At 36.6% G+C, this 288,358-nt stretch overlaps 2 protein-coding genes across 4 annotated transcripts; both read right to left on the bottom strand.

Annotated features, from left to right (window-relative positions):
- Positions 1 to 24,466: 24,466 nt before the first annotated feature.
- Positions 24,467 to 55,301, bottom strand: POLR1F (RNA polymerase I subunit F). Its single transcript, XM_081244279.1, has 4 exons — positions 55,021 to 55,301; positions 49,614 to 49,755; positions 36,885 to 37,093; positions 24,467 to 35,595 (listed from the first exon to the last, which is right to left on the bottom strand). The coding sequence occupies exons 1-4, from the start codon at positions 55,272 to 55,274 to the stop codon at positions 35,205 to 35,207; spliced, it is 996 nt and encodes a 331-aa protein (XP_081100405.1). The 5' UTR covers positions 55,275 to 55,301; the 3' UTR covers positions 24,467 to 35,204.
- A 13,016-nt stretch (positions 55,302 to 68,317) lies between these two features.
- On the bottom strand, positions 68,318 to 277,375 carry TMEM196 (transmembrane protein 196; the record flags this gene model as incomplete). 3 transcript variants are annotated; one of them, XM_081243944.1, is made up of 6 exons in its annotated part: positions 68,360 to 68,431; positions 71,236 to 71,309; positions 72,467 to 72,721; positions 76,711 to 76,767; positions 176,685 to 176,769; positions 277,174 to 277,375. In XM_081243944.1, 6 exons carry the CDS (start codon positions 277,191 to 277,193, stop codon positions 68,425 to 68,427), a joined length of 498 nt encoding a protein of 165 aa, XP_081100070.1. In that variant the 3' UTR covers positions 68,360 to 68,424. The 3 variants fall into 3 exon arrangements, with proteins under 3 accessions (XP_081100068.1, XP_081100069.1, XP_081100070.1); XM_081243942.1 differs by lacking the exons at positions 71,236 to 71,309; positions 176,685 to 176,769; positions 277,174 to 277,375 and adding an exon at positions 119,764 to 119,928 and having other exon boundaries at positions 68,318 to 68,431; XM_081243943.1 differs by lacking the exons at positions 71,236 to 71,309; positions 176,685 to 176,769; positions 277,174 to 277,375 and adding an exon at positions 119,782 to 119,928 and having other exon boundaries at positions 68,318 to 68,431.
- Between the last annotated feature and the right edge of the window lie 10,983 nt (positions 277,376 to 288,358).

Here is a 288,358-nt window from a genome sequence, read left to right as displayed (position 1 = left end):
GTATCTATATTTATATATAAAATAATAAAATAATAGCAACAATGTATTTGATTAGGTATTCTTATGTATTATATATTATATATATTACTTAAACATATATGCTTGTAGTGTATATAAATATAAATATATGAAATTCAATAAGAATACCTAATCAGATACATTGTTGCTATTATTATTTTGAACAAACTGTTATCTGTTAGATCAAATACATAAAATAAAAGTTTCATTTTACTCTCACTTATTCCTTCTTCAGTGCTCTTCATTTATTCACGGATAGCTGAGTGTCTGATATATATTATTTTCCTTTTCTCTGAAGAACTTCTTTTCACATTTCTTATAAGGCAAATCTACTGACAATAAATTTTCCAAATTTTTGTCTGAGAAAGTCATTATGTCTCCTTTACTTTTGAAAGATAATTCAACAGGGTACAGGTTCTAGGTTGGTGGTATTTTTCTCTTAACACTTCAGATATTTAACTCCATTCTCTTCTTACTTGCATGGTTTCTGAGGAGAAATTGAATGTAATTCTTATATTTGTTCCTCTACAGGTAAGGTGTTTTTTTTCCTCAGGATTCTTTCTTTTTTTTATTTTCTGTAATTTTATAATGATAGGTATAGGTGTTGTTTTTTGGCACTTATCCTGCTTTGTGTTCTCTGACCTTCCTGGATCTGTGGGTTGGTATCTGGTATTAATTTGGGCAAATTCTCAGTCATTACTGTTTCAAATATTTCTTGTCTTCCTTTCTTTTCTTCTTCTTCTGGTGTTACCATTATGTGTATGGTACACCTTTGGTAGCTGTCCCACAAGTCCTTAGATACTGTGTTCTCTTTTTTCAGTCTTTGTTCCTTTTGCTTTTCAGTTTTGGAAGTTTCTATTGTGAGATCCTCAAGTTCAGAGATTCTTTTTTCTTCCATGCCTAGTCTCTAATAAGCAAAAGGCATTCTTCATTTTTGTTACAGTGTTTTTCATCTGCAGCATTTTTTTTTTTTGGTTCTTTGGATTTCTATCTCTCTGCTCACATTGCCCATAGATTCTTGCATGCTATCTGCCTTATCCATTGAAACTCAGCATATTCATATAGTTGTTTTAAATCCCAATCAGATAATTCTAACATCCCTGCTTTGTCTGGTTCTGATGCTTGCTGTGTCTCTCTAAATTGTATTTTGCCTTTTAGTATGCCTTGAAACTTTTTCTTGGTAGCTAAACATTATGTACCAGGTGAAAAGAACTAAGTAAATAGGCCTTTAGTTGTGTGCTGATATGGGAGGAGGGGAACTATTATATAGTTTTATGATTAGGACTCAGTTTTGTTCACTCTATGCCTCTGTGAACCTTACAAGTTTCTCTCTCTCTCTGTCTCTCCCTCCCTCCCCCCCTTTACATGGGACAGGATGGCTAGAATGGACTGGAGTTGGGTATTTCCCTTTTCACACATGGAAGTCTAAAGCTGACTACTGTTGGTTATTTTCCTTTTCCTGAGTCAATTGGGCTCTGATTATACCCCAGCAGGTTAATTAGTTTCCCCTGAGGTCAGGCCTTGTTAAGAAGAACAAAGGTGCTCTGGCCTGTTTCAAAATGGCTCCTGCTTCCTTCCTCGTCAGAAGCATAAGGAGATTTTTCTCCAATATTTTCTATGGGAATGTGGTCAAACTCCTGAAGGTAAGTCTTACAGTTTTATGGGGCACCCCTCCCCATGCCTGGGTCCCCCTGGAGATTTTAACTTTCAGACTTGTACACACTAAACTTCCAGTGATTTGTAAATTACAGTTTAGGTTTTCTTACTCTGGCACTAGTTCCCCTCCCAACTCCAGTAGTTTCCATTTGTGAGTTTAATCTCTAGGAAACTCTGTATTCCACTGTCTGTCTCTCCAGTGTTGGGGGCAACAGTTTGCCTGGTGTTCTACCCTCCCTTATGAATCTAAGAAAAGTCATTGATTTCTCAGTGTTTTCAGCTTTTTAATTATTGTGAGCATGGAGTGGTGACTTCCAAGCTCCTCATATGTGGAACCAGAAACTGGAAGTCCTCCATGTGTTTACTGATTTTTAAGATTCTTTTGATTATTTAAGTTTCTCATAATTTTGGTACCTTTATGAGAAGAAGTAAATTAATGGGAGGGTAATATGAAAAAAATAATTATATTGTAGATTTAGTAAGTGGAGGGGATTTCAAGGGATAATCTGCTGTAGCAATAATTACTTCCAATATACAAAGATTCAAGTGAGGAAAAATGAAGGAAAATATGGGGAGAGGTGAAGAAGATGTTGATCTGATAAAAGAGAGTATCAGTGGAAGGATATGAGAAAGAGGAGTTAAGAGACAAGAACAATGAGAAAGGTGTTATTATTTTATTCTGGGAACTGTGAAATTGGAGTGTTTATATAAATTTTCTACCTAAGCAAAAAATTAAAGCAAAAACAACGGGATGCATTCTCTCAAGTGCAAATATGAGAAACTAAAGATCTTGATTAATGTTCTCTCATCTTCACTTTCTGATATTGTTGGGAGGGCTTAAGATATACTTCTCTTTCCTTGGGCTCATTCTGTTTGCAGAAAACCTGAGCTTATTAGGATTTGTTTCCTGGTTACCATCAAGAAAAATTAAATGATGTTTATTAAGTTTATTTCAGATCTTAAAAATGATAGGGCTTCCCTGGTGGCGCAGTGGTTGAGAGTCCGCCTGCCGATGCAGGGGACACGGGTTCGTGCCCCGGTCTGGGAGGATCCCACATGCCGCGGAGCGGCTGGGCCCGTGAGCCATGGCTGCTGAGCCTGCGCGTCCGGAGCCTGTGCTCTGCAAGGGGAGAGGCCACAACAGTGAGAGGCCCGCCTACCGCAAAAAAAAAAAAAAAAAAAAAAAGATAAAAATGCAATAGACTTTGCATGAATAAAATCACTTCTTCTGAAAGATGATTATCAGTCTATTTAAATTTATCATTATGTTTTTACCTAATGTTTTATTTAAGCTTCTTGTGCAAATTTATACTATTATAGTCAGTTTACTTCTGCCTTAATTTTTTTATGTTCAAGTTATTTTAGTCATTATTTTGCCATCACTTAACTGTAATTAATTACTATTTTTGAGTTATTATCTTAATCTTGTATCAATCTCTCTTATCCTTAATTACTTTTGTTCTTCTCAAAATAACATTGTTAGTTAGCTGTGTCCAAATCTTTGATATGTAGCCTATCATAATATGTATGGCTTTTTTTGGACCCCATCCTGAGGAATCATTTTTTTTTATTGAAATATAGTTGATTTACAATGTTTTAGGCGTGTCCTAATGTTTAGCAAAGTGATTCATTTATATATATGTGTGTGTGTGTGTGAGTGTGTATATACATATTTCTCATATATATATATAAAAGAATATATACTTTTTCAGATTATTTTCCATTATAGGTTATTACAACACATTGCATATAGTTCCGTGTGCTATACAGTATAGTGTTTACCTGTTTTATACACAGTAGTGTGTATCTGTTAATCCCCAATTCCTAATTTACCCCTCTCCCTTTCCCCTTTGGTAACTGGAAGTTTGTTTTCTATGTCTGTGAGTCTATTTCTATTTTGTAAATAAGTTCATTTGTATCTTTTTTTAAGATTCCACATAGAGTTGATATATATTTGTCTTTGCCTGGCTTACTTAGTATGATAATCTCTAGGCCCATCATGTGTGCAAGTGGCATTATTTCATTCTTTTTTATGGTTGAGTAATATTCCATTGTGTATATGTACCACATCTTCTATATCCGTCCCTCTGTCAGTGGATATTTAGGTTGCTTCTATATCTTTTTTTTTAACACCTTTATTAGAGTATAATAGCTTTACAATGATGTGTTAGTTTCTGCTTTATAGCAAAGTGAATCAGCTATACATGTACATATACCCCCATATTTCCTCCCTCTTGTGTCTCCCTCCCACCCTCCCTATCCCACCCCTGTAGGTGGTCACAAGCACCGAGCTGATCTCCCTGTGCTGTGCAGCTGCTTCCCATTAGCTATTATTTTACATTTGGTAGTATATATAAGTCCATGCCACTCTCTCATTTGTCCCAGCTTACCCTTCCCCCTCCCCGTATCCTCAGTTCTGTTCTCTACATCTGCGTATTTATTCCTGTCCTGCCCCTAGGTTCTTCAGAACCATTTTTTTTTACATTCCATATATATGTGTGAGCATACGGTATTTATTTTTCTCTTTCTGACTTAACTTTACTCTGTATGACAGAGTGACAGTCTCTAGTTCCATCCATCTCACTACAAATAACTCAATTTCATTTCTTTTTATGGCTGAGTAGTATTCCATTGTATATACATGCCACATCTTCTTTATCCATTCATCCGTTGATGAACACTTAGGTTGCTTCCATGTCCTGGCTATTGTAAATAGTGCTGCAGTGAACATTGTGGTACATGACTCTTTTTGAATTATGGATTTCTCAGGGTATATGCCCAGTAGTGGGATTGCTGGGTCGTATGATAGTTTTATTTTTAGTTTTTTAAGGAACCTCCATTCTGTTCTCCATAGTGGCTGTATCAATTTACATTCCCACCAACAGTGCAAGAGGGTTCCCTTTTCTCCACACCCTCTCCAGCATTATTGTTTGTAGATTTTTTGATGATGGCCATTCTGACTGGTATGAGGTGAAACCTCATTGTAGTTTTGACTTGCATTTCTCTAATGATTAGTGATGTTGAGCATCCTTTCATGCGTTTGTTGGCAATCTGTATATCTTCTTTGGAGAAATGTCTATTTAGGTCTTCTGCCCATTTTTGGATCGGGTTATTTGTTTTTTTTTTATATTGAGCTGCATGAGCTGCTTGTAAATTTTGGAGATTGATCCTTTGTCCGTTGCTACATTTGCAAATATTTTCTCGCATTCTGAGGGTTGTCTTTTTTATGGTTTCCTTTGCTGTGCAAAAGTTTTTATGTTTCATTAGGTCCTATTTGTTTATTTTTGTTATTATTTCCCTTTCTCTGGGAGGTGGGTCCAAAAGGATCTTTTGTGAATTATGTCATAGAGTGTTCTGCCTATGTTTTCCTCTAAGAGTTTTAGAGTGTCAGGGCTTACATTTAGGTCTTTAATCCATTTTGAGTTTCTTTTTGTGTATGGTGTTAGGGAGTGTTCTAATTTCATTCTTTTACATGTAGCTGTCCAGTTTTCCTAGCACCACTTTGGCTGTCTTTTCTCCATTGTATATTCTTGCCTCCTTTATGAAAAATAAAGTGACTGGGCTTCCCTGGTGGCACAGTGGTTGAGAGTCCGCCTGCCGATGCAGGGGACACGGGTTCATGCCCCGGTCCAGGAAGATCCCACATGCCACGGAGTGGCTAGACCCGTGAGCCATGGCTGCTGAGCCTGCATGTCCGGAGCCTGTGCTCCGCAATGGGAGAGGCCGCAACAGTGAGAGGCCCACATACCGCAAAAAAAAATAATAATAAAAAAAAATAGTGACTATATGTGTGTGGGTTTATCTCTGGGATTTCTGTCCTATTCCATTGATCTATATTTCTGTTTTTGTGCCAGTACCATACTGTCTTGATTACTGTAGCTTTGTAGTATAGTCCGATGTCTGGGAGCCTGATTCCTCCAGCTCCGTTTTTCTTTCTCAAGATTGCTTTGGCTATTCGGGACTTTTTGTGTTCCATATAAGTTGTGAAATTTTTTGTTCTAGTTCTGTGAAAAATGCCATTGGTAGTTTGATAGGGATTGCTTTGGGTAGTATAGTCATTTTCACAGTGTTGATTCTTCCAGTCCAAAAACATGGTATATTTCTCCATCTGTTTGTATCATCTTTAATTTCTTTCATCAGTGTCTTATAGTTTTCTGCCTACAGGTCTTTTGTCTCCTTTGATAGGTTTATTCCTAGCTACTTTATTCTTTTTGTTGCAGTGGTAAATGAGAGTGTTTCCTTAATTTCTCTTTCAGATTTTTCATCATTAGTGTATAGGAATGCAAGAGATTTCTGTGCATTAATTTTGGATCCTGCTACTTTACCAAATTCATTGATTAGCTCTAGTAGTTTTCTGGTAGCATCTTTAGGATTCTCTATGTATAGTATCATGTCATCTGCAAACAGTGACAGCTTTACTTCTTCTTTTCTGATTTGGATTCCTTTTATTTCTTTTTCTTCTCTGATTGCCATGGCTAAAACTTCCAAAACTATGTTGAATAATAGTGGTGAGAGTGGACAACCTTGTCTTGTTCCTGATATTAGAGGAAATGGTTTCAGTTTTCTCCATTGAGAACGATGTTGGCTGTGGGTTTGTCATATATGGCCTTTATTATGTTGACGTAAGTTCCCTCTATGCCTACTTTTTGGAGGGTTTTTATCATAAATGGGTGTTGAATTGCTTCAATGTCTTGGCTGTTGTAAATAGTGGCGCTTTGAACATTGGGGCGCATGTATATTTTCAAAATAGAGTTTTTGTCTTTTCCAGATATATGCCCAGGAGTGGGATTGCTGGATCATATGGTGACTGTTATTAATTTTTTAAGCAATCTGCATACTGTTCTCCACAGTGGCTGCACCAGTTTACATTCCCACCAACAGTGTAGGAGGGTTCTCTTTTCTCTTCACCGTCTCTAACATTTGTTATGTTAAATGATGGCCATTTTGGCCAGTGTGAGGTGATACCTGATTGTAGTTTTGACTTGCATTTCTCTAATAATTAGCAGTGTTGAGCATCTTTTCACAGGCTTTTTGGCCATCTGTATATCTTCTTTGGAGAAATGTCTATTTAGGTCTTCTTCCCATTTTTTGATTGGGTTGTTTGTTATTTTGATATTGAGTTGTATGAGCTATTTGTGTCTTTTGGAAATTAAGCCTTGGTTGATCACATGGTTTGCAAATATTTTCTTGCATTCCATAGGTTGTCTTTTCATTTTGTTTATGGTTTCCTTAGCTATGCAAAAGCTTTTCAGTTTAGTTAGATCCATTTGTTTATTTATTTATTTATTTATTATTATTATTTTTTTTTTGCGGTATGTGGGCCTCTCACTGTTGTGGCCTCTCCCGTTGCGGAGCACAGGCTCCGGATGCGCAGGCTCAGCGGCCATGGCTCACGGGCCCAGCCGCTCCGCGGCATATGGGATCCTCCCGGACCGGGGCACGAACCCGTATCCCCTGCATCGGCAGGCGGACTCTCAACCACTGCGCCACCAGGGAGGCCCATTTGTTTATTTTTGTTTTTATTTCTATTACTCTAGGAGATGGATCCAAAAAGATATTGCTGCAATTTATGTCAAAGAGTGTTCTGCCTATGTTTTCCTCTTGGAGTTTTATAGTCTCTTTTCTTAAAGTTAGGTCTTTAATCCATTTTGAGTTTATTTTTGTATATGGTGTTAGAGAATTTATATTTTCATTCTTTTATATGTAGCTGCCCAGTTTTCCCGCACAACTTATTGAAGAAACTGTCTTTTCTCCATTGTATATCTTGCCTGCTTTGTTGTAGATTAGTTGACCATAAGTGCATGGGTTTATTTCTGGGCTTTCTGCCCTGTTCCATTGATCAATGTGTCTGTTTTTGTGCCAGTGTCACACTGTTTTGATGACTGTAGCTTTGTAGTATAGTCTGAAGTCAGGGAGCTTGATTCCTCCAGCTCCATTCTTCTTTCTCAAGATTGTTTTGGCTCTTTGGGGTTTTTTTTGTGTTTCCATACAAATTTTAAAAATATTTGTTCTAGTTCTGTGAAAAATGCCATTGGTAATTCTATAGGGATTGCATTGTATCTGTAGATTGCCTTGGGTAATACGGTCATGTTAACGATATTGACTCTTCCAATCCAAGAACATGGTATATCTTTCCATCTGTTTGTTTCATCTTTAATTTCTTTCATCAGCATCTTACAGTTTTGGGTATACAAAAAGTTTTGCCTCCTTAGGCAGGTTTATTCCTAGGTACTTTATTCCTTTAGATGTGATGGTTAATGGATTATTTCCTTACTTTTTCTTTCTGATATTTTGTTGTTAGTGTATAGAAATGCAACCAATTTCTGTATATTAATTTTGAATCCTGCAACTTTACCAAATTCATTGATGAGCACTAATAGTTTTCTGATGGCATATTTAGGACTTTCTATGTATAGTATTGTGTCATCTGCAAACAGTGACCATTTAACTTCTTCCTTTGTAACTTGGATTTCTTTTACTTCTTTTTCTTTCTGATTGCTGTGGTTAGGACTTCCAAAACTATGTTGAATAAAACTGGTGAGAGTGGGCATCCTTGCCTTGTTCCTGATCTTAGAGGGAATGCTGTCAGCTTTTCACCATTGAGTATGATGTTAACTGTGGGTTTGTCATATAGGGCCTTTGTTATGTTGGGTTATGTTCCATCTATTCCCAGTTTCTGGAGCCTTTTTTTTTTTTTTTTTACCATAAATGGATGTTGAATGTTATGAAAAGCTTTTTTACATCTATTGAGATGATCAAATGGGTTTTATTCTTCAGTTTGTTAATATGGTGTATCACATTGATTGATTTGTGGATCTTGAAAAATTCTTGCATCCCTGGGATAAATTCTACTTGATCATGGTGTATGATCCTTTTTAATATATTGTTGGATTTGGTTTGCTAGTATTTTGTTAAGGAGTTTTGCGTCTATGTTCATCAGTGATATTAGCCTGTACTTTTGTTTTTTGTGATATCTTTGGTTTTGGCATCAGGTATACATGCTGGTGGCTTCTTAGGATGAGGTCAGAAGTGTTCCTTCCTCTGCAATTTTTTGGAATAGTTTCAGAAGGATGGGTGTTAAGTTTTCTCTAAATGTTTGGTAGAATTCACCTCTGAAGCCATCTGGTCCTGGACTTTAGTTTGTTGGGATTTAAGATCCTTTTCATATTGACTTTTAAGGTTGGACATAGTTTATAATGGAAGAAAACAGTCATAGAAATATACAGTATGGCCCACTGGCTCCATACAGCTGTAAATTAATCCCCAGAACCTGTCATTCTGTGATCCAGGCAGAACCTGTGGATCTGGAGGGCAGACTCTTCCATGCCATTTTATATAAGGGACTTGAACATTCCCAGATTTTTGTATCTGCAGGGAAGCCTGGAGCTAATCCCCTGTGTATTCCAGGGGCACTGCAATTGCCAAAATGTGGGTCAAAATATCTTCCCCTTGCATGTTCATCTTATCATAGATTTGCAACCTGAGCAACAAAAATTTAGGACTGAAATTTAATAATGTTACAGGTAGTAAAAAGTGAGGGTAAATAGGACTGTAAACATTGTTTCATCTTACAAAGTAACTCATTTATCCTGCACTTCGGAAAACAGTATTTCTGCAGTATCATTTACTAATCCAGTAGTTGATTGATGATTAAGAACATTGTTAATCTCCCCCCCCCATCCCACGCACATGTTTTATCTGTCTTTTTGGTTTTGTTCTCTAAAAGACTAACCTAAATCTTGCTGTTGGGTGAAGAGTTTCTCAAGTTCTTTGAGAAATTTATTAAATGTTTTATAAAAATAATATTATGACTTTCAAATTTACCCCATACATACATTCTGTCCATTTTATGAGAAAAGTGGCATAATTAGCTTTCTAAACGTGGGTCGCCACCAAAAGAGAATGTTAACTGATCTGCATTATTTGGCCATCATAGTGAACAAAGTCTGAATTATAGTCACACAAACCAGAACATGGACCATTCCCTTTCAAAAGATTTTCTTTAGTTTAGAAGTACTCGATAAGTGAGGAAACAATGTGGATACCACCAGTTAATCACATTTGTAGCCCTCTTTGTACTTAACATAAACCTGCAAATAGTAAGCTTTTAATACACTATTTTTAAAGTTTAAAAAATAAAATGTAGTACAAAGCTTCTTCTCTCATCAATGTTCTCCATAAACTTTGGTCTCTCTGTTATCATAAAATGGGAGGAAAGTGGAAAAAGGAGGTAGTTAGAAGGCAAGTTCTTATATTTTCAAATTACTGAAGAAATGAAACCCATGCACATCCAGATGAGGGTAGTTACAAGTCTAGGTATTTCCCCTAAATAGTGAATGTACTACACACTCACAAATGTAACCTTGCAGCGCCCAAATGTAGTAAGGTAGTCATTAAACTCAACTTTGTTCAAATGAGGAAGGGGAAGAGAGATGCCTTACTTATTTCAGTTATTGATATCTATCAGAAATCTGAGGAGAAATCTGGAGGAGGTGTTTGTCCAGGTGCAAGCATTGCAGCAAAGGGTCCCAGGTCCCAGTCTGTCTTATTGCCCCCCAAGAGATTCTATACCCCTTATCCTTAAGGGGTAAGGAGCCGAAGGTTTCTTCTTCTGAAACTTCTTCCTGCTGGATAGGGGCCACAGACTCTAGCCTACCCCAGAGGTGTAGAAGCCCCTCACTGACTCTTCCAAGGACCTGTAGGGACCTGAGCCATCCTCCACTGGAATGGACTGAATTCCTTGAACCATCCTGAACCTTACTTCAAACTGTTGGGGCATAGAAGACACACACTTGACCAGAGGGTTAAACAAACAAGAGCTAAAGCAGAAGAACAACAGTAGCCATTAAAGGGCCTAGAAAGGGAAGGAACCAGGTTAACTTCGGAAGGGCTTCCTTAACTGTTGACCAGACAGGGGAGGTGATGTCTCCCTTGCCAAAAAGCCATTCTGCTTGGGTATATATTTTTGTTAGTCTCAGGGTTAAAGTTGAACATGTTTCTCTATTTTTAGAATGGAAGGTTTGGACCTGTTGGTCCCAGGTCTCCTTTTTGAGCAGAAAAGTCCTCGTCACAGATTTATAACAGCAGGGAAGACAATGGAGCACTAGATGAAATATAACATATATCAGTATGACAGAAAAGAGAAGGACTATAAGAAAGTGAAAACTTCCTGCCAGAAAGTTTTTATACCTTTTGGGAATCCAAGAGAATAAACTAGAGAAGCAGTTTTCAATTTCCCCGCCCATATTGAATAACAAGGATTGGTGGTTAATTGTCTGCTGAAACCAGGTGGCTTGTGGTCGAATTTTCTCCATGTTGGTTTCTCCCTAGGAAGAGGTTTGACGTATGTGCAACAAGAAGCATTGGTAATTGCACATAGCCCTCCCTATTTTGTCAGTAGATGATCAAGGGCCAATCAGTTGTCAAGTACCACTTTGGCCAGGGACTCTAGACTTGTTTTGATTTTTCAGCTGCTCCTATGAGGTGTAAAATCTCAGCCCCATATTTTACAGGGGAATATTTTTGCATTTAAAAGTCCTGTTTCTTTCCAAATAGCTGCATAGGCATGTAAAACATGGAAAGAATATTTTGAGTCTGTGTATATATTTATAATTTTTCCTTCCCTTAAGGTTAAAGCTCGGGTTAGGGCTGTCTGTTCAGCCCTCTGGGCTGAAGGGTTGGGTGGCAAAGGTTTTGCTTCTGTGACACTATGAGCACTCACAATAGCATACCCTGCCCTCCTGACTCCATCTTTAACGAAACTACTGCCATCAGTAAACCACTGCTCCTCAGGGTTTTCTATGGCCTGGTCTGTTAGATCAGGCCTACAGGCATAAACCTGGTCAAGAGTTTTGAGGCAGGAATGTACTAGTTCTGGGCTCTCAGTGGGCATCAGTGTAGCTGCATTAAGGTTGTGGCAAGTTTTGAGGTTACCTCTGGGGAGTCACGGAGTAAAGCCTGGCATTTAGTAAGGTGGCCTCCACTTAGCCAACGGTGGCCTTTAATCTCTAGAATCCCTTGCACTTGATAGGGGGTCTGGACTTCCAATGGCTATCCAAAGGTAAGCTTGTTAGCTTCTTCCACTAATAACATGGTGGCAGCCACTGCCCGGTGGCAGCCACTGCCCAGAGGCAGCCAGGCCAACCTCGGGCCACAGAATGTAGTTGTTTGGAAAAATAGCCTATAGGCTGAGGAACTTCTCCTAGCTTTTGTACAAGGACCGCCAGAGCTGTCCTCTGCTTTTCAGCGACATACAAGATGAATGGCTTTTTTAAATTGGGGAGACCCAGAGCAAGGAGCTCTGGTGAGGGCCTGTTTGATATTATTAAAAGCCTTTTCTTGTCTCCCAGTCCAAAGTAATGGTCCTATGTCTGGGCTTCATATAGAGGCTTCGCCATTAGTCTGAATCCTGGAAACTAAATTCTGCAAAATCCTGCTATGCCTAAGAAGGTACGAAGATGTTTCTTTGTCTTTGGGGCACTTAGGCCTAAAATAGCTTGTTTTCTATCTGGAGATAACTGTCTACTTCCAGATTTTACAGTATATCCCTGATATTTAACTTCTTGTTTTGAGATTTGTGCCTTTTTCTGGGAGACCCTGTAGCCCTGGGCCCAAAGAAATTAAGGACTTCAATGGTATTTTGATCTGAGGCCTCCGTGGTGGGGCTTCATATTAATATATCATCCACATACTGTAGAATAGCCCCTTGTTTTAGGTGTATTTCCCTTAGTTCTTTTCCTAGGGCCTGGGCGAACAAGTATGGGCTTTCCCAAAACCCCTGAGGTGATACTATCCAGGTATATTGTTGCATTTGGCTCAAGTGGGCGTTAGTCCAGTTGAAGGCAAACAGATCCTGTGATGAGGGGTGAACTGGGATGCAAAAGAAGGCATCCTTGAGGTCAAGCACAGTAAACAATTCGGCATCGCCCGGCACCTGAACTAATATATTATAAGGATTGACCACAAGGGGATGTATAGGGACCACTGCATCATTTACTGCTCTAAGGCCTTGTACCATTCAATATTCCCCATTTGGCTTAACAACTGGCAGAATTAGGGGTATTGCACAGAGACTGACAGGTCACTAAGAGGCCACGTTTTACGAATTTATCTATGAGGGGTTGCAAATCCTTTTTTGCTTCCAACTTTATGGGGTACTCTCTCTTGTTAGAGCAAGCGGCTTCTGGCTTAAGGCTAATTTTTACAGGTCGGGCATTTATAGCCTTCCCAGGGATTCCTTTGTCCCAAATTGCAGAGTTAACTGCGTGTAGACTACGACTGGGAATAAGCCCTGTTCTTCCAGCTGATTTGTCTTACAGTCAAGAAAAGGGGTTGCTCAGGGCCTTCTAATGGTAATATGGCTTCAAGGGAGCCCAGAAGGTCTCTCCCCACTAGTGGGTAGGACACTCAGGCACAACTAAAGAGACACGTGAGATCCAACGCTGTTCAGATAGGCAAGTGAGAGGCCCAGTGAAGTAACGGCTGTGAAGCTTTCTGTCGACACCAGTCACTGTACAGCTTTTGGAGGAAAGAGGCCCAGCGTGAAAGATCACGACTGAGTAAGTGGCTCCCATATCAGTTAAAAAATTGATTTTCTTACCTGCCACGTCAAGGACCACCTGGAGCTCCTTGATGGAGATAGACATGTCGTGGCGGGGAGCTGCCAGAATCCCCAGGCCGCCTCAGTCATCTAGCATGGCCGTCTCAGGAGCGGGAGTCCCCCATCCCCTTTGGGACTGGGGACAGTTCTACTTACAATGATCTGTTTGTTTGCAGACTGGGCATGGACGAGGGGGCTCTTTCTGGCACTTTGGGCCCAGTGGCTGGTTGACTTACATTTGAAGCTCTCCCCCTTGTTGGTTTTACCTCCAGTAAATGGTGAAGCTTCTTGGCTCCCTTGGGTTGTCCTGAGGTTGCAAGGCATGGCTGACAGTAATGGCCATCAGTTTTGCATGAGCCCTGGCCGGCCCACTTTCATGTCGGGTTCTCTCTTCCCCCTCAGCTTGATCTTGATTATTAAATACCCCAAAGGCCACCTCTAGGAGTTGGGTGGGGCATAGGGGTTTGTGGGCCTAATTGTAACTTTTGGAGTTTCTGCCTAATATCAGGGTGGACTGCCTGATAGTATGTTGTCCCAGCAGGGGTTGACCCTCATGGGGAGAGGGATCAGTGTTAGTAAATTTTCTCAAAGCCTCCACAAGCCATCCCTGAAAGAGGGCTGGGTTTTCTTTTTCTTCTTGGGTCTCTCCTTTAACTTTTTCATAGTTAACTGGCTTTTTATTACACTTTCTCATCCTTTCTAATACATATTTGATCATGTGGTTCCTGGCTTCTGTTCCCTCCTGGGAATTATAATTCCAAGGAGCCTCTGATCTGGGACTGTCTCCACCCGTAACAGAACATTGGGTTTCATCCCTGGCAAGCTGGTTGCCATGCCCCCGGGTTGCTGCCCAAATTATCTGTTTTTCTCAGGGGTACAGCATGTAGCTAGGACTGTTTGGACATCCTTCCAAGTTAAATCAAAGGCCAGAGTTAGGGCCTGAAACCCTTCAGCAGACTTACTAGGGTCTTCAGAAAATCAGCCCAGTCTCTGTTTGCATTGGGCTAAACCAGTTAAAGAGAAGGGCACATGTACTCTGATTGTCCCTTCACCATTTGCCACTTCCCTAAAAGGGCATATTTTCCCTGATCCTGGGCGATAGGGAGTTCACTGTGAGTTACCCTGGAGGGACTAGTCTTTCCCTCTGGGGCAACGGAGGATAGAAAGGGACATGGGAGGCAGAGTTTGGGATCTGTCAGAGTCATCTGGAGAAACAGGTGCCTCCAGGGAAGGAGGTGGCTCTGGAGAGATTGGTGGCTCCAGAGGAGCAGGGGAGGCTTGTTTTCCCTGCTGAGAGTTAGGGAAGGTTAAAAGGGGGTCATCTAAAATGTTGGGAGTGTTTTCTGATTCCCCAGGCTTTTGATTACAGGAGCTGCATAGAGCAGGATTTTGGTAAAGGACTGTGAAAGCTTGAATATAGGGAACCTCAGTCCCTTTTCCCATCCTGCGACTGTAAAGATCCAATTGCAAGAGGGTATTTAATTTAGAGACCCATTTTCAGGCCATCTTTCTCCATTCCCCAACTTATATCAAGGCCAGGCGGTGTTACAGTAGAGTTTAAGTTTTTCCCTTTTCAGCGCCTCTAGTTTTAAACTTTTCCAATGGTTAAGGATACACTCCAGAAGTGTTTCCTTTGGCTTAGAAGGGGATCCTCCCTTCTAAGTTGTTGAGTAACCTGCGACCGAGACAGAGTGCTCCTAGACATGAAGCCCGGCCTTCCGGGGACAGTTACCAGGAGGGTTTCGTCGGGAGGGGGTCGGAGCGTCCTCTCAATTCCCTTCTTACCTAATGGGATTTTGAGCATCCTCTGCTTTCCCATAACCTAACCAGACGACTGTGACCGACCCAGTCCTTTGTGCAAGGGGTCCCCAGATGGGACCCCTTTATGCCAGTGCATTGGCAGGACTCTCCTTGAGGGGGATCTGTTGTCTATAAAGTTTATGTCCTGTAATAAGTTTCCCTATACTGGGGTGTATTCCTCAAGATTGAGCATCTTTAAAGCCTAGGATGTGGGCTGCTTGGAAGTGACCAGCCCAATAGGTAGTCTGTAACAATATATAAGCTGCCAAGGCCTGGAGTGAAGGAGGTCCTAGAAGTGCAAAAAGGAACTCCTGGAGGAATTGGAGTTGGGCACAAAGCATAATGCCACGGGTTCAGGACCTGAGGGCCTAGAGGTGGGAGTATTTCCACGGGGGATTTTTGGACAGAGTGAGGTGAGAGACTAGACAGTAGAAGAACCCAAAACCCTTTCCCCCCATCTGTTTGGCGGCTATGATAAAACTGGGAAGAGCCTAATGATTCCATCTGACACAGGCAACAGCAAGTCTGAACGTTTCCCATGTAACTTAACATGCCAAGTGAACCCAATTAGTTTAGGATCTCTTTTCGGGATGCTCCAGGGGCCCTCTGAAGCATCTCAAAGTTAGCTGGAGGTCAAAAGAATTTTAATCAGAATTTGATATTTGGGAAGTCTGTCAAAAATTTCAAAGTTTTAAAACACCTGATCAGATAGGATAGTAGGTTGCTGTGAAACCATACTTATTCCTCAAGCTAAAGTGAAAGAAAGATTTCAGAAGTAAATACAGATCACTTAAAGGCACAGAAACTCACACAATCTGTTATCAAAAGCAGCATGCCAGGAAAACTTTGTTTTCTCTTATGAGAGAGAGAAATCAAATCCAGTCTTTCATCAGCCTACTATTGATAAAATCCACTTACCTAATTAAATTTAATCTGACCTTAGAAAGTCCTGACCACATACAAAACTCTTTTCCCAGTGTTCCTTTTCCACAGACCTTCGGCAACTTTCTGTAGCCATATTATTTTGCCCCAGATTCTTTTCACATTCAGAAACAACCAGCTTTAGGGCAAAATTTCCCTTTTTTCTTTAACAAAATATATTTCTATTTCTCACACCTTCTTTTCTGAAAGCACACATCCTACTTTCCTTATGCAACCATGAACTATCTTTTACATTAGTATTCTCTGATTGGAATATACTGTAACCTCTAGAAACATGTGTCTTCCCAAAGCACAATCTGTTTCATTAATGTGGAGCAAGACATGTGTCTAATAAACCCAAACATCTTTAGTTTCCCTCTCCTAAGAAGACAAAAGTAAGTACACTTAGTCCTGTTTAGCAATTAATGTTCCAATATTTTATCTTATTTGAAATGGCCTAGATACTCAATGGATTCCTGTCATTTGACTTAATTTAGTTTCAAGTCACCAAAATCTGGAGAGAGTATTTTAGATGGCCATTTTCAAAACATAATTATTCCTATAGAGTTTACCAAAAAGCTTTTATCTCAGTTATATTTACTTAAAAATGTAAACATATCAGGTGTTTTTCCCTGTTGACAGATTTTATAACAGAAACAATATGCATTTATTGACTTCCAGTAACCCTAGGTATAATGAAAGTATTAATGTTGATAACTGTAAAGACAGGTCTGTATTAATTAAACCCACAAGCTCAAGTTAGCTCTAATACCAGATATTAATTCAATATTGAGTATTTCCCAGATCACATGAACCTGAAATGTTTTCTGGCAAATTTTCTTTTATATTTCTGAGAAGGTATATAAGTGCTCAGTTTCCTTTAAGCAAATTAAAGACAGCTCATTTACAAGTTAATTTTTACTTAAAGACAGACAGAACTAGAGATCTCATAGTTTCCCCACTTGAATTTAAAAAGGCCTCTTTTTTTCCCCTCAGTCTGGGGAACTACAGATGGATCAAGTAGTTTCTGAGAGCACAGGCAGAGTAGTTATATTGCAAAGGCGGAGGAGGGCAGTGTAAGCTCCTCTTTTTTTTTTCCTTTAGGATCCCAATAAGTAACTCAAGGCTGGAATCTCAGGCAATGTGGGCTGTGTTTGTGTATTTCAAGTCTTAAGCATCCACCATCCCCACAGTTTCGGCAGAGACTTGCAGGAGAAGTTGGATAGACAAAACTACATAAAACAAAGATTAGCAGTGACAAAAACTTAAAGACACGAACAAGAAGTTTTCAGGTTAAAGGGGACGGGAGTACAGGTATAAGGACTGAGGGAGAGGTGGAGGGAGGAGGGACAGAAAAGCCTGACAAAGAGAGACAGCAGGACAATAAAGGTGAGAATCCTGGGATGATAGGACTTCCAGCCACTACATGATATGAGGTGTGAGCCTCTATCACTCGCATACATCTCCCATCAGGGAGAGCCCGCTGGACCAAGATCTGTGTGGTGTGAGGCGAGCCTCTCCCATCTCTGCTTGTCACCTGTCCAGGTGAGCCGTTGCTGGCCAGAGGGAGCATGGTCTCACAAGCTGAGAGGAGTGATGCTGTAGCTGCCCGACGTCCACTCTCTTGGAAGGATAGGACAGAAGTAGGAGAGGACAGAGAGAGGAGAAGCAGAGGGATTTCAGGAGCGGGAAAGGGACGAAGGGGAGGGGGAAAGCGTTGCCTGAATGAGGGTCCTGAGCCCTCAGTGGCCAGGAAGGCAGACTTACCAAACGTGGTGACGCCGAAACAGAGGTTCAGGTGGCCACTTGTCACCCATGGGGAAGCTGCATTCGGTGGTCCTGGAGGTGCCCAGATCCTCTCCTGAGAAGGGGACACCTGCCCTATGTTGGGTGCCATAAATCTGTTACCAGCCAGGGTTCTTGGCCTTCCTTAATCAACGAAAATTTATAAGAGGCCAGACAAGAAGTTCAGGCAAGGCTTTACTGGGGCCCCTGCTGCAGCGGGGGTGGGCACGAAAATAAGCAAGCGTGAAAATAAGCAATAGGTTCCCTTGCTGGCTCCCTGGGGGGCGGGGGAGGGTGCAAGCTGGTTCCGTATATGAGGTGAGGCTAGGGGTGTGTCCAGGGGTTGGGCTGGAGGGGTGACTTAGGTGGTCTGCCCACCCCTTTGATGGTGTTGTGTGTAGAGGGCATGTGCAGTACCCTGCTTTTGCTCCCAACACGCTGTTTTTGCTCTTGGCTCTTCAGAAGTGGCAGTGGGTTGTTTTTTTTGTTTTTGGTCTTTTTTTTAATCTTGTCCATAATTTGCTGCAGCTGCACATGCATGTAGCTATTTTTAGTCCCTTATAGTTTCTTTGTATTTTGTTGCTTGATGAGACATTTGTCCAGGTGCAAGCACTGCAGCAAAGGGTCCCAGGTCCCAGCCTGTCTCACTATCATACTTAATATTTTAAAGGTCTGGTTAAGCAATGCAACAAGCTTACTTAATTAACTTAAATTCAGTCCTTACAATAAGCAGACCCTAACAATAGTAAAGGTTCTTTGGTTGCAAGAAACAGAACCCCCTCAAAAGAGTTCAAATTAAAAGGATGTTTATCATAAAGAGAATATTCTCATGGAAAGCCAACATTAGGAAATACAGCCAGGCCTTACCGGAAGTAGAAATTTGGCTGGCAGCCAGTCTCTTAAACACTATCCTTTTGGGAACATACTATCTTCTCACAGAAACCCAGCTCTCTTTGCAAGGTCCTGATTTTTGCTTGTCAGTAATTTTAGCTTGCACCAGAATCTAGCTGGTTATTTTCCTGACCTTATCTCTACTCTCCATGAATTTACAACTCCAGTCTCCATATAATATGTTGATTCAGTCTCTGTTTCTCTATCCAAAATTCGTCAGAAAGAGAACACGATTATTTCAGCTTGGATCACTGTTCATCCATTGTTAATGAAATTAACAAGGCTAGAAAACTAGCTGTATGATACAAAGGCTGCGCTTATTGGGGTTAAAGAGGGTGTACATGGAAAGAGAGGAACTTCATTTCCAGTTATACCTGGAAGTATATTTCTCGCAACACTTAACTTGTGATAACAATATTAAATTACATACTTCTTTAGGCTATTAAGTCATATGGGTACATTGTAATACTCTCTATCAGACTAGGTATTTTTACATATTTTTAGGTGTTATATATGTCTAAACATATGAAGAAAGCATACCTGAATCAATAATTTAAACTTAGTGAAAGATAAAATAGCCAAAATTTGACATCTGGAAGCTACTGAATCATTTGTTACATAGGAGTAATGCTATTTGATCTAATTAAGATAAACAAATTGAAAACCCATGAATATATTATTTTGTAATTTGAAATCAAAACATATAAGGTATATTTCCTGTAACAACAGTTAAAATATTTTTTTCCAATTACAGGTTTTTAGTTATCTTTGATATAATGGATATTAGACTAATTATTAAGCAAACACCATTAATTCCTTCAAAGTAGTTTCTTTAAATTATTGGCCAAGGTAAAATGATGTCATAAATACAAAGACTTAAAATGAAAAATTATCTTTCTCTGAACTCATCACATCTCATTCTCTGCCTTGTTCACTTTGTGATAGCCACACAGCCATCCTCGATTTGGAAATCTTTCATAAATCTGAAACTCAAGACACTCATCCCATCTTTGGGCCTCTTCACTGACTGTGCCCTTACTCTGAAATTCTCTACCTCCAGAATCCATCTCCATCAGTATTTGCTCTAATTTCACCTTCGAATGAAGCCTGTATTCACTATGCTCTTTAAAATTGTCATTGTAATCCTCACCACACTGACATGTCTTTCTGCCTTATTTTTCTCCGTAGTATTTATCATTATCTGAAATACTACCTATTTACCTGTCAATGGAGGACAACTAAAATATGCCCTCCATTGACAGGTAATTTTGTCTGTTTTGTTCTCTGATATAATTCCAGTGCCTAAATCAGAGTCTATCACATAGTAGGCATACACTAAATATTGGTTGCATGAACAAATGGCTCAGAGGAAAAAAACAAAAAAGCAAAAATGATCTGAATATAACAAAGCAAATGGCCTTTTAAGGTGAGAATATATTCACATTCACCCTCATCAAATAACTTGGGGCCCCCAGAGACTACTAAGTCTAGGCCTTGAGGTACAACATCATGTGGTAAATAGGATATGCAGACTGAAATTAACAAAATAAAAATGTTATTTTAAATAATATGTATTTACATGATAAGTTAAATGTAAAACTCTTCAACTTTATTGGGATTATAAATATACTTCTAAGAAAAATTGACGGAAACTCCTCTGTTGTGATTTGTAGAACCATACTGATCTCTATTGGAGATTAGAGCTGTCACTTTTATGATTTGAACTTTTTTGGTCTATAAACTCTATCTGGTAAAAACTCGAAGTCTACTTTAGAATGTAGGTGGAGGAGTCTTACTTATTACTCCAGTCTTCTTTCTTCTCTTTAAATCATAAGTGATATTCTTATAGCCAGTGGAATAGATTGAGAAAGAAATATATGCATAGAAAATACATTTAAAAAATTTATCTTGCTACATTAAAAAAAAAAAGGAATTCCAAGAATAAAGTTGGTCGTAGTCTTTCTTTCTTTCTTTTCTTTTTTTTTTTTTTTTTTTTGAGCTTTAGTCATATCTAGTCCACGTCTGCCTCTGAAGTGTTCTTTGGACATTTTGGCGACCAAGGAGAAGTTTTCATCATTTGCTTTTTAAATGTGTTGGCAGTACAGGTTTTCCATATTTTGAAATAAATCAAACTTGTAGAGACAGTTAACAAAGGAACACAGATCTAGGCTGTTGTGCACATATTATTTCTCTCTCCCTGTCACATGTGGATTCGTAAAATACACAGTCTCCATTTGGCTGGATGAAAACAATACCTCTCTTGGCTTTTCTTTAATCTGCTGATACACACACAAAGCCACTTTGGCAGCCCTCTTTACGTTTTCATTTTTTTTCCTTGCACAGAGCAATAAACAGTGTGCCAGCATCGCAAACCACAGCCTCCAGGGCAATGAAGGCAGATTCAAACAGTTGAATGGGAGGATGAACAAACTGTTCTGCCCCAGAACTGGCTGTAACTAATGAGTGATTTTAAAAATAAATAGCTTCTTTCCCATTTAAAAAATTTTATTTTTGAAAGGAAATGCATGAGCTGTGTATTTTATATAATAAAATACAAACTTCCAGTACTATAGCTTAATAAATTTATAAATGCCTCTCTCAATCCTCCCACCACTTATGACCCCTTGTGATGACACAGGCATATTACCTCTGGGTTATAAAAACAGAGCATACATCTTCTCAAAGCTGTATGTTCCCAACTTGACTGATTCAGTTAGCAAGAGCCTGAGCCTGCAATTTTCTGGTAGACTCAGATGCTAATAATATATGGATTACAATGATTGTCCATGACTCTATAATGTTGCTACTTCTATCTCATGTCTTTTTCACTGAAAAGAAGATGCAACTCTGTTAAGAACTTCATGGGAAAAGAAAAAATACAAAAAGAAAATTTCACCATTTCAAAATGCTTATTAAGATGAAAATGTTTATTGGATACCATGTGAGGAAGTCACCCTTTGCAGTAACTGCCAGATAATGATGATCCCCCTTTTGGGAGGGCTTGTTCTTAAAAGCCCTCATAAATCCCTACAAATTCTCACAAGTTTGGGAGCCAGGCAACCGTGTTAGTATTACCAGGAGTAGTAGGACATCATCTCCAAAGTGGGCCAGATTCTTTCTTCTAAGAATTTGCCATTGGGACTGACAGCCAAGGAATCACTCTCCATTTGGTTGGGACTGCAAAATGTAGGGATTGCCTGCGAAAGATCAAGAGAAACTCTTGGTACTTTCCAGTAACTTCATCTAATCTTTCTTGAAGTCTTGTGGCATTCTTATCCTGGAATTTCAGTGGCACCCCTGAATTATTATAGCAGCTCTTGTTCATTCCCACTTTTCTTTAAGCTTATGTAAATTCTAGTAGTTTTCATTTACTTGGGAAAAAATAATTATAAATTATAATATAGGATTATGGGGAGAGTAGTCAACATATTGTTTGTGAAATTCCCGTTTGCTCCAATAGAGCCTGTCAAGGTGGACAATGATAATTTAATGGGACAAGACAGTGTGGCTCTAAAAAACAAAGCAAAACAAAAAAGTTGTTATTATGGGCATGTAGCTCTAGAGAGTAAAGCCTGAAATATATAATATTAAAGTAGACTTAATAAGTGCTCTTCTTTCCTGAGGGTGGATTACTCAGACCCTTTTCTGCATTCAAAGTGGAATAGAACAAAGATTCTGCTCAGTGGATCGCCTGAACTAAAGTACACTTGGTTCCATGGCTTCCACTGTATTTCCATAATAATCCAGCCTTAAAGTGGCTAGAGATTACAAAGAGAGAAATTAGAGTGTAATTTTTTCATTCATTCAACAAATATGTATTGGATTCCTACCAGGTGACCAGCAAAATACTAGTACTCAGAATTCAGAGGCATTCTGGAACAACGACGTTTTTGCTCTCTTGGAGGGAGATAGGTAACGTTCCTGCTCTCATGGAAAAGGAGAGGGAGAGAAAGGAGAGGGAGGGGACTTTCTGGTTTATAGACTACATAAGTCCAAGAAGACAGTTCTGGCTTCAGATTGACTGGTCGTAGGAACTGAAAGAACATTATCACTTCTCTCCATCTCTCTGGCTCTGTGTTTTCCTGATTCTCAATAGGCTTATTCCACATGACAGTCAAAATAGTCACCATCACCTCTAGATCCTACTAACAGCTAGTGATCTAGTTAGGTCTTCCAAGAAAAAGACACCTAAACATAATTAAATATGCAAGGATTTTGTTAGGAAAAATGCCTGTGAGAGAAAATGAGGAGGGAACTGGGGAAGACAGGGTAAGCTGTCAGACCACAATGTAACTCTGAGCCAAAAGGAAAGAGAGAGGGACGGATGGTTAGGCAGAAGGGTTCTAGGTTGCTGTGTAATCTAAAGAGGGTTCAAGAAAGGGCCACCGGGTTGTTTTCAAGTCAGAGTTGGTTGTAGAAGTCAGTGTCTCCAGGGAATGAGTCTGCCTTCATATGCACGTCACAAGCTGCCTTTGGCCGAGAGCAGCAGTAGAGAGCAGTCTTGATGCATGTGTGATGGATTTGGATTTCACAGTGAAGCAGTGAGGGCACGTAGCTAATTAAGCTCCCTGTTTAGGAGGTCTGTAAGGTATATTCCCATGGAGGTTGAATGATCCCGGAGATAAGAATGCAACCTTCTCTCCTACAGGATCAAAATTAGTACTCACAAATCTCCCCTGCTGTTTGCATAATCACATCGTTATTTCAGAGCCCATGATTCATGGGATGGGGTCAGATGGGGCCCCAGTACTGGGTCCCATGATTTCACCACCCTCTGTGAATCCATGTAGAGGTGAGGTGGTTTCTAAAAAGGTGGAAAATGCTAATTTAATGGGACTGCTAGAAAAATTAGCATATATCCACTAGTATGTGTGAGTGAATATATGTATAAATGTGTCATGCACCAAGATGTTAGCATTTTGACATGCATTAGTTTTAAAATAAGAAACAAAATAAGAGTAAGCACTTTGTTTTCTAAAGATAAATCCATTAAATAAGAAGAATCAGTGATTAGTTTCATATTAAAGTTGAAACCATGGATTCTAAATTGAGTATATAATATATATTTGCATAAATTGTATCAATCTGTAATGATATATAGTATACATTAAATTAGAAGATAATAACTGACCTTATCTTTTGGGGTAAGCTGGTAGCAGAAGACAGTTTTCCACAAGTCTCTTGCATTTCTGCGCATCTTGTGAACAAGTGGCACTCACAGCTTTTGCTCCAGACTAGCTTTTCAAGGATGTTTAAATAGCTAAAGCCTTAGAAAATAAAAACAGTGTCTCCCTCAACAGCAGAGGCCAGGTTTGTTCATCGTCCAGTGTAATAAAGATAACGTCTCCCATTGCAGCAAAAGTTGGGCAGGTTTGCTTGCAACCCTTATAAATGACTAGTCACTAAGCATAGCATTTCTTAGCTGTGACACAAGCTTTCTTCACATACAGCATCCAAATAGGGCCCTCAGCACTGTCCCCAGTGGACTTGCTGGGCAAGGGGAACTGACACAAACAAGAAGCTCAGGGCTTCCCTGGTGGTGCAGTGGTTGAGAGTCCGCCTGCCGATGCAGTAGACACGGGTTCGTGCCCCGGTCTGGGAAGATCCCACATGACGTGGAGTGGCTAGGCCCGTGAGCCATGGCCCACGTCCGGAGCCTGTGCTCCACAAGGGGAGAGGCCACAACAGTGAGAGGCCCGCGTACCGCAAAAAAAAAAAAAAAAAAAAAACCAAAAAAAAAAAACGAAGCTCATGCGGCTTTTTAAAAAATTTTTATTTTATTGAAGTATAGTTGATTTACAATGTTGTGTCAATTTCTGCTGTACAGCAAAGTGATTCAGTTATACATATATACATATTCCTTTTTTATATATCCTTTTCTATTATGGTTTATCATAGGATACTGAATATAGTTCTCTGTGCTGTACAGTAGGACCTTGTCATTTATCCATTCCATATATAATATCATGCTTCTTGATGTGCCATGAGTAATAAAATCCCTGTGTCTCTGACGTCTTATGTCAGCATCCATGAAACTGTGGCAGACTAACTTGTTAGCTGGCAAATAGGTTAAAATCTCAGACTCTTTATAGTTCTTAACAGATGCAAGTAGGTAAATGAAATTTCAAGTACATAATAAACTATTTACAAAGACAGCATTATCAGTGTCATTCAGGACTTTATAACTGAGAGGAACCTATAGGTCATCTAGCTCCCAATTCAGTGTTCTCATTTTACAGGTAAAGGACCACACCCTAGGGAAGTAAGTGAAATTGTTCAAAGTAACAAATAGATAAGAATCAGGAACTGATTCAGGGTCAAGTTTGCTTTACTCAACCCTCATGAGGTTAAAACACTGTCATTTAATATGCAAAGGTTATTTAAAAGCAATGAATAAAATGTGGGTATGAATATCTTAGAACATGAGATATTGAAATATTTTTATATAATCATTCATTTTGGAGGATTAGTATTCTTTCAGGCTTCCTTGCACATATGCTTGAATACCCACACAAAATATGTTTTTTGATATAAGAATCTTCCTTAACTGGTGATCTGGGCTACAGACAACCAAATCTGAAAGACATTAGACTGTAACAAAATATGGTGGGACGTAGGATTAACAGGGACTTCTTTCATGTATTAGACACATGGTGTTTAAATTTCTTTCCTTTCCTGATCATAATCTCATAAATTTGTAGATCATTATATTTACTAACACATTCTAATTTTAAATTCTAAATCATGGTCCTTTTTAATGGATGTATTACCTTGTATCTCTGTTTACCAAGGCAAGCATTGGCATTTCATTTGTCCTGATTTCTCCTTGAGTCAACAAGTACCAGAGCATTTTCTAATTATGTCCAATAAATGTGGAACTAATTACTTAAAACTGCTTGAGACTGCAGCTTATTTGCTCTTGAAATCCTGGTTGCACATATATATATTTGCTGATTTTGCTTCTATTCTTAATTACTGCATTTTATAATTTACTAAATTTTTGCCTTACAAAAACTTGCATATAAGTTCAGGGCAAGTTACCAAATTAACATAAGTAGGAACAAGTTTATCAGTCTAATGTCTGAGGAAAGGCAACTGGGCTTTAAGATGATACAGTGTACTAAATATTTATTTGAAAGAAGAAGACAAAACAATACCAAGAAGTTATTTACTGTTGCCAAGGCAAAGGTCTGAGAGAGAAAACAGTTTAGACCAAATATCTGAGCTTTTTTTTTTAGTGTTTGTTATTTTTATTTTATTTAAAAACATTTTAGAGATAAAATTCACATAACTAAATTCATCACTTAAAAAATAATACAGTTAAGTTTTTTTGTATGTTCAGATTTTGTGTAACCATGACCTGGTCTAGAACATTCTATCACCCCAAAAAGAAATTTTGCACCCATTAGCTGTCAGTCCCAATTCCCTCCTCTTCCCACTCCCTGGCAACCACTAAGTTGCTTTCTATGGATTTGCCTATTGGGAACATTTTGTGTAAATGGAATCATACAACGTATAGTCTTTTGTGTCTGGCTTCTTTCTCTTACCATTTTTTAAGGTTCATCCATGTTGTAGCATGAGTCAGTACATCATTCCTTTCCATGGCTGAGTAATATTTCATCGTATGCATACACAACTCATCAGTCCATAGACGTTTGGGTGGTCTCCACTTTTTGGCTATTGTGAGTATTGCTATTAGCATTCACGTACATTTCTTTGTATGGACATATGTTTTCACTTTTCTTGGGTATATATTCAATATCTAAGAGTGGAATTGCTGGGACTTACGGTAACTATGTTTAACTTTTTGAGGAACTGTGGCTATACCATGTAAAATTCCCATCAGTAAAATTTCTCCACATTCTCACCAACACTTTTGCTAAAAAAATTTTTAACTGAAGTATAGTTGATTTACAATGTTGGGTTAGCTTCTGGTGTACAGCAAAGTGATTCAGATATATGTATATATATATATATATATATATATATTCAGATAGATATATTCTTTTACATATTCTTTCCCATTATAGTTTATTATAAGATATTGAATATAGTTCCCTGTGCTGTACAGTAGGACCTTGTTGTTTATTTAATATAGTAGTTTGTATCTGCTAATCCCAAACTCCTAATTTATCCCTCCCCGCCTTCCCCTTTGGTAACCATGTTTGTTTTCTATGTCTGTAAGTCTGTTTCTGCTTTGTAAATAACTTAATTTGTATCGTATTTTAGATTCCACATATAAGTGATATCTTATATGTGTTTTCCTCTGACTTACTTCACTTATGATAATCTCTAAGTCCTTCCATGTTGCTGCAAATGGCATTATTGCATTCTTTATATTGCTGAGTAGTATTCCATTATGTATATGTACCACATCTTCTTTATCCATTCATCTATCAATGGACACTTAGGTTGCTTCCATGCCTTGGCTACTGTAAATAGTGCTGCAGTGAACACTGGGGTGCATGTATCTTTTTGAATTATGGTTTTCTCCAGATATATGTCCAAGAATGGGATTGCTGGATCATATGGTAGGTCTATTTTTAGTTTTTTACGGAACCTCCATACTTTTCTCCATAGTGGCTGTATCAATTTACATTCCCACCAACAGTGTAGGAGGGTTCCCTTCTCTCCACACCCTCTCCAGCATTTATTGTTTGTAGACTTTTTAACGATGGCCATTCTGACCTATGTGAGTGATACTTCACTGTGGTTTTCATTTGCATTTCTCTAATAGTGATGTTGAGCATCTTTTCATGGGCCTGTTGGTCATCTGTCTGTCTTCTTTGGAGAAATGTCTTTTAGGTCTTCTTCCCATTTTTTGATTGGGTTGTTTGTTTTAGTGATTAAATTTATTTATTTATTTATTTACAGCTGCATTGGGTCTTTGTGGCTGCTCTCGGGCTTTCTTTAGTTACGGCTTGTGGGCTTCTCATTGCAGTGGTTTCTCTTGTTGCAGAGCACAGGCTCTAGGTACTAGAGCTTCGTTAGGCTTCAGGCTTTGGTAGTTGCAGCACATGGGCTCAGCAGTTACGGCACATGGGCCCTAGAGCACGTGGGCTTCAGTAGTTGCGGCATGTGTGCTCAGTAGTTGTGGTGTGTGGGCTTCAGTAGTTGTGGCGCACAGGCTTAGTTGCTCCGCGGCATGTAGGATCTTCCTGGACCAGGATCGAACCTGTGTCCCCTGCATTGGCAGGCAGATTCTTAACCACTGTGCCACCGGGGAAGTCCCTATTTGTTTTTTTTTTTTATGTTGAGCTGTATGAGCTCTTTGTACAGATTGGAAATTAGTCCCTTGTTGGTCACGTCATTTGCAAATATTTCCTCCCAGTCTGTCAGTTGTCTTTTCATTTTCTTTACATTTTCCTTTGATGTGCAAAAACTTATAAGTTTGATTAGGTCTCATTTGTTTATTTTTGCTTTTATTTCTCTTGCCTTCGGATACTGACCTAAGAAAACATTGCCACAATTTATGTCAGAGAATGTTTTTCCAATGTTGTCATCTAGTGTCAAGTCTTATATTTGAGTCTTTAAACCATTTTGACTTTAGTTTTGTGTAGGAGTGAGGGAGTATTTTAACTTCATTAATTGATATACAGCTGTCCAGCTTTCCCAAACACTGCTTGCTGAAGAGACAGTCTTTTCTCCATTATATATTCTTGCCCCCTGTCTTAGATTAGGTAACCATAGGTGTGTGATTTTATTTCTGGGCTCTCTAATCTTTCCATTGATCCATATGTCTGTTTCTGTGCCAGCATCATGCTGTTTTGATTACTGTAGCTTTGTAGTATGTCTGAAGTTTGGAGGGTAATGCGTCCAGCTTTGTTCTTTTCCCTCAGGATTGCTTTGGCAATTCTGGGTCTTTTATGGGTCCATACAAATTTTAGGATTATTTGTTCTAGTTTTGTGAAAAATGTCATGGGTAATTTGATAAGGATAGCATTAAGTCTGTAGATTGCTTTGGGTAGCGTGGCCGTTTTAACATTAATTCTTCCAAACCAAGAGTATGAGATATTCTTGCCATTTCTTTAAATGACCTAAAATTTCCTTTATCAGTGTTTTATAGTTCTCAGCATATATGTCTTTCACCTCCTTGATCAGGTTTGTTCTAAAGTTTTTTTTCTTGATGTAACTTTGAGATTAAAAAAAAAATTTTCCCTTTCTGACAGTTCATTAGTGTAAAGAAATGCAACAGATTTCTGTATTATTCTTGTATCCTGCTACTTTGCTGAATTTATCAGTTCTAGTAGTTTTTGTGTGGAGTCTTTAGAATTTTCTACATAGTGTATCATTTCATCTGCATATAATGACAATTTTACCTCTTCCCTTCCTATTTGGATACCTTTCATTTCTTTTCCTTGTCTGATTGCTGTAGCTAGGACTGCCAATACTATGCTGAAAAGTGATGAGACTGGGCATCCTTGTCTTGTTGCAGATTTTAGTGGGATGGCTTTCAGCTTTTCACTGTTGTGTATTACGCTGGCTGTGGGTTTGTCATAAATAGGTTTTATGATGTTGAGATATGTTCCCTCTCTACCCACTTTGATGAGAGTTTTTATCACGAATGGATGTTGAATTTTATCAAACGTTTTTCTTACATCTATTGATATCACATGGTTTTTATCTTTTGTTGATGTTTTCTTTTGTATCACATTGATTGACTTGTGTATGTTGAACCATTCCTTATGACCCTGGGATGAATCCAACTTGACTGTGGTTTATGATATTTTTTATGTGTTGTTGGATTTGGTCCGCTAATATATTGTTGAAGAATTTTACATCTATACTCATCAAAGATATTGGCTTTTAATTTTCTTTTCTGGTAATGGCTTTTCCTGGTTTTGGTATCAGGGTGATGGTGTCTTCCTAGAATGCTTTTGGGAATGTTCCTTCCTCTTTAATCTTTTGGAAGAGTTTGAGAAGGATCAGTGTAAGTTCTTCTTTGAATGTTTGGTAGATTTCCCCAGTGAAGCCATCCAGTCCTAGACTTTTGTCGGGAGGTTTTGTTTGTTTGCTTTGTTTTTTAAATTAGATTCTACTTCACATATCGGTTTTTTCAAATTATCTATTTCTTCTTGATTCAGCTTTTTGTGGGCTGAATGTTTCTAGAAATTTGTCCATTTCTTCCAGTTGTCCAATTTTGTTAGCATATAATTTTATATATGTTCATAGTATTATTATTTTTTTTTGTATTTCTGCAGTATTGGTGGTTATTTCTCCTCTTTCATTTATTTTATTTGGGTCCTCTCTTTTTCTTCCTGGTGAGCCTGACCAGAGGTTTGTTGATTTTGTTTACCCTTTCAAAAAATCAGCTCTTGGTTTTATTGACTTTTTCTATTGTTTTTTTAAAAATACTTATTTTGGGCTTCCCTGGTGGCGCAGTGGTTGAGAGTCCGCCTGCTGATGCAGGGGACATGGGTTCGTGCCCCGGTCCAGGAAGATCCCACATGCCACGGAGCAGCTGGGCCCGTGAGCCATGGCTGCTGGGTCTGCACATCCGGAGCCTGTGCTCCGCAATGGGAGAGGCCACAACAGTGAGAGGCCTGTGTACCTCAAAAAAATAAAACAAAAAAAAAAACCCCAAAAATGTATTTCCTCTCTAATCTTTATTTCCATCCTTTTGCTAACTTTAGGTTTTGTTTACTCTTCTTTTTCTAACTCTTTTAGGTGGTAGGTTAGGTTAGGTTGTTTATTTGAAATGTTTCTATTTTTTTGAGGAAGGCTTGTCTTACTATGAACAGCCCTCTTAGGATTGCTTTCTACTGCATCCCATAGATTTTGTATGGTTGTGTTTCCGATGTCATTTGTCTCAAGGTATTTTAAAAATTTCCTTTTGATTTCATTGTTGACCCATTGGTTTATTTAGTAGCATGTTGTTTAGTCTCCATATAATCATTTTTTCTCATTTCTCTTTCTGTGGTTGATTTCTAGTTTCATGCCATTTTGGTTAGAAGAGATACTTGAAATAATTTCTATCCTCTTAAATTTGTTGAGGCTTGTTTTCTTTCCTAGTATGTGGTCTCTCCTAGAGAAGGTTCCATGTGCACTTGAAAAGAATGTATATTCTAGTTTTTATGGATATAATGTACTGAAAATATCAAGTCTGACTCTTCCGTCATTTAGGATCTCTGTTGCCTTATTGATTTTCTGTGTGGATGATCTACTGATGTCAGTGGGGTATTAAAGTCTTCTACTATTGTATTCCCATCAATTTCTCTCTTTATGGCTGTTAGTATTTGTTTTATGTATTTAGGTGCTCTTATATGTGCTAACAAGTGTAATATCCTCTTCTTGTATTGATCATTTTATCATTATATAGTGTCATTTCTTTATCTTTCTTTGTAGCCTTTGTTTTAAAGTCTATTTTGTCTGATATAATTATTGCTACCACTGCTTTCATTTCCATTTGCATGAAATCTTTTTCCATCCCCTTTCAGTTTGTGTGTGTCCTTTGCCCTAATGTGGGTCTCTTGTAAGCAGCATATTGTATGCTCTTGTTTTATCATCTAATCTGCCACTCTGTCTTTTGCTTGGAGCATTTACTCTATTAACATTTAAGGTAGTTATTTGTAGACATGTATTTATTGCCATTTTAAACCTAGTTTTCCAGTTGATTTTGTATTTCTTCTTTCTTCCTTTTTGTTTTTCCTTTTGTGGTTTGATGGCTTTCTTTTATATTATGCCTGAGTTCTCTCCTTTTTGGTTTTTGTGAATCTATTGTATGTTTTTGATTTGTGGTTACCCAGCTTCTCACGTATGTTAACCCATTACTATATCTACTTGCAGTCATACAGGATCAAACACATTCTAAAAAAAAATAAACAAAAAACTACATTTTCTTACTCCCCTTCCCATTTTATGATTTTTCTGTCCTCTTTTACATTTTTATGTTTATCCTTTTGCTATTCATTGTAGTTATTTTCACTTTCACAAATTTTTTTGATTAAAAAAAATCTATGTACTGTCTTATTTAAGTAATTTACAATTGTGATTTCTTTTCTGTAGATTTTTGCTTCTTTTCTATTTAGAGAAGACCTTTCAATATTTCTTTCAGGTTAAGTTTAGTATTACTTTAGTTTTTAAAATTTGCTTCTCTGAGAAATTCTTTCTCTCTCCTATTCTAAATTATAATCTTGCTGGGTAGAGTATCCTAGGTTGCAGGTTTTTCCTTTTCAGGATTTTGAATGTATCTTGAGACTCCCTTCTGACTTGCAATGTTTCTGTAGAGAAACTAGCTGATAGCCTTAAGGTGGTTCCCTTTTAACTAACTCTTTTTCTCTTGCTGCCTTTAGAATCCTCTCTTTAACTTTTGCCATTTTAATATATGTCTTGGCGTAGGTCTGTTTGGGTTCATCTTGTCTGAGACCCTCCGTGCTTCCTGTACCTGGATCTCTCTTTAATTGTGAGAAGTTTTCAGCCATAATTTCTTCAAATACATTTTCCATTCCTGTTTCTCTTCCTTCTCCTTCTGGCATCCCAATTATGTGTAGATTGGCCGACTTGATATTATCTCATAGGCCTCATATATTGCTTTCATTTTTTTTCATTTGTCTGCTGTTCTAATAGATTTCCATTATTATATCTTCTAGATCACGTATTAATTCTGCATTAGTTTGCTATTCATTGCCTTTAGCTCAGCTTTCATCTTGGTAAATGAGTTTTCTAATTTTAATGGGCTCCTCTTTATAGTTTCTGGTTCTAGTGCATTTCTATTGATAGCCTTTGATTTCTTCAGTATTTTTATTACCTCCTTTTTAAATTCAGGATCTGGTAGACTGGAGAGGTCTGTTTCATTATTCTTTCTTTCAGGGGCTTTTCTCTTGTTCTTTTATTGGGACTGGCTCCTCTGCTTCTTCATTTTACTTATATTCCTCTGTGAATTTAGGAGAAACTTATCTACTGTGAAGGGCTGTTTTTATGTGGGAGCATCCCTCTGTAGCCTGTATGAGTCTAATATTTTTGGAGGGCTGTTTTCAGTATGGATGCCTGCCACATTTTTCCTCAGTATGTGCTGGCCATTATCCCCTTGATAGAGGGTGTGATTGGTGTTGTGGTGACCAGAGCCTTGAAAACATTTCAAACTTCTGTTTATTCCCAGTGATTAATGATTAATAGGAACTGAAGAGAGGATAAGGGGTCTAGCCTAGGCTAGAGAATTTTAATGAGCAAATTCCAAGATAAAAAGGAAAAACCTAGATTAGTGTAGCATGTGAGAAGTGTTTTGAAGGATATATGGAAGATACCATCATCAGAGGTTTCTGTATCAGATAAAAGCAACTGTCATTGTCACTTTATTGTAGGCAAGGCAAATGACCAGATCTGCCTTTTCAAAGCTACTGACATTGTGAAAAACATGAATAAATCTAGTTTCAAGTTCAGCATACGTTTTTCTTCAAAGATGCAAATTATTTTAAAATACAACATTAACAGAAGCAGCAACTGAAGCAAAATACAATAAATATGTGGGAATTTATTTTGCTAAGCCATAAAGTATTTTTCCATGAATAGCATCAATTTAACAGCTTCCTTAGTATTTACCAGAAGGGATTTAGAATTGTTTCACTAAACATTAATTTTTCACATTAAGTCAGACATAATAATTTTATGTATTTAAATTTAAAGGAAGTATTTATAAGACATTTTCTGGGTATGGTAGTACATTAAACTCTTGAGAATATGGTATAGCTTGTTTTAAATCTTTTTCAAATCATCCTTCCTTTAAACCAGTGCTGTCCAAAACAAAGATAATGTGGGCCCCTCAGATGCAATTTTTAATCTTTAAAAAAAAAAATGAGGGGCTTCCCTGGTGGCGCAGTGGTTGAGAGTCTGCCTGCTGATGCAGGGGACATGGGTTCGTGCCCCGGTCTGGGAAGATCCCACGTGCTGTGGAGTGGCTGGGCCCGTGAGCCATGGCCGCTGAGCCTGCGCTCCGCAACGGGGGAGGCCACAGCAGTGAGAGGCCCACGTACCGCAAAAAAAAAAAAAAAAAATGAAAAAAGCTGATTTAATTGTAGCATTTTATTTACCCCACTGTACCAAAATATTATAATCTCACCAATATACAAAATTGAGATATTTTACATTATTTCTTTGTACCTCTTCAAAATCTGATGTGTATTTTATACTGATACCTCATCTCTATTTGGACTAGCTACATTCTGAGGGCTAAATTACCCACAGGAACCTAATGATAAGGAAAGATACTGGCCTGCACATTTCCACTGTCTGGCACATGTGCTTGTAGACAAACATTGTGAATGACTGCCACTCTCCAAATACTATATTCTATCATTACAGATTTGGACCTACTACTATGGGAACCCATACATTAACAAACATTAAACAATGTAAGACCAGTAAGTACTATATCTGATACTAGATAAATGGCAATGAAAATGGCTGCCATGGATCACAACTAACAGTGAGTAGACAGACAATCTTCTTTTTCTCTGTAGCACATACCACAATTAGTATTTTTCTGTATTTTCTTACTTATATTGTGTATGTGCATCTGTTTTTCCTATGACATTCCATGAGGGAAGGAATTATTTCTACCTTGTTTGCCATTATACCCCTGGACCTTAGCAGAATGTGTTTTCCACACAGATCATCAAATACCTGTTAAATGAATGAATACGACCTTGCATTGATTATCAGGCTGAACCAGCTTGTCATTTCATTCTTCACTGTTTTCCAATAGTTAAGACATATTCCACATTTTCTCAGTGAAAGCAGTGAATAGCTGTTTTCTCTTCATAATAATTTCTAGTAGCTTAACTCAAATGTTAAAAGTAGGGAAATTCCCCACTAGTCATAATCACATTTTCCTGTCTTCAGCAGACTCTCCTCCTCTCCAACACCTAACAAAAGCAGAATGGTTGAGGCACAAACGAACAAGTGTCAGAAAACAGCCTCTCCCTCAACCTCTTAGACTGAGAGAAAAAGGAAAACAACATACATGCACCTAGAAGAAAAGAATAGTGAATATTGTTTCCTACCACACAGTCAGTAGTGGCAAAGTTCTTAAGAGCTCTGGAAACTTCAGAAACTCCTTTGGCAAACCATTGTAAGTTAAACAGTAGAAATACTGTAGTAGCCATGATAAAAGAAATTAAAGCAAAATAGCATGTCATGTAACATCATGACTAAATGTGAAACCTGTAACAACAACAAAACCCAAGCTCAAAACTCATTCTGTATGATATGAAATAACATTGTATTTTAAAAGTCCTTTTGCAGACTGTAGAAATCATTTATTTAGAATGTATCACTGGAAGAATTGAAGGAGGAGTTGAGATTGCGGGCAGCTCTTACCTTTCTATTCTGTATACAGTAAAATGGCACTTTAATAATACTGGCATTTCCCATATTTATCTGTTTTGTTTTAGCACCAAAAACTCAACTCCTAATCAAACATTCCCTGTTTTGCAAAGTATTGGAATACAAAACATTTCATAGTTCAAACTTTAGTCATCTGTTTTGTGTAAATCAATTTTTAAAAAACCAAATCATATTTAAAATGCACTAAAGAAAATTACTTTTCCCTTTTCTTTTTAGGTGCATGTTCCAAAAGTGGTGTAAATTCAGCCTCCTCACTGTGCTTTCTTTTCTTTTTTTTCTTTTTATGGTCACTTTGGTAACCACTGGAGTCACTGCCTTGGAAAACAAGGTCCTGGTGCTTTTTCTTCTTCTTCTTCTTTGGCTCTTCCTCCCAGAGGCCATTCACATTGTTATTAATCTGCAGATCTGTCTCTTCCTTCATGGTAACATCTGCAAAATCCGCTAGCTCTGTGGTACCACTTTCCACTTCATATGGCTCTGGGTCTTTCTTCTTTTTCTTTTTCTTCTTTCGAGGTTTTTCAGTAGCTTCTTCAGTGCCAGTTTCTGTTACTTCTTCAGAAACTGCAGAGCACTTGGTTTGTAAACTATAAATTAACAGTTTAAAACATTTACAGAACATTAAGCAAAAATGAAAGAACAAAATAAGATCAAGAATATTCCCCACATGACAGTAGTACAAGATAACATACCTAGGACACAAATTTCGAATATTCTATCCTGTTATCTCCCAGCACATTGACATGTCTCGGAAATGTTGAATTTTTTGTTTCCCAAGTACTTTTCCTAGACTATTTCACACATAAAAATGACATAAACTTTTGTCAAAAACATGGCTTCTAAATTTTAGCTTGGTTCAGAAAAACAAACTGAACACTAAACATCACCATACCCAGCCTTACCAGCCAAACCAGTGACATCTGATAGGAAAAAAAAACCTTCTATATCTATCAAAGTATTGGAGTTTCCTATCTACTACCTCAATCCTTGTTTCAAGTAATAGTTCATTGTTCTTAACCTATGCTGAAGCAGTATGACTTCAAAGTTGTGAATATTTTATGAAAACAAGGATCAATGAAGTAGCCCCCTCTCTATAGAACTGCTGTCCCATACAGTAGCACTAGCCACCTATAACTATTATAACTATCTAAATTTAAGAAATTTCAATAAGATAACTTAAAAAATTCACTTCCTCAGTCACACTAGTCACATTTCAGTTGCCCAAGAGTGAGGCTTGAGCAACAAGCTATATTGCACAAATATAGCACATTTCTACCATCACAGAAAGTTCTTTTGGACAGCTGCTCTAGAACTTTAACCCATACTCTTGTTATTTATCAAGGCCTTATCAAGGCAGAATCTAGAAAAAGTTGCTAACACAGGATGGGAAAGTTTCACCCCCCCCGCCGCCCGCCATTAAACTTGGCTCCCATGAACCCAGGCTCAGGATCAAAGTAATTCTTACAAGAATTCCAAACAAGAAAAATACAGAAATTAAATGATCTACGTGGTATAATGACAATAATAAAATAATTATTTTTGTTTCAACTCTGTAAAAACAAAACGGTAATAGTTGTTATGCAATACGATTAAGCTTCTAGTAGTCTCAAGTTCAGGGATCAACTTGTAAAAAGATTACCAACAAACCAGACAATAAAAAATTGGATTAATAAAATGCAGACCAGTTAGAGCTTTAGAATATTCAATGCACTGTCAGAGCACTTATGATTCATATTTATGTTGACTTTATGGTTTGAAAGTACAAATATTCCAGTAAAAAGATTAACTTTTTAAAAGCAGGATTTATGTTCCCTAAATTCAGAATTAATAGAAACGATTAAGTATCAAAATGACAATAATGTGATTTGGAACTGACCTAGTGATATTTAGTTTTCCCCGAATGCAGAATACTCCAGCAGCATCTGAGTCTAAACGAAATACTTCAAATTCTAGTTCATCACCCATGTTTATCTCCAGAGTCTGCCACTGTTCGGCTGGCATCTGCTCAGGTTTAGGAATGGAGGCATTGAAGCACCCGTGTACTAAACAGCCAATGTGGCTGGAAGACACTTTATTAACTGTACCCTGAGAAGAAGGAAAAAAGAGTATTACATCAAGAAGAGAGCCAAAGAGTTAAAAGGTGAAACAAACTTTACAGTCTTCAAATAGAAAATATCAAAATAATGGTATAATTCAATATTGAAAAAGTTGATACTCATTTAAAGCTTACCACATATTACACTAAAATACCACTTTAGGAACACTGTAGAGTTTTTAGAAAGCTCACCTTGAGCATGGCTATTTTAACTAAACCATAACATTACTAGAAGCTTTAAAACTAAATAACAATAACAATATATGATTTTATAACAATAAAACATGATTTTATATATGATTTTATGTATTTTATATATTTTATCATAGATTTTTGTAATCAAAAAATATGATTTTAAGGTTAAATTTCCAAGAAACTTAGTTTTCTATTCCCCTTGGAATCAACATATATAAAGTATATGAATGAAAACCTGAAGCATTTTTTTTTAAATCACATATTTTGAATTATAAAACTGTAAGAAATAATAACACATATACAGTGTTGTTTAATGGCAGTACCTCCTTCCACATGTGACAGAATAAAACTTACTTGTCTCCTTATAAGGAGTCTGGATTCCAGAATGGTACTTTCTGGATGGTCTGAAGAATCTGTGCTACATCTATACATTAGAATATTATTCAGCAATAAAAAGAAAGAAGCTATCAAGCCAAGAAAAAGACATGGAGGAACCTTAAACACATATTTGTACGTGAAAGAAGCCAATCTGAAAAGGTTACATACTCTGTGATTCCACTATATGACATTCTGGAAAAGGCAAAACTATGGAGACAGTTAAAGATAAAAAGAAGTAGTTGCCATAGTTTCCAAGGGAGGGAGCAATGAATAGGTAGAGCACAGAGGATGTTTAGAGGAGTGACCAATTATTCCATAGGATAGTGTAATGTTGGATACATGTCATTATACCTTTGTCAAAACTCAAAGAATGTACACTACAAAGAGTGAACTCTACTGTAAACTATAGACTTTAATAATGTATCAATATTGGCTCAACAATTGTAACAAATGTACATCTGTATGTATGTCAATAATAACTGAAATAGTATGTTTATGTGAGGTGTTTTTTTGGGGGGAGGGGTGTGGGAAGGAGGTGATGTATATGAGAATGCTATACTTTCCATTCAGTTTTTCTAAAACTGTTACAAAAGACAAAGTTTTCAATTAAAAAATACTCAATGAGCAAAAGAAAGTCTTTTCAATGTATGGGTTGAGAACACAGAATATGGGCAAGAGAATGGAGCTCAAGGACCTACAAAGTACTACATACAAAAAAACAAGATTGATCACAGACCTACACAGAAAAGCTAAAACTACAAAAATTCTAGAATCTTAAAGAATATCCTTGCAACTGAGGGGTAGCCAAGTTTCTTAGATAGGATCTAGAAAGTACAATATGATAAATTAGACTGCATCAAAATTAAAAGCTTCTGCTTGTCGAATGGTACCATTAAAAGTTAATAAATAAGACAGACTGGGAAAGAATACTCACAATACAGTTACCTGAAAAGAATTTGTACCAAAACTATGAAAAGAATATAAAACCCCAGTTAAAAAGGGGTAAATTACTTGAACAGGCCCTTCTTACCGAAACATATGAAGAAGAGCTCATGAGGGAAATACAAATTAAAACCGTAAGGAAAAACTACCATATGCCCACCAGTAAAATCAAAAGACAACACCAACCAATTGTTGGCAAGAATGCAGAGCAACTGCAAGTACTGAAGGGGATATTAGTTCTCCATAAAGTTAAACACACGTTTACCCTGTGACCTAGCAATACTGCTGCAAGTTTCCTCTTAGGAGAAATGAAAATACATGTTTACAATAGCTCTGTTCATAACAGGTCCTGGAAACAACCCAAATGTCCATCAATGAGGCTGGATAATCAAATTGATAACCAAAGTACATATATACTCATATAACTGAATACCATGAACGATTAGATGACAAAATCCACCAGTATACCCGATAGCATGGATATTACTCAAAAACATAACCAAAAGAGACCAGACTGTGAGTGTATAACGAAAAATTCCACTAATAAGGAATTACAGAACAAGTGAAATTAATTTATGATAATGAAATCAGAATAGTGTTTGTATCTAGGATAAAGGGGGTTGACCAGGACAGGGCACGAGAGTCACTTCTAAGGAGAGAGAATGGTATATGCACTTGTCAAAATTCACTGGGCTGCACAGGATGATCTATTGCATTTTACTGTATGTAAATTAAATGATACATTATATTGTATGTAAACTATATCGCATATTATTAAATGGAAAAAAAAATGGTCAAATGTATTTGAGGACTAGATCTTATTGTAGGGGATAGAGTAAAAGGGATAATTTAACTTCATTTCACTTTCTGTACAATTAGAATGTTATTTCCATGCACATATTTACATTTATGATAATTTACAAAAAGCAGATGACAGTTTAATTTGGGAATTTCAAAGTACAAATCTACCACCAACTTTAATAGTATGGAGCTTATAGGATCCCAGTTTGGAGGGCAAGGGTAGTATTTCTAGCAGTTCAAATGACATTCAAAAACATTTTTAAATTAGAAAGGCCTTGTAATTTTGTTATAGTGAAATCTGACCTACATTTTAATTAACAGTATCAAGGGCTAGTTAATAGTTCTCATAGACTAAACAATTCCTATAGACATGTATTTTAGTTAAAGGAAAAAATACATATATAACAAGTACATATGAACACAGAAAACTGCTGGTGGGAAAGAAGCAAGTGATGTGGATAAATGTACACATTTTAGTAGATTTCACATCAATTTCTGCATTTTCACCTTCTCTTAAAAAACAAAAAACAAAAAACTGAAAGACCTTCCCCACAGGGGCTTCATTTCCACAGCACAGTATGGATGCCCTGACCCCTATCATTCATTTCCATTACCTGTCTGGTCCCACAGCTATTTGGATTTGCAACTCCAGTTCTATATATTGCTATACCATCTGAATCCTATATAAACAAACTATACTTGTATATATTTGAGAAGTTATAAAATAATAATAAAATTTTTAACCCTTTAAAATCATTCTGATGGTATACAGAGAATAAATTGGATGGGGCATATACTCTATACATGCATGTCAGTTTTAGTAGCATGGAGTTTAAAAACTTGCCTAGACTCCCACTGAACAGAAAAAAGAAAAAAGAATGAAAAATGACATTGTTTAAGACACCTCTAGGACAACATCAACTGCAGTAAGATTCACATGATAGGGGACACAGAAGGTTAAGAGAGAAAGGGCCTGAGAAAATATCTGAAGAGATAATAGCTGAAAACTTCCCTAACCTGGGAAAGGAAAGAGGCACTCAAGTCCAGGAAATGTAGAGTCCCATACAGGATGAACTCAAAGAACATGCCAAGACACACTGAAAAGCAACAGATAACCTACAAGGTAACTCCCATAAGGCTATCTGCTAATATTTCAGCAGAAACTCCACAAGCCAGAAGAGAGTAGCAAGATATATATATTTAAAGTGATGAAAGGGAAAAACCTACAACCAAGAATAAATACCCAGCAAGGGTCTCATAAGATTTGATGGAGAAATTAAAACCTTCACAGATAAGCAACAACTAAAAGAATTAAGCACCACAACACGAGATTTACAACAAATGTTAAAGGAACTTCTCTAGGCAAAAAAGAAAATGCCACAACTAGAAACAAGGAAATTACAAAATGCAAAAACTCACCAGTAAAAGCAAACATAGTAAAGGTAGGAAATCACCCATATGCAAAGCTAGTAGGAAGGGGAAAACACTAAAGTGGTAAAAATCACCTACATCCACAATAAGCAATTAAGGGAAACACAAAACAATTAGATGTAAAATATGGTATCAAAAATAGTAATCATGAGGGGAGAAGAGTACAAGTGCAGGGCATTTAAAATGCATTTGAAATTAAGAGATTAACACCTTAAAAGCAATCACATACATATATATATATATATGTGTGTTATATATATATATATGTTATATATATGTGTGTTATATATATATATAGAGAGAGAGAGAGACTGCTCTACAAAAACCTCATGGTAACCACAAACCAAAAATCTGTAATAGATACACACACACAAAAGACAAAAGGAATCCAAACATAACACTAAAGATAATCACCCACTCACAAGAGAGTAAAATTTAAAAAGGGGAAAAAAAGAAAGACCTACAAAAACAAGTCTGAAACAATTTTAAAAAACAGCCATAACAACATACATATTGGTAATTACCTTAAATGTAAATGGACTAAATGCTCCAACCAAAGTTCACAGACTGGCTGGAGGGGATCAAGATGGCAGAGGAGTATGACATGGAGAGCTCACCTTCTCCCACAAAAATATTAAAAATACATCTACTAGTGGAACAATTCACATAGAACGTCTACTAAATGCCAAAAGACCTCAGACTTCCGATCACAAGAAAACCTCCCCATAGCCAAGTAGGATATAAGGAAAATGAAAAAGAAGGAATCGCAATGGGTCCTGCACGCTAAAGAAGGAGCTGTGAAGGAGGAAAGGTTCCCACACCCTGGGAAGTCTCTTCACCAACAGGGAGATCAGAATGTATGGAGGGGTAGCTTCATAGCCTAAGAGGAGAGAGCAGCAACTGGTGTGCAGAAGGCAAAACGGAGAATAACATGCACAGAAGATCGGCACTGCCACACTGCCTTCCCCAGCCTGAGACACTCCTCTGTTGGTGTGGGAGGGGGGCTGAGTGCTGAAGCTCAGGCTTCAGAGGTCAGACCCAGGGAAAGGACTAGGCCCACCACGAGTTTCTTTCCCCTGTGAGTGCTCCCAGACGACACCACTACAGTAGCTCCAGCAGTGTGCTGAGTCACTGCCACCATGGCAGGCTCCTGAGGCTGGCATGGACCGCTGCTAAAAGACCTGCAAGCAGGTGCCAGGCCTTGCCCTGTCCCAGTCCCAGGAGTGCATGGAGAGCAGCCACCCATACGAGACCCCTGAAGCGGGCGTGAAGCTCTACCCCTGCTTTCCCAGGAGTGCACAGATAGCACCAGCCCATACGAGACTCATGAACAGGCATCAAGCACAGCCCCCACTGTCCCAAGAGGGTGTGGAGAGTAGTCGCCCATAGAACACCCACGAGCAGGCCCTGCCCCTACTGTCTCAGGAGGGCATGAGAACAGCCATCCATATGAGACCCATGACCAGGCAACACACTCTGCCCCCAGTGTCCCAGGAGTGGAGAGTGGCCACCCACACAAGACCTTTCACCAGGTGCCATGTGCTGCCCCTACTATCCGGGGAGCATGTAAGGAAGGCTGTACCTACACACCCATATCAAGGGGATAGTGGCAAGCACACAGTGAGGAAAGAGACAGCAAGCATCCAAACTAAAAGCAGCCTCTCAATTCCAGAAAACACGGCAGAGTAGAAGGACTTGAGCTAACCTCCTCTTGCAGAAGCACCAAAATCAGAACTAACTGCTGAACAATCAGCGATAAAGAAGACTGGAACCCACCAAAAGAGATATTTTACATTCAAAGACAAAAAACAAAGTGAGACGGCAGGAGGGGCCTTTTCGCGACATAATCAAATCCCATACCCACCAGATGGGCAACCCACAAACTGGAAAATTAATTATATTGCAGAGGTTCTCCCACAAGAGTGAGCCCCATGTCAGGCTTCCCAGCCAGAGGGTCTGGCATCAGGAGGAGGAATCCCTAAAAGCACTTGGCTTTGAAAGCCAGCGGGGCTTGAGTGAAGGAGCTCCACAGGACTGGGGGAAACAGACTCCACTCATGGAGGGCGCACACAAGGCTTCATATACACTGGGACCCAGCATAAGGCAGTAACTCCATAGGAGCTGGGGCCGGACTACCTATGGGTCTTGGAGGATTTCTGGTGGGGGGGAGGTGGGGGTCAGCTGTGGCTCATGGTGGGGGCAAGAACACTGGTGGCAGAGGCCCCAGAGAATACTGATCAGTGTGAGCTCTCCTAAAGGTTGCCATTTTGACATCAAGACCTGGCCCTACCCAACAGCCTGCAGGCTCCAGTGATGAAAAGCCTCAGGCCAAACAACCAGCAGGATAGGAAAACAGCCCCACCCATCAGCAGACAGGGTCCTTAAAGCCACACTGAGCTCACAGCCACCTATAAACACACCCCTTGACATGGCCCTGCCCACCAGAGGGACAAGACCCAGCTCCACCCACCAGTGGGCAAGGACTGGTACCTTCCACCAAGAAGCCCGCATGAGCCTCAGGATCAGCGTCACCAACAAGAGGGCAGACACCTGAAGCAAGAGGAGCTACGGAGACCACAAACACAAAGTTAGACAAAATGAGATGGCAAAGAAATACGTTCCAGATGAAGGAACAAGATAAAAACCTACAAGAACAACTAAATGAAGTGGAGACAGGCAACTCACTGAAAAAGAATTTAAAGTAATGATAGTAAAAATAATCTAAGGTCTTGGGGGAAAAAATTGGCAGCACAAACGAAGAAGTTGCATGAGGTGTTTTTAAAGAACAAACATGAATACAATAACTGGAATGAAAAATACAGTAGAAGAATCAATAGCAGAATAACTGAGGCAGAAAAACAAATAAGTTAGCTCAAAGACAGAATGGTGGAAATCACTGTCATGGAACAGACTAAAGAAAAAAGAATGAAAAGAAATGAGGACAGTCTCAGAGACCTCTGAGGCAACATTAAATGCACCACCATTCGCATTATATGGGTCCCAGAAGGCAAAGAGAAAGGGCCTGAGAAAATATTTGAAGAGATTATAGCTGAAAACTTCTCTAACGTGAGAAAGGAAACACTCACTCAGGTCCAGGAAGCACAGAGTCCCATACAAGATAAACCCAAGGAGGAACATACCAAGACACATATTAACCAGACAGATAAAAATTAAAGAAAAAATATTAAAACAAGGGAAAAGCAACAAATAACATATAAGGGAACCCCCATAAGTTTATCAGCTGATTTTTCAACAGAAACTCTGCAGACCAGAAGAAAGAGGCACAATACATTTAAACTAACGAAAGGGAAAAATTTAAAACAAGGAATACTCTACCCAGCAAGGCTCTTGTTCACATTTGACAGAGAAATCAAGTATTATAGACAAGCAAAAACTAAGATTTCAGCACCACCAAACCAGCATTACAACAAATCCTGAAGGAACTTCTCTAGGTGGAAAAGAAAAGGCCACAATTAGAATCAAGAAAATTATGAATGGGGAAGCTCACCAGTAAAGGCAAACATAAAGGCAGGAAATCATCCACACACAAACCAACAATCATGAGAAAAGTACACATGCAGGATATTGGAACTGCTTTTGAAATTAAAAGATCAGCAACTTCAAACAATCTTGTACATATATAGACTTCTATATCAAAACCTCCTGGGAACCACAAACCAATAATCTGTAATAGATACACAAAAAAAGCAATCCAAACACATCATTAAAGATAGACATCAGGGCCTCCCTGGTGGCGCAGTGGTTGAGAGTCCGCCTGCCGATGCAGGGGATACGGGTTCGTGCCCCGGTCCGGGAGGATCCCATATGCCGCGGAGCGGCTGGGCCCGTGAGCCATGGCCGCTGAGCCTGCGCGTCCGGAGCCTGTGCTCCGCAACGGGAGAGGCCACAACAGTGAGAGGCCCGCATACCGCAAAAAAAAAAAAAAAAGATAGACATCAAATCACCAGAGTAGAGAACAAAAGAGGAAGGGAAGAAAAAAGACCTTAAAATACAAATCCAAAACAATTAACAAAATGGCAATAAAAACATTCATATCAATAATTCCCTTAAATGTAAATAAATGCTCCCGACAAAAGACACAGACTTGCTCAATGGATACAAAAACAAGACCCGTATACATGCTATCTACAAGAGATCCACTTCACATCTAGGGACACATACAGACTGAATGTGAGGGGATGGAGAAAGGTATTCCACGCAAATGGAAATCAAAAGAAAGCTGGAGTAGCAATACTTATATCAAACAAAATAGACTTAAAAATAAAGAACATTACAAGAGACAAAGAAAGAAACTACATAATGATCGAGGGAACAATCAAAGAATATATAACAATTGTAAATATATATGCACCCAACATAGGAGCATCTCAATATATAAGGCAAATGCTAACAGACATAAAAGGAGAAACCAACATTAACACAATAATAGTGGGGGACTTTAACACCCTATTTTCATCAATGGGCAGATCATCCAGACAAAAATCTATACGGAAACACAGGCCTTAAATGACACAAAGATGGACTTAATTAATATTTTTAGAACATTCCATCTGAAAGCACCAAAATACACTTTCTTCTCAAGTGCACATGGAACATTCTCCAGGATAGATCACATCTGGGGCCACAATACACGCCTCAGTCAATTTAAGAAAACTGAAATCATATCAAGCATCTTCTCTGACCACAAGGCTATGTGATTAAAAATCAACCACAGGAAATAAACTGTAAAAAACACAAACACGTGGATGCTAAACAATATATTACTAAACCAATGGAACACTGAGGAAATCAAAAAACACCTAAAGACAAATGACAACAAAAACATGATGGTCCAAAACCTTTGGGATGCAGCAAAAGCAGTTCTAAGAGGGAAGTTTACAGCAATACAATCTTACCTCAGGAAACAGGAACAATCCCAAATAAACAACCTAACCTTACACCTAAAACAATGAAAGACAGAAGAACAAACAAAACCCAAAGTTAGTAGAAGGAAAGAAATCAAAAGATCAGAGCAGAAATAAATGAAATAAACAAACAAAAAAAAACAATTGAAAAGATCAATGAAACTAAAAGTTATTTCTTTGAAAAGATAAAGAAAATTGATAAAAGTTTAGCCAGACTCATCAAGAAAAAAAAGAGAGCACTCAAATCAATAAAGTTAGAAATGAAAGAGGAGAAGTTGCAACTGACACCACAGAAATACAAAGGATAATAAGAGACTACAACAAAACAACTATACACCAATAAAATGGACAACCTTGAAGAAATGGAGAAATTCTTAGAAAGATACAACTGAACCAGGAAGAAAAGAAAATATGAACAGACTAATCAGAAGTACTGAAATTGAAACAGTGATTTAAAAACTTCCCCCAGACAAAAGTCCAGGACCAGATGGCTTCACAGGTGAATTCTATGAAACATTTAAAGAACAGTTAACACCTATCCTTCTGAAAGTATTCTAAAAAATTGCAGAGGAAGGAACACTCCCAAGCTCATTCTATAAGGCCACCATCATCCTGATACCAAAGCCAGACAAAGATACCAAAAAAGAAAAATTACAGGCCAATATCACTGATGAACATAGATGCAAAAATACTCAACAAAATACTAGCAAACAAAATCCAAAAATACATTAAAATGATCATACACCATGATCAAGTGGGATTTATCCCAGGGACGTAAGGATTCTTCAAAATACGCAAATCAATCAATGTGATACAACACATTAACAAAGTGAAGAGTAAAAACCATATGATCATCTCAATAGAAGCAGAAAAAGCTTTTGATAAAATTTAACATCTATTTACAGTAAAAACGCTCCAGAAAGTGGGCATAGAGGAAACATACGTCAACATACGTCAACATAGTAAAGGCCATATATGACAAACCGACAGCTAATGTCAAGTTCAGTGGTGAAAAGCTGAAAGTATTCCATCTAAGTTCAGGAACAAGGCAAAGATGAGCACTTTCAGCACTTTTATTCAACACAGTTTTGGAAGTCTTAGCACAGCAATCATAGAAGAAAAAGAAATAAACTGAATCCAAATTGGAAAGGAAGAAGTAAATCTGTCACTGTTTGCGGATCATGATATACTATACATAGAAAATCCTAAAGATGCCACCAAAAACCAAGTAGAGCTCATCAATGAATTTGGTAAAGTTGCAGGATTCAAAATTAATACAGTTAGTCCCCTACATATGAACGAGTTCCATTCTAAGAGCACATTTATAAGTCCAATTTGTTTGTAAGTCCAACAAAGTTAGCCTAGGTACCCAACTAACATAATCAGCTGTACAGTACTGTACTGTAATAGGTATATGATACTTTTCACACAAATAATACATAAAAAACACACAAAAAAAACCACTTCTAATCTTACAGTACAATACCTTAAAAAGTACAGTAGTACAGTACAACAGCTGGCATACCAGGGCTGGCATCAAGTGAAGAGGCAAGAAGAGTTACTGACTGGAGGAGGGAGAGGAGGTGGGAGATGGCAGAGCTGAAGGATCATGAGCAATAGGAGACAGAAGGCAAGTTGTGATTTCACTCATGCCTGACGTTGATGGAAGGCACGTTTCCATCTTTGAAAGTTTGCAACTTGAAGGTTCATGTGTAGGGGTCTTACTGTATATAGAAATTGGTTGTATTTCTACAAGCTAAAAACAAACTATCAGAAAGAGAAATTAAGGAAACAATCCCATTAACCATCATGTCAAAAATAATTAAACACCTGCAAATAAACCTACCAAAGGGGGCAAAAGACCTGTACTCCAAAAACTGAAAAGAAATTGAAGACAACATAAACAGATGAAAAGATATACCATGTTCTTGGATTGGAAAAATCAGTATTATTAAAATAACCATACTACCCAAGGCTAGCTACAGATTCAATGCAATCGCTATCAAATTACCAATGGCAGTATCAGAGAACTAAAACAAATAATTTTAAAATTTGTATGGAAACACAAAAAAACCCAAATAGCCAAAACAATCTTCAGCAAGAATAAGGGAGCTGGAGTAATTAAGCTCCCTGACTTCAGACTATACTACAAAGCTACAGTCATCAAAACAGCACGGTACTGGCACAAAAATGGACACATAGATGAGTGGAACAGGATAGAAAGCCCAGAAATAAACCCATGCGCTTAATGGCCAATTAATCTATGACAAAGGAGGCAAGAATATTCAATGGAGAAACGACAATCTCTTCAATAAGCAGTGCTGGGAAAACTGGACAGCTACATGTAAAAGAATGAAATTAGAACATTTCTAATGCCACATACAAAAATAAACTAAAAATGGATTGAAAACCTAAATGTAAGACCAGATACTCAAACTGCTGGAGTAAAACATAGGCAGAACACTCTGACATAAATCACAGCAATATTTTTTTGAATCCATCTCCTAGAGTAATGGAAATAAAAGCAAAAATAAACAAATGGGATCTAATTAAATTTAAAAGATTTTGCACAAAAGAAACCATAAACAAAATGAAAAGACAACCTATGGACCGGGAGTAAATATTTGCAAACAATGTGACTGACAAGGGAATAATTTCCAATATATACAAAGAACTCATAGAGCTCAGCATCAAAAAAACCAAACAACCCAATCAAAAAATGGGCAGAAGACCTAAACAGACATTTCTCCAAAGAAGACATACAGATGAAAAGATGCTCAACATCACTAATTACCAGAGAAATGCACATCAGAACCACAATGAGGTATCACCTCACCTTTCAGAAAAGCCATCATCAAAAAGTCTACAGACAATAAATACTGGAGAGGGTGTGGAGAAAATGGAACCCTCCTACACTGTTAGTGGGAATGTAAACTGATGCAGCCACTATGGAGAACAGTACGGAGGTTCCTTAAAAAATTAAAAATAGAGTCACCATATGATCCAGAAATTGCACTCCTGGGCATATATCCAGAAAAGACAAAAACTAATTCTAAAAGATACATGCTTCCGATGTTCACAGCTGCACTATTTATAATAGCCAAGACATGGAAGCAACCTAAGTGTCCATGGACAGAGGAATGGATAAAGAAGATGTGGTACACATACACACACACACACACACACACACACACACACACACACTAGAATATTACTCAGCCATAAAAGGATGAAATAATGCCATTTGCAGCAACATGGATGGACCTAGAGATTATCATACTAAGTGAAATAAGTCAGAGAAGGACAAGTATCATATGATACCACTTCTACGTGGAATTTTAAAAAATGATAAAAATAAACTTATTTACAGAACAGAAGTAGATTCACAAACATAAAGGACAAACATGGTTACCAAAGGGGAAGGAGGATAAATTAGGAGGTTGGGTTAACAGATACACACTATTATATATAAAATAAACAACAAGAACCTACTGTATAGCACAGGGAACTATATTCAATGTCTTGTAATAACCTATAATGGAAAAGAGTCTGAAAAAGAATATATATATATGTATATATGAATATATATCACCTGAATCACTTTGCTGTACACTTGAAACAGAACATTGCAAATCAACTATACTTCAATAAAAATAATTTTAAAAACTTACCTAGATTAAACTGATGGAAAATAATTTTTATTGTTTCCTTAAAAATGATTTTGTTACCTACAAAAGCAATCCTTGTGAATTCCAAGGTGTACAGTCTCTTAAAATTTTCCTAATTACATAATTAAATAACTATACAAAGAAAGATAAAAAAAAAAAGAGATACATACCATAAGTTTTTGCCCCGGTTCAGGGCAGAAAATAACAAAATCTGCTTCAATGTTAAGATGAATGTGTCCTTGATCATCATAAATATCTCCCAATTCACCCACTACTTTGATGTTATCATAAGCAATGGGTACACCTAACAGGCTGTAAAAAAAAAAAAAAAAAAAAGAAAAGAAAAGAAAAACGATATTTGTTTATCCCCTTTTAATTGATTAGATATTCTGAGTCCAAGAGGTATACATCTCCTAATATAATCGCCCATGGCAAAAGCACAATAGTATATGATTAGTCTGCAACAACTTTAGAAGTTCAATTTCGCCAAAAGGTTCAAAAATAATGGCTAAGTTAAAAATAATTATTCAAGATAGGTAGCCAGAAACAAAATGTCCAAGTATGCAAGAGCAATAAGTTGACACTTCTTCCCTATTTCCTATTCATCTGAATTCTAGTCATGCTAGAATGAGAAAAAATGGGACTTAGCAAGAAAAATGTCTATTTCTGTGAATATTACTGAATCAAGGCAATTTTGGTATTATCCACCATTACCGAATTTCTGTACTAGATGGCATATAACAAGAGAAGTATTAGGGTCAAAGCTGAAGCCCCTGAATATTAAATAAAGCCAATGACTTAATGGAGAAAAATCCCCAAACCACAACTGTTGCTAGTAAAACAAAATGTTAACAAATACAACTACTTCATTTTTTGAGAACTGACTCTGACACTTCCATCTGTATGTTCGGGGCTTCCCTGGTGGCGCAGTGATTGAGAATCTGCCTGCCAATACAGGGGACACGGGTTCGAGCCCTGGTCTGGGAAGATCCCACATGCCGCGGAGCAACTAGGCCCGTGAGCCGCAACTGCTGAGCCTGCGCGTCTGGAGCCTGTGCTCTGCAACAAGAGAGACCGCGACAGTGAGAGGCCCGCGCACCGCGACGAAGAGTGGCCCCCGCTCGCTGCAACTAGAGAAAGCCCATGCACAGAAACGAAGACCCAACACACACACACAATCAATCAATCAATCAATCAATCATCTGTATGTTGATTAAACATACAGGATTAGGGGACAACTACTATTTCCAAATGACATTTCCAAGTTCTTAAAAACTTACAGCTACTGGGGCTTCCCTGGTATCGCAGTGGTTGAGAGTCCGCCTGCCGATGCAGGGGACACGGGTTTGTGCCCCGGTCCGTGAAGATCCTACATGCTGCGGACCGGCTAGGCCCATGAGCCATGGCCACTGAGCCTGTGTGTCTGGAGCCTGTGCTCCGCAACGGGAGAGGCCACAACAGTGAGAGGCCCGCGTGCCGCAAAAAAAAAATTACAGCTACTAAGGAGTCTGAGCTGGTGGCTTCACTGCCACAGCAACTGCCTACATGTTTCTGAAAACTTTCCTGACTCCCCCAGGCAAGGCTGAAATCATGCTGCCTCTACTCCTATAGGACTCTGAGCACTGTTCTTATTTACCTAATCTCTTTGTTTACATGTCTGGATTCTAGACAGGAGTCTAAGGCCTTTGAGAGCAAAGAACATTTTTGGTGAACTCAAACTTCTAGAATGGTTCACAGAGAATAAAAGTAAGAATTTATACCTAGTAGCAGTTGTTTAAAACAGCCAGGAGTCACTGGAACAGAACTTAATTAAATACCAAATTAGGAAATCCATAAACTCAGAGACTTATTCCAGAAAGCACCCTTTTAAATTACTAATTTCTGCATGTGGCTTTCCTAAGCAGGAACTATACCATCACAAAGAGAATATTAGGGGCCCAGAAAACAGAGAGAAAGGAGGGGTTTAAAAAAAAAAGTAACTGCCACATGAGAAAGAAAAACAAAATTAACACTTTGTTTCCCCTAATCAGCAATTAAAGAGTTTCAAGTGGGGGAAAACTGTTGTCCCCTAAGGGGCATTTGGGAGTTTGTGGTACTAATCAGTGTTTCTAAATGTAATAAATGTGTATGTTGGTGTAGCCAGTCCCAAGACACTGAGAAAAAAAAAAAAATGGTATCAGTCTAGTTCACCACTGCAACCCCCATATGACTCAAAAATAAAATAAAGATGAAATAAAATTCACATTTTATGGATAGTTGTCACACTGCAAAGGCCAGGGATGGGAAACTTCATTCTGCCATGTACAAAACAGTCCTACACAATGAAAACTGTCCCTAGCTCTACATGAGTTAAACGAGTGGACAAACCTCATTTTATAAACATTTATAAATAGTCGGTCATAGTACCTAAAAATATATACATATATGCATGTGTGTGTATGAACATAAAACCTTTGCATGGTTTCAATATAAGTTAAAATTTCCAGGAATATAACTAATATATAAATTCAAGAGTAGCTTGTTTTGCATGGAACTTTACTGAGAATATACACATTATTTCAGAATAGCATTTTACCACTATAGACACTGTATGTTATGAGTTGTCAACTCAAGATCCCTGCACCCAATCTACATTTGCAACTGATACATTCATAATGATTCAAGGTATAGTTTAAGGAGGCTTTATTCTTTCCAGGCAGTCATGCTTGAGCATTATCACACTGAAATACATCTTATTGTATTGTATTAGAGCACTATATGAATGTTTTTTCAATTATGTAGGTAGATTATACTAACTTTAAGTTTCATTTCAGTACACTAAAGTGTGTTTCCAATGACAGTAAAGGTAGTACTGCAAAATATTTCTTATAAGAGGGCATACTGAGTTCTGCAGGGTTCAGAACTGCTGACTAGGGAATGTGACCATAGAGCCTAAGCCCAAAAGAATTTGTATAAATCCAGCAAACCTTTTGGGAAGCAACTCACTGCATAAAATTTACTAGAAATCATCAGACACAGACAGATACCTCAACATTATATGTTTCCCTCTTTTACCTTTGTTTTTCTGAAACCATCCTAAGTAGGTTTCAGGGCAGAGTGGTAGCCTCACCTGAGATATTTAGAAAACAATTAAATCAAGTTTAAGGGATGATTAGACTGCATGCACACTTAAGCCTTTTCTGGAACTACAGGGAGGGAAACATATTTGCCACCTTCAAATAACTCAAGAGCTGTCATATACAAAAGGGATAAGAATTTTTTTTTCTTAATGACCTCTCAAAGATATAACTTAGAAATTATAATGTGATTTTGGAAACCTACTCATTTTCTCTAGGCAGACTTTTCAAAATTGAAATGGTATTATCTTTAAAAAATTCTGTCAATGGGGAAAAAAAAAAGGTGGACAGTGTGTCACGTAGGGGATGCTGTTGAGATAACTAACATGAGAGCCATTCTCAATTCTCTCCTTTTCCTTATTTCTTAAACAAAGAGAAGCATGTCCTCCTGATTGTATAGGATGGCCCCAAAGTCTGGAAACATAAACTATATATGATAAATGGTGGATCAATATTACAATTCTTGATATATTCAATGTTTTGTCCCTCATTATTAATGCACAGTTTAATGTATGGTGCCCCTTTTGCACAGAACAAACTGGAGTTTTTAGCACACCCCAAAAATAATGGGGGGTAGGGTGGGGAGTTCAGATCTGTTCAGAGTGCAACTTAGACCACATGGTCACACTGTCCAATTCAGTTACAGAAATTATCATTATCCAGTCAGTTCCTCATCTCTCTGGTGTAATGGTTCCTATTCCTCTAGCCTGTCAAAGTGGAGGCATTAATTAGTTACAGATCAAACATCTACGTTTCCAGATTTTATGACCACCTTAGATATCCTTAAATCTCCCAAATGCATCCTCTCTAATCAATTTTCTCTTGGACAAGTATAACAAGCTCTTAATTTTTCTTCATATTTACTGTCTCATTCTCCTTAAACCATCACATAATGCTATCAAGTGGTTTCTTAAACTGCAAATCTGCTTATGTCCCAGACATCACAGGTACCACTGTCTCAAGAGTGTGCCAAGTTTCAGAGTTGGAGGTGATTGAGAGGACAAAGTGGTAACCCAGCTTCCTGCTTAAGCAAACAGAACAAACAAACAAAAAACACCTGGCAAAGGCAGGAGGAGAAGAGCAAAATGGCCATCCTTTCTGAATTATCCTCCACCCCATCCTTGAGCCACTGCCCTCCTCTCCAGCTGTACCCAATGTCTTTCCCCTGATATAAACTTTACTTCAGTTATAAAGTACTTACAATTATCTGGGCAAAGTATTCTACTTCACAACTACTATCCATTTGTTTATGCCACTCTTTTTGCCCACAATGCTGATATCTCAAAAGTACCCTCCTCCTACCAAGTTGTTCTCAAAGGTCCTAAGATCCAATTCACCACTTCTTACTATAACTTAATTTAGATTTCTGTCAAATTTTAACATTTCATTGATTTATCTGGCTTACATCTATATCTTTACTAGTGCTTAAAGCTCCTTGAAACAGGGATCTTGTTTTTTTTAATATATATATCCCAAGTCTCTAGTATACAAAATAGACACACAAGTGTGTGCTGGTGCTTGGAGGAAGCTGCAAATTCTAGATGCTTAACCTGCGTAGTGTTCAGGATCCCTTGAGAAAGTAGCGAAAACCCTGGATGCTTTACCCAAGAAAACTGACATAGGAAAACTGCAATTTCCATGGGTTCATTAAATTCCTGAAGGGTAATGACGAATCCCCAGGGAATCCACTCACTCTAGTTTTATAACCCTTACTTTCCAGCCAAGTGGTCTAGAGAAATATTAAGGTATATCTGCCCCCTCCCCCTGACCCTCCACCCTTGTAATTCTAAGAGTTTTCAAGTTATTTTCGAATATCTTACTTTAAATGCGTCAAAAGGTTTTTTTTCACCTTCAAGAGCAATAGGCTTTCCTTTTCCTACTCTTAAAAAGGAAACAAAGTAATAGTATTTCTCTCATCCCTGATCAGGTCCAAGAGAAAAGAACCCAGGGAGAGTACCAGGGCCAAAACAATAAAAACCGCCCTTCGTGGTTTATAAATAAACGATTAATCGAAGCATTAATGCTTCATGTATAATTTTCTACATAGTGAGAGAGAATCTTTTGAAGTACTGCATTCCAAACTTTCATTGTCAAATGAGAAAACATACAGAACTAACCGGTCTCCAACCCCTGGTCTATTCTTACCTCTACCTCTCGTGGAGCGAGCTTCTTCACCCCTTCCGCCGACACAATTCATGTCACCTTAACGTTTTCTTTCTTGCCTATGAAAGGGACTCTGTACAGATCTTGACCAGGGAGGCACTAGCCTCTCGAGGTGGACTGCCATTCCAGAATGCCTCGGGATAAGCTCGCCGAGGCCGGTGAGACCTCCCATTCGCCCCTTTTCTGCTGCGCCATTAAGACGTCCACCCGCTGCCCCCTCCCGTGCCCCAAAGAAGGAGCAGTAAGCAACGTTATGATGTTGTCCGCTCTGGGAAAGAAAAGTGTAAGAGACTGGTACCTCTCGGAATAGCGCAGGAGCTCGGCATCGAGCTGTTCTCGGATACCGGTGCGTTTCCTGTTAAGGTAGCGCGGCGACAGTGCGATGTGTCTTCGGTGCGGCCCCGCCACCAGGCAGGAGTAGCGGCTATTCACGAGCGCACAAGCGGCCGCGTAGGTAGGCAATTCTAGGCAAGGCAAGACGCCGGCCGGTCCCACCACCGGCCCTTCTGAGGCCGCCTTCGGCCGCGGAGACGCTGAGCAACCCGCAGCCATGCGGCTGGTCAGCTTTCTCACGGCGCGCACCGCTTACGCAGTCAATAACCGCCTCTCTCCGGACGCCGGGTTTCTACGTCATCCACCAGCTACCACGCCCCTAGGAAATTTCCTCTCCTGGCGCTGAAGTACTCAGTTCTGACCAGCAGGGGGCAACCGCTTTTTCGCACTTGGACGCCTGTGGAGCTAGGAGCCTGTGGTTAAGCATTGAGCATGCTCAAAGGCCAACCATCACTCCGTCGCTTAAGAGAGCGCAAACCTGTATTTTCGCTACGTCCTCACTGGATTTAGAATGTAGATTTATTCGGGGTTCACACTTTGATCATATCCAGTAGTAAGGTGGTTTGGTAGGTTTACAAGCTTGGACGGTACAATAAATAAATTTTAAAATATTTATGGAATATATTTTGTGCAGAGAACCCAATCGTAAAAAACAGCCCAGATGCCTCAGATGAAACACTTCTGAAAACGAAACCATCATCCCTCTCCAGCCCGGCTTCTCTTCTCATTCTGTACCACTAATTCAGGAAATCGTACCACCACTTTCCAAATGGCTCAGTCTGTCATCCCAAGGGCCTCTCTTGTACCCCCAAACATCACATCAGCCCCAAGGCCTGTGGGACCCAAAGCCAAAACATCACTCTGTTCGGACGTTTCTTTCCGTCCTTGCATCCGAAACTTCAGAATTGCCTGTGGAAGCTTAGTTTTATGGTGAAGAGTATACTCTGGAGCAGCCAGATCTCCATGAGCCTCCCCTGTTTAAAGCCTCACACCGGCACCCCATTTCCCTCAGGACGACACAGACTCCTTAATTCGGCTCTTAAATTACCAAACCATTTTATAATTTGCGCCCAGTATTTTCATTTACCACTTCTCACTTTACACTAGCTGCTACCCCAGCATGCTCACTGAGCCACGCAGCCCACCTTCTGCTCCTCCCCACTCCCTCTCCCCTCCCCTCCCTTCCCCCCCCCCCAATCTTCCTCTCCCTTTCTCTTCAGTCTTATGCTATTCCTTCTATCTGGGAATAGGGCAGCTTCTCTCACATGGGAAAATTCTACTCCTGTGTCAAATTTTAGCTCAGATTTATACGCTTTTCCTCTGAGTAGTTTACTACCACCCTACTTCTCTTCCCCACCTAATGAAAAGGTAGTTCCCCCATCTTTGTAAATTACCACCATCAAACACTGGTTTTATATTAATTTTATGTTAATTGCCTGTTTGTCTCCCCTCCCCCCCTTCCTTACCTAAACTCCAAGGTCACTAAGGCTGGGACAATGATATCAGTCTAGTTCACCACTGCAACCCCCATATGACTCAAAAATAAAATAAAGATGAAATAAAATTCACATTTTATGGCAAGACAAGAAAAATTTAAATGTAAGCATTTTCTCTGCCGATTTGGGCCTCCTCCCTCCCCGTTAGTGTGTATTGTGCATCTGCAGTAACAAGACCTCCTTAGGAGATAACCTTCCTTCTTCATCCTGTAAGAGGTCATGATGACCACTACTCACTTCGTTAAGTGCATATCTGGATTGTATAATCTGTTGATGCCTCATTTGATGTATAATCCTTTGTCTCAAAAACGTGTATAAGTGTGCTTTGCCATCTAACGGGCAGAACAGTTCTCAAAGCTTTCTGAAAGGCCATCTCCCAGGTTATAAACCTCAGGTTGGCTCGAGTAAAAATTTCCATTTCTTTCTTAGATAGACAATTGATTAATTTTTTTGTCAACACAATGCATCTTAAATGAATGAATAAAATAACAGGTGATAAAGAGCTTACAGTCTAAGTTAGGAAGTAGGATCTAGACATAAACATGTAACATGTATTAGACTGCATAACTGCCAAGAGAAATGTATATCAATTAGTGGTATGAGTACTGACACCCTCCCACGTCCCCTAGGTACTGTGAAAAAACTCTCTCTATACCTATTTTCCACTTGTAAAACAGGGATAATAATACTTTCCCTGCCTACTATAGAGATGATAAAAGGTTCAAATAAGGTAAGTAAAAAGCATCTTCTTTAGTATTCTTTAATTGCTGTCAAATTTAGCAAGAGATGAGAATTGGAAGAAACCGCTCCCAAAGCCCAATGGTGAACACGTTAAGTCCATAAATGGGAAATGTAACAGACTTTACCTCGATTTTGTTGCAAAGCCCTGCAGCCGTCCTGTGCTGGACCCCTTTGTTCAGTGTTCTCAACCTTGGCTGAACATCAAAATCCCCTGAGGAGCTTTAACTTCTCCTGATGCCTAGAGGGCACTCCACACCAATTAAATCGAAACCTCTCCTTGGAGTCAAGATGCATCTAGGCTGTCTGCAGATGATAAAACATGAATGAAAACAATTTGTCCAAACACAATTTAGTAAAAAACAAGCTGGACATCAGGACAATTCAGTCAGAACAAAACTTACCTGAAATCAATTACTCCAGTAATGATTATACACAAATTTAAAATATGAAGTAGTTTTGTGACGTAACTCTTTGGATGTTCAAAGGCAATTTGCTTGTTTGATTTTCAGAATTGTTTTCTACTTTTTAATCTTTTAAATCTGGTTTGATTGTTAGCCACTCTTCACACTCTGCATGATTTCAAAGAGTGAAAGGGTGATTCAGCCTGTGTGTAAATGTTCAACATTATGGAGTGACTTTCCCAAATTAACCTATTCCACCTACCACTCCAGGGAAGAAGAAAACAGAAGTACAACGAGATCCCTCCTACCTATCTCCCATCCCACACACATACACAAAGTTTATTTCATTGTGACCTATATTCAGTCTGCACCATTTTCTTGTTCTCTAAAAGTTGATCAAAGTGTAATAGGAAGTCAGGCAATGATGGTCCCTGTCTCATGAAAAGCCCTGTCAAGCCAAAGGCAAGTCTGTGCTAGGAAAATCCCTCTTTTTTCAAGAAGAGAGGTTAGAAATGACTTTGACCTCATGTCCACTGACCCCAACGAAAGAGAGAAAAGTGTTCCTTTAACTTGCTATACTTTTTTTTAACCACTGATCCTTCCCTCCCCAACATGCACACACATACACTGTATTATGTTAGTCTGTTTCTATTTCTTTCAATCAAAGAATCCCTGGAGCAATATAAATATGCGATAATTGGTGGTTTGGCCAAAATAAATTACAAAGTAATTTGAGCTGTATGCTTTGATTTTTCCAGGAAATATGCACACTTATGTGATTAGAAAAGAATATGGATATATAAATACCATGTGTTAATATTAGTTATCTCTTGAGGGTGGGTTGTTTTATGGCTTTTTTCCCTTTGAGCGAATTTTCATATATTATTATATTGAGTGTGCATTGTTTTATACTAAAAATAAAAAAATCAGAAAAGCAGCAAAAGGATTCCCGTTATTGAAGATTTTACAATTTCCTACTGACAAATTTGCAATTTCATTTGTCAGTAGGAAAAATTAAAATAGCTTCAATACAAACTAGCTGTTTGAAATAAATGTGTTCAGTTTGGGAAACAGTTGTATCTTAGTTGTTCAATAAATTGTGAAATACAGTGTTTTTGGGGAAAATACATGTATAAAATTTACCTAATGGGTTTTGGAAATGAAGAAACAACACAAAAATCTGAACACAATATATACCAACCATGCAGACTACTTGTAATTCACAAATGTGTCAGCAGATGGCAAACATGAGCTTTAAATTTATAAAGTTTTGCTTTAGCCCAAAGTACTGTAGGAATGGCAAAAACCAAGGCAACTATTTATTGACAGCTGTATTTTTTTTTTTTTACCTATAATCCTTCAATAAAGGACATAGGATCAAGTTTTGACTCTGAAAGCCCTTTCTACTGGCTTCTTAGATTGTTGAACTAACAGATGTACACTGTGCTTGCACTGAAGAAAAAGAAATAATAAAGCACACTATATTACATTTTATTGGATGTAGTAGATTTTATATTTTGCAAGCTATAGCTATTGCTGAAAATACATAAAAATGAAATTATTCAAATGTATCTGTCTATAAGTTAAGACCTGACTGCTTTAATGAGGTTATATTTTATTGGTGGTCCTCAAAGTCAGGTCCCTGGACCAGCAACAGCTGCATCACCTGGGAAGTAGTTAGAAATGCAGATTCTTAGGCCCCACCCAGGTTTACTAAATTACACCTCTGGGATGGAGCCCAGCAATACATTTTACCAAGTGCTCTAGGTGATTAAAATACCCACTGAAGTTTGAGAACCAGGGGCTGTAAAGAGGCTTGAAATACAGAAGAGAGGTTCTGAATTTATGATTTCTGTTCAGGTATAGCTGATGTAAATAGTGATAATCAACAATGTAGTTAATTACTTCTTTCATATGGTTTAGTGTTCAAACACAATAAAGTCTGTAAAATAAGGAACCTAAAATAGTACCCAATTTACATTGACTCAGAAGGGTAGAAGCCATTACATAATTTCCATGCATTTCTTATACTGAAAGAAGAATTTCAGTTTACTTTCCCCTTTGCATTATATTGAAAGGGAAAACATTATGGTAAATTTTGCATTACAACCTATCTATTGAAACAAATTCAAACTAAGTCAAAATACGATTATTTCCAAGGAGTAGAGAACAATCTTCATGAAAGAAAACAGTCCTTTACAAAACATGTGTTATTCTTATTGTATTAACACACATATATGTTCTGTTTTCTCTAAGGCATAGCCAAATCCTCCTGCAATTCTTCTGTCACTGAAACAAGAGGCACAGCCATTTTAAATTAACAACAAATACACCCGGACACACTTTCATTTGTAAAAAAGAGAAGGTGTACAAAAATTGTTTATCTAATGTGATAATTTTATCTGAAACACTACTATACTTCAATTATCTTACTATTTGAATATTTTTATTAATTCAAAATTTCTCAAAGGATACATAAATTGACAGTTCCCATGAAGATTCAGTGTTTACTCAACTTCTTCAGTACAGAGGCAAACTTTTTTCTCATCTTTAATATATAAATACAGTTTTCACACAGTTTTAATAAATAGACTATTGGTAAATCACATTAGGTGCTTATGAGGGTAATAACAAGGGCAAAAATCTTAAGTATTCATTGTATTTTCACTCCCTAGATAGGTAATTATTTGTGTCTAACTTTCGTGGTAACCAGATATAATAGTGTTGAAACATCCTGATCTTTATACTTAGATTTTATCTCCTGGCCATAGTTCAGATGTTCTATTATCTAGGAATGTGTGTGTTAGAATTCTCTCTCTCTCTACATGTATATATACATGTGTGTGTGTATTTGTTTAAACCTGAACTTTAAAATATGGACTTAGATAAAATCATAAAATCATATCAATGGTTTAGCTTCACCCACCTGAGGTTGTAAGTATCTACCTAGGTATCTATCAGTCATTACCAGGAAGGCAACTTCATAGCCCTTTTGGATGCAAGATTCTAGGTGAAAAGGATTGGCTTAAATAATAAATTTCGTTTGAGGTGTGTGTTCGTGTATGTGGCTGTACACGTGTAGCTGTATGCACTGGTGATGGTTGGAAAGACGTTAAGAAGGTATCAGAAGGGTTGGGTTACTTTCTGAGGGTTTGGTGCCATCTTTATATAACTTCCTGTCCTTTGATGAAAACTAGGGCCAGTATTTTTCCTAAGGCCCTATATTCTTCTCAACCAAATGTCCCTGCAACAGAGTTTCAACACCCCTCTTACAAGGTTTTCAAATCCGAGGAATCTGGCCAATAAAATTAAACATGGTGCTTGCAGGGGTGTCTATGGAAATTCTCATCTACTTCCATCTGTCTTTAGCTCACTGCAGAACAAAAAGAGAACACTGTTTCCTTTTCTATTTTTTGAATATTACTTTAAAGCTGTAGTTTAATAAACCACTTGCTGGCTGCAGAGTTCGTGTAGGTGTGAACTCGCAGATCTTTGACATTAAATATATTCCAAAGAATGTGGTATGGAAAGTTTGAGAGTGGAAAGCAGATAAACATGGAGTTTAGACATGGTGCATTTTGACCTAGAATTTACTCTCAAGTAATTACACAGAATGCATACTAATGGATCATATTCTCCACTTCCTCTTATGGCTACAAGATGCTCTTAATACTTTTATGCTTCAGAAATGATTGCAATAATGAATTTATCTTCTTTATCCAGTGGCAAAATGGACTTTCTCACTTGTGAAAGAATGCAACAGTGTGCAGAATTTACAAGGGAAAACACTACATAAAAGGCACATTTGTCAGTCAAATAAAACTCTGGAACTCCGAAATTCACACTGAAATGGGTATTTCTGGGTAAGGAGGACCAATGACTAAATGAAAGCAACTCTATCCCCTTGTATCTCACTTTGCCATGACATTTCTTGGTGTGATTCCTGTTGTCATGCACCGTATCAGCTTTAGAATGATACTTACTGACAGTGTTATCTCTGCTTGAATAAAACCTCTTCATCTGATGTTTTTTGGTGCAGGTGAGTAGGCTAAACTAGAGATTTAAAAGAAGAAAAAGACAGATACTACAAGAAATGAACAGATCTAACATATAAAAGCAGAATTTTGTTCATTATAAAATTAGTTTTCTTTATAGCTTACTGGTCCAATCCCCTTATGAAGCCCAAAGACACATGCACCCTAATGTTCATTGAAGCACTATTTACAATAGCCAGGACATGGAAGCAACCTAAATGTCCATCGACAGATGAATGGACAGAGAAGCTGTAGTACATAGGTACAGTGGAATATTACTCAAGCATAAAAGGAATGAAATTGGGTCATTTGTAGAGACGTGGATGGACCTAGAGTCTGTCATACAGAGTGAGGTCAGAAAGAGCAAAATAAATATTCTATATTAACACATATATGTGAAATCTAGAAAAATAGTACAGATGAACCTATTTGCAGGGCAGGAACAGAGACACAGATGCAGAGAATGGACATGTGGACATGGTGGGGGGGCGGTGGACGGGGGAAAGGATGAATTGGGAGATTGGGACTGACATATGTGCACCGCCATGTGTAAAACAGATAGCTGGTGGGAACCTGCTGTATAGTGCAGGGAGCTCAGCTTGGTGCTCTGTGGTGACCTCGATGGATGGGATGGGGGTGGGGTGGGAGGGAGGTCCAAGAGGGAGGGGATATATGTATACCTGTAGGTGACTCACTCTGCTGTACAGCAGAAACTAACACAACATTGTAAAGCAATTATACCCCAATTTTAAAAAAGAAAGCAAAAAAGGAAAAATGATCTTGCCTTGGTTTCTGACTTACAGCTCCCTGGCTGTCTCCAATGACCACCTAGATTTTTCAGCCTTTTTATATTCAAGGTATAGAGAGCTCAAGCTTTCCCTTTAGTCACCTGAGATCCTTCCTTTGAATTCCTGTTTTCAATTTGAGCACATGCCTGTTTGCCAGGTAACTAATGTTGCTGAAGTCCTGTTTGCTTAGAGTGAAGCACGTGGCTGTGGCAGTCAAAGACTGACAACCAGAGAGATAAAGTTGCAGGTTCAAGTTCAGGGGCCAGAAACCAAAATCAAGGTAGCACCACAGAGCAGATTTTGGATCTGAAATCAGAAGAAGCAGAACAAGTCAAGGGGAGTGCTTCATCGGCAGTGGAGTTGTGGTTTGTGTTTTAGACCTAAGTGTATATAAGTTGCATGATTTGGTTGAATGACTTTAAGAGTCACGGTTACAGCCAGAAATGACCTCACCTTTCGGGTGAAATACTGATGTCTTGCCACCTTTTCTTTCTTTCAAATAAAATAAATGCTATTAATATGATAGAGGAATAGTCACATTTATAGACAACGTACATTATAATAGCACTTAATAAATGGTTGTCTTTTACCTGCTGCACCACCACAGGTTTTGCTGACAGATGGCAATAGGCTGATATTACTGCTCTATCATGACTTGAAAACTTGATATTCTTTCCTGCAATTTGTTTTATTATAAAGGACACAGAGCCTTTATTGTATTTTGCTTAGATATTGATGTAAAAGTATTAATACACTTAGAAGACAGAAAAGACAGATATGTCCAAATCTTGAAAGACTTTGGGGATAGTAATGGGGCAGTGGACATCTAGCAGCATAGGGCCCTTCAAGTCCATTTATGTGAATAAGGCTGAGTGTTACCTCTTTCCTTGCTGATTCACAGTAAGGGACAGAGTGAAGGACAGTGTTGGCTTGTATAGCCACCCGCAAAGGGCTGTGGCTTTCTTGCCTGGGCAGTAAACTTGGAGAGCCCCCAGAGGTTGTGGAATGACGTTTGAGGTCCCCTGCCTTAGTGAGTAGGTGGGGACCAATATCCTGATTGATTAATAACAAGGAGCGATCACTGTAGTCAATAAAAGATAATGCAAATTTGACAAGATTTTAGGTTTTTCTGTGAAGCTCCTAGAGTCTCTCTAGCAATTTTCAGTAACACAGTACATTTTGGCTTTGGGGGTTAGGCTTGCGATGCCTTGTGTGGCTAAAGAAGCACAGCCTTTGGATGTTAAGGCAGGAAAAGCTTTGAAATCAGTAGTCTTTAGCTAATGTGAAGGAAAGTGAAGATGTTCCTAGATCTGCCTATAGTTAATTGATGTAGATAATACTGAACTGTTAAATTAGTGAAATAAATTTTTTTAGATCTAGAATTTGACTTTTCACAATATATTTCTTGGGAAATACATTCCTAGTAAAATATTTTGTATTCAGTAGGTCATTTTCCTGACAAAAAGAGTTTTAAAAAATACTTTTGTATAACTTTACTAGGCATCCACATTCCAGCAATTTCTGAATTGGTTTCCTCTGCTGTGAGTAACTGATGACGTGTAATTTATGGACTTGGAATAATTGCATTTCTTGGCTGTCATACACTTTGAGTAAGAAATATTACATATGTTTCCAGAAAAATGATTTAAGGGAGAAAAGAGTGAAGTGATGCCAAGTTCTGAAACTTTATTTAGAAATGGTGTTCTAACCAAATGGTACTTAAGATGCTCTCTCTAAGTTTCTGAAATATATTTGTTAAATAATTTTTGAAAATGTAGTTCTAAACATGCCACTTTCAAGCTAAGTCAATGAAAAAAGTAGAGGGCAGCATACCGTTCTCACCTTCTCAAGCCCAAGAAATGCAGAATTTTCCATTGACACATGGTGATAAGCTGAATAGATTTCTTCGAAAGTAGGAGTTATACATCTCACTTTACCTGTCAAACATAAAATATTTAATAATTTAGTGGAATTTTTGCATGAACAGATTTTGTTTTTAAACATGAAATCTCTAAAGCAACTTAACTTTACTACGTGTCTGACCTACACTGTATTTTTGCTAGTTTTGTTCAGTCCTTGGATTTAACTGGTTCATCAACTTCAAATTCCATGGAGTGTCTACCAACTCTTTTCACACATTGTTATAATGATAATTGGCTGACTGTGGAAGAAGTTTTATAAGTACTGAGGGTGAGGAACCATTCTCTTCGATGTGCTTTTGACTAGCATTGTCCAATAGGACTTTCTGAGATGATGAAAAATATTCTATAACTGTTGTCCACATGTGGCTGTTCAGCACTTGGACCGTGACTAGCTCAACTGAGAAACTGAATATTTGATTTTGTTTTAATTAATTTATATTTAAATTTAAATAATCACATGTGGATAGGATTGTGACTACTGTATCAGATTATACAATAGATCTTAGAACAGTGAATTTATGACCCTGAGCAATTCACATTTACACTTGTGGGTAGCCCTAACATTGGTTGCTCTGGATCATGTTCAAGGGTTTTCCTCAGTGGTTCTAAATTAGGGGGCAAAACTTCCCTACCAAAGATATAAGTGCAAATTTGTTGGATAGATTTTATTGTCGCAACTGAAGTGTCCTCCTGGCATTTAGTGGGTGGGGGCCAGAGATGCTTAATGGCCTGAAATGCATAGTACAATCTGCACAATGAATTACTGTCCACCCTAAATGCCAGTAGCAACCAATCTGACAAATCCAAATAGGTCAGCGGAGTTCTCTAAATATTTCAAGTAAAGATTTCATTTCTGAGATGTCCTATCTCTAGTTAATTCTGTCTCCTATGATCTCTATCCTATTTCCTCCTGCCTCCTTAGGGATCTCACCTTCTTTTATCATGCTCATTTTATCCTGTATCTTCAACCACTTCCTGTCTACATTAAAGTGTACTTTAATCTTTCTCATTTGCTCAAACAGGAAAGATTAAATGCCCTTTCTTAATCCCATGTCCTCTCCTCATTCACAGCATCCCGTCCCCTGCCAATGTCAGAACTGCACATCTATTCATCAAGTTATCGGGGAAATTATTTTTTGTATCGTGATGGAAAGAAAGCTCACACCATATGTAGTTTCAAAACACACCATTTATTATATAGACATATCAATAGAGTCATCATACTATGTCCCACTTCTAAGCAACTCATATATATGTATGTGTAGAGACACACACACATGTTGAAAATTTTTCAGGCAGAGTCCACTTTTATTGTTTTATGCTTATAATTACTGTACCTTTCTGTAGCTAGTCTCTACAGCACATCACCACATTAGTTTCACATATTTTTTTCTAATTTAGTATCACATTACTTTTTCTCAAGTGTGGGCTCATGCTAAAACTGTAATGTGGTCACTTAAAATATTCTAGTTCATAGTTCAATGTTTTATGAAAATTAAATTTTTAAGTACTTGAACAATGTCTTCCTAACTTCCCCTACTTACCTCAAAAAGAATCACTACACATCCCAAATAAATCACTCTAAATAACTGAGTCCTGAAACTACTGAGTTAAAATAATTATATTAAAGACATATCTATACTTGGTTAAATACACTGTAGACTACTGGAATAATTGTGATGATGGCATCTCTTCTTAACTCTATGTCTAAGCAGTGATATGCCTACTTTTGTCCTTTAATGGGTGATTTTATATATCATTTCAAAAGAAATTAAAACATCTTACTGATGTATTATAACCCTGTATTGTACAAACATGTCTACAAAGAAATGCCACCTAAAATTAGAGTCACTGGTTATTCTTTCAGTACAAAACTACATCCTTGCATAAAATCAGTAGAACCATATACACACAAAATACCTGCATTATATAGTATAGATTTTCAGTGACAAAGATCATGCCTATTTATGGCATCAAATAAACAGAAATGAAGTTGATTCATTATTTGAGGCTGCATTTGTGGGCCACTTCTGTAAATCTGCTGGCTAGTGAAGTTATTCATACGAGTTGGGAGACTTAAAAAACTACACCAGCCAACAACAGTCCCGTCATTTCTTTTGAACATACACAACCAGATTTTTTATAAGTTGACTTAAATAGGGTAGGTGATGATCAAGTTGTTATAAAATTAAAAGACCTTCAGATTTCCATTAACTGGCATTATTTTTATTTTGTTAGCACAACTAAAACCTATATTTTGCTTCTAAATTATAACATGTTTTCATACTGGATGTTAAAGGTGTTAATTTACCTATCGTTCAGTAAGTAACTCATAAAAAATGACTTGAAAACTGATTAGCTTTGGGGAATAATAAAAGTGTACAATACAATGAGAGTTATATATTTTAAAATATATACTTTCTTTATCTGTTGCCACAAGTTATATTCTCATAAATATTTTCAAAGACCAAGCTATTTTCTCGCCTATATGTAGTGTCATAGGTTACTATTTTAACATTCCGTTATGGAAGAGAGGGTTGAATTTAGCTGTGTAAATATAAGCCTATCTTTTAATTTCTTCTACAGAGAACTCTTTCAGGTTCTTTGGATATAGGCATTCTTAAAAAATGGTCTGTATTTTTCCATGTGAATTGTAAAACAAAACCAAAAAACCGAAATTAAATTCTAACAAAGCTAATTGTACCTGCATCTTTTGGGCTTACATCATCTGTCCTTTTATATAATTTAATTGGGCTGTAAAGTGTTTGAAATATAAATAACATGAATAATTGCAAGTCATTCTGTCTATATTTATAAATGTGAAAGTATTTGAATTAAAGTTGTTATGCTTATAAATCAATATTAATCATTGTTCTTACATAAATATCATAATAATAGTAAAATGGCCAAATAATTAAGCAATCTATCTTGATACTACACTATTCAGATCACTTAACTCCATAATATCAGCCACAATGATATTTACACACAGCAGACATAATAAAGAAATAAAACTGAAAAAATTTAGTAGAAATTAAATGTGACTTTGTGGGCATAGAAAAGCCTTGGACAACTGCTTTCCCATTTCTGTGGGAACAGAATCTTGACAATATCCCCACAACACCACAATTTCCTTTCTACTACTTATTTACATTCATGAATGCTATAAATATGTCCTATATATATTTTCTATATTTACAGTATATATACACACACATACACACACACACACATACTTTATTTTATTCTTAGGCTCATTCATGAACATGCCCATCAATCTACACAGTATAATCAAAACATATTCATTTATAACTTTTCGCTCTGTGGAAAAATGCAAAAATATCATACAGATTAATACTGTCTCTCTAAAAAAACCTCTTTTTTATGTTTTAGGTTGTGTTTTGTAATTTACAAATAAATTATGAAATATAGTTCATTCACAAATTGAAAATAATTACAATGTTTTTATAACAAGGCATTGCTGAGGTTTTAAATTGTGGCATTCTTTGAAGCCATCGTCTTTCAGAACAAAGACATCAATAAGTTATTGTTATTTCTTGATATTTGCACTTTTTAATTACTTATATGAAATGTCATTACAAATCTAACACTCATGCTAGTCAAATAGTGTTTGTGTAGAATATGAATGTTTCTATTTTATCTATTCCTTTTTTTTTTCCTGAAAAGTCTTTTTTAGAACAATCTGGAAAGTTGGTTGAAATTACTGTACTAGAACATTTCTGGAAAGTTTTTCACCAGTAAAAAAAAAAAGCTGAAGAAGTAAAGTGAGGCAAAATTGAGGAAGAATAATTTTAGTAAGTACTCAGGAGAGATAACAGCAAATGCAAGAACTGTTTTAACTTATCTCCTAGTCCTTTGGTATTTCTTTGTCTCATGAAAATCTTAAAAAATGTTCAGTTCTTTAAAATATTGATTATACTCTTCCATTAAATATCAGCTGTGGTCCTCCATTGCTCATGTTGTCTGTCATTTCCTGTTAGGAAAATAACATGAATTAATTAAAATTCACTTTCAGAGTAAGACATTAATTTGATTAATGGGTTTACAAAACAGAAATTTCAAGCCATTGAAAAACTTGCTGACTTTTGGGGGAGGACAAGGATTAGTGTTGTTGCTAAATTTGAGGAAATGAAATTTCATGGCATCTTGGAACCCATGAAACACTGAAGTGACAGTCTGTTAGACCAAAGTCTTCTACCCACAGCAACAGCTCAATCTCTCCCCAGCCCCCTTAGTCTCCCCTCTTGGCCCTCAACTCTGTTTTGGAAAGACCTCACCTAGAAAGAAGATGGTTAAATACTCAAGTTTTTTCAATGTATAGGTTCCTCTGTTGAGCATGTCAACAAAATGCCAACAGATTCTAGGGGTTACCTTTGCTCTATAGAAAAATGTGTGGGCTTTTCATGAAGAACTGAAAAATTCCACCAGGGGACTGCCTATCTGTAACTGAAGATCACTAATAATTCATAGTAGGATAGATTGCTTTTCATGACACTTCACTCATACAGTAAAAAACAAACTGTAAAAGCTGAAACTAACACACCATTGTAAAGAAATTATACTCCAATAAAGATGTTAAAAAAAACAACACACACAAAAAATAAATTTAAAAAATAAAAATTAAAAAAAAGCTCTTAACATGTTTTTTAAGAGATCAATTACTAAGTAGTTAATAAGGAAAACTACATGGGAGGGCAACAGAAATTTCGATATCAAGAATGAACTTACATAAAAAGTTTCACTTGCAATTTTAGAAAATACGTTAATTTAAGAAAAATTCAGATGCTTTGAAATCATGTTTTGTTAAACGTTAAACTCTTCCCTACACAATAAAAGGTAATGAGGACATGTGAGGCCCATTCACATTTATAATGGTTAGTGCACCATATTATAAATAATATTTAGGCAAAACTATCTAAAAATAGATGAAAACATCTTTCCACACTTGAACAAGCCTATTTGCAAAAGAGCTGTAAAGAGGACTCCAATTGAAATAAATTATTTTCTCAATGATCTTCAGCCTATCAGGTATATCTAATTTCTGTTTGGGTGAACTAAAAGTAAAAAGTAATGTGTTTGCTTCTGTAAACTTTAGAAATTCTTCCAAATCTTTATTTCAGAAATGAAAAGATATCACATGCCTCATTTTTAGTATCTTCTCTTTGAAAACTCAGTATAGGAGATGGAGTAAAATACAGATGCTTACTTCTTGGATTTGGTGGTTTTGAAAGTTGCTTAGGAGAATCAGTGAGGGACTGGAAGGTAGGAATTGGTCTGATTTTGGAACTTTGCTTTTGAAAACGTTGGTGTCTTTTAGAACACGGGGTAGAGCTACAGTCAAGAAAATGCTGAGGAAGAAGACAATATGCAGAGAAGACTCTTCCTCTTCTCACATCAAGACCCATCTCTCCATGCAAAGTGCCTTGCTCCTTCCAGGCCATAAGGGTAGTGTTGTATGTGGGTATCTACTATATCTACCCTAATGAGGTGCTGAGGAATTACCTAAGGCCTAAAAACTCATACCAGTTTAGGGTAAAAGCTCTGACAAAAAGTGGAGAAGTTCTTTGGGCGCCAATAGCCTGCCTCTATGGTCTGGCAATGGTTCACTATAACTGAGAGGCTGTCTCTGCTAGATATATACTGTGAAAGTAGGTCCGATAATACATTGGGGTTATTGGGCTGAGGGTAAGTTTATTGATAAGATACCTGATTTGAGGTTTATTTAAAAACTCACTACTGGTGGCAAGAAAAATAGAAATGATCTCTCCAAAATGATCTTTAATAAAATTTACTCATCCATCTATTTCTATTCCTTCTAGTATGACAAAAACAATTTTCTAAGGAATTTATAGAAGTAAGATTCATAGATGCCTTTTCTTCTCCTAAAATAACTTTGCATTCAAAAAGTAGCTTAAAAATAATCATAAAAAATTAAGGTATAAACTTTTATTGTGGGATTAAGAAAAAAATCCAGTTTTTAAAAACCTTACAAAAAGAAAGAATTTTCTTAACTAAAGTCACCCTAATATGGACACAGAAAAATCACTGGTAGGAAAAAACAGTGAAAATTAGTTTTTAAGTGGTCAAGTATCTTCAGTTTCTTTGCAGATAGGCATGTCCAAGTTAGCAAAAGATTATACTTTAAATTTGGGCAGGACCAACTGTGACTGTTTGCAAATGGATATACTTTCTGCAATTGGGCCATAATATCTGTGTGACTCCCTGTATTTCTTATTATATTTTTTAACCAAAGCAAGAATGGTGACTATTTTCAGAGATATAAAATATGGGAAATAAATTTGAAATGTATCATATCAGATAGGTTTATAAGAAGAAAGCTTTTATACAGAATTTTTACTGTATTAGTGTCAAACTTAAGTTATCTACTCATGCAGCTTTAGCATGAGAGCGATACAAAGTTTGCCTTTATCAGACACATGTATTATTAAAAACAAAACTCTGGTCTGTGAATGATGATATTGAGTCAGAATCATGATGTAGCATAGAATAAAGGAGTCACAAATCATCCAAGCAGAAATGTGTTTGGATGCTTACAGGCAGGCTGAATATTTTAAATACTCAACCAACTTTAAGCTGCAAGACTTTGCCATGTTGGTTTATGTCAGGTCCTCAAAGTAGTTCTCACAAAAGCAATACTTTGAGGAACAATATCACAGCATCAGTCAAGACTGATCTGCTGACATCATGGCTTCCTAGAAGAGGCAGTGCTTCCTGCAGTGACATTACAACATGGTAACTCCCTAGAAATCAGCGTACCTTGTAGGTAACTCTGGTGTCGGGGGCACCACCGGGCAGCTGGGCAAGTCGGTTATTTCAATAGCCCTCAATCTCTAATATAAATATAACAATCATACAATAAATATTGCACAAGCATATATACAGAAACCTAAATCACACTAGTATAAAAATAGAGCACAAAAGAGCCATTATCCAAATATATAATGATAACCTATTTTTAACAATCCATTTCTTTAAATTACCAGTCCTGCTATTTGTACTATTAATTCTTTTTTGAAGGATACATGTAGATCTGTTTAAAATTGCTTTCTTGGAACAATTTAAGAGCATCTACTCTCCTTATTTGAGTGTATAAATTGTATATGAAAGGGAAACACATAAACTACAGAATATTTTTTCTCAAAATCACATTATAAAGAAGTATGCAGTTGTAACTCTTGCTACTCTTTCTTCTATTCTGTTGTTATGCAATTTTTATTTCCATGATATCAAGTAAAATGTGATGTGGCCATTATCTTAGTGAGTTGATTTTACAAATGTTTTATCTTTTCCTTAACAGATCCAGTAGCAGGAGCTGAATTAAGAAATATGGGCAAAATGTAGAAGAAACACAGACAGCTCACTATATCATTTGTCTTTTGATGCAATAAATGTAACTTCTTGTTTGAATGGGTATCATGAAACAATTATGCAAGGAACATTATTTAAAATACAGGCAAAGCTACCCAAATATGCATGAAGCTTAGATGAGAATTAAATGAAGCTTTATGTGTATTGTAATATCTGCACTGATAGGCAGGGCTTTTTGTTGCCTTATTAAAAGGCCCCTTTATGCGTGAAAATCTAATTTACATAATCAAATGCATCTACTTACAAGCACAAGGGGTGAGCTAGAGAGGAGAATCCATCGGATTTCTAAAACTGATATTATTGAGTTGAGGGTGTTTTTAGTTTATGTTTTTCCTCAGTACAATACATAAAAAAATCCATATTTATAAGACATTCAATATTTTATTAGTTCTATTTTAGGAGCTGTGTTTTTATATAGATAGAGAAAATTATGTCAAAAATAGGTGTGCCCAGAATTACAGGGAAAAAATAATTTTAAATTCTTATTCTTAGTCCAATAGGGCCAAATTTTTATAAAATCCAATTCCTCAAATTCTCATCTAAAGCTGCAAGTTGATTCACCTAGATTTGACTGCAGTCTTCATGTGATAGCAATGAGAGGTAGAGGTACAAAACTCACTTTCTCAGCCATTTCATGAGAGTGATGCAGAGAATGCTCCCTCTCTGAGAACATCCTCCGCTGTTCATAGCTGGCTAGTCGACAAGTGAGCCATGAAGAGAGGGTGCAGCCCCCGATCCCAATGCACGCAAGAGACATGGACGCAAGATGCAGGGGATAGAGGGAAGAGGTCTTCTTTGTCACTGCCCGAAGGAACTGAAAATTCAAGATGCCCCCAATGAGTCCACAGATGCAGCAGGCAGAAAAGAGGATCATCTGATACGAAAAAGAGAGGGGGAGTTAAAGCTGACTGGAACACACTGCACCGTCCTGCTGCACGTCAAGGATGGCTGAGTTACGATAAAGAGAAGGTCTTTTGGTGCTTCTTAGAGGACAGGAGCTCTCTTTTAACCAAGATTCCCTGCACTCTGACTCAATGGAGAGGGCGTAGACCACAGTGTTTCAGGAATTAATAGTTGACTATATAAAGGCCAGGGATACATCTTATGAAAACTCTGAAATAAGCAAAATTTATCTTCTAGGTAGATTCAGATTTAAATAATATTGAATATCTATTGTGTGCTACTATGAATTTCAATTAACCCACCAAGCTATCCTCTGAGAGGTGATATACATTTGGAAAACGAATGATGAGCAGTTAACACTCAAATTTAGGAACTGAATCCAGATTTTTTGACTCAAATTACAGTTTCACTGTTAATTCCCACCCCCGCCCTCCAATATTTAAATGTCTTCTCCCTGAAATGTCATTAGTTCCAATGAGCTTCAAAACTCTGTACTTCTCTAGCTGTGAGCTTAGGGAATTTAGTTAACTCATTTTTTTTTTCATTTATAAGAATTTTATTGTTTTAGTATCTATTTTCCCAAGAGATAGTTTAGGGACACTCTATGAACTGGTGCTTTATGTTACAAATCTTTTGTTACTCTGTGACACCACATAATAGATAGTCCAAAACCACTGTTTGGTTGACTGTTATGGAGAAACGCAGGATGTAGCTTTGCTTTTGATCCTACTCTTCGCTTGATCTGGGCCTCTGTTAATAGAGCTAGGGGTTTTTATTCAACTTAAATATCATAGGATCTCTGGCAGAACCAAGCACAATGCCTTTTGTGCAGTAAATATTCTATGCATGTTTAATAAATTTAATTGAATATTCCAATAGCTTTAATAATTTTATTCTGTATTTGTATCTAGTCTAAATTCTCCCATGAGCTTTGATGATACTTTATAGTGTGATACTAATTTAATTACCCAACCCTATTTCCATTTTTCTCTGGAACACTGTCTCTACTCTAATCACCTCCTTTGTCCCTCAGTATAGCTTGTTCATTCCCATTTCAATGATATTTTCATTTCCTGGAAATTATTTTGCTTCTTTCTTGGCTCCCTAGATGGAAGACTGACACAAATCTAGTCCTACCTTCCTCAGAAAGCATTCCTGGACTTGACTGATCTCCTCTGGCATAAGTCCACAGGGCAAACAGCTATATAACTTACTTTAGCATTTACTTTTACTTTATTAGGTATTATTTTCTGTTGACAGTTAGCTGAATTTAGCAAACACTTAATTGAGCACCTAGCATCTGTTAGGCCATGAGTGAGGCAGCACTTGTCATTACAAACAAAGAACAGCTCATAGTTATTCACCTTGAGAACACCACAGCCCTGTGTGAGAGAAGATCCAACGTCCCAACATATTATGGCAAATATTAAGACAGAAGGATGAAAGGTAGCCCTTGGAGTACAGAGCAGGGGAATGTGGCCCAACCAGGGGTTTCAGACAAGGCCTCCTTGACAACAGTTCATCTAGGCTAAGTGCATGTAGTTCCCAGCAAAGGGTAAGGCCATGGATGTATGAACTAGAACAATGGGCAGAAAGAACTACAGGTAGTTTTTTTGTTTCTCTAACTTAATTCAGCATTCCTGATTGTGTCCGTCTTTCTGTACTTATCACCAAAACTGAAAACGCAGTGATGGACGAGTATAATCTTCTAATGGTTGATGAAATATAGCATTGAATGTCAATTACCAAAACAACGAATCATCCCAAGTGGGAAATTGTAGCTCCCAATTTCAAATAGAATCAATCAGTTATATTTCCTTTTAAAGTATATTCAAATGACATGCTGTTTCTTGGGAATATATTTTGGTGTTTATGCATTCCCAGAAAATATGGAAAGATATTACATTCTAGCCTTCAAATAATGAATTACTGTTAATTAATAAAATAAATAACAAATTTAATAGACATTACAGGAAAACACTACCTCTCCTGATGATGTAATTGCCATTAATTCCTTAAAGGCATGATACTTCATTAACATGTGCAGACAGAACATTCTCACCCAGGAATTAAAACGTTAAAATCTGTACCAAGTTTATAACCATATACTATTTTTAAATCTTACCAGACTAGAGATTCTAGACTTTAGAGATATTTGGAGTGGAGAAATTTTCACACAATTTGATTAAAGGGTAGAGAATCTTAGACAGTTAATGTCATCTATGGGAACCTCAGATGGTACAGGATAAACTGGATGGTAGTTTCTAAAAAGCTTAGATCTTATAATTTTTTTATAACTTATAAGAGAATTAGGAAAACAGAAAAGACACTAGTGGCCTTTAAAAAATCCCTTCCCTTCCCTTCTGCTATGAACTGAATGTTTGTGTCCCTCCAAAATTCATATTTGAAGCCTAATCCCCAATATTACAGTATTTGGAGGCAGAACCTTTGGGAGATAATTAGGTCATGAGAGTGGAGCCCTCATGAATGGGGTCCCTGTTTTTATAAGAGATTCTAGAGAGCCCGCTTCCCTCTTCTGCCACGTGAGAACATAGCCAGAGATTTGCAACCCAGAAGAGAGTCATATTAGAATCCAACTATGCTGGCACCCTGATCTGGGACTTCCAGCCTCCAGAACTGTGAGAAATAAATTTCTGTTGTTTGTAAGCCACCCAGTCTATGGTACTTTGTTACAGCAGCCCAGACTGACTTAGATGTCTCCCCTCCCCGGCCCTCCCCCCTCCCCCTTCCTCCTTTCTCCCTTTCTCCCTCTCCTCTCTCTCCCTTTTCATTACTTCCCCTCCCTCCCTCCCCCTTTCTTTCCTTCCTTCCTTCGTTTGTTCCTTCTCTCCTTTATTCCTTTCCTTTTCTTTCATCCATGTTCCAAGAAATTGTTACTATATAGCCATGAAGAGTCTTGATAGAGGAAAAGCGGAGAAAGAAAGAAAGCAAACCGTAGTAAAGAGTGATGGGAGAATCACAAATGCAAATTACAAGCCTCCAAAAAAATTTTTATCCAAAGGTTTCCCTTAATGTAATTTTTAAAAATTTCATCTCACATATCTAAAGCAATGGGGGCTTCATCCTTTTTGTCGCAATAGGTATTCTCACAAAGAAAATTGTGATTAGAAAAAGGAGTTGAACAAATGACTTCAATACTTCCCCTTCCCTGGTATCCTGGTCCCCTTTCTCCTTTTTTTCAGTCTCAAAGACCACTTTCTAGGGTCCATGTACAATATTAATTTTGCCAACTTATAAAGGTCTGTGATATTTCCTATTGTCCTCAAAAAAATAAACATGTTTTTTCCTACTTTCTAACTCTCAAAAAATGTCATGAAAGACAGTAGGGAATCCACACTGCAGCACACAGAAATCCTCCTTCAGCCAATATCAGAGTGAACTGGGAGTGTATTCCACAACCCCCAAAACCCACAGCAGTACCATAAAACTTCTGAGAACGCTTATATTTGCATTCACAGTCATAAAATAAAATTTAAAAACTTTGGGAATTAACTACAACTATAACAACACAGCTGTTTTGCTGCTTTGCAAAATTGACTTCACAGTCAAGGCTAGTAATCTTTAGGCCCAGTTCCATATCTAAACAGTTAAATTTCCCATGAACTCAAGCTCTGTCTTTTTCAGCTCAATGAAGGATTCCTGTGAGTGTCTGGGAATCTATAAACGAAAAGTGGAGACTGCCATCCACAGTAGTCATTAAGGGTTGCAGATTCATGTATTTAAAGAGTATATCAAAGCTTCTCCTTTCTTTTGTCATAGTCTATAATAATCTTGATGGTTTTCTTTAAAAAGAAAAAAGCCAGGATTTATTTTTCAGTCTTCTTTTTATCCTAAATGAGTAACATTCAGGATATGAAAGTTGGCTAGTCATCATTTCCCTTTTTGAGTTCTTACATTTCAAACACTTCAATGCACAATACAAACAAGGCAAAAACTTACGACAAGTCCAGATTTTTTTTTGGCGCACAATATTCCACATATGCCACAAAGAAGAAACTGAAAAGGAAAAGAATAACAATTATTTCATATCCAAAGATAAGAGAACTCCTACTTTTTAGTTTATAGTTCACTCATGACACTTTCTCCAGGGAAGCTTGAAAATTTTACATTCCCATCAAAAGCTGAAAAGGAAAATACCTGATTCTAGAATAGTAAGGGATAAAAATTCAAACTCTAATGAAAGTTTTGTATAAAGTTGATACAGGTGATTGTGGAATTTAAGCAAAACTTGAATCTGTTTTACCGTGGAATTTAAGCAAAGCTTGAATCTGTTTTACCGCCAGGCAAAATGATGAAGTAGATGAATTTAGAGTTTTGTTCCTCCTGTCTACTTTCACTGTCTTCTTATCCCTTCCTATTTTCTCGAGAGAAAAGTGGTATGATACATTCATTGGTATGGCTGTATGGTACATTCCTTCATACTAAGTAATTAGAAATCAATGGGCTCTGCTAGAGGAAGGGAATATAACACACATAAAAAGAGAAGGAATCAGACAGGGAGATGTTTTTTCCATAGAGATATTCTTTGTAACTCTCAAACTGTGTCAGGTAAAATAGCTGCCTCCTCATTCTACCAGAAATGTCAGAAGAACACAACAGGATGAAGCTATCAGTGGTATGTAATTGCTTGTAAATAAGTACATTGGTGACATAATTGCTTTGCAAAAGCAGCTGCATGAAATCATCTACCAGTTCCACACTATTACACATTTTGGCTATCAGAAAGGGGTAAATTGTTTAATTTGGAGAGAAACGTTTAGGGCCATTTGTGCATACTTTTGCTGGAAGTAAACCATATAAGTAAAATAATAAACTCATTAATAAGGGCTTTCAGATGAGCAAAGAAAACTGAATATGGTTAAGCTTGTTTTCATTTGATTTTTCTTTTAAATGTTGCTATCTCAAGTCAGAACTAATAATATAAGTGGTTTTAACTGAGTATTTTACACATGAATAGATTTTAAAATATACACATCAAAATACTCTAAGGATTATCTGAAATAAGTAATATGCTTGTGGGAAGCACCAACAAAATTTGATCAAAAATAATAGGTAAGAAAAATTTACCTTTGCAGGGAACTTTCCATACAGGGGAACAAAATGATTATAAAGCAAGCAATGATGCAGCAAGACAGATAAGGGACCACAAAGATATATAAGAATTTGGTATATAATATAGATGACCTTTCAAATTCATGGGGAAAAGATCAGAACTATTTATTTAATAAACGTAATTGGGACAATTTGTTAATCTTCCCTAACATCACACACCAAATTCCTACAAAGCAGTTTGAACAGTTAAATGTATAAAAAAAAATGTGGTAGGAGATGATAAAGTAAAAGATTTATATGATTTTAGAGAAGTGGGAAGGATTTTCTAAACATAGCAGCAAAGTCACAGACCAAAACGGAAAATACTTAAAAATACTAACACATACAATTATAATTTTGTTAGTAAAAAATATCATAACTCTCAAAGGCAAAAAATTAAATTGGGATTATATTCAGAAAGTATATAACAAAGTGTTGGCATACTATATAAATAGATCTAACAGAATAATTTTCATACCATAAAACCATGAGCAGATAGAAACTCAGAACTTTATAAAATGTGAACTCATGCAGAATTTTCAGAAGCCTTAAAAAACAACTTCTGAGTGACTACTTCTCACCCCTCTCTCTGTTCTAAGTCTAGATGATCTTGTCCTCATATGGACTCTTTCTTACTGATCCCATCTCAGACCTTACAAGGTTATGCTCAAGTCATTCCAGTTTGGACCAGTTCCATGCCTCTCAGTGCTTCCAAGCTCCAAATCAAAGCTTCAGCACGTCTTACTCCTGCTTCCCTGACTAACCCATTATTCATCCTGAAAGTCCATTCACCCAGAACTCATTCTTGAAATAGTTTGAAAGCAGTGCAGTTTTGTGTTCCTTGGATCTTTTTGAAATCTATAAACATTGCCATTATTTATTCACAACAAAGCCCAAGGGAACCTCAGGACCATAAGCAGAGCTCTCCAACCTAACTCTCCATTCACTTGCTTGGAAAAACTAAGTGCAATAAAATTGCTTCTTCCCATTGTACCTCTAAGAAATCTGGGGAGGGGGAAGGTAGAGTAGGAGGGGAATCCAACAATGTTTTTCCACTCTCAAGCAGGCTTGCAGTGTAAATACTTCTGTTGGGTATCCAAAATCCACACTCCTTAGGGAAAACTGTAACCTGAGAAAAAACAGACCCATGTAATGGGAAGTATACAAAATTATGCAATTCTGAGGAGGCTTTAAGGGATCCTGGCTTGAGTTTAGTCATCACAATTTATAGAAAAGAGTAAAAGAGGCACAAAAAAGCAGTAAATAATCTTTTATTTTATTGGCTAACTTTACCCCAAGTCATGGCACCACAAGGGATCTTAAAAGATCACTTAATTCCGCCCTTGCAGTTTGCACATGGGAAACGAGCGGTCCAGACAGGTTTAGTGACTTACTCAAGGTCACACATCAAGGTCACAAATCACACATAAAATCTCAGGCTTGATTAAGTGTCTAAGTTAATTTATTTCTAATAACGTAACGGGAATGCTTTTCAGAAGGATTTTTCAGTGTTAGTGCAGACTGCATCATGCTACCAGGTCCGACCATAAGCATTCAATGACATCTCATCATCTATAACTGCACTCTTTACCCTTGCCATTTGTTAATTTTTGTTGTAATAAAAGTAATTATAAGATTAGTTGATCGTATCACAGTCTAAAATTAAGTATACCTTACTATATAAGAAGTCTGTTATAGTATTTCAAGATACTATTTTTATTCAACATAACTTTATCCAGGATGCAGAACACTGACCCACATTACAGAAATTATGAAACAAGTGAAAAACAAATTAGTTTAAAAAAAAAAAGTAAAACTGATAGCTGGATATCTATATCTCTGTCTCTATCCTGAATTACATATACAATTTTACATGAGAAAATATAATTTTATTTCTGAGAAGGTAGGGAGAATTATTTGCTTAATTTTAATTTTAATCCAGGGAGAATGATTTGCTTTGTTCTTACTAGGAAGTTATATAAATGAAGCAATCTAATGATAGGGCATCAAGGGCAACTATGTAATGAAACTAGTTAAGTCCTCCAAGTGGAATTTGTTTGATTTCAATTTAGACTAAAGTCAATAGATAACTAAGGCTGTGACTCATTGTAGAATGAAATGGAGCTGTTATGGAAATAGCATTCTAAATTTTGAGTGGATTTTCTTAATGAAAGGTCCATGGAGCCTTCTGCTGTTGCTTAGGGTGTAGAAAGGCTAAAGCAATACCACCTTAACAGTAAGAAAAAGTGAATAAACTACAGACTGATAACTTTTCTAGAAGTGAGCAGGGACAATGGAAAGCTGAGGGTGAGGCACTGACACTGAAAAAGTTCAGGTAACCACAGCCCTCCATCAATGGAATTTGAAGACTTGATGCACCAAAGATAATCACTGTAACAGTAAAATCAATTCCTCACCAGGATGACTCCACCTTTCACACTAACAGCCTAAAAGAAGATATGAACATAAAATACACGATTTTGAAAGAATAACTTGAATTTGTGCTGTACATTCAGCCAATCTCTTATTTACACAAGAGATTACAAAGAGATGTGCTCATTTCGGCAAAAGAACTGTGGTAGGCTGAATAATGGCTCCCAATATACACACATCCTAATCCCCAGAATCCATGAATGTTACCTTAAATGGCAAAAAAGCCTTGGGCAGATGTGATTAAATTAAGAAGCTCAAGATGAGGAGATCATTGTGCTAAATGTAGTATCAGGTAGGTGCTGAATGTAATCACAGGTCCCTTAAGAGGAACACAAGAAGGTCAAAAGAAAGTTATATGAAGACACAGAGACAAAGGTATTTGAAGAGGCTACACTGCTGACTTTGAAGATGGGGGAAGAGAGCCATGAGGCAAACGATGTAGGTGGCCTCTGTAAACTGGAAAGGTAAGGAAATGGGATTCTCCCCTGGAGCCTCCAGAAAGAATGCAGCCCTGCAGACCCATTTTAGACTTCTGCCTCCCAGCACTGTGACAGAATAAATTTCTGTTATTTTAAGCCACTAAGTTTATGGTAATTTGTTCTAGCAGCAATAGGAAACTAATACAGGCTCCAAAACATTATTTCACATGACAGTGTCTAAAAGAATTAGAAGCTGTTAAAAGAACTAGAAGTTGTTCTTCAGGAAAACAAACAGGGGAAGACATGAGTTAAGAAAGAAATATAGTAACAAGAGCGCAAAATAAAGCAAAACAGGAAATATTTTAAATAGAAATGTATTGATTAGAAAAAATAATATCAGTTTAGAATGAATATCCCAGGTGATGTTGGCATGAGAGTTGGTGGGTTAGAGGTAAAGACGATGTAAGTAAAATGTTCTAAGATTCTTGTATCATTTGGCAGAGTACTAGAGGCACTAATGTGCCAGATATTGATGGAGAAGTAGAAGTTTAAATTTGTGCATTAAAATATCAAAGACCAGAAAAATAAAAGTAAGGAGAAAAAAATACAACAACGACAATAAAGACTGAACCAACAGATGTCAGGAAAGTTTGAAAAATGAACGGAAATAAAGTGAAACTATAAAATAAGTTGGTGTAAATAATTTCAGTAATATAAAGCAATCAGAACATATGTGAATGTATTCAATTTCTCTAATAATAGGGAGAATAGAGAGAGGGAGAGACACTCTGCTAGGTAAAGAGGAAAAGGTTTGTTAAAACTTTCCTAAAATGAATGAAAACCTCTTTCCTTACTGGTTTTCTCTTTCTCTCTCTCTCTCACTGGTTTTCCCTTTCTCTCAATGTCTCTCTCTCTCTCTTTCTCCTTCAGCCCTGACCTAGATGCTAGTTAATGTCTTCCTTATTACTATTTCTTTCTGTCCAAGAAGGTTATTTTGCGAAAGGACTAAGAGAAAAAAGGCTATTGTAGAATTTCTATTTAAATTATGTAATGGAAAATTTGGGAACCATGGTTGTAATGGAAGCAGATAAAAGCAATGGTTCTATCAGCTGGCTAGGAGAACAAGCAAGTGCTGGGCAGATGGGATTATGAAAGACAGTGGGCTAATCTTATTTTAGGATAGCTTATTAAAATTTTTCTCATGTAACACTTAACCACCTCAGGGGAATTAATTTTCACTGAAATTCACTAGCCATTACAGAAGATATACACGTTCGAAAATAGAAATGGTACTTTTTTCCCCTTCAAGATAATGAGATGAACCACAGATTGAACTTAATGCTTTGGTAACATTTACTGATTTATACAGTTTCATCAAAATTAATCAGTTTCTTTAAAATGTATAGAAAAACTATTAGGAAAACACAAAAAATAATAAGTGTTGAGAAATTGATTCAAAAGAAATCTCTCTGATTAAAATGATATATTTCTCCTTGTACCTGGATTAAAAGTTTGATGATTTGTTTTGTTACCATCAGTTCTTGAATATTCTTACTCTACTTCAATCACCTGTTAAAGAATAATAACTGAAGTCTCTAACAGGATTATTTTGTAGTTTAGCTCACAAAATGCTAGTATGCCAAAGTAGTTCATAGTCTTCCTGATACTGTGCTGATATGATTGTGACTTTCTTATATGACACCTGGCTAGACTCCTAAGGATGTCCTCTCTGTCATGGGCTTCTTTTCTTTTGGGATCCCATTTCTCTAGTGACTCCAGTATCAGTATCAATTATACGTGTAAAATGAGGAAAGTTTATCAAGTTGGAAAGCCTGTCCGAAAGCAGTGATTCTCAAACTTGGCTGCTTACTGGCTTTTAAAATTCCTGATTCCGTGGCCAATTAAGAATCAGGATCTCCAGGCTGGGACTCAGGCATCAATATTTTAATCTTCGCAGGTGACTCCAATGTGCTCTCATGGTCTGGAATTGCACTCAGTATGTTCACCTGTGCTTTGCCAGCAGGCCTACTCATTTTAGAGCTCTTCATTGAAGCAGTGATTTTCCCCTTAATTACTCTCAGTGAGATACCAACAAATATGAAGCCAAATAAAGTGCTCTTCAAGGGAGAAACACAAAGTCCTTGTTCGTAACATAAGTTCAAAGTGTCAGGGCTGTTTGGTCTCTAATGGTGCACAGAAATAGAGATCACTATTTCATAATTTTTAAGCTGATTCTACCCAGTGTCTTTCGTCATTGCTAATAGATTTTTCTCTTAAGAGAAATCCTAATCTTCCCTAAATTTTCTGTGTTTTGTTTTAGTTAACTAGATCTAGAATTGAGCATGATACACTATTATCCGGAAGAATCTGACTAATTTTGTGTTGGGAATTAAGAAAATAGGCATAATAAAGACACTGATGCAAATAATCATCATTGGAAAAATATTGGAAGGAAATAGGTTGAAAGAAAAACATGATCAACAATAAAAACCAAACAACTGAATTAACACTTGGGGAAAAGATCTTAACAGACAGCTGTCCAAAGAAGATCTAAGGATGGCACGTATGGAAAGATATTCAACATCATTTATTGTTAAAAAATCATGAATTTAAACAACAATGAAATACCACTACACAGCTATTAGAATAGCTAAAAGTTAAAATAAACTGGAAATACCAGTTGCTGGTAGTGCGGAACAACGGAAATTTTCATTCATTCCTTATAGGAGTGGAAAATGGTACAGCTACTTTGGAAGACCGCATGGCAGTCCTTACAAAGCTAAACATAATCTTTCCATATGATCTAACAATTGTGCCTTTAGGTATTTACTCATCTAATTTGCCACGTTATAGCAGTTTTGTTCATCACTGACAAAAACTGGAAGCACCCAAGGTGTCCCTTCAATAGGTGAACGGATAAACCAGGTATATCCATCCATACAATGAAATACTATTCAGTGATTAAAAAAGAAATGAGGTATCAAGATACTCAAAGGCATGCATGAAATTTAAATGTATATTGCTAAATGAAAAAAGCCAGTCTAAAAAAGTCTGCATACCATATGATTCCAATTATATGACATCCTGAAAAAAGTAAACAAAAGAGACAGTGAAAAGCTCAGTAGTTTCCAGCGTTTGGGGGAAGGTAGAGGAAGTTGAATAGGTGACTAGGGGATACTTTTAAGGCAGTGAAACTCTTCTGTATTACATTGTAATTATGGTTACATGACACTACACATTTGTCAAAACTCACAGAACTTCACAGCACAAAGAACAAACCTTAATGCACGCAAATTTAAAAAATCATTTCGAGGGTCATGGAATCACAGGATGGAATGCAGAATATGACAAAGCAATCTACGGTATAACAACGAATGTACGAAATGGTTTCCCTGAAGGAGGTGAGGGAAAAGATACTGACCTGAGTAAGTAAAGGCAAAAGAAACTGTACATAAGCACCATACTCTGTCGGACAAAGTTGTTTCCTACAGGGTTACTGATTAACAATTCTGATCCTACTATATATGTATACTAAAATTGAACAATTAAATTAAATGGATGATGGACAGTGGGAGACAGGTTTCTTAGTATTGGAGTGCGAGTTTATAGATAAGCATGGGGAACAGCCTAGAATGATCCATATGGTAACAGATTAGCATTGTAGATAGCAGTGTGAAGTAATTTTTAACTTAATATTTATAAATATAGCTACATATAGAACTATTTACAGGTCTGTGCATATACACATTAGTATACACACGTTTTCTTGCTGTCAGCTGAGAGGGCCTAGATGTAATGATACTAGTAGCAAAGAACACACCTATCACTCAGCTCCTGGTTTCTAAAACTGTCCTCCAGTAAAAGGAATCACAAATCCTTAAAGAAATGTCTGTTCCTTGGAATGCAGCAGAAAATATATGATATGGGCTAGGAGCATACTATAGTGTCAGAAAGTATGGAGATGCTCAAAAAACAAACAAAAAACCCACACTGATTGAGGTTTCTCAGAGGGATACAGAGGCCAATTGAAAGAGCTCCCAATGATTAAAGCTGGAATAATTTGAGCAACAAAATAAATAAAATAGTATTAGATTGTGACCAATGAGTACTGTAAATATTCATGGGGCCATACTGATATAAATAAATGATTTGATAAATAAATACATAAATAACTATGGAGAAGAGACAAATCTATGCAGAAAAATTCCATATATTTTATGTAGATACCTCACTCTCAGAGAGGTGTGGTCCACTCCCTAAGTGTGGTCCACACATAAAGACTTCCTTCCAAAGAGTATCATATGAAAAGGGGGAAAAAAAGAGTAACTTAGAGGAGACCTAACAAACACTACCTCAGCCAGGTGACCATGGTCAACACCAGCAGCAATAAGTCACATACATGATCAGTATGCCCAGTATCACTACTTTTGTTGAATATTGGAATGGAGCTACTACACAACTAGACAATGCAATTGGATAGTAGAACGAAATTAAAGGTATTAAAATTGGAAAAGAGGAGATAAAACTATCATTGTTTGCAGACAGTATGATTAACTCATGAAATTTCCAAGAGAATCAACTCTAACGTTCACTACAAAAAATAAGATGATTCAGTAAGGTAGCAAGGCACAAATTAATATATGGAAACTAATAAATTAAGGTAGACAAACAATATCCTACTGGAGGCTGTAAGGGAAGAAATCCCATTTTCAATAAGAAATGATGAAATTCTTAAAAATACATTTATAATACAAGTTTTAATGAATAAAATAAACCCTAAAAACATTAATAAATAAGGTAACAGAATATTTTTACAAATGGAAAAATACATGATCTTGGATAAAAAGCTTTAACATGAAAATTATGCTAGTACTTTCTAATCTACTTTGTTAATTTAACATAATTCAATAAAAACAACAAAAGGATCAATTTTTTAACTGGAAACATGATCCCAAAATTAATGTAAAAGAATACCTAGGGCTTCCCTGGTGGCGCAGTGGTTGAGAGTCCGCCTCCCGATGCAGCGGACGCGGGTTCGTGTCCCGGTCCGGGAAGATCCCACATGCTGCGGAGCAGCTGGGCCCGTGAGCCATGGCCACTGAGCCTGCGCGTCCGGAGCCTGTGCTCCGCAACGGGAGAGGCCACAAACAGTGAGAAGCCCATGTACCGCAAAAAAAAAAACAAACAAAAGAATACCTAAACTTTGTCAGTAAAACTCTGGCAAAGATGAGCAATGAGGGTGAATGTTAGCACCAGATATCAAAACATATTATAAACCCTCAATAATTAAAACAGAATGACATTGACACATGAACAGAAAAACTTAACAGAAGAATAGAATTATAAAACTTAGAAATAGACAGGATGTAATATGAAATTTAGTATATAATAAAATGTCATCTCTAAACATTTATGAAAAAACAGACTATTTTGTAAGTGGTGTTTGGACATCTGTGTATCCACCTGGAAAAAGAAATGAAACTAGATATATACACTTTACACTATATGACAGGGTAATAGCCTAAAGTACTAATGATTTAAATTTAAAACTAAATCATAAAAATACTAGAAGAGGAATTCTTTTATTACTTTGAAGTTACAAAGACCTTTTAATTATGATTAAAGTCCATGAAATAAAAGACTGATTTGTTCAAAAATTAAAACAAGAAAAAAATCAAAAAATTGCTACATGGCAGAAAATTATAAACAAGTTTAAAGTGACAAACTGGGAAAAATATTTGCAGTTTATAAGCAAAAGACTAATCTCCCTAAATTAAAGTGAACTCCTGGAAATCAGTAAGAAAAAGATTTAACAATCTGACAGACAAACAGGCAAAGCATATGAAAAGATACTTCCCTAAAATACAAAGGACTGCTAAAGGTGAAAATGCTCAACTTCATCTATAGTGAGATAAATGTAATTTCAAATGAACTAAGATACATTGTTTTCAATCTATCAGATTGGTGAGAACCCTAAAGTTTGATAATCTTGGCAAAGATATGGGAAAGCAGATTGTCATACATTGCTTGTGGAAAGATAAATTGATACAGACTCTACTGAGAGGAACTTGTCAACAATTATCAAAATTTTATATATATATGCATATATATTACACACATACACACACATATACATATACAATCATATCTGTACATCTCATTTGCCTCAGTAATCCTGCATTTGAGAATTTATCAGATAGAGCTGCAAGTGTGCAAAACAATCTATGTGTCAAATTATTTATTTTAGCATTGTTAGTAACAATACAAGAGGAGCAATCTCAATTGTCAGTAGAGAGTTGATTAAATTCAATGGACTTCTCTGCATCTATTAAAAACATGTGAGAATGTTCTCTATACACTGATATGGAAAGTTCTCTACCGTATATAGTTAAATGAAAAAAGCAAGATGCAACATGGTGTATGTAATAAACTACTTTTTGTATAAAAAGACAAGAAATATTAATAATCTATGTACATATTTGCCCTTACACACATATGGTAATTCTGGAAAAACATGTAAGAAACATATAGTAGAGTAGCTGTGATCATGTGGGCTGGAGAACTGAGGCCAGCTGGATAAAGGAGACTAGACTTTTCATTGAATACTTTTGGTTATTTATTTTTAAGCCATGTACAGGTGTTACTTATTCAAAAAGTTAAATGAGTAGCCCCCTATTTGCTCAAGGCCAAATTATTAGTGAGGTATTAGGAAAGAATAGCCCATGAAGATTCATCCTTACTAGAGAATGACTTCCGTCTTGTGGCTAAGCAGGCAAGATAAATAGATAGATTGGTGAATGACTCAAAGTTCCATGCCTCTTGTGAGTATTAAAAAAAATAATAATAAACTAGCAAAAACTCCCCAATCTATATGTTTTCAGAATGCATATTTGCAAAGGAGGAGGGCAGCCCATATTCTGGAGTCAAGGAGCTATGCTAGTCTCTCTTCAATCAAATGATGATTTGCTTGCTTTTACGCAAGGCTGGTTTTGCCTGGTGAACTGAGTTTGGCACCTGCTATGGTCAGAGCTTTCAGGCACAAATCCAAAAGTGCCACAGAATAATTTACAAGAATTGGGTTCAGTCCTTTTGAAATTAATGGAGCCGATCATGGATAATTGTGATTGAAGGCTGAATGTGGTTTTATTCTCAGTTAAGTATAACGAATCATAAACCACTACATATTAAAGTAGATGCAGCTTCACCTTCAACGACCATCATATTTCATCTTTATTTAGAAAAGGTTTTGTAGTTCTACACATTCATAATAGTAGCGGAAATAAACCTTTTATTTTGCAAAGCATTTTGATAGTCTCTCAACCCTCCAGAAGAAAAATGGATTGAAAAAAGGGAATTTTGCTCCATGTTGGACAAGTAAATGAAGAAAAGAAATAATGGAGCAAAAGAACAGTTTTGAACCTCATATTACTACAAAAATAGAATTGAATGTGTTATTTCATTTGCCATTACTGGTACTCTTACGGTGAGAGATCATCTATTTTTATATCCAACTTTGCCATACCTCCTCAGACAAAGCTGTGCTGTTGAAATAAAGTTTCTAGATGACATAATGGAATTTCGAACTGAATGAATGAATTAGTAGATGGATGCATTAATGTATTTACAGTATGCATGGGGAAGGGCAGAAATTAACGAAATTTAGCCAATTCCAAGACATATAACTGGGTGCAATTAGTCTTTTCACTGAATAAAATCGAATTAATTTTTGTTTTTATGAAACACTCATGATTGATAAGATCAGGTTAATTCTCTTATCAATGGTAGCATTTGAAAATAATTTGGATGTGTTGACCTTTTAAGTGTCACAACTGTAGCTTTGTGGGTTTCAAAAATTTCCTTCTCAAACCTCAGATGCTCTTGAGAAGTCAGCGTAAGTAGACATTTCAACAACAAAACAAAACAAAACAAACAAAAACAATGAAAAAGATAGTACCTTGGCACTGAGTGATAATTGCCAGAAGTTTCTTTTTAAAGATAAGGAGTAAAAAAAAAAAAAAGATGAGAAGTAGCTCCCCAAACTAGAAAACGTTGTGTTCTTTTTAAAAAAAAAGTTTAACTTTTTTTTTTACTGTGGTATAATTGACGTATAACATTACATGAGTTTGTGTTCTTAGTTCTGTGAGAGAGAAAATGATCTGGGAAAGTAACCAATGAGTATATAACCCAGGTGTTGATTCATTTTCTCTCAGAACCCCAAGCTTGGCTTCAGAATAGACCCAGAATAGTTTTTTCCCCTTTGGTGAAATTAGAAGTTGGGCAGTGTCTTAGTACTCTCATCTGAATGCTATTACCTATTATCCGCTGGTCTGATCTATAGTAAACTGTTCTGAGTGATAATATAATCTCCCCTTTAATCATCCTTCAACCTTGATGCACACTATTCCAATCCCATTGAGAAATTTGCTCCTGGAAGAAATCCAGACGCTTTTCATTCAGTCAAGATCAAATAATGTAAACACAATCAAAGGACATCACAAAAAGCTTCAGGACATCAAATTATGAGAATACAATATATTTTTTAAAACATAGGTCAACCTTTTTGTTACTCTGTGGTTAAGTCTTCTTGTACTACACCTGGCAAGCCGAGCATGTCTGAAAGCAGACATTCTAAAGCAAGGAGAGTACCTCATTTTCTAATTATAAGCAGTGGGATGTCCTGAAATGGCTATGACTAAATAGAGGTAATTACTATCTTTATGTGCTCCTTCTGGGGAAAAAGAGACTACTATGGCAGGCAGAGTAGCATCCATAAAAACAGCTCCATCAAACCTTAGGGCTTATGCCACAATTAAAATAATCCTGACTTTATGTCCTCTACTTAAAATTCTTTGTTAAGATCTCTCTCAAAATAAAGGGAGCTCTCCCCATCTGAGGACATGTGTTTCACATAATAGTCCCATCTGAATATGTATCCAGCCAGTTTCAAGTAACAAGATTTCCCCCAACACTCTTCCGATTTAGGCAGTGTGTAAAAGCTGCTCACGCTACATCCCTTTTTCTTCTCCAAGAACAGTCTTTGAGAATACACTTTTGGTGGTCTTAACAATTGGACCCCCTTTAGCCGAAATGACTGAGTTACAAAGCACTGACTAGAATTTTTCCAAGAATAACAACCACAAACCATTTTTATCATAACGACATGGAGATAATTGTTATAAGTGCAGTCATGAGCCCCTCTTGAATCAAATGTTGGTGGTGTAGGGTTCAAGAATCTGCATCTTGGATAAATTCCAAGGTAACGGCTAATGCTTCATATAATTTGAGAACCTTAGCTGTAGAATCAAAGGAATGATTTAACTCTCTAGTTTGGCTTAGATGAGCTGGCCCTACCAGGAACTGGCCACCTATGGAGCCTAGCATAGGAGTAGTAGTCCCGAAGGGAGCAGGAATGGATGTCTAATATAAGACTCTGAAGACTCCCTAGGCTTATATGGTCAACCAATCTTCTTCTCTTTCCTGAAGGGTTTAAACTCTCATAGAAAACATGTCTGTTTCCATTCCCAGGTGTTAACTCAGTTGTCAGAAAAACTCTAGCAGAAGTAAGAGTGTTTTGTTCATACATATCATCAGCCACAGAGGAAAAGAAGTTGATGTTGCTTCCTCTGGATCCTATTGTAGATACTTTATGCCTTTGCCTATCTTTGGCAGATTCACTTCTCCCATCAAGAAATGGTGGTGGGCTTCCCTGGTAGCGCAGTGGTTGAGAGTCCGCATGCCAATGCAGAAGACACGGGTTCGTGCCCCGGTCTGGGAAGATCCCACATGCCGCGGAGCGGCTGGGCCCGTGAGCCATGGCTGCTGGGCCTGCACATCCGGAGCCTGTGCTCCGCAATGGGAGAGGCCACAGCAGTGAGAGGCCTGCGTATGGCAAAAAAAAAAAAAAAGAAAGAAAGAAATGGTGGTATATTGGGGCTTTTAAGGTCTTTTAAGCTTTTTTTTCTCTCTGTTTCCCATGATGATGAATCATTTCTGGTGATCAGAACACCAAACTGAAGCAAAGGTGGGGCTATCAGTATTCCACATACAGCCTCTCAGAAATGAGAGAATTGCTTTCTTACAGGGCATTAACAAAAGGGAAGTTTTCTTGCCCAACTTTCTCTGTCTCCCTATCTCTTTTAATAGAGTCTGGAACAGTTGATTAGTCTTGTGAAATAAACATAGAAAATTTTATTTTCACTCTGTGGTTCAGTATTATAATTTATATTACTTAGCCAGGCTTTCTCTGTTTGCTACAGTTCTGATAATGAATATTTTGGATCAGGAAGGAAATTACAGTTTTCTTCCTGAATATATTTATGCCAGAGCTTGTCAGTATACATAATAGGACTATGAAAACCAAAAGACTGGAAAGAGTGAACTAGAATAAGGTGTTTCTATAAACCATGGGTGACCAATGAGTTGCAGAGCACTGTTTATAGCTCGCCTGACATTTCTAAGGGTGAAGTGTCCCTTCTCTCCAAATACCTATTTAATTAACTTTAAACTGGTTTTAAATGCCGGCAACCATCTTTCCTGTACCTGGTTCAATTTGATTCGCAGAGAGCCCTAAAACCTTGACAAGGTAAACAGGGAGATTTGTACATCAATTCTCAAAAGAGGTCATTAGAAAACATAAAATTGAAAATCGATTATAAATTTCTCATTGCCTAAAATATTTTAAGTACGATCTTACAAGAACATGAATCAGGCTGTTAAAACTAGTAGATTCTAGGAAATGAATCTGGAGAGTGAGGTTTTTGAAGACCAGATTTTGGAAGGAATCACTGTAATTGAAGTGCAATAGTGGTGAAGAAGATTTATAAACTTAAACTAATAAAAAACCCAGGGAAGATGCTGAGTTTCTGAATTGTTTCAGAAGAGCTCTGAATGATGGTTTCTGAGCTTCATTGATTTCTGCTATAAATGGGATGGCTTTCAGCTTTCTCTGGATAACGAAGACCATCATAAAATAACTTTGAACCCTCATTCCAGCTTTCCATTGATTCATTTCTTTATTACTCAGCAACTTTATTATGCCAGTAGTGGCACAGACACTTATACATCTTTGTAGTATTATAAGATGATATGACTGTGAATAAAAAATAACTTAAACTCTCAACACAGCCAGACAATAAGTGTTGGCTCTTAAAGAAGCAGAAAAATTAAGCCTGACAGATTTTCTATTTCCTGGAGTTAAGGTGTGCTTTTACTGAAAACCCCACAAAGATTACAGGAAGAAATAATAATGTGGCAAAAAGAAATAATTGTAGAGCATAAAAAAACACTTGGGTTATAGGCTTTGGAGAAAATATTAAATGCTGCACTCCCCATCAATCTTCTTCAGCTCAAAGACTATTTGCCTTACTGGAAGAACGTTTACAATATGTCTTAGCAGATGAACCTTTATCCTCATCATCCAGTCTCTTTATTTTGATTCCTGTTAAAGAACCCCAAATGGAAACAGTTTCTCAAGTATTCTGTTGGTATAAATTCTCAAATTTCCATAGTTTACTTTTTCAGAAATTTGCAACACTTACTGTTTGGGTTCTCTCTCCCAGTATTTCTGGGAAGGCTGAAAAAACTCCTTAATATTTCCATTTTGCGGATGGAGGAATTAAGATGTTAAAAAAAATCACATAGCAAGTCAGTGGCAGAAGTTCAATGAAAACTGAAAATTGGGGTTCCCATATCATTGCTTTTTGTGCACTCCACCCTGCTTCATGTTAGCTCTAAGTATATTAGAAGCACCTTGTCAAAGAGATTCTTTTTAATAGACAAGTCATAAAATGTCCCCAGTGGAAAGCTTTTTTAGGAAAATCTCCCTGGTAGGAAGGACAGCTATATAAGTATGACTATCACCTTAGCTTTAACCTTCCCCTGGAAATTTTTTATCTTTTTCCTCAAAGCCACTATCATACTTAGCTTGAGGTTCCCAGCTACATCTGCAGCTCAGTTGTAAATAAAACCTAGCATAAAATAAATCCCTTTCTATTATCCCCTCAACACAACTAAAATAAGCTGATGTTTTCAAAGGAACTTGATAAAAAAACAAAGGGATACAAAAGCAAAATTAACAAAGCAATTGTAAGATGCATGGAAATGGTCCCCTTCCTGGTGCATTACTCATTTAATATGCAGGCTGTGTTCCATCCCACATCCTGTTTGAAGGACCCCATACTGATGATTCCAAAAGGATATCAAGTCTTAGGAGACAAGGGGCCAGAGGCCACTTCTGTGGTCATCTGCTCCCAATTGAAATCATTCTTTGGAGTATTCTGTGAATTGATTTAATAAAAATGGCGACTCTTTTGCATTTCATTCCGATTTCTATTCAGATTTTAAAAAATCAAATAACTCAGAGGATCTTTATTTTTATTTCTTTTAAAGTGCTGAGACCACTAAAATATCTGTTCATGACATTGCATGATTGCTGAAAAATAAGCTATGTTTTTAAGCTTATTTGAACTTAAATGAACAGGTACATTTTGTGCTGCAGTATACACATATTCATAGGGTGAAGTTAGTATTATCCAAAATTCTAGTCTTTACCTATCTGGGAAATGGGCATAGCCTAAAATATTGCCTATTATTTTTAGATTTAAATTCTAGAACCAAGAATAACGGATAGGAGTTACATGAATGGAGATTTCCACTCATTACCAGAAAAATTTTTCTGATGAACAGACCTGTCCACAAAGTAGCTTAGGCTTCCTCATAAAATTAATGAGGTCCCTTTGGAAATGTTTGGGAGTGACTGAATGACCACCTCTTGGGATGCAGAGGACCGGTTGGTACAGTTTTGACAAGGGGTTGAAGTAGGATCCTATGAAATATACTGACATTTTAGTTGAGAGTAATATACCACATGGCTAGATGATCAATTTTCAAAGAACTGGAGTTCAGTGACAAACATGGGGCACCACGCTATCTCTCTCTGATGAAACAGAAGACATTTTAGGGTCCTCAGTGTCCTGAGCTATTTATTATCATGACCATTAATTACCTCAGCAGGAGAGAATGACTGCCAGATCTAGATTTAGAATTTAGAGTGTTTCTTCATTCCTGTGTTCTCAGCCTAGTTCTCTTTGGAGCTAGACAAATCATAGAACGTCCCTATCATGCATGGTTGGCAAAGTTTGTTGTTGTAGGGATTTTACCTTCTTAGCTTGAACCTCTTTAGGGTTGGGTTGAATGATATTAGTACTAATTGCTAGGAAAATAAATATTTATTTAAGATTAGGGAAGGGAGGGCTTCCCTGGTGGCACAGTGGTTGGGAGTCCGCCTCCCGATGCAGGGGACGCGGGTTCGTGCCCCAGTCCGGGAAGATCCCACGTGCCGCGAAGCGGCTGGGCGCGTGAGCCATGGCCGCTGAGCCTGCGCGTCCGGAGCCTGTGCTCCGCAACGGGAGAAGCCACAACAGTGAGAGGCCCGCGTACCGAAAAAAAAAAAAAAAAAAGATTAGGGAAGGGAAATGTAGTATAATAGTCATAGTAATAAAAGAACAGGCTAACATTTATGGAGCACTTGCTGGATACCAGCCTCTGGGCTAATATTTTACATACAATCATCTAATTGAGTCCTCACGGTCACCTAAGAAAACTGATCCTATGACCAACATTTTTTCTCCCACATCACACAGCTGGTATGTGGCAGAACTCAAACATCTATCTTTCTAACTCTAGAGACTGAACTACACTAGGATTTTCCAATCATGATTTTACCCCAACTCTGTCAGCATTCATCGCAGTTATATTTCTTTTTTCTTTCTGTATTGGAAAAAGCCCCTGGGACAGCCATCAAAATAAGCCTTAAGTTTTCTCTTTGGGCAGGAAGATATTTTGGTAGTGTGGTAATAGAAATCAAAGACAGCTGGGAATTTAATGAAGATCAGATTTTGGGTGGTTATGATGCAACAGGAAGGGATGAAATAAATTCAGGTCCACAGGGAATTACTAAATTGTGATAACGGAGCTTTCCCCCCTAAAGGCTATTGGATTCTTGTCTCTGAAGAAATATTTTTCTACCACTTGATGGCAGTAGCTACCAATTAATTTACAGGCTTGTTTTTCAATTTACAACAGAAATACTGGTCTTTAGCTGGGAGTGATTTCTTAAAAATTTCTCCCTTCAAGTAATTAACCTTTTCATGTAATGCATTTACTTCTACCAGTTCTTCTCCCATGTAGCTTTATGATAATGATGATGATGTCTTGGATGTTATTTGGATGCCCTCCTGCTTCTCCTAAGTTAAAGTCCTTTGATTCCCTTTTGAATAAAGACTGTATGTAATTACTATAGAGAAGTTTCGTCCATTCAGCCTTATGGTTTTCAAGGTATTTATCGTGTAGCTGGCCAAAACAGGGTGATGACAGAGCTGGGTAAGAATGCATAGGAGGGCTTATCAAAACATAAGTGGAAGGAAACTTGCAATCATTGACTTATTGAGTATTAACTTATCCACATTTAAAATAATCAAGGAACTTCAAGCATGTTGTTTTGATCCACAAAACCAGTCCATTTTACAGAAGAAGAAACTGAGGTTGAGAAAAATATAAGTGATCTTGTCCAAGATATGCTTGGATGGTATATAAAGTTAATGAATGGCAGCATCAGGATTCAAATTCAGAACTGGCTGCCTCTGCAGCATGCATACTCTCTACTGTCTCATGCTGACTCTGATAATGGTATTATCATATCTAAGGAAAGAAGCAGTTATGAAAGACTTCTAATTTTCAAGCTCAAAAGGGAATATCAAAATTCTAAGGACACTCAACTCTCTGATGTAGAGATAAGAAGAAATCAGTTTATAGGATAAAGAAGACAATTTGAAGTCAGGTAGAAAGTTGGAGCGGTCTACTAAAGGCAAATCTATTTTATGAGGTGTAGATAATATTAATCTTTAGTAACTGTATGAAACTATCTAAAAGCAGAGGACTGGACCAAAGAGCTAAAATTTAGTCTTTAAAATTGTGTTTACTTTGAATATGTTAGGTCACGATGAAATGCTTATAACACTATTTTAACAAAAGAGTGGAATGCAAAACTTGATGCACACTGTTTATATTGCAAAAATTAGTATTTTCATACAAAGTTAAGGCAATATACTGCAATATAGACACTAATTATCTTTGAGTGGTAGAATCATTGGTGATTTCAATGGCATTTTTCTTCTTTTGTATTTTCCCAATTCTCTACAGTAAACTTATGCAAAATGATAGGATATTTCACTTAGTATTTCCAGAACTTTGTTCTGATCACACCACATAAGGCTTAGCCTATGGCTTTAGCATTTAGAGGAGTTAATGAATATGAAAAAGATGGAAAGTAAGACAGCAGAGGCAACCCTCCTTTAAAACAGAGAAGGATCTACTTATAAAGTACAATATGGAAAGAGCTAATCAAAACACTTCCCTCCTTGACTTTAAATTCCCACCATGTGAATGACATATTTGAATTAAGTTACAAAATCCCAAAGGGCATCCATTTAAATTCTAACTTACAACTTGGGTGGGTTTTACATGCAAAAATTAGTATCTATATGGGGAAAACACCATTTTCTTGTTTTATGTATATGTCAGAACCCTTGATAATAATCCAGAGCAGTGTCATTCACATGGTGGGAACTTGAAGCCAAGGAGAGAAATATTTTGATTAGCTCTTTCCATATTATACTTTATAAGTAGAAACTTCTCTGTTTTTAAGAGAAGAACTTAACACCATTTTCTTGTTTTATGTATATGTCAGACCCTTGGTAATAAAACAGAGAGTTCTGTTTTTGGTGAAAGGGAAGGTCACGGCTTTTTCTGAGTTAGCCTTGTGTTCCTTAACAACTCCTCCAAATTCTTCTTTCATTTATCCTCCTGCTTCCAAGTAAACAACACTTACAAACAATTCTCCAACTTAATGGGGCTAAGCTCAGTCTGTTGCACTGAAAATTTGGATGTTAGTGAATCATATAGTCATAATGTGCCCAACCAATATCACTCTACTACTTGCTTTCCTTGCTTGACAAGAGTGTTTACAGTTTTGGATCAATCTGCTCCATCGAAAGAGTCAGCCTTCTTCATCTTTCAGTAACTCTGATTGTCAGAGAGTTCTTTCTTTCATTAAGCCTGAAGCCTTAATCTGTGGTATCTACCCATCATCCACAATTTAGGACAAGGACACTGTTAACCCTGTGTTTTCTCTAGGGCAAACATGCCCTGGTTTCTCAGCCATCTTCATGATCACTGTCTCCTGAATGCTCTGGTGTCCTCTGTCAGCAATGGAACTGCCTGAAAAGCAAATCAATACATTCGCAGACCTTCTTTGAGCCAGGAGGAGGCTTCTTTCTAGCAGATTTCCAGATCATTGATGTCTCTAATCATCATTATGTCTGGTCCACTCTCCCTACAGATATTTCTATCTCAGAAGAATTAACACATATCAGTCTTAAACTGGTGGACATTTGCTGTTGGGTGATAGATACTTTCAAACAGTGTCCCTCTGGTGTTCTTTGTCTATTCCAGGCCATTCTCTACTTTCAAACAAGACAAGAGAGATTAAAATATACGGGGTCTACAATGTTTGGAAGTCTATAAACAAACACGATCCATTATCCAGTTCTTTTCCTTTACGGATAGTTCTATACTTTACAGAACTCAATAAAAGTAACAACATTCCCTCAGAAATAAAGTGAGGCCTGCACAACTTATAACCAAAATACAGTTTCAGAATCTCTGAAGGAGAAGAAATTGTGCATTATGCTCTTTTTAAATATTTGTTATAGAGGTTATAATTTCCCAATGCTCATTTCCTTGAACAGTGTTTTGTTTCTAAAGGTGTCTGTGAGAAGTAACTGTAATACTTGGGACAAATTGAGGGGGATGGTGAAAAATGGAATGCAATTTTAAGTCTGACCCTGATTTCTGGAGGAAAAAATAACAAGAGCATCTAATCCAGGAAAAGGATATCGTGGTTATTTTGTTTAAGTACAGAACTAGGAAGAAGCAGGTTGGCATCGTTTTTCTGTTAATCGACATGAAGAAGAAACACAAATATTGGAAGAGAAAATAACCTCTTTCCCCTGACAAGAGAGACAGCGTGATGGCTGTGCATCAGCTAGAAGAATGGAATTACAGGTGGGAGAAAGGTATCTGCAATTTCTTTTCACACTGGGCTGCTGGGTACTCTGAAGAATCAGAGAAGCCGTATTTATGCTCTAGGACATTTCGCACTCTGGGAAAAGATGAATCAATGGGCGCTGCTGACGAAGGTCTGGGTTATAGACCCAGTGCTACTCTTTACAGCCAGGGCTTGAAAAAATGGATGGAGTACAGTGTAATGGTTAAGAGTACAGACTTTGGAGTCAGGAAAACCTGGGCTTTAAATGTGGCTATGCCACATAGTAGCAGGACTTACAGCAGCTACTTAAACTCTCTGAATCTCAATTTCCTCATCTGTGAAATAGATACACTACTACAGGTATCCTAACACTTACCTTACAGTGCTATTAAAATGATTAATGAGATAATGCTATGATGTGCTCGGTATAATTTCTAATACCCAATGAACCTTAAGCAAATGGAGCTATTCATATTAATTTTTAAAACTATATAATATTTTTGAGTATCTGATGAGTATAGACCAGTGTCTGAATTCATGACAGGTATTATAAAAATATTTTGTGCATGCATTCTTTGTTATTTTGTTCTCATTCACAAAATCTTGTCTTATACCAAAACTGTATATATATTTGCTCCTTCGTGGATGTGGGTTGTCCCACATCAAAACAATATGTACTCAGGGATTTGGGCACTATTATTCTCTCAAACTTCTAGTCCTGATATGCTGAGCTGCAATGAACAACACTTCAAGGTTTATAAGTGGACTACCTTCTAGAAAGTAATTATCAAATGTATTAATTTCTATTTGATGCAAGGGAAGTCTTCTAAATGTTGCCAATAATATTTGATTCTGAACGTGATGTTTCGAAGCAAAATGTTATGTCTAAAGTGGGCCCATGTTCCAAGGGACCAGAGAATAACAAAGGATGTTGGTCACCACGAAAGCTTCATCTATTTTTAACTCAGCTTACAATCATTCTGCAATTCAGTGTGCTCACAGCCAGAGGCATGGAAGTCAAAGAAAGAGGCCCACTAGGGACACTCACAAAATGAGTCTCGGATCTACTTTCACTCATAACTTTACTATTTCTATCACTTTTTACTACTGTTCTTTCAAAACTCAGAGGCACTTTAGATTTTTCCCCCTTTCCATATCATTTTCATCAAATCAATGACTACGTGCTATTAATTCTACATCCACAATGAACCTCTTATTTCATTCAGGCTCTCACCAGTCCTCCCCTGGATTACCTAAGAGCTTTCTAGAGCATCTCTCTGCCTTCCGTTTCTCCAGTGTCATCCTAAGTTCTTTCTAAGCATGATTTTTAGAGCCTCGCACAATTTTTTTCCCAATGGCTCAGCAAACTTCTTGGCTTGTCATCAGGGCCCAGATGGGTAGTTCCAACCTAATTTGTGAACTGGTCTCTTGCTGATATCCTACAGCCAAAGTGGACTTAATAATCCCTGTACACGCTCAGTTTATCATCTTTGCCTATATTCAATTCTCTGCTTACAAAATGTTATTCTTTTTCTTACCTATTCTCCAGGGTCCCTCTCAAATCACACCAGGTGTGATCCCAGCTTTTTTTCTGAATTCTCATAGTATCTTAGGTGCCTGTTTTTATGGTCCTTATTATATTTCCCTTGTATTACAGTTATTCATTTGTTTATTATCTATATCATTAGACAGTAAGCTCTTTAGAAAAAGACTCTTTTTTACTCCAGTTTTTATCCCCATCTAGAAAACTTAGCATGATGCCTGGTTTATAGGGCACACTTACTAAATTTTTGGAATGGAAGAGTAAGGTTCTTGGTTACAGGACTTCACAGTCAGTAAGTTCTTAGTAATTATTTGTTGAGTAAATACAGTGATACATACAGTTTTTACTCCCACACTTCACTAAAATTGCCCGTTCAAAGATTATCAGTGACACTGTATTGGCCATTCCTTTATTTTTGAAATAGTCTCCTCACTGGATTCCATGGCACTGAACTCCCCCAGCTGCCCTCTTACTTTTCTGCCTAGGCCTCCTCGGTCTCCACTGTTGGATTCTTTTTCCGTCTTATGCTATAGTTTCAGTTCTCCTCTCACTCTGTGTTCTTGGTAGAAGAACTATTATTCTCTGCCAACAACTTCTCACATCTTGTACATCAAGTACTGACCGTTATCTAAACTCTGAAACGGAATGCCAACTGTCTTTTTCACAACGATGTCCTCCCCAAATTTCAAACTATACATTTTTCTCTCTTTTATTCACTTCTATGGCATCACTGATTACGTGTGGTGGTAGAAAGCTATTTTTTGCTCTTCCGAATGTATTTATCTGGCAATTTGTACCTCATTTTTCTGCTAGAAATTCACCCATCCCTCACTCTCAGGCATGTGTTTCTCATCCCCCACAGACCTGTGATCCAGGTATAATAAATTAGGATGTTCTGTCCCCTTGTCACAGTGATGGCTTCAGATGTGACCACATGATACAGTTAAGGTCAAGCTAGGGAAAGAGAATATATTTTAGAAATTTTGTTTCATCAGCCAGGAAGCAGACTATCTTTTCTACTGGCCTTGGTCCAGTGACGATATGACCTGAGAACTGCTGGGGACCACAGTGTGAAAACTAAGAATGAAGCCAACTAGAGGAACCAGGCACTGAGGTGCCTCACAAAAATACTTTACACTCAGAATGTCCTCATCTTCTACCCCTGAAAATATTGTGAGCATATTCGCCTGAAAATACTGTCATCTTCCCCCTGAAAATATTTTGCTCCTCCAGTATTTCTCGCTTCCAGAAATAGCACAGTCATGCAGCCGGTTCTCATTCTTGACATCCGGAACGGCTTACTGACACCTCCTTCCTACCCTCATCTACCACAGTCAGTGAACCACACAGTGTTCTTCTTTTTGTCTCCAGAACATAGCTGAAATTTACCTGCTTCTCTTCACTCCCACTGTTTCCACTCTATTCCAAACTGCTAACATCTCTCATCAGCATTACAGCAAAAGCTTTCAAATTGTTCTTACCACCCTTGCCTTCATCAAATCCACTCTTGACTGAACTTGTTACTTCCACATTTTACATCTTTTAATGTTATCCCATTGTCTTGAAGAAAAAAATCCAAAATCTTTACATGGTTTATAAACTGTTTCATGATCTGTCTTCTTCTACAACCTCAACATTCACTGAGCTCTCTCTTAACTTCTTGGAATTCATCCCACTCAAGGAAAGGATGTGGAAAATGCTGTTTCCTTAGCCTGAAATAGTCCTATTCTTCTTTGAGTCAGCTAAGTACTCTCCCTGATCTAAATAGGACCTAAAAATGACTGCCTAAATACTACTTCTTCATGGAAGAATTCCTTAACTTTCTGGATTGAGTTCCCATTTTAAACTCTGATGGCATCCTGACTTTTTCCTTTGTAGCACTGTAATTAAATACTTATCTCTATACTTATCTGTTTAATGTTCACCTCCCTACCATAGACTGTAGTTGTCTGGAGGTCGGGACCTCATCGTCTTGTTATTGTATTCCCAGTATATAACACAAAGTCTGTTATAAATTGACGCATGAATATTTTATGAATAAATGACTTAACAAAGCACAACTTCTCTAAACTTAATTTGTTTTCTTGCCCTCCACAATGCCTCCATTTTTGTTTTCCTGATCTCAGTGAAACTCTCTCATTCTCTTTAACCCAGGCAGAAAGGCAGCCTTAATTTCCAATCTCTTCTACCCTCATTTTTCATAACCTGTTTCCCACCAAGTCTTGTTGAATCTATCTCCATAAAGTTGCTCACATATGCCCCCCCCTTTTTTTTTTTTTTTTTTGCGGTACGCGGGCCTCTCACTGTTGTGGCCTCTCCCGTTGCGGAGCACAGGCTCCAGACGCACAGGCTCAGCGGCCATGGTTCATGGGCCCAGCCGCTCCACGACACATATGCCCTTTTAATGTCCATTCCTACTGGAGTTACCTTCATTCTGATTCTAAATTTTAATATGAAAGATATTCATAGTGCCCCTGGCTCTAATTCTTCACACTGATTCCTAAGTGATTATTCCTAAAATACACTGACTCTGGTTACTTATATCCTCAAAACCTTTAAAACGTTTTTAGTACCTGTCCATTTCTTAAAAAGTGTAAGTTCAAATCCCATAGTATAGTACTCACGTTTCTAACAGTTAGCTCAACCCTACCTCTTCAGATTCTCTTCTTTCTTCATATTCTGTGCTCTGAAACCAATATCCTCTACCATTCTCAAGCTCTCCACGGATCATGTCTCCACCAACCTGAAATGCCTGTCTTTCCTCACCTCCCATCAAGCCCTCCTTACTTTAATTTTTCCAGACTTGCCACTAAAACACATCTTCCATGAAGTCATCTGTCTCCCTCTTCACTTCCCTTTGCGCCATCTGTCTCCCTCTTCCCTTTCCTTTTGCAGAATTTTCATACACTGCATTCTGTATTTAACTCTACTTATTTGGATTAGTAGGAGTCAATATATCAATAATTTAGTGATTAAGAATGACTGCTCTAGAATCAAATTCGCTGAGTTTGAATCATGGCTCCATCATTTTCCAGCTGTGTGACTTTGAGAAAGTTACTTAAATAATTTGCTACAGTTTTCCTTTTAATTAAATACATAAGAGAACATACTTCATAGAATTGCTATAAATATTAGATAAAATAATAGGTGTAAAGCACTTAGAGGAATTCATGTTCAATATCTGTTATTGTTTACATGTATTTCCCCCACCAGCTATAAAACCCTTAAATCCAGAGTCCAGATAATTATCTATCTTCAAATTCTCAGCAAAGCACTTCATTTAAAGACCAGTAATTATCTGTCAAATTGATTTATTGGGAAGCTCTAGGGTCCTGTGTATATCCTGAAGCTTTAGATTACCATAACTATCTCAACAAGATGGGTCTTGTTAAAGGAACACATATTTAGGAAAGCAAGGAAAGAGGAGGGAAAATCATCAGAATTTCAAAACAGGAGAAATTATGTGAAAAATTAGCAATAATACTGTAATTGCAACTCTAAATAGTAGAATACAGAAAGGAATCTTGTACAAATAAGCTGAAAGCTTGCAGTAAATGATGAGCAGTAAATAATGTGTTGTTATCAAAGTGAAGCTTGTGATAGAATTACTTTCTGTAGTCATGGGCTTAACAAGTTGTGGCCATGCACTGCTGAGAAAAAAGCAAAAAGGCTCTCATTCAGTCTTCCTTTGTCATTTAATTATATTAGGTGAGTCAATTGAATTCTCTGGGCGTCATCTTTAAAAGGAGGGATTTGAACTGGATGGGATTTGTGATGTTCTCCCTGCTCTGACATTCTCTGATCTGTAAACCAAGCAACCCTATTTCTTCTCCACTCATTTTCAGCAGACAACTTCTCCAGTACTGACCATATGTACCAAATATTTCTCCAGTATCTACCATGACATTTATCACAGCTCTGACACGTTCTATCATTTATAATAAAATGATATTCTCCATTCCTTTTATAAGAATGAGGAGACTAATACTAATATCACATGATTATGGAATTAAAAGAAACAACCCATGTGATAGTGCTTAGCCTTGACTGTGGGACATGGCAGGTGCCAATAAATGTTTATTTTCTCCCTCTATTTGGAAATTTATTTTTTAAATATCAAGATCCACTATTTGTGAAGCCTTTTCAACCTCTCTATGTACTCCTAGTCAGAACCTAACAAAATATATTATATTCATGTCTATTATAACACTGATGCACTGATCATTTTTTATGGTAATTATTCACTATATAGCTGTCATTCTAAAAGTTCTTGAACTCCTTCTTGTCAGGTGTTATGTATTTTAATCTTTAAAACTAGCACTAACACAGGGCCTCACACATATAAAAAGTTCAATGAATATATGTTGATGAATGGATAAATGAATGAATTAATTTCAGGTTAGTGAAAGAAGTGGGAAAAAGCTTCTCCTCTCCCAAAACACTTTTGATACTTGCCAAATAATATTTGAAATCCCTTTAACAAAAAGTCACACAGAGTCTTTGATTTCACCATTTAAAAAACAGAGGTTGAAAGGCTTGTGTCATGGGAACAGGCTCCTTAGGTATCCATTTTGGAAAATGCTGTACTGTAACACTTAGCTGCTTCTAGTGTCTCTACCAGCTGACTAAGCCAACACAGCCTTCCCAGTTCACAAAAAACTCAAATTGTCTAAAAGGCTTTCCTCATCTACAGTTCACGTCTTAGGTAAACAAAGCTTGACAATTTTCTTGACCAGCTGACTACTTGTTTTTGATGAGAAAAAAGTATCTAGGTGAGAGCTGTCTAATAGAAATTTAACCTAAGCCACAGATGTGAGCCACATGTATAACTTTGCATTTTCTGGTAGTCACATTAAAAAGAAAAAGGTGAAAATTTCAACAATATATTTTATTTAACTCAATATATTCACACTATTATCATTTTTCCATGACATCAACATTAAAAAACTTGAGGTCCTATATGTCCTTTTTTCCTACTCAGTCCTTGAAATCCAGTGTGCATTTTATACTTATATCTTAAACTCAGACTAGCCACATTTAAAGTGCTCAGGAGCCACACGTGGCTAGTGGCTACTCTATTTGTGCAAATCTAGAGAATACCTAATCCTAGTTATGGTCACAAGTCAAAGAAAAACAAGTGCCCCCCCAACCACCAAATATCACCCAAGAGATACAATGATTTCCTAAATTAGTTAATTTCAGTTATGTGCCAGCTCTAGAGGCAACTTGTTCTCTATAGGCCTAAGTTTCCTGATAACCCATTGCATGATGTCTGCCAAACTTGCATCTTTTAACACAGTAGATACTTTCAACTTGATATTTCATTAACTCCCCAAGTATCCCTCTAAGAGACTATTCTGAAGGTCTGAGAGTCAAAGATGTTTGATGATACCCCTTGGCTAGAGCTGAAAAGACATTAGCAAAAATTGCAAGTTAAAGTTACACCTCTTTCGTCAAATGAACAGTTCCTTTGAGAAAATCCTTTCCTTCAACTACAAGTAACTGGGGTACAAAGGTGGTGAAAATTGCTAACCTTTCATAATGATATTTTAATTTCATAATGTCATACTACAAAACTCAGCTCATCCCATCAATAGTAAGTACACTGTGCTATATTCATGGCCAAAGATACATTTATGGAAAAGAGCACCTTTTTTTTTTTAGTGTGGCCCTTTAAATAAATTTATCATTATAAAATATTTTGACAATTTTTGCAACAGTGTTGGATAAGGGCATTTTACATACATACATATATATAATATATATAAACATACGCATATTTGTTTCTAGCCACTTTAGGCAAACTGTACTAAATCTGACTTAATTTTGATTTCTAGATGTTTGAATTAAAAAGAATAGCCTCAGACAGAAAACATTCAGAACTACAGGACTTTGATATTCCCTGTCCAAGCTCTACAAATGCATAAAGCTTGATAAATGAGCTTTGGAATTTGTTTTTAGAGCCTTCTTGAAGGCAACCTGCTTACTTACCTAAATTGATCACTAGCTTTTGTGGGTTTGGAAACATTAGTAACTTTTAAAAATTAGCTTTGGGACTTCCCTGGTGGTGCAGTGGTTAAGAATCTGCTGGCCAATGCAGGGGACACAGGTTCAATCCCCAGTCGAGGAATATCTCACATGCCGTGGAGCAACTAAGCCCATGAGCCACAACTACTGAGCCTGCCCTCTAGAACCTGCTAGCCACAACTACTGAGTCTGTGCACTGCAACAACTGAAGCCCACGTACCTAGAGCCAGTGCTCCTCAACAAGAGAAGCCACCGCAATGAGAACCTCACGCACCGCAACGAAGAGTAGCCCCAGCTCGCCACAACTAGAGAAAGCCCGCATGCAGCAACGAAGACCCAATGTGGGGAAAAAAAGAAAATTAGCTTATCTCAATCAGTTTGGAAAAGCACCATGGAGAACACGTCACAATTTCTTTGGAAAGCTGTTTCCTTGAAACCCCCAACTGGGAGGAAACCCCTGAAATCTGTTAAAATAATTATTACATCTCCATGATAGTTAGCAGTGCCAATAATCTGAGATCATTCCTGTTCAGTTTGGGGCATAGCCACATAATTTCATTATCCTTTTGGTTGAACACTTATTTTAAGGATATTTAATGTTTTGAGGCATCTGTGCAAATAGTGTTGGACCAAGAATTAGATGACTTGGACTCCTGTCCTGGTTCTGTAGTTAGCCACCAGTGCTAATTCTCTGGGTTTCAGTTTAGTTATCTGTAAAATGATGAATTTGGAATAAATTATTTTTATGTCTCTATCCTCTCCATATCGTGTGACTTAATTATAATTCTCAATCAAGAGGGACAGAAGATATTTTAACCATGTTCTCAGAGTCAAACCAGACATTTGTTTCTTCTTTACCCTTAGCTATTGACAGATATCAAATTAGATAGAAAACACAAAAGCCATCAGAGAATCCTCTCTCTATTCGCCATTAGGTGTGACAAGCTCTGCATCTTAACTCATATTATCTTGCTTTATTACATGAAACAAAGATAAAACTTATCAACACAAAACCTCCATTTTAGCTCTAAATTCAATCACCCTTCACTTACTCAAAGACTTTCTTTCTCCCCCTTTATAACGCTCCCATTCTACTCCATTATTCACATCAGCATGCCAAAGTGTTCCAAAATCTCCCTTAAAAATGAAAGCCTTCCTTGACTCCAAGTCTTTTTATACTGATTGTTCTTTCTCTCTACTCCATCTTCCCTTTACTGCCAAGCTTCTACACTTACTACTTCTGCATTTTTACTTCCCGTTCTCTCTCAGACTTCAGACTGCCTTCTACACCCTGTTTTATTTCATCTTCTCTTGCTAAAGTAAGTAATGACTTCCACATTTCACTCATCTTACGAGGAACCTCTCTCCTTTGGGCTTCTGTGATACCACACTCTCCTGGTCTTTAGCATATTTTTCTGGTCACAACTTCTCAGTCTCTTTTTTCTACTTCTGAGTATTATAGTAAATTCTAAATGTCCAGCTTCTGAATATAACAGTAACTGAAGGCATTGTTTTGGGTGGTTTCTACAAGTCATGTGGCTTTAAATACCTTTAAATGTATTTAATGTATTTACAGTCTACTCCCCTTTTTAGAATTCCAGCCCTGAACTCTAGACCCATCTAATAGCCCACAGCATCTCTCCATTTGGATGTCTCACAGGCACCTCCAACTTAACAGATCACAAATAAATCCTTGATCTCTTCCCACCATACACAATTATCCCCTACACACACACACACACACACACACACACACACACACACACAGTTTTTCCTTCTCTAATCCCCTAATCTCAAGAGTAAATAGGACCCTATCAGTTGCTCAGTCCTGAAATCTGAGACTCATTCTTAATACTTTACAATGGCATCTAATGAAACACAAAGTCTTGTCAGCTGTGTATCTCAAATATCTGTTCTTCTATTTTTATTTTATTCTTTAACTCCCATCCATGTAACTATTGCTTCATAGACCGCAGCAGCCTCCTAACTAGACTTGTGACTTAATTTATGACAAGTTAAGAACTTGTCTCACTCCAAAAAAAATTTTTTTCAATGCAGCCCCAAATGAGCTTCTTCAAACGCAGGTATAATCTTGTTACTTTCCTGCTTAAAATCTTTTGGTGGCTCCTATTATAATTAGGAGAAAATAAAAACATTGTACCATACGTATAAAGCCTGAAGTGATTTTCATCCCCCCGTGTGTCTCTTCACCTCACCCAGTGCCTTACATCTCCTCCTACTCACTAGTCATGCTCCAGTTACCCTGGCCTTCTTTCAGTTTCTCAAACACATGGATTTTTTTCTATCTCAGAGTCTTCACACACGGCATTCCCTCTGGTTGGAACAACAATTTTTCCCCTCTTTATCTGGGTAATGCCTCATCATCCTTCAGAAAATATTACTTCCTTAGACATGCATTTTCTTATTCTCCCATTATTGACAACTGTTATAGTCTTCATAAGCCTGTACTTCTCCTATTTAACAGGTACAACCTTTAATTGTTAATTTGTGCATTATTCGTTCATAGTCTATATTCCTTTTTATTTTATTTATTTATTTATTTTTTTGCAGTACATGGGCCTCTCACTGCTGTGGCCTCTCCCGTTGTGAAGCACAGGCTCCAGATGCGCAGGCTCAGCGGCCATGGCTCACGGGCCCAGCCGCTCCGCGGCATGTGGGATCTTACTGGACCGGGGCACGAACCTGTGTCCCCTGCATTGGCAGGCGGACTCTCAACCACTGCGCCACCAGGGAAGCCCTATATTTCTTTTTAAATTAAGCTTCAGAAGACCAGGGATCATGATAATTTTATTCACTGCTAAATCCTCAGAGCATAGAATGTCGTAGCTGTGGAATCAATACTTGTTAACGAAATCTTATATAAGAAAATGAATTAAGGAGAATAGCATCTGGCTGATGAGAATGGGAACAGGAACTTGACTCTCCTCATTTTCCATAGCTTTTCCTCCATGCCATGCTGTCATTCCTCTTCTTGACTCATCCCAACCCAGTGTAGACCATGTAGCTCAGGCTGATCAAGTGTCTTTGTCACTGACTTCAACGTTGATTTGGCTCCATTTTCATAAGCCTAACCCCTGGGGGGTTCCCAGGCCCTGACCATGCTATCTAGCAACCCAGTTTCCTGGGCTTTTTCTGCCTTTATTAGATTTATAGATCTCCTCAATGCCCTCTGCTTTCCCCTCTCCCAATTATTCTGCATTTTTAGCAAAGCGTTCATTTTTAAAATAAGTCACTTTTCTACTTTCCTATTTATATTCCTTTCTTTTCTTAGTCTATGGAAGATCCTGCTAATATGCAGTGTTCTTTTTTTCCCTTAAGCTAGATCTATTTTCTTGTTTTCCATCCCAAAACAGAACACTGAAATAAAGTAAGGCATTTTATATACATTGATCCATATACTATGTTTCTTCCACTCCAGGAAAATTTGCAACTTAAAAAAATTTAAAAGTTCAACTGGGAAAGGGTAAATGTACACTTTTTATCAATAGAGCCATTATCTCTCACAAATATAATCACCTTCACAGGAAAATAAAATACCAAGAGGATAAAGTGTACAAGAGCTATGCTGATGTGATAAGCAAGCAGTCCTCCATTAGCACCAGACCATCTTGGTAGCCTAGCAGACAGCATGGGGTAAGAGGCAACCAGAGCAAATAAAGAAATTAAACCAAAAGCACTCAAGGGAGAAATGGAAAGAAAAACCCCACAGTAGTAAATGGGGATGCACAGCAAGTAGTGAAAGAAACCTTTGCAGAGACTGTAAAGTAACTGAATGAAACTATCAACACGCAAGAATGAATTTCAGAAGAAAGCATCAAACATAGCATGAGGCTGATCAGCAGGCCAAGCTCTTCTAAATGAACCCAAGTCTAAAAATCTCAGAAACTTCTTCCTGGGACCCAAATCCTCAGTGTGGAATTCTTTCTTTCTTCAGAAAGAATCAGCCTTGATGCTCAGAATGCCATTCATTCCTTCACACCCCCACTCAGGGTTCAGGTAATGCAATCTTTCTTGTATTTAATGAATTATGCATTGTATTCTGTTACAACTACTCTTTGTGATAGTTTTTCTTTTTAAAAAATAATCTGTTCAATATTTTGAGTATGCTATGTGAATAAGGCTTTTTGATGTTCAAGCTATTTCTGCTCCAGAAGTAGCAAGGAAAATTTTAACTAAACTTGTAAATTTTCAGCAAGAGGGACTTTGAATTTGCAGTATATTTAAGTGGCAATTGTCCAAGTAAATCTTAGGTATAGTCATTATTCATGTTAGTTATTAAAACAAAACAAAACTATTTCATAGATCTCAGGGAAAAATCCGAAGAGTTTATCTCCTGAGTCCAAAGTTTTGTTATTTTAGCCAAATATAACATATAAATGAATTTTAAAATTCAAACTTACTTAAAATTTTAAAAAATGATTAGTTCTGGAGGCAAGTAAAGGAAGATGCAATCAATATTCAACATCCAGATATAGATAATGCTGTCCATGACATTCTACTTATTAAAGTTGCATAAACTTATATGCATTTTACAGGAGCTCTATATATGTCATAATAACAACTTAATAAGTATTTTTATGTAAATTAAGGTAGTTTTACATTAATGTGGGCTATCCCAATTTGCAATGTTTTCACTTGTATTTTTATGTTTAAGATTCCTTCGTGTCATATAAATAATATTAACTTAAATATTATAATATATTTGGGCAACATTCAAATATCAAGCTCACAACTTGATACATGTGGAAGATCTAATAAAGTTAAAAATGTAGAAGATGGCTTTGGTGAAGAGAAAAGGAAAAAAGATACTTCCTTGGGTATATGCCAGCTCTGAGTCTATGATTTGTGGCCTGTTCTCTCAGAGTTGAAAATATCCAGGGGTTACAGGGGACTGGAGGGTAGAAGTTATACTCTTCCTAAGATTGTCAGCACCACGAATGAACATCCATCCAACATGCCTGGCAGTTTCTGAAAGCCTGCCAGTTATGGAGATAAGAGGCAGCTGATAGAGGGTCATGACGTTGTGAACTTGCCCCCAAATCAGGGCACTAGCAGCCTAAATGCAGCTTATACTGCGTATCAGTGATAATTATCAACTTCCTCCTAGGAACTACTTGTCTCTCGATCTCCACTGTACATGTATGAGCACCTGCATGGGCACATGCACACACACACAGACACACACATACATATACATTCTTTCTTCAGGTGATTTAGGTTTCTACCCTACACCTGTAACTGATTTCGCTTTTTGATCTTAAATCACTGAATCCTAAACCCTTTAGGTTCTCATCCCTTAAGTGAAGAAACTCACCTGCTAAGTGGTATAACAAAAGTAGGTGGAATTCTTAGGCAATGTAGTATATTATAAACATAAGCTGCCATTGCCGTTATTACTTATGTCATTATTATTATCACTATTATTTTAATTCTTCAGAGTAATCCATGTAGGAGATTAATTGGCAGAAAACAGGTAGAGAAAGAACTAAAAATTCCAACAACCCAGCAAAATTAATGAGAAAATCAAGAACACATCTGTATTTGATAGAACAAACAAAAATTATACCTCTTTATCTCAATACTGACATAGAAAATATTCCTGGGACCCTGGGACAAGCACACTAAATCACCACTACAACTAATGCCAAAAATCAGTTATGACTAGTACATATTTTCTAAGAGAGGATATATGACCTAAATGTTACTAAGTCTTGATTCCAAGGTCAATTTCATCAATGGTCTTACAATAAGCTCCCCTTCAGAAATGTATAGAAATAAAATGTCTATAATGCACAAGAGAAACCACACACAGAAAATGGATTTTTCCAGAAATATGGCAAAAGCATGCAGTCATTGTTGTGGGCCAGTCACAGTTACTGAATACCTAACATTTATCAAGCCCTTTATGGAAGTACTACATTTAATTTTTAGAAAACTCCATGAGATAGGTAGTAGGATTGCTATTTTAACAATGAGTTAGCTGACTGCTCAGTGAGATGATTCAAATTATTCAAACTTAAACAACTAGAAAATACTAGAGCTAGAATGTGAACCCAAGTCTTAATACCTCCAAAACCTGTTTTCATTTCTGTGTGTCATGCCAATACTTCCAGTTACACAAATGAACTCTTACTTTTGTATGACAGGCAGCTGTAAGAATAACTGAACAAAAGGAACTTATGATCTTACAAATCCACCGTCAATAATAGGAAAGCCATTTGAAGTTGGAGTTAGGTTTGTGATGAAAGATTTTCACTTCCCTCAAGTCTCAAGATTTCCTTCAAGTCTTTCTCTTGATCCTGCATACACATCTTGGAACCAAGGGCTAGTGTTTTGCCTTGAAATTGAGCAGCAATGCCTGGCCCCACTGCTTTGGCCTCATGACCGCCAAGTTCTACCGAGTAGAACTCACCAAGCTTAGCTGGGAATCAAGAGCAAACTAGTCTTACCATTCTTTCAGGACCCTTTTGAAGCTGGACCCATCCTATTCAGATGAGGTAGATATTCACTTACCAGTTTTTCTGTGAACATGTCTTTGCTCTAACAAGTTCAGTCTCCTCAATCCTCCACAAACTCTCCATTTTATTATCCCTTCCATGACTTTACACATACTAATAACTGCTTAGCACATCATCTTCTTTCCTCTGCCCACTGGAAATCTGACCGATCTCCAAGGCCTGGGTACAGTTCTCCCACCATGAGGAAGAATACCCTTGATCCTTCACTGATACCTCTCATTCTGAACATTTAAACAAATATGTTATTTTGTGTCTTCTTGATTTGTCCTCATAATATTTAATGATTATTTGAGATGCATAATTTAGCTTTATTTTTCAAGGCTAAAGCTTAAGCTTATGGATAGGAACAATTTAATCTATTATCTCACACTCTTTTGAGAACATCGGGGTTGTGTTGTTCATCAGTTGACTGTATCAGTCTCTTCCGGAAAATAGATACAAACGGTGATCGGGACCTGGCTTTTATGCCATCCTGCCTGACTCGTAGATTCAGGGATGGGAGCAAATAATGAGGTCAGGCCTCAGTGAATGACTTTCTCATGAAAATATCCCATGTTCCACACAACGCAGTCAAAGAAGTACAGATTTTGAAATAAGACTGCTCTGGCTTTAAATACTAACTCAGCTGATTAAATAATGGTGGACCCTAGGTAAGTTCTTTTTCCTACATAAATTTTATAAAACACTACATTGTTCACAAAGTTGTTAAAATTAGAAATAAAATGTATAAGAAAGCATATGGACCACAGTTAACCATGAATAAATCATGTCTAGTATTATTTCTATAGAATAAATAGCTCAAGGCACCCTGTCCGCCAAGGTGATATACTTAACCACTAAAATTTTATTTTTGCCTTAATTTTTTCCTATATTTAATAACAGATCATGAACTAATGGAACTTTCAATTGCTTCTTGAGTTGTAATATTGGCACTAAAAATCATGATCACTAATTAACATTGTAAGAGTCACTGTTGAAATCTAGATATTTCATTGATGAATCTGTTAATAGTACAACATGAAATCAATATTGCTTCAAAAACTATTTGGGTAGTTAGGGAAAAACCATACAAATTTCCAAGATATTGAGTATCTTTGTCAGAAGTATTAAGTTGTACTTTTATTTTGACTTTATGACAGTAACATATGGTTTTATATGTGTTTCGAGGACTTTGTTTTATGGTATAAAAAGTAGTTACCATATCCCCTGTTTGACTTGCCTAACTTAGATAATTGTCTAACTTATCTGATTTTCAAATATTTTTATCACAGGGTTTCTACCACCCTCTCCACCTCCAACAGAAAAACAAAGAGAGAGGTGTCTTACAGCAGCAGCTGTTTCCCCATTCGGTTTTAAGCTGAATATTTACATGACTTCTCTAATGTAGATATTTCGATACATTTTTGTAGTTGTTAATGTATATACCTGGATTAAATCAAAAGCTAACTAGATACTATACATGAAAAGAAAAAACAAAAAAAAATCAAAAACAAAAATGATGAGTCAAACTAGAGTTGATTAAGGGTGTTGGAGAAATGTTGAGAACCAGTGCACCACTAGTGGGTTAATGGTCCCAGGCAGTCATGGAGCCGAACAGGGCAGTAGAAGAAAGGAGCAGCTAATGCTCACTGAGCACTTACTTTGTGCCAGGCTCGTTACTGACAGCTTTATAAGCATTGTCTTAGCTTCACAGCAACCCGTAAAACAGGTACTCCTTGACTCAGTGAAGACACATAAGTTATCCAGAGCTACAGTAATATTGAGTGAGATGTATGAATCCCATCTGTCATTCAATATGAGTAAAGTATATATAGATTAGATCTGCATTCATGACAAGGATTGCATGGCTTTATACATCACAGAGGAAAGTAGTCACATAGTGTCTTTTCTTTCTCTCTTTTTCTCCTAGAATGATGCTCAGTGAGAGTCTTTATATACTATCATCTAATTAATCTGTCATTGTCCATGTATTTCAACATGGACACCTATCTGCAGAGTAACCACCTTGTAATTTGACTAAATTATTAGGACAATAAAGTTAAATATTTTGAACAACTCTGGGCTTAGTTATTTAGGTATAGAAATGCCATTTGAATGAATAGAATTATGTATCAATATATATATATAATGCAGTAGTAGGATGAAGTTTTGTCCACTTCGTAAGTGAATGAGCCAACATCATTTGAACAGAAAATTGTTGGGGTTTTTCCCCTTTGGTGTGTAAACACACACACACCAAAATCTATTCTAATTTTTACTGAATTTTAAAGATAGGTTTGGATGAAGTTTGGATGGCTGGGTTATGCCTCCCATCTACTAATAAAATTAAGTATTATCTGAGGGCTAAGTGAATATACAGGAAAGTTAAATTGCTTAGCCATATTCAAAGCACATATTGGATGATCTGGCTAATAATTAAGTCAATATAGAGAGCCAACTTGAACATTTTAAGCAAAAACATCCAAATGAAAAGATGTGACTTTGTCTAGATCATGTTGTATGGAGCAAACTTTCAACAAATAGGTGACTGATGCTATTATTATCACTTATTCCCTCATGTTTCTATGGCAAATTCTTCAAGACCAGTTATACCCTTGAATGAGGGCCAAAATCCTGAAGCAGAATTTTTCATGGCCTCTGGATAGAAATTTCAACACATGTCACTTACATGTGGGTGAAATACAGACTAAAACAAAAAAATATCATCGGATAATGTCAACACTCACCATTTTTCTTCCATCTTACCATTATCAATCAACACCAGAAATGGCAATTTATTTTTTTTGACACAGAGTATGATTCCTTGAATAATAACTACATTTTCCAACTGTTTAGCTTGTCTAACTTATCTAATTGCCAGTTATCTAATTGCCCTGACTTGAGTAGATAACAAGTAGCACTTGAGTATAAGAGTGTGACTCAGATAAGGAAGATATTCTTTACCTGGGCTCTAGAGAGAGTCCATGAAGGGGCTTTATTATATCCAGAAACTTGATATTAAAATTAGTCTATATGTCCAAACAATACTATTTATGCATAAAGAAATAGCTTGAGATTACACACTAAATTTACAATGGCGGCTAATCTTGATGAGGTGGTAGGGAAGAGAACTTCAGTTTTGATCTTTTTTTTAACCCTTTGAAACAATATTTGTGAATTACTTATATAATTCAAATTAATTTAAAAATTGGATATAAATGCACATTTGTAATTTTTTCTGGGGATAGGGGCAGTGTTTTCATCTCATGACAAATTATATGCGTCCTTTATATTATATAGTTTAACTTTGGAGAAAAATGATGTATATCTGGCCAGAGACACACTAGCTTCAAATTCTGTACAATCGAAGTAACTGTTTGAGGGGTTTCTTTCACTTTATTTTGTTTTTCCTTAAATGAACTGAACAGACTTAAATATTAGAAATAACATTTTTGAGCAACTCTCATTTATATACAGCATCTCATTTGTGGTGCTATGGTATGGGTCAGATTGTACAGTAGGTGAATTTCAACACAATCTTACCACTGGCTGAGTTGTTGCCATGGTGAATCAGGAGTCTACATACTAAGTATGTGACTTGATTATGCTATAAATTTCACTCACCTAAAGTATAGGATTTTTTAAGCAGATGAAGTTATGATGTACAAATCAAGTATGCTTCAGAAAAATAAGCAATAAAAGTCACTCAAACTTTATATGATTTTGATCAGAAAAACTTTGAATATTTTAAAAGACTATTTTACATGTGTGGTAAGGAGCCTAAGAAAAGTTATTTTAATATATTTAATTTATAGAATGAATACCAGATATAGAAGGATGGAATTCAGCCTGGTATGTATCAAATAAAACTCAGTATCAGATGCTTCTCTGGACACCACCATTTGAATCTTTAGATTTTTCAAGTACCAACTTAGAGCAACAAAATAAAATTCTCTTGGATCTGTGTACCACTAAATGTAATCCATTTCCATTATACATGATTCACTGGAGACTGAGAAAAATGACTATCCCATAGCAGCTTGGAAACATAGCCCTGTCTATTTAACTCCCTGTCAATATACCTTACACATCAATTATATTTCACCATGCCTATGTCTTTTCCAAAGCAGTCTACTCAATGGTTCATTTATTGTTATCTAGTAATAATGTATTCTTTCATGCTCTCAAGGAGGTGTCTATATAAACTGTAACAAAGAATCAGGAGGCAGCCAAAATCCTATAAGGCATTTATAGCTTTCTTTCACTATGAAATTATAGTTAAGTAATTGTTCCTTCTAATTGCCCACATCTTTTAGACTGGTCCCAGGACGTAACCTTTGCCTGATTGTGAAATAGTGACTGGAGATAGTCTGTATAAGCATCCACCTTGTGGATTTTAAGCCCTTTTTCTTTTTTTTTTTTCGGTACGCGGGCCTCTCACTGCTGTGGCCTCTCCCGTTGCGGAGCACAGGCTCCCGACGCGCAGGCTCAACGGCCATGGCTCACGGGCCCAGGCGCTCCGCGGCATGTGGGATCCTCTGGGGCCGGGGCACGAACCCGTGTCCCCTGCATTGGCAGGCGGACTCACAACCACTGCGCCACCAGGGAAGCCCCCTTTTTCTTTTTTTAAGCCACTTAAAAAAATTTGGTACAATAATTTTTCCAATAATCCAAAAATATCCAATAATAATTTAAGTCCAAATAATCAAATAGTTGCCTGAACTCTTAGTGCATTTGACCTAGAAAAAAGCTTATGATGTTGAGGTCCATTATGATAAGTAATCCCTTCGTAGTACAGTTTTTATTTCCATTGGCTTCTAAAATTTAATTCAAAATCTGGCAATAATGATATTTATGTGTTGAAAAAAGCTTCATGGCACCAATCGAAACACACTCTGATTATACACTATGACCTGAAAGGTTAATTAATATAAAATCCCATCCAGTGTTTATAAATAACACAGATTTTTAATTCACCAAATACCAAAGAGATTAGTAGTTTTCAATCTAGTTTTCTGCTGCATATTCCTGCAGTCTCTTTGAGAACTAAGAATTGGTATTATTATTATTATATTAAAACTGTGAGGAAATAAATCTATTGCCTTAGACTGGCACGCAGCCTCCCATGGTCTGGTCCCTTCCACTCTATCCATCCTTATCTCTCCCTCACACACCTAAGCCCCAGAAAAACAGAAGAGCCTATTCTACCTGAAACACAACCCATCCTGTCCCAGTTTTTTGTCGTCATCTTTGCTGCCTAAAAGTTTCTCTTTCTCATGCCCTGCACTGTTAGTCTATGCACCCAGTACTAGCTGTTTGCATTTATTCAGTGCTTACTACACATCATGCATTTTACTAAGAGCATTATTTCATTTGCGACTTCTAGCAACCCTGTTTTACAGAGTATGAGGAAACTTTGGCTAGTCATCCAGATAGTAAATGGCTAATGGCTGAGCTGCGATTTGTACCCAGGCAAACTCCAGATTTCATACTGTGATACATTACTTAACACTGTGATACATTAATTCCAAGTTTCAATACACTTTAAAGACCAAGAGAAAAATAATAGTTCTCCCATGGGTATTTCCTCTCTCCCCTTTATCTACTCCTGTAACTCCCTGAAGTCAAACTAATTTCTCACTACTGATAAAGTTTGTGACATACCCATCTTGTTTCCTCTGCTAGGCATTCTGATTCACCTTAATAGGCTTTGTGTTAAATAGTAAAACACCTTGCATATGGTAAGCCCTCTATAAATATTGGTTATATGAATTCATCATTGCCAGAATTAAGAGATAATTCAGACTGTCTCACAAATGACCTCTGAAAAATTATTTTAAAAATCAAATTAGCATGCCTATAATGTGATAAACAAAGATCAAATTTGGATATTTATATCTTCACAAATTTGATTTTTTATGCTGAGTTTATAAAAGTGACCAACTCTTTGGGCACTGAAGTTTTAAATCCATTCATTCAATCATATGGATTTTTTTTAAACTGAATCAGACAATAGAATTTGAAACTATTATTTGAGAATCCTAGGTGAATTTTGGTTACTCTAAGGAAACAAAATGTTAAAACTGGAAATAATTCTTTATGATAATGACTGTATTATTATTTTATTTGTTTTTCACTGAGCTGCTTCAGAATTTTCATTTTCTGTACATACACATATGTTGACTCACCTACATAATAGTAAATAGTTGGGATAGAGAGGAAAAAATCATTTAATTATTTTTCTTACTTGACACTAAGCAAATGTAACCACTTTTTTTATTCTTGAAGGTAAACTGGATACTTTAATGCTATTTAGAGACAACCTACATTTATTTACTCAGTTTCTTGAATTTCACAGGGGAATTGATTTGAAGAGTATTTGAGGCTTCTTCCTCATAAGCCACCAGAAGATCACATTTTCTTCCCGTGATTTAAATATTGACATTACAGTTAATTTTGACAATTGTCTGATAGAAGTTTTAAAGTCTAAAAATTTCTATTTAAATAATAATAAATAATACTACAAATCTCAAAATAATCACTACTACATATAAGATGTAAAATTACTAGGTTGAAGATTTGCCTTTTAGTCTTTCATACTTAAATTTAAAATATACATTGATAAAATTACATAATAAAGAAAAAGGTAATTATTTGAGGTTGGTGGTAACTTATTGAATTCAGAACAAGGATTCCTAGAAAAATTCAATGTTAGAGTTGAACACCATTTTCCTTTTTTCTTATAACTTCTGCAATTTAAAAACACTTCACTCTGAAAAGTTAAAATATAAAAACTAATTTTCTAAAGCACAAGTATGCCAGTTTTAAGAATGCTAGAACTTCTCTCAAAAATAAATTGCTTCAGAATTATTCTTTAACTCATAAATAATTTTTTCCACAGTGACCTAGAGCATGACTAAGCCATGACTGTTAATTATACTCACTGATTATCTGTGACAGAATAACCTCCTATTAAATTATCTGAGAAAATAGAATCGAGCCAGAGACCCAGAAGGATGTGGATATAGCAGCTATATAACTTAAAGGAGAAGAAAAGCTGATTTTCACAATTAGGCTCACACTAGGAATAGTGCTGAGTTATTTTATTGATCCTTGGTGGAAGGAATGGGTCTCTAAAGCTTTCCTGGAGATTCACCCAAAGTAAATAAACAAGAAGCTCACTGGGTCTGCCCTCTGACCTAGAGAAAATTATAACATTTTCTCTGAGCATTAGGTACTCTTTAAGCTGAGTTATTCTTCAATTAGAATGTTACATATCATAATCTGTTGTTTAACTTATTGCCTAGGACTTACAAAAGAGTTCTATAGATGCTAACAAGGGAAAATTAAGAGCAGTATTTTCTGGGATAAAATGCTCCTTTCACACTCACACCCCATTTCTCCTTTTGTGATATTGGTGTTGGCTTTAGTGTACTTTGGGCACTGTTACCCAGAAATAAATGCACAATTCTACCCTTGCTTGTTCCTGGTATAAGAAAATGATATGACACTTTCATTTTGATTTTCCTTGTAAAAGAAACTAAGTGAGTCTGCCCTTGACAGGTGTGATGCCCCTAATCAGCACCACTCCGCAGGCTTTTGCAGATTCAGCCAGTGGAAATTGCCCTCCCCCCAACTTTAAACAAAGCCATTTAATTTGGTATCAAGTCAAGGTAAGAAAAAAGGAAACGCACTAATAAATAAAGGACAACATAAAGAAGTATAGCCTGCCAACATGAACCTACAAGCAAGCCAGAGGAGATTTATAATTTTCCTCCCCAGGGAGGGAGTGACTAACGCACACACACTGACCATCACCGTAAAGAGGTAAAGAGAGAGTGAAATGGCTCAACGTACACACACCCCGCTCCATACCGGGGACGAGTCTCCAAGCTGCGGCTTGTGCTCTCGGAGGGCCAGGCTGAAGCTGACCGCTCCTACGGCCACGCTGGACACCCCCAACCCTATCTCCAGCACAGAGAGAACCAAGAGGCTCCCAATAATCTGGCCGCTGGTGCACATCCTTCCTCGGTCATCGTTCCTTCCAGATCAGAGAGGGAAGCCAACCATCCACCTTCTTTCTTCCACTATCCTCCTTACCCCTTCTGCCCCCTACCAGACCCCAAAACTTTTCTTTCTTCACCAGCAAAGCATTATCCACAAGGACTGGATTTCCAGAACTGGAGACCCTCTTCCCTGACCGGGTCAGAGGCAGAGTCGCTCCACCCCCTGGCACGTTCGTACAGGGATCGTAGAAGGATTTTCCTGGTTCGGTTCGGTGGTCGGAGTCCAGGAGAGGAGAGCACACCGGTAGAGAGGGCTTTCAATAAGGAGCTGGAACCCTGGAGGAGCCACGGAGCTCCGGAGCCCCGAGCCTGGAATCCGGCTCGGGAGGCGCTGTCCAGAGTTCTGCCGCGTCCCAAGTCTCCGCAGGGAAATCCCGCTCCCTCCTCAGTCTCCCAAACCCTTTCAGGCTCCCCTTTCTTTCCTTGCCAAGTCGATGAGTTTGGCTTCCCCAGATCCAAGGCGGAACTGCTCAGAGCTTCTCTCTCCCTCTCGTCTCCTTTCCTTTGTTTTCGTGGTAACACAAAGTGCTTCTACGAGTCCCTTGATTCCCAGGCTGAGCGGGCAGATGAGATTCAGCACCACACTCCGCACAGTTTCTGTGTCGCCAGAAAAAGCAACCTTGTCTGATGGCCTTTTCCCGTCTGGGTTTCTTCTCCCTCGTCGTCGTCGTCCTCTTCCTCCCCTTCTCTCTTGATCTGATTCTCTCTCATTGCAATGACCTCATTGGGATTTAAGAGGGTGATGGAGGAGGGAAAAGCTTGATCTATCTGTGGGTCCAGAACCAATACTCTTGTCTGGCCCTTGATCGGCCCCGCCTCGAGACGCTTACCACAGGGATCCAAGCGATCCCTACCTTCGCATTCCCCCAACCCCCCTCTCGCTGCCTTCTGGGCTTCTGTCCAGATGGGAGTGGAGGCGATGCCTACGTCAACACGGGGGCTCATTCTGTATAAAACTTTCTTCTGCGTGTACACAGGGTGACGTGGGAGCACAGTGTGTAAAGAAAGGCAGAGAGAGCACAGGGGATGGAGAAAATACAGACTCCTAAATTCACTAGGACTCCAAAGGACACTCACCAAGGAACTCCTCTCTCAAGAAGAGTTACACTCAAGCCTGCTTTAAGGAGTTGGCCACTCCCTGCTGTCACAACCTGTCACCTTCCATGTCCGAAGGTTGGGAAGATGCAGTTGGCTGGGGCCTCACCCCTGCGAGGGAAGTGGCGGCGGTTCCTCCCCAGCTCTCCCCTAGCAGCGCAGCTACGTGCGTTCTGGGTAGCATCACCAGACCACATGCCTGGGACTGCGTGTTCTCACTCATATTCAAGACATGTGTATATTTAAGTACTACACTGGAAAGGGCATTATTAAAAACAAAAATCTGGCTCACTGCACAACTGTTTATGACAGTTTGACCTCGTCAGAATCCTTAGAGTGAGGGCCAACTATGGCTCAGGTATTTCTGTGTTGTAATCTGATACATGTGGGACTCTAGAAATCTGGGTATCACTGAGTCTGGGCCCAGTTTCATGTCCCTGATTTTACTTCATGAAAAATCCCAAGGTATTCCATCAGGAAGATCTAGGGAGTGGGGAGGATGAGAAGATGTTTATGGGTCATCTTTCTCAAAAACTGGTTTCTGGGGAACTTGTAGATGGATTGAAGAAAAATAGGAGAAAGGAGGACTGAGTTAGAACACACTGCACAAGACCAGGGCATCTTGACCTCTGAATGCATGCTGACTAGAGCAGGGCAGTTTCCTCTGATTAGAAGCTTCTTTTTTTTTTCTTTTAAGGCCCCAGTGCTGAGAACACTAAAGTGGAATGATATACAATCTATATCATAAGTGCCCGTTTTAGTTTTCTTAAGTTTCAGAGCTTCTTTCAGAGTTTAAATTCAAATGTACAGTATAATTTATTTTCCTTTTGATGTATTTATATTCCACATTTTAGAAAAATTGAGTCTTCTTCTCTTAAAAAAAGCAAGGAAGGAAGAATTATGAATTATTAGAGTCTTAGTAAGTCTTAAAGAGTCTTCAGCTACTGTGATGTTTGGAGAAAACCTCAAACATTTATTTTCAATAATTAGTGAATTCACCTTCCACTTCTTGAAAACTTAGTCTACCAAACAGCCAATCATTAGAATCCTTCATATAGTTTTTGGCTTTAATGAAGGATAGTTTATTTTATTTAAATCTTGTAAAAGTCATTTCAATGATCCAATTTATATGTAGAAGTAATGGAGTAACTATGTTGCCTTTTTGTTTGCCTTTAGTCACTGCTTTCCTTTTTTATATATATATATATATTCTTCCGCATTGGAAGAGAAAGTTATAGTAAGTGTTAAAATAGATTGGTTAATGCAGCCATATAAAAAGGAGTGCAACTTACAGGACGCAAAATTAATTTTTAGAGGTAGTGTTAACAATGGATGAATTTCCCAGAGAGAAAGAAACGAGTAAATTATTATGATTGAATTTTCATCTCTGAATGCAATGGCTAGAAATGTATTTTCTTATAAACCCAAAGCCTAATCATATGCTTGACTATAACCAACCTTTTTGAAAAACAAATATACATGTATGATATCACATATGTGGAATCTAAAAAAAGGGTACAAATGAACTTATCTCCAAAACAGAAATAGATTTACAGATGTAGAAAACAAACTTATGGTTACCAGGGAGGGGGTGGGGAGAGGGAGGGATAAATTGGAAGATTGGGATTGACATATACACACTACTATATATAAAATAGATAACTAATAAGGACCTAATGCATAGCACAGGGAACTCTACTCAATACTAAAAGAATCTAAAAATGAGTGAATATAAGTATATGTATAACTGATTCACTTTGCTGTACACCTGAAACTGACAAAATGTTGTAAATCAACTATATTCCAATAAAAATTTAAAATAATAAGAAATTAAATCCATCCTCACTTATAAATGACTACCAATGAGTTACACCAAAACAGAAATATTTATAGGAATAAAATAAATACAATCGTTACCATGAACAAGTTACTGTTTGTATTTAACAACATGAAGATCAATGTTGTTAGGACTTTCAAAAATATCTTACATTACTTGTTCTGGGAGACAAAGTATATTTTCCATGCCCTTTTAAATGATGGCAAGATCCCCACTCCCAATTAAATACAGCAACACTAAATTTTACTCTTAATCGTGGAAATCATGGCAAAAAAAAAGGCGGGGGACTCAATTGGCATCCTCTACCTCTCAAAATTATTTGTTAGAGAAAGAATTACAGGATAAAACAATAAATCAAGAGAAACGCAAATAAAGTATTGATATATTGGTATCTAAACACCAGTGGCTCTACAATTAGAGGGTTTAATTTTTCTTATGTTATAGTACAATAAAAAAGCTATTCATGAGATCCATTGATAGATACATGGTTCAATACTTGTACTTCCTCAATAGGAGCAATAGTATAAAAAATCTCAAGTTTGCCACCTGCTGGCTTATGTAGGATACAGTGAATATGAATGTATAGGTAATCGCAAAATACTTTTTATTAAACTTACTAGCTAATCAGAAGAAAATCCTCTGTAATTGCTTTCTTTATGGACCTAAGTTCTGCCAATAAGTATCTAAGAGTTCTGAGATCTTCATATATCCATTTACCCAAATAAGATTTATAGAATTTTTTTATTAAAGTATAGTCAACATACAATATTATATTTGTTTCAGGTATACAACATAGTGATTTGACATTTATCTACATTATGAATTGATCACCACAATAAGTCTAGTAATCATCTTTCACCATACAAAGTTATTAAAATATTATTGACTATATTCCCTATGCCGTATATAGAAATTTTAATACATGGAAAAAGGAAAATCCAGGAGCTGGTAAACAAATACCACCTGCCTTAATATAGTCAAGTAAGTTGGTGAAATAATCAATTCAGTCACTAATATAAGGTTAGTAAATGAAAAGGTCAAAAATTTTAACTGATTAATTTTGAGAATTGATTTAAATTGTTCAAGCTATTATAAACTAAATTTGTATGGTGATCTTAGGAACTGCACTGAATGACCAGTGTAGTATAGAAGATGAAGAAAAATAAAAATCACAAAATTATTACAAATCATATAGCTGTTTTTAAGTGTTACAAGTCTATGTAATATTTCAATATTCTTGTCAGTGTGGCTAGAAATGATGATACCTAAGACTTAGCTAGGACTTTATAAAGTAATTCTGCTAAAAAAAGAAAAAAGGAAATAGCATTGTGAGGACCTTTTTTTCCTTATTTAAAGCTTAAGAAGAAGAGATAATTAATCCTGAATTTATCTTTTGCCTTTTTTGTCTTCTAGTGATAATATAGCTTAGAAGTCATTATCTAATAGTAACATCAGTGCTTATGAAAATTAATTAGAGTAAGTATAGTACTCAGTATTGTGTTTATCACAATTTTCCATTTACGTCTGAAATATCTTTTGATTATTAATGACTTAAGCGTGTAAAAAACCCAAATTATGTATTTTATACTGATATCTACTTTTTAATAAAGAGTGTGATTATTTACAGTCCTAGCCTTTATGGAGTAATTGGGACTGGATTCACTCTCCTACTATATATAATATATTCAAATAAACAGTGTTAGGATACCATACGACAGGCAGAGCAGAATTTTGATATCTGCGAGAAGAGAAACAAGCAATGTTTTCTCTCCTGGCCTCTTGACTATAGGCATCTAACAAGCTGTGTTACAAGAAGAGGGGTACCAAGCAGAGCACAGTAGTCTTACAGAATTCAGGGACAAACTACAGAATTCTTGGAGGCTGAGGTACCCAGTATTTTCAGGACAGAGTACTAGAGGGGAGGGTGTTTAATAGAGAAAGAGATCCATAAATCTCCATAGGGCTCCCTTGAGTCTCTTGTTAAATCTAAGCCACAAAATCAGGGGGTGCAACTACACAAGGCTAGAAATGGAATGACCAGAGAATAACATCTGAAGCTTACAAGATGTCTGGGAAATTTTTCAGGTTCACAATAGCCAGTGAGAGTTCTTGTTGAATACTCAGCCTTTGGTGGAGAAAACAGGTAGAGCACACATAAGCAGTGGGGCTAAACTATGCATAAAGGCAACCCTATATCTGACATAAAAGTGCTTTAAAACAGGCTTCTAAAGTGTCAATCTGTTTGGTAAGTAACTTAACAAAGTCTAACACATCTTAAATAAATTGACAAAAACTATCATTCAACAATGTAACACCCACAATCTATACTAATTAATACCTGAAATATGAAGAACCAGGAAAATGTGATCCATAACCAGGATTTCAGAGATGATGGAATTTGTTAACACATGAAGACTTCTATTATAAGTATTAGAAATACATTCAAAGATGAAGAGAAAAAACATTAATGTAATAAAGACAAACTGAATTTGTAGCAAAAAACAGAATATAATTCCTCTAGATGAAAAATTATATATCTGAAATGAAAAATAGTACACTGATTTATTAGATTAGACACCAAAGAAGAAAAAATTAGTGAACATTGACACAACAGAAATTAAATTACACAGAGAAAAATCTCAATACAAATTAAATCACAGAGAAAAAAGAAGACTGAAAAAAAATGAACAGACTCAATTACCTGTAGAACAATTAAGAAATGATATATGGACATAATATAAATTCTAGAAGAATAGGTATGTGAAAATATTTTAAGTAAAAATGACCAATTATTTCCCAGGTTTGGTGAAAATTACAAACCCACATATCCAAGAGGTTCAGTAAAATACAAATAGAATAAACACAACAAGGCATACCACAATCAAATTGCTGGAAAACAGTGATAAGGATTAAAAATTAAGAGCAGCCAGAGGAAAAAGGATGCATTACGTATAGGGGAAAAGAGGAAAGACTTATAGACTTCTTGCCTAAAGTAATTCAATCCAGAGGACAAGTGAATGACAATTTAAATTACTGAAACTTAAAAAGAATCAGAAAAACCTATTAATCTAGAATTATATTCCCAGCAAAAATACCTTGAAAAATGTAAAGGAAACAGATCTGTCAGACCAACAAAAGCTGAGACAATTTACTTAGTAAATTTACTCAGTGAAGACATGAGATCTTCGCTTTAAGAAATATTAAAAAAATATATTCTTCAAACAGAATTAAAATATATCAGAAGGAAACTTGGATCTACACAAAGAAATTCTGAGCATCATAATGGTACATAGGTGGGTAACTGTGAACAATAATTTTTTTTCAGTTTTCATCTCAAACAGACTAAAAATATGCACAGAAACCAGAGCTGCTGTGCAAGAAACAGAGTTGACAGTTCCAGCACAGCCAAAAAAATTAACAGCTGAAACAAAGGATATAATGCTTACTAAAGAAAAATAACAGAATCCAGAATCTTTACAACTTAATATTCCTAATATCCTAGATGTAATAAAAAATTATCCAACATATGAAGAACCAAAAAATAAAATACATTTTCTCTCATGAGAGAAAAAAATCAAGCGTGACCAGAAAATAAATCAGATGTTGGAACTAACAGATTAGGATTTTAAGACAGTACTTACAATTATCCCCAATGATCTAAAAGAGAACATTTTTTCAACCAATGAATATTTTAGTAGAGAAATGGGAAATTTTAACAAAGATAAAATCAGTTTAAGATCGAAATTCTAGAAGTAAAAAATACAATTTTGAAATAAATAAAATTGGAAGGACTTAGCTCAATGAACATGACAGCGTAGGTTAATTTAAATATAAATAATAATTATAGTAAACAATATAAATGTTTTTAAAATGAGTGGCAGGAACATCTTAAATGATATCAAATGGTCAAAGATAGGTACAACTGGAATAGAAGAAGAAGGGGAAAGAGGACTGGACAGAAAAATATTTCAGAATATAACGGCTAAAATTTCACAAATCTATGAAAGGAAGAAATTCACATATTTGAGTTTCTAAATCAACACCAAGCAGAGAAAATATAAAGAGGCTAACAACAAAGCACAAGGCCAAGTCAAATTGTTGAAATCTAAAGATAAAGAGCATCTCTTAAAGGCAAAAAGGACTTCTCATCAGAAACCATGGAAACCAAAAGACAGTGGAATAACTTATTTTACGTGATTAAATAAGAAGAAAAAAAAAACAGCCAGAATTCTATATACAGCTAAAATGTCCTTTAAAAATAAAGGCAAAATAAAAATATTTTCAGATAAAAGAAGACTAAAAATCCATGTCCTTCAGCCCTGAAATGTAAGAAATCACAAGTTCTTCAAAGTGAGGAAAATGATACTCAGATCCTAAGAAAGGAATAAAGGACATCAGAAATAGTCAATATCTGGTTTAGTACAAAGGTTACTTTTTTTTTTGACTTTTTCCTCTTTATATCTTCACAAACCATTTAACTGTTTAAAGCAAAATCATAACATTGTCTTCTGGGGTTTATAATGTATGTAGATCGTTATATATAATACATTATAATGAAAAGCGTGGGAACCATGATTCTTTATGTTTACAAGATTTTCATATTTAAGCGAAGTAGTACATAATTGACTCTGAGTGCATTATGACAAGTTAAGGATGTATTGTAATTCCTGATGCAACCAAAAGGAAATGCAAAATATATAACTAAGCACAGAAATATAGCCAAGAAGTAAAATAGGAAACTTAAATTCAATTCTAAAAAATATTTCAGAATCCAAATAAAAGGCAGGAAAGGAGAAACACAGGAACAAACATAGAGGAGACAAGTAGAAATCAAAAAATAAAATGGCACAACAGTATTCAATGATATTAAAAAACTGTATTAAACATTAATGAAATACAAATTACAACTAAAAGGCAGAGATTATCAGAAACAATAGAAGGAAAACGAAACAATCATGTTGTACACAAGATATACACTTTAAACAAAAAAAAAGATAGAAAGTGAATGGAAGGAAAAAGATATTCCATGCAAACAGTGGCAATATTAATAAAAGATACAATATACTTCAAAACAAAATTATTACCACAGATAGGAATGGACATAATAAAAGGATAAAAATTTAAGTTAACAAATAGAGTGTGGTAATTATCTTCTGACCACATCTCACAATGATTTCTGCCTACTGGTACTCAAATCCTTGTATAATTCCCTCCCCTTGAATGTGGACTAGACCTAGTGACCTACTTCTAACTAACAGAATTTGATAAAAGTGATGGATGTCACCTCTATAGCTAGGTTACAAAAGACTCTGACTACCATCTGATGGTCATCTCTATTGCCTTCTCTGATGGTAATATGCTAATATGTTAGGAGGCCCACAGACAAGGAATTGAGGGCAGCCTCAGAGCAATGGTCAATGAGGAATTAACACTCTTGGTCCAACAACAGGAGGAGGGACTGAATCCTGCCAACACCATGAGTGAGTTTGGAAGCAGATCCTTGACCATGGAAGCCTTGAGATGACTGCTTACCTAGCCAACACCATGACTGCAAGAGAGGACCCACCTAAGATGCACTCAGATTTCCAATTTCCAGAACTGTGAGATAATAAATGTTGTTTCAAGCCACTAAATTCTGGCATAATTTTTTTTTACAGAGCAATAAACTAACTAATACAAAGGCATAACAATCATAAATGTAAAAAATCCCAAAAAGAAAATGTCAAAACATATGAGGCAAATTGATAGAATTTAAAAGAAATGGAAAATTCCACGGTATTTGGAGATTTTAAATACCCAACTGCTAGAACAACTAGAGAAAAAAATCAGCAAGTATGTAGAAGAAATAAACAAAATTATCCATCAACTGTCCTAATCAATAAACCAGGGATAATAATTTCTGCTGAGACTTGCTTTTTACCGTAAAAAGAACCAGCTGCTGGACTACTGAGGTTCAGTGAAATGCAGTGTTCTGCTCAAATTTTTGCTGCCAGAAAGAGACAGTTTTCACACCTATTTCTGATTTCTGATACTCTCTTAAACACTTTAAAAAATGAGTGCTAAGATATTTAATAATCATTTTGTTATGCATTTATTAACTGAGCAACTATTTATATAATTATTTCAGAAACAGATTAACTGATGAGAAAAAGCTATTAGGTTACATTAACAAATATGAAAAGTAGGTTAGCATAGAATGGTGGGGTTGATAGGGTCATGAAAATCCCTCTTGTTAGATTTCATCCTATATTTAAATCCTTTCTACCATATTCCTGACCTCTCCTTCAACTCTTCCAGTGACTAGGAACACAATGCATTAAAAAAAGTCTGAATATTAGACCAACATCTAGATTTTTTGTGAATTCCATCCACTGCACTCAGTTCTATCTTCTGGAGCAACAGAGAACAAGTAAAGCCTATTTTCGTTATCACAGTCGTTCGAATAGTTTACAATTTTCATGCCCTGTGTCATGTTCAACATTTACAGGAGAAATTTCTGAGTCTCTCAAAGATCATTCAAAATGGTCCAGGTCATTGATAGTAGTGAGTCTTAACTTGCTCCTGTTTCTCTAAAGTAAAAACATTTATAGTTGTGTAAAGTGTAACAGGTGTGTTCTGATAAGGGCCAAGTACTGCAGCATAATTATCTCTGTAATTCTGTATTTTTTGTAAATGTGCTCTATAATGATTGTGGCCAGTTTTGGCTGCACTCTGAATGACATATTCATATTGAGGTTTCAATCAATGAAAAGCCCAGAGTATTTTTCCCGTAGACCATCCTGTTTCCCCAATCTTGCACTTGTTCAGTTGATTTTTTTTAAACATAAGGACAGGTTGATTTCTTTATCACTATCTAATTTCATCTTGTTAGCTTTGGCCCTTCATGCTTTCCTGTAGAGATCTTTTTGAATCTTCTTTTTGTCATCCCATGCTTTAGCTGTTCCTTCCAGAATTATGTATGTCATATTCCCCCCAAGCAGTGGGCCTATTCTGGCCTCATCCTTCTTGTTCTGAACATTTCTAAAAATGTCATTTTTACTGTCTTTGGCATATTTAACAAGCCTCTGCTCAGTTATGCCTCTTGCTTTTTCTGCCTCTGTATTTCCAAATTCCTGTCACTCAAAGGTTTATTATCATGTATATACCCCCCCTTTTAGCTTTCCGTATTTCCCTCAAAATACATGGCTGAGTAGTTCCTGGGCAGGCACAAGACTTAATAGTTTTTATCTTTTTATTTTCCCCCAAATGAGGAATTTGGAGTTATAATTACAATTTTGGTTTTAAGAGAATCCTGTCCAGTTCAGCTATCTTACAAGTAGCGTGTCTGGTCAGTGCCTCATCTTATGTATTCTAGAGATTTGGGTGTATATTTTACTATGTCAGTGCTTGTTTCCTGCTTTTTGAGTTGACACTAACTTGTAAACTTGCTGAACAAATACTTAATAAATACCTGTTTAACAAATATGTGAAAGATTAAAGAACTGATGAAAAACTGAGAGATAATGATGTTATTTTTCCAAGACTATCCACTTCAACTTCTTCAGCTAGCTATATTTAATTACAAAAAATCAGATCAGCATGGTGACTGCCTCTCCTTGCTTCCTCCACTGATTCATTTAGATAAAATTAAAATAAATACTTGGAAAAAATGTGAAACATTTATGATAAAGTTTTAGTCTTCACATATAAATAACTATTTCAAACAAAAAGAAAACAACCTGATTTAAAGGTCACAGTGTTTGCATAGGCAATTTTCACACCCAAACAAAATACTACAAATGGCTAGTTAACACGTTAAAAAACGTTCAGACTCAGGAGCAAACAAAACGTGCAGCTGGTTGTTAATTCTCCTATTGGACTGGCAAAAAATTATTTTAAAATAATAATTATTGTTACTGAGGTAAAGTTAAGTGGTTATTCTCATAAATACTGTGGAAATATAAATGGGTACAATATTTTAAAAAGATATTTAGCAATACATATCGAGTATTGAAAACGCTTATACACTTTCACTCAGTAATAATCTTTGCATTTTACTCTTTAAATACTCATTGATGATCAAAAGGATTTACATATAAGAATGTTAACAACAGTATTATTGTAGGAAAAAAGTTAAAATCAGCTCAATTTTCCACATAAAGTCTAACAGTGAAATAAAGAATTGTAAAGTTATAAGATAGAATAGTTCATAGTGTTAAAATTATATTAAATTCATATATTTTCTAGCTATAAATACGATTTGAAACTATACTTTAAAAATCATATAAGTAAACAAAACAATCCTAGTTTTCTTTAAAAGTATGAATATAAAGAACACTGTAAGGAATTACACAAGCATTTTATTAGTACTCTAATGTTTATTAGATGTTTATTATTTTCTCCTTTATGCTTTTTGTACTTTTCAATTTGGGAACAAAAACTTGTATTAATTTTTAATCAGAAAAAGTCATACAATAAGAAACAGGAACCAAAAAGCACAGCAGTCTGGAGTTACTTAACATGGGTGGGAAAATGCTTATGAATCTCAAAACCTCCAGAGAATATCATTTTATGATACTTTAATTTAGAAATTAAAGTTAACAATGATAATGTTTGGAAATTGAAGTTATGTTAAATATTGCCAGCTTAAGAAGCCAGGGGAATAAATTACAAGTTTTAAACAGGTCTTTTTTTTAGCAGAAATCTTTAAGCTGTAAAAAAGCATATTCCGGGCTTCCCTGGTGGCGCAGTGGTTGAGAGTCCGCCTGCCGATGCAGGGGACACGGGTTCGTGCCCCGGTCCGGGAAGATCCCACATGCCGCGGAGCGGCTGGGCCCGTGAGCCATGGCCGCTGAGCCTGCGCGTCCGGAGCTTGTGCTCCTCAACGGGAGGGGCCACAACAGTGAGAGGCCCACGTACCGCAAAAAAAAAAAAAAAAAAGAAAAAAAAAGCATATTCCTCTGCCCTTAAGGAATGATAAGGGAATATGAAAAATCCAATAATATGAAAGGGTTGATAGGCCATAACTGTAGTTTATCATTATGCCACAGGTGCTGAATAAGCATAAAGTTTCTGAGATTTCAAAGGAAACCCTTTCTACTCAGTCAACACTATATTCTCTCAGCAAATATGCCAATTATTGGGAATAAACAAGAAAGATTGAAAGTTCTGTTCAATTTTCAGGCCACTTAGACACCAATAAAATTACTATTTAATTTCACTTCCTGTTATCTTCAATCAGAAAAAACTTGAGTAATAAAAGTAGCTTTTACATTTCCTTGATAACTTATGAATGGTTCTTAGTTCAGAACTCTGTACATACCCAACAGTAACTAAAAATTATAGGTTTACTGATTAGCTGGACAGTCACAATGGCATTGTCTATAACAGAAGAAGATTTAAAGTAGACCAAACTTTATTATGAGGGCCTTGAGTTAGGAAGAGAGATATTACATAATAGTTTTTAAAGTTTGATTAAATTAATTTTCATTCTGAATTATTCTAATTAGTTTAACCTCACCCTCACACCAGATCTTGACTTGGGGTTCTAGGTATGGACTCAGACTCTGGAAACATTTTCTGGGCAAAAGGACAAAGTAATATTGATTCATGAGATAATACTGAAGATGAATAATGGCTAATATTTATGGAGTGCTTACTATATACCAGACACTAGTTTAGCTACTGAAGATATCCCATAAATAAGATAGAATATCTGCCCTAAAACAGCTTACATTCCGTGGGGGATTCAAACAACAAACAAGTCAACAAATAATTATATGACATAATTTCAAATAGTGAAGTAAATTAAGTCAAGTTATGGGAATGAAGTGATAAAAGGGTAGTTTAGATAGTGTCCAGTACGTGACACATGATCAGAGATACCTGAATAAAGTGAGCATGTGAACTCAAAGAAGAACTGGAGAAAAAGCATAGCAGACAAAGGGAAGAAGTGAGTATTAAGTGTTTTTAGAATGGCTAACACCTAGGGAGTTAGGGGGAAAGTGGTTGGAAATGAACTTGGAAGAGGTAGCCAGGGACTAGATTATTTAAGCCTGCTTGACTGTGGTAATATTTTGTATTTAATTCTAAGCAGATAGACTGAGGGTTTTTGAGAAAAGAAGTGACATGATATGATTTACATTTTAATAAAATCAATTTCCTAATCTGCTGACTCCAGATACAATCCACTAAGGGATGGGTAGGGATGGAAGCAGTTGGAGTCTATTGCAATTGTAAATAAAAGCTTGAACTAGAAAGGTAGTGTTAGAGGTGGTGAAATGTACATTTTGATAATATCATACAAGGGAAAAATCTGAATTTCGTTAAAAAGTAGAACATTCAACTGCAATCTTATTTTATAGTGCTGGACTGAGAAAATGAAACCAGGCCAAGGAATCAAAAAGGAGACAATCAGGAAGAGTGAATCCTGTAAAATTGCCTAAGTCAGAGGTTGGTACTGGTATTTCACCACTTGGCAGCATGGTAAAATGTATTACATATGTGCCAAGAAATATCTGTCTTCTCAGGCTTTAGAGTGCTTGCTAGGGTGGGGTGTGGGGTGGATGGAACCCTTCCTCCTTACCCTCAACACTCCCCATACCCACTGCTGGATAATTCTTAGTGCTGGGTGAATCTGCAATCATTGCAGGCAGTAGACTATTCAGTACCATCTAGTACTTGCTGGTATGGTATGTGATAGTGAACATTGCCAAGGAGGTGCTCTATCTTTTGGACATCTACTTAATTAGCCAGCTGTAAACATATTCTCTGGATAAAGTGGCTCATGGAGGAACCCTACTCCAGGTACCTAAGGATCAATGGAGTAGTATAAGGTGATAGAGTCAGTGAAAAGGAATGGTGGCCAAGGAGAAGCTTCTGAAGGGTGCAGCTTTAGGTAGTAGTGTCTTCATGTTTATTGGAAAATTCCTTTTGTGGCTCCTGTCCTTTTAGTTCTATGTAAGCCAGGTGCAAACAGTTTTACAATTACAGATGTTTATTAGGAAACACGATATAAAAAAATCTACTTGAATTTGAAGAGCATTCACGTTACCATAAAAATTTTCAAAAGTACATTTGTAAATTACAGAAAAAAATTGCTGCTAGAATTTTTACATTTCAAATGTTATCATTTATGATGATTTATACTAATGATTTAAAATTATTATCTGCTTTATTTTATATCTAGTAGCTTGTACCTCTTAATTCCCTTCCCCTATTTTTTTCTCCTCTGGTAACTGCTAGTATGTTCTCTGTATCTGTGAGTCTGCTTCTGTTTTGTTATATTAATTTGTTTTAGTTTTTGGATTTCACACATAAGTGAAAACACAGTATTTGTCTTTGACTGTCTGACGTATTTCAATAAGCATAATACCGTCTAGTTCCATCCATGCTGTTGCAAATGGCAAAATTTCATTCTTTTTTTTATGGCTAATATTGCATTGCATATATATATCACATCTTCTTTAACCATTCATCTACCAATGAACACTTAGGTTGCTTCCATATCTTGGCTACTGTAAATAATGCTGCTATAAACATTGGGGTGCATATATCTTTTCAATATATAAGATACAGGGATGTAATGTATACCATAGGGAATATAGCCAATATTTTATGATAACTTTACATGGCGTATAATCTGTAAAACTAGCAAATCACCAGGTTGTACACCTGAAACTAATATAATATTGTAAGTCAACTATACTTCAATAAAAAATGTATTAGAAGTACATAAAAAATAAAAACAAAATAAAAAAATTATTACCAACTACTGATCCAAATAAACTTTCTTGTCAAGAATTTGAATTTTAGCAAAATTTTGATCAGGGATTATGTATCCATTTCATGGGAAAAAAAACTTGATATAATATTATTTTCCATAAAATTTTTGTTAGAGTATACCTAGAAATTTTACACAAATTCAAAATGTAATATTTTCCCTAATACTTTAAATGGTTTTCAATCAAAATTATGCTGTATAAAGGAAATGAAATGATTTTTTAAAAATAAAATCCCATAGAGATGTCCCCAAATTCTCTCCATCTTTCTCCAATGGGCCATACATCTCCCATGATTTCCTCTATGTACCATGACTTGAAGAAGGTCGTGAAGCTTAAGAAATACTGCACCTCAGGGAGGAAAGTTAAAAGCATGAAGCCAGTTCAGATATTCATGTCTAAACAGACTAACTGAGAAATTATCTTGCTCTATTGCTTCTTAGGCTCTTCAAGAAAGAATAAGAGGTAATTTCTATTTCCTCTTTCAAAAGAGCAAGTTGATCTTAAGACTTCCTTTGCTCCAATAGAGAGCCAGGAGGCTTTGTTTTGATAGGGGAGAAGAAGTGGAGAACTCTTGGAAGGGTTGAAGAGAGGTTGGGGAAGACTGGATTTATGAGGATTAAGAATAGTGAAGGAGGGCTTCCCTGGTGGGGCAGTGGTTGAGAGTCCGCCTGCCTATGCAGGGGACACAGGTTCGTGCCCCGGTCCAGGAAGATCCCACATGCTGCGGAGCGGCTGGGCACCTGAGCCATGGCCGCTGAGCCTGTGTGTCCGGAGCCTGTGCTCTGCAACGGGAGAGGCCACAACAGTGAGAGGCCCACATACCGCAAAAATAAATAAATAAATAAATAAATAAAAAACAAGAATAGTGAAGGAGGTAATTTCTCTCTGGGTTATGAAATCTGGTCCTCATGCTCATTAAGGGGCCTGGGAGGTGGAAAGAGATCTGATGGAACTGGTACACGTGATTGCTGGTACAGGGGCCTTGGAAATGTTAAAAAGTCCCAGTGGTTGAGAGGAGATGAATGCATGTTGTAAGCAGTCAACGAATAGGCTTAAAACGGATCACATGGATTCAGACCACCCTTTCCCAACCAAGGTTATACAAGAAAGTTAATGGGAAATGAATATTTCCTTAACAGGAAATGAATGTTTTGTCAGTTCTCCCAGGGATGAATTATAGGTAGTCCCATTCTTGGAGCAAAAGAAAAAAGTTAATCATTATATATAATTAAATATTTACGGCTTTGGACTTAACTTTTATGGAACCGTTGGTTGGGGAGGGGTTGATTTGGATAATGACCTTTTCAGGGTGGACCACAATAAATCAAGGACAAAATCATTTTTCAGCTTTCTGAATTGTTTATGATCTCTTGAACTCTTATACAACAATTCCTGGGCAAAACAAAAATGTCTCTCTGGGCCTCCATCATAATGACTTTTATTAGAAACTTTGGAAATGGTGATTTAAGTCAAAGTATGTAAATTAAAACAGTGTGATATTTCTCATATATAAATTTTGAGGAGAATGATTATACCTATCTTATGAATAGACAATTTATAAACCAGAAAACAGAAAAAAGATGAACTAATCCTTCTTTTATGAGAATATAATTGTCCCATAAGGTATTAATTGGTCTTAGAGTCTTACCATGATACTCTGTATTATATGTATGACATCTGTTTACAGAAGGAGATTTAGAAAAAACCTGGCAAAACATGTTTCCTCCATGAGGTATCCCAGCAAAATAGTAACTTGTCCATTTCACCTAGTATGGTTTTGTTTATTTTTCTATATAAACAATGATATTTAAAAAAAGATTCGGTAAGTAGAGCTTGGTAGAATCAGAAATTCTTATTATACTTTTACTTCTACATAGGAAATCTAATACTGTACTACTTTTTGAATTTCAAAGAGATTTAAGGAATAAGAAAAGATTAAATAATTGATTTCCAAATATATAAGAATTAAACTTATTCTATGGCACTTAAATACCCAAACAGAATATAGGATTCAATATGGTGCTGAAAATTGGATTTGGCAAGGCCTAATAATTTGTCCATTTTCTATTTAAATACTGAGCCTAATTTAGGCATGTATATTTTCCACTATGTTCAATCTTTCATCATTTAGCCAAAAAATATTTAATGCCTGCCTACAAAGCACTGTTTTATGAGCTGAGAATAGAACAGAAAGACCTGCATTTTTTGCTTTGTTCAAAACTTTAAAAATATCATTAGTTTTAATGACACAACAGAGGTACATTAACATATTCTATAATACTGATTTTTATCTTTCTTATCTACTCAGAGACAAACAATAGGTAACAAGACAAATTACAGGCAAAAATAAATATATCCAATCTTAGGCATCTCTTAGTGTGTGTATATATTTATATGTATATATATATGTATATGTAGATATATTTTAACATCTTTACTGGAGTATAATTGCTTTACAATGTTGTGTTAGTTTCTGCTGTATAACAAAGTGAATCAGCTATACGTATACATATATCCCCATATTCCCTCCCTCTTGTGTCTCCCTCCTACCCTCCCTATCCCACCCCTCTAGGTGGTCACAAAGGACGGAGCTGATCTCCCTGTACTATGCAGCTGCTTCCCACTAGCTATCTGTTTTACATTTTGAAGTGTATATGTGTCAATGCCACTCTCTCACTTCGTCCCAGCTTGCTCTTCCCCCTCCCTATGTCCTCAAGTCCATTCTCTACTTCTGCGTCTTTATTCCTGTTCTGCCTCTAGGTTCTTCAGAACCATTTTTTTTTTAGATTCCACATATATGTGTTACCATACGATATTTGGTTTTCTCTTTCTGACTTACTTTACTCTGTATGATAGACTCTAGGTCCATCCACCTCATTACAAATAACTCAATATTGTATATATGTGCCACATCTTCTTTATCCATTCATCTGCCGATGGACACTTAGGTTGCTTCCACATCCTGGCTACTGTAAATCGTGCTGCAATGAACATTGTGGTACATGACTCTTTTTGAATTATGCTTTTCTCAGGGTATATGTCCAATAGTGGGATTGCTGGGTCATATGGTAATTCTATTTTTAGTTTTTTAAGGACCCTCCATACTGTTCTCCATAGTGGCTGTATCAATGTACATTCTCACCAACAGCGCAAGAGGGTTCCCTTTTCTCCACATCCTCTCCAGCATTTACTGTTTGTAGATCTTTTGATGATGGCCATTCTGACTGGTGTGAGGTGATACCTCATTGTAGCTTTGATTTGCATTTCGCTAATGATTAGTGATGTTGAGCATCTTTTCATGTGTTTGCTGGCAATCTGTATATCTTCTTTGGAGAAATGTCTATTTAGGTCTTCTGCCCATTTTTGGACTGGGCTGTTTGTTTTTAAGATATTGAGCTGCATGAGCTGCTTGTATACTTTGGAGATTAAGCCTTTGTCCATTGCTACATTTGCAAATATTTTCTCCCATTCTGAGGGTTGTCTTTTTGTCTTGTTTATGGTTTCCTTTGCTGTGCAAAAGCTTTTAAGTTTCATTAGGTCCCATGTGTTTATTTCTGTTTTTATTTCCATTTCTCTAGGAGGTTGGTCAAAAAGGATCTTGCTGTGATTTATGTCACAGAGTGATCTGCCTATGTTTTCCTCTAAGAGTTTTATAGTGTCTTCCCTTACATTTAGGTCTTTAAGCCATTTTGAATTTATTTTTGTGTATGGTGTTAGGGAGTATTCTAATTTCATTCTTTTACATGTAGCTGTCCAGTTTTCCCAGCACCACTTATTGAAGAGGCTGTCCTTTCTCCACTGTATAGTCTTGCCTCCTTTATCACAGACAAAGTGACCATATGAGCGTGGGATTATCTCTGGGCTTTCTATCCTGTTCCACTGATCTATATTTCTGTTTTTGTGCCAGTACCATACTGTCTTGATTACTGTAACTTTGTAGTATACTCTGAAGTCAAGAAGCCTGATTCCTCCAGCTCTGTTTTTCTTTCTCAAGAGTGCTTTGGCTATTCGGGGTCTTTTGTGTTTCCATACAAATTTTGAAATTTTTTGTTCTAGTTCTCTGAAAACTGCCATTGGTGTTTAATAAGGATTGCATTGAATCTGTAGATCGTTTTGAGTTTTAGAGTCATTTTCACAATGTTGATTCTTCCAATCCAAGAACATGGTATATCTCTCCATCTGTGTGTATCACCTTTAATTATTTTCATCAGCATCTTATAGTTTCCTGCATACAGGTCTTTTGTCTCCTTAGGTAGGTTTATTCCTAGATATTTTATTCTTTTTGTTGCAGTGGTAAGTGGGAGTGTTTCCTTAATTTCGCTTTCAAATTTTTCATCATTACTATATAGGAATGCAAGAGATTTCTGTGCTTTAACTTTGTATCCTGCTACTTTACCAAATTCATTGATTGGCTCTAGTAGTTTTCTGGTGGCATCTTTAGGATTCTCTATGTATATTATCATGGCATCTGCAAACAGTGACAGCTTTACTTCTTCTTTTCCAACTTGGGTTCCTTTTATTTCTTTTTCTTCTCTGATTGCTGTGGCTAAAACTTCAAAAACTATGTAGAATAAAGCAGTGAGAGTGGGCACCCTTGTCTTGTTCCTGATCTTAGTGGAAATGGTTTCAGTTTTTCACCACTGAGAACAATGTTGGCTGTGGGTTTGTCATATATGGCCTTTATTATGTTGAGGTAAGTTCCCTCTATGCCTACTTTTTGGAGGGTTTTTATCATAAATGGGTGTTGAATTCTGTCAAAAGCTTTTTCTGCACCTATTGAGATGATCATATGGTTTTTATCCTTCAATTTGTTAATATGGTGTATCACATTGATTTGTGTATATTGAAGAATCCTTGTATTCCTGGGATAAACCCCATTTGATCATGGTGTATGCTCTTTTTAATGTGCTCTTGGATTCTGTTTGCTGGTATTTTGTTGAGGATTTTTGCATCTATGTTCATCAGTGATATTGGCCTGTAGTTTTCTTTTTTCGTGACATCTTTGGTTTTGGTATCAGGGTGATTGTGGCCTCTTAGAATGAGTTTGGGAGTGTTCCTCCTTCTGCTATATTTTGGAAGAGTTTGAGAAGGATGCGTGTTAGCTTTCTCTAACTGTTTGATGAAATTCGCCTGTGAAGCCATCTGGTCCTGGGCTTTTGTTTGTTGGAAGATTTCTAATCACAGTTTCAATTTCAGTGCTTGTGATTGGTCTGTTTATATTTTCCATTTCTTCCTGGTTTAGTCTCAGAAGGTTGTGCTTTTCTAAGAATTTGCCCATTTCTTCCAGGTTGTCCATTGTATTGGCATATAGTTGCTTGTAATAATCTCTTATGATCCTTTGCATTTCTTCAGTGTCAGTTGTTACTTCTCCTTTTTCATTTCTAATTCTGTTGATTTGAGTCTTTTCCCTTTTTTTCTTCATGAGTCCTGCTAATGGTTTATCAATTTTGTTTATCTTCTCAAAGAAACAGCTTTTAATTCTATTGATCTTTGCTATTGATTTCTTCATTTCTCTTTCATTTATTTCTGATCTGATTTTTATGATCTTTCCTTGGGTTTTTTTTTTTTTTCCTCTAATTGCTTTAGGTGTAAGGTTAGGTTGTTTATTTGAGATGTTTCTTGTTTCTTGAGGTAGGATTGTATTGCTATACACTTCCCTCTAAGAACTCTTTTGCTGCATCCCATAGGTTCTGTTTGTCATGTTTTCACTGTCATCTGTTTCTAGGTATTTTTTGGTTTCCTCTTTGATTTCTTCAGTGATCTCTTGGTTATTTAGTAGCATATTGTTTAGCCTCCATGTGTTTGTATTTTTTACAGTTTTTTCTCTATAATTGAAATCTAGTCTCATAGCATTTGGTCAGAAAAGATACTTGATACGATTTCAATTTTCTTAAATTTACCAAGGCCTGATTTGTGACCCAAGATATGACCTATCCTGGAGAATGTTCCATAAGCACTTGAAAAGAAACTGTATTCTGTTGTTTTGGGATGGAATGCCCTATAAATATCAACCAAATCCATCTTGTTAACGTGTCATTCAAAGCTTATGTTTCCTTATTTATTTTCATTTTGGATGATCTGTCCATTGGTGAAAGTGGGGTGTTAAAGTCCCCTACTATGATCGTGTTACTGTCGATTTCCCCTTTTATGGCTGTTAGCATTTGCCTTATGTATTGAGGTGCTCCTATGTTGGGTGCATAAATATTTACAATTCTTATATCTTCTTCTTGGATTGATCCCTTGATCATTATGTAGCGTCCTTCTTTGTCTCTTGTAATAGTCTTTATTTTAAAGTCTATTTTATTTGATACGAGTATTACTACTCCAGCTTTCTTTTGATTTCCATTTGCATGGAATAACTTTTTCCATCCCCTCACTTTCAGTCTGTATGTGTCCCTAGGTCTGAAGAGGGTCTCTTGTAAACAGCATATAAACAGGTCTTGTTTTTGTATCCATTCAGCTAGTCTACGTCTTTTGGTGGGAGCTTTAAATCCATTTACATTTAATTACCATTTTCTTAGTTCTTTTGGGTTTGTTATTGTAGGTCTTTTCATTCTCTTGTGTTTCCTGCCTAGAGAAGTTCCTTTAGCATTTGTTGTAAAGCTGGTTTAGTGGTGGTGAATTCTCTTAGCATTTGCTTGTATGTGAATGTTTTAATTTCTCCATCAAATCTGAATGAGATCTTTGCTGGGTAGAATAATCTTGGTTGTAGGTTTTTCCCTTTCATCACCTAAATATGTCCTGCCACTCCCTTTTGGCTTTCAGAGTTTCTGCTGAAAGGTAAGCTGTTAACCTTATGGGGATTCCCTTGTATGTTATTTGTTTCTTTCCCCTTTCTGCTTTTAATATTTTTTCTTTGTTTTTAATTTTTGATAGTTTCATTATTATATGTCTTGGCGTGTTTTTCCTTGGATTTATCCTGTATGGGACTCTCTGTGCTTCCTGGACCTGATTGACTATTTCCTTTCCTATGTTAGGGAAGTTTTCAACTGTAATCTCTTCAAATATTTTCTCAGTCCCTTTCTTTCTCTCTTCTTCTTTTGGGACCCCAATAAGTCGAATGCATTTGTGCATTTAATGTTGTCCCAGAAGTCTCTTAGATTGTCCTCCATTCTTATCACTCTTTTTTCTTTATTCTGCTCTGCAGTAGTTATTTCCACTATTTTATCTTCCAGGTTACTTATCCGTTCTTCTACCTCAGTTATTCTGTTATTGATTCCTTCTACAGAATTTTTAATTTCATTTATTGTGTTGTTCATCATTGTTTGTTTGGTCTTTAATTCTTCTAGGTCCTTGCTAAACGTTTCTTGTGTTTTCTCCATCTATTTCCAAGATTTTGGATCATTTTTACTATCAGTACTCTGAATTCTTTTCCAGGTAGACTGCCTATTTCCTCTTCATTTGTTTGGTCTGGTGGGTTTTTACTTTGCTCCTTCATCTGCTGCATATTTCTCTGTCTTCTCATTTTGCTTAATTTACTGTGTTTGGGGTCTCCTTTTCGCAGGCTCCCAGTTTGTAGTTCCTGTTGTTTTTGGTGTCTGCCCCCCAGTGGGTAAGTCTGGTTCAGTAGGTTGTGTAGGCTTCCTGGTGGAGGGGACTGGTGCCTGTGTTCTGGTGGATGAGGCTGCATCTTGTCTTTCTAGTGGGTAGGACCATGTCTGTTGGTGTGTTTTAGGATGTCTGTGAACTTATTATGATTTTAGGCAGGCCTCTCTGCTAATGGGTGGGGTTGTGTTCCTGTCTTGCTAGTTGTTTGGCATGGGGTGCCCAGCAATGGAGCTTGCTGGTCGTTGAGTAAAGCTGGGTCTTAGCGTTGAGACAGAGATCTCTGGGAGAGCTTTCACCGTTTGATATTATGTGGGGGTGGTCCAATGTCCTGAACTTGGCTGTTCCACCTCAGAGGCTCAGGCCTTACAGCTGGCTGGAGCACCAAGACCCTGTCAGCCACACAGCCAGGTACGTGGGGAGTTTCTTCCCTTTTGGGAAGTCTGAGGTCTTCTACAAGTGTTCAGTAGATGTTCTGTAGGAGCAATTCCAAATGTAGATGTATTTTTGATGTATTTGTGGGGAGGAAGGTGATCTCCACGTCTTACTCCTCTGCCCTCTTGAAGGTCCTCTCTCTCTTAGTGTATTTTTAAATGAGACCAATTTCAGTATTTAATATGCTAGACCCAAAATTATGATTACCAGAGGGTAAGGGGGGCTGGGAGGGATAAACTGGGAGATGAGGATTGACATATACACACTACTGTATATAAAACAGATAACTAACAAGGACCTACTGTAGAGTACAGGGAACTGTTCTCAATACTCTGTAATGACTATATGGGAAACGAATCTAAAGAAGAGTGGATAGGGGCTCCCCTGGTGGCACAGTGGTTAAGAATCTGCCTGCCAATGCAGGGGACACGGGTTCGAGCCGTGGTCTGGGAAGATCCCACATGCCGCAGAGCAACTAGGCCCATGAGCCACAACTACTGAGCCTGTGCGTCTGGAGCCTGTGCTCCACAATGGGAGAGGCTGCGACAGTGAGAGGCCCACACACCACGATGAAGAGTGGCCCCCGCTCGCTGCAACTGGAAAAAGCCCTCGCACAGAAATGAAGACCCAACACAGGCAAAAATAAATAAATAAATTTATTTATTTATTAAAAAAAAAAGAGTGGATATATGTGTATGTATAACTGATTCACTTCACTGTACACCTGAAACTAACACAACATTGTAAGTCAACTATACTCCAATAAAATTTTTTTTTAAATTAAAAAGATCTAAGTTCCATAAATGTTTTTTTTCATTGGAGTATAGTTGCTTTACTCTGCTGTGTCAGTTTCTGCTGTACAGCAAAGTGAATCAGTTATACCTATACATATATCCCCTCTTTTTTGGATTTCCTTCCCATTTAGGTCACCACAGAGTACTCAGTAGAGTTCCCTGTGCTATACAGTAGGTTCTCACTAGTTATCTATTTTATACATAGTAGTGTATATATGTCAATCCCAATCTCCCAATTCATCCATAAATATTTTAATAAATAATCTTTTGATAAGGGGGGGAAAAGATGCTAGACCAAACTAACCTCTCATCAGCAAAATGTTACTCCCTGTAACTTATCATCTGCCTGCTTAGCCTTCTGTTTGTGCTGTCTTGAGAAACGGGGCTCACACTGCCTCTCTTAAATGAATGTTCCATAGTTGAATTGTTGTTACTCTGAGGAGACTTTTCTTTCTGATGTTTAATCTAAATTGTTCTTTAAAAAGAATTATATCCTACCACTCATAGATATACCTTCTTATACTTGACTGTAATCATTTACCCTTATCTTTTTTTAGAATTACACCTTTCCCATATTTATGAGCTTTTATGTTCATTCTCACTGACAAAGCAAAACTATATGCATTTTAACCCATCATCTTTCTTTTCTTCTTTTTCTTACAGGCATGTAAAGTTCCTAAGCTTCCCACCACTTGCTCTACTGCTGGAGGCTCCTGAGGTACCAAAAGAAAAAAATAGTTTTCAGGTGCAATTCTTAATACAGTCATGGTGAAAGTGATAGTAATCCTCTTACCATGACACACTGCCCAAAACAGCATTGGCATCCTTTGACACCATGAGAAAGCAAATTTTATTTTATCTTATTTCATTTTATGTACACTTGGCAGTCATGCCACGTGACACAAGCTCATAAAAACAGAACTCCCTTGATGACTGAGTTTGAGATAATCATTCTCTGGATAAAGAATATGGAAATTGAAAATGAATAATACACCAGTCATTTCACCACATCACTGACACTGACAATTCAGCAGTCTGAAACCTAGTACATAGGTAGGCATGGTCAATACTGATTGAGTTTTTTGTGATGCTTTCACATACTTTAATTTTATTTAATCTTCACAATGACCCTGTAGTATATTGTAAATGGATAAATTCTGTTTCAGAAGTAGCTCAGGCTCTTACAGCTAGTTACTGACAGCTTCCATAAATGCAATGACCTTTATATGACATCACAGTGTCCTCTATGTTTTTAACATTTTTGTAGTGTAATATACAAAGAGAAAAGTGCACTTAAGTGTATAGCCCGATGGGGTTTTGCAAATTGAACACACATGTAACCAGTACCCAGATCAAGAGCCTCAGAAGCTCCCCTATGCTCATTTGTAGTAACTACTCACCCTACCAAACTCCAAAAGTAACCAGAACCCTGACTTCTAACAACACACATTTTTGCCTACTATTGTAGTCTACATCAGGGGAATCATATATTATACTCTTTTATATTTGACTTCTCTAACTTAACATTATATTCATGATTCATCCATATTGTGGCATGTAGTTCTATATCAGTATTCTAATTGCTATATGCCACTCCATAAAAGTTAAATATATCACAATTTATTTAACCACTCCACTGTTGATGGGTATTTGGGAATTTCTAGTTTTGGACTATTACAAATAGCACTATTATGAACATTCTGGTATATGCCATTTGGTAAAATATGTACTCATTTCAGAAATACACCCATACACACACCTCCTAGGAACGGGATTACTGAGGCATAGGTTTTACAAATATTCAGCTTTGATAGATACTGCCCAACAGGTTTCCAAAATGGTTCTACAGGGCATATCTTCCATTGTTATTATTAAATAATTACTGTCACTGATTATTTGTTCAATTATGACTCCTACCATCACCACTATCATTCTCTGAGTAACAATTATGAGCCAGGCACTGTGCTAAGCATTATATATATTAAAAATTATAAATATATTGCATATAAGTATATGATATTTATAACATATAGTTAATATATATGGTACATATAAATATATTATACAGAAGTACTATATCATACACATATGTACATACTATGTTAAAATAGAAATAATATATAAGCCCTATATTATATATGTATATACATATATAGACATACACATGTATTTGTATTATACATAGCAACTATAATACTCCTTGAGGTTGAAACAGATACTTATCCTTGAGGGTAGAGTATCTACATAAATTCTTTGAAATTATTCTGCATAAGAGATTTGTCTCTTCTCCCTATTTATTCATTCAATCATTCATTTACATCAATATAAACTTATGGATATTTATACTTTGCATTATAATAAATTACTATTTATTTTGATGCTCAAATTGTTCTTGCTTTGGCTATTAGGATCTTCTTCAGTGGTTCCAGCCCTAGACCTAGAATCAGCTATTTATCCAAGGATTCTTGGTTCTTTCTTTGTAAGTATGGTGTTAGAAACCAAGTTCTAGATGCTTGGTGCGCTAGTTGTTACTGGGGTATCATTGCTTGTAAGTCCTCTCAGCTGACAGAACAAATAACTATGTGGTGTGCACACCAACTAACCTGTGCATATGTACATCTATAAATATGTCTATAACTGACTTTCAATACCTATATTAATTTAAACATGAGTTAATACTGATATTTAACTCTAATCCATTTCCACACGGACCATTATAGCCTCCTTCCCATCTTGATCCATAAATTCCTACAACTCTGGAAAAATATGACTCCCACCAAGCTCCATCCATCTACTTAATTATTCACTTGTAGTATATACGTATGTATAGCAGTATCAAAAATGTTAATCCAGTACTTTTGTGGGAGTGAACTTTATCAACTAAAGTACAGTATTTATGTGCAGTTCCTTTTGCCTTTAGTCTTACAGAAAGAATCCACTCATTTTCAAAGTTATTTAGGTCAGCACCTTTCCCTCCACTTCATTTAGTGAGATTGTTTCATACATTTGTAATACAGTTACAATTTCTTGTGGCAATTTGCATTCCTTCATGGGATCCCCAGCCTCCTAAATGATTTTTTTAAAGCTTACAAATGTTGTTAGCTCTTTTTGCTGTACAATTCTATGGGTTGACAAATTCATGTATCTACCATCGGAATATCATACAGAATAGCTTTACTGCTCCCAACAAACCCCCCATGTTTCACCTGTTCTACCCTTCCCCCAAACTTGTAGCTACCACTGATCTATTTATATAGCTTTGCCTCTTTCAGAATGTCACATAATTGTAATTATATAATTATACAGTCTTTCAGACTGGCTTCTTTCATTTAGCAACATGCATTCAAAATTCAACCATGTCTTGATAGCTCATTTCTCTTATCAATGATTATTCCATTTTATGGATGTACTGGTTTTTTAATCCATTCACCTGTTAGTGGTTGCATCCATCTTCAAGCAATCATAAAGACACTGTTATAAACATTTATGTGCAGGCTTTTGTGTGGAAGGATTTTGAATCAGTTGAATCTTCAAATCAGTTGAATCTTTCAGCCCATGATCACGGAATGTCTTTTCACTTATTAGTATCTGTGATTTTTTCATCAGAGTTGTACAGTTTTCAGCAGCTTTGGTCACAGGTAGATCTTGGAACTCAGCAATGACCTTGGGACCTTTATCCACTTTTGAATTCTATGTTCTTTTGCACTGGCTCTTTTCTCAGATTGGCTCTCTCCAAGAATGACCTTGGAATATCCACTTATTTTCAAGAAGTTTAGCAACATCGGGAGAAGGAGATGCTTTTTCCAATCAGTGAAAGTTTAGGGTGGGACTCTTGAGCCCAAGCTGTATCCTGTGCCCATTATGGACAAATCATAGTTACTCTGATCAGCCAATGAAGCTAGAGGATGAGGTCAGTCTCATTATGACCACATAGACAGAGAATGGAGAAGACTGGCTCTCCAAAGGAAAATTGAAGTTACCAGAAATGGGGTAGGGGATTATTGATGTTGGCCAGACAAGAGTCTACCAGAGTGGGGAAGTTTGACATCTAGTCAAAACCTAAACATGTATATCTGTCTTGTCTTGTTTCATTTTTTATAGTAAAAAGATTTGTATTATACCCATACAAAGAATAAATAAGTGGTTGAAAAGAGGGAAAATGTTACTGTGGTGGTTCATCTATAGGACAATAAACAAGTGGTTTGTCAGATTTCTATTCTTAATTGATCCACTTATTAAAAATATGATCTGAGATTTCTACCTGCATATGATTAATTTCTTATTCACAGCCCTGCCTTTTCCGACAATTTGCCTTTAGAAAATTTCCAAGAGAAATAAAAGCTTAACAAATGAGTATTAGCTAATGTGAAAAATCTGGAGCTCAGATGAAAGAAACAGAGTTAATTTATATAATGAGGCTCTAATTTATTCAACTTTAAAAGACTATACAAAATTTGGGCTCTTGAATTTTTAAAGTTATGGCTTAGACTTGGATTTGGTAGTAAATATCCATATTTACATTCATTATGTATAATTATTATTCCAGGAGAGTAGATGAGGTATGAGGGTTTTTTAAATTGATATATAACTGACATATAACAGTATATTAGTTTTAGATGTGTGACATACTGATTTTATATATATTATATATATATATATATATATATATATATACACTGCAAAATGATTACCACAATAAACTTAGTTAACATCCTTCACTACACATTGTTACACATTATTTTTTCTTGTGATTAGAACTTTTAAGATCTACCCTCTTATCAACTTTCAAATATACAATACAGTATTGTTAACTTCAGTCACCATGCTGTACGTTACAACCCCAGGACTTATTTATCTTAAAAACTGAATTTTTGTTACCTTTTGACCACTGTCACCCATTTTTCCTACCCCCTTTCCACAGCCTCTGTCTCTAGTAACCACCAATCTGTTTTCTGTATCTATGAGTTTGTGAGTTTAAGATTCCACATGTGAGATCATACAGTATTTGTCTTTCTATGTCTGACACATTCTGCTGTGCATGTTTTTTAAAACAAGTCTTACTTAAGCTATTCCTCTTTGGAGGAAGCACGATGAGCATATTCCCTCCTTAATAAGCAATCATAGGTAAAGTTTCTAAGCGTAGTAGAGGAAAGAGTAGGCAACTAATATCTCATCAAAGTAGTGTTACTACACAGGAGCAGATACAAATGAACTAGAAATACTCTATCAAATGAATAAGTTCATTTTCGAAATATGAGTACAAATGTTTTCAGTGTGTGGCAGACTCCCTTGAACATAGACAAAGTCAACAGAGAAGAAGGCACATGTTTAAAAATAGCTGTCATAAAATGTGAATTAGTCAAGAGATGAAATATCACATTATTTGAGCTGAAATTTGCACGGTAAACATTTCATTACTCATTCTATCCCCTTCTCTCTCACTGATCTACTCCAGTATCCTTAGGAGGGAGAACACACTGAACGTGCTATTTTTGTGACAAACCAGAAAGCAATAAGGTTACAGAACAGTTTACACATCAGCAGTGATCTGAAATGGAACACACGTATTATTTTTTCCCGTGGCGTTATTTCAACTCTTTCTCCATACTGATACCTCATGTTTAAAAAAACAATAATAATATATCCTGTCAGGTGCAAAGAATGGAGAAGTAATTCTTTTCTCTCATTAGCTATTCTTCCCCGGAACCAGGTGTGAGCCTTATGCTTGGGCAAATAACAGCCCTACCCTGTTGTGACCATGAAGTAGTTTCTTTCCGTTGTCTGGGAAGCCACGTTTCTAGGAAGCTATTATTGTGGGATATACAAAGGTCATGGCCTTGCTCTCAGCTACTTGATGACTATGATGCCTTTTAGGAATAAATCCAGGATACATCATAGGGGAGAGGGACCATTAAAAATAACCCAGTTAGGGAAGTGTAGGAATATTGAGAGGGAGTATTTCACTCTTTTCCAAACTAGGTGGGATTCAAGGCATATTTTAGCTCACTGTCCGTGACTCTTCCTCAGTGAAACACTGTGTCATTAAACCCTTGCTTTACTCCATTCATGAATACTTAAAAATACAGCAGGATGGATTATTAATAGCTTACAGTTTACTTTTAGACACCTGAAGTGAAAAATTTGTGTATGTGTATCTCAAGGGAGATTATTTAGCATATCTGGTTATTTTTTCTTTAGCATTTGTTCCGTCTCACTTTTAATTCAATGAACATTTCTTTTTTTTTTTTTTTTTTACTTTTTATTTTATATTGGAGTATAGCCGATTAACAATGTTGTGATAGTTTCAGATGCACAGCAAAGGGACTCGGCTATACATATGCATGTACCCATTCTCCCCCAAACTCCCCTCCCATCCAGGCTGCCACATAACATTGAGCAGAGTCCCCTGTGCTATATAGTAGGTCCACTGGTTATCCATTTTTTTTTTAAAGTTTATTTATTTATTTTTTTAATTAGTTTCTGCTTTATAACAAAGTGAATCAGTCATACATATACATCTGTTCCCACATCCCTTCCCTCATGCATCTCCCTCCCTCCCACCCTCCCCATCCCACCCCTCCAGGCGGTCACAAAGCACCGAGCTGATCTCCCTGTGCTCTGCGGCTGCTTCCCACTATCTATCTACCTTACGTTTGGTAGTGTATACACGTCCATGCCTCTCTTTCGCCTTGTCACAGCCCACCCTTCCCCCTCCCCATATCCTCAAGTCCATTCTCAAGTAGGTCTGCGTCTTCATTCCCGTTTTGCCCCTAGGTTCTTCATGACATTTTTTTTTTTTAAATTCCGTATATATGTGTTAGCATACGGTATTTGTCTTTCTCTTTCTGACTAACTTCACTCTGTATGACAGACTCTAGGTCTATCCACCTCATAACAAATAGCTCAGTTTCGTTTCTTTTTATGGCTGAGTAATATTCCATTGTATATATGTGCCACATCTTCTTTATCCATTCATCCGATGATGGACACTTAGGTTGTTTCCAGCTCTGGGCTATTGTGAATAGAGCTGCAATGAACATTTTGGTACATGTCTCTTTTGGAATTATGGTTTTCTCAGGGTATATACCCAGTAGTGGGATTGCTGGGTCATATGGTAGTTCTATTTGTAGTTTTTTAAGGAACCTCCATACCGTTCTCCATAGTGGCTGTACCAATGAACATTTCTTAATCATGGACTAGGTCACAGACACTCTGCTAAGATGAATGACACATGGTTCCTTCATTTACAATCCGGAGGGAAAAAACTAGACATACACAAAACAAACTACAACAAAAGGTAGAATAGAGTGCTACACAATTTTTACGTATTTTTCTAGTCTGAGCCTCACAAAAATCATTAAGCGAGAAAAGATAGCTAAGAACAGATCCCTTGGGAACGATCCTTTAAGGGCTGGATATTACAAGAAAAGGTCTTTCAAGAGAATTCCACTGCAAGTTTAGTTTTATAAGACAAAGATTCCTGAGCCACTGTCTAAAGACATCTTGGCCCATTTTTTCCTCAAGGCTTTGGATATATAAGCATGATGAAATCAGCCACAATTACAAAGTTTAGACAAGAGCAAAAACCAGAATTTAGAATAAGGTGAATAAAAAAGAATTACAGAGAAAATGTATTGCTCATCTGTTTATTTTGGAGCAGAGATTCTTTTTTCCCCTTTGGACCATGTCTTTAGATCAGTCCATTTAAGAGGTAGAGGCTGGAGAAACAAAAAGAGGAGAACCAGTGCAGGGACTACATGGAATAAAGAACAGCATCCAGGATTGTGCCTCTCTGTGTCAGCAGCTATGAGTCCCTAGACATATATTAATTTCATCCTTATAAACAACTGAAGAGTAGGTGTTGTGATCCCTGCTTCCACTGGTGAAAACGGACTAAGACAGCTGAGGGATTACCCTTAAGACCTGTAGCTCTAAGCAGGGAGCATGAAGTGTAGCTCTCTCCAAAGTCCCTCCACTACTCCCTGAATGAATCTTTCAAGAGTCAAAATTTGTTAAGACAATTCAATATACTTGCATACATTCAATTGGGAATTTGTTTGGATGGCAATGCTGTTTATCAATTCCAGTGGAATATTGACAAGAGATATATTTCAGCTGGTCTGTATCAGCGCTGGCATTCTATTAGTTTATGCCTGAGCCTACCTGTTTGGTGGTCTTCTCTGACTGGTTGCTGCCATGCCGTATCAGTAAGTATTTTGAACATTTCCTCTGGGAATCATGAATATCATGTAAGGTACTGAGTCTTAAGCAATCGATCTTGATAAAAGATCCATGTTATATGTAGAGAAGAAAAAGATAAAGAGAATTTTGTCTAAGATCTCTATTATGGAAACTCAAATGACGGAATTGATTGGAAGGGGCAATCCAGACTAATAAAATTTACACACTTTTTATGAAAGAAAAACCAGAGGTTGAATTTACTGCATTTTCAATCACTGTCATAGTGGACAGACTATGCTTATTTTGCAGTCAAAGTATACTGTGTTCAAATCTTATCTTTCTTAACATGTTAGTTTTAAGACAGTGAAAGAGTGATTTTGTCTCTCAGATCCTCAGTTTCATTATGTGTAAAATTAGTACAATAATACCATACTTGTAGTAGACTTGTTATGAGAAATAAATGAAATGATATATTGTAATAGGCTAGTCATAGCATCTGAGATATTAGAATGAATCACACTTTTTACAATATTATTAATAGTTGAAATTATTTTTTTGAAAGGCAGAAAGTTTGGCATGGGCATATAAACAAATTCCTCTTACAAGAGAAGAAATGTCAAATAACTGAAGGTGATACATTCTTCTTTTAGTAAACTAAGATAAATAGGAAATGAGGATTAAGGGTCATGCAAATATTCCATGCCCTTTCTAAAGCTGGCTTGAGAAGCATTAATCTTTGGTGCTCCTCTGAAGAGAACTGCTACATATTTAAAAGAGCACTGGCCCTTATACTGATCTGAAGTATTATATTCTCATCTACTCTTAAGGGTATCTCTCAATGAAATACATTATATGATTCATATTTTAGCCACTGTTCCTGAATTACAGAACTACACTTACAATGCTATTCAAGGTCCTCTAAAGACTAGACCCAGTATGTATTTCCAAACGTTATCTACTATTGCATTTCAATCATTCTATGCTCTAAATCAACTGAAGCGTGTGCTCTTTTTTATCTACATCCCACACTTGCCCAGTTTTATTCCTTTTCCTTTGCTCAAGTTGTTTCCTTTCCTGCATATGAGCCATGATCCACAAAGACTTCCGGCAGCGGAAGTCATCCTCCTGCTCTAAATTAATCTAATATTTTGCCTTTATCCCTCTGATGATATTTGCCACTTTATTAGATTGTATTTAAGTATTTTTAGCTTCTCTGTGAGGCATTAGCACCTTGAGGGGCACAACTGTAGCTGATTCACTTTTGCACTCCTACAATGTTTAACATGGGGCCTGGATGCAATACGGTAAATAAATAAATAAATAAATAAGTGGAAGAAATAATTTATCTAGGTTTCATTGTGTATATTGTCTTGGACTTTGAGGTCACCTGTTTCCCTCAGGGCATGTAATAAATGTGGACACGTTTTGGAGAGTTATTCAATTTCTATGTCATAGAATCTTAAAGAGGCATATTGACTTTTCAACTATCACCTGAATTAAACTGATACTGAGGGATTTTCAAGTCCTTGATTACTTTGGCTGAAATTTGGTTTCTCTTTTGTAATATTGGGAGTAAGACGTTTCTCAGTATTATAAGAAATAACCTACAGTTTTGAAAATGCTAATTTTCTTTAAAAACTTTTCTTTTAAAACATGTTAATATTTCCTATATTGCTTTTTCTTCTTCACACATTTCAGTATTTTTTGATAAAAAAATCCTATGTTTGACTATGTTATAGATGTATTTAAAAAACAATCCTTACGTGTTTCAAGTGGACTAGTGGCTCACTATCCCTCTAATGCAATCAAATTACACTTTTACATTTGATGTTTCAATCTGAAAATTTATGAGGAATATAAAAATATTCATACTAATATATGAATATTATCTTTATGTTGAAGAGCATGACATATTTTGACTTATTTAGTAATCTCAAGTCTTATTTCAGACAGAATTACATTTGTTGCTATTTATACATTTAATGTATAACCCATGTATTATTATCAAATGAGAAGAGGCAGGTTTTATAAACTATAAGCTGATTATTAAAATGAACTATTCAGCTACACACCTATTAGAATGGCCAAAACCAGAACACGGACATACCAAACGTTGGCTAGAACATGGAGCAATAGGAAGTCTCATTTACTGCTGGTGGGAATGCAAAATGGTACAGCCACTTTGGAAGGCACTTTGGCAGCTGCTTACAAAACTATTTATATTCTTGCCATACAAATGACCCAGCAATTGTGCTCCTTGATATTTACCCAAAGGAGATGAAAACTTAGGTCCACAGAAAAGCCTGCATATGAATGTTTATAGCAGCTTTATTCATAATTGCCAAAATTTGGAAGCCAGCCAAGATGTCCTCCAGTGAGTGAATGGATTCATAAACTGTAGTACATGCAGACAATGGCGTGTTATTCATCACTAAAAATAAATGAGCAATCAAGCCATGGATGGACCTTGAAGGCATTTTTCTAAGAGAAATCAGTCAGACAGAGAAAGGTAAATACTGTCTATTCTCACTCATGTATATGTGGAATCTTAAAAAAAAAAAAAGCGAAACTCACAGAAACAGACAGTAGGGTGGTTACCAGGGACTAGGGATGGAGGAAATGGGGAGATGTTGATCAAAGCGCACAAACTTCCAGTCACAGATGAAGAGGTTCTGGGGATCTAGTGTACAGCATGGTGACTATAGTTAACAATAGTGTATTATATACTTGGAAGTTTCTAAAAGAGTAGATCTTAAATATTCTCACCACACACACAAAATATGGTTATGTGAGGTGATAGATGTGTTAACTAACCATAATGTGTAATAATTTTGCTATATATACATATATCAAATCATGTTGTACACAAACTTACACAATGTTATATGTCAATTATATCTCAATAAATCTGGAAAAATTTTTAAATAAATAAAGAATGAACTAGGAAGTGATGATGCTCAAGGCCAGAGAATTAAGCAGAGGTGAGGTCATGGAGGTCCTTAGACCTCAGGACCTATGCAAAGGTGGTTAAAGTGGCTCAAGAATGAGTGACAGGATGAGATTTCTATTTAGAGAGTTTTCTGGCAATGCAGTGTAATTCTGAGGGATTATATTAGATGCAGTGAGCTTATTTAGCAGGATATTATGGAAACCCTGTGGAGAAATATTGGCTTCCAAAGACTAGGAGAGTGTCTTTGAGAATGGAAAGGGGGAATGGATTCCTATGTTTAGGTGTTAGAATCAATGTATTTTGGAAATGGCCGATGTGTGAGGTGAAGGGAAGGAAAGAATTAAATATAATGCCTATGTCAGTGCCTTGATCCCTGCAAACTAGAGTACAGGGTTGGCTGGTTTGGGACATGTAGAGTTGGAGCTGCTATAGAACACTCAAGTAAGTTGAGTGTTGGACAGATGGGTAGTCAGACCTACATTTGGGGTAGGAATTTTGATTTGGGAGTCATAGAGATAGCAGTTGAAGACACAGAAATGGATAAAACACCCAATGAGAGAAGAGGGCCCTGGACAGAAAGAACCCAGAGAATCACAGATATGTAATGAATTGGCAGAAGAAGCACTGACTACAATGAAGACTGCGTAGTAGTAACCAAAAATCCAAGGAAAGGAAAACCAGGACAACATGGGATTCTACAATACAAGTTAAAATACACTTCAAGAAGGATGGAGTGGGCATCAGTTAATTATTGAGAGGTTTTATGATCTGTAAGATACGTTATATTTGGTATCTTATTTATTAAAATTTACCACCAGTAAAAACATAGGTGATCATAATAATGGTAAATTATTATCATTATTATTTTTATTATCAATACCATTATGTTACTATTAAGTTCTGACTAGAGATATCATTTTATTTTTAATTTTTATAATTTCAATTTTATAAACATTTTTATTCATTTAAACATTTTTGTCTCTTGAAGTAGAATGAACACTTTATAACTGAACTAAAATAATTGTATATACTTCAAAATCCAAATAATAATATTCAGTAATTATCTGATAATAATCTGAAGATTTCTCTGGTGACACTTAAATTTTAAAATATCAAATAGCTGTTATTCTAGAATTTATATTTAATTAGCTGATGTTCTTAGAATGTGTTATATTGTTTGTATAGTGATTTATTTTAAAATGCTGCAGAATAAACACTATGCTGTGTCTAATTTACTTTAATCTAAACCTGGGGAGTGGCTTTTAGAGTCTTAAATTCCTAATTAAGAGTCAATGCTCTGGACTTCCGGGTAAGATGGCGGAAGAGTAAGACGCGGAGATCACCTTCCTCCCCACAGATACACCAGAAATACAGCTGCACGTGGAACAACTCCTACAGAACACCTACTGAATGCTGGCAGAAGACCCCAGACCTCCCAAAAGGCAAGAAACTCCCCACATACCTGGGTAGGGCAAAGCGGAGAGATTCCCGCACAGAGGATCGGTGCCGAGCGGCACTCACCAGCCCGAGAGGCTTGTCTGCTCACCCACCAGGGCGGGCGGCGCTGGAAGCTGAGGCTCGGGCTACGGTCAGAGCGCAGGGAGAGGACTGGGGCTGGCGGCGAGAACTCAGCCTGAAGGGGGCTAATGTGCCATAGCTAGCCGGCAGGGAGTCCAGGAAAACTCTGGAGCTGCCGAAGAGGCAAGAGACTTTTTCTTCCCTCTTGGTTTCCTGGTGCGCGAGGAGAGGGGATTAAGAGCGCTGCTTAAAGGGGCTCCACAGACGGGCGCGAGTCACGACTGAAAGCACAGAGCCCAGTGACGGGCGTGGGACGCTGGGGCTGCTGCTGCCGCCGCCAAGAAGCCTGTGTGCGAGCACAGGTCACTGTCCACACCGCCCTTCCGGGAGCCTGTGCAGCCCGCCACTGCCGGGGTCCCGGGATCCAGGGGCGGCTTCCCTGGGAGAACGCACGGCGCGCCTCGGGCTGGTGCAACGTCACGCCGACTTCTGCCGCTGCAGGCTCGCCCCGCACTCCGTGCCCCTCCCTCTCGCCCGGCCTGAGTGAGCAAGAGTACCCGAAGCGGCTGCTCCTTTAACCCTGTCATGTCTGAGCGAAGAACAGACGCCCTCCGGCAACCTACACGCAGAGGCGGGGCCAAATCCAAAGCTGAGACCCAGGAGCTGTGAGAACAAAGAAGAGAAAGGGAAACCTCTCCCAGCAGCCTCAGAAGCAGCGGATTAAAGCTCCACAATCAACTTGATGTACCCTGCATCTGTGGAATACATGAATAGACAACAAATCATCCCAAATTGAGGAGCCAGGAGTCAGTGCTGTGCCTCTGAGGTGGGAGAGCCAACTTCAGGACACTGGTCCACAAGAGACCTCCCAGCTCCACATAATATCAAACGGCGAAAATCTTCCAGAGATCTCCATCTCAACAGCAGCACCCAGCTTCACTCAACGACCAGCAAGCTACGCTGCTGGACACCCTGTGCCAAACAACTAGCAAGACAGGAACACAACGCCACCCATTAGCAGAGAGGCGGCCTAAAATCATAAAAAGTCCGCAGACACCCCAAAACACACCACCAGACGTGGACCTGCCCACCAGAAAGACAAGATCCAGCCTCATCCACCAGAACACAGGCACTAGTCCCCTCCACCAGGAAGCCTACACAACCCACTAAACCAACCTTAGCCACTGGGGACAGACACCAAAAACAACGGGAACTACGAACCTGCAGCCTGCAAAAAGGAGACCCCAAACACAGTAACATAAGCAAAATGAGAAGACAGAAAAACACACAGCAGGAGAAGGAGCAAGATAAAAACCCACCAGACCTAACAAATGAAGAGGTAATAGGCAGTCTACCTGAAAAAGAATTCAGAATAATGATGGTAAAGATGATCCAAGATTCTATTTCCCAGATCCAAAATCTTGGAAACAGAATAGACAAAATGCAAGAAACAGTTAACAAGGATCTAGAAGAACTAAAGATGAATCAAGCATCGATTAAAAACACAATAAATGAAATAAAAAATACTCTAGATGGGATCAATAGCAGAATAACTGAGGCAGAAGAACGGATAAGTGACCTGGAAGATAAAATAGTGGAAATAACTGCTGCAGAGCAAAATAAAGAAAGAAGAATGAAAAGAACAGAGGACAGTCTCAGAGACCTCTGGGACAAAATTAAATGCACCAACATTCGAATTATAGGGGTTCCAGAAGAAGAAGAGAAAAAGAAAGGGACTGAGAAAATATTTGAAGAGATTATAGTTGAAAACTTCCCTAATATGGGAAAGGAAATAGTTAATCAAGTCCAGGAGGCACAGAGAGTCCCATACAGAATAAATCCAAGGAGAAATACGCCAAGACACATATTAATCAAACTGTCAAAAATTAAACACAAAGAAATCATATTAAAAGCATCAAGGCAAAAACAACAAATAACACACAAGGGAATCCCCATCAGGATAACAGCTGATCTCTCAGCAGAAACTCTACAAGCCAGAAGGGAGTGGCAGGACATAATTAAAGTGATGAAAGAGAAAAACCTGCAACCAAGATTACTCTACCCAGCAAGGATCTCATTCAGATTTGATGGAGAAATTAAAACCTTTACAGACAAGCAAAAGCTGAGAGAGTTCAGCACCACCAAACCAGCTTTACAACAAATGCTAAAGGAACTTCTCTAGGCAAGAAACACAACGAAGGAAAAGACCTACAATAACGAACCCAAAACAATTAAGAAAATGGGAATAGGAACATACATATCGATAATTACCTTAAATGTAAATGGACTAAATGCTCCCACCAAAAGACAAAGATTGGCTGAATGGATACTAAAACAAGACCCATATATATGCTGTCTACAAGAGACCCACTTCAGACCTAGAGACACATACAGACTGAAAGTAAGGGGATGGAAAAAGATATTCCATGCAAATGGAAACCAAAAGAAAGCTGGAGTAGCAATTCTCATATCAGACAAAATAGACTTTAAAATAAAGACTACTAGAAGAGACAAAGAAGGACACTACATAATGATCAAGGGATCAATCCAAGAAGAAGATATAACAATTGTAAATATTTATGCACCCAACATAGGAGCACCTCAATACATAAGGCAAATACTAACAGCCATAAAAGGCGAAATCGACAGTAACACAATCATAGTAGGGGACTTTAACACCCCACTTTCACCAATGGACAGATCTTCCAAAATGAAAATAAATAAGGAAACACAAGCTTTAAATGATACATTAAACAAGATGGACTTAATTGATATTTACAGGACATTCCATCCAAAAACAACAGAATACACATTTTTCTCAAGTGCTCATGGAACATTCTCTAGGATAGATCATATCTTGGGTCACAAATCAAGCCTTGGTAAATTTAAGAAAACTGAAATTGTATCAAGTATCTTTTCTGACCACAATGCTATGAGACTAGATATCAATTACAGGAAAAGAGCTGTAAAAAATACAAACACATGGAGGCTAAACAATACACTACTTAATAACGAAGTGATCACTGAAGAAATCAAAGAGGAAATTAAAAAATACCTAGAAACAAATGACAATGGAGACACGACGACCCAAGACCTATGGGATGCAGCAAAAGCAGTTCTAAGAGGGAAGTTTATAGCAATACAATCCCACCTTAAGAAACAGGAAACATCTCGAATAAACAACCTAACCTTGCACCTAAAGCAATTAGAGAAAGAAGAACAAAAACATGCCGAAGTTAGCAGAAGGAAAGAAATCATAAAAATCAGATCAGAAATAAATGAAAAAGAAATGAAGAAAACAATAGCAAAGATCAATAAAACTAAAAGCTGGTTCTTTGAGAAGATAAACAAAATTGATAAACCATTAGCCAGACTCATCAAGAAAAGAAGGGAGAAGACTCAAATCAACAGAATTAGAAATGAAAAAGGAGAAGTAACAACTGACACTGCAGAAATACAAAAGATCATGAGAGATTACTATAAGCAACTCTATGCCCATAAAATGGACAACCTGGAAGAGATGGACAAATTCTTAGAAATGCACAACCTGCCAAGACTGACTCAGGAAGAAATAGAAAATATGAATAGACCTATCACAAGCACTGAAATTGAAACTGTGATTAAAAATCTTCCATCAGGGCTTCCCTGGTGGCGCAGTGGTTGAGAGTCCGCCTGCCGATGCAGGGGACACGGGTTCGTGCCCCGGTCCGGGAAGATCCCACATGCCGTGGAGCGGCTGGGCCCGTGAGCCATGGCCGCTGAGCCTGCGCGTCCGGAGCCTGTGCTCCGCAGCGGGAGAGGCCACAGCAGTGAGAGGCCCACGTACCGCAAAAAAAAAAAAAAAAAAAAAAAAAAAAAATCTTCCATCAAACAAAAGCCCATGACCAGATGGCTTCACAGGCGAATTCTATCAAACATTTAGAGAAGAGCTAACACCCATCCTTCTCAAACTCTTCCAAACAATATCAGAGGAAGGAACACTCCCAAACTCATTCTACGAGGCCACCATCACCTTGATACCAAAACCAGGCAAGGATGTCACAAAGAAAGAAAACTACAGGCCAATATCACTGATGAACATAGATGCAAAAATCCTCAACAAAATACTAGCAAACAGAATCCAACAGCACATTAAAAGGATCATACACCATGATCAAGTAGGGTTTATTCCAGGAATGCAAGGATTCTTCAATATACGCAAATCAATCAATGTGATACACCATATTAACAAGTTGAAGGAGAAAAACCATATGATCATCTCAATAGATGCAGAGAAAGCTTTCAACAAAATTCAACACCCATTTATGATAAAAACCCTGCAGAAAGTAGGCATAGAGGGAACTTTCCTCAACATAATAAAGGCCATATATGACAAACCCACAGCCAACATTGTCCTCAATGGTGAAAAACTGAAACCATTTCCACTAGATCAGGAACAAGACAAGGCTGCCCACTCTCACCACTCTTATTCAACATAGTTTTGGAAGTTTTAGCCACAGCAATCAGAGAAGAAAAGGAAATAAAAGGAATCCAAATTGGAAAAGAAGAAGTAAAGCTGTCACTGTTTGCAGATGACATGATACTATACATAGAGAATCCTAAAGATGCTACCAGAAAACTACTAGAGCTAATCAATGAATTTGGTAAAGTAGCAGGATACAAAATTAATGTACAGAAATCTCTGGCATTCCTGTACACTAATGATGAAAAATCTGAAAATGAAATCAAGAAAACACTCCCATTTACCATTGCAACAAAAAGAATAAAATATCTAGGAATAAACCTACCTAAGGAGACAAAAGACCTGTATGCAGAAAATTATAAGACACTGATGAAAGAAATTAAAGATGATACAAATAGATGGAGAGATATACCATGCTCCTGGATTGGAAGAATCAATACTGTGAAAATGACTCTACTACCCAAAGCAATCTACAGATTCAATGCAATCCCTATCAAACTACCACTGGCATTTTTCACAGAACTAGAACAAAAAATTTCAAAATTTGTTTGGAAAAACAAAAGACCCCGAATAGCCAAAGCAATCTTGAGAACGAAAAACGGAGCTGGAGGAATCAGGCTCCCTGACTTCAGACTTCCCTACTACAAAGCTACAGTAATCAAGACAGTGTGGTACTGGCATAAAAACAGAAAGATAGATCAGTGGATCAGGATAGAAAGCCCAGAGATAAACCCACACACATCTGGCCAACTTATCTTTGATAAAGGAGGCAGGAATGTACAGTGGAGAAAGGACAGCCTCTTCAATAAGTGGTGCTGGGAAAACTGGACAGGGACATGTAAAAGTTTGAGATTAGATCATTCCCTAACACCATACACAAAAATAAGCTCAAAATGGATTAAAGACTTAAATGTAAGGCCAGAAACTATCAAACTCTTAGAGGAAAACATAGGTAGAACACTCTATGACATAAATCACAGCAAGATCCTTTTGGACCCACCTCCTAGAGAAATGGAAATAAAAACAAAGATAAACAAATGGGACCTAATGAAACTTCAAAGCTTTTGCACAGCAAAGGAAACCATAAACAAGACCAAAAGACAACCGTCAGAATGGGAGAAAATATTTGCAAATGAAGCAACTGACAAAGGATTCATCTCCAAAATTTATAAACAGCTCATGCAGCTCAATAGCAAAAAAACAAACAACCCAATCCAAAAATGGGCAGATGACTTAAATAGGCATTTCTCCAAAGAAGATATACAGACTGCCAACAAACACATGAAAGAATGCTCAACATCATTAATCATTAGAGAAATGCAAATCAAAACTACAATGAGATATCATCTCACACCAGTCAGAATGGCCATCATCAAGAAATCTAGAAACAATAAATGCTGGAGAGGGTGTGGAGAAAAGGGAACACTCTTGCACTGCTGGTGGGAATGTGAATTGGTACAGCCACTATGGAGAACAGTATGGAGGTTCCTTAAAAAACTAAAAATAGAACTACCATATGACCCAGCAATCCCACTACTAGGCATATACCCTGAGAAAACCATAATTCCAAAAGAGACATGTACCAAAATGTTCATTGCAGCTCTATTCACAATAGCCCGGAGCTGGAAACAACGTAAGTGTCCATCATCGGATGAATGGATAAAGAAGATGTGGCACATATATACAATGGAATATTACTCAGCCATAAAAAGAAACGAAACTGAGCTATTTGTAATGAGATGGATAGACCTAGAGTCTGTCATACAGAGTGAAGTAAGTCAGAAAGAGAAAGACAAATACCGTATGCTAACACATATATACGGAATTAAAAAAAAATGTCATGAAGAACCTAGGGGTAAAACGGGAATAAAGACACAGACCTACTTGAGAATGGACTTGTGGATATGGGGAGGGGGAAGGGTAAGCTGTGACAAAGCGAAAGAGAGGCATGGACATATACACTACCAAACGTAAGGTAGATAGATAGTGGGAAGCAGCCGCAGAACACAGGGAGATCAGCTCGGTGCTTTGTGACCGCCTGGAGGGGTGGGATGGGGAGGGTGGGAGGGAGGGAGATGCATGAGGGAAGGGATGTGGGAACAGATGTATATGTATGACTGATTCACTTTGTTATAAAGCAGAAACTAATAAAAAATAATATTTACGGAAAAAAAAAAGAGTCAATGCTCTGAAGGTGGCTCTATAACACTATAAAGATGATTATCAAAACTTATCAGGAGTATGTTAATTAGCATCAAAGACGCTAGAAATAATTCAATGTGTTGTTAGCTGTAAAACTCTATGAAATATAAAAGCTTTATTTCTAAATTAATGAAAAGAATAAGCTGATATTACCTTTTTTAATATACCAAAGTTGATATTCTAAAACACATCTAGAAATAAACTCTTATTCTCTGTGTAAACAAAATGCACAAATATTTTTAGAGGTAATTGATGATATTCTTTAGAACAATGAATTAAAAATCAATTTCAGATTATGACTTTGTTGAATTCAGTGATGCTATAATTTAAATAAATTAAATGATACATTATGTGTCCCCAAAATGTACATTAAGAAGCATAAACTTTTTCCAATTTGAAGGTAGCACTGTATATATTTTACAGCGTGCACTACACTGTTTTTAATCTTGAATATCAATGGGATGTCTGAAAAATTTTGGAGTTAAGAAACCACATTCCTCTCTTCCTTCTCCCGGATCCTTAACTCTCACGCTAAGGAACCCAGAGATATTTAGCCTTTATTGATAAGCAGGAGAAGTCCAGGTTAATGGAATCATTCTCAGTTGGTAAAAAGAAAGAAGAAGAAGAAAACATAACTCTCATAACTCTAACTTATCTCTGTGACTTCCAGTAGAATTTCATGTTAACCACCCTAGAGACTTCTGGAGAAAGCTATTACACATTCAGGGTTTTATGATCCTTAGTGCCAAAAGTTTCTCTATATCTAAAGCAAGTGCTTAACTGAAAAAAATCATTAGAGCTACTTCCTCTTTTTCTATCTCCAGGCAACATGCTATACTCAGGAAGACGTTGTGTACTTAGTGATTATCATCTAGTTGCTCCCCTGCTTGTTATTCAGTGGATGGAGGTCATTGTTCATAGTAGTCTGACTCTAATGCTAGCTTGGAAACTCCAAATAAGGGGTGGGGGGAGCTGGGGTGGAGGTAATCCATCATTCCTATGGAGCTGTGGAAGAAGGCCAGGCAGAGGGCAGGTAGCAAAAATCACAGAAGACAGTAGTTCATGTAGGGATGACAAGCTAGGTCCAGAAGTTTTCTGGCAGAGAGAAAAGAGGCAACCAGCAGGCTAGCCAGAAATAGCATACCACAGACTATAAGTGACTACACTGTGGATTTCTTAGAAAAATAAACTTGTAATGATTCATAGATCCAGGCAAATTTCGCCTTTGAAGGTTGTTAACAAGGGAGACCATGCACTTGTTGGAATGGTGTCATTGCCCAAAACCACTTGGGAATTTTTTTGGAAAAGTCTTCAGAACCTTTGGCATGATCATCTAGCTTTCCTTAATGGAAGCAGATTACTATCCATTAATGTAATATTTACCAAAGTTCCCCATAAACTACCTAAGAATTATCTAAAATACCTAGATGAATAGGAATTTCTGAGGTTAGGACACAGTGATTTGCATTTTGTAGGCTTTTCAAGATCTTAGTAAACTACTACATTAAATACAAGATGATTTGGTAAACAGAGAATGCGGCAGGGACAAATCAATGGCTCTGCAAAGTTACACAAAAATGGGTAATAGGTATATATGGCTATAAAGGAATGAGATGGACTTTCCTGTCTTGTGTATCAGTTACATTAGACTTTTCCAGATGAAAATTTCCAACTGTTTTGAGCAACATTGTAATGGTAACATTTAGGTCATAGTCCTTTGGAAACTTTGAAGGTCCTTGAAAATATGTAAAATGCGCTATGTCTATTTCAAAAAGAGTGTTATTTAAAGAGTCATACCTTGCAGTAAATTATTTTAAAACTTTTTAAGCCCTTGGCTGTATATTATTATTACAATATAAAAATATCATGTTTTTCCCCCCAGGAGATTTTGATGTATTCCCTTGTGTAGGGCCTAGGGCATGTTTTGTGGAGTATTACTATGTGTTCACATTTAAAAGAGCAAGAGTTATTTTCTTCCAAATTTATAATAGTTTAATTTGAATGTACCTTATTGAACAAGCTGCACTTGCTTCCTTTCAAGATTCTGATACTTCCCCTGGAGGGAGTAATTTTTCCTGATTGGAAACACTGTCATACAGACAATGTGGGAGGGAAACTGAAAAGTAAACACTAATTTATGTACATGCGCTCCCCACCCCCCCCGGCAAATGTTGTCAGTAAACTTAAAATACCCATCAAGGACAATGTTCCTGCCCAACTCATTGGAGGTACTGTTTAGCTAGAATTTTTCATGCCTACTGTGATCAAATTCATAAGATGATTATTTAATTTTCACTTTATTAAAGACTTCATTTATCAAAGACAATAGGAGAACATACCTCCTCTTTCTGAATTAAAAGTGTTGTCACTTAAGCAGTGGCAACAGGCAGTGTTCTTTTTCTCCTTATGTGAAAAGATAGTGGTATAAACTTAGAGAACAAAATTTCCAAAATTTACTTTTTCAGCAGTGTTGTCCCAGGTGCTTGCTAAATCTTGAGTGTCCAAGTTCATCTCAGGTTCCATCTTGGCATAAACAACAATATGAAATTTAATGACATCCAGGTGTGGAGACAGTTGCTACTCTCCTGGGAGTTGGAGACCTGATTGCCAAGTCTGGAAACAGTTTCTGAATTCCATGTATTTGTATTCTCTTCTTTCTGTTCAGCACAAGGAAACTGTGCTAAGGAAACTTTGTTAACATCTACTTTAAGAAGAGCTGGTAAGTGGCATTCACAGAATGGACAAGATAAATTGAAATCTTAATGGGACAGCAGCCAGATTCCAGACAAAAAGATTCCAAGATTCTCCTTGGAATCTTTTTGCCAAAGATTCCAAGTTTGCTCCTTTGGACTTGGACACTTGGGGAAAACTCACACCATGAGCATGCTATGGAATCATGTGTGTCTCATCAAGATCTGGCTAGCTCAGCTGCATTTTGGGGCGCATTAATGAGGGTTTTAGGATGTCAGTTTAGTCTCTGGCATTCAAGTTGTTTATATTGCCTGATTTTCAATTTTCTTTAGACACACTTCATAATACTGTGTTCCTTGCAGCAGTTTCTAGTTAAGGTAGTAATTCCTCATACATTAATTTTTGTTTGTCTTGGTGAGCTTAAGAATTAGATTATATATTATGATAGAAACCATCTAAATAATGAATGAAGTTTTTTTTTAGTTGTTTTAACAAAATAGAGAGCCTCCCCTCTACCCACCCCGCAAGAGAGAAATGTAAGCCACAAATGAAGGTGTCATAGCTGTCCATGAGGCTTCAGCTGTAAGTCAGAAAACCTGCTTCTAAATAATGGCAGTGGCTAGTGTCATGGATTTGGTTTGTATTTCATAGGGAAAAAGCAGGGAATAGGAAATGAATAAGAGCTACCTATTTTCTAGCTGTACTGCAGATTCCTTAACATCCCTAACATCTTAGCAGCAAAGTTCTTATTTTCTCAGATGGGGCAGTGAGGGTATGGAAATGATCACCTCATGAGTTCTAGAGGATAAGTCTGAACAGATACTGAGCAAAGACACTTTGCATTCCATCTTGTTTCTGATATTTTAAATGTAAAATTTTAAGAGGATCGAGGAGGAAGAATGACTGTCTTTGTTTAGGATGGTAAGAGGTCTAGGCTCCACCCCTCCAGAGGTAACGCTTAACCCCTACACCCTGAGACTATTATATATCTAATGATTTGCCTCTGTGTGTGTGTGTGAGGGTGAGTCATGGCTCTTATTCCTTACACAGGCAAGGAATGGAGATAGTAAAGAAGGATCTCTGTCTTATTGGACATGTATTTCTTCATACTAGTTTTGAGGCTCCCTAAATTATTCTTACCTCAGTTGCTTCTTGAGAATAGGAAAAGACTGAAATTTATTTGAGGCTTAAAGTGAGACTCTGAGGCTGTATGTTTTTCCCACTGAAGTATTTAAGATGATGCATTTCTGACTCATTATCATGATTTTCACTATTATAACATCGAAATGACTTCTCTTTGTATCATCTATCACCTGAAAAGACCACAATTCTGAATCAGCAGAAAAGGGCCTTTTCTCCTCCTCCAGGACCGATGGATCATAACATCCTTCCCTACTGTGATACCTGACTTAGCTTGACCTGGAATTACTGTTCCCCATGCACTTGGTGGGATAATAACATTGTAGAAATGTTAAACAAACCACCAGGGGGCTGAGCAGCTGGATCACTTGGGCCTTGGACCAGAGCTCTCATCCTTGGACAAAATTACCTCCATAAAGTTACTGGCAACAAGTCCATTGAGATCTCAGTGCTGTTGCTTCTTGGCTGCTTCAAACTATTACAATCCTGGAAACTAGGAGGTTAACCATTAAAAAAATATATGTTATGAAAAAATAAACCAAAGACAGAGAACTGAATGTGTAATATATCAAAATATTTGCATATCATATATCTGATAAAGGACTTGTATCCAAAATATACAAGGAACTCTTACAATTCAATAAGGAAATAACTCAACTAAAGATATAAACAAAGATCTCCCCAAAGAAGATAGACAGATGGTAAATAACTATATGAAAAAATGCTCAAAATAATTTGTTTTTAAGGAAATGTAAATTAAAACAACAATGAGATGCCACCACACACCTACTGGAATGGTTAAATGCAAAAAATCGATACCAAGTGAAGTGAGGATTGCAGAGAGCTCATGCATTGCTGGTGGGAATGCAAAACTGTATAGCCACTTCAGAAGATAGTCTCTTAGGAAGCTGAACAAAGTCTCAGCGTGCAATCCAGCAATTGTGCTCCTAGGTATTTACTCAAGCGAGCTGAAAACTTATGTCCACACAAAAACCTACACATGAATGTTTACAGCAGCTTTATTCATAATTGCTAAAAGCTGGGAGCAACCAAGATGTTCTTCAATAGGTGAATGGATAAACAAATGAGTACATCCATACAATATAATATAAATACAAAAAGAAATAAGCTATTGTATTAGTAGTTAGGGTTTTCCAGATAAAAATAGGGTATCAATAGGATGTGTGTGTATGTATATATATATATGTATATTCAGAAGAATATATAACAGAAGGTAGAATTGGTTCAAACAATTATGAAGGCTCAGAAGTCCTTAGATTTGCAGTTGACAAGATCAAGAAAATCAAAGTTTAGGTCAAGTCTGAGTCCAAGGGCCTGAAACTAGGAGAACCAATGGTATGGGTTCCAGTCTGAAAGCCGGCAGACTTAAGATACAAGAAGAGCCCATGCAGTCAAAGGATGTGGTTCCTGTTGACTGCATTCTGGATTCCAGCAGGAAGCCTTCCCAATAAGCTGTGGGGAAAATGTATTTTGTATGATACTGTAGTGATGGCTACATGACAGTGTGCATTTGTCAAAACTCATAGAACTTTATAGCAGAAAAAGTGCACCTTGGTGTAAAAACTTTGTTTTAAACCAGAATCGCTTAGGAAATCAGATCCCACGATGGAATGCAGACTGTGATTTAAAACATCTGATTATATACAATATATGGCATAAGCTCACTGAAGGGGTAGGAGAAAAGATGCTAACCTAAATAACTTTGGAAATGAGTGGAGGCTGTAAGACTTCATTTTATTATATCTACATAAACTGTATACAAGCACTGTTCTCTGGTTGATAAAGTTGTTACTCAGAGAGGGTACGTGCTAACAAATAAGAAACAATTCAGAAATAATCCATTCCCAACTATTTCAGTCTCCCTTACACCTGCTCTTCTTTATGTTTTTGTTTTCGTCTTTTTTTTCCCCACAGTGTGCTTACAATCTCCTAAAAGAGTAGATTACCCATTTATTTATTAGGTTAATTGTCCATCGTTTTTCCTTATTCAGACTTGAGCTCTACAGAGTTAGGCATCTTGGGCCTAGATCATAGTAGGTTCTCAATAAATTCTGTTGAATCATTTTGAATTGAATAGAACATGCTTTGTTAAATATCAGCATAATGTCCATTGGAGACACTACAGAAAAAAATGGTTAATGTGGAAACTCCAGAACCAGCTCACCCAGAAGTGAATCCTACCTCCAATAGTTACTTGCTCTACGACCCTAGGAAAGTAACTTAAAATTCAGCTAGGGAAACTGCCATGGCATACAGTTAAAAAGCAGGTTCAAATATCACGAAATATCAAGTAATCCTCATACCTATTTACTCAAATTTCATTTTCTTTGGGGAGTAAGACTAGAATTTTTTTTTCTCTACCAGTAATTTTAGTGCTATTAAAGCCAATATTGAAGCACAGAGGAAAAAAATTCTACCACAAATGTGAAACATGCATCTCTATAGACTTTAAAATATCTATTTTATTTACAATGAAAAGTACATAGACAGCCTGGAGTCTTTGAGGGTGCAAGGAATAATGTTTTATTTGACTTCACCTACATCAGAGTTCACACAGCAGTATTTCTGCAAAAGCAGTGCAATGAGTAGATCAGTCAGCAAGGTTATTTGTTGAGTAAGGTTCCAAATAAACTTTTTTGTTTTTCTGATTTACTATACAGAGAGGACACCAACAGTACTGTGGAAATAATGGGTTGTTCTCCAAGTTGGGCCCCTCTGACAGTGATTATCATAGATTAGAATGGGGGAAATCAAATGCCCAATTCTAATAAGTAAAGCATTAGCAGAAAATGATTGCTTTTCTACTAACCACTAAATTCTGAAGACTGAATGCCAAAGATTTTATCTAATGTACTTAAACTAACTTATTCCTCTTAAAATAATTTTTTAAATGTGTCTGGTAAAGAGACTGTATTTTAGAACAGTGAAGCTTGTTTTAAGTATTTTCCAAACATCTAAGACATTTAAACATATTAAGTACTAAGAGTAGCTAAATTTGCTGAATTTCAAAAAATAGAAATGATTGTTATCTATTAGCTGGGCCTGAATGATAAGATAACTACAACCAAATGATATGGAGAAGAATTAAACCTATGAAAACAGACTGAGTGATGAATTCTCTTTAATGAAGCTTGATAGAGAAGAATGTTAGTAAAATATTAATTCATAATTAACCTGTTCTATTTACTTGCAAAGGTGAGCTAATGTTGCTATCATTTACAGTAGCAAAACAGTCTTTACATCCTTATGCCACCAACTGTTTTTCTTCTAATTTTCCAAGACCTTTGCTCTTTGACTAGCCCAAACATAACAGTAGCTTAGTGCAAGGTAGTCCCAATGGTCATTTAATGTAGATAATAATCCTGAATGATTTTGGCTTCCATTAGGATGACCCATGATGCCATCACCTCTTGGGAGTTTGTTAACTAACAGTATCTCAGAAAGGAGCTATAGTACTATCCAGATTCCTCAAATACTTCCTGAGTGGCCTCTACAACTATTCCCCAGACACTGAGACAGAAACTGGAGGTACAAGGTATGAAAATGAGAAATACATTCTATCTGTCCTTAGATTGCCCATAGTCTTGTAAATGAAACAGGCATGTAAAAAAATAATAATGATACAGTGTGATATAAAACAATAGAATGTGTACAATGAATTTTACAGAGTGAAGATTGTGTTTAACAAGTCAGGAGTCATGAAATCTTCAAAGAGAAACTTAAACATGTTTTAAATTGATAAGAGTTTTCTAACCAACAGCCTGAGAATAGGCATTCCAGAGAATAAACAGCACTGACAAGGAATTGGAGGGGTATTCAGGGAACTACCTGTGTTTTGGTACTTCTAGAGCATAAGACCAGAGACAAGGCCAATACTCAAGATTCATATTTTTTTGGCACTCTAAAAAAACATTACCTGGTTGGAAATTAGTCATGGAAGGTATCTGAACCTGAGGGGGAGTAGAGAGGATTATGATCAGATCATCATTTCAGAGAACGCTCTGGCAGCAGTGGGGATGCTATGCCCTAGGGAAGTAAGGCCGAAAGCAGGTAAATTAGAGTCCACAGCAATGGTGTGGTATCAGATGACAAGTGTTTGAACTAAAGCAATGAAAGTGGAGATGTAGAGAAAGCAGCAAATTTGAAATAAATTTAAGAAATTAAACTGACAGTTGGGGTGGATTACAGAGGAGAGAGAAATTCTAGAAGGACTCTTGGGAGCTCTGTGTACTGTGTTAGTAAGGAATCGCTTTCTACTGCTAGTAACAGATACCAGAAATAACAGTGGTTAAAATAAGTAGCAGTTTATTTCCCTCTGCAATGAGCAGAATGTGGGAAGCATTCTCAGCCTAGATGATAGCCATGCAGTGTTAACAGAGACTCGGGCTCCTTCAACCTGCTGCTCCACCATCTGTTTTTCTTCTTCGTTAGATTGTGCATGGTCCAGGGTGGTTGCTGCAGCTTAAGTACCATTTCCATATACCATGCAGGGAGCAGAAAGTGGAAGAGACAAAATGAGCTCAGCACAGCCTTTTCTCTCCCTTTTAAAAGGCTCATAGAATACTAACCTAACAACTTCCACATTTATTTCTTTGGCCAGAACTTACTAACATGGTCAAACCTAGTGGCAAGGGTGGCTGGGAAGTGTACTTTATCTGAACACTTTGCCACTCTGAATATATTTAATGTTGGGTTACCAAACAAGAAGGAGAAATGGGTATTAGAAGGACAATTACTTTCTTTACAAGTGTCTTGTAACCAACAAGAAAAAGTATATAATGAAAGAATATTATTAGGTGTGGGACAGAGTTGGGGAGTAGTTAATATATTTACTTTTGGATAAACTGAACAGGGTACGCTGTTGGTCTTAGGGAATGTACCATCGATATCAGTCAGGTGTACCAATGTCCAATGGAGAATGCAACTCTTGATTTAAAAGTAAAAGTACAGTTAGCTATCTTGACTTGAGAGTCATCTCATAGTGTGAAAATACAAAAGATAAGCCCAGCATTCCTGATCTCCTCAATAGTACTAAAGCTGAAGACAGGCATGAATTGCAACAATGGAGCCAGGTATAATAACCACATTTCAGTACATTTCTCTACCTCCCTAGAGGGGTGGTTTTTATTGAATTTGAACTGTCATAAGGAATATACAGAATATCCTCAAATACAAGCCAGGCTGAGGTCAGTAATGTCTTCTGCTCTCACAAAGGTATCATCACCATGACCTTGGGTGAAACAGGATGCTTCTTCCTCTTTTGTTTTTGTTTTTTTTTTTTTAGGTTGTGTTGTTCACAACCTAAACAGTCTTTCTACCTTTTTTAAAAATTTAAATAAATGTTTTTAAAGCACCTATTACCAAGCTCCAGGCACTGAAGAAAAGGAAAATCAAAAAAGGATCTATGTTACTTGACAAATGTGACTCAACCCATAACCTTTTATCAATCAGTATGGAAATGAAATTAGTAGCCTATTCCCCTGACATCCACACTCTTGTCAGGAACTTTTCCAAATATATGACATGTAACAACAAAGAAGAGTTACATCTCTGGCAGGTGTGGGAATTCCTGATTTTTTAATTTAATATCCCTCTATTTCAAAGAGTCAAAGCACTCTTTTTTTCCAAGTTGCATATTGGAGATAGATGAATATATATTGTATATTTATAGTTATATATTACAAAAGACCAAGCCTATAATTATAGAGATGATTTTCCAGTGGAAACTATAAGTACGAAGTTATAAACAGGTTTGGTTGAGTGTGCTCCTTATGGAACATGAAGCTTTGTATTATTTAAAAATTTTATAACAAAAATGCTTTTCATGTTAAGTTTTTGATAAGCTGCTTCAATAGACTAAATACAGTTTTGTTCTCTTTATAATGTCCTAATTTTCAAGTACTTTCTTATTTTCTATAAACAAGGCTGATATAACAAATTTCAGATATCAAAGGTCAAAACTTGTTTAGGCTGGTTCCTAGATTGAAATCATTTAGTCTTTTAAAGACATTTGGATTTATCTGAATAAGCTGAATTACTGAAGAATCCAAATTCCATCTTACTGGCTTATTAAATTTTGAAAATGCAAGGAATTTTAATTTAAAAGTATTATTTTTTCCCTGGAAATGATTCCTCTCTATGCTAGGATTAAAATTCAATAGAACTGAGTTATTGACACTATAACTAGTGCTAATTTTCTGACATATTAATTAGTCTCTGTGAATGAGTTAATTAAAATATGTGTGTAAGTTCTGTAATTCAAAATATAAAGATATTTTTCCAGCTGTACAAGATAAATGAATTCCTTTGCTTACTTTCTACTCTGTTTATTATTGACTTTAATAATATTGAACAACCTGGCTATCCTTTAAAATAACAGTGTCATTCTCGCATACTGGTAACTGGGTTTTACCAATCTTTTTAATAATATAATCACTTTGGTAACATCATACTCTAAGCTTTAATGCTGCAGTATTCAAGGAGTTAAATAGAATCCCTCTGTAAAATCCCTGATATAATTTGTAGCAGTAGTGTTCTTTAATCGCTATATAATTTCCCTCCTAAGTAAATTCTTTCTAATCCTCAGGACTACATTTCTAAATCCTTAGGACTATGCCTTTTGGAAAGGGATACTTTATTACTTATTAAATAGCTTTTCAAGAGCTTTTCCTCAAATAGATGATCAAACCAGATAAAATAGAAAAGGTCAAGGGAAAAATATTTTATTATACTCATCAGCTATGAGCTCATGTGTTTATCCTTTACATAATTTTGGTTGAAAAAATTTTCATATTCTCAAATACATAGTTATCTTCATGTAATTTAACAAAAATAATCCTAAATGATAATGAAATAGGTCTCAAAGTTCAGCAACGTTTTAAACTTCAGGTGAGTAGAGTGCTTAGTTTAATTTTATTGATTAATTCCATACTACCCTTTGGTTTCAAACCTTGTGATTAAAATGATCTATCAGCTATTTTACTGCTTTCTTGTCATAGTAACAAAAATTAAATATTAAACATAATTAACTTTTATTAACTAATTGAGGACTTAGTATCATTATGCTATAGTTTTATGTAGTTACTCTCATGTAACTCATAAAGGGCACAGGTAAGCTTTCATTACACCTATAACTGCCTGTATTTAAAAAAAAATAAGTTATTGTATTCATTTGCTTCTTTTACATTTGTCCCTTTGACCTAAAATTAAAGCTAAAAACCACTTCAGTAAAGTTCCTTGGTCACTGAGTTTGAGTACATTGGCATATGTAATGGCAAACAAAATAATAGCATATAGTTTATATACCTACAGTTCTAGAATAATTACATACTTAGATTGAAAGGAAAATGTCTATTCATCTTCTGCTGAGTTCTATCTTAATGACTTTTCCTTTTGTTTACTAGGGTGGAGTATTAATGATATTTGTTGATCTACTTCTGCATTATTTTTGTCTCTATTGAGATTCATCAACCTTCAGATAGTTTTACCAATATTTCTCATATTTCAAGCTTGTTCTGAAGTCACTGGAAATGTAACAGCTAGACATTTGATTTTGAATGTCCGAAATCCTACCTTGTCATACAAAAAAAGACTCAAGGAGAAATTAGCTGATCACATATAATAACATATTATACTGTAGAAGAGGGAAAATCAATATACATAAATGCAAGACTTTTACACAATAGATAGGTCCTGGAAGGACTAATTTGCTAAAAGAGAAAGCAACACAAGAATAGCCATCAGCTGAGTATAGCACTTGAATTTCATTGCAGTCTTTTCTTGATACTGTATCTGCTACTATAATTGGAAGTGAGAACTATCAGGGTTCAGAATTTTCCTTCTGACAGAAGCCTTTTTGACATTTATGTTCATTCTACCTGAATTATATGCTTCTGCTTCTGTTGCTGCAATGCTTGCAAATAGCTTTCAAACAGCTCTTCGTTCACTGGGCCTCAAATACAATGCTTTAAAATATTTTGAGCAAAAAACAGCATTGTGTTTTGTTTTTATCTTCATTTAGAATATAAAGTATCATTTTTGGAGTCATTTAGGGTAAACAGTTCCAGGAATTTTTTTTACTTATTTTCCCCAACTCCCAATTCCTTTGAATCAATTACTCCTCCAATTATGCAGCATCCTCATTACAAGATCATCACAAGGGAAAACAATTTGATCCTATTAGAATACACAGATTCAAAATAGGAAACGCTGTGTTGAGTAAATAAAAGATTATGTGTTGGGCTATTTTTCATGCATATAGGGAGTACACATTTTCAGCCTTTTACAAATGAAACCATAGACATGAGAAGATGAAATCAGTTTCCTTTGAGTTGAGTCTTTTAGTAATCAAGCAGTTTTCATATTATTAAGTGCATGCCTGAAGAAAAACAACAACGCCTTTAAAAAATTCTGTGCATTGGGCATACAGTGAGACTGCAGGCATTTTCTGAGAATCAACCGAAAGAGCAAATATAATGCGTCATAATATTAAAATATTGCCGACTTTTCTTCCAGGGCAGAGAAAGGAAAAAGTAAAATCATCATACAACAAATATTTGAAATTGGAGTTGATGAAAAAGCCAAGAATTGTGAGTGCTCTCTAACATGTTTTTCAAGTTAGGATTTTAATTCCATTTGACATTGAACTTTCCTCCTTCCTAAATTCCCTTATATTTATCATATAAATGTGAAATAAAAGAATAACAATCATATTTGAAAGTGTAGAAGACTAACAATTAAAACTTTGAAGGTCTGAAATGATGAAGATAAAGTACTGATTATAAAGATGTTTACAATTAAAACATAACTGGAATGAATTAGCAAACATGTAAATGCAAGTACAAAATATAAATCCTTTGTGTGTTTTTTTTTGTTTTATTTTGTTTTTGCAAAGTACTGATCTAATTTGCCATCATGTTTTTAAGATGAATATTTGCTGTGAATGGCCCTACATTTGTTTAATGACTTTCCCTTATTGGAAACTAATAAACATTTTAGATTATTTCTGCTATCTCAGTTATGCCTCAGAAGGTAACAGGAGTGGAGTTATAGATGTTTTATTTATGGCTTTCTGAAGGAACCCATTCCCTGGGATCTGTAGAATCATTATAATCCTAGGTCATCTCAAATATAATGCTGTGCTTGTAGGCCAAGGATGGAGACTACAGAAGGACCACATAAAAGGAAAGTTATACACCTCTGACCTTATTTAATGGAATCTCGTTGGACTGTAGTGATAGGAAGAGCCAACACTGAAATGATGCTGGAAAGTATTTTGTAATATCAAGGCTTTAAAAATCTTTTCTTGCCTTTCCCTCATGGAATGAAAATTACTATGTGATCAATAAAAACCCTTAGAGTTTACTTGTCTGTATCTGGTTCATAATATTGTGGAACACCAAGCAGTCATTGCTACACGGACAGGTAGGAGAAAACAGTGAGGGGCAGAAACTGTGAGCAACTTTTGCAGGATTCGGGGGACAGAGACAATCTTGACTGCATGTAAGATTGTGGGCACTGCCCCAGTCCTGGAAGAAGAATACCTGTCTGCCTCAGGTATACTACCTGCATAGTCACGCAAGCCAATCAGAGATGGTAAGACTCCTCAGTCTGCTTTTTTTTTTTTTTTTTTTTTTTCCGGTACGCGGGCCTCTCACTGTTGTGGGCTCTCCCATTGTGGAGCACAGGCTCCGGATGCACAGGCTCAGCGGCCATGGCTCACGGGCCCAGCCGCTCTGCGGCATGTGGGATCTTCCCGGACCGGGGCACGAACCCATGTCCCCTGCATCAGCAGGCAGACTCTCAACCACTGCGCCACCAGGGAAGCCCCCTCAGTCTGCTTCTTAGCTGTCCTAACTATATACTCCCTCTCCACACCACGCAAGTAATACAAACTACCAAATAAAACTAGAGAAAGGAGAAATTTTCCTCTTTCCCTTTTGATAAGAACTACTCTTTAACAGAAATCCACATAATATCTAACAGGTACTTACATGACAATAACAAAATTTTAGACTTTTCTTCATGAGGATTAAGAAAGCAATGGGAAAAAAAGACCAAACCAATCATTTTAAACTGACCTGATCCAGCTGGCTATCCAACATTTGGTGGCCTTTGAAGATTAGAGTTGAGTGTATACTGCATGGCATCTGGTTATCAGGTGGCCTGTTAAAATAAAAGTAAGTTTAGACCAAATATGCCAATGAACCACATTTATTAACAGGAAGATACAAAACTTCATACAAGTTCTTGAAAACGTGGGGATGTATCTTCTGTCCTCAGGCACACTGACAAGAATGCAAACACATGTGACAGCAGAATCAGCCTAGCTTTAGTTGAGTTTGACTATGCAGTCCTCTACACAGTAACAGAGACCTTGCACAGTGTGTATAGTATCATGTTTTACTCCAAAGATGTTCAGCACCTGGACAAACAGGATATTTACATATTGTTCATGCCAGAGATGTGTTGCCATTCCGATGACCTGCATATCTTGAGTGTCACTAAAATTCAGCAAACTAATTTCCTACAATCTTTATTGTGATGTTCCCTCTGGGGTACATTTAAATAATGTCATTTGAAACCTCTTGCTGGTGAAGCTGTGTGCTTAGTTGCTTCAAACCCTAACTACCTGGGCCTCCACACATGTACTCCACTGTTTTGCCACAGAACATTGTAATAAATGACCAATATAATATTTATTATACAAAGATTACACAGTATAAAAGAGGAGACATGTATTCTGAGTAACCAAATGAAATAAACGCAAAGAAGGGAGAAAATTAATAATAAACACTTTATAATATCAGGGAGATCGAAGGGTAAATTAAATCTATCAAAGAGAATCATCCAAGATCCAGAAATAGAGCCTGTCAAAAAACCAAATTATCAAATTTAAATGTGCAATGGAGACCTTGAAGAACTGATAAGATACTATGGAAGATACTATGGAAAATTAAGGCCATGAATTAGAAGGGCAGTTAGAGGAATTCTCCCAGAACACAGCAGAAAAGAATAAAGAGAGAAACAAAAGGAAAAAGAGAGAAAAGATGAGAAATTCAATATACATGTAGTATGAAGTCCAGAATATAAATATAATTTCTAATATTTAGGGAATCCAAAACTGCCAGTTCCATTATTTATTCAAGTTATTCATGCTTATAATTAGACTAAAGTAATTTAATTTTAATGCAGGATTTGAATAATGGTTGTCACTCTAGATACATATTGTCCAATATGGTAGCCACATGCCATGATTAGCAACTGAGCACTTGAAATATGTCTAGTCTAAATTGATATGTGCTGTAAATGTAAAATCCACACTGATTTTGAAGACTGAGTATAAAACAAGAATATAAAATACCTACTTAATTTTTAAAACATTTATTACATGTTGAAATAATTGTTTGATATGTTGAGTTAAATAATAAAATGTATTACTAAAATGTATTCATCTGTTACTTTTTACTTTTTCAATGTATCTATTAGAAAATATTTTTATTGGATTGTGCTGCTCTAGACAATACTAACTTACCTTGGAAACAATTTGTTACTTTTATTTAGAATTACTTTCAAAACCTTGGGGCACATACCTAGGAAACTTTAGAAGCACATCTCACTTGACTGTGGTCTGGATCTTGGAAAACAGTCAAAAGGCATTTTGAACAAAGTCTGTTAAGTGAGGTGGAGATAAAATTGGACAACACACTAGCAGTCAAAAACAAGGTTCCACAACTAAATATTGGATCTTCTAATTTTGGGTGACTCATTAATTGGATTGTAGTATATATCTCTTCAGGCTTCAATTCCCTTTTCTATAAAATGAGAAGTTTCTACTAGCATATTTTGAAGGCTCCTTCAGTTCTCTTTGTAATTTTGTTAATAATTTCACATTAGCCTTAATGGTATAAGATTGTGGATTTGGTTTTGGAATCTGCTGAAACACCTAAGGAATTATGTTTGCCATGTTCAAATCTATTAATGGCACTATTCTCCACTGAGAATAGAGACTTTAACCATCATAATACAAGCCCACTAAGGAAAACATTTCCTACCATTTCTTTCCTCTTGTGTGTTTGATTTCACTGGGCCATTTCTTTGTAAATGAAATAAATGGATGTTTAAAGGTTTACTTATAATCAAACACTAAACTAAAATTCACCCCTATAATGACTCTTTAGGTTTCACAAAATAGTTTCTACAATTTTCCTTCTATTTTTTAACAATTTTGATTAATAAAAGGCATTTCGTTGCATTTGATTTATTGAGCCTATATAGTTATACTCCTCTTTGTCTTATATTTTGTTAACTGTTTCTTTGATGACTTTATAAACACTTCAGTAAGAACTGAAAGTAATACAATCATTTCAACTCGTATTTAGAGAAAGTCTTTCAAAACTAAATGAATGGATTTTAAAGGTAATAAATCCTTTGGTCTTTTTCCATGTGGTTCTGGCAGAGTCTGTAATAGGAAAATAAAATTCTTTCACTGCAAATATATCTGTTATGTCTCTGAGCAGGAATGTGCTTTTTAATGAAATACTGAACGTGTATATGCTGTTCTAGTCAAATAACCTAAGGGTAAAAATAGGTATTTGGTCATAACCTCAAATGCTCTGAAGTTTTCTCCTCCATTTTCAATGTCATAACCTCAAATGCTCTGAAGTTTTCTCCTCCATTTTCAATGAAGTATACTACAATCACATTTTTTCAAGAACTGTAGGGAAAATGCCGTGTGTGGTTTACGTGTTTTGGGCTGATGAAAGGTATTTTCATATGGCCTCCACTGGATAACGTGAAGTCCGTCCACACTGAATAAAAATGATCAAAGCCATTTGTTAATTAATTAATTAATTAAACATTAAATTAGTTAATTGTGGATACAGTAATGGGTATTGTACCTGTGACCTACGATTCTCAAATCCTGAAGACCAATTTCAGTTCTATCTCTACGTGGTCATTAAGAAACTTGGGAAAACAATTCTTAGCACATAGTAAGGGCTCATACAATATTTCTTGAATGAATGAATCATTGAACCATGATGTAATAACATAAATAACTAATGTTTATTAAGTGCCTGTTCTATGCCAGACAATGTAAGATCATGATGTAATTTAATACTCATAATGTAAATCGCACTGTAAGCATATAGGGTTGAGAATAAAATGTGATCACCAAAATGGGGCAGGCAGTGAAGAATGGACTCAGAGCAAGTTCAGTACCGCAGGCAGGCCATTTTATCCAATGTTAGTGATCATGAAATGATGACACTGATTTTACAGTTTACATAATTGAACATGCATAAGAAATATACTGTATCACTTTTCTATTGCTGCTCTAACAAAGGACCACAAACTTGGTGGCTTAAAACAACACAAATTTATTACCTTACAGTTCTTTAGGTTAGAAGTCCTAAAATCAAAGTGTCAGCTCCATTTCTTTGTGGAGGCTGTAGGCGCTGACTCTCCAGTTTCTAGAGGCCGCCCTGCATTCCTTGGCTTGTGATCCCCTTTCTCCATCTTAAAGGCCAGAAGCCGTGGTTTGAGACCTTCTCATATTTATCATTCTGACCTTGTTTCCATTGTCACATATCTTTCTCTGATTTCTTCTGCCTCCTTTCTCCACTTTTAAAGCCCCTTGAGATTACATTGGGCCCTTCTGGATAATCCAGTAGAATTTACCCATCTGGAGATCCTAATGATAATCACATCTCCAAAGTCCCTTTTGACATGTAAGGTAACATATTTACAGGTTCCAGGGATTAGAACATGGATATCTTTTGGGAGATCATTATTTTATCTAACATATCTACTAGATCAAGTAACAGAGTCCTTCACTATCAATATTCAATATCACTACCAGTACCAGTATTCACTATCACCATTCAGTATTCTTGACTATTTATCTCACGTTGCTTTAATTTATAAGCTGTTGAAACTTGGTTACCTGAAAAACAGACTGAGATTCTGAGATTTTGTTGGGAGCATTCCTAGGATCAACACCAGTCAGTGAGTGAAGATCATAGGATACGTGTTGAACTGTGATACAATTACAGCCAAGTTCTTGGACAATCCCACAGGGAGCTGTGGAGGTCCTCCAGAGTTGTCTCACCTTGAGAAAGAAATCTTGGGCCTTGATGGCCCTGAGTGACGTAAATTTCCAGCATCTGAGGGAATGAGTGCCTCCATCCTGACAGGGTGCTGCACAGCATCCACACAAACTAAGTCAATTCAGGAGCAGAACACTGTGCCATGCTTTATGTCATTATTCTTCATTATCGGAAAATCCAGGGGAAAATATTTTGAGTTAAATATATTCACCAAAGAGCAAGAGAACCCAGCATCCACAGATAAAGTTTAGCGTAGTTTCTTGTTCCGCCTTGGCATAATCTATCCCCACAGGCACAGTGTTTATTATTTTTTTCTTTTTTCTTTTTCAAGCTGCAAAAGTGCCACTTGAAATAAAATGATGTCTCTTACCAGTGCTTATATGTATAATTAGATAAAGTATTTAATGATAGGCACTTTCCCAAAACAATAAGAACAACAAATATCACTTTCACTGTTGCAATTACTCATGTGTATTTAAATTATGAAAATGTGTTATCATCTTTCCTTCAGGATGGTTATTTGGATAATAAAGGGAGAATATTCTTAATGCTATATTACCTTGGATTCCTTATTTAATTCCACCAAATGTCCCCCTTTCTACAGAGAAGTAGACAGTAACTTTCCTTCATACAGCTGACAGAGGAAAAACTATCCCATACTTCTTTGCCTACATATATCTGTGTGAAGAGCTCCAGGAAAGAGCAGGAAGATGAGGAATAAAGAGCGCTAATGAACTGACATCCATTTGACTCATTACCAAAAAAGGGGAAAATATACTTAACATTTTTATCACTTGGGAATCTGAGAAAAATTAGTTTGAGGGCTCAGTTTCTCAGAAGCATAACAGTTCTGTAGCCCCCAGGGCAGTTTTAGGTCATTTTGCTATTTTCCATGCAGAGGAGGTAATCCGGTAGAAAATGCACTAAGTAAACTGTATGTCAGGAAGAAAAAAAAACAACCCACAAAGACTTCTCATGCTTAACTTTCACAAAGCAGTTAAACATTCCTGACATCCTGGGTAATCAGTGATTCACTGATTAATGAATCCTGGGTAATCAGTGAATCAGTGATTCACTGACAAAAGAAACCAAAAAACTTTTGGTGTGGGTAATGAGAAGATATGAATCATTTTAAATTCCTTTACTATTTATAAAGATAAGGAAAAAAAGATATTCATCCATCTCCTTTCATCCTCTCATTGATAAGTATTATGCTAAACATCACAGCAGTTTGACATTACAGCATACAAAAGTGTATTAGTTTCCTAGGTCTTTTGTAACAAAGTATTTCAGAATTAAATGGCTTAAAACTACAGAAATTTGTCACACAGTTCTGAAAGCCAGAAGTCCAAAACCAAGGTGTCAGCAGGGTTGGTTCCATCTGAGAACTCTAAGAATTTGTCCCATGCCTCTCAGCTTCTGGGGACAACCAGAAATCCTTGGCATTCTCTGGTTTATAGATGCATTACTCCAATCTCCCCATCAGTCTTCACATGGTGTTCTCACTGCAAGATTTTGTGTCCAAATTTCCCTCTTCTTATTAGGGCACCAGTCATGTGGATTACGGTGCACCCTAATAACCTCATTGTAACTTGATTACATCTGCAAAGACCCTATTTCCATATACGGTCATATGGTCGCACTCACAGGTACCGGTAGTTAGGTCAGCAACAACTCTTTGGTGGGGGGGAGCGAGGGGGGGAGCAACACAATTCAATCCATAACAAAAGATTGACCAGGAGAGTTAAACCTGGAGAGAAGACTAGAGGTTTCATATCCAGTGAGGGAAAGAGAATGCTCTAGTCACAGCCTTGCTCCTTATATACAGTGTGGTCTGCAGACCAGCAGCATGAGGGACACCTGAGAACTTATTAGAAATGCAGAATCTCAGGCCTTACCCCAGACCTACCAAATCAGAATGTGATTTTAACAAAATCCTTCATTTATTCAAATGCACAGATTTGGTTTGAGATGCATGCTCTAAGTCCCACAACCTAGAACTTTATTACATACATAGCCGTATTAAACAATGCCTCTAGCACACCGTTTATGATTTTTCATCTATCTTTTAGCTGCAAAATGACACTTGAAGTAAAATAATGTCTCTTACCAGTGCGTTCAAGTAGGTAAAATATTTAATTATAGGTAGACAATTTACCAAAATGACACAACAAATACCACTTTTAACCCTGCACAAACATACAAAAAAATGTATAGTGTCTCAAAATAGAAGTTTACAGCTCACTGACACAAGTTCTGAGATATTCCTGATCTCAGAGCAACTTTCCTCTAAGTGATAATTCAGAGATCCAGGATCCTTCCATCTTGGGCCCTACCATCTTCATCATGTGGTTTCCACATTGAACCTGATCATCTTCTGTGAGCCAGTGGACAGGGAAAGAGCAAGGGTAACTGTGAGGGAGATTTTATGGCTTAGAGAGGCACCCATCACCTCAATTCCCATTTGACTGATTACAATTCTGACTTATGGCCCTGTCTTCCTGGGAGCAGGATGAGAAGATATTACCTAGCTGTGTGCTTAGGAAGAAGAGAAAATAGGTTTGTTGTCCAACAAACCAACTCTACCTCAGGCATTTATGTATGAGGTAACAGATTATCTCAGACACCAATTTGTGAGACCCTGTGCCACAAAGTCTTCACCCTTAATATTGTAATTGTTCATTCTCTAATGGAGTTGTAAGAAATTGCATGGCTATCTTTCAATCCAATCTACAACAGACTCCAAACGACTACAGGGTAATGTTGTGAGAAATAAGTAAAAGGAGGGAATTAAAGATATGAAAATTATTTTTAATTGCCAAAGCCTGACTTTTCATACATTTTTTCTTCCAGTTTTATTGAGATAGAATTGATATACAGCACTGTATAAGTTTAAGGTGTTGAAAAAATAATTTATAAAATGCTGAAAAATTTAACCAAACAAAAATGTCAAAATATAGTATCCTTTGGTATCTATGAGGGATTGGTTCCAGGACCCCCCTCAGATACTGAAATCTGAGAGTACTCAAGTCCCTTATATAAAATGGATAGTATTTGTATATAATCTACATACGTTTTCCTGTATATTTTAAATCATTTCTAGATTACTTACAAAACATAATGCAATGGAAATGCTATGTAAATAGTTGCCAGCACATAGCAAATTCAAATTTTGCTTTTTGGAACTTTCTGGAATTTTTTTTTATTATTTTCGTTCCATGGTTGGTTGAATCCATGGATGCATAACATGTGAATATGAAGGGCCAGCTGTACCTGTTTGGGAAGTTTGGAAAAAAGCTTTTCTGAATCTCTCCATTGTAAACTGTGATACTTATGCCACAGGCCTGTTTTATCCTATGTGCTTCCCATATGCACTATGGGCATGATCCAAAGGCACTACACTCAGGCTTCTGCACAGCTTTATGTGCTTGGAGGTAACAGCCAAAACTAGACTCTGTTAAGCAGGGTTGAAGTCTCTGCCTCTCCTTTGAATAGGGTGCTCCTTTTGGAATAGAATTAAAATAAATTTGAGGAAGTATAGTGGCTAAACTTAGAAAAGTAAAGCTGCAATTGACTACAATCTCAAAAATCAAACCAGCCTGCATAACTTTTTCTACTCACTGGCAAAGTATTCCTATTTCTCCTAATATTAGCATTAGAAATATATTAAGTGCCTGCCATGTACCAGGCACAGTGCAAGAGGCCTCACACGATCCCTAATACTCGCAAAAACAGGTGTTATCACACTTATTTTAAAAATGAAGATGGTGAATGTCAGAGAGGTTAATTAATATTTTCTTTGTCATGTATAGAGCAATATTTTATGCTGGCTATTTGTGATCCCAAAGTTTGTGATCCTTCCATTACCTTTGCTTCATGATATCCTGCAATATCAGGAGAACCCTGTTTGATAGTTGGTATTACTAAGAACAAAATTTTATGGGTGCTTTGTTTATGACTAAGAATTTTTATACTTGTTTCTGGAAATTATTGTAGGGGCATCAAAAATTAATTATTTCTCATTGTCAGAGATTATATAAATACTCTATTTCATATATAAATCTTTTATTCAGATATAGTCTACTTGAAAATATAAAGTTCCATTATCTTGTTTCATTGATTCTAGGATATACTCTCCCTCCCTCCTTTTTAGCATCTCTGAAATCTATCTGTGAAACAGTTTATGGCATCCTAAAATTGCTGTCATGCATTTTTCACAGAACTAGAACAAATAATCCTAAAATTTGTATGGAACCACAAAAGACCCAGAAATGCCAAAGCAATAAAAAAAGAACAAAGCTTGAGGCATAACCCTTCCAGACTTCAGACAACACTACAAAGCTATAGTCATCAAAACAGTGTGGTATAGGCACAAAAAACAGACATATAGATCAATGGAACAGGATAGAGAGCCCAGAAATAAATCCACACACCTATGGCCGATTAATCTACAACAAATGAGGCAAGAATATACAATGGAGAAGAGACAGTCTCTTCAGCAAGTGGTGTGAAAAGCTGGACAGCTACATGTAAAGCAACGAAATTAGAACACTCCCTCATACCATATACAAAAATAAACTCAAAATGGTTTAAAGACCTAAATATAAGACATGATACCTAGAAGAAAACAGAGGCAAAACATTCCTGGACATAAATTGCACGAATATTTTCTTAGATCACTCTCCCAAGGCAAAAGAAATAAAATCAAAAATAAACAAATGGGACCTAACCCAACATAAAGGCTTTTGCACAACAAAGAAAACCATCAACAAAACAAAAAGACAACCTACTGAATGGGAGAAAATATTTGCAAATGATGCCAACCAACAAGGGGTTAATATCCAAAATATACAAACAGCTCATACAACTCAATATCAAAACAAAAAAACAAACAAAAAAACCCAGTCAAAAAATGAGCAGAAGACCTAATAGACATTTCTCCAAAGAAGACATACAGATGGCCAAGCAGCCCATGAAAAGATGCTCAACATAGCTAATTATTAGAGAAATGCAAATCAAAAGTACAATGAGGTATCACCTCACAGTGGTCAGAATGGCTATCATCAAAAGTCTACAAATAGTAAATGCTGGAGACGGTGTGGAGAAAAGGGAACCCTCCTACACTGTTGGTGGGAATGTAAACTGGTGCAGCCACTTTAGAGAACAGTATGGAGGTTCCTTAAAAAAGCTAAAAATAGAGGTACCATATGATCCAGCAATCCCACTCCTGGACGTATATCTGGAAAGGATGAAAACTCTAGTTTGAAAAGATACATGCACCCAATGTTCACAGCAACACTATTTACAATAGCCAAGACTGGAAACAACCCAAGTGCCCATCAACAGAAGACTGGCTTAAGAAGATGTGGCATATCTATATATTGAATACAATGGAATATTACTCAGCCACAAAGAAAAATGAAATATTGCCATTTGCAGCAACGTGAATGGACCTAGAGAATGTCATATTAAATGAAGTAAGACAGAGAAAGACAAATATTATATGGCATCACTTATAATGCAAAAATCTAAAAAATAATACAAATGAATCTACATACCAAACATAAACAGATTCACAAACACAGAAAACAAACTTAGGGCTACCAAAGGGGAAAGGGAAGGGGGGAGGGATAAAATAAATTAGGCATATGGAATTAACAGATACAAACTACTATACATAAAATGGATAGGCAACAGGGATTTAATGTATAGCACAAGGAGCTATAGTCAGTATCTTGTAATAATCTATAATGGAAAATAATATGAAAAAATATACACATATAACTGAATCACTTTGCTGTACACCAGAAACTAACATGATATTATAAATCAACTATACTTTAATTTAAAAAATTGCTGTCATGGCCTGCACATACATGAATGTGGTCAAAGCAATTCATATTGATGAAATTTTAGAATAATTATTGACACCATCAGCAGTACATATATTGAATTTAATTAACATCTTAAATGTCATTAAAATGATTATACACAATCTTTGGTTGAACAGAGATGATATGAGGCAGATAAAAGGAGAGGCTAATTTAAGACTAAAAAATGAAAACTACAGCAATTAATATATTATTCATCACTAACAGTAAGATAATCTTATCTGTCACTATGTAAAATTAATTTTGATTCTGTGAAGTTTCATGTATATATCGGTACTTTTTCTTTTTTTTTTTTGCGGTACGCGGGCCTCTCACTGCTGTGGCCTCTCCCGTTGTGGAGCGCAGGCTCCGGATGCGCAGGCTCAGTGGCCATGGCTCACGGGCCCAGCCGCTCCGCGGCATGTGGGATCTTCCCGGACCGGGGCACGAACCTGTGTCCCCTGCATCGGCAGGCGGACTCTCAACCACTGCGCCACCAGGGAAGCCCAGTACTAACTTTTAACATAAAGCAGAAAGAAAGCTGAATTGTTGGAAAATGTGCTAATATCACACACACCCACACACACACACACACACCTGTAAATATGCAGTCTATTCCAAAGCCAAGGAAAATTTCTTTATAGCATTCTTTTAGCACTGATATCTGACCATTTATAATCATGCATCAGTCAGTTCTGGTAACTTTGGAAGTAGTTGTTTCTACTTAGTTTGTTGTTGTTGTTGTTGTTAAGTAATAACTATCCTGGGGGAGATACTTTGAGACTACCCCATAAAGATTTAAATTGGCTTTATATGAAACCTATATGTTGAATTAGAAAGTGTTTTATTTTACTTAGTTTTACTAGTTAGGAGCATGGTCTATTTTTCTATTTACCTGTTTTTCTTTAGAAAAACAAATAAGATGATTTTGTTCCGTGCTTACAATGGAACAAAGTGGAATTTAAAACCAAGTAGAGTATAGAGGACAGGCTCTATGTGGTTTTAAATTCCACTTTATTCCATTGTAAGCACAGAACAAAATCATCTTATTTGTTTTTCTAAAAAGGCAGACTTTTTTTTCAGCACAGTAAAAAATGTAGATTCAAGCATGGGAATTTTATTCAAGAAATACTGATGAATATTCATGCATGGATTGAAGAATATAAAATATGAAATATCAACTTTCCTAAAAGTCATGGGATAAAAATTTTTGTGGAAGGCTATTATATTACTCAAAAATAAAAAAAACAAACCTATAAAAACCCAAACACCACAGAAGCGAATGATATATTTAATGTCATTGGTAAATTAGGATTCTTTTAGATAAACATAAAGAAGGAAAAGGCATTCTACTTTGAATTGTTATCAGTTATGATGTATTTATAAAGTGATAGTGAGAGTAAGAAAAAAGTAGAATATTAAAACATATTCTAAAATATCCTTCTCTACTTTGTTTTTCTCCACAGCATTTATATCCTTATACTTTATTATTGCTAAGATCATTTACATTTTTTTGTTTATTTTTCTCTCTTCTCACTATAAAACAGGTCTCCTATTATAATTTTGTTGTTTTGTTCACTGCTGTATCCCCAACAATTTTTTTAATAGCTGGCACATAGTAGGTGATAAATATTGGCAGAATGAATGAACTGGTATGTGGCAGTATGTGCAAGAGATACCAAGTCACTCTCCTTGAGTATCAAGAGAGAATCCTTTTAAAGTCAAGGCAAAAAGACAAAGTTAACTACAATAGGGGATAAAATTAACCTGGATTCAAATTCAAAGGAACTTTCAATGTTGGAAGGCAATGGAGAGATGCCTTTGGAAAGAAAAATGAGTTCAGACTGTAGTAAAGATAAGTAGCTTATATAAGGGTAACTCTCCTACAAATAATTATTAAAAAATAATTTATAAACCAAGTTGAAGGCACTTTTAGAATGTCAAAAGGCAGGCAGCAATCATGGAATATTTCAGCCTCTGAAAGAATAAATGGTCACTGAGTCAGATCCACACTTATTTGATTTTTCCCCGAAGGCAATTCCCACTTCATATAGCATAGGGGAGCTATAATTCAAGCAGAAATCTACTATTTTATCAGGTTGAGGTGTCAGAGAACAGAGTTTGGGCTACCAGAGGAGCTATAAATAGAAGGGGGAAATCCTGAGAAGGAAAGCACCAAAGGGAAAGAGTTACCAACTCAGAATACACACTTTCCTCAAATCCTTGGTTGATCTTCGAATGAATGCACAAGGAAAATTCCAAGAAGTCTAGTGGAAAACAACAGCTGGAAATGTGAAAAAGCTGAGCAGATATCTTAGCTCCTGTCAACTGTAGAAGAGATAGAATATATCATCTGAGTCTGAATTTCTATCCATTGATGAAGGAATCCGCTTTGCCTTTTGTGCCTTCCACTGTAAGCACAGCTCCTCTATCCAAGAGCTAGATTCTTTGTCTTGGTCATTTGTGAATTCAGACCAGGGTGAAGCCTTCAGATCTAATCCGAATTCAGCAAAGCAATCTCAACAGTAGCAATCTCATGATGCTAGTCTTAGACACTTGAAGGGTTTGATTTGCCTCATCCTAAGATGTCCCCTTTACATTTTAATACGGGTATTCTGCTGAGCCACTTCTTTTGTGATCTTGCTATTTGGCCTACTGTATGACTGGCACTTGAGTTCTAAAATTAACAGAGGTAGAGCCAGTTAAGAACTCAGTGGTTATTTAGGCATTATGAACGACTGGTGCCAATTCTTCTAACAGAGAGTACCAAGCTATTATGTGAATCACTTTTTTTACTTCAAAAAACCAACTGGTCGACATAGTTCAAGCCTGAATCCTAATGGCTGCAGCTGTGAAGACCAGGATTCATTCTTTTTTAAGGTTACTCCCTTTAATTTAAAGTCATTATACTTTGGTGTAAGCATCAGAGGCACAGAAAAACTGTAACATATGCTTGACTCTCTGCAATATTCTTTCATCCCTTTTTATGCATTTAAAATGTTGGGATTTTCTTATTATCTTATGTAAGGATTCCCAAGTAAGAATTTATTTTTACAACAACAAACAGATGGCACAACTTCAAGTTCCTTTTTATCTTTTAGAATAGCCATTTCCATTGTTTTCTGCTTAATGGATGAGGATATTTTTCCTTTCTTGAATAATCAAATTATTCTTAAGAAATGTATTCAGATTCCTGCCTATTGTACTTTTTCTCATGCTAATGACCATTCTCCACTTTGCAAATACTATGTTTTCCATGATCATGATAATTATATGTAGTACATTATTGTAAGTGAAAATTACTTACTTGTAAACATTACTAACATTTTATCAACATAAGTTATGTACTGATTATTAATAACCGCAGTTCAATCTAGTAAAGATATTAAATGTTCCTTTTTATTATAGATTCTTCCAACCCTTCTCTGCTGTGCTCATGAGGTTTTTCCTGATGACTAAATTCACCTATGATTATGATTAGTGGACATCTTGTATCTATTGATTCTATGTATTTTGGGATTTATTTAAAATGGTTAGTGTGTTTATATACAAATGATCACTATAGTAGAGTTGCAATTGCCCCTGACATGACTATAACCTGGCGACTGCCAGGTGGTTTTCCATCTTGAAATCCTACTTATTATTATTATTATTATTTTTTTTTTTTGAGGTACGCGGGCCTCTCACTGTTGTGGCCTCTCCCGTTGCGGAGCACAGGCTCCGGACACGCAGGCTCAGCGGCCATGGTTCACGGGCCCAGCCGCTCCACGGCATGTGGGACCTTCCCGGACTGGGGCACGAACCCATGTCCCTTGCATTGGCAGGCGGACTCTCAACCACTGCGCCACCAGGGAAGCCCCCCTAATTATTTTTATTCTGAGGAATACTCATCTTCCTCCTCCTCCTCCTAATCATCATCATCATCATCATTTGTCTAAAACCTCCTTTATTTTTTTGCCCAGTGTTGCTCTGGATACAGTATTTTTAGTTGGGTGTGGTCTTTCTGTTTCACTCTCCTCTTTCTAATCATTTTTATTTATCATTTTCTATGTTTAATTTTCCAAAATGACTAATAATTCTGGTATTGTTGGTGATGGTAGACCATCTAGTTTATCTTTGGATACAATTTTGTCATTTATTATTTCTGGATCAATATATCTGATCCAAGATCATTTTTTTCTTTGCTTCAAAACTGTATGTTTATTTTAAACAATCTATATTATCATTCTTAGAATTAAAAAAAAAATAGTTATTGTATTACTACTGTAGCTATGCCCAGTGGTCAGAAAATTTTTCTCTAAGAACCAAATGGCAAATATTTATGTCTTTGGGGCCCAAGAAGCAAAATTAAGCAACTGTTATTGCCAAAGAGCTAATAGTCCTTTTACATTTTACATTTTAATAGGTTAAAAAAATTATTCATTTACAGGCCATACAAAAATAGGTAGAATATCAGATTTAGTCCATGGGCTATATTTTCCAGCCTTCCTCTTTAGCACACCTTTATCAGGTGAGGGGGTGACTTTCATTAGAATCTTTTAACTTCTTGACCTTCATCTCCATTAGTCCCACTTGATATTTCCTTATGTATTTAAACATATACCTACTCTATGATTCAGTAATTCTCTCCTAGGTATTTACTCCAAAAAAGGAAGCAATTTATCCATGGAAGACTTACAAAAAATGCTTGTCACCTTTATTTCCAGTATTGCCAAACTGGAAACAATACAAATGCCCATCAGGATAAAAGATTTAAAAAGCATTGTAATATATTCATTCAATAAAATACTCAGCAATAAAAATGAATGAACCACTGATGTATGCAACAACACAGATGAATCTCAAAAACCATGTGTTGGGCAAAAGAAGTCAGGTACATAAGAGTGCTATATTATCTATATGAAGATCAAGAAAAGGCAAAACACATTTAGCTTAATAGAAATTGATTATGACAGGCTAATCTCTGGGGGGTAGGGACTGGTTGTACAGGGGGCATGAGTAAATTTTATGGAATTAAAGAAATGGTCTATGTCTTTACTGGAGTGTAGGCTACATGGGTATAATCATTTATCAAAACTTTTAATTGTTGTCTAAATCTGTGCACTTCACCATATGCAAAGTTTACTTCAATAAAACCACAAAAAGGCATTTAAAAATATGAACAGATATCCCCCCTTAATATAAACAAATACAATATTTACTTAAATATATACTTGACAAAATATTACCATATCAAATTCAACAATACATGAAAGGGATTATAAACCCAAATTGTGTTTATTCCAGGAATGCAAGGTTGACTTACCATTTGAAAATCAAAAATTTAATTCAAAAAATTAACAGGAAAAAGAATAAATCCCATATGATAATTTTAATGGATGCATAAAAATGTTTAGCAATACATGATAAATAAAGAATAGTAGAGAGTATTCTCAATCTGATAAATTGCCTCTAACAAAAAACCTAAAGCCAATATTAAACTTACTCATGAAAGACTGAATTATTCACCTCCCCACAGTAGGATCAAGAAAAAGACAATAATTCCTACCTCTACAACTTATAGTCAATATTGTATTGGAGGTTTTAGCCATTGTTACTAAGTCAAGAAAATGAAATAAAGCACATAAAAATCAGGAAGAAAAAAACTAAAGCTCAACAAATTTATTAAATTATTATACAGTAAAATAGACACATTTGTGTATAGTTCTATAAATATTAACACAAAAGTCAACTTTGAGTCCTACTTGCAATGAATCAATCAAATCAACCCTTACCTCTCATGCCACTCTCCTGGCCCAAGGGTTGGACACTATGCTCTACTCTTTGATCAACTTATATCATTTCAATACTTAATATCTGAGATTATAGCTGCTAATATCACTGTCAACAATGCTGAAGGATTATTAGTATAAAAAATAGGCAAGGGAGGGCAAGAATGACACTGAAAGCCTCAGAAAATTATATTACATATCCTGCATGCAGGAGACAATTGTTCTACCTTTTTGGTTAATTCATATTCTATAGGATATACTGGTTATGTGAAACACATCTGCTTGAATGATCAACAAAACTGCATAGAAAATTTCATATTCTATTTGGGTAATACCTTAAATGCCAATAGTAAGTGAAATGCATTTACTGATTAATCTATGTAGGAGACACCTGCCTTTGGAAAAACAATATCTTTTACTTATGAGCTGAATTATCAAACAGTTCTCAGATTACAGGGTCAGTTGGTTGCTGATTGCCCTGGGAGCAACTCCATCTAATTAACTTCTTTGCTATTCTAATTTCATAGTGAAGAAATAAAATTGTGGGTTTGAAATTGCCTTCAGCTTTTGATGATATGCTCCTTAATATTCTTGTTTTATGTACAGTTGGATTACATTCATCCCTTTGATGTTTGTGGGGTGCACATTCCCATGTCCAAGTATTTTTTATAAAACAGGATTGAGCTACTATGAGATACATCATTTAGTAGAACTCGATATTAGACTAAGCAAGAGACTTCAGCCTATAGCTATGAGACATGGTCAGGAGCTGGCAGCCAACAGATGAAAGCACGAAGTAAAGAAAACCTTGCCTCCAACCCAATTTTTCCACCTCAGAATTTATTGTTGGAAAACAACTTAACCCTCTCCTGGTTTATGAGAGACTGGGATGCAAGCCTTAAAGCTCTGGCCATGACATAATGGAAATCTTGCTTCCAGTCCTATTTTGGCACTCAGGATTTATGAATGGAGAACATCAGACCTTCCTCCAGCATCATAGAAATAATGAGGTCTGATTCTACAGGTAACAAATGTATGGCACAGGGGACGAGCAGGCTCTATTTCTGATCCACCACTTCCACACTTCACCAGGATTGCTCACCTTACCTATTTAATTGGTACTTGTTTCCATGGAGCTTCTAGGGGTCTAGTACCTTTCTGAGAGGGAAGCCTGTAGATAATGGTCCTCAAAGTACAGACCCTGTACCAGCTGCATAAGCATCACCTGGGAAATTGTTAGGAGTTCAAATCTAATGCATACTGAGAATTTCCTTGATTTTAGTATTATGTGCAGTTCCCCAAACACACTTAGCCACAGAAACTTTTCTTTTTTACACAGGCATCTCTTCAGGCTTATGGTCTATGAAATACTCTCAATAAAAGAGAGCTTTAGAGAATGCTGTTTGAACTGGGATGCGGTTCAAAATTATACCTAATGATATTTCCTTTCCTTTAGCCAAACAAAGAGGTGTACAATTGAAAAGCACATGAAAAAATAAGGCCATTACTTTTAAAAATAAATACATTCAAGGTTCACTGCAGCTTTATTTACAATAGCCAGCACATGGAAGCAACCTAAGTGTCCATTGACAGATGAATGGATAAAGACAATGTGACACATATATACAATGGAATATTACTCAGCCATATAAAGAAATGAAATTGAGTTATTTGTAGTGAGGTGGATGGACCTAGAGTTTATCATACAGAGTGAAGTAAGTCAGAAAGAGAAAAACCAATACCGTATGCTAACACATATATATGCAATCTAAAAAAACAAAACAAAACATGGTTCTGAAGAACCTAAGGGCAGGACAGGAATAAAGACACAGATGTAGAGAATGGACTTGAGGACATGGGGAGGGGGAAGGGTAAGATGGGACGAAGTGAGAGAGTGGCATGGACATATATACACTACCAAATGTAAAATAGATAGCTAGTGGGAAGCAGCCGCATAGCACAAGGAGATCAGCTAGGTGCTTTGTGACCACCTAGAGGGGTGGGATAGGGAGAGTGGAAGGGAGACGCAAGAGGGAGGGGATATGGGGATATATGTATACGTATAGCTGATTCGCTTTGTTATACAGCAGAAACTAACACAACATTGTAAAACAATTATACTCCAATAAAGATGTTAAAAAATAAATAAAAACATTTATATTAAATGGATGAATTAATTCTTTGAAGTAAGTAATGTTGAAATCTAGTTTTTCAAAAAAATTTATCTTGTGGTTAAATAATGTAAAATTTCTAACATGTGCCAACATATGCTGACTTGTCCTCTTTTATTATAGTCCTCATTTTGTAAAATACTTGGCAAATATGGCTATAATCAAGACAAATTAGATTTTCAATTAAAGAAGTAAGGATAGAACAGTTAACTGAAATCCCCAGTTAATCCAAAGCTTTATTTTAACCAATAGCTTCAGCTAAGCATATGGCTGCATTATATTCATGGCTGAATCATTAGGAATCTAGAAAATGAAAAGCAGATTTACTGTTACTGTGCATGTTCCCACAGTTTCAATGCCTATGAGACCCAATTTGCTGGAGTTTGTCAGTGTTCCAGGTTTTAAATAAGAAGATGTCTGCATACTTGCTCTAAATGGTATTCCAGGAAGCTCTTAAATTGATTTTAACTGCTATGTCACTTAATTTGAGCTGAGAATTCAATGAGTTCCTATCCAAAATCAGTTCTGAAACTAATGTGTCTTTGTACCGTCACTGGTGGCCCCTTTTCCATATTTCATGAGCTACGAAAATTCACAGTTCTACCTCCATGTGAAGCTGGTTTACCGCTTGAACAATTAGGACCAAATGGAGATGGTAATTCAAAAGAGAAATGTGCTTAAATGTTAGTCATCTATCCAGGGGAAAAAAAAATGAAGACAATTGATCATTTCACTTTTCAAGTAGAAAAGTTGGCAACTAATAATCATCATCATCACAACTTCCAGTTACTAATTGCTTAAGTATTCCAAAAATCATGTTCAGCAGGTTAAATTAATTATTAATTTAGAGTAAGCTCCCTTTCTCAGAATTTATCTGTTAATATATTTCCACATATGTTAAACAATATACTTAATAGCAAAAGATTGGAAAAACCTAAATGATCACCAATAGAACCTTGTTTAAATAAAAATTAGCATATGTTTACAATGAAATCCCATTGTAGAAGCAGATCACTGTATGCTCATGCTTGATTAGAAATTTTAACTGAAGCCACAAGCTTCAAACCTCAGCCTTGTGCCAAAGACCTTAAAGGAATGCAAAATTATCAATACAAGGGTTTCAGAAGTGTTTCTCAGACATTTTCCATGACGGCACAAAACATGTAGACATTAAAACAAAAGAACTTTTAGAAGTATTGATTTCAGTGAGTAGGTACTGTTTTAGCGATTGTGGGACATACTTTAATTACAAGAGCACTTGTTTGAAGAAGCCCTGCCTTCTGGTCTCAGTGTTGCCATGATTTTGGACAAGTCCCCAAATTTCTGTGAGTGACATGGTCCTCATTGGAAAAATCATGCAGCTAGGTCAGGAATCTTTCAGAACTTATTGCTATCAAAAATTGTATAACTTCTTGTATCATTGCACTTAAATTGTTCTCATTAATATCTTTGGGAGATCATGTCTTCAGCAAGCTGAGAAAGATTCACAAAGAATTCCTTCAGAATCAAATACTATACAGCAGTATGTTCTTACTCCCAAATCCTTTGAGTGTTGGGAAGGTTCCATATTTATTAGGGAGACTGTACTGCACATAGTGGGTCATTCCCATGCATAGGCCCAACAGCCAATCCTAAGTATTCTTAAATATCAAGCTTAGCTAGACATATCAACTTATAACAGGAAGGACAGGAGATGTAGTAACAATAGATTTTAAAAAGATTTTTGGCCTAAGAAAAGACTTTAGGCTCGCTCAAGCTCCTTCTTTATTCTTTTTATGTAATACTGTGTCTGTCTTTTGAAAATGTGGTTATAAAACTGAGTCAAGTGTGCTGGGTAACTGATAAATATTAGATAAATAAGTGTTAATCCAATGGGTGGCGATTATATTTTAAATTTAAAAACGCCAAATAACTGGTGAAATTAACACAAGTGCCAGAAATTTATATACAATCTCCCACACAACTGTTAAGGCATCTGACCTTATGACATCACATGGAGAAGAGGTTCCAGGCAGAGGTGGGAAGATTTCTAATGACCACTGGTGATTTAAACAGTGGTGATTAGATCACATTCCTGGCAGATTAGTTATTCTCTTCTGGAAATCTCTGAAAGCAGCATTTCTAACTCAGGATTTATTAGAAGTATAATAAAAAAAAAATAAACCCTTTGGATTAGGAGCTCTTCCTGAGTAACAGCAACAAAGGCATTAAATTATTTATATAAATGTTTTAAGAGATTCTTTAATAAGAACTATAAGCCTCATGCACTTATGATGTTACTACTTTCAAATAATCTCATTCACTTTAAATGAAAGAGCCACACTAAAAATTATCATTCTCTTGCAATGCTACCTAATACCTACACAAAAGCTACCAGAAAAATAAATAGTGGGCATAAGCAAACTTCAGAAGACTCCAGGTATGAAACCTATATTAAATTATCTTTCTTGTTTCTTTATGGTTTTATGAGTGCAACACCTTTCCTCCCAGTAGCTCAACCCCATTTCATTAATTCATCTGACTACCATGATCACTTTTACTGAACTCAGAGATGGAGCTAAGTACCTATATACACACTGAATGAACTAGGAGATACAGGTGGGGCTGGCAAATGGTCTCATTAAACTACACATTACAGATGTGCTCCTAGAGAGTCTAAGGAGATATCAGTCTATACTCATTGATAGTCTGTTACACTGGTAGATACTAGGATTAGCCAATAAAAATTGGAGATTTAGACAATAAAAATTCAGGGTATGTGGTTAAATTTTAATTTCACATTAACAAGGAATAATGTTTCGGAATAGGTGTTCTACATATTGCATGGAACGTACTTATACTAAAACAATTTCTGTTGTTTATCTGAAATCCAAAGTTAACTAAGTGTCTTGTATTTTACCTGGTAACGCCCACAGTGGTCCCTAACGAAACGCATCTCCTCAAATTCCTGCACTTGTATAGCCCTCACCCCGTACATCTGGGCTGGGCCTGTGGCTTGCTAAAACTAAAAGAGTATGGTAGAAGTGATAATTGCCAGTTTCAGGCCTAAGCCTTGAAGAGACCTGGAAGCTTCTGCTTTTGTGGTTTGTGGGTACTAAGCCATCATAAGAACTCCACCCACCCTGATGAGTCTGCACAGAAGTCAGCTCAGCCGACACCAAGAACTGAGACCCCTAGATATATGACCCCAGTTGAAATGCTGTAGTCAACCCTAAAGCATCTGAGCCATCTTAGTGGAGGCACCAGCTATGTGAGCTAAGAAGCCATTTTGGGTTTTTAGGGCCCGGTAGACATTGTGTGGAGCAAAGAGTTATCAAGTCTGCAGTGGCCTGTTTGATTCTGGACCCAGAATCATGAGAAATAAAAAAAAAAAGACTGCTGTTTTAAGTGCTAAGTTTTGCATTAGCTGTCATGTAGCAATAGATGACCAAGACAGGCAAGTCCCAGCCCTGACTCTGCTAGCTCCTCCAAGGAAGCTGTCTGACCTCTCCAGATCTTCTGAAAGTAAGAGGAGAATATTTGCCTACTTCATAGGCATAGGAAGAGAGTTAATAAATTCCCTTGTCTAATGTGTTTGAGAATACTAAAAGCTGTAAAAATGTTAAACAGATATACGTAAAGGTTTTGTAAAATCAAGGTAAATATTTAAAGGGAGCAAATTCAATGTTAAAGGAGTACGTCTGAACATCAGAGGTGGAATACTCAGAGGAATTTTTCTTTTTTTAAACTTATTCCTTTCTATTACTTTTTTCTTTTTTTAATTAGCTTCCCAGAGCTTAAATTTGAATGTGACTGCAGTTGATTCTATTATTTTAACTTTGCTACAAATAATTTCTGAGAGGAGAGTTTAACTTTTGTCTCAGACACAAGAGTGAAAACTATAGAAGCAATAAGTCACATAGCACTTTTTCACATCAGGAAGAGGGAAATAATTCGCCATAGATGTTACAAAAGAAACAAAGTCATACATTATAATCTTGATGAAAAGTTGTACAGATTAGCCTGAAAATTGATTTTTATATAAAACTACACTTAAGCTAGATAAACCCAAAGATATCCATAATATCAATTAGGATGATATTTGGCTGCAACTTACCTAAGAAAATTCCTGAGGTGCACAGAGGGAGTAGTGTGGCAGTTCCACAAAGCGTTACTCCTATCTGGCTTCTCACACAGTTTACATGTGTTACCCCATGATCGATAAAACCTGCTTGAGCTCTAGTCATCACATCCACACTCCAGGCCGGAGGAAGAAGGAAGGGACAGAGAAGGGCATGCCCCCTCCTTTTAAGAAAACTTTCCTAGAATTTTCACAAGAAAACTTTTGCTTAATTTCTTTCAGCCAGAACTTAATCACATGGTCACGAGGTTGGGAAAAGTAGTCTCTATTCTGAATGGTCAGATTTCCATTTTAAGTGGAAAAATGGAGGTGGCTATTTCAAAGGAAGACTATCTAAGGATGACTATTCCTATTTGTTTTTCTACACTGTTTTAAAAATTAAGTTATAGTTGATGTAGAATGTAGTGGTGCACAATTTTAAAAGGTTATATTCATTTATAGTTGATATAAAATATTGGCTATATTCCCTGTGTTGTACAATAGATCCTTGTAGCGTATTCTGTACATAAAAGTTTGTACCTCTTAACCCCCTACCCCTATTTATTGCCCCCCCTGCCCTCTCCCCACTGGTAACCACTAGTTTGTTCTCTATATCTGTGAGTCTGCTTCTTTTTGTTATGTTCACTAGTTTGTTGTATTTTTTAGATTCCACCTAAAAGTGGTATCACATAGTATTTGTCTTTCTTTGACTCATTTTACTTACCCTCCAAATCCATCCATGTTGCTGCAAATGGCAATATTTCATTCTTTTTCATGGCTGAGTAGTATTCCATTTTGCGTGTGTGTGTATATTTTTGTATCACATCTTCTTTATCCATTCATCTATTGATGGACACTTAGGTTGACACTTTCGTATCTTGGCAATTGTAAATAATGCTGCTATGAACACTGGGGTGCATGTATCTTTTCAAATTAGTGTTTTGCTTTTTTTTTTTGGAAATATACCCAGGATTGGAATTGCTGAGTCATATGGTAGTTCTATTTTCGTTTTTTTGCCACAGTGGCTGTACCAATTTACATTCCCACCAACAGTAATATGAGGTTCCCTTTTCTCCAGGTCTGTGTCAACATTTGTTATTTATGTTCTTTTTGATGACAGACATTCTGATGGGTGTGAGGTGATATCTCATTGTCGATTTGATTGGCATTTCCCTGATGGTTAGCGATGTTGAGCATCTTTTCATGTGCCTGTTGGCCATATGCATTTCCTCTTTGGAAAAATGTCTATTCAGTTCTTCTGCCCATTTTTTAATTGGGTTGTTTTTTTGATATTGCATTGTATGAGCTTTTTGTATATGTTGGATATTAACTCCTTATCAGTTTTACCACTTGCAAATATTGTCTCCCATTCAGTAGGTAGTCTTCTTGTTTTGTTAATGGTTTCCTTTTCTGTGCAAAGCTTTTAAGTTTAATTAGGGACTGATACTTGTTAATAACTGACTCTGCATATATCCTAAAATTGTGTATATGTGTGCTTTCACCTAAAATTCCTAAGGAATTATTGAGTACCTATTGCAGTGTAGGGAACTCTGTTAAGCACTGTGAGGGATATAAAGGTGAATAAGCTAGTTTTGACATCAAGAAGCATACATCTATTTAAGAATTTTATAAAATATAACATATGATTGAAGAATCCTAATACAATATTTGATTAATAAAAGAAGTCCCAACAAAATGTTGAGATACTACCAGGTAAGGGAAGATGACAACTGGTAGAGATAATAAGCAAAATGGTGTGGGAAAAATCTACTCCTACCAAAAAAGAATTAGTGAGAATGTATGTTTGTGCTGATTTCCCTTCCAATCCTTTATACTTCAGGTATGCTCATACCATTACAAAAACTGGCAAAACAATTTAAAAATAAAAACTTTACTCTCAGCCTCTTTACTCCTTCCATTTCCTTGCCTTGTTCAAACCTGGCTCTTCCTCCACCCTAGGGCCCTCTCAGAGCCCACTCATTTCCTACAGAGCCCAGACGTTGTATCAAGTCTTCTGGCTCCCATTCCTTTTTGTTAGCACTTCCGGCTCAATAATCTTTCTCCCCCATACAAAACTCTTCCTCTTTGAGAGACTAATCCCCTAACCAATATCACACTCTTGCTCTACTCATCCTTACCATTGTCATTTATAGATATCTCACGCTCCCTAGTCTCCAAGGACTTGGGTATCTGCCTTACATTCTTTCTCCCCATTCTTCCATAAGTTGTCTTGAGCAACTTGAACATCCATGCACTTGACCCATCTGAAACCTTATCCTCAAAGCTTCTTAACCTCCTGGATTCCCACTATTTTTACCTTTATGGAATTTTAGCCACTCTCATAATAGCAACATCTTCATCCTTTATATCATTATGAACTGAGTTACTTCTAATGTTTTCTACTTTAGTGCCTAATATTTACTACCTGTCTTATAGCTTTTCAACATTAACTATGTCTTCAATTTCTTCTCTCTTCCTTCATTTGTTACTATTATTCACTTACTTCCATTTTGAACTTAGTGTCTATGGGGTATGGGTACCACTTCAACCATAAATAATACTTTCAATCTTCCATTCCCAAACAATGTCAGCTGGGCACTCGTGGCAATTAATAGATCAATAGACAGACATACGGGAAGGCAGATAAATGGATTCTTCTCTTATTGTCTATAATGGGTATGAAACATACACAAACTCCAATTTGATACTCAATTCCTCTCCTCTCTCATTAGTTTATCGGGTGACCTTACTTTTCTTCCCTAAAATTTGAGGTGCTTGTGTTTGAATTTACTTACCTTCTTTTCAAATTCTCACAAATTTATGCATCTGCCCTCATTCCTACTTTCTTTTCTGCGTTCTTGGGAAAGGAGTCTCCCTTCTCCATTTCAAGCCTAGGTCCTCCCCTGTCCTCTCTATGCCATCCTTCCCTCTGCCACAGGGTCCTTGCACTGTCATTATCCTCTTAATTCTCCCATACCTCACCCCATGTTTTAAGATGCTCACTCCTCATGCTTACACTCCCTTCCAGTGTCTGCTCACTTATTTCCCTTCTAGTCACAGCCAAGACACCAAAGACAGCAGAGTTCATATTCACTGCTTCAGCTTGTTCAATCCTCTGAAATTGAGCTGCAATCCCACCTCCCTTTACTCAGCTACTGTGTCACTGTCCTTCTTTTCCAAGACACCACACCACTTACCTCTTGGTTGCTAATTTCAGTGGACACAGTTTAGTTCTCATTAGCCTTCTCTGTAGCACTGTATACAATTCATCACACTCGGTTATAAGAAACTTCCTTCACTGTATTTTCCTGAAACTTCTCTCCTAGGGATTTCCTTCCACCTCTCTGGCTGCCCCTTCTCTGTCTCTGAAGAGAGCACCTTAGGTGGGTTAACTTTCCATATTTCTGGGTTTTGCTCCTTTCTTTTCAATCTACAAAATCTCACTTGAAATCTCATCTACTCCCATCATTTCAATTGATATCAGTATGCTCACAGGTCTCAAATTTCTATTTCCAGACTTGACAACAGGAATGGAAATAAAGGAGAATATCATGTTTGTTATTTTTACCCAGGTGCTTTATAAATTTCCAGTACAGGAACTCTACACAGTTCTTGACACAATGCTTTGCATACTGAGGCCAATTAGACAATGATTACACTGGCAGAAAAGTATATTTTATTTATTATTTTTTAAATTTTAATTTATTTTTTATACAGCAGGTTCTTATTAGTTATCCATTTTATACATATTAGTGTATATATGTCAATCCCAACCTCCCAATTCATCCCACTACCCTTCCCCCCCCCGCCACTTTCCCCCTTTGGTGTCCATACATTTGTTCTCTACATCTGTGTCTCTATTTCTGCCCTGCAAACCGGTTCATCTGTACCATTTTTCTATATTCCATATATATGCATTAATATACAATATTTGCTTTTCTCTTTCTGACTTACTTCACTCTGTATGACAGACTCTAGGTCCATCCACATCTCTGCAAATAACCCAATTTCGTTCCTTTTTATGGCTTAATAATATTACACTGTACATAGGTACCACATCTTTTTTATCCATTTGTCTGTCGACGGGCATTTAGGTTGCTTTCATGACCTGGCTATTGTAAATTATGCTGCAATGAACACTGGGGTGCATGTGTCTTTTTGAATTATGGTTTGCTCTGGGTATAAGCCCAGTAGTGGGATTGCTGGGTCATATGGTAATTCTATTTTTAGTTTCTTAAGGAACCTCCATACTGTTCTCCATAGTGGCTGTATCAATTTATATTCCCACCAAGAGTGCAAGAGGATTCTCTTTTCTCCACACGCCCTCCAGCATTTGCTGTTTGTAGATTTTCTGATGATGCCCATTCTAACCAGTGTGAGGTGATATCTCATTGTAGTTTTGATTTGAAGTTCTCTAATAATTAGTGATGTTGAGCAACTTTTCATGTGCTTCTTGGCCATCTGTATGTCTTCTTTGGAGAAATGTCTATTTAGGTCTTCTGCTCATTTTTCACTGGGTTGTTTCTTTTTTTAATACTGAGCTGCATGAGCTGTTTATATATTTTGGAGATTAGTCATTTGTCCATTGATTTGTCTGCAAATATTTTATCCCATTCTGAGGGTTGTCTTTTTGTGTTGTTTATAGTTTCCTTTACTGTGCAAAAGTTTTTAAGTTTCATTAAGTCCCATTTATTTATTTTTGTTTTTATTTCCATTACTCTAGGAGGTGGGTCAGAAAAGATCTTGCTGTGATTTATGTCAAAGAGTGTTCTTCCTATGTTTTCCTCTACGAGTTTTATAGTGCCCAGTGTTACCAATGTAATTGGTAATTTGATCGGGATTGCACTGAATCTGTAGATTGCTTTGGGTAGTATAGTCATTTCACAATATTGATTCTTCCAATCCAAGAACATGGTACATCTCTCCATCTGTTTGTGTCATCTTTGATTTCTTTCATCAGTGTCTTATAGTTTTCTGAGTACAGGTCTTTTACCTGCTTGGGTAGGTTTATTCCTAGGTATTTTATTCTTATTGTTGCAATGGTGAATGGGAGTGTTTCCTTAATTTCTCTTTCTGATCTTTTGCTGTTAGTGTATAGGAATGCAAGAGATTTCTGGGCATTAATTTTGTATCCTGCAACTTTACCAAATTCATTGATTAGTGCTAGTAGTTTTGTGGTGGCATCTTTAGGATTATCTACATATAGTATCACGTCCTCTGCAAACAGTGACAGTTTTACTTCTTTTCCAATTTGTATTCCTTTTATTTTTCTTCTCTGATTGCCATGGCTAGGTCTTCCAAAGCTATGTTGAATACGAGTGGTGAGAGTGGACATCTTTGTCTTGTTCCTGATCTTAGAGGGAATGATTTCAGTTTTTCACTATTGAGAACAATGTTGACTGTGGGTTTGTCATATACTGCCTTTATTATGCTGAGGTAGCTTCCCTCTATGCCCACTATCTGGAGAGTTTTTATCATAAATGGGTGCTGAATTTTGCTAAAAGCCTTTTCTGCATCTACTAAGATGATCATATGGTTTTTATTTTTCCATTTGTTAATATGGTGTATCACATTGATTGATTTGTATTGAAAAATCCTTGTATCCCTGAGATAAATCCCACTTGATCATGGTGTATGACCCTTTTAATGTGTCATTGGATTCTGTTTGCTAGTATTTTGTTGAGGGTTTTTGCATCTATAGTCATCAGTGATACTGGTCTGTAATTTTCATTTTTGTAGTATCTTTGTCTGGTTTTCGTATCAGGGTGATGGTGGCCTCACAGAATGAGTTCGGGAGTGTTCCTTCCTCTGCAATTTTTTGTAAGAGTTTGAGAAGGATGGGTGTTAGCTCTTTTTAAATGTTTGATAGAATTCACCTGTGAAGCCATCTTGTCCTGGACTTTTGTTTGTTGGAAGATTTTTAATCACAGTTTCAGTTTCATTACTTGTGATTGGTCTGTTCATATTTTCTATTTCTTCCTGGTTCAGTCTTGGAAGGTTATACCTTTCTAAGAATTTGTCCATCCAGGTTGTCCATTTATTGGCACAGAGTTGTTTGTAGTAGTCTCTTTGGATGCTTTGTATTTCTGCGGCGTCCGTTGTAACTTCTCCTTTTTCATTTCTAATTTTATTGATTTGAGTCCTCTCCCTCTTTTTCTTGATGATTCTGGCTAAACGTTTATCAATTTTGTTTATGCTCTCAGAGAACCTGCTTTTAGTTTTATTGATCTGTGCTATTGTTTTCTTTGTTTCTATTTCATTTATTTCTGCTCTGATCTTTATGATTTCTTTCCATCTACTAGCTTTGCGTTTTGTTTGTTCTTCTTTCTCTAGTTCATTTAGGTGTAAGATTAGGTTGTTTGAGATTTTTCTTGTTTCTTGGGGTAGGATTGTATTGCTATAAACTTCCCTCTTAGAACTGCTTTTACTGAATCCCATAGGTTTTGGATCATCATGTTTTCATTGTTATTTGTCACTAGGTATTTTTTTATTTCTTCTTTGATTTCTTCAGTGATCCCTGGTAAGTTAGTAATGTACTGTTTAGCCTCCATGTGTTTGTGGTTTTTATGTTTTCTTTCCTCTAATTTATTTTTAACCTCATAGCTTTGTGGTCGGAAAAGACGCTTGATATGATTTCAATTTTCTTAAATTTACTGAGGCTTGATGTTTGACCCAAGATGTGATCTCTCCTGGAGAATGTTCTATCCGCACTTGAGAAGAAAGTGTAATCTGTTGTTTTTGGATGGAATGTTCTATATATATCAATTAAATCTATCTGGGCTACTGTGTCATTTAAAGTTTGTGTTTCCTTATTAATTTTCTGTCTGATCTGTCCATTGGTGTAAGTGAGGTGCTAAAGTCCCCCACTATTATTGTGTTATTGTCGATTTCCTCTTTTATAGCTGTTAGCAGTTGCCTTATGTATTGAGGTGCTCCTATGTTGGGTTCATATATATTTATAATTGTTATATCTTCTTCTTGGATTGATCCCTTGATCATTATGTAGTGTCCTCCTTGTCTCTTGTAACATTCTTTATTTTAAAGTCTATTTTATCTGATATTAGTATTGCTACTCCAGCTTTCTTTTTACTTCCATTTGCGTGGAATATCTTTTTCTATCGCCTCACTTTCAGTCTGTATGTATCCCTAGGTCTGAGGTGGGTCTCTTGTAGACAGCATATATATGGGTCTTGTTTTTGTATCCATTCAGTGAGCCTGTGTCTTTTGGTTGGAGCATTTAATCCATTCACATTTAAGGTAATTATCGATATGTATGTTCCTATGACCATTTTCTTAATTGTTTTGGGTTTGTTTTTTTAGGTCCTTTTCTTCTCTTGTGTTTCCTACTTAGAGAAGTTCCTTTAGCGTTTGCTGTAGAGCTGGTTTGGTGGTGGTGAATTCTCTTAGCTTTTGCTTGTCTGTAAAGCTTTTGATTTCTCCATTGAATCTGAATGAGATCCATGTGGGTAATCTTCGTTGTAGATTCTACCCTTTCACCACTTTAAATATATCATGCCACTCCCTTCTGACTTGTACAGTTTCTGCTAAGAAATCAGCTGCTAACCTTATGGGAGTTCCCTTGTATGTTATTTGTCATTTTTCCCTTGTTGCTTTTAATAATTTTTCTTTGTCTTTGATTTTTGTCAGTTTGATTACTATGTGTCTTGGTGTGTTTCTCCTTGGGTTTATCCTTCCTGGGACTCTCCATGCTTCCTGGACTTGGGTGGCTATTTCCTCTCCCATGTTAGGGAAGTTTTCCACCATAATCTCTTCAAATATTTTCTCGGGTCCTTTCTCTCTCTCTTCTCCTTCTGGGACCCCTATAACATGAATGTTGATGTGTTTAATGTTGTCCCAGAGGTCTCTTAGGCTGTGTTCATTTCTTTTCATTCTTTTCTCTTTATTCTGTTCCACAGCAGTGAATTCCACCATTCTGTCTTCCAGGTCACTTATCTGTTCTTCTGCCTCAGTTATTCTGCTATTGATTCCTTCTAGTGTATTTTTCATTTCAGTTACTGTATTGTTCATCTCTGTTTGTTTGTTCTTTAAGTCTTCTAGGTGTTTGTTCTTTAGTTCTTCTAGGTCTTTGTTAAACATTTCTTACAACTTCTCAATCTTTGCCTCCATTCTTTTTCCGAGGTCCTGGATCATCTTTATTATCATTATTCTGATTTTTTTTTTTTTCTGGAAGGTTGCCTATCTCTACTTCACTTAGTTGTTTTTCTTGGGTTTTATATTGTTCCTTCATCTAGTGCATAGTCCTCTGCCTTTTCATTTTGTCTATCTTTCTGTGAATGTGGTTTTTGTTCCACAGGCTGTGGTACTGTAGTTCTTCTTGCTTCTGTTGTCTGCCCTCTGGTGGATGAGGCTATCTAAGAGGCTTGTGCAAGCTTCCTGATGGGAGGGACTGGTGGTAGGTAGACTGGGTGTTGCTCTGGTGGGCAGAGCTCAGTAAAACTTTAATCCACTTGTTTGTTGATGGGTGGGGCTGAGTTCCCTCCCTGTTGGTTGTTTGGCCTCAGGCAATCCAACACTGGAGGTTACAGGCCCTTTGGTTGGGATAATGGCAGACTCCAGGAGGGCTCATGCCAAGGAGTACTTCCCAGAACTTCTGCTGCCAGTGTGGTTGTCCCTGCAGTGAACCACAGCCACCCCCCACGTCTGCAGGAGACCCTCCCACACTAGCAGGTAGGTCTGATTCAGTCTCCTATGGGGTCACTGCTTCTTCCCCGTGGGTCCTGATGTGCACACTACTTTGTGTGTGCCCTCCAAGAGTGGAGTCTCTGTTTCCCCCAGTCCTGTTGAAGTCCTGCAGTCAAATCCCACTAGCCTTCAAAGTCAGATTCTCTGGGAATTCCTCCTCCCGTTGCCAGACCTCCACGTTGGGAAGCCTGATGTGGGCCTCAGAACCTTCACTCCAGTGGGTGGACGTCTGTGGTCTAATTGTTCTCCAGTTTGTGAGTCACCCACCCAGTGGTTACGGGATTTGATTTTATTGTGATTGCGCCCCTCTTACCGTCTCACTGCAGCTTCTCGTTTGTCTTTGGATGTGGGGTATCTTTTCTGGTGAGTTCCAGTGTCTTCCTGTCAATGATTGTTCAGCAGTTAGTTGTGATTCTGGTGCTTCTGCAAGAGGGAGTGAATGTACCTCCTTCTACCCTGCCATCTTGAACCAATCTAGAAAACTATATTTTAATTATTTTGTGTTTGAGTAAGGGGGTAGAGAAGCAGCAACAGTATGTTTAGAAAAGTGCTATTTTAAAAATTGAGATAGCAAGATTTAGAAACAATTTCTCTTCTACAACTATAAAACAATTCCAAAGGTATAGTCTATGGTGCCATATAAACCATGGTCTGTCATTTTATACCTCTATCCGAAAGATAAAAATTCAAATGCAAACACCTACAGATGAATGGATTCATGTTGGATTATTTTCATTTTTGGACTGTGCCTTACTTCTACAAGAGATGAAGTGAAATCTGTACTTCTTATATTTCATCATCTCATAATGGAATTTATTCCATTTACTAGAGGAATCTGCTTGAATTACATGCTGCTTAATGATCTATCTCTCAGTAAGTATAACTCACACATGATTCCTCAACATATACATTACTAGGCTGTGCTGAATATGGGCTTTCTCCAATGCCATTATTGATCTACTCTCCTCTCATCTACCCTCCCCCTTTCTTTTCTCTCTTTCACCCTATTCCTGTCATTCATCTGTCTCACACACACACACACACACACACACTCACATGTGCACAGATACTTACATCTGGACAGACAGAATTTCTCAAGTTTCCAATTCTTGGTTTGTTAGTTTGTTATAGCTTATCTTCAAAAAACTTATTGATATGTATGGGGCATTATCCATGTATGGAACATCATAACCTATAGTGGACATTATTGCTTTCCTACCTTCCTTCTTCTGAGAAATGATCCTGCTAATAATATGGTTCAGGAGTGTGTGGTCCCATTTTCAGACCCTGCAGCTATGGCCACAATTGATTGATCCAGGTATGGGTACCTGTTTGAAGTTGGATTAATCAGATCCTTTCCTCAGTATTTTTAAACTTGGGAACATTTAAGTGAGTTTATAGTCATTCTCTGTGGAGAATATATGAACCTGGAGTTGTTGGTGGCTGTTCCAACAATGTGAGAAAAACTGAAGAAAGTAGAAGCAACCCATAAAGAGAATCAGAAATTAAAGGCTGCAGAGAGAATCATCCTGGATTTTAGGCCCTGGTACTGACTGACCTTGAGGTTAGCTGTAGCCAGCAATTCCTGCAGTTTGCTTGCAGGAAGCAATACATTTTCCTATTTCTCTGATTTAGTTTAAGTTAACTTTCTGTTAATTGCAACCACAGTCCTGACTAAAAGTATATCTGTAAGCCTAAAGTTGGATTTGCTCATTTGTTTTTATGTGCTTTTTATGTTTCTCATACAGGGAAATAAGTATTCTATTTAATTAGCTAAGAGTATTAAAATTGGGGCATACAAATTGATTAGTTTTATTCTGTGGCAAAGGAGGGAATTGTTCTCCTAGGAAACCCTTGTATCTCCTTGCTTCCTCACTGATCCCTGGTATCCCAAAATTAAAGCTTGTTCCTTCAGCTTGTGTGTCTATAATGAGGAACCACTTAGAAGTAAATAGCTTAAGGAACATTTTGCCCAGTGGGATGTTTTCCTGGACTGCCCATTCTGGATACCAGAGCTTTGATAGCATTAGTAAACTGGGGCATACTAAACTGAAAAAAAATGACAAAAGCAAAAAACAAAACAAAATAAGACTATCAATAACAGTACCTAAGGTTTCCACAACTTGGGATTTTGTAAAATAATGAAAAGATTCATTTAGTGGGCTTGTCCCTCTAAATCTAATAGATTTAGAATTTCATAGATTATCACACTGTAAATATAACATTATATACAAGAACAATAAAATGGACATTTAGAAGAGTTTGATACAAATGTTTAACTCTCTTGTCCACGAATTGGTTAAAAATTAGTCAGGTAGGGCTTCCCTGGTGGCGCAGTGGTTGAGAGTCTGCCCGCCGATGCAGGGGGCACGGGTTCGTGCCCCGGTCTGGGAAGATCCCACATGCCGCGGAGCGGCTGGGCCCGTAAGCCATGGTGCTGAGCCTGCGCGTCTGGAGCCTGTGCTCCGCAACGGGAGAGGCCACAACAGTGAGAGGCCCACGTACCGCAAAAAAAAAAAAAAAAAAAAATTAGTCAGGTAGAATAAGGACATTCATAGATGGCTCACTCCAAAGTTTTCATCTCTTTTGCTCTCCATCTTGGTGCCCTTTAGGTTCTGACCTGTCCTGGTCTTTAATGGAATGTTTGCATGTTAAAAACTACAGGGTATCATTATTCTTGGCTGGTCCTATACCTCTACCCCAAATACAGAGAAATTATTAAATGATGGCTGAGGAGGCCATGGTCCACTAATGCTGCTCCTTTATTCACTGGAAAGGAAGAATTTCTACGGAAGCATTCCTTGTTCTATCACTCAATCCTGTGTCCCTTTTAATATCCTCAGTTGTTTCTTTTTTTCTGCCACACGTCAAAATAGCAGGTAAATTTACTACTTCAAATGTTGGCAACTTCTAAACCAAGTTTGAGCTCAAAAGGAGCCACCTCTGTCCACAAGCAGGTATAAGTCACTTCCCTTGAAAGTTATCAAAGTGCAGAAGCTTAGAACGTCTCCTTTAACTATTTCACAATTACCCAACAGGAGGGCAGCAAACTAGGCAAAGACCACTGAATCAGAAATTCTTGAAATCTAGGGAGAAGTAAGAACTAACATTATCAGTCATTTACTTCTTGGCATAATAGGTCCATATTGTTTTGGGGAAATAGGTTTTATGAAAAGGAGAATGAAGCAACACTTAAGACATTAGCCTTTCAGGGCAAAGGTAAGGGCTCTAAAAACATCACAAGAAGTGAGAAGAGAAAAGGGAGGGTTTCCTCTTCACAGTTTTCCTATGACAGAACTCAATATACAATTGAAGAAAAGTAATTAATGTGTTTAATGGGCCATACTCTTTTTTTTTTTTTTTTTTTTGCGGTACACGGGCCTCTCACTGTTGGGGCCTCTCCCATTGCGGAGCACAGGCTCCAGACGCGCAGGCTCAGCGGCCATGGCTCACGGGCCCAGCCGCTCCGCGGCACGTGGGATCCTCCTGGACCGGGGCACGAACCCGCGTCCCCTGCATCGGCAGGCGGACTCTCAACCACTGCACCACCAGGGAAGCCCCAATGGGCCATACTCTTTTTGCCTCTCTGCTGAATCCACAGAATTTTACAAAACTGAATGCAGGGTTTGCTGGCTATTCTAACAAACTTAAAACTGACACTCTTGGGTTTAAAACAATAATAAGAAGGAAAATAGGGAAATTTTGATTATATATATGGATCCTATGAGTGTACCTGTACACCATTTTAAGCAAGGCCATGTCTTCAAGTACTATTGAAAAACTTGCCTTTTCATACCTTTATCTAGTACCTCTTCCAAGGCAGTGGGACTCCCTAGAAGCTCTGGGTCTTCTGAATCAGCTGACAGATGATTAAGGGTCTGTAGCCATGGCATATTCAGATGGGAACATACAAATGTTACCATGGAAACTCTCAGTGGTTCTACATTGTAATATTTTGGCACTGAGCTATAGAAAGTGGTCTAGCAAAAGTCTCATAGGGAATTGGGCAACACTGTTTGTCCCATTAAGTTAAAGTTCAGCAGAGGCATTATATTAAAAAAAAAAAGAAAAGGAAAAAAAAAAAGAAGCACATGGATACCTAGGAGTTTGATTTATAGATCTGATTAACAATAGGATTTTCTTAGACACACATCTTTTGTATAATATTGGAGACTACCACCACAGAATTATTTTCTGGTTCCTGTCTAATAGCTATTTTCCTGAATGTTCTCTCTAAGTTATAAGAACAGATTTTTCATGGTCAGTGTACTTTAAAAAATATAATGTTATATGATGTGAATACATAATCTTGGATACCAATATCTTAGTCAAAGCTTCCTTATCATCTTCTTTAAGGATCCAGTTAATATAATTATTTATTATTTTTATACTAATCTACCCATAATTTTCTCCCTTTTAATTTCTATATTGAAGCTGGCTCTTTTAAAAAAAATACTAGATATTATAATCTCTTGTCTTTTCTCTTTGTGCTATATGAAAATTTAGAATAACCTCCTTATTCTCTTTCTAATTATCAACAAGTGCATGACTGCTGCTAAGCTGTCTTCAACTCTATTTTTAAAAGAAAAGAGTAAAGGACTCTTTTGTGACTTGTAATATTTCACAAATCAATCCCATGTTTCTTTTCTGTAATGTTATCTTTGAATTAGAGAAAAAAGTAAATACTATGAAAGCACATTTTTTTTTCACAAATATGAATGAGTTTGTAGTTATCAGGCCCTTTTACACATTCTCTTCTCCATTGAGAGTATATTAAGCAAAGCAGGATACATGTTTCCTTTTTGTTTATGGCACTGATCATTTTGCTAGATTTTTGGTATTTTGATTTCCTAAAACTTAGTTCCAGTAATTATTTTGGTTTCAAAACCTACAATGAAATTAACAACAATAAGAGAGCTAGGCACTACAGAGAACACAGTAACAGCTATAACCGCTATTGACAATGATAATATATGATGTTTCATGTGTGTGTGGCTTCTTAGTAATAACCTCTTGTTTAGTGTTCACGTTATACAGAACCCAGAAAAATATCTATGAAGATAGTTCTAAATTATTTGGGGGTAACTTATAGAGTATATGCATTTAAATCACAATGTATATAAATTTCTAGAAGTGAGCCAAATTGTAATTTTGTTATTTTCATTTTTAAAACAGTTTCAGTATTTAAATGCACTGCAAAAATTGTTTGGGTTGCATGTGTGTGTGATTTTACTTTTTGTTTTTGCCAAGCATAAACTAGGAACTATAAACAGTCTGCCTATCCATAATGTTTTGCCTTTAAAATGTGTTTCTCCATCATTGAAACCTTTTAGGTAATTAGGAATTGAGTTAACATATGTGACTTTGGTAGGGACTCTTACCAAACCTGAACTATATATATATACGACAGAGACTAAAATAGGATGTAAAAATCACTTGGAGCATTATCTGGAGAAATCATCCTTACATAGCCCATAAGGCTTTCAACTGATAAAAATAAAATAAAACTGTACTGGATTTATCTGCTATACTATTAATTCTTTCTTTGAAATATATACATCATGGCAAAAGCATGTGTTGAAAGTTAAGTCATTACTCCCCCAACCTATGTATGTGGAGATCCTAAAGGGCAAAGTTTAAAACCAAGGGGCTCAAAAGTCAATTAATTTGTGACAAAGGATCCAAGTATATACAATGAGGAAACGACAGTCTCTTCAATAAATGGCTCTGGGGAAACTGGACAGCCACATGCAAAGAATGAAACTAGACTGCTATCTTATACCATACACAAAAATGACTTCAAAGTGGATTAAAGACTTGAATGTAAGACCTGAAACCTTAAAATGCCTAGAAAAAAAAATATAGGGAAGAAGCTTCTTGACATTGGTCTTGGCAATGACTTTTTTTGGATTTGACACCAAAAGCAAAGGCAACAAGCATAAAAAAAAAAAAAAAAAAAAAAGTGGGACAGTACAGCTTCGGTACAGAAAATGAACCACCAACAAAATGAAAAGGCAACCTATGGAATGGGAGAGAATATTTCCAAATTATATGTCTGATAAGGGATTAATATACAAAACATATAAAGAACTCATACAACTCAACAGCAAAAAAGCAAACAAACAAAATCAGACTATCTAATTAAATAATGGGAAGAGAAACTGAATAAACATTTTTCCAAAGAAGGCAAACAAATGACCAACAGGGACATGAAAAGGTGCTTACAATCACTAATCATCAGAGAAATGCAAATCCAAACCACAATGAGATACCACTCATCTGTTAGAATGGCTATCATCAAAAAGACAAGGGATAGGGACTTCCCTGGCCATCCAGTGGTTAAGATTCGGAGCTTCCACTGCAGTAGGTATGGGTTTGGTCCCTGGTCAGGGAACTAAGATCCCACATGCCGTGCAGTGTGGCAAAAAAAAAAAAAAAAGGATCTGGAGAAAGGGGAACCCCTGTGCACTGATGGTGGGAATGTAAATTGATGCAGCCACCACGTAAGACAGTATGGAGGTTCCTCAAAAAATTAAAAATAGAACTACCATATGATTCAGCAATACCACTTTGACACTTATATCCAAAGGAAATGAAAACAGGATATGGAAGAGATATCTGGACTCCTATGCTTATTGCAGCATTATTCACAATAGTCAAGATGTGAAATCAGCATGTCTGTGAACACATAAATGGATAAAGAAGATGTGGTGTATACACACACACACACACACACACACAATGGGGTATTATTCAGCCCATTGAGAAAGAAGGAAATCTTTCTATTTGCAACAACACAGATGAAACTTAAGGCATTATGCTTAAGTGACATAAGCCAGACAGAGAAGGACAAATGCTGTATGGTATCACTTATATGTGAAATCTAGGAAACAAAACAATAAAAACAGTCAAACTCATAGAACAGAGGAGAAAAGTGTTTGCAGGGGCTGGAGGGTAGGAGAAATAGTAAGAGATTGGTACTATTGGTGTAGAGACTTTCACCTGTAAGATGAATAAGGTCTGAGGATCTAGAAAAAAAGTACTTCTTTGTCCTCCCAACTCCTTCTCATACTGACATCCATCCCGCCCTGAATTCCCAGGTATTCCAAGCACAGGTAAAACATTTATGAATAAGAAACCTTAATTAAATAGGATTGGGAAACCAGAAGAGGGAGCTCTCATGCCCTGCGATGATACCAGAGTCCAACAGGAAGAAGAGAGGCTACTTTTCTGGCAACAACTCAACCAATGAACAGCCAAGACTCTGTTTAATATATCTGCCACCCGCAACTTCCTTTTCCCCTCTATAAGAGACTTCCCTTGCCTGCGAGGACTTGCACCTGACTTGCTATGGTTGCAGACCCCAGAGTGCAATTCTTTGCTGATGTCAAATAAACTTTTTCTTTTTCTTTCTGTGGAAATAACTAGCATTCTATTTGTTTTATTTTGTCTCAGCGAAGTACAGCTGATCATGAATATCCTGCCTTTGCACATGATATTCCCCTTCCCAGAATGCCATTCCTTATTTTTCTGAAGAGGGCTCCTACTTAAATTTCTAAGATGAAGTTCAAGTATTACATCCTCCAAAGTAGATTAATTGCTATTTTTTGAGTCCTCCCAGTACTCTGCTCATATTTCTTGTATTTAAATGAAATCATTAAACATTTGTGTTCCTATCGTGTGAATGAAAATATATGCACAAATATAGACAGGGGATCTGTTCTTAAAGTCCTATCACATGACATTATGCTTGCTGTATGCCTCAGTAGCTTAAAAAACATCACCATTTCTTATTCATGTCTATTTTCCCAGTTTCTAACACTGTTTGCACATAGAAGATACAAAATAAGAGTTAATTCAATGATATATGCAAGAAATATATACAAAAATGTAAGGCAACTGTTCTAGTCTCCTAGCAAAATAATACTGGCTAATATAGATATAAATATCATTAGAAATTCAAATGAAATACTCAAACATTGATTTGTAATATTTAATTAGTTCATACATATACATATTTTAAAACATATTAATTATATAAAATAACATATGACTCTATAACTCCTTATCTGTCTATCCAAATTCTATAAGGATACGAGAATGAAGATTTTTATAACTCATTTGATATGAATATTCACAAATTTATTTCCATAAGCATTGATTATTAGACTATAGAGTGTTTTTCCCAGACTTGCTGCAATATATATAATATCATATGTATTATATTATAATATGTATTATAATTATACTATATATTATATTATTATATTATAACATAATATAAAATATATGCACTTTCTAAAGTCTGAATTTCAAAATATTACTCATCTCAAAGATTTGAGATAAGGGGTTGGAAACATTCATTTATTAATTAATTTAATTAAGTAAAATATCAATTTTCTACCCTTTACATTCATAAATTAATTTTATTTCAAACTTTCTTACACATCTTCAACTCTGGAATATTAATAATCAGTGAAGCCATTTCTGAATACATCTAACACATTTCTAAAGAGCCTAATGCTCATTCTCAGTTGTTTGAAATTCAGAAGCTCTTAAGTTCATACTTGATACTTTCACTGGATATCTTATATTACAAGTACCCAACTACACTTACCACCATCATCGTCATCATCATCTTTGTTTACTTTATGGTCTATAGCTAAAGGTTGCATTCAGAATATTGGTATTTTCATGCTCCGTAAGGATAGAAATGACCGCAGTGCTGAAGCAGAGTTCTGGACCCTGCCCCCTCCCCGCCAACCCCGTGCCAGGCACCATCCTTTCCTTTGTTTCTGGGTCATGTGGTGGTCCGTGGGGTTCTACAGGAGGAACCAAGGCAGGACTGGGACTCTGAGCAATAGGTATTTATGAACCACAGAATTTTTTGCCATATTTTGACCACTGCTTCATCTGTAGTGGTGCATGTAGGTAAAAAGTCAGCTGGGCCTGTAGCTAGATTGTCTATGCTCTCCATAATCAAAGTATGTCTTTTATTGCTTTTGAAAATGATCTGTAGAAGGCTAGTTTACAGGAACGTTGAAACATGCAATTGTGAGGTTATCTTTCAGGAAGAATTATTCAATCTTTGTTAAAACCCCCTCTTCCACACCTTTTTTTTTTAAGATTAAAAAAACGAAAGTTTTGTTTGGTGAACTCTGTGATAGCAAAATTAGCATTAATCCAGTCAGACTCAGAATTCAAGTTAGCATTGTGTCCAAATCGAACTTTGCTGTTCAAACTAAATTCAGTGAAAGGGCAAGACTTCAAAATGACTTAAATATAAGGTAAGTCTAACCCAGGAGGCATATTTTTGAAAATGTATATAAAACACATTTTATATTAAGGTGTATACAGTATGTATGACTTTTCATGCTTCAAGCACGTTAAAAATAAATTCTACGTAAAAATTTTCCACAAAGGGGAAAAATGTGAAGTCTTCTTTTCTATTGTCTTAAGACATCCCACTAAATGAACTTAAGATCCGACCCTATCACCATTAGGCTTCCTATCTTTTGAATTTTCTTCTAAGTCCTGAAACCTGTTCTAACTTAATTGGTTATACCCAAAATATCTTGACTTCTATCACATATTATGTGTATGAAAAAGTTGGTCTTTTTCTTTTTTGAAAGTTATGTAGCAGAGTGTTTTAAGGACATGAAGAGTATCCCCTTCTGCTATGGTCATTACTGCATTCTGGAAACTGGGAAATTATTAACTGAGGGGGCCAGGAGGTACAGATCATTGGTTATTGGCTAGGAAATGCAGCCTTTACTATAATGACATGAGGAAAATTGGGTACCAGATTATTTATTTTCAGACTCTCAATAATTAAGTTTGGCTTTTTTTCCAAACTTACATGAGTCTGATAACAAATCACAGAATGCTTATGTAAGCCAAACTATGTTTTCGGAAAGCAAGTCAGGGACAAAGTGGAAATTGGTGCTGACACATTGTATGACCTCTACTTTGTTCTGTAATTTAGGATTGCAGAGGCTTACAAAAATGCAGGCTTGTAGTTAATGTTTGTCAGCTGGTTTTTTCCCAATCCTTGTTTTTCTGAGTCTCCCTCAAGAAAAGAATGGCTTGATGGAAATTTGACAAATTTCTGACTCAGTGATATGGTCTTAAAGAGGGAACAAATCTACTAACAAATCTTTCAGTTTCATTTTAAAGTAGGTCATGGATTCCAGTTTGGGACATTATAGTTTACCTTTTAAAAACTCTCTTTTGTTATAATCATCTTCTAATTTTGTTCTAATAAACCTTCTTCTCTCAAGAGAATAAAAATCATCCAGACCTTGCTATGTTTCCTGCCAAGGGGGTGTAAATTGAATCTTTGAGTCTGAATACATCCTTGGGGGCATGTAGAAACTATAAAAGGTAAGGCTACAGTGAGCAATTTATACTGTCCTTCTTCAGATACCCTTCTTTGGAACAGAAAAGATTTACTCAGAAACAGCAAATAGTGTTAGGATTAGTCACACAGCAGAACAGCTGGTCTTATTCTGTCTTAAAGTGTCCTTTCCCAGAAGGGGAGAGCAATTAAAAAACAAACAAACAAAAAACAAACCTGGTTTTGAATTTTCCAGTGGGATAAAACACATGAGGAAGGATTTGGTCAAAACCCAGCTGTGGCTTTAACACTATATTAAGCAAGATGCCTGAACATTTTTGGATTAGAATCATTTCGAAGAAATCTAAATGTCTTTAATCCTGCCATACGCCCCCATAGGCCATATGATATTGGACTTCAGAAAACTATTTCAGAATCCCTAGAGGCATAGAAAGAGATCATTTAAGCCAACGGACATTTTTTTTTTTAACTGATAAGGAAACTGAAGCCCAGAGAAGATGAATGGCTTCTCAAAGTAAGTCATGAGCAACTCTTGAACAAAGACCAAGACTGTTGACTTTCAGCTTTGCTCTTTTTGCTTTGCTCCTGGTGACTTCTCCAGACTGGGAATTCTGAGAAGTAGGAGTAGGCTACCTTAAGAGTCCCACAGGAGGAAGAGGGGGTAGATGGTTAGTTTGGAGTACTGACCTGTCACTAGTCCTTGGTCCAAAACATATGGCTGCCATGGCAATCATATCCTGAGTCACTAGCTTGCCCACTTAGTTCACTAAAACATAGACACTATTTGAATAAACAGTGGAAATAACGAAGAAAACATATAGAGGAGGAAGTCAGGATCTCCTGAGTCAGGGACTCCTAAGCTCAGTAAGAGCTGAGTGACTGGACACTATATGTAGTGTCTGCATTTTCTCTTTGGTTAATCTGTATAGTGACTAAGGCACTTCATAATTTCTGATATAGTATTGCTTCTTGGTTCTTAATTTATTTTCAAGGGGCTTCATAGTTAAAGAGTTTAAAAAATTTTTACAAGCTCATTGCACACTGAAATGTTTATACGTCAGTGATGGGATTACTTACACCTTCATGGGATCTTCAAGATGATGACCATTTCACTAGTAGGTCAAAGCCCTTTGACCTTAAAAATCTTTGTTTTTTCAATGAAATATGGTTTGAAGAATATAAAAAACATGAAAAAACTGAAATAATAGAAGTGTACATCTGTGTATTCACCAGCTGAGTGAAGAAATAGAGTATTCCTATAAGCTAAGCCCCCTTGGGTTCTTCCTTCATTGTTTACCTCTTCCTCTCTCTCCACCAACCAGTGACTCTCCAGAAGTTTTACTAATCTTTTCCGTGCTTTACTGAAAAAATGCATAGTTTCACTACTGATGTATGTTTCCTTAGGCAAGATATTGCTTTATTTTGATTGCTTGTTCATTTTCTATAAATGGAATCAGACTTTATTATTCCACTGAGAGTTACTTCTTTGGCAAAATATTAAGCTTTTTTAGTTCCATACATTTTGAGGTGGGAAACTGAAGTTTATTTCACCACTATATAGTATTTTGTTGTATCAGTATACTGTTATTTATCTAGTAGTGATAATTCGGGTGGTTGCATTGATTTAGACTTCTACTAGCCAATATACGGGAACTCCTATTACTTGACATTATGGTCAACCCACTATATAGACAGACTTAAATTTTTACTAATCTAGTGCATGTAAACAACTCACTGTTGTTTAAACATGCAATCCCTTGGTTATTAATGAGGTTGAGCATCTTTTCATATGGATATTGACCACTGCGTTTCCCTTTCCCATTCAAGTCTTTGCTCAATTTTTTATTGCAGATTGGCCCTTTAATGATTTGTAGCAATTCTTCATAGATTCTGGATACTTACCAACTTTGTTTGTATATGTGTAACAAATATTTGCTCCTAGTTTATAGTTTATTTTTAATTCTCTATATGGTGGATATTGAGGAACAAAAATTATTCATTTTATTGTAGTCAAATTTATCAATCTTTTTCATTTACATTAGTTTAAACCCCAAATTATATTTTCTGTTTGTAAGAACCACAGATGTTCCTTTTTCTTGTCCAAAAACTATTGAATGTCTACAACTTCATGTAGTTCAACATAATAATTTACAGATTTTTGAATCCTGTTTAAGATATCCTTTATATCTGACATTATAATGATATTATATTTTCTCTAAAAATTTAATAATTTTACCCTTCATATTTAGTTCTTTAAAGTAATTATATTAATATTGTGAGTTAAGGGTTCAGTTGTATTTCTCTGCATGTGGTTAGTGAGTTGTCCAAGAATCATTTATTTCCCTTTGTTTGGAGACAGTTCATAGGCCTGTTTCTGCACATATTCTGGAAGACCTGGTGCACACTATCTTTTCAAGGATTTTTGTATAGTGAACAGCCTTAGAAAATGGAAATAGTATATTTTTTCAATTTGCACACTCACACACACACAGACACAAAAATTATTGAAAGAACTGGCAACTTTAAACTACTGAGCTGTCAATACATGAACACTGTACTTCTCTGTATTTGTTTTTATCTTTAATGTGTTAAATAAAGTCCTATACTTTTCTCCCTTAAGGTCCTACTCACAAAATTGCACTTTACATTTTTTATGCTTTTTTTGTAAAAGTTATACCTTTTGAAATATTTTAATATTTAATAAAATATTATTTTATAACTTGTTGAAGTACAGAAATTGAATTAATTTTTAATACTGATTTTCATCTAGAAAAGTTGCTAAACCCTTTTAGTAAATCTAATAATATTTAAAATATAATTATGTCATTATGAATAATAGTTTTGTCTCTTTCTTTCCATCTTTAGACTTTTTACTTCTTTTTTTTAATCTTACTTTGTTAGCTACAATCTCCAATGTTGAAGAGAAATAATGATTAATAGTATCTTAAATTGTTCCTTAAAGAAAATGATTTGTAATTTTACCATTTACTGTAATGTTTATCATAGAGTTTTTGCAAATACATTTTATAAAGTTTTTTAAAGGCATTTACTGATGTTGAATTACAGCAAATGCTTTTTCATCATTTTATCAAGACAATCATATAATTTTTCTCTTTAATCTATTAATGTTTTGTATTAATTATTGTGGTGTTAAAACCTTGAATTTCTGTGATAACTCACCTTGATCTATTATTTTCTTCTATTTTCTTAGGTTTACATCTTTTTAAATTTTAAGATAGATACGGAGCTCACTAATAATTAAATTATCTTATTGAAAACATTTACATTTATACATTTCATCAATGTTTTTATTGTTTTCACAATTTTGGCCATGTTATTTGCATTATCTCTCAATTCAGAATAATTTCTAGCTTAATTTCATTATAGTAGAGAAAATGTTTTCTAGGACATCAGTCCTTTAAAATTGTTGAAATTTTCTTCAAGCCCTAGAATAAACTGAGGTTTTTTTCCTGTGTGTGTGAAAATTTGGTGGGGGATTTACAAGTATGGTTACCAAAGGGGAAACGGCAGGGGGGTGGGGGAGGGATAAATTAGGAGTTTGGGATTAGCAGATACAAACTATTATATATAAAATAAATAAACAACACAGACCTACTATATAGCACAAGGAACTCTATTCAATACTTTGTAATAACCTATAATTGAAAAGAAGCTGAAAAGGAATATATATATAATACATATATATTATACATATATTATATATATATAACTGAATCACTTTGCTGTACACCTAAACTAACACAACATTGTATGTCAACTGTACTTCAATAAAAAAGATTTTTTATAAAATATGTATATACTTTATTGTTTATTGTTGTTTGCTGCATTCTAAATAGTCTTTCACGCCCAAGGAAGATCTGAGTGGAGTTTCTAGATGAAAGAAGCCTGGTTACCTGAATGTCTATGTGGAACCAAGCACTTGCCACCAAAAACTCACATTAGACTGTAAAATAAACAAGAAATAAAACTTTATTTTATTAGGATTTGGGGGGCGGGGTTAGAAGGCCATGGATTGAGTCCTAATCTTTTATTACTGTCCTTGAGAAGTTGAGTAAGTTTCACAATTTCTCTGAGATCTTGTTTCTTATCTATATGATATGTCTAACAATGAGTATACAATAGAGTTTTAGGTGGATTAAATTTGGTTCCTGGCTTACAGATGGTGCTCAGTGAGAGGATATATTAAGTCAGGTAACTAATGATAAGTATTCATTGCAACATGCTATTTACCACTATTTTTATTCAGAATATGTCCATGACTATGCCAGTTCAAGGGCCCCTGTTTTTCATGGAGTTAATAAACTAAAATGAAATATTTTACATAGGCATGTCTGTTTTTAAAATGCATAGGCCACGGGACTTCCCTGGTGGCACAGTGGTTAAGAATCCACCTGCCAATGCAGGGGACACAGGTTCGAGCCCTGGTCTGGGAAGATCCCACATGCCGCGGAGCAACTAACCCTGTGCGCCACAACTACTGAGCCTGTGCTCTAGAGCCTGCGAGCCACAACTACTGAGCCCGTGTGTCACAACTACTGAAGCCCGCATGCCTGGAGCCCATGCTCCGCAACAAGGGGCCACCGCAGTGAGAAGCCCACTCACAACAACGAAGAGTAGATCCCACTCGCTAGAGGGACTAGAGGGAACCCGTGCGCAGCAACAAAGACTCAGTGCAGCCAAAAATAAATAAATAAATAAAATATAAAAATTTTTAAAAAATTAAATAAAATGGTATAGGCTATTGAACAATTAATACAAAAATCAAATATAGAAAACTCCAAGGTTTATTTAGTACTGAAAAAATGAAATAATCTAACAAAAACCTATTTCTGATATACAGGAGAGAGAGAACTGATGAACACTGATTAATAGGTCTTGCTGGCAACACATCTTGGACAAGACGGCATTGTCAACAGAAGGTATTTCCGGAGACTTGTTGCTAGGCATTGTCAACAAGTTGGTCCCTTATGAGCAGCTACATTCACAAAAGGCTCTTGTCACACAGTCTGTGCTGAGATGCCAGGAACAATTCATGGAAGCTCTTTTTGATTACCTTAAATACCTTCCTATATACTATAACTCAAGATAAATCTCTATTGTTAGCATATGTGTCCTACTATCTCTGTTAAATAATGATTTTTTTTTTTTTTTTTTTTTTTGCGGTATGCGGGCCTCCCACTGTTGTGGCCTCTCCCGTTGCGGAGCACAGGCTCCGGATGCGCAGGCTCAGCGGCCATGGCTCACGGGCCCAGCCGCTCCACGGCATATGGGATCCTCCCAGACCGGGGCACGAACCCGTATCCCCTGCATCGGCAGGCGGACTCTCAACCACTGCGCCACCAGGGAGGCCCTAAATAATGATTTTTGTTTTCTATCAGTTTGCTTAACATTTTTCTCTATGGTACTGTTTTTTCAGCATTCCCTGGACCCTTTTAAAAATATAAATGTATTTCTACCATGATCCTGAAGAGTTAAAGACAGTTTGTTATTGTTATGTCTGTGAAGTTAGCTTTACACAGTTGCAATCAGAACATCTACTTATTGGCAATAGCTAAAATATTATTTTAAATATTTATATAAATATACACATACAATCTCCTCTAGCTTTTATTAGTGGGTATCTGATTACCAGTTAATACGTATCTCTTTTGTCACTTCCCCTCCATTCTTTTGCCCAAACTAGCATAATCACAGATACCAGTAATTTCAGAGATAAGCGTTTGGTTGGGCCAAAAGCTCCAACCCTCCAAATAATCTTACATTTTTTTTACACAATAATGTTCTTCCTTTTCATAATCCTCTTTTTTATGCTCCCCTAACAAGCACTAACTCTAATGTTGACACATTTAACTCAATCTGCAAACCGATTCTTTTTTTCCTTCCCGTTTTGAGATACAAGTGACATACTGTATATGTCATCACTGCATAAGTTTAAGGTGTAGAGCATAATGATGTGACTTACATCCATCATGAAACGATTACCAAATAAGTTTAGTGAGCATCCATCATCTCATATAAATATAAAATTAAAGACAAAGGAAAAAAAGGTTTTTTTCTTTGTGAAGAGTAAGTACCCTTAGGATTTACTCTCAACAACTTTCATATGTAACATACAGCAGTGTTAATCATCTTATAATGTTGTATATTACACCCCTAGTACTTATGTATCTTATAACTGGAAGTTTGTACCTTTGACAGCCTTCATGCAGTTCCCTCTCCCCCACCCCCAGCCTCTGGCAACCAGAATCTGATATTTTTTTCTATGAGTTTGGTTGGTTGGTTGGTTGGTTTTGAAGTATAGCTGACCTACAACCCTACATTAGTTCCTATTATACAACATAGTGATTCAATATTTCTATGTGTTTCAAAATGCTCACCACAATAAGTCTAGTTACCATATGTCACCATACAAATATATTACATAATTATTGACTATATTCCCCACACTATACATTTCATACCAATGACTCATTTATTTTGTAGCTGGAAGTCTGTACCTCTTAATCTCCCTTGCCTATTTCTCTCCTCCCTTTACCCCTCTCCCCTTGGCAACCACCTCTTTGTTCTCTATATTTATGATTCTATTTGTTTTGTTTGTTCATTTATTTTGTTTTTTAAATTCCACATATAAGTGAAATCATACAGTATTTATCTTTCTCTGTCTGAATTATTTCACTTAGCATGATATCCTCTAGTCCATCAATGTTTTTGCAAATGGCATTATTTTATTCTTTTTTTTTTTTTTTTTTTTTGCGGTACGTGGGCCTCTCACCGCTGTGGCCTCTCCCGTTGCAGACCACAGGCTCCGGACACGCAGGCCCAGCAGCCATGGCTCACAGGCCCAGCCGCTCCGCGGCACGCGGGATCCCTCCAGACCGGGGCACGAACCCGTGTCCCCTGCATCGGCAGGCGGACTCCCAACCACTGCGCCACCAGGGAAGCCCTATTCTTTTTTATGTTTGAGTAATAGTCCATTGTGTGTGTGTGTGTGTATACCCACAATATCTTCTTTATCCATTCATCTATGATGGACACTTAGGTTGCTTCCATATCTTGGCTATTGTAAGTAATGCTACAATAAACATAAGTTTGCATATCTTTTTGAATTGGTGTTTTCATTTTCTTCAGATAAATATCCATGAGTGGAATTGCTGGATCATACGGTACTTCTATTTTTAGTTTTTTAGGAATTTCCATACTGTTTTCTATAGTGGCAGTACTAACAGCACTTGAAGGTTCCCTTTTCTCTATATCCTTACCAACCTTTTGTACTTGTTGTCTATTTGATATTAGCCATTCTGATAAATGAGAGGTGATATTTCATTGTGGTTTTGATTTGTGTTTCTCTGATGATTAGTGATGTTGAGCATCTTTTATGTGCCTGCTGGCCATCTGTAGGTCTTCTTTGGGAAAATATCTATTCACATTTTCTGCCCATTTTTAAAATCTGGTTGTTGGTTTTCTTGATGTTCAGTTGTATTAGTTCTTTGTATATTTTAGATACTACCCCTTAACAGGTATATTATTTGAGAATATCTTCTCCCATTCAGTAAGTGGCCTTTTCATTTATTGATACTTTTCTTCACTGTGCAAAAGCATTTTAGTTTGATGTGGTCCCATATATTTATTTTTGCTTTTGTTTCCCTTCCCTGAGGAGACATATTCAAAAAATATTGCTAAGACTGATGTCAAAGAATGTACTGCTTATATTTTCTTCTTGAAGTTTTATGGTTTCAGGTCTTAACATTTAAGTCTTTAATCCATTTTGAGTTTATTTTTGTATATGGTGTGAGAAAGTAGTCTGGTTTGATTCTTTTGCTTGTAGCTGTCCAGTTTTTCCAGCACCATTTATTGAAGAGGTTATCTTTTTCCCATTTTATAGTCTTGCCTCCTTTGTCATAGATTAATTGACCGTATAAGGGTGGGTTCACTTCTGGGCTCTGTATTCTGTTCCACTGATATATGTGTCTATTTTTCTGCCAGTACCATATTATTTTGATTACTGTACCTTAGTAGTATAGCTTTAAATAAAGTCATGGCTGTCAACACCTCTGCAATTCTGTGTGCTCTTATTGTGCACCAGTTTTATAAACTAACAGGTTTATTAAGTGTGAGGTATTATTCCAAAATGTGTGGGAGACACAAAAAAGCATAAAATGGCTCTTGCCCTCCTGCCCACAGGACCTCAGTTTAGTTGAGAAGAGAGACACATATACCTTAGTTGGGGGGAAAACTCAACCATGGGTAATTTTACATGCTATTTCTTTTTCTGCCTGGGATGCTCTCCTTATCCTTCCACCAGCCTCTTCCTCTCTGACTCCTTTCCTTTCAGGTTCTACCTTAAACTTTAATTTCTTCCAGGAGGCCTTTCTGATCCCACAGACTACCTTGGAACCTCCTGACCAGCCAGACAACAGCATCCTGCTCTTTCCCTTTTACCATCACCCTTTACTTCAATAAGCTGCTTTTTGTCTGCCTTCTCCACTAGCCTATCAGCAGTGTGAGGGCAGGGGGCTTGTTTGTTTGATTCACTACTATAGCTTCCAAATGTAGAAGAAAACTGATAAATATGTGTTGACCAAGTGAATAAGAATAATATTTCATAAACTTTTGAAGAAGGGTAAAAAGAATTTTTAAATGCCACTGGCATTTCCAGAAGGAAAGAGATGACTTTAGGTGGTCAGGAAAGAAGACTTCATCCAATAGGGTTGAGTCTGGGGTTTTTATTAGAACTAAAAACCAAGGTGGAAAATAGAATCTGTCCGTGGTGATTAAAAAACAAACCTATCACTGAAAGTGTGGTTGACACTGAAGGAAAGGTAGAAATTGCCATTCAACTCTGGCCTGTGGTTCATTTCTAGAATCAAACTCAGCCTGGCTGACATATCACACTATGTACACAGCTAACAGCTCTAACTAACAGGCTCTGGCCACAGAGCGTCAAATGATTTGGCATTGCTAGATAAGAATGAAAAAGCTTTTTTAAAAGGTGACAGCTAATGGTAGAAACAACTTTCAGTTTTATTACTTTCAAGTGGCTTGATTATGGAAGCAGTGGGTATAAAAACATCAAAGGATTATGAAAAACCACTATTTCTGCAGTTTTTAGATGGGAAAAAGATACAGATTGGATGATGGGAACTATTTTTTATGGGATTTTTGATCAACTGTGTTCAATTTTCTTCTTAAGAAAAGTTACAGGACTAAGAATTTTTAATATCCCAAGAAATAATCTTGGGTTTTTAAAATCTAATATTACTTCATTATTTTTTTGCTTCTCTATTCAGCAGATCTTATTCTTCCCTGTTATATACTTTCAATGGCAATTTGCATTACTTTCATTTACCAGAGAGACATGAAAGAACTGACTGTGCTGAACAGATGGCAGTGCCCATTACAAAATAAGCTAGAACAAGAACACTTTCATGCAATTTTTATCTTTAGAGTTACATTAGCAGAGATGACTGAAATGTAATTTTAGAAGTCTCTCCTTTTATTCTGTGAAATATACAAAATTTCTTGCTGTTTTCTTGAATTGCTGTTTATTTTTTGCTCTGCTACTGTCTATTAGATAGCAGAGAAAGAAATATTTTTTAACCTCTTTACTGGAGTGTAATTGCTTTACAATGGTGTGTTAGTTTCTGCTGTATAACAAAGTGAATCAGCTATACATATGCATATATTCCCATATCTCCTCCCTCTTGCATCTCCCTCACTTCTTCCCTATTCCACCCCTCTAGGTGGTCACAAAGCACCATCTCCCTGTGCTACGCAGCTGCTTCCCACTAGCTATCTATTTTACATTTGGTAGTGTATCTATGTCCATGCCACTCTCTCACTACCTCCCAGCTTACCCTTCCCCCTCCCCGTGTCCTCAAGTCCATTCTCTACGTTTGCGCCTTTATTCCTGTCTTGCCCCTATGTTCTTCATAACTTTTCTTTTTTGTTAGATTCCATATATATGTGTTAGCATACAGTATTTATTTTTCTCTTTCTGACTTACTTCACTCTGTATGACAGACTCTAGGTCCATCTACCTCACCACAAATAACTCAATTTTGTTTCTTTTCAATGGCTGAGTAATATTCCATTGTATATATGTGCCACATCTTCTTTATCCATTCATCTATTGATGGACACTTAGGTTGCTTCCAGGTCTTGGCTCTTGTAAACAGAGCTGCAACGAACTTTGTGGTGCATGACTCTTTTTGAATTATGGTTTTCTCAGGGTATATGCCCAGTAGTGGGATTGCTGGGTGGTATGGTAGTTCTATTTTTAGTTTCTTAAGGAACCTCCATACTGTTCTCCATAGTGGCTGTATCAATTCACATTCCCACCAACAGTGCAAGAGGGTTCCCATTTCTCCACACTCTCTCCAACATTTATTGTTTGTAGATTTTTTTTTTTTTTTTTTTGCATTACGTGGGCCTCTCACTGTTGTGGCCTCTCCCGTTGCAGAGCACAGGCTCCGGATGCGCAGGCTCAGCGGCCATGGCTCACGGGCCCAGCCACTCCACGGCATGTGGGATCCTCCAGGACTGGGGCACGAACCCGTGTCCCCTGCATCAGCAGGCGGACTCTCAACCACTGCGCCACCAGGGAAGCCCTGTTTGTAGATTTTTTGATGATGGCCATTCTGACTGGTGTGAGGTGATACCTCATTGTAGTTTTGATTTGCATTTCTCTAATGATTAGTGATGTTGAGCATTCTTCCATGTGTTTGTTGGCAATCTGTACATCTTCTTTGGAGAGATGTCTATTTAGGTCTTCTGCCCATTTTTGGATTGGGTTGTTTGGTTTTTTTTTGATATTGAGCTGCATGAGCTGCTTGTAAATTATGGAGATTAATCCTTTGTCAGTTGCTTCATTTGCAAATATTTTCTCCCATTCTGAGGGTTGTCTTTTCGACTTCTTTACGGTTTCCTTTGCTCTGCAAAAGCTTTTAAGTTTCATTAGGTCCCATGTGTTTATTTTTGTTTTTATTTCCATTTCTCTAGGAGGTGGGTCAAAAAGGATCTTGCTATGATTTATGTCATAGAGTGTTCTTCCTATGTTTTCCTCTAAGAGTTTTATAGTGTTTGTCCTTACATTTAGGTCTTTAATCTATTTTGAGTTTATTTTTGTGTATGGTGCTAGGGAGTGTTCTAATTTCCTTCTTTTACATGTAGCTGTCCAATTTTCCCAGCACCACTTATTGAAGAGGCTGTCTTTTCTCCATTGTATATTCTTCCCTCTCTTATCAAAAATAAGGTGACCATATGTGCGTGGGTTTATCTCTGGGCTTTCTATCCTGTTCCACTGATCTATATTTCTGTTTTTGTGCCAGTACCACACTGTCTTGATTATTGTAGCTTTGTAGTCTGAAGTCAGGGAGCCTGAATCCTCCAGTTCCGTCCTGCTTTCTCAAGATTGCTTTGGCTATTCGGGGTCTTTTGTGTTTCCATACAAATTGTGAAATTTTTTGTTCTACTTCTCTGAAAAATGCCACTGGTAGTTTGATAGGGGTTGCATTGAATCTGTAGATTGCTTTGGGTAGTACAGTCATTTTCGAAAGAATTATTTTCTAATATTATTACAGTATTGCTTAGTACTTGAATCTCAAATTTACTAAATTGAAACTGTCATAAAACTCAACAAAGTAAACAAATAAAGGAGTAAGTTCTCATAAATAATGAGATTGTCAAGTGATGATCTCCATCTAATAAACATAGTTCTTCAGACTTCCATCTGTCAGTACTCACTGTTAACATCTGATTTGGAGAATTCATAACTGTTCTGGCTAGGGTCTAGGTAAAAAGACTCCAGGTCTGCTAATAATATACTTCATCATGGGGTTGTTCAGTGGTATGTATTTCCTAAGCTAACATGAGACATACAAGAATCAGTTCAATTTTAAATAACAGTTCCTTAATTCTGCATTTCTACTACTTTCAAAAGTTAATTAAGGCCTCGGGTTAACAAAAATTGAGATGATGGCACTTGAAACATACTATCAGTCAAAGTGTCTCTTTGAAATCTCTCTTTCTACAGTCAGACGTTTTATTAAAACCAAAGAGTCATTCATTTATTTCTCTCCTTGTATTGGTTGGTAGGTAAACACCTCAGAAGAGTACACTTCATTCTTTAGTCCAGCATAATATGGCTTGTGATCCTTCCACTCTTCCAAATAGTTTTTATTATAATCATTAATAACCAAATATAATTTCCCATCCTATTTTATTTTATCGTCCAGTGGCATGAAACTCTCTCTCATTTACTTCTGTGACCTTAATTATCATGTATAATTCAATAGCTCCTATTACTCTATCTCCAAACCAGATTTTTCTACCGAGGTTCTAGCTCATATTCCAAATGCCTACTTGATGCCTCCATTTGGATGCCTTATAGAAACTTAAGCCCTAAAAGTCCAAAACTAAGTACATGCTACACCTTAGTTCACTTATGCATAAAATTTGGATAGTAAAAAGGTCCTGATTCATAGGATGTGTGGTGATAATTCAGTAACTTAGCACAGCGCCTAGCATAGATAAAGCAGTCAGTAATATTAGCTATTATGATTGTTAATGTTGTCAATACTATTATTCCTAGTTGCTTGATTCCAACCCATACTTCATCTCTTGAATATCTTGTTTTTCTGATACAGTGCAATTCACTCTCCTTGCTCTCAACCCTTCAGTCTAAGCAGTGACCAACCAAGTCATATTCTTAGTCATATTAGTTACATTCTAAGCCAATATGATACAGTCAGTCTTAAAACAGCATCTTTGACAAACTATTCCCTCCCAAACCACTAATGATTAATGGATTATCCTGAGAAGAGTGCTTTTATACAATTAGTTTGTGACTCAAAACTCACAAAAAGATGCAACATCTATGCAAACTTTGCAATCGCTTCTCTTTGAGAAATTAGCCATATTACATTATGTTTGAAAGTTTAGCATACTTTAACTCTCTGGGTACCCTATGTTTCATATTTCCTTAATCTCTCCTCACTTATTTCACCTTTTCTTACTATATGAATCAAATGTAATTTTATTAAATGCTGGAAAAATAGGCCTCTATGATGAAAAATAGGTCAAAATTGTTTTTAGGATACCCAAGAACAACTAGATAAATTTAAGCATATATTACCAGAAAATGTGTGAAATGACTAAGAGAAGCAAACATAACAAGAAAAGTCATCCATTTTCAGGATCTCTAGTGGTGTAACAAGGTATCTGTTTTGACCACGAGGAAGAGAATATTATTTATACTCATACATTATTTTTGTCCCTTAAATATACAAGTTCTATTTTTAAGGAAATCCTCAAGGTATTCCCTACTTCCAAACAAGAAAATTAACAGGCCAGCATATGGCTTGTTTCTTTTGTTACTCCATTGCCAGTTTTACAATAGTTTTCCTCACATAATCCTCAAGTCAACATAATTTGGAGTTATTGCTTTTCAAAACCCTTTAGTAATTGCTTGCAGCTGGGTCCCACCACCTCATTCTACAGGGTCCACTAATACTCAAGTAACCAGGCAGGGGTCTATAGCAACCCAGGGATGGATATGCTATGAAATGTGTTTTCAAACATATAGGGCTATAGCCTAATGTTATCTTTGGAGAAGTAGAGAAGGAGTCCAGAGGGAGAGCTTAGTAATTTAAAACAACTGACACCCTATAGCTCTCCTTAGAACAGTCATGTCCTTTTGGGCAAATGCCAGAATGTCCTCTGAAGTGCTTTTTATAAAGCCCCCAAACTCCTAGTTCCTAAAAAGCTCTGTTCACTAGTGATTGTAGATAGATCATTTCCCCCAAACAGTGCTGTTCCCTGCAGATTACTTAAGCATATGCTGATTTATGGCTCTGCTACAAGCAAAATAACATCCTTTATTTTTTGAGTTCAAAACTCTAATGTAAAATTATTTTTTTAAAAAATGGTATGGTCACATTATGCACTTGTCTAGTTATAAATACACAGTTACACAGTTTCCTAAGCCATTGGCAAAGTTTGTTGGCTCTATACTTATAATAAATTACAGAATATGCAAGAGGGACCAAAAATATATGGGAAAGTTCTTTTGAAACAAAAAGAGCTGAATGTGATGGTTTGTACGTTCTCTTAGGTAAATCATTGAGACTTAACTCAGACATTAAGATAATACTGAAATTATGAACGAAAAATAGAATTACCATATGATCCAGCAATCCCACTCCTGGACATATACCTGGACAAAACTGTAATTCAAAAAGATACATGCACCCCTATGTTCAGAGCAACACTATTCACAATAGTCAAGACATGGAAACAACCTAAATGTCCATTGACAGATGAATGGATAAAGAAGATGTGGTACATACATATAACGGAATACTACTCAGCCATAAAAAGGATGAAATAATGCCATTTGCAGCAACATGGATGGACTTAGAGATTATCACAGTAAGACAAGTAAGTCAGAAAGAGAAAAACAAATGCCATATGATATCACTTACATGCAGAATCTAAATTATGACACAAATGAACCGATCTATGAAACAGGAACAGAATTATGGACACAGAGAACAAACTGGTGGTTGCCAAGGGGGAGGGGGCTGGGGGAGGAATGGAGTGGGAGTTTGGAGTTAGCAGATTTACACTTTTATATATAGAATGGATAAACAACAAGGTCCTTCTGTATAGCACAGAGAACTATATTCAATCTCCTATGATAAACCATAATGGAAAAGAATATAAAAAAAAAGCATGTATACACTGGTATAACTGAATCACTTTTCTGTACAGCAGAAGTTGAAACAACATTGTAAATCAATGTTCAATTAAATACTCAATACTTCAATTAAAAGATATTGAAATTCTGGCCAAATCAGCTATTGCTGGAATTTATAGAACAGATTTGAAGTTACCAATTTAAACTTCATAGTTGACTGAGAATCCAGCTGTGTTGGCTCAGCCAGAGTGTAATAGAAGGTTAGACATGTGACATCATCTGACACCATGCAAGAAGGGGTCTAGAGAGTAGGGAGGGGAACCTTTAACAGAGAATGATTCTTCTGCAGACAGTGATCAGCAGAGAAGGCGTGATCTTTTTTGCATTGGAAATGGACTATTTATTGACATGAAAGGAAAGCAATTTTAGTGTCAATTGTAGAAATAATTGCCATAGTCTCTAATTTGTGTGGTTTGGGGCAGCCAGAAGAGATCCATAACCCCCATGTCACAGAGGTGTGAAAAGCTGTCTGCTTTGTACAGTGAGCCAAATGGCCAATTAAAGTGAATGTGAAGAGGCATGATGCCAAATACAAACACATTCTCTGTGGTGGCTATTTTTAACTATGTGCAATATCTTTTGATCTATTTCCCCTTGCTTGGTTATCTTCAATGTTCACATTCCTCAGGATGAGTCATCTGAACACTATGCAGATATTTTCTTCATTACCAAGTTGGGTAGAAGAAGGTGGCTAATAACCCTGAAATAAAGGCTTAGCCTCTTGGCAAGCTCAGACATGGCTTGTGGAGTTTACTTTTCCTGTTGTGCTAGTGGTGTCTCTTGACTGGAGAAGTCTAGTTGTGCTTCATATGTGCAGTGGTTCTAGAAGGCACTTCTCAAACATCATTCACAGGGAAAGAGACCCTTAAATGCAAGTCACCTTCTCCTCTTCCTTTTTTATAAAATCAAGGATGTGTTCTAGGAATGCTTGATCTTCCAGTTCTGCATTCCCCAAATGCCTAAAGGAATCTTGATTCTGAGTGTGTGCATATATAAATGCACACAGAAGCACACACACACATCGTGCACAGGGGTCTAGTGGAGCTGCTTTAAAGGATAGGGGTAAGGATGTGGTGACTCCCTCAAGTCCAATGTATCAATATTAGTCTGCTTAGAAAGCCACCACAGAACCACGTGTTGGAATATGCCCCATGATGCCTCTACCAAGCATTCCTCATGTTATATCCCATGACCATGAGAGGAAATGGTAGTGTTCCTCCATTTTTTAGGAGCTGAGGGAGTTAAGAAGACAGGAGAGAGAGGTCTGCAGTCCTTTAAAATCCAGCATCAAGTATGGAGCTCACATTTCTCTGGGTGTTCTCTGGACACCCAAAATATTTTTCTCCCTGAGGCGGTCTACAAACCCCACTTGACCTTGGTACTTGAGTTGATAAGCTGAACTTTGGCAGACGAGTTTGGTGCTGCCAAGGCAGTAAAAGAGAAACCCCCCACCATTACCATTCCATAAAATTCCAGCACACTGCTATAATGTGAGAAAAGACAGGAGCAAGCTCATGCTCACTTTAAAATGTGCACTGATAGCGCAGTATGTTTGAGAGCTACCAGTCTTCATCTATCTTTACCTTGCTGTCAGCTTCCATGGAGTAAGGAAGCTTACTGCCGTTACCCTCAGTTACATTTGCAGAAAAAGGTTTTTTATTTTCCCAAACCACTTTAATATTAGTTATTTTATTTAGACTTTTCAAACCTTTGAAGTAATTGGCATCAAAATCAGTACTTCCATTTTGAAGATAAGTATTGATAAATTGAAGCCCAAGGAATTTACATAACTAATATAAAGTGATACAGAAACAAGGTGATAACCAGCTGAAACTAGAACTGAGGTCACCAGCAATTAGATCAGTTTCCTCCCAGAGGGTTGTATAATCTGCCTTTGATATCTCAAGCCAATCTGTTAGAGACACAAATCAGGAAAGCCCACCCTGACAATAGGTCCTGCAAATGTTAAGGGTTGATTCAATCTTGAGATAAAGGTGTTTGGGGCAGCAACATCTGTAGGCAAGTCCAAAACTGCATCTAAGAGAATGCCAAGGTCAAACAATTAAAGGAAAAGATGTTTTCAGGTCCAAGAGAATAACATGGGGTTGAGAGCAGATGAAGCTTAAAAGGTCAAGACCCAGGTAAAGGCAGGAAAAGAGTAGGCTTGGATGCCCTAGACTGTCTTCTTCTTCACTGGTTCTCAACTTGGGATGATTTTGACCCCTGGGGGGCATTTGGCAATATCTGGAGACATTTTTGGTAATCACACTGGGCGTTAGAGGGTGGCTCCTCTTCGCATCTGTTAGGTAGAGGCTAGTGACACTGCTAGACATTCTACCATGCACAGGACAGCCTCCCACAACAAAGAATTATCCCGCCCAAACTGTCAAGAGTGCTGAGGTTGAGAAACCCTGCTTAATGTAGGGTAGTCATCTGGTAAATGGTAGATCAGCTTGATTTAGAGGGAGAAAGTTAGGATGTTTGACATTTATTCCACCAAGCTGGGACAGCCTCTGATTTGTTTCCTCAGAAGGCAGATCAGGCTGTAGGAGGCTGGATGGAGAGGACTTATAGAGAAGCATGTGTCTTTTCTCTACCCTGTGTTCATTCTATATGAAAGTAAGTTATATAGATATCCGTTTCTCCTTTTCCATTGTACATGTTTTTAATACTGTTTTTTAATTTATTTCTCATTAGGAGAAAGAGTGGAACTATTTGTGTTATAATTATTAGCCTCTTTAGCTGTAAGGATCATGTATTTTAAATTATATTGTGTCAAATTTTGGCAACCATGTACTACTGTAAGGGAGATGTTAAATAAATATTCATTTTTGTATACCTTTTCTAACCAGGAATGCTCAGTAAATGCATGTATATCCACAGATTCAAACCAGCACTGGCTTTAGAGGAAGAAAGCCATATATAATTAAGTGGGAATCTACAAAAACCCATGGCTCTGCTCACTGGCTCTACTGAAAGCAATTGTGCCCTGTGTTTTCTTGCTTAATCCGTATGCGCAAGGGAGCCTTCTGCCATTAGCATCTTTCTCATGCTGGCGAACTGGCCCGTCAGCTCTGAGCACATTTAAAAAGACTTACGTTTTATTTTCTCCTTTTGTATTGCTAGTATGAGCTAAGCACACACAAGTTGCAAAGAATAAGACAATGGAACCAGGAAATTTAGGTTCATTTAACATTGACTGTAAAAGACCCAGCTCAAGGTTGTTTGAGGCAGGCAATCACTTGCTTTCTATGATCTGGACCTGTGCTGTGCAATTTGGTAGTCAAATATGGCTATTTAAATTTAAATTTGAAAATTTTAAATTAATTAAAAATTCTATTCTTCAGTTGCACTAGCCACATTTCAAGTGCTAAAATAGTTGCTGGTGGCTACTAAAATGGGTAATATAGAACATTTCCATTATCACAGCAAGTTTCTTTAGACTACGCGCTTCTAGGTAGGTGGATTCAACAGTCGATCACAATTTGAGGACTCTGCTAAAGGCCAGAGGGCACTTTCCTCAGCATGAAAAGCACCTCTGCATGGTCACTTGAAGGCTCTACCTAGTAGACAATAATTGTAGTGATCTTACGGCATTTTTTGCATTTAAGTCATTCATCAATTACTTATTCAGTATCTACTATAGGTCAGGTACAATTCTTGGCATTGGGAACAGAAATGAACAAAACTGATAATGTCCTTGCCTTCAATGAGGTTAAATTCTAGCATGGAAGTCCAATAACATACCTGCATATATACATATACAAATATACATTAAATATACCAGGAAATGACCATTGTTAAGAAGAAATATAAGTGAATGTGAGGGGATAAAGTGATGGGGTGGTAGATGTTATTTCAAATAGATTCAAGGAAGACTCTTCTGAGGAGGTGATACTTGAGTACATACCTAAAGGCAGTGAGGAATGACCCATGATAATACCTGAGGCAATGCATTCTAGACATAGGAAATAGAAAAAGCAAAGTCTCTCAGGTGGGAACCTTCCTGACAGATTCAAGAAAGCCCAAGGAGGGCCCCATGGCTACAATAGAATAAGAAAGAGGAAGATTAGTAAGAAATGAGGTTGGTTATGGGCAATGTCCAGTGTGTGTGTATTAAAAGCATGGTAAATTTGAATTTTGTTCTATGAAATATTGGAAGCCTTTTTAGGGTTTGAGTAATGAAACGACATGGTCCAATTTACATTTTTTAAAATTTCGTCTGGCTGCTGTATGGAGAATCAGTGGGCAAGAATGGAAGCCCTGTGACCAGTTAACAAGCCATTGTAAACTGGGTAGGAAATGATGGTGGTTTAGAGTATTCATATCGAAGGAAATGAGAAGTTATTCAATTCCAAAAATATGCTGGAGCCAAAGAACTAACAGGGATTAACTGATTATTTGAATGTATACTCTAAAATAAAAGCAGGGGTCAAGAGTGATTTCAAGATTCTGTTTCAATAACTAAGTAAATGGCAGTGTGACATTTATTTGAGATGAGGGAGTCTGAGACATCAGCAGATATGAGGTGAGTGTGGTAATCAAGAGTTCACTGTGGGAAATATTTAATATGAGATACTTGTTGAACATCTAAGAAGAAATTTTTAGTAAGTAATATAAAAAGCCTGAAGGTCATAAAAGAGGTTGGAGCTTATAGTAGAAATCTGAATGTTATCAACACACATATGGTATTCACAACTGAATAGTTAATGGAGATCACAAAGGGAGTTAAGTATAGACAGGAAAGAGATACCCAAGGACTGAATCTTGGGACATTTCAGTTTGTAGAAGTTGGGAAGGGAAGGAGAAGCAAGTGCAGAAGACTAAGAAATAACCGTTAAAGGAGGAGAAAATTGGCATAATGGTGTCTCAGAGGTCAAGGAAGAATTCATGTTAAAAAGGGGAATGGTCAGTTGTATCAAGTAATAATAAGCTGAGAACTGAAAATTTGCCATTTGTGAAATGAATACAATTTTCCTCATTAATCTTTGCTTTTTATAGGGATAAATTTTTAATATTAAGTCTTATTTTTAAAAAATCATTCTACAAGAGGCCATCTACAAAACTTTGTATGGAAGACCTACAGCACATTAAGACAGATGTTCTTTGACAGTAGAGGCAGTTTTCTAACAGCACTTCCTAAACTTCTCGGAATATTCCTTCTATATCCACTCTGCTGTTGCTGTTCGAAGACAATCTTTAAATATATAAATTCGTTAGAAACATTCTAAAGACACAAACTATGGGACTTCACTAACTCCAGACATAAACATTCTCTCATTTAGGATTGATTCATGTCCTCATTGTTTAAAAAAAAAAAAATCACAAATGTGACTACAGACCACTGCAGGCACCACATGGTCCTGATTCACTTCAAGTAAGTATCAAAATAAAACCTTAAACAGAAATCACATTGCTATCTTTACTGGTGACTGATTAGACTGATAATACACCCCAGTTTTAATTAAGAATAATATGACTGTTAGAATTAAGAATGAAGGAAGAGGTGAAAGGGGTTACAATGTATTTTTTCTTTGCTCACTAAGAATAGTGATTGTGCAAATGACTATGGTGTACATCAGGTGTACATTTATTATAGAAATATCCACACCCTCTAGATTGCAATGCAGCAAAGAAAAGCTGTCCCTATCTCCTAGGAGTTATGCAATGGTATCGTCAGGACATGGATAAAAATACAAATCTTGTAAGTGAAAAGACATGAAGTCCACAGCAGCTATTACTCCTACACTAAACTATTTCCTATAGAATATAAGCAATAAAAAAGCTAAAGGTGAGATAACCTTGGTGAACACAACCAGAGTGAAGTCATATTACCACAGCTTGCAAAGGGTCAGGAGTAAAACAATTGCAAGGAAATGGAGTCCCAGGGATCTCCTGCTTGATACATTTCAGTTAAATGAGCTTTTGTTACATCTGCTTAGGATAAATTGTGTGGCTTTGATTTAAATCAGGAACAGAACCATGAGCTGTTGGTTTGCTTTAGTTTTGAAGTTGATATTGTCCACTACCTAGATTTAGATATCTGTGATTGTTAATCATATGTTCTCAAAGGCCCCCCAAGCACAAGCAGTTAAAATTCAACCAATAAATACTGCTAAATGTTTTGAGGGCCTCACCGTTCAGCTGAGGTGAGAATTTATCATCTGCTTTAAAACCATATGAGCAGACAAAACCGCTTGTAGCTAATTTACATAATTATTTCAAAGAGAAAAGAAGCCTTAGGCCTCTAAATGTCAAAGAAGCTTATTTCTCAGCATAGTTGAGTGCAGAGTCAGCAGTGCTGCAATGGAGGTTTGAAGGTGAATAACCACATAGGTCTGGAGCCAAGAGTCTGGGCAACACACAATGATTAAAAAAAATTATATCTATCATTGGTTAAAACCAAACCCTCAGGAGGATAGTGGTTTTCTTCCTAAATTAGCTTTGCTCACACCTACAAGGTACAAAAAGACAGTGACAATGGACTGATGATTTTGGAATGTCACTTAAATTTCTGTAAGCAGAAAATGGGATGGTGAAAAAGAATTCAAAGACAATTGCCATTGCTTCCCACATTTAAACAAAGAAATCAAGTCATAAACACAATGTCCAAATGCTTTGTAACCTTATGGCTTCATTTGACAATTCTTTCTTTTGTTCAAAAATTAAGTTATTCACCAGAATTCTCCACCAGTGTTTTAAATTGTCCTTTCCTTGTTAATTGATTATTGATACCCCTTGTATCAGGAGTATTTCTGGCTTGTTCATAGAGTCCACAAATACACATTGTGCACCTACTATTTGCCAGACACTTCACTAAGCACTAAAAACAAAACTGAACTCGTACTTAATAATTCTTTTTCCACCCCACAAAACAGAAATGAAATTCTTACAAAAATTAATTAATGCTGGTATCTATGAATGTCCAAGTTGAGAGAATTTGGCAACTCATTATTAACTACTGAAGCTTCGCTTCTAAATCATGTATTCTTTAAGGTAAATTGTTATAGTGTGCTTCTGCTGAGAGCAACAGACACAGACTCTGACTGAAATGGAAAGTATTAGAAGGATGTGGCTGGATATGGGGAGCTTCACAGAACAAAAGAGACTGGAGAACAAGACTCAGAGCAGGCAAATATCAAGCAGCTCTAAGAGGTCTCAGTAGCTCTGTAGTCTTATCCAGGCAACACCACTGTCCTTACACCAGAAGTCAATTTCTACTATTCTAGAGCTGAGGTGGACACAGTTGCTTCATTAATTTTTATTCTCAAACTACTTATTGGCATAGTTTAATCTCTTTAAGACGTGTAATATTTCTGGGTATCTTTGCTTAAATCAAAATGTTTAATTTACGCACAATAAAATTTACCAATCTTCAAGTATACATTCAGTTGATTTTTAACAAATTTATACACCACTGTAACCTCAACCTAATGAGGATAAACAATTTTTCTGTCACTGCATAGGCTTCCTTTCATAATACTAATACCCTGGAAGCACTGGAAGAGTTGGAAATTGCTGAGAAAGAACCAACTTAAAAAATAAAAATGGAAGATGAATAAGACCATTTAGATACATAAGAGGAAGGTAAACTCAAGAGAAAGTTTGCTTTGTAGTGGCTTGATCAAATCAGAGCCTCTAGGAACATTGGCCATAGAAGATTCAAGGAAGGAAGCTATAGCTCTAAGTCTATTAGGAAAAAAATCACAATGCAAAAACCACTTCAGAATTTGTTACTGACTGTTACATTAAGTGAGCTAATTCAATTCTACAAATGTGTTTGAAAATTAGATATTTCAAATGCTTTAGTGTTTTAGAGAAAACCTCTAGAGCACTAGTGCAATTGGAATATCCACCTCTTTCTATATATTAGAGATAACATAAATATATGTGAAAGAGACTCCCAAGCATATATACATATATATATATATGTTTGAGAGAGAAGAGGCACATGGATAAACTCAAGACAAGATGACTTCTCTTTAAAGCTCTTCATCTGATAGAACTCTTGGGACACTGTCTTTAAAAATATTAGATCAACATAATAAAGGCCATATATTTACAAACCCACAGCTAACATCATTCTCAATAGTGAAAAACTGAAAGGATTTCCTCTAAGATCAGGAACAAGACAAGGAAGTCTACTCTCTGCTCAATATTCTGCAATAAGCTATATGGGAAAAGAATTTGAAAAGCTATGTATCTATAACTGATTCACTTTGCTGTATACACCTGAAACTAACACAACATTGTAAAGCAACTATACTCCAATAAAAATTTTTAAAAGAAGACCAAAGATAAATTTGAAAACAAATTTTGCATATAAACACTCCCTAAATGTCTTGCTAAGTCCTGACCCGTGCATATATGGAACAGAAAATCCAAATAAAGGAAAGGGATTTGAAATGAGATTTGAGCTGCCATTTAAGAGCTAGATTTTGCTATTTGAGTCCAATCAAAAGAAACCTGCTTGAGTCCAAATCCTGCTTGAAAAATAACCAATACTCTTCAAAGAAGTATAAAAAAATCTGACCTCGACCCAACTTGCCAACATGTTGTTCTACAGCACAGCAATCAAACGCACAGTATGTATTCTGCCTATTTATTATATGGGTGGCAAATACCTTAGACTGTAATTCAAAAGTATTTGGCATACAAAGAATGCGGACAATGTGATCCATTCAAGAGAAAAGACAATTAATAGAGACAACCTCAAAGGTGACCCAGGTTGATATCCTCAAAATTTAAATGTAGGGATACAATATGACCAAGCAATTCCACTCCTAGCTGTACACCTAAGGGAATTAAAAACATACATTCACACTAAAACTTCTACACAGATGTTCAAAGCAGTATTTTTTATAATCACCTAAAAGTCAGAACACCCAAATACCCATCAACTGATAAGCTAGAATATTATTTTGCCATAAAATGGAATGAAGTACTGCTATATCCTATAGTATGCATGAACCTGGAAAACATGTTAAAGAAGCCAGACACAAGAGAGCATGTATGCTGTGATTCTATTATATGGAATGTCAAGAAATACATAGAGGAATAAATATGGAGAGGCAGAAAGTAGATAAGTAGATTTACTTTCAGAGATTAAGGAGTGGGTGGAATGGGGAGTGTGACTGCTAAGGCATACAGGGTTTCTTTTGAGGGTGATGGAAATAGTTCAAAATTAAATAGAAGTGATGGTTGTACAACTCTGAATATACTAAAAGAACACTAAATGGTATATATTAAAAGAGTGACTTTTATGAATGCATAGATTACATTTCAATAAAGCTATTATTTTAAAAAAATAGTATTTTAGTATTGAAAAAAATTTTTTACAATTCTTATTTTTAAAACGAATATGAGTTTAAACGTTGATCCCATTTACTTTCCTCATCTCCCCATTCCACCAGTCCTTATTCTTCTGCTTTTCAGGAAGGAGAAGCACCCTAGGTCTAGAGCAGGGTTTCTTAGACCAGGTTTTTGGAGAAGTCTCAGGGAGTCTGTGCATCACCCAACACTTTACACAAAGTTTTTAAATTAATTTTGTTTTGGTTTGTTTGGGGAGACTGCCAGTCAATATGTTTCAATTTTAAGAGGTTTTAGGTGAGATAGTAAAAAGGAAGGATTGTTCCTTTGCAAATGCATGCCTTACTCCTTCCATCCACATAGTGCTTCCATGCGTGAATTCCTAATGTTCCAACTTCCAACCACAGAACGGAGATCTAGGCTTGCTTGTTGTAGGGGATGTCAATAGTATGATATGAGACCTGAAGTCCAATATCATCTTAAGGATTTTATTTCCATAGGCTTTGTATCTACAGGGAGCAAGCATTTTTCTGTTCTGTTTTCACCAGCACCCTGTGGCTTTTTCAGGCTGAGGTTATGACAAGTTATATAGGTGTGTGTGAGTGGGCAGACACAGAAGAATCCCTTCTGACTGATTCTAGGGTTAACTTGGGTCTGCCTAAGGATCCTTTCTCCTTCTCCACATGCTGTGGCACTTGGGAGTTTGATTTATGCACTTATATTGGCACTGGGAAATCACCAGCAATTTTGTTCATACAAAATCATCTCAATGCTTGCTGAGGATGAAAAGGCAGAGAAGAAGATAAATCCACAATTTGTCTAAGAACTTATTCCATGATTTCCTAAAGTAAGACTGAAGAGTCCTCTGAGTTGGCCTCATTCTACCCTAATTTCATTTCTTCAGTAGCCCTAAATCGTCAGCTTCTTGTGGTCATGACTGTTTTTCCTTGTCCCGCTATTGTATCCCCAAGGCCTGCAACATAAGGTGCTCAGCATAGATTTGTTGTGGTGGTATTGGTGTTTTTGGTGTAATTTTCAGTAACCTTCTTATTCACCTGACTTACTGCAGAAATTGCATAAAAGGTGCACATGAGATTACTTTGGCTGGCTCCATGAGATAAACAGAGGCTCTGCCAAACAATTCCCTCCACACTAACATAAAACCATCAGGGAAAGAAAAATGATATGTTTCATTAAATCATGGCAGCCTGATTCTGTATTCATTAATTTATGTTTTTCTAAAAATATCTGTTGGCCAATGTGTAGCGATGGTCATAATAAATATTAATGGCTTCTAGCAGTTTATCTTTCACATCACATTCTTCCCTTTGCACTCATTCCAGTTTCAATTAAGATACACAGATGTAGAGTTTATTGGGATGAGACAGGCTGGGGATTTATACTCAATATACCTCCCACCAATTAAGAGGAATTACCCAAATAACATTCTTATCCACATTGATTAAAATCTAGGCATATTTGACCTGAAAGTAAAAATTCTTTATAAAATAAAAACACAATTACACTTTTTTCTTTAAGATCAGTCAAATTAGTATCTTGCATTTTTATTCAGAAAGTAATGCTGGTGAATAAATTACTCTGCTTCTTCCCATTGACCAATGGTGCCCTAGGAATCAGACATTTCACTGTCAATTTATTGGCAAAAGATACCTGAAAATCATATAAGAAAAAAATAGATATGTTTCTTAAAGGCTGAGTACAGCCTTAGAGTGTAACATTTATTTATAAACAGTTGGTAGGAATGTAGATGAATGCCTTTTACACTGATTTAAGCTGAGCTTTACAAGTTCAGAAAAAAACACGTTATTAATAAGTTAAAGGAAAATAGATAGGTTTGGTAGTAGTTAAAACATCCTACCCTTCTTCTAGTGCCAGCACCCTGATTTTTTTTTTTACGCAAACGATTTCTCAGTTTCTCCTAATTCATGTGGCGTTACTGAAGCATATGATCTGCCCTGACCAATCAGAGTAACAAACCTGACTAAAGTAGTTAGTTCCTGCTTGGTTATTACCCAGTCATAACTCAATAAGACTCATTTCCAGGACCCTTTTGAACCTCTGAGTTGAGGAAAGCAGAACTGCTGAGAATAGCAGCAAATTAGGGGTAATTTTGGGGTAAATGGCAGACATACTGCAATAAAGTAGGGACAATATGAAAATGAATTAAAACAAAGAAGAGTAGAGCTGAGAATGAGAGACTAGTAATTAGGATTTTTATTAAATCCCTGAATGCAGCCATGCTCTAAATTAATATTCTAAGACTTAACAAAAAAGTATTTTGTTTTTAAAGTTAAAAAAATTTTACAAATAATATATACATATATTCTCCTAAAATATTCAAGTAATACAGATAAAGTAGAATTTATAGAGACATTCCTATCTGTCCCTCTTTCCAAATCCTAGCCTGCCAAACAGTCAGTGAAGACAGCTGAGAAGTCTAATAAAATGACTGTTTTCTTTGAATTTAGCAATTTAGCAAAGGTCTGTGGTGACTGTGAGATAAGCAGTATTAATATATTAGTATGGGCTAAAACTTGATTAGAAAAGATTTAATAACAGTTGAGAAGAAAGAAACTGAGAGAGATTACGTAGTTTTGTTTGTTCATTTGTTTGTTTTCTGAGGTTTGCTGCAAGGGAAGCAAACAAATGGGGTGATTGTTGGCAGGAGAAATGGAGTTGATAGCAATCATTCTCTAAAGGATTCCAACCACATACGACTGAAATCATACTATCTACCTGGCCATGGTTGATTGCCCAAGAATGAGTCACTCAGGAATAAAGATGCAGATGTCGAGAATGGACTTGAGGACACTGAGGGGAGGGGGAAGGGTAAACTGGGACGAAGTGAGAGAGTGGCATGGACATAGATACACTACGAAATGTAAAATAGATAGCTAGTGGGAAGCAGCTGCGTAGCACAGGGAGATGGTGCTTTGTGACCACCTAGAGGGGTGGGATAGGGAGGGTGGGAGGGAGACGGAAGAGGGAGGACATATGGGGATATATGTATATGTATAGCTAACTCACTTTGTTATACAGTAGAAACTAACACACCATTGTAAAGCAATTATACTCCAATAAAGATGTTAAAAAAAAAAAAAAGAACGAGCCACTGACCCAAGGTTAGACAATATATAGACTTACCAGTATAGAAAATAATGATCTGGCAAAAAAAGCACTGACTTATAGAGACAGTGGTAAATAACTGGGCCAACACTGTAGTTTTTCTAGAAGGATTTGAATCAGAAACATTGAATCAGAAGGAATTGAGAAGAACAGAAGCTCAAGAACACACCAAATCAAGCAGAGCCAGATAATGTAACTTAGTGACTTTAATTGCTCACAGTGACTGGAAGGATCATCAAAATGCTCTTATGCCAGGAGACTCAGAGCTACTGCAGTCACCACAACAACAGTGGGTTCTGAAGGGATTTCAACTCTTCTGAGGCCCAACTTCAAATTCTGTTTTTAAAAATTCAGAATTGACTTTTTAAAAGTCAATGCATTCACATGGCACAAAATTCCAAAGGTACAAAAGTGTTTATAGTAAAAAAAAAAAAAAAACTCCCTCCCACACCAGTCCCTGAGTACCCAGTTTTTACACAGAGGCGACAACTATGAATCACTTGTCCACATCTGCTTCTAGAGTAATTTTGTGTGTACAGTATGTGAATAAACGTACATGTGAGCGTGCATGTGTACACACACACTTTTATCACTAAATCATGGAAACTAATTTATGTCAGTACATAAAGAATTTCCTTATTCTTTCCTATGGCAGCATATACAACCTAGTATATTTAACCAGTCCCATCCTGATGCACATTGGGTTATTTCCCATTTTTGGATTTTACATGCAAAACTGAAATAAATAACCTTGTACCCAAGTCACCTTGCATACACAAAGTTTATATACTTAATATTTTTCAGAAGTGCAATTCTGGGTCAAAGGACACATGTGTTTGTAATTCTCATATATTGCCTAATGGCTTTCCACGGAGGTTGTAACAAGTTACATTTCCATGAGAATTCATATTTCCCCACATCCTGTGAAAAAACCAATTCATGATCCAACATGCTTTAAAATATTTTCCAAAGAGTAAAATGGTACTTCAATATAGTTTTAAATTGTAATTCTCTTATTATGAGTGAGGTTGGGCAAGTTTCTACATGCTTATAAGCCACTCCCATTTTATTTTCTATAAAACGTGTTCTTTTCTCCATTGGGTTTGTTGGTCTTTTTCTTATCAATTATTGGAACTCTTATTTTTAATCAAGAAATTAGCCTTTTCTCTAGTATTAGTTGTAAATACTTTTTACTAGTTTTGCCTGTTTTTCTTTCTTCATAGTATATTTTTCAATGAATGAAGATGTGTGTGTGTGTGTATGAGTGTGAGTGTTTGTGTTGGTAGTTGAATTTGTCAAAATATTTCTTTTTTATGGCATCTGGGTTACATGCCATATTTAGAAAAGTTTTTCTTATTTAAAATTATAAAGAATTCTTTCATGGTTTCTTCAAATACTTTTATGGTTTCTTGATTATTTTTTAGTCAAGGATAGTTACAATATATTAGTAACTACTAGTATAGTAATATCTATTAGTATTAGATTTATAATATATTAGTTTCAGCTGTGTAACATATTCAATATTTTTATAGATTATATTCCATTTAAAGTTATTATAAAATATTGACTGTACTCCCTGTGCTGTATAATACATCCTATATCTTATTTATTTCATACCAAATAGTTTGTACCTCTTAATACCCTTCCTTTATCTTGCCCTTCACTTTCTTTTTTCCTTGATGAATGCCCAGTTTTCCTAATACTTATTAAATTTAATCTTTTCACCCTGATCTAAAGTATTTCCTTTAACATATACTAAATTCTGATATCTTTAGGACTGTCTCTGGAGTTTCTACTTGATTCCATTGATCTGTTCATTTATAAATAATAAACTGTTTTAATTGGTGTAATTAATTACTATACACCAATTAATGAATTTTATAGTGTATTACAAATGCATATCTTTATGTATATAATGTATAGTCCTCTCATTACTTTTCTTTATGTATGGCTTTTATTTTCTTTTTTAACATATTAAATTTAGAATTTCAGCTGCACAATATTAATCAGTCTATTTCCTAAGCAAAGGCTAAAAGTTTGGTTATGATAAACTTCTGAGAGAAAACTTCCTAAACATGCATGCCTGACTCACTCTCTTCTTTGCTCACGTGCTTTGAGAAATAATGAGCTATCTCCTTTTCCTGGCTCCAAAGGAGTGACAGTTCTTCAAAATAAATGATGAGAGAACACAAGGGTAGTGGGGTTTGGTGTCAAGAGGACTTGTCCTCAAATCCTACCATTACATGTTACCAGCAAACTAAGTAACTTAATCCCTCTAAGGGAGTTTACTCTTACACAAATTAGGGTTGTAGTGAGAAACAAATGTTAGGAGGAGTGTGGAGGTAATTTTAACTTCTAAACCACTGTACGTTTAAGTCAGTTTTATGAGCAATGACCAAAAGGAATTAGTCAGAAAGATACAGTGCATAATACATAGTTAGGGCATCTCCTCACAAGGCATGTTATTATTTTTTAATAGACCTTTATTGGAGTATAATTGCTTCACAATACTGTGTTAGTTTCTGTTGTACAACAAAGTAAATCAGCCATATGCATACATATGTCCCCATATCCCCTCCCTCTTGAGCCTCCCTCCCATCCTCCTTACCCCACCCCTCTAGGTCGTCGCAAAGCACCGAGCTGATCTCCCTGTGCTATGCGGCTGCTTCCCACTAGCTATCTGTTTTACATTTGGTAGTGTATATATGTCCATGCCACTCTCTCACTTCATCCCAGCTTACCCTTCCCCCTCCCAATGTCCTCAAGTCCATTCTCTATGTCTACCTCTTTATTCCTGTTCTGCCAATAGGTTCATTGGTACCATATTTTTTTTTTTTTAGATTCCATATATATGTGTTGGCATACGGTATTTGCTTTTCTCTTTCTGACTTACTTCACTCTGTATGACAGACTCTAGGTCTATCCACCTCACTACAAGTAACTCAATTTCATTTCTCTTTATGGCTGAGTAATATTCCATTGTATACATGTGCCACATCTTCTTTATCCATTCATCTGTCAGTGGACACTTAGGTTGTTTCCATGCCCTGGCTATTGTAAACAGTGCTGCAATAAACATTGTGGTACATGTCTCTTTATGAATTATGGTTTTCTCAGGGTATATGCCCAGTAGTGGGATTGCTGGATCATACGGTAGTTCTTTTTTTAATTTTTTAAGGAAGCTTTTCTATTTTTTAGTTTTTTAAGGAACCTCCATACTGTTTTCCATAGTGGTTGTATCAGTTTACATTCCCACCAACAGTGCAGGAGGGTTCCCTTTTCATCACACCCTTTCCAGCTTTTATTGTTTCTAGATTTTTTGATAATGGCCATTCTGACCAGCGTGAGGTGATATCTCATTGTAGTTTTGAGTTGCATTTCTCTAATAATTAGTGATGTTGAGCATCTTTTCATGTGCCTCTTGGCCATCTGTATGTCTTCCTTGGTGAAATGTCTGTTTAGGTCTTCTGCCCATTTTTTAACTGGACTTTTTTTTTTTTTTTTTGATATTGAGCTCCATGAGCTGTTTGTATATTTTGGAGATTAATCCTTTGCCTGTTGTTTCATTTGCAAATATTTTCTCCCATTGTGAGAGTTGTCTTTTTGTCTCATTTATGGTTTCCTTTGCTGTGCAAAAGCTTTTAAGTTTAATTAAGTTCCATTTGGTTATTTTTGTTTTTATTTCCTTTACTCTAGTAGGTGGGTCTAAAAAGATCTTGCTGTGGTTGGTTATTTTTGTTTTTATTTCCTTTACTCTAGTAGGTGGGTCTAAAAAGATCTTGCTGTGGTTTATGTCAAAGAGTGTTTTTCCTATGTTTTCCTCTAAGAGTTTTATAGTGTCTCATCTTACATTTAAGTCTTTAATTCATTTGGAGTTTATTTTTGTGTATGGTGTTAGGGAATGTTCTAATTTCATTCTTTTACATGTAGCTATCCAGTTCCCCCAACACCACTTATTGAAGAGGCTGTCTTTTCTTCACTGTATGTTCTTGCCTCCTTTGTCATAAATTAGGTCACCGTGTGTGCGTGGGTTTATCTCTGGGCTTATCCTGTATCATTGATCTATACTTCTGTTTTTGTGCCAGTATTATACTGTCTTGAATACTGTAGCTCTGTGGTATAGTTTGAAGTCAGGGTGCCGGATTCCTCCAATTCCATTTTTCTTTCTCAAGATTGCTTTGGCTATTCAGGGTCTTTTTGGTTTCCATACGAATTGTAAAATTTTTTGTTCTAATTCTGTGAAGAATGCCATTGGTAGTTTGACAGGGATTGCATGGAATCTGTAGATTGCTTTGGGTAATAGAGTCATTTTCACAATATTGATTCTTCCAATCCTAGAACGTGGTATATTTATTTCTCCATCTGTTTATGTCGTTTGATTTCTTTCATCAGTGTTTTATAGATATCTGAGTACAGATCTTTTACCTCCTTAGGGAGGTTTATTCCTAGGTATTTTATTCTTTTTGTTGCCATGGTCAATGGGAGTGTTTCCTTAATTTCTCTTTCTGATTTTTCGTTGTTGGTGTATAGGAATGCCAGAGATTTCTGTGCATTAATTTTGTATCCTGCAACCTTACCAAATTCATTGATTAGTTCTAGTAGTTTTCTAGTGGTGTCTTTAGGATTTTCTATATATAGTATCATATCATCAGCAAACAGTGACAGTTTTATTTCTTTTTCAATTTGTATTCTTTTTACTTCTTTTTCTTATTTGATTGCTGTAGCTAGGACTTCCAAAATTCTGTTGAATAAGGGTGGTGAGAGTGGACATCCTTATCTTGTCCTGATCTTAGAGGAAATGCTTTCAGTTTTTCACCATTGAGTATGATGCTTGCTGTGGGTTTGTCATATATGGCCTTTATCATGTTCCCTCTATGCCCATTTTCTGGAGAGTTTTTATCATAAATGGGTGTTGAATTTGTCAGAAGCTTTTCTGCATCTATTAAGATGATCATATGATTTTTATTCCTTAATGTGTTAATGTGGTGTATCACATTGATTGATTTGCATATATTGAAGGATCATTGCATCCCTGGGATAAACCCCACTTGATCTTGGTGTATCCTTTTAACGTGCTGTTGGATTCTGTTTGCTAGTATTTTGTTCAGGATTTTTGCATCTATGTTCATCAGTGATATTGGTCTATAATTTTCTTTTTTTGTGATATCTTTTTCTGGTTTTGGTATCAGGGTGATGGTGGCTTCGTAGAATGAATTTGGCAGTGTTTCTCCTTCTGCAATTTTTTGGAAGAGTTTGAGAAGGATCGGTGTTAGCTCTTCTCTAAATGTTTGATAGAATTCACCTGTGAAGCCATCTGGTCCTGGACTTTTGTTTGTTGGAAGATTTTTAATTACAGTTTCAATTTCATTACTTGTGATAGGTCTGTTTATATTTTCTAATTCTTCCTGGTTCAGTCTTGGAAAATTGTACCTTTCCAAGATTTGTCTGTTTCTTCGTGGTTGTCCATTTTATTGACATACTGTTGTTTGTAGTAGTCTCTTATGATCATTTGTATTTCTGCAGTGTCTGCTGTGATTTCTCCTTTTTCATTTCTAATTTTACTGATTTGCATCCTCTTCCTTTTTTCTTGATGAGTCTGGCTAATGGTTTATCAATTTTGTTTATCTTCTCAAAGAACCAGCTTTTAGTTTTATTGATCTTTGCTATTGTTTTCTTTGTTCTAGTTTATTTCTGCTCTGATCTTTATGATTTATTTCCTTCTACTGACTTTGGGTTTTCCTTGTTCTTCTTTCTCTAGTTGTTTTAAGTGTAGGGTTAGATTGAGATTTTTCTTGTTTCTTGAGGTGAGATTGAATTGCTATAAACTTCCCTCTTAGAACTGCTTTTGCTGCGTCCCATAGGTTTTCAGTTGTTGTGTTTTCATAGTCATTTGTTTCTATGTATTTTTTTATATCTTTTTTGATTTCTTCAGTGATCTCTTGGTTATTTAATAGCACACAGTTTAGCCTCCATGTATTTCTGTTTTTTGCACTTTTTTTCCTGTCATTGATTTTCAATCTCATAGCATTATGGTCAGAAAAGATGCTTGATACGATTTCAATTTTTTTTTTTTTTTTTTTGCTGTACACAGGCCTCTCAGTGTTGCAGCCTCTCCCATTGTGGAGCACAGGCTCCGGATGCGCAGGCTCAGCGGCCACGCCTCACGGGCCCAGCCACTCCGCAGCATGTGGGATCTTCCCGGACCAGGGCACGAACCCGTGTCCCCTGCATTGGCAGGCAGACTCTCAACCACTGCACCACCAGTGAAGCTCAATTTCAATTTTCTTAAATTTTCCAAGGCTTGATTTGTGGCCCAAGACGTGATCTATCCTGGAGAATGTTCCATGTGCACTTGAGAAGAAAGTGTATTCTGCCACTTTCCAGTGGAAGGTTTTATAAATATCAATTAAATCTACCTGGTCTATTGTGTCATTTAAAGCTTGTGTTTCCTTATTTATCTTCTGTTTGGATGATCTGTCCATTGGTGTAACTGGGGTGTTAAAGTCCCCCACTATTATTGTGCTACTGTCGATTTCTCCTTTCATGGTTGTTAGCATTTGCCTTATGTATTGAGGTGCTCCTATGTTGGGTGAAGGCTCTCAAAAATTATTCTGGTTTCTTCCCCAGCCTTGCCTTCTACTCCTCCACCATTGGTGCTCTATAAGTAGGTGCACTAAAGACCTTAAAGGATCTCACATGCTCTTTCACTGTTGACAGACTAGAGTTTTAAAGTAATTGTCTTTGAGCAAATCTACACCACCCATGCATTATTCATTTATTGCTAACATTAAAACACAACATATTAAAACCCTACTGTGAAAAGTTTTAGTCTAATATAAAGGGCAATATTTTAGAAAAATAGCGACTGCTAAAGAGTAATGCTATTCCAGTAGAGTTTATCTTTGGGAGCACTTTATTCCTAGATTCAGCCATTTTGTGTGTACTCACATCTGGTTAGTGCTATTATAGAAAGAATTCCATACTGCTTTTCCCTTTGTCATTTAAAAAAAACAAAACCTTTAAATAGTTTTTCAGATTTTTCTTTCAAATTTTATATACGTTTTCTTTCCATCACCCACAGGAATGTGTGTGCGTGTGTATGTGTGTGTGAGATAGAGACAGAAATCTATCACCTGATCCAATAGACCCCATCTTCAATGTAATGAACCTTCAGTAAAATTGGAAACGTCTGTGTGTTTTTGTTTTCATAGATACATCCCTGAGAAAATGAATCAGACTAAAGAAAGAAGCTGGGCCAATGAAAGAGGTCCAGAAAGATACTAGCCCAACATGCCAAGAAGATGTATAAACAAAAACATTTTTAAAAATCCTTCTATATTTGTTTTAATCATGCTATCTCTGTCACTCTTCTGCTTAGAAGAAATGTCATTTCAAATTTCGTAATTTCCTTAAGGTGCATATATAGCAAGCAACAGAGACAGTCTGAATTATGGAAGCATTAAAGCACTTAGTCATCAAAATTAGTAATCCTGGGCCTCCCTGGTGGCGCAGTGGTTGAGAGTCCGCCTGACGATGCAGGGGATACGGGTTCGTGCCCCGGTCTGGGAGGATCCCATGTGCCGCGGGGCGGCTGGGCCCGTGAGCCATGGCCGCTGGGCCTGCGCATCCGGAGCCTGTGCCCCGCAACGGGAGAGGCCACAACAGTGAGAGGCCCGCATACCGCAAAAAGAAAAAAGAAAAAAAAAAAAAAATTAGTAATCCTGAGAACTGCACACATTGCTCTCTACTAGCTTAGGTTCAGAATGAGTCAGATGAGATAATTCTACTTGAAGTGTGACTCAGGGCCATAAAATCTAAGTCTATTCTTGGGCCAAGCACCAAAGGCTAAGCCATTCACCATGTAGAAACCAGGAATATTTATTCCCTTATAGCAGTGCTTAACCAGGGGCCATATCCTTTCCCCCTGGCCCAGGCTGGGGGAAAAATGGCATTCTCTGGATACATTTTTGGTTGTCACACTGAAAAGATGCTGCTACTGGCATCTAGTGGGTAGAGCCTGGAGATGCTGCTAAAAATCCTACCATCATAGGACAGCCCACACAACAAAAAATGACCCACTCTTAAATGTCAATAATTCCATGGTAGAGAAACCTTGCTTTACATACAGGAACTCTATTGGGCAATTGCTAGGTATTGCTACTAACTGAAAAGGTATTTTTGCTGCTCTGATTTTAACTGGAAAACTCACATTTTTAGTTGGGTTATAACCATGTTGAAATATTAACTACTTGGTGACATAATAAAAATGACATTATAAATAATTCTTATGAATGGTTAATCACTAAGTGTTTAGGAAGTTACCAAAATCCTTACAACTGTTATTTACTATTTCACATCTCAGTTTGCTAATGCTACAACATAAGTTCTGGTGAAATTCTAATTATGATGCAACTTCACAATAATAAAATTGGAATGGAGCTTTTCACTTTTAGTACTGTCCCATATTAAGCCTATTTTAAAATATGAATTATTAATTGAAAATTAACTGAGTGATAGTAAATTAGGCCCTCCCTTTTGTTGGAAACTAAAGATTTACAGTCTTTCAGTATTGTTATTATAAAATACCATTTAAGCTGCTCAGCATTTCAAGTGAACATAAACCCAAAGAGTTCCTTCTAAGAAAACCAAAGTGTATACTTTTCAGTTTTAAAGTCTTTCCTCATCTGACTGTCACATACTTAATTACCTGCTAAAGCGAACTGAAGTTCCACGTCTCTAACTTTTTGCTTATCTGAAAAAAACAGCAATAGTCATGAAATGTGATATTATGATGGTTTCCTGATGGTCATCAGGTTATTTTTATATGTGAAACATTAATAAACCAACCATACCAATAAGGGCCCTTGTTATCTTTTAGGCACCATTCTGCACCTAGAGGATCTCATTCTGTCTGTCCTATTCCTGGCCTGCCACAGGATTCTAATGGGACATCCCAGGGTCATGCCCCTACCCTTCTCTTCTCCCTCCATTTCCAAACTTAGAAATACTATACCCCATTCCCTAGTTCCCTTCTCTCTGATTCTCTCTTGTGAAGGAGAAATTTCCTGTGCTTAGGAGTTACTGTCTCCTACTCTCCAGGGAACATATTCACACTGCAATCTTGACCCTCACACATTGGTAATTTCAGACTCTAGCAATTGACTGGCTTTGAGAAAGACAGAGGGAATTTAAGAAACTCATGATTTATAATATCATCTAGGCACCTGCCAACTTTTACTATGATTGTATCTGATGTGGAAGGTGTCTACCTTATGTGTCTGCCCCTTAATACAAATATTTTGAGACTTCTCACATTCAAACAGCTTAGCTTTTATTAAACCTCTCTCAGTAAAATTGATGCTCATATTTATGCTGTATTTTTAGGCTTAAAAACATAGGATCCTTTAACTCTCTGGTGTCTCTTCTTATAAGGGCACTGATCTCTTTATGAAGGCTCCACCCTCATGACCTCATATAAACTTAACTACCTCTCTCTCTCCTCTCTCTCCCTCTCTCTTCTCTCTCTCTCTCTCTCTCTCTCTCTCTCTCTCTCTCTCTCTCTCTCTCTCTCTCCCCCCCCACCCCCACCTGCCATGTGAGGACACAGCAAGAAGACAGCCATCTGCAAGCCAGGAAGAGAGCCTTCACTGAAGAACTAAATCAGCCTGTAACTTGATCTTGGACTTCCTGGCTTCCAGAACTGTAGAAAATAAATTCATGTTGTTTAAGCCACACAGTCAATGGTATTTTGTTATGGCAACCCTGAGTTGACTAACACACAAACAAATAAACAGAAAAAGACAGACAGAATTAACTGACTTACTTTATTGTCATTATAGATATTAGAAAATAGCACTATTTCTTGTTGAAAAATTATACTGTACAAATGACATCATTGCAGTGTCAGAAATAAATTATAAAAATTGGCCATAAGTACACCATTCAAACAAACAAGCTCTTTTCTTTCAGAGTGTTCTTTAGCAAATTAGGTTCTTCATGGATTAGTCTACAGTCTTTCCCCAAGGGGTCTGAAAATGTTAGCTGTGAGATGAGTTCTTGTAACCAATTGGGCAACCTTGCTCAGTATATATTGCCTCTCTGGCTATAGGTCACACGTCTCTGAAATGGAGGCTCAAATGTTGATACACCACAGAGAGTTGTAGTAAGCAATCTAGTAAACATCACCATGACCATGAGCAACATAAGAATGCTGCAGTAAGCTCTATGTAAATCCTGAGATGTGTACACATGTTTATTGCAGTTTTTGTTTGTTTGTTTGTTTGTTTTGCGTTATGCGGGCCTCTCACTGTTGTGGCCTCTCCTGTTGCAGAGCACACAGGCTCTGGACACACAGGCTTAGCGCCCATGGCTCACGGGCCCAGCTGTTCCGCGCATGTGGTATCTTCCTGGACCGGGGCACGAACACATGTCCCCTGCATCAGAAGGCGGACTCTCAACCACTGCACCACCAGGGAAGCCCCACATGTTTATTTAATGGAATGCATTCTGAGTAGGATAAAAATCACCAATCAAAGGCATCCTGCCAACTAAGATAGAAGTGATAGAAAGAAAAAAACATTAAAGCAACAAAAACACTAATAGCTAGCATGTGGTAAGTCCCTCCTATACTCTATGACTGTTCCAAGTGCTTTGTAATAACTCATTCAAATCATCAAATGAACATTGTACACTACTTGTGTATATTATTTTAACCTCCTAGTTAAAAGATGGAGCAAATGAGACACAGAGAGATTAAACAACTTGTCCAGGGCACTTGAAGAGATAATAGCAGAGAGAGATTTGAACCCAACCAAAGTTTGGCTCCTGACCATTCATTTTTAAGCATGAGATACAGCCTCTTAACTAAACCCTGACCAGCTAGCTGGAGCAAAGGAGGAAATATGCCCTAACTGCAGCACAGAGGCTAAAGAAAACAAGAAAATCCCAAGGTAAGGCATAGTCTTGTGGTCTACTTTGCAGTCATGGTATGGTCAGAGATTTTAAGAAATCCTAAGCCTGACACACCCATCACCATAGTAATGATGTTCATGCAGACGTAAAGAAGCATTATATCCAAGAAGTAAGAATATGGTAAACTGAATGAGAAGTCATTGAAAAGTTTGACTCTAGACATGGTTCATAATCCTTCAGCACATTATTCTTGATTCTGCTGATAAAATTACCTCCGTTGTCCACACAAACTCCAGGATTTGGAGATTTTTACTTCCAGCTGTGTAAGAATTACCCTTGAATCTAGTGTACCAAAGTCAGGCTGTATATGAAATAGCCACAAATCATTAGGAAACCAAATTATTACTGTGTAACAAGGCCAAGCATTAAACCATCACATAATCTTGGGGGCATTTTGCAGCCTATCTAAACAGCTAATCAAATGAGATCATGCTTGCTTCTGGAAAGCAAGGTTGGCTAATCCTGGCTGAATCTCAACAACTGACTTCCTTGTGAAATTTAGGGAAGGCCCTTAGGTTTTCCCTGGGGATTGAGGTCATTTACAAGGCATCACCATTTCAGATTCATGCTGCTATACTACGGGAGGAAACAAATGTTCTTTTAAAGCCATAGAAATCATTTCTTCGATGGCTTTGGTTTTTGGACTTCCTAATTCCTCCAAATTCACTTTAAAATACTAATTTTCATTCAAATACCAACATAAGCTTTAGAAATATTATTGAGAAAGTAAAAATTTAAAATTAAAAGGATATACACAAGATAAAACATCCAAACAAAAGGGAAAAAAGAGATAATGAGAAAGAGCAAAAGAGAAAATACACGAGGGAAAAATTGCAGCCACTGGATATGGAAAGAGTACAAACAGATTTCAATTCATTCTTGCATTTCTCATGAAGCTGATGAAGATAGTCCCAAATGCTTAGTTAGTCTGAGGCTGGAGAATCTGGGTCTCTATGGGAACCAAAGAAGCTTACTGCCATGGTAATATACATGCTAAACAAGAGTTTCAGCAACAGCTTTCTTTTCCTATTCAGAATATTTATTTGTGTTCTTAGTCTCAATTATTGCACCCCAGAGAGCTGTAAGTAACAAGTTTGCACCCTTAACTCCTTGTTTCTTCCTGTCTTTTGAATTAAGATGTGTAGGGCTTCCATGGTGGTGCAGCGGTTGAGAGTCCGCCTGCCAACACAGGGGACGTGGGTTCGGGCCCCGGTCTGGGAGGATCCCACATGCCGCGGAGCAGCTGGGCCCGTGCACCACGGCCACTGAGCTTGTGCGTCCAAAGCCTGCGCTGCGCAACTGGGAAGGTTGTAACAGTGAAAGGCCCGCGTACCGCAAAAAAAAAAAAAGAAATTCTTTCCAACTGTTTGTCTTTTTTTCTTCCCTGCAGTTTATCAAGCTGTTTCCTTTCTCACATCATTCATGTAAACACTCAGCACAGTGTGCATATTATGTCTAATACATGGTGTTGCAGAGACTCAGAAGGTTACCTTGTCATTGGTGTTGGCCCAATCACCCAACTCTTGCCAGTGATGTTTACTGCCTCATCAGAAGCACACTGCCTGAATTCATCCTTTGTTCTCATCAGCCTCTGAAGACTGATAAACAAATCAACACCATCCACTAGTTAAAGACAAATGGGACCTGGTAGAGTGCAAATTCTTTCTGTTGCCTATGTAGACATTCTAATATATCTTGCTTTTTCATTATGAGACTACCGTTGTTAATTTTTCAGCTTTATCTGGCTAGTAAGACAGGCTTGACACTTTATTTTGCAGGTGTATTAAGGTTCTCAGATATTCAGTTATCTTTTCATGCTTGGAAAAGTTTATTAACGAAGAGACAATGGAGTGAGCATCTACTTTTTACAGTAATGTTTCTGCAAATGATATCTGTGGACCACCTGCCTCAAAATAACTTCCGTGGTTATTAAAAATAATTCTTTATCAACAGAAGGATTTTTAAATAAATTGGAGCACATTCACACAATAGAAATCTACTTAGCAATAAAAAGAACAAACAACTGATACACTTAACAACAAAGATAAATTTCACAAATGTACTGAGAGAAAGAAGTTTATGCAAAAAAGTACACACTATGTGATACACTTATATGGCTTTCTAGACTAGGAAAAGCTAAGTTGTGTTTATAGATGCCAGATCAGTGGTTGCTTCTGGGAGGGAGATACTGACTGGGAAGGGGCATGGGAAGATTTCTTGGATGATATAGATGCTCTATATCTTGATATGCATTCATAAAAACTGACTAAATGGAACAAGATCTTAGCATTTCACTGCATGTAAACTATACTTCAATTTTTTTAAAAGGTATGTTCTTGTGTCTTACCACCCAAGCATCTGCATTTATCAAAATAAACTTTTAATTTCAGAATTGTTTTAGATTTATAGAAAAGTTCTAAAGTAATACAGAGTCCCTGTATTCTCCGTACCTAATCTCCTCCACTGTCAACATATTACACTACTATGGTACATTTGTCATAACTAGTAAACCAATATTAACATATTATTATTAACTGAACCTCATAATTTACTGAGATTTCTTTAGTCCCCCCTCAACCCAATGTCATTTTCTGTTTCAGGACCCCATCCAGGATACCACATTGTACTTAATCATCAGGTCTCCTCTGGCTCCTCTTGGATGTGACAGTTCCTCAGATTTTCCTTGCTTGTGACGACCCTGACAATTTTGAAGAACGCTGATCAGGTATTTTGTAGTATGTTCCTCAGTTGGAGTTTGTGTGACACTTTTCTTATCATTGTAACGTGGTTAGGGGTTTGGGGGAGGAAGACCACTGAAGTGAAGTGCCATGCTCCTCACATCACAGGTAGCAATGGTACATATGATCAACAAGACATCACTTGTGGTGTTAAAGTTGATCACCTGACTGAGTATCTACCTGCGTTTTAAAGCAAGTTCCTTGGATGTTTCTTATATCCACTAATTTTCAAAGTAACATATCAAATTTTAACATTTCACAGAACACTGTATAAATACACATAATGAACTGTAGAACAAGCCCCTGCTGAAAGCCATCTATTGCCCATCTGAAGAGATATCTGCCAATATCTTTTGGTATGTCTTACTTCACTGTCACTGAACATAGGGTATCCTCCTTCCTACTCATTTCTTTTTCATTTGACAACCCCTCCCTTCTTCCTAAAACTCCCCATTTCTATGAATGTGATGCTGTCCAACACGTTTAATACCCAGTAATTCTCTTTGACTCAGCCATCTACAGGCCTCTGAATTGCTTGTCATAATTCCCTGGAGATTTTAGTTCCCAGTTTTCTATTCTCCATGACTATTCCTCTCATATTTCTTATTGATTTCAATGGCCACAAATTTTTTACTCCAATACATGGCCTCACTATCCAGTGCTATTGCCTCTATCCCACCTCAGCTATGGTCATACCTAAATCTCATCATTAACATAATTTTCTCTCCTAAAACTTCCACCACCTTCTCCCCCTACCACACTTTCAACTAATGAGTGTGCTTCTGATTTCACTGAGGAAGTGGAAGCAATTAGAAGATTCCCAGATGCTCGTACCACCATGTCTACCAACATCAAGACCCATATACTCTGCCTGAAAGTCAAGGAACAAATTACCCTTTTTTTTTCTATCTAAGGCCAACCCATTCACTTAAGTAGTGGAACCCATCCACTTCAGTATACCCAAGGTCACTGCTCTCTTCTATTTTATTTATTTCATGGTTTATTTCTATTAGTATACAAATACATATCATCTTAAAGAAATCTTCCTTGATTCTATATCCCTTAAAAGTTTCTGCCCCATTTCTCTGCTATTTTTAAGCAACATTTCTCAAAAAGAGTTTTTGAGGGCAGTTTCTCCTTCCTCTCCTCCCACGCCATCTTGTTCCCACTACATTCAGACTTGTATACTTGCCCCTCCACTGAGGCTGCTCTTACCAAGGGCACAGAAGACCTCTGTATTATACAATCAAGTGGTCATTTATAAGTTATCCAATTGGGTCAATCAGAATTGTTTGATACAGTTGATCATTGTTACTTGGATCAATTTCTGTACTTGACCTTTGGAGTACCAAACTAGCTGTCCCTTCTCAGTTTCCTTTGGTTAATCCTTTCCATATCCCATATCTCTAAATACTGGAATATTGCAGAACTCCATCCTCTAACCCAAGTGATCTGCCTCTGTCTCACAGATTTAAATATGATTGCTACCCTGAAAGCTTCTAAATTTATATTTCTGTCCTGAACCGCTCCCTGGAACTCCAGACTTATATGCCTTCATATATTGATATCTTGATTTAGATATCTAATAAACATATATAAAAGAAAAATCATATTAGACCAGTTAGACAAGGAAGACTTCATTCAAGACTATTGCCATAGGGGAGAGAGACTGAATTCAATTCTGCTGAAACAAAAGCAAGAGTAGGTAAGGACTGGGGTAAGGTTGGTCAAGGTGACTAGGCCACCAGTTTTGGTAATTCATGCTTATTGTAGTTAGGCTTTAAACTTCCCACAGAAACTGTGAGATAAGGGTGCTTCCTTGATTATTTCAAAGAGATTTCTCCCAGGTCCTTGAGAAAGACTTCTGGATTGTAGAAGATTTGCATCTCAAAGGGGCAGACGAAGTTTTCTCTTGCATATTTCTAAAATAAATGCTCTTTAAAAAGGGATGTCAGGGGTCTACAGTCAGGAAGAAATCTGCTTAGTCAATCTGAGGGGAATTTTAAGGTTGTCTTGGTCACATCTCATACTTAACCTGACCAAAAATGAATCACTGATTTTTCTTCACCCTCTAACCTGCCCAACACCCAGTATTCTCCAGTCCAGTGGCAATTTATTTGGGCTAAAAACCTTAGAGTCAACATTAACCACTCCCTGCCCCCTACATCCAATTCTTCAGTAATATTTATCCAGTTTCCAACCACTTCTCATCATCTTCACCAGGCCACCAGAGCCCAAGCAACCAAAACTGTCCAACAGGTATTAAATTGCTTTCCTAATAATTTCCCCTAGTCTCACCCTTCCCCTCCCTACAGTTTATTAATTAGACTGCCAACTTTCCATTTCACCCACAGTAAAATTCGAAGTCACTATTTTGGCTTATAAAGCCCAACACACTCTTCCTCTGGATTCTCCCTTACTTCTGCCTCTGCCTCCACACCTAAGCATCCTGGACATGAGTCACATTTGCCTCTTTGCTGTTAGTCATAGGTTCCAATCATGTTTCTGCCCCCGGGTTTTTGTATTTGCTTTCTTATTTGTCTGAACCACCCTTCCTGAAGATATCCATCTGACTTTCTTTCATCAGGTCTCACCTCTACTGTCAAATGTTATCCCCTATTTGAGTTCTTCCCTAAGCTTATATATCACAGTATAATAACCCTGCTTCATTTTTCTTCTTATGCCTTACCACCACCTGACATTATTTTGTTTGCTCATTTATTTATTTTCTGTCTTTCCAACTAGAATGTGTATTATATGAGAGCAGGGACTTTGTATTGATATAGTTTTGTTCACTACTGAAGCATGCCAGGCACAGAGTAGGCAATAAGTATTTGTGCAATAAATGAATGAATGCCCTGCCCTAGCCCAGTGTTCACAAATAGCCATTGACCTCCATGAAAGCATTTCACTATCTTCAATGAATTCAGTGCCAGGCTCTTCATTTTCCTTTCAACTCTGGCCTCTGTTACCTTTGATGATTTAAACAGCAATACATCTGCTTACCTTAGCCACAGAGTTTCCATTATCTTCAGTGTCTCAAACTATTTAATGAAAAAGCTGTACTTAAAACTCCTCCCAGCTCTGCAATTCCCTTTTCTGAATACAACTCCTTGCATTCTCACTTGCTCCCATCCTTTTGACCAACTGCACTTGTCACTATCTTGATTATGATTCCTGGTTACTTAACCTCAACCTGGTCTCCCAGGCTATTATTCCATTCCTTACCCTTCTTTCCCATTCAGACTCTTCTCTCACAGAATGGGTTCTACAATCATTTTGATAATGACTGCCCATATTACTGCCCCTGGTTTATTCATCCTTTAGCAGACCTTTAGGTTTCTAACCTTTCCAACCACTAGCACCAGGAAATCTCCAATACTTATTTCATCTGTTCTAATTTATTGGCCAGTTATGTTTTCTATTCTAGTAATTCTACAATTTTCCACTACATAATTAAAATTCTCAAGTTGGCTCCTCATTACTACTTAGTATTCCTTTTTCTTTCTTTTAAACATGTCATGGATTTTGTTGTTCGTGTTTCCACTGTCTGTGGATTCCACGGTGCTCTGTTTAAAATCATTTCTATAAACATCAATTTCCTTTTGCATTGTGTTCAGTAGACAACTTCATATTTTATTTTATTATGATCATTTGATGTGAAATTTTCAAAATTCCTCCTTAACATTGAAACCTCCCCCCCTTCATCTCTTCCTTAACTCCAATATTCAAGGAAGAAGCATATTGTTGCCTTGCTACCCTACATCTCTGAACTCTATGCTTATTCACATTCTATCACACCTTATTTGGGACATTCTCCCCATACACATATAAATTACATTTCCCCAGCAGACTTAATCAACCCTGTCTCTCTGTTCATAACCGTTTACAATCCTCAGAATCTCAGTTTTTTAGTTTGTCTACCTTGATTAGCTGGAAATTTCTAAGGACAAAGATGAAGTCAAACTATTCCCAGTGTTTTCCATATTGTAGAGCTGTCATTTTATAAATATTGAACGAATAAATGAATGAATATTTATTGCTTAAAGCTTTGAAAAGAGCCTGTAGTGGGGGTGGAAGGGAATAGAATGTTAGATGTTTTTCTTCACTCACCACACTCCAGAATTATCATCAGAATAATGGTCCATCATTTCAAATTTGTGATGACGGTGATGGTATGCTATTTAGTTAATATATTTCATATTTCATAGCAGTCACTTTAAAACATTCCAAAGTCTAAGACTGAATGCTGCTAAGTATTAGACCTCAGTTCCTTTACCCTGGATTCAGAGCCCAGCTGGATGATTAATGGCATCCTTACTCCACTTGCACTATATATATATATATATATATATATTTTTTTTTTTTTTTTTTTTTTTTTTTGCGGTACGCGGGCCTCTCACTGTTGTGGCCTCTCCCGTTGCGGAGCACAGGCTCCAGACGCACAGGCTCAGCGGCCATGGCTCACGGGCCCAGCCGCTCCGCGGCATGTGGGATCTTCCCGGACCGGGGCATGAACCCATGTCCCCTGCATCGGCAGGTGGATTCTCAATGACTGCGCCACCAGGGAAGCCCTGCACTATATTTTTGAATGCTTTACTGAATCTGCACTGAATCCAACCTTGTCCATCAGTCATGTTGTCTGGAAAAGTCACAGGAAATCACTTTCAGGAGTTCTAGATCCTTACATTTAACCTTGGAGAGAAACTGATCTTGAAATTATACTCTGCAACCAAAGTTTCCATTTACTATTCTTTCTTAGTTACTGTGAAAATTGCCTATAAATATATCATTTTTAAGTAGGAAGTATTTTCATTGATCTGCTGGATTTGCCTTTTTTTGAAATTGAAGCAAAGACCTAAATTTCATAGTTTATTCTAATGTATTTTATTTTAACAGTTATTAGAGGGCTCTCTATTGTTGTTAAAACATATTATGGTCCTTTCCTAATTTTTATACCCTCATGAATTTCAGATCTGCTAGAAAAAATGGCAAAAAAATCTCATTTAGGATTTTTTTTTAAATACTTTTTTGACTTAGATACTTGATGGGCTGTCTACACAGCTTCCTCTGCAAGACTGGGTTTTAGAATGCTACTTTAAAATATTCTGTGATATAGCTAAAGGAGTAATTTAATTTTTAAACACCCCCCCCACATTTGTACCTTTTTTCAGAAATGGGTAGTTTGGGGTGGAAAGAGAAGTAGAATGGAGCCAAGAAGCTCTGTTTTACTTCTCATTCTGTCGCTAGGACTCCACGGAATTTTTAAAGAACAAAGTGCTTCTCCCTAAAGAGTTATTGAATTATAAAACTGGACCTTTTCAACCAAGTGGTGATAGTAGGTCAAAAAATGGCCTCCTAAAAAATATCCACATCTTAATTCCAAGAACCTCTGTTACCTTTTATGAAATGTCTTCACAGATCTGATTATGTTAAGGATCTTCAGATTGGAGGATCCAGTTATCTGGTTGGGCCCTAAGTTCCCTATATACCTTTATAAAAAGGACATAGGGTAAGATTCCCTACCACACACACACACACAAGAAGTCAATGTGAAGAAAGAGGCAGAGATTGGAGTCATGTAGCCATAAGCCAAGGAATGCTAAAAGCCACCAGAAGTTGAATAGACAAGAATAGATTCTTCCCTATAGCCTGCAGAGGGAGTGTGGCTCTGCTAACTTAATTTTTTTTTTTTTTGCCATTACCAATATTTTATTTATTTGTTTATTTTTTAACATCTTTATTGGAGTATAATTGCTTTACAATGGTGTGTTAGTTTCTACTTTAATTTTGACCCAGTAAAACTGGGTCAAACAGACTTGCAGCCTTCAGAACTATGAGAGACTGAAGTTCTGTAATTATAAGCCAGTGGTATTTGTTATGGAAGCCACAGGAAACACATACATAGTATGAAGTCTGTTTATCTAGAGCAGGAAACCGAAGTTCATGAAGGTGATATAACTCACATAAAATTGCATAGTTAGTAGAAAAACTAGGGCTAAAAACCAAGTTTCTGCACTGGCAATTTAAGAATATTTAATTCACTATATAATCACTTCCTTTTCACATTTCATTTGGGCACAAATAGAGGCAGCCATGACCTTTTCCATTGAAACTCCTAGAACTAATATTCTCCTTCACCAGCAATCTATTCTCACTTAAATAGTTTTATGTTGAATAGGATGTAGTATTCATCTAGGTCCTACCAAAGAGCTGGGGATATTTGAAGCCAATGATCCAATATATTTCCCATTGTTTCCTTTTAAAATCAATTTAGGGACCAGGAACAGAAGGCATACCCAAGCTACTCAAGACTGGGAGAATTTTTTTTTTTTTTTTTTTTTTTTACGGTACGCAGGCCTCTCACTGTTGTAGCCTCCCGTTGTGGAGCACAGGCTCCGGACGCACAGGCTCAGCGGCCATGGCTCATGGGCCCAGCCGCTCCGCGGCATGTGGGATCCTCCCAGACTGGGGCACAAACCCGTGTCCCCTGCATCGGCAGGCGGACTCTCAACCACTGCGCCACCAGGGAAGCCCAAGACTGGGAGATTTTTAATTGTCAACCTGCCTGGCTCATCCCTTGAGAAGAATAATTGGGGTGGCTGCCTTGGGGCTCTTGCTTGGAATCTTACCATGGAATGTTGGACTTTTTCTATTTCTGAATATCATAAAGGTTAAATTTTGAAATATCGCTCTTTAATGTTATTCCTTTGGACCCATGGAAGTGGCCAGCAGTGCAGCCACCTTTAAGTGGCTGCAATAGTTGAGTTGTCTTGGCCTAGTTCTTTTCTAGGATAGCCTGGCAAACTTATTACTTCATCTCCCTTGCTCCTCTCAACTTGCCCATACTTTACGTTCTGAATTATATTCATGTGAGCTTTAGGTGGGATGTGTTGTTGATTCTAGCATAAACATTTCCACAGATTGACAGAAGCCCACTCCTCGTATTTCATTTTCCCCTCCTCTGGTTGTATAAACATATATACTTTTAATATATTGAAAATAATATTGCTACATCCAGTTTGTTATACTAGATTCTCTATAAAATAAAATGATTGGAAGAGAAGCCTTAAAATCAGTGTAGCTCCTTAATACTATCCATTAGGTTAAATAAAACTCGAAGAAGTTAAATTTGCTCAAGGTCACATTCCTAAATTGTGGCAGAGGCATGACTTTCAGATTCCATGAAAGTCAAATTCATTAAGTGCTCAGTCTCTGCCAAGGTTTCACACGTGTTTCTCAGTTAATTTTCACTATAATACAAAAATAGAGAATTAAGTGACTTGTCCAATGTCTCAGATATAAAGTCAAGTTACATCTTATTTTTGTAACTTTTATTTACCTGTTATTATAGAAGTAATAGTCATTGCAGAAAAATTAGAAAATATAGTTTAAAATAGAGTAAAAAAGAAGGCTGCGGGCTTCCCTGGTGGCGCAGTGGTTGAGAGTCCGCCTGTCGATGCAGGGGACACGGGTTCGTGCCCTGGTCTGGGAAGATCCCACATGCCACGGAGTGGCTGGGCCCGTGAGCCATGGCCGCTGAGCCTGCGCATCCGGAGCCTGTGCTCCGCAACGGGAGAGGCCACAACAGTGAGAGGCCTGCATACCGCAAAAAAAAAAAGAAGGCTGCAATCTTATACTAAATCGATCATGATTTATAACATTGTATATATTCATCCCCCCTCATCTGCTGTTTTGCTTTCCTTGGTTTTAGTTACACATGGTCAACCAAGTCTGAAATATTAAATGGAAAATTCCAGAAATAAAAAATTCATAAGTTCTAGATGGTGGTCCATTCTGAATAGTGTTATGAAATCTCACGCCATCCTACTCTTTCCCACTTGGAACGTGAATCATCCCTTTGTCCCATGTATCCACACTGTATATGCTAACCCTCATTAGTATAGGAAATAACATAGTATATATAGGGTTCTGCACTATCTGCAGTTTCAGGCAGATACATCTTGGAATGTATCCCCCACTGGTAAGGGGTGACTACTGTGTTTCATTCAGATTTTGTCTACATATTCAAATATGCAGACATATGTCCTTGTTAATAAGCATGACTTTATATCTTACATATTTGGAAACAGACTTTTTCCACTTAACAATAGATCGTGAACATTTTTCCTGTCAATGACTATTTGTTTATTATTTCTAAAGGCTAGCATATCTTTCATTACACAGATGTATAATTATTTATTTAACTCTTTTGTGATTGTACATTTGAGTGATTTTCTTTAAGAAAAAAAATGCTGGTTGTAATAAGCCATATTATGAAAACATTCTTCTCTTTAGGTCTTTGAGCATTTTTCCATTTCCCCTCCATAGGAAAATATTTTTAAGTAGAAGGAGATGCACATTAAGATTTTCCAACTGTATAAGGCCCCTGGAAATTCATGAGTGTCTTCACTGTCCCAACCTCTCCCAACATAAAATATTAATATTTTTAATCTTTAAAAATTGAATAGAAGAAAAACACATTTGATTTATTACTAGACCCATATCTTCTGACTCCAGAGGCTCCTCTAGGACCTTGTATTTCCATAATATAATATTTTCAGTGACTTATTATGAATTAATCTTTTAGGGTCACAAAAAACAAAATAGTTTTCCATGGCTTCAGTGAAACATTTTTATTAACCAAAGAAGGCTTGTGTTTTCTATTGACTACAAAGCCATTTTTAAAATCTGTGATCTGTAAATACCTATTCTCTGAAGCTCACAGTGACCCTATTTTCTTCAAACATTTTATTTTAAAAAGCAAGATTTATGTGTGATGGCCTTATTGGTGGTGAACAAAACATATTTCCAGGTAGATAATTTAGCCTTAATGGTATTTTGAGTTTCTGTTGGGGTCATACTGAGGGGATTAAATTCTTTCCATTTTCTGTTTTTACTTTACCTTCAGTTAAAAAGAAGGAGGAAAAGCCATTAATCTCATATTAGCTTGAGGGCCACACTTCAATACTACTTTGTCTAAATATAGCTGCATTCATTCCTCTTTAAAATGTTTGTTTATAGCAGCAAAGCTAATGCTTTAACTATGAAATATAGACACTAAGATAGTTTCTTTTTAATTTAGACTACATAATAGAGACAAAATGACATATTAAGTCTATTTTAAGAAAAATTCAAGTATGGCAAAATATTAACTCTTTAGCCACCTGCATTTTTCAATTTTTACTTCAGCAAAACCTCATACAAAGCATAATAAGGGGACCCTCTCTAGGCTGTGGTAATTAAATATTCTCACCACTAAAGCTGAAGCTATTTCCTTCAGTCAGTATATGAATAATAAAGTGAACATGTATGTCATGTGAAACAAGTTTATTTAAGTTGGAAGTTTGTATTCTATAGACAGTCTTACTAAAAGCAAAGTATATCATTTTATTAATATTTATGGCTCTGGAAAATTTTTATGCCATTGATTAAAATTATAATGCCTATAAAATAAAAAAGCAATACTGAAAGTAAAAAATTCCATCCTCTAAAAAAATGACCATTTGGTGAACACTATTCCAGGCCTCCTTCTATGCATCTGAACAAACTCTACATGTGCTATGAAGCAGCAGTACGTGGTAGTGTTAAAGGGTAAACTATGGGGATGCCATATTTTAGGTTTCTCCAAAAGCTTACCCTGAAATAAGAACTCAATGCACATGGTTTATTTGGGAATTAACCACAGAAGCACAAGTGAGGTAGTAGAGAAAATGACGTAGGGAAGGAAAAAAATTAATAGAGTGCTTTCATGAATGAGCTACCTCTGTGAACAACTGAGACTCATTTCTGTTAGAGATGCATTAAAGGGTTAAAAGACTCTGGAACACAAGTCAGAAGTACCCCACTAATATATGGGAGAGATGGGGTATTTATCAACAAACAATTGTTCCTCACTGGATGAGGTTTGCCTCTAGGAACATTAAATTCTAGGCTACTTCAGGGTTTTGTCAGTGGCATCCAAGCAAGCCCTTGAGCAGAGAAACAAAGATGCAAACACCTGAGATGGGAGAAGATCAGTGTGCACAGAGACTGTACATTGCAGGTACAGGTGAACTCGGAGGAGGCTGGGATCATGAGTTAACAAGACATTGGATAGGGAATTTGATCTAGTCAGGAAGGCCAAGGAAGGATTCGCCAAGGGAGAAACGTTGAAAGCAACAATGAGAACACTCATTTTTATACCAAAAACAATGTAAAATGTTAAAATGTTTTCAACAATAGGTGAAATGAAGAGATATGTATCTTGAAAACATTAATCAGGCTGCATATTAGAAATCCAATTAGAAATCCAACTGGAGCTGGAGCCAATGATGGTACGTCCCATAAAAGATTATTGCATGTTAAGGCTAAAGGTAACTGGGTTCTTGGAATCAGAGAGTGCCATGTTTAAACACATGGATTCTAGCTCCAAACTGCTCAGGTTTGCACATGGCTTTACTCCTTTCCAGCAGCTTACATAAACTCCTTATGTCAAGATTCCTTATCTGTAAAATGGAAATAATGACAGAATCTCCTTCACAGAGTGTTTGAGATGATTAAGTGGGTTAATAAATAAAAAGCTCTTAGAAGAGTGCTGGCATACAGTAAGTGCTCTGTTAATTTGAGCTATTTCTTTTAAGGAGGTAGAGGTGGGGATGCAATGGAAAATCAGCATATATTTAGGATGAGTAAGCAAGACTACTTGCTAGATTGGATTTTAGGCTTAAGAGTAAACTTTCAAGAAAGATTTCTGGATTGTGCCTTATATAATGGGATAGAGAGAGGCATCAGTCACAGGAATACAGAAAGACAATCAGATTTGAGGGGAAAAGATCATGAGTATACATGAGACATGCTGGATCTGAAATGAGTTTGAGATATTCAAGAAGAAATACCAAGTAAGCATTTGCATATAGAGACTTGGAGAACAGATGAAAGATGTTGGCTAGAAGTACAAAACTGTGAGTTATCTTGATAGAGGTGGGAATTAAAACGGAGGGTATGGATGGAAAGAGTTTAGAATGAGAACAGAATGTTGTACATAACAAAGAAATGCTAACAGTACATAGTGTTAAGTTTAGGCTAAACTGAGAAGTAAGCAAAATTTTCAACTTTCTACCCTAACCTCTCCATCTTTCTCAAATGTCCTCCCCTTATCTTGACAGCCCTTACAAGTTGTTCAATGAATTAATATTGCTCCTATCTGCCTTATTAAACAAGGATTTATTTTTTATTTTTGGTAGCACTACGTGGCTTGTGGGATCTTATTTCCCCACCAGGGATTGAACCCAGGCCATAACAGTGAAAGCACTGAGGTCTAACCACTGGACCACCAGGGAATTCCCAAGCAAGGATTTACTGACCAACTTCTATAACTAGAGACTATTCTGTATGCTAAACAACCAGCAGTGAATAAGATAGACATATTCTCTGCTCTCATGAGACTATATATCATATAGTGAAAAAGCTAAGCATCTAACTAAAACAGGTGACATGATAGGATGAGATCGAATGATTACCTTGGTTTGGGTGGTAAGGGATGGCCTCACTGAAGACATAACATTTAAACTGAGATTTTAAGGATAAAAGGGAGGTTGCCATTGAGTCATCATGCAGAAGAATATTTCATATAAATTTCACCACCTTACAGAGACAAGCCTGTGAGCTCAAGTAGCAGAGAGAAGGGCTCTGTGAAGAGTGGTAGGAGATAAATTTAAAGGGGGTAGTTGAAGACCTAAATATGAAAGGCTTTGTAAGCCAGAGGAAGAAGTATGGTAATAAATAGGTACAACAGTAAGACATTGGAGAGTTTTAAGCAAGAGATTGACAAGATCCAATTTGTGTTTTAAAAGTATCACTCTGGTTGTTCTATGCAAAGTATATTACAGCAAAGATAGAACAGAAGCAGGAAGACCAATTAAAAAGTTAGTGCTATAATACAGATAGAAAGGATGATAACTTGTACAATATCAGGAGTATATAGTGTAAACAGAGAGGACTGAAAAGTTTTTCACATAGTATGGAGGCAGAGCCAAAAGAATAAACTGAAGAATTAGATGAAGAAAGAGAGAAATAAAAGATGACTCTCAGATTTTGGACCTAAGTTAGCATGAGTGATGACATAGGCTGAGATATGGAATACTGAGGGAAAAGCAGGTTTAGGGTTGAGAAATCAAGAGCTCTTGAAAAAACTTACAAACAATTACAAAAAATTACTTTTTTTTTTTTTTACAATCACTACATACTCATGTAGAAAATACAGGCTGGTGTTTTTTTAGAAAGTCAGAGATGGAGATAGAGGTTTTGATGTCAGGGCACAAAGACAGAACTGAAAAGTATGGGACATGATGAGGTACAGTGTATGAATCCAGAACAGAAAATGGTATGGGTACAGAGAAAGAGCCTGGGAAGAAAACTGAAATTGGGCAACTGATGATATTAGAGGAAACTGGGGGAGTGTGGTATTGCAGAAGCCACAAGAGGAAAAGTTCTTAAAATGAAGGGAGTGGTCATCTATGCCCAATGTTGCACAAGTAAATAAAGGTAATAACAAGAGGTAGCTGGTGGTGACAACCTTGTCTCTACCTTTCCCACAAATACTTCATATTCTACTTACTTGGTGATACACCTTTCACTGAATTTACCTGATTTGTGTAATATTCTCTCAAAGTCTCCCATTTTGACTAGTTACCTAGTCCACTAAATTAAGCTATGCAACATGAAGATCAGAATAATAAAATAAGAACAGTTCGAGGTTTAACAAACGTTCTTGTTTCTCAAGCAATATCGTCCCTTCGTCCTGACCTCTGGACTGCTTTCAGTGTGAAAGATCCCTCATTAAATAAACAATGAAAAAAAAAAGATTTCAAAAATTCTTCAAGTGTCATTTTAGTTCTTAAATTTAGTACGAGCCCAAGAGCTTTCCCTGATATTTCAAGGTTGTTAGCAGTTAAAATTTTCAAGTTTCAGAGATACTCATCATCCTCCATCAATTAGTACTATCCTCAAGAGTAAGAGGTAAAATTAATGAGGTTGTAATCCATGCTTGTGGCTATAGAATACGACCCCTTTCTGATTCAGAAAATTTCCTCTCTTCATAGCCATTATCAAAAACTTCACTCAAACAAATAAAAATAAATGTAGGAGAAACAAAATACCTGTTATTATTTTGTGGATACTCCCAAGAGCCCTCCATATTTCTTCAGATTTCAAGCAAAGATGATTAGGTTCCTAACATTTACAGGCTGTGCTGTGATTGATATAGTCATCACTGAATTGCATTTTATTTGAACTCTTACATGTATAAAGTATTTTTTATTATCATTTGCAACAAATATCACAATAAAAAGTCATGGCATGCTATAGTTGGGAAATTCTCTTTCTTTTGACTGACCCTGGCCAAACATCAAGTTGTTTAAATTTAGTTTAAATTTTATGCTTTTATTGAGGTGAAATTAGGTAACATAAAATTGTTTTAAAATGAACAATTCAGTGACATTTAGTACATCCACAATGTTGTGCAACCACTACCTTTATCTAGTGCCAAAATATTTCCATTACTCCAAAATAAAACCCTATACACATTAAGCAATTATTCCTCATTTGACCCTTATCCCCCATTTCAGACCTTGGCAACCACCAATCTGCTCACTGTTTATACAGATTTATCTATTCTGGACATTTCATATAAGTGGAATCTTACAATATGTGACATTTTGTGTCTCAATTCTTCCACTTAGCATAATGTTTTCTAGGTATATCCACATTTTACAATGTATCAGTACTTCATTTTTTTTACAACTGAATAATATTCCATTGTGTATTGATATATAGATATATACCACATTTTTTTTCCATTTATCCATTGATGGACATTTGGATTGTTTCCAACATTTTGGCTATTGTGAATGGTACACGAACATTCATGTTCAAAAACCTGTTTGCGTATATGTTTTTCTTTCTTTTGGACATATATCAAGAAGTGGAATATGCTGGATTATATGGTTATTCTGTATTTAACTTGCTGAGGAACCACAAAACTGTTTTCCATGGATGAACCACTTTGCATTCCCAACACCAACGTACAGGGTTCCAATTTCTCCACATCCTTGTCAACGCTTTTTATTTTTCTTTTATACTTACTGTAGCCATCCTTGTGGATGTGAAGTTGTATTCATTATAGTTTTGATTTGCATTTCTTTAATGACTAATGATGCTGAGAATCTTTTCATGTGCTTATTGGGCATCGATATCTTCTTTGTATAGATGTCTATTTAAGTTCTTTTCCCATTTTTAAATTGGGTGGTTTAATTTTTTGTTGTGCTGTAGGAAGTCTTTATATATTTTGGATTCCTGACCATTATCAGATATATGGCTCACAAATATTTTATCTCATTCTGTAGGTTGTGTTTGTACTTTCTTTTTTTCCCAAAAGAAACAACATTTTATTCAAGTACAGTTTATTCACAATGTTGTGTTAGCTTGTGTTCTCATTTTCTTGATAGTGCCCTTGATGCACAAAAGTTTTTAATTTTGATAAAATCCAATATATTTTTGCTTTTGTTGTCATAGCTAAGAACTCATTACCAGATGCAAGGCCATGGAGATTTACCCCTATGTTTTCTTATAAGACTTTTATAATTTTATCACTTACATTTAACTTACTCAACTTTTTTAAGTTAATTATTATTTTTTTAATTATCTGTTAATCTAGGTCCAAACCATATTTGCATTAATTCTCTGGATACTGCCTGCAAACTCACACTAACTTTTTTTTTTTTTATTTAAGATGTTGGGGGTAGGAGTTTATTAATTTATTTTTATTTATTTTTGCTGTGTTGGGTCTTCGTTTCTGTGCGAGGGCTTTCTCTAGTTGTGGCAAGTGGGGGCCACTCTTTATCGCAGTGCGCGGGCCTCTCACTATCGCTGCCTCTCTTGTTGCGGAGCACAGGCTCCAGACGCGCAGGCTCAGTAGTTGTGGCTCACGGGCCTAGCTGCTCCGCGGCACGTGGGATCCTCCCAGCCCAGGGCTCGAACCCATGTCCCCTGCATTAGCAGGCAGATTCTAAACCACTGCACCACCAGGGAAAACCCTTGAGTTAATTTTTATACAGTGTGAGATAAGGACCTAACTTTATTGTTTTGTATGTGGATATACAGTTGTCCCAGCATCACATGTTAAAGAAACTTTTTTAACTGCTGATGATCTTGGCACTTGTCAAAAATCAGTTAAGCACAGATGTATACGTTTACTTCTTTCTCTACAACTGTATTTCCTTTCTTTCATTTCTTATGCATAGAAACACAACTGACTTTTGTGTGTTGACTGCATATTTTACAACCTTGCAAAATTGATTCAAGTTTCAGAAAGGATTTCATGAATCTGTTTTCAGTTATTTTAAAGATGTCAAATTTACATAATTCTCTGGTTGGATTTTCCAATTATCTATAAATAATCTGAATTACTTTCTATTATCTATAAACTAATTGTAAAGTTTAGATGGAGAGGCCAGAATAGCCAACACAATACTAAAGGAGAAGAACAAAATTGGAGGACTGATACAACCTGATTTCAAGACTTACTTAAAAACTATGGTATTCAAGACAGTGTGGTATTGATGAAAGAACAGACAAATCAATGGAACAGAATACAGAGCCCCAAAATAGACCTACATAAATATAGTCAACTGGTCCTTGACAAAACAGCAAAGGCAACACAATGGAGCAAAGAAAATCTCTTCAACAAATGGTGTTGGAACAACTGGAAATCCACCTGCAAAAAAATAGATCTAGACACAGACCTTAAACCCTTCCCAAAAATTAACTCGAAGTGGATCATAGACCTAATTGTAAGACACAAAAATGTTAAACTCCTAGAAGACAACATAATAGAAACCTAGATGACCTTGGCTATGGTGATGCCTTTTTCGATAAAACACCAAATATACAACCCATGAAAGAAATAATTGATAATTTGGACTTAATTAAAATGTAAAACTTCTGCTCTGTGAGAGAATATCAAGAGAATGAAAAGACAAGCCACAGATTGGGGAAAATACTTGAAAAAGATACATCTGATTAAAAAACTGTTATCCAACATATATAAAGAAATCTTAAAATTCAACAATATGAAAACAAACAACCCACTTAAAAAATGAGCCATGCTAAACGAAAAAAAAAATGGGCCAAAGACCTTAACAAACTCTTCACCAAAAAAAAAAAAAATACACAGATGGCAAATAAGCATATAAACAGGTGCTCCATATCATAAGTCACCACAGAAATGAAAATTAAAACAACAATGAAATAACAATGAGATACAACTACTAGCATGGGCAAAATCCAGAACACTGACAACACCAAATGCTAACAAGGATGTGGAGCAACAGGAGCTCTCATATAATGCTGGTGGGGATGCAAAATGGTACAGCCATTTCATAAGACACTTGGAAGTTGCTTACAAAAGTAAATATATTCTCACCATATGATTCAGCAATTGTGCTCTAGTATTTACTCAAAGGAACTGAAAAGTTTTGTCCAAACAAAAACCTGCACACAGATGTTTATAGAAGTTTCACTTATAATTGTCTAAATTTGGAAGCAATCAAATCCTTCAGTACCTGAATGGATGGATAAACTGTGATACATCTAAACAATGGAATATTATTCAGCACTAAAAAGGAATGACCTATCAAGCTATGAAATGACATGAAAGAAACTTAAATATATATTACTAAGTGAAAGAGGCCAATCTTAAAAAGCTATATACTGTATGTTTCCAATTATATAAGATTCTGGAAAAGTAAGAATTGTGGAAGTAATAAAAAGATTAGTGTTTGCCACTGGGGAATTGGGGGAGGGTGGAGGGACACAGTGGAGATGAACAATCAGAACACAGAGAATTTTGGGGGCAGTGAAAATGCTTTGTATGATATATGATTATGGATATATGTCATTGTACATTTGCCCATTGTGCATTTGCCCAAACAATCAGAGCACAGAGAATTTTGGGGGCAGTGAAAATGCTTTGTATGATATATGATTATGGATATATGTCATTGTACATTTGCCCAAAGAATGTAGGAAGTGAACTTAAAGAGTGAACTTAAAGGTAAACTATGTGAGTGATTATGCTTTGTCAATGTGGGATCATCCTTGGTAAAAAATGTACCATTCTGGTGAGTGATATTGATAAGGGGGGAGGATATTTATGTCTATAAGCAGGGAATGAGAAATCCTGTACCTTTCTCTCAATTTTATTGTAAACCTAAACTGCTCTAAAAAGTACTGTTTTTTTTTTAAAAAAGAACACTTCAAGAAATCTTTCTAAATCACTTGCTGAAGCCTAAATATGTCATGCTTAATATATTTACTGACCATCTATTTAGTAATCCTATCAAGGAAAGAAATAAACTATACCCATTATGACTTGTTCTAAATGAATACATGCTGATACTTTATGATTGTTTTTTCCCTGGGTGCTCAAAATCTATTCGTTTACAATGTACTCTAGAATCTTGCTGAGATAAAGTTATTAGTCTATAGTTTGTGAGATACGCTGTCTTTTTCCTTTTGAGAATAAGAACTTCTTTCTAGCTAATAGCCATAGTCAGGGAGAAGATGAAGAGAATTAAGAAATGTTTAATAAGATTTATTGCAGAAAATGAAAAATTTTAAATACAGTGCATAGAATTGTATTGGAAAGGAAGGGTGAAGTTATATGACCCTGAGAAGGAGGAAGGGAACTTAAACTTTCACCAAGAGAATAAAGGATAGAGAATGATGACAGGAAAAGGAGAAAGAAAAGAATGTAACAATAAGAGATTGATACCATAGAAGGAGAAGACACATTCTGGAAAGAAAAAGAAAAAGAAAGAAACAAAGAGCATGCTCACCAAATATTGGCAAGCTCCAAAAGAAAGTGAGAACTTGAAGCATTTGACAGCATTCTGAGATGTTACATAAAAGTTTAAAGTATTCTCAACAAACTGAATTAGAATGAAAGATCCAAGTTAAGAGACTTACAAAACTACAGTTCAGGACCCACCCTTGACAATTCACATGTGTCTAATGAAACCAGGGATGGCACATGGAGGCCAAGATGGTGGAGTAAGATAAGATAATTGTGATTCATTCCAATTCCCCCACCCTATAAACTCTACTAAAACTGATAGTGATCCCTTACATAGCACATAATGCCATGCTCGTGAGTCTTCAGTTGGATTACTTTCTTTAATACAACAATTAAGTTCTACTGCTATACTCATTTTGTCAATAGAGGAATTGAAATTAAGAGAGATTAAGTAATTTGGCCCAAATCACACAGCTAGCACGTGATGGAAATGGCATATTAATTTCAATTCTCTTACTTCACAGCCTAATTTCTTAACCAGGAAGTTTGTAATCCAGGGTTATCCCACTTGATTTTTCATGATTGCTCCTCTTAAAAGTTAGATATAGCCAAATATAAGTTTGAAAAAAAATTTTTTTCTGAATATACAGAACTAAAAAAAGTGCTTAAAGTAATTCAGGGCTGAATTATCAGGAGATGAAATTGTCACACTTACCTTCTGTTCAACAGGATCATGCAGTGCAGTTCCCGGGCTGATACTCAGAAGCCAAAAGCTAATTCCTTTATCATTTAGGCACACCAGTATCTCAGGCTCAAAGGGTTCTTCTTCCTGTATGTAAAATGATACACATGGTTAGTCTAAGCTCCTGGGTTTTTGCATTGTTCTCATCCTTAAGTGTAATATAACATAAAATATTTTGTTAACAGCAGCTATGTTTCATTCAATCCAATTCTGAACTGAGTCAGTAAAATTATTCCAAGCCTGACATTTTTAATGCTGCTATAGTTATATTCCAGGGGGAATTTGGCTACACTGGAAGGTACCCAAACGGAGAGGCCAGAGCAGGGTAGTGTTGTCTGATGCTCCCAGTTGAGCCAGGGACTCAAGCAGCCAATGAACTATAAAAAGATTGAAGCAGAGAAGCTAGGGACAAATCTAATCTAGATTCCTTAAAGTAGATATGAGAAGAGATAGAAGCCCAAACGAGCAGATGCCAAAGTCAATTCCTTCATGACGTTCTGACATAAAACTGGTTTACTGCAACATTCTTTAGAAAAGTGACTCAACCTCATAAAAACATTTAGTGTTAGCCATTTGGAATGAAAGTATGCATATATTTCACCAGTCAGCTCTTTGGGTTTAACTGATGATGATCAAACCCTAGGAGATTTGCTTTCATTCTGACATACAAAGTTTGGATATTAACCTGAAGCTCAAAATCCCTTTCTAGACTGGACCTACAAAATTGGACTGGATCATTTTCAATGACTATTTGTTTTTTCTGGCTAGACTCATGGTCCAACATGTTTTTTGTTGGTCAGGAAATACCAAAAGTACAGACTTTCCTGAGGAATTTGGCCATTTAGCTTCCAATTCTTTGCCAGAATTTAAGCATGTTAAAGATAGGGATAAACGGGATGCAAAAAGTGAAAAGAAGAAATAGCAGAAATTTTTAAAACTAGGAAAGGGACAATTGAATTCTTTTGGTGTATCAAGTGAAGACCTTAAAAAGACAACAGCAAGAAAATAAGTTTTGTAAGCAATATGTTTTACAAAATTTATATGCTTTAATTTAGGTTATTGATTAAAATTGACGATTAAAAACAATATGAGAGCAAATAGTCCCTGAAATTGAACAGTGAAATATGACACTAGTGAATGTTTGACATGTCAGGTCAATTTTCTTGCTTCTCTTTGATGAGCAAGATGGTCATTATAAGATTCTTCAAAATGGAATAAAAATGACAACTGGATAAGACTGATTAAATATTACTGCCAGATTGATATTAGACAAGAAAAGTCAAAAGCAGAACCGTGAACATTTCCTGAGCATGTGCCACACCTATTGCTTTATCTCATCTCTACCTGGAAGAGGTAGTGAGTTAGTGTAAAATTGTTTCTAAAGCAGTATGAAGAGGGCAGATAGGTCTGGCAGCACCACAAGGAAAAAGAACCTGGGAATGCCTGGATAAGGTAATGGGCTCTGGTCTAGACACTGTTAAACTCAATTTGGCAGCACTGTACTGTACTGTATTTGACTTGAGACTTAGTTAAAATGCTGCAGTGGGTGGTTCTGAAAATAAAAATCCAGTTAAACCATCTGGCTCTTCAGTTATGCAAAATATAAAACAATTTGCCTAGATTCCCCTCTTTCCATCACTCCCTGTTGACTTTCATCGCTAGATTCTATTTTGGGCATTTTTATTATTCAGAAAAATATTTGAGCATGCTGACTCCCCCTCCACCAATTGACTTTGACAGCAAAGCTTTTCAAAGCATTAACAGTCACGGATAAATTATCTTTGGAAAAATAAAACAGTCATTAGACCAAATGATATTTTATATACTTCATTTTACTATCACGTAGTTTTATATTTTGAAATGAGGTTATATATAGATGTAATTTACTTGGTGCTTCATTGGCTGGTTTCTAAAGTTTTGTAAGCTATCAAACCATTATCTGACCTACTCAAATACTAAACCTTCTAAAATGGAAAACAGCCAATCATGAAGTGACAACAATACAGAGCAACAAAATGTATTCTGGTACAAATTCATATTTAATGGATATAAACCTCAATGGTTTTGGAATTGAATGTTAAATATAGTTAATCTAATTTACTAGCAATCTCCTTTAAAGCAATCTATACCTTCTCAGAAAATTAAATACGCTATTACACATATTATTTTTGGAATGCAGATTTTTTCTTTGGGAAGTATATCTAGAAAAATACACATATAAGGTTAATCAATATATGAAAAAAAGAAATGTGTAGTTTATGAAATCAGCCTTTTACTTTTCAAGTGTGTCTTGGCTTATAAACACTAAAATATCTAATATTAGTAATATTCAAAGAATTACACAGTTATACAATGATACCTCCTAAAATAATCAACTTGAAAAAATTATAAACAATTTCAATTACTCAGTATTTCTGAGGCAATTGAAATATATGCATATCTATACACTGTTGGTAAGAGCATAAAGCAGTAGGAAATTTCTGGAGTGTTATTTGATAATAAATATAAAAACACTTAAAAATAGACTTACTCTTTGACCCAGAAATTTTCATGTCTAATAGTTTATTCTAAGGACATAATTGGAATAGCATACAAATGTTTTTTATATATATGTGTATATATATATATACACACACACATATACATATATATACACATATGCATATATATCTTGCATATATATATGCAGAAAGGTAAGTGCTTTATTATGTGTGTATATGTATACCACATATATAGTGTGGGTGTGTACATATATATGTGTATATATCAAGGCAGAACTTTATTTTTAAGACTGGGAACAAACTAAGCATAAATAAATGTAGTTATGCATGATATATCCAAAGACTACAGTGTTATGACGCTAGAAAGAAATAGTCATTTAAATTTATTTTTATTAACATGGCAATTTATTGATGATTATAGTATTAAGAAAAAGGACATTTATGACATTTGAGTGGCATGACAGTCTCTTCTGTTTCTGTGTGTGTGAATGTATTAAAATGTGGAGGGGACAGAAGAACAAGAATGGTGGCTGCTGAAGCTGAGCAACGGGTTCACGACAGTGCACCACACTCACTCTTCTACTTTTGTGCGCTGGAAAAATTTTCAGGGCATTTTTGTTTCAAACACACAAGATTTCATGCTACTTTTTAACAGTAGTATCTTTGAGTGGTGGTATTGTGACATTTCTTTACTCTTTTTTGCTTATCAGTGAACACATATTACTCAGTAAATATTTAAAATATAAAAATGAACAAAAATTAAATCTACAGAAAAACATGCTTTGGTTGTTGTTTCCTCAATTCTGTACTCCATCCAAGTGTTGCTGACAGTGCCACCTTCTCTCTCAAACCGCTTGCCCACCAAAGCCAATTCTTACTTCGGGCTAAATGGGTACAGTATGTTGTACCTCAGAAAACCTTTGGTTCTCCATCAGTCTCTTTGCTGCTGCTGGACCCGTACATCTATCGCCAGTCTCCTGCTGTTCTTGTTCTTGCCATCACCCTGAACCGATACTCAAGTCCCAGCAATCTCCCTGGGCTGAGCTCTTTCTTTCTCTTGTTATTCTGATTTGCATTTATGTGTACATGGACCTACATGTCTGCCTGCTCCTCCTGACCACAGTCAATCTTCGTCCTCACAAATCTATCCTCACACCTGTCCTCTGGCCTTCTGCTCTGGCCTTTGCCCTTTGCCTCCCTAGATTCATGGCATCATTTGGCTTTCCTCCTGTTAATTATCTTTACACATCTGGTTTCCATGGCATATTGTTCACATCCGTTCTGTACCCTGCCCAAACCAACCACCTCCATGCACTGCACAGATCTGGTGCTACCTAAGTAGAAAATGAAACACATCTTAGCAGAGAAAATTAGGTGTATCAGTTATCAATGAGTTGATCTTGAATTGTTGACATTTCTGTATTGTCAGAGATGAGATACATGACTGTAGGGAAAGCTGGACTCTGGAGCTAGACCACCTGGACTTAAACCCAGCATTTGCAACTCAGTAGCTATGGAACCTTAGACAAATTAAGTGCTTCAGTGTTACCATCTGTAAAATGGGAGTAATAATGGCTGGCTGGGAGGATTAAATGAGTGAATATACATAAACCCGTTAGAACAACATGACACACAGAAATATTAAATTAGCATTTGTTCTTATTACTAACTCTAATATTTATTTTTAGTTCCTCTGAACATTGTAATTACTAAACAAATACTTGTGGGAAGAATTCAGAATGAATATTAAATAACAAAAGAATAACAAAAGCAAAAAATTATGTCTTGTATGAATGTGTGAATATATTCACTCCTTTAGTAAATACTGATTGAACTTCTATGATGAAGCAGCCACTGTGCTAGATACCGGGCAAAACACCGAGAATAAGACAAATAAAGCCTTTGTCTTTACGGCACTTACAGTGTAAAGGAGGTTAAATTTGAATTGATGAATGAATTCATCAATGGCTATGTGGATGCCAAAGAATGGGATTGTAACCTTCTTTCTGAAGTAGCTTTTTCTTTGTCAAATAAGTAAAACCATCACTAGGTATGCAGCTACTTTAAAAATTTTGTTTCTGTTCTTTTTGACCTTGAAAGGTGACTGATGACTGTATTTGTTAATCAAGTTAAAGGTTGCTCACTCATTTTATAAGATTAGATCCAGTTTTAATTATATAAAGGGCTGAACAGAATTAAACTTACTGCACATCAACATAGCAAAAATAGGCCTGATAAAATATTCACTTTTGTTTTTTTCCTTACTTTTCCAAAAGGAAAAATGGCTTTATTGTTTTTATTGTATGTTTTTACAATGCATGTCTGTTGAAGCTTTCAATAATACATAAAATGATAAAGTAAAACATAAAGGAAATCCAGTGCCCTGAGATAACCACCATTAATATTTTGTGATAGTCTTTACATGAATCTCTTCATGCATTCATATGAATCTACATTAATGGGACCATATTATAAATGATGTTTTCATCATCACAACATTTCCTTCCTCCCTCTCTTCTTTTCTTCCTTCAATTTTTGCCTCTATAAACAAAGTTGAAGTAACATTACATATGAATATTGCATACTGGTGCTTTCATTTCTGTAGGTTACATTCTAAAAGTAGGATTTTGAAGCCAACATGCCCATATAGTTTTAATTTTCACTGATACTGCCCAACTGCTTTCCAGAAGAGTCATATCAACTTAGAGTCCGGCAGCAGTTTGAGGGTTCTCATCACTCCTGTCTTACCAACATTTGGTATGTTCAGGCTTTTACATTTTGTAACCGTTTGGTAGGTATAATAATATCTCATTTTAATTTAAATTTCCCTTTCCCTGATTTGTTCTTCTCTGGATTGCTTTTACATATTTAGGGATTAATTGGACATTCTAAATATAAGTGCTTTAGTCTTTCATAAATTGTATAAAGTTTCACTATGTTTCTCTTTTAATGCTGGTTCTCTTTTTCCTCCTTATTCTCTCTGTTTAAAATACTATTAGAGGTAAATTTAAGAAAACTGAAATCATATCAAGTATCTTTTCCAACCACAACACTATGAGACTAGATATCAATTACAGGAAAAAATCTGTAAGAAATACAAACACATGGAGGCTAAACAACACACTACTTAATAACCAAGAGATCACTGAAGAAATCAAAGAGGAAATCAAAAAATACCTAGAAACAAATGACAATTAAAACACAACAACCCAAAACCTATGGGATGCAGCAAAAGCAGTTCTAAGAGGGAAGTTTATAGCTATACAAGCCTACCTTAAGAAACAAGAAACATCTCAAATAAACAACCTAACCTTACATCTAAAGCAATCAGAGAAATAAGAACAAAAAACCCCCAAAATTAGCAGAATGAAAGGAATCATAAAGATGAGATCAGAAATAAATGAAAAAGAAATGAAGAAAACAATAGCAAAGATCAATAAAACTAAAAGGTTGTTCTTTGAGAAGATAAACAAAATTGATAAACCATTAGTCACACTTATCAAGAAAAAAGGGAGAAGACTCGAATCAATAGAATTAGACATGAAAAAGGAGAAGTAACAGCTGACACTGCAGAAATACAAAGGATCATGAGAGATTACTACAAGCAACTCTATGCCAATAAAGTGGACAACCTGGAAGAAATGGACAAATTCTTAGAAATGCACAACTTCCGAGACTGAACCAGGAAGACATAGAATATATGAACAGACCAATCACAAGCACTGAAATTGAAACTGTGATTAAAAATCTTCCAACAAACCAAAGCCCAGTAACAGATGGCTTCACAGGCGAATTCTATCAAACATTTAGAGAAGACCTAACACCTATCCTTCTCAAACTCTTCCAAAACACAGCAGAGGGAGGAACACTCCCAAACTCATTCTATGAGGCCACCATCACTCTGATACCAAAACCAGACAAAGATATCACAAAGAAAGAAAACTACAGGCCAATATCACTGATGAACATAGATGCAAAAATCCTCAACGAAATACTAGCAAACAGAATCCAACAGCACATTAAAAGGATCATACACTATGATCAAGTAGGGTTTATCCCAGGAATGCAAGGATTCTTCAATATAAGCAAAGCAATCAATGTGATACACCATATTAACAAATTTAAGGAGAAAAACCATATGGTCATCTCAACAGACACAGAGAAAGCTTTTGAAAAAATTCAACACCCATTTATGATAAAAACCCTCCAGAAACTAGGCATAGAGGGAACTTTCCTCAGCATAATAAAGGCCATACATGACAAATCCACAGCCAACATCGTCCTCAAGGGTGAAAAACTGAAACCATTTCCACTAAGAACAGGAACAAGACAAGGTTGCCCACTCTCACCACTATTATTCAACATACTTTTGGAAGTTTTAGCCACAGCAATCAGAGAAGAAAAAGAAATAAAAGGAATCCAATCAGAAAAGAAGAAGTAAAGCTGTCACTGTTTGCAGATGACATGATACTATACATAGAGAATCCTAAAGATGCTACCAGAAAACTACTAGAGCTAATCAATGAATTTGGTAAAGTTGCAGGATACAAAATTAATGTACAGAAATCTCTTGCATTCCTATACACTAATGATGAAAAATCTGAAAGTGAAATTAAGAAAACACTCCCATTTACCACTGCAACAAAAAGAATAAAATATCTCGGAATAAACCTACCTAAGGAGACAAAAGACCAGTATGCAGAAAATTATGAGGCACTGATGAAAGAAATTAAAGATGATACAAATAGATGGAGTGATATACCATGTTCTTGGATTGGAAGAATCAACATTGTGAAAGTGAGTCTACTACCCAAAGCAATCTACAGATTCAATGCAATCCCTATCAAACTACCAGTGGCGTTTTTCACAGAACTAGAACAAAAAATTTCACAATTTGTATGGAAACACAAAAGACCCCGAATAGCCAAAGCAATCTTGAGAAAGCAAAACAGAGCTAGAGGAATCAGGCTCCCTGACTTCAGACTATACTACAAAGCTACCGTAATCAAGACGGTATGATACTGGCACAGAAATAGAAATACAAATCAATGGAACAGGATAGAAAGCCCAGAGGTAAACCCACGCACATATGCTCATCTTATCTTTGATAAAGGAGGCAAGAATATACAGTGAAGGAAAGACATCCTCTTCAATAAGTGGTGCTAGGAAGACTGGACAGCTACATGTAAAAGAATGAAATTAGAACACTCCCTAACACCACATACAAAAATAAACTCTAAATGGATTAAAGACCTAAATATAAGGCCATATACCATCAAACTCTTAGAGGAAAACATAGGCAGAACACTCTATGACATAAATCACAGCAAGATCCTTTTTGACCCACCTCCTAGAGAAATGGAAATAAAAACAAAAATAAACAAATGGGATCTAATGAAACTCCAAAGCTTTTGCACAGCATAGGAAACCATAAACAAGACCAAAAGACAACCCTCAGAAATGGAGAAAATATTTGCAAATGAAGCAACTGACAAAGGATTAATCTCCAAAACATACAAGCAACTCATGCAGCTCAATAGCAAGAAAACAAACAACCCAATCCAAAAATGGGCAGAAGACCTAAATAGACATTTCTCCAAATGTCAGATTGCCAACAAACACGTGAAAGAACGCTCAACATCATCAATCATTAGAGAAATGCAAATCAAAACTACGAGATACCATCTCACACCGGTCAGAATGGCCATCATCAAAAAATCTACAAACAGTAAATGCTGGAGAGAAAAGGTGTGGAGAGAAGGGTACCCTCTTGCACTGCTGGTGGGAATGTGAATTGATACAGCCACTATGGAGAACAGTATGGAGGTTCCTTAAAAAAGTAAAAATAGAAGTACCATACGACCCAGCAATCCCACTACTGGGCATATACCCATATACCCTGAGATAACCATAATTCAAAAAGAGACATGTACCAAAATGTTCATTGCAGCTCTATTTACAGTAGTCAGGACATGGAAGCAACCTAAGTGTCCATCAACAGATGAATGGATAAAGAAGATGTGGTACATATATACAATGAAATATTACTCAGCCATAAAAAGAAACGAAATTGAGTTATTTGTAGTGAGGTGGATGGACCTACAGTCTGGCACAGAGTGAAGTACGTCAGAAAGAGAAAAACAAATACTGTATGCTAACACATATATATGGAATCTAAGGGGAAAAAAAAAGGTCATGAAGAACCTAGGGGCAAGATGGTAATAAAGACACAGACCTACTAGAGAATGGACTTGAGGATATGGGGAGGGGGAAGGGTAAGCTGTAACAAAGTGAGAGAGTGGCATGGACATATATACACTACCAAACATAAAATAGATAGCTAGTGGGAAGCAGCCACATAGCACAGGGAGATCAGCTCGGTGCTCTGTGACCACCTAGAGGGGTGGGACAGGGAGGGTGGGAGGGAGGGGGATGCAAGAGGGAAGAGATATGGGGACATATGTATATGTATAACTGATTCACTTTGTTATAAAGCAGCAACTGACACATCACTGTAAAGCAATTATCCTCTAATAAAGATGTTAAAAATAAAATGCTATTAGAGACAGAGCTTTTCACTCAATCCTTTCTATCAGTTAACCTCTCTTTCGATTTTCAGTCTTATTGGTCTCTCTGTGATATTTCTGTGTAATCTCTTCAGATAAGCAGTTCACTAATTTCTTCTTCACTTACTCCTAAGCAAGAATACCACCTCAACTAAGTTTCTAGTTTCAATCCCGTACTCATTTCTAGTAGAGTTACTTGATTTTTTTTTCAGATCAGCTAGTTGATTTTGATAGACTTTTGTTTTTTTCTTATTACTTTTATAATACCCACTCTGATTCCATCAACCTTATTGGGTGTACTTAATTTATTTTATATTCTGTATATCTGATCATTCAAAATTGGCAGGCTATGTCCATCTGATTTTGCAGAGTTCTTTTTGTTTGTAGTTGTAGTATTTTGTTATTATTATCTACCAGAGTGGAATCTTAAATATTCTAGGTATATGGTCATAATATTAGTGTATAGAGATAATTTTTATTTTTTCCAATATTTATACCAGTCTTTCATATTTCTTGCCTAACTACATTAACTAATAGTTCCAAAACAATGTTGAATGTTACTGAAAATTGTAGCATTCCTGTCTTAGTTCTGATAGTTTTTCTATTTAATTATGTCTACCTCCCCCATTACAAATGCTGAATGCTAAGAAACTGGGTACATAAACAGCCAAAGTTCGTCAAAAACTCAAAACCCACAAAATGCAAACAAAAATGTACATTATCCAACAATCATTTTCAATGTATTATATATACAAGGTATTATTTGGACACCTCTAAAAAAAAACAAAGAAAACTTACTGAAAAATACATACAGGATTAAAAAGGTGTTAAGTATTTCTCTTATCCAAACTCCCACAAAAAGGATAAAAAAGATTTAAAGGACATAGTGCACAAGGATAAAGACAATATGAGAAGGAAGTGACTACAACATGGTTTTGGAAACCAGGAAGCAGGTGGGTGGCTAGTTTGTTTGTTTCCTATGACTGCTTTGAACAATTACAACAAACTTGATGGCTTAAAACAACACACACTTATTCTCAGGTACCTTGACAGTGGGGCTATTTGGTGGGGTGGAAATCAAGAAAATTGGTTAGCCATGGGAGAAATCATGAGATTCCTCAGATCATCTTCCCAAACATTGGCACAGCCCCTCCCCTCTAATGTGGTGGACTCAGGGACACTGAACATTGCTAAGGAAATGACACTACATGGAAAATAAAGAGTATTCATTAATTATCATTGAAACCCAGAAAACTTTTCCCAGTTGGCTCTAAAAGCACTTATTCATAGGCTGATACATCCCAGACAGGAGGATGAATGAACATTCTCTGAAGAAATATACAAGAATAGAACAGCAGATATTGACAAATGCGGATCTTCCAGTAAAACCAAATTAAGTACTACACAGTCAATTCTACCAGTAGATAAGACCCACATACTTATACATACCTTCAATCAATTTTTAATATCTATTTCTTAAATCTGAATGTAAAGTCATATAAAACCAGGCATTTGAAGAAAGCCTCTAACATAAAGAATAAAGATGGAAGTAAACAAAAGTAACAACGGCTATATTTAAAATGGATAACCAATAAGAACCTACTGTATAGCATAGGGAACTCTGCTCAATATTATGTAACAACCTAAATGGGAAAATAATTTGAAAAAGAATAGATACATGTATATGTATAACTGATTCACTTTGCTGCACACCTGAAACTAACACAACATTGTTAATCAACTATACTCCAATATAAAATAAAAAGTTAAAAACAAACAAATAAAACAAAAACAAAGGGATCTCAGCAAAGAAGAAGAGCAGAAGACTTTTTTTTTTTAAACTGGCACTTTAGAGCTTCAGATAGGTTAGGGTTATTGTACTCATAAAATGAGAACATGAGGTAATTTTTTTTAATGTCATGCACAGAAAAACTAAAATCTTGGAAAGTAAAATTATGACAGTATAAGAAAGTCCAATAGAAAGGTTAGAGACAAAGTTAAAGAAACCTCTCAGAAAGCAGGCGAAAAAAAAGGAAAAGACTAGAATATAATTCCCGGACTTAAAACATTGTACATTTAGAATTCCAAAAA

This window comes from Mesoplodon bidens (genome assembly GCF_964165515.1).
Source record: "Mesoplodon bidens genome assembly, chromosome: 9".
In the NCBI taxonomy this organism is placed as follows: Eukaryota; Metazoa; Chordata; class Mammalia; order Artiodactyla; family Ziphiidae; genus Mesoplodon; species Mesoplodon bidens.
The sequence above is the reverse complement of the archived record's forward strand: the minus strand, read 5'-3'. Positions and strand labels throughout refer to the sequence as shown.

What these genes read in the sequence shown, in the direction of transcription:
- POLR1F (XM_081244279.1), bottom strand. Translation starts at nt 55,274, where the DNA reads ATGGCTGCGGGTTGCTCAGCGTCTCCGCGGCCGAAGGCGGCCTCAGAA. An exon ending in CTCCTGCGCTATTCCGAGAG is followed by an intron (nt 49,756 to 55,020) that starts GTACCAGTCTCT and finishes TTTTTTTTACAG; the next exon opens with CCTGTTAGGTGTACCCATTG. An exon ending in GGAAAACTAAATATCACTAG is followed by an intron (nt 35,596 to 36,884) that starts GTCAGTTCCAAA and finishes GTTAATTTATAG; the next exon opens with TTTACAAACCAAGTGCTCTG.